The sequence below is a fragment of the Myxocyprinus asiaticus genome, chromosome 26 (assembly GCF_019703515.2).
Source record: "Myxocyprinus asiaticus isolate MX2 ecotype Aquarium Trade chromosome 26, UBuf_Myxa_2, whole genome shotgun sequence".
Lineage (NCBI taxonomy): Eukaryota > Metazoa > Chordata > Actinopteri > Cypriniformes > Catostomidae > Myxocyprinus > Myxocyprinus asiaticus.
In genome coordinates, this window is record NC_059369.1 from 9,225,899 (window position 1) to 9,430,183 (window position 204,285).

The 204,285-nt window shown below is 38.4% G+C and overlaps 5 protein-coding genes and 3 non-coding genes across 15 annotated transcripts; 3 read left to right on the plus strand and 5 right to left on the minus strand.

The window, feature by feature from the left end:
- Positions 1 to 10,500: 10,500 nt before the first annotated feature.
- On the minus strand, positions 10,501 to 11,726 carry LOC127416768 (forkhead box protein G1-like). Its single transcript, XM_051656321.1, has one exon. It carries the CDS (start codon positions 11,650 to 11,652, stop codon positions 10,501 to 10,503), a length of 1,152 nt encoding a protein of 383 aa, XP_051512281.1. The 5' UTR covers positions 11,653 to 11,726.
- A 2,664-nt stretch (positions 11,727 to 14,390) lies between these two features.
- Positions 14,391 to 17,193, minus strand: pglyrp5 (peptidoglycan recognition protein 5). Its single transcript, XM_051656330.1, has 4 exons — positions 17,056 to 17,193; positions 16,779 to 16,974; positions 14,975 to 15,093; positions 14,391 to 14,718 (listed from the first exon to the last, which is right to left on the minus strand). The coding sequence occupies exons 1-4, from the start codon at positions 17,123 to 17,125 to the stop codon at positions 14,534 to 14,536; spliced, it is 570 nt and encodes a 189-aa protein (XP_051512290.1). The 5' UTR covers positions 17,126 to 17,193; the 3' UTR covers positions 14,391 to 14,533.
- A 2,131-nt stretch (positions 17,194 to 19,324) lies between these two features.
- LOC127416780 (DNA-directed RNA polymerase II subunit RPB9) lies at positions 19,325 to 22,989 on the minus strand. Its single transcript, XM_051656333.1, has 6 exons — positions 22,839 to 22,989; positions 22,686 to 22,740; positions 22,364 to 22,437; positions 21,979 to 22,053; positions 20,401 to 20,452; positions 19,325 to 19,737 (listed from the first exon to the last, which is right to left on the minus strand). Exons 1-6 carry the CDS (start codon positions 22,898 to 22,900, stop codon positions 19,675 to 19,677), a joined length of 381 nt encoding a protein of 126 aa, XP_051512293.1. The 5' UTR covers positions 22,901 to 22,989; the 3' UTR covers positions 19,325 to 19,674.
- A 3,749-nt stretch (positions 22,990 to 26,738) lies between these two features.
- LOC127416703 (uncharacterized) lies at positions 26,739 to 86,447 on the minus strand. Its single transcript, XM_051656211.1, has 10 exons — positions 86,280 to 86,447; positions 64,718 to 64,870; positions 48,404 to 48,552; positions 43,667 to 43,807; positions 40,536 to 40,654; positions 40,150 to 40,218; positions 38,492 to 38,648; positions 34,553 to 34,659; positions 28,341 to 28,456; positions 26,739 to 28,058 (listed from the first exon to the last, which is right to left on the minus strand). Exons 1-10 carry the CDS (start codon positions 86,445 to 86,447, stop codon positions 28,044 to 28,046), a joined length of 1,194 nt encoding a protein of 397 aa, XP_051512171.1. The 3' UTR covers positions 26,739 to 28,043.
- A 14,803-nt stretch (positions 86,448 to 101,250) lies between these two features.
- On the plus strand, positions 101,251 to 101,323 carry trnar-ucg (transfer RNA arginine (anticodon UCG)). Its single transcript has one exon. It is a non-coding gene; the product is annotated as a tRNA-Arg (tRNA).
- Positions 101,324 to 102,850: 1,527 nt separating this feature from the next.
- LOC127416747 (ras GTPase-activating protein 2-like) lies at positions 102,851 to 201,813 on the minus strand. 8 transcript variants are annotated; one of them, XM_051656278.1, is made up of 25 exons: positions 201,460 to 201,597; positions 187,563 to 187,686; positions 180,695 to 180,798; positions 180,504 to 180,598; positions 177,337 to 177,413; positions 174,261 to 174,344; positions 173,902 to 173,974; positions 169,405 to 169,487; positions 167,856 to 167,957; positions 158,756 to 158,909; positions 158,456 to 158,610; positions 158,234 to 158,348; positions 157,986 to 158,060; positions 155,968 to 156,091; positions 154,960 to 155,066; positions 148,621 to 148,707; positions 148,410 to 148,487; positions 148,223 to 148,296; positions 147,968 to 148,074; positions 147,187 to 147,252; positions 140,329 to 140,411; positions 137,587 to 137,795; positions 136,987 to 137,090; positions 134,371 to 134,551; positions 102,851 to 103,024 (listed from the first exon to the last, which is right to left on the minus strand). In XM_051656278.1, exons 1-25 carry the CDS (start codon positions 201,527 to 201,529, stop codon positions 103,000 to 103,002), a joined length of 2,556 nt encoding a protein of 851 aa, XP_051512238.1. In that variant the 5' UTR covers positions 201,530 to 201,597; the 3' UTR covers positions 102,851 to 102,999. The 8 variants fall into 8 exon arrangements, with proteins under 8 accessions (XP_051512238.1, XP_051512239.1, XP_051512240.1 ...); XM_051656279.1 differs by lacking the exon at positions 102,851 to 103,024 and adding an exon at positions 107,736 to 107,836; XM_051656280.1 differs by lacking the exon at positions 102,851 to 103,024 and adding an exon at positions 124,385 to 127,953 and having other exon boundaries at positions 201,577 to 201,813.
- trnar-ucg (transfer RNA arginine (anticodon UCG)) lies at positions 102,908 to 102,980 on the plus strand. Its single transcript has one exon. It is a non-coding gene; the product is annotated as a tRNA-Arg (tRNA).
- On the plus strand, positions 104,384 to 104,456 carry trnar-ucg (transfer RNA arginine (anticodon UCG)). Its single transcript has one exon. It is a non-coding gene; the product is annotated as a tRNA-Arg (tRNA).
- Positions 201,814 to 204,285: the final 2,472 nt, after the last annotated feature.

Here is a 204,285-nt window from a genome sequence, read left to right on the forward strand (position 1 = left end):
AGTAGGGTTAGGGGATAGAATATAAAGTTTTTACAGTATAAAAACCATTATGTCTATGGAGAGTCCTCATAAAACATGAAAACCCAACGTGTGTGTGTGTGTGTGGTCTCACCAGCAGGTTTCAGTGGACAGCTATACTGTTCCGGCCTCAGGACATCATGTGGATGTGTGTGTGTTTGTGTGTGTGTGTGTGTGTGTGTGTGTGTGTGTGTGTGTCCAGGTATTCCCTATGTTGTGGGGACCAAATGTCACCACAAGGATAGTAAAACCTGAAATTTTTGACGTTGTGGGGACAATCAGTCAGTCCCATGAGGAAAACAGCTTATAAATCATACTAAATGATGTTTTTTGAAAATGCAAAAATGAAGAAAGTTTTCTGTGAGGGTTAGGTTTAGGGGTAGGGTTAGGGTTAGGGGATAGAATATAAAGTTTGTACAGTATAAAAATCATTATGTCTATGGAGAGTCCTCATAAAACATGAAAACCCAACGTGTGTGTGTGTGTGTGTGTGTGTGTGTGGTCTCACCAGCAGGTCTCAGTGGACAGTTATACTGTTCCGGCCTCAGGACATCATGTGGAGTAGCACATGCTCGACAGGTTTTGATTTATATCTCACCTGTTTGTTTTGCAGGCTGTATATACTGTGACTGAGAGGTGTAGAGATCATTAGCCTGTCAAAAGGATGACGTTATTTATTACTCAAATTAATGGAGAATAGTATCAACTTACAGTCGCCTCAGGACATCTCTTCACCTGTCTATCTGTTTCTCTCCTCATTTCCGCCTCTCGTATCCCTGCAGAATAATTATGTGATTACTCAGCAGTTATATAAATATTATGCTTATCTTTTGCATCAGAGAATGTAGTTTGCCAACATTTTTCCTGTAAGGTTACAGTGAAGCGTGCTTAAAGCCATCAGTGTTGACTGCAGCTGCCCGTGTGTGTGAGATTGGACCTGATATGGTGAAACAGCATCATGTCCTCATAAAGCACTCTTTGTTTGATGAGGGAAAGGCTCCAAGCCTGTCCTGAGTGGTGTCTGTACACATCCGTGTGCTCTCTTAATTTATATCAGGTGTTATTGGGAGGTGAGGGAAAGTTCACCAGGGTATATATGACATAACATAATGTGTAACTGCAACTAAGCATTCAGATGAGTGTGATTACTCTTTGTCAGATGTTGATTTTATATCACTGAAATATTTGGTAGAAAGATATGTTCAGAATGGAATGCAAGTTTACTTCATAGTCTTCACAGCAATGTTGTGTTTTTTAAAATAGTGTGTACATTATGCAACAATAAACATTTCGAACAGGAGTTTGTCAGGGTTTTCTATACTATCTGGAGAAAGCTTTCTGTTAGCATCAACATTCATCCCAATCGCAGTTGCTAGACTGGCGCAGGAGTCTCACTGCAGCACACTATGAGAGCTTTCCTTGCATTTACCATCCTCCTCCTCCCCAACGACACCTGTTTAAATTTTTTGTTTCAGCCACAGCAGCATGTTCATGTTCATTGTATCATGTCTGTGTATGCTCTTAGCAGTAGCAAAGCAGCGTAAGAATTTCTAGTCTGCCAAGGTCTAACCTACAAACTGTCATTTCTACCAGAAAGACTCAGAACAGTAGTGCGTTTCAGTAGTTTATTTTGATTGATAAATAACAGTGAATGAATAATAAAGTTCTTTGTCATAAGAAATTAGAGATTCTTAAGCGAACCATCAAAACCTGCTGGGGAAGACGGCGGGGGCGAGAAGCCTACCCCCCCGTAGAAGAACAGGGACTCAACTGGTGGTGGAGGGGTGGAGGCGATTTGCCACATCAGCACACTGAAGGCAGCATTACGGTGGGCTGTTCATAGACCTGTAAAACGATAGGAGTGATATGATTGATTAAACAAAATTATGAATGGGGAATGATGTAACAGACACTACGAGTCTTCCCTTTAGAACTACCGCTATGCTTCCAAATCCATTAATAAACATCTTTAAAAAAAAATTGAGATATCAAGACTAAAATAATAGTGTTACACTCTTAAGGTGCGTCCCAAGTCGCATACATCTGCACTATTCTATGCCATTTTGAAGTGTAAGTAGTATGAGTAGTATGTTCACACTGAAAATGTGACGAACAGAAGAGTACTGAGTGTAGCGGTATGATGTACTTCTTCAACTGAAATAGCAGAATGTGTAATGTTGGAAGATTCATGCTCTCAGGGGTCACAGTGTGACCTATGTAGTGGAAGAGGTGGAGTTGCGGGGCTACAATGCTGGCCTGACAAAACAATAGTAATTAATGGTGAACTACCAAGACTTCTGTGAAAACAGAACCTTACAAACGTGAGCTGAATGCATTACCATCACCCCACACTGTGTGAATATGTACATTATTTGAAGTGTTTAACTGAGTTTGAACATGCTTGTCAAATCAAATCAAAATCAAATCAAATCAAATCACTTTTATTGTCACACAACCATATACACAAGTGCAATAGTGTGTGAAATTCTTGGGTGCAGTTCCGAGCAACATAGTAGTCGTGACAGTGATGAGACATATACCAATTTACAATAAACATCAGATTTACAACGCAATTTAAAATCTAATATACACATAATTACACACAACACAATATACAAATAACAACATACAATGTACAGTATACAATACACACAATATAGATACACATTATACAATAAAAAAGTATTTATAGTATATATAAAATGTAGAGTAGATTGTATTGTACTGTATTGACATTCAGGCTGTCAGCTGATAGTAAGTTGCCAGTGTGTTTTTAAGAGAGAATATAATATAATAATAATATAATTTATGACAGTCCGGTGTGAGATATAAGAGTAAGAGTAATAAAGTGCAGTGCTGATGTGTTTTGATCATGGGAGATCAAAAGTTCAAAAGTCTGATTGCTTGGGGGAAGAAGCTATCATGAAGTCGGCTGGTGCAGGTCCTGATGCTGCGATACCGCCTGCCTGATGGTAGCAGTCTCTGATGATCCTCTGCTGGATTCTCTGATGATCCTCCGAGCTTTTTTCACACACCGCCTGGTATATATGTCCTGGAGGGAGGGAAGCTCACCTCAGATGATGTGTCTGGCAGTTCGCACCACACTTTGCAGTGCTTTGCGGTTGTGGGTGGTGCAATTGCCGTACCAGGCGGAGATGCAGCCAGTCAGGATGCTCTCTACAGTGCAGGAGTAGAACCGTGTGAGGATGTGGCGGTTCATTCCAAACTTCCTCAGCTGTCTCAGGAAGAAGAGGCGCTGATGAGCCTTCTTCACAATGGCTTCAGTGTGGATGGACCATGTGAGTTCCTCAGTGATGTGGACACCCAGGAACTTAAAGCTGCTGACTCTCTCCACTGGTGCTCCATTGATGGTGATGGGACTGTGTTCTCTATCTCTTCTCCTGAAGTCCACCACAAGCTCCTTTGGCTTACTGACGTTGAGGGAGAGGTTGTGCTCCTGACACCAGTGTGTCAGAGTGTGCACCTCCTCTCTGTAGGCTGTTTCATCATTGCCAGTGATCAGACCTACCACCGTCGTATCATCAGCAAACTTAATGATGGCATTGGAGCTGTGTGTTGCCACACAGTCATGTGTGTACAGGGAATACAGGAGTGGGCTGAGAACACAGCCCTGCGGGGCTCCAGTGTTGAGGTTCAGTGATGAGGAGATGTTGCTGCCCATTCTAACCACCTGGCGTCTGCTTGACAGGAAGTCCAGGATCCAGCTGCACAGTGAGCTGTTTAAGCCCAGAGCCCGGAGTTTCTCATCAAGCTTGGAGGGCACTATGGTGTTGAATGCTGAGCTGTAGTCTACAAACAAAATTCTCACATAAGTGTTCCTTTTTTCCAGGTGGGAGAGAGCAGTGTGTATTGTAGATGCAATGGCATCATCAGTGGAGCGGTTGTTGCGGTAAGCAAACTGCAATGGGTCAAGTAATGGAGGCAGCACAGAGCAGATGTAATCTCTGATTAGTCTCTCAAAGCATTTGCTGATGATGGGGGTCAGAGCAACAGGACGCCAGTCACTTAAGCAAGTGATTTTTGATTGCTTTGGAACAGGCACAATGGTGGACGTTTTTAAGCATGTGGGGACTACAGACAAAGAGAGGGAAAGGTTGAAAATGTCCGTAAAAACACCAGCCAGTTGGTTCGCGCACGCTCTGATGACGCGGCCCGGAATACCGTCTGGACCTGCAGCTTTGCGGATATTCACCCGTCGGAAGGATCGGGTTACATTCGCTACAGAGACGGTGAGTGAACTAACCTCTGTAGCTTCGGCCACAAGAGCGCTCTCCGCGAGGGCGGTGTTATTTCCCTCGAAACGAGCATAAAAAGTATTTAGCTCATCCGGGAGAGAGGCAGCGGTGTTCACAGCGGAGTTTTTATTCCCTTTAAACTCCATGATGATATTAATTCCCTGCCACATGCTTCTAGAGTTGGTGATGTTGAACTGTCCTTCAATCTTGTTCCTGTACTGAAGTTTTGCTCTTCTGAGCAATCACTGGCTTGTTTATGCTCCTCCACGTTCCTGGAATTAAAAGCGGAGGTCCGCACATCAAGTGCCGCGCGAACATCGCTATTAATCCAAGGTTTTTGGTTTGGGTAGATCTGTATTGTTCTGGTCAGAACAACGTCCTCTATGCACTTTCTGATGAAACACGTTACACTATCAGCGTAAAGCTCGATGTCGTCATCAGAGGCAGACCGGAACATCTCCCAGTCCGCGTGATCAAAACAGTCTTGTAGCATAGAGTCTGACTGGTCCGACCAGCACTGGATTGTTCTGAGGGTGGGTGCTTCCTGTTTCAGTTTCTGCCTGTAAGCGGGCAGAAGCAGAATGGAAGAGTGGTCCGATTTGCAAAATGGTGGGCGGGGGAGGGATTTGTAGCCGTCCCGGAAGGGAGAGTAGCAATGGTCCAAAACCCGGTCCCCTCGTGTGTTAAAACGAATGTGTTGGTGGTATTTTGGAAACTGGCTTTATTAAAGTCCCTGGTCACAATGAACGTGGCCTCAGGATGCGTGGCTTCCTGCTTGCTTATAATCCCATACAGTTCCTTGAGTGCCCGGTCTGTGTCGGCTTGTGGCAGGATGTACACAGCTGTGATAATGACCACTGTGAATTCCCTTGTAGCCAGAATGGTCGACACAGAAGCATGAGAAATTCCAGATCAGGAGAGCAGAAAGACTTGATAGAATATACGTTCCTCTGATCACACCAGGATTTGTTGATCATAAAACATACACCACCACCTCTACTTTTACCGGAGAGGTCTTTCGCTCTGTCCGCTCAGTGCACGGAGAACCCCGTGGGTTCAATGGCTGAATCTGGAATCTCAGCAGACATCCAAGTTTCCGTAAGGCAGGTAATGCAGCAGTCCCTCGTCTCTCGTTGGAAAGAAATCCGCACTATCAGCTCGCAGAGCTTGTTGTCCAGAGACTGAACATTTGCTAGTAGAATACTGGGTAGCGGGGGTCGATTTGCACGACGTCTTACTCTGATGAGAATGCCGGCTCTGTTTCCCCTTTTCCTTTTGCATTTTTGCGGCCGGGCTGCCCAGACAAAGGGCTCCGCTGGTGTGTTTGTGAACAGCGGGTCGGCATTGAGGAATTTGAAGTCCGGTTTACTGTGTGTAATTGCAGAACCAATGTCCAAAAGTGTTAGTCTGTCATAGACAATAAGGCAGACAACATCCAAGACAAAAAAACATAAGAACTGTAAACAAAACAAACAAAACACTACCATGTTGTGTTGGAGCTCGCAACGCAGCAGCCATACTCTGCACCATCTTGAGTCCAAAAAAACAGGACTGGATGTTGTTGGAATGAGGAAGCGGGGTTCAGTTAAGTTAAACTCTTTATTCAGTACAATAAACACTCAATGGACTGGTACCAACACTCTATCATGGGCACTGCTGTGTAGCTCTCTCCCTCCCCTGTGTTCTGGCATGGGCTCCTCTTATTGCTCGTCCTGAATTACAGCAACAAGAAACAGCTGTTAGACCTAATTATCACCCAGGGATGAATCCTTACCGCTTCCCCTCTCCCTGGACGGATGCTCAACCACACCCTCGCCACAGTGCTAAAGCTAGCAGCAACACATCACGTGCCTTTGAAACGTTACTTCGTAAAAGGACAGATGCTTCCATGTAGTAAAAACTGTTGTGTCCCAAATTATGCACTATATGCTCTTACAATATACACTATGCACTTTGCCATGTAGTGTATGAATTTTCAAAGTTTAGTATTGTCCCAAATTTAACACTTAACATATTTTTAATATGTGGAAGCATTCTCGGTTTAACGGTTGACAGAAATGATGTTTCAGCCGCATGCAATGCTAGCTTTAGCGCGTTAACCACCTCAGTTCAACACTTGTATTTAAAACAACATACATATTCAAACAGTGTGGGGTGATGGTAAAGCATTCAACTCACATTTGTAAGGTGCTGTATCATCTGAAGTTTTGCAAGCTGCTACATTCCTCATTACATATACCACTACCTTACATATTTAAAATTGACCCTTCGCTAAGCTCCGCCCCCTTAGTTACAGTTGCTAACTCTGACAAGCTCTGCAGAACTTCCCATTGGAATGAAAGGGAGATTGCCATGGACGGTGCATTTTTTTTTTTTTGGCTAAATATTCTCATAAATGGAATGGATAATATTTTTCTGTGTGCTGGTATGAAGAGTGACATTGTAATGCAAGTTTTTGTAAAATAATTTGATGTGTGTTTAATTACACAGTAATTTGATTAAAAACTGTGGAGACTGTGAATCAGAATCAAGGCAAAAATGTATTACAGTCACTTGAAAAGAGAAAAACTTCACTTAATAGCGATTACACATCTAATAACATTAGCACAAGTGAACAGGGCTGTTTATAACATCTCATAACACACTCATTTTGATGTTGTGAACTGTTTATTTACTATCACTTTTACTATGACTTGAATAGGTACATAAATGAATTAACGTTCAATTATTAGCTTTAATTTACCAAATGTAGATATCGTTGCAGATGTTAAATGTTAATTTCGGTATGAGGGCTGACACAGTTTAATCCGTAATATGCTTTTCTCTGGATTAATTTAAAGATTATAAAAAATTTAATAAAAAAACACTGTGGGTATCCTCTATGGGTAACCCGGCAACAACGTGTTTTAAATTTTAAATTTTTAAATACACATTATAGGCTGTCATTGGAAAATAGCAAACGCATGTCAGAGTAATGGCGGCAGGACAACAGTTGCTAAAACAGGATTGGTCAGAAGCGCTTTTAAGGTGGGGCTTAGCGAAGGGTCAATTGTTTTGTTAGACTGCAATGCAGCAAGGTAACTCTGCCCCTTTCGCTACGTACAGCAAGCCGCAAGCGCTGAGTGCATGAAGTGTCCAACATTCCATGCTAAAACTTGAAGTATAGCATCCAAGTACTCGTATTGCATTTTCAGTGCTTTCATACTATTTGCACTACTTACACTACAAAATGATGTAGAATAATGCATAAGTGTGTAGTTTGGGATGCACCATTATTTTTCCATTTGAGACCATTCTATACTTTCTTTGAGAATCCACTAGATAACTTGTGTGTATATATATATACACTAGTGTGAGTGTGCAGTGCATAGTGCGTCATTTGGGACACAGCTTTAGATTATTTTTGTGATTTTGTATTTTTGTAGTATTACGTTTTTTTTGTTGATTTTTTTGGAACATATAAAAATGTATTCTCAGTGATGGCATAAAATGACATTAAATCAGCCAAAACCTGTAAATATCAACATTTTAAAGCACTTACCTGCAGTATATGGCATGTAATCCTTGATCACTTAAACGAGGGCACATAAGGCTGACTCTTCGGTCATTCTGTGAAGTGAAATCAGTACTCAGTCATTGGTTTCCTTGGTTCAAGGGCAACACTTTTAATCTAGCTCACTCAATTACAGCATCTTGTTCAAATGTGAAAAACCACTTGTGTCTATTTGAAGTGGTGTAATCTGATGAAAGTGAATTTTATTTCTAGCGTGCTGTGGTTGAATTCTCTCTCTTTCTCTCTGACTTCCCTCTATCATCTCTTTTAATCTCTCCTCACCCATTTGAAAAAGGAGATCCACTTCATAACTGAGCTGAGGTTGTGATCATACTCTAGGGAGCCTCACACAGTTTCTGTGTGTGTGTGTGTGTGTGTGTGTCAGAGAGTAAGCACTGTATTTTCAAACATCATCAGTTCAGCTGTTTTTTATTAGGTTATATCTATACTTTAATACACATAAATCATGTTGTAAAATGTTGGTTTTACTCTATACATTACAGTCCTTTAGGCAACTCCTTGTATTGCAGAATCAATTGATGATGACCCAGAGGAGAAATTGTATTGTTCAGATGCTGCTCTTTCATAGCTCAGGGGTTCTCAAATTAGTTTCATTCAAGTATTAACCTTGTCAGACGTTTTTCCTAAAATACCTATGGAAAAATAAAAGACAATTATTGACATATAGAGTATAGAGCTATATAATTAATGTGGATAGCAAGCATAGCTCGGATTATTTGATCTTGGAAGAATTTGATGGGAAATGTTTGTGTTCATATAGAAATGTTTTATGTTGGCTAAATCAAAGCGCAGTTTGAAACATTATTTATATTTAATCAACAAGTTCTAGAGGAGATTTCACAGGGGAAAAGCTTTCATTTGCTCATTGCTGTCTTTGAGAAATAACTGAGATATTAAAGAGGTCATTTGTGATTTTTCTTTCCTATAAGAATCTATTTTATCACACAAGTAACCCCCAATTCTTGCTATGTATCGCATAGGGACATTTGTCTGTTTTAAACTTTTTAAACAGAGCTTACTAAAATGCCTTACAAAAGAAAGACTATTAAAAATTAACGATCTCAAATGTTCATAAACAATACACAAATGGTGTTGTTTTCTCTTATTTTTTAAGTGAAATCTAAACAAACAAGTAATGAGTTATTAGGAGAATTTACATTTGAACATTTTTTAGGAATTTTTAGAAAGCTCATTTTAAATTTCACATTTTCAATAGTTACTTTCCCTGTGCCTGCAAAAAATAACTGCAATGATCTCTAAAGAACAATTCATGAAACAAAAGTCTGTTCCTCCAAAACATTTATTTCATTTTAGTGGGTACATGTTTGGGCCAAGACAAAACTGGAGGCCAAGTTCTGAAGGGTGTGAAAGGCTACAGTATGAATTGTTTATAAATAGTTTCTAAAAGAAATATCTATGACGATTATGTGGATGACTAAATACTGAACAACACGAAGACATCTGACATGGAAAAGCACCCGGGGCTGAAGAGAATCATGCAGTTCATATTTTTTGTACACCTTATCCAACTACTCAGCTCAGTCTGAAATAATGGTCTGAACTAGCCAGCATCAAAACGTATAGGTGGTAAGGACAAAACAAGATTGTTTTATTTTTATAGAAGTGCATTGCTTTTCTACTCGGCAGACCGTTTTGTTAAACCATATGTACCTTAAAATAGGTAAATAGTTTTGTCCCATTAGAATTGCTTTTTGGCCCGGGATAAATGAAACTGTGAAAACTAGCAATTACAAAACAATTAATAAAATTAATAGTGAACAATCAATTAGAATTTTCCAACATTTATTGTAATAAAAATTTGTTTTGGCCACAAAACAATGTGGCTTCACATAAGATTGATTGTTGGATAAAAAGCATAACTGATTGTCTCAAGTTATATTCATGGGGAAAAAAAGCCTCATAGGTTAAGTTTTATTTATCACCCACAAATAATTTTGCTGTGAGTGGATCTATCCAGTGTCTGCACCAGTCCTATTTCAGTTTCTACAGTGTGAGTTTTGCCTGATATTGGCCTAATGCTTTTCTCATATTAGACGACCACAGCTTACATAGTCTTTCAAGTGAAAATATTTTGTGATAATTTCCACATAGTCTACCAGCTTTTCTACAGGCATAATAATATAGAAATAATAATTATGGTAACACTTTACAAAACAGTTCCATTTGTTAACATTAGTTAACAAAATTAGTTAACATGAACTAACAATGAACGACACTTTTACAGCATTTATTAATTTTAATTAATGCTAATTTCAACATATACTAATACATTTTTAAAATCAAAAGTTGTATTTGTCAGCATTAGTTAATGCACTATGAACTAACATAAACTAACAATGAACAATTGTATTTTTATTAGTTAACATTAGCAAAGATTAATAAATGCTGTAAAAGTATATTGTTAATTGTTTGTTCATGATACCTAATGCACTGTAAAGTGTTATCATAATAATAATAATACTAATATTTATTATTATTATTATTATTATTATTATTATTTTATTTTTAAATCATAAAAAACCTTATTATAATCGGGCATTTGCTTTTCCAGTTGTCTATCTGAGATGAAATGACATCATGATTTTTGACAGCTGAATTTATACCAAACAAAACACATGTAAACAAAGCTATTCAGTGCATGGAGCTGGCTGTGTTAAAATGCGGGAAGTAACTGGGAATGTCTGTGCACAGTCCTCCAATGTAATCAGAAGGAGAGGGTTTTCCAGAAAAAAACTGCCCAGAAGGTGTTTTGGAGAGGCAAGAGTCCTCCTGCGACCAGGGGGAAAGTCCAGCTGTGTGAGGCACCTGATGAGAGTAAAAGTAGCTCGACTGATTGGAGAGTAAATTGAAAGAGCAGGGAGAGGGCAGAGTCAGAGGAGAGGAGGAGGAGGTCATCTGCTGATGGTGCCTGCGCTGCTCACAGCCCATCCCGTAATAACTCGCCTCTTGACCGGACGGGAGGAGTCTCTCGGCGCCGGGACCGAAGTGATGCGAGCTCTGAGACAGAACCGACGCTCCGATGTAAGGCGCCGCTGACGCGGGGCTCGGGTGTGGATGCTGGAGCGTCACGAACGGCGGAACCGGCCAATAAAACGAGCTCGCGAACAGTCCGGTGGCCGTGGCGGAGGACAGCCGCGCACCTCTCTTCATGGCTAGCTTGGCCCGGGACGCGGCGGTGGGGCGGCGCCGGAGTTTCCCGGTGGTGCCGCCTATGAACACATCATCACTGGACGGGTCCAGCATCCAGTAGTTGCCCTTTCCCGGGTCGTCGTAGTGGCGCGGAACCTTGACGAAACACTTGTTGAGGCTCAGGTTGTGTCGGATGGAGTTTTGCCAGCCCTGCCGGTTTTCGCGGTAGTACGGGAAATTGCCCATGATGAACTCGTAAATGCCGTTGAGGGTGAGCCGTCGCTCCGGGCTCTGGCGGATGGCCATCATGATGAGCGCGTTATAACTGAACGGCGGCTTCTCGGGTTTATTCTTCTTCTCTTTCGCATCTGTTGACTGTCCAACCTCTCCGGGCTCTTTTTTATCCTGTCGGGCCGCTTCGCTCCGCTCTCGAATCGTACGCTTCGGCTTTTCGGATCTCTCGTCGAAATCGACATATTTTCCATGATCTCCCGCAGACGGATGGGAGCGCGGCGGCGGTTTTGCAGCACGGGAGTGCGGAGCGTCCGGCGCGGCGCCGCAGTCACTCATCACCCGCTCGTGTCGGAGCAGCAGGCTGCTGATGCTGAAAGAGGACTTGTGGAAAAAACTTAAGGGGGCTTTCCTCTCCTCCATGTCTGACAACACAAAACACGCATCTAAAGGCGTCCAAATATACTTAGAAATTCAAGTACAACCAAAGCGGCACCTGCGCGTCACCAAACACCCTAAAAAGTGCGCATGCATTCTTTAGAGAAGGCTTGAGGAAAACACAAAGATCTGATAAGTTTCCCGCACAGCCAATCTCTGTGACTGATCAGTGAACTCAAAGACTCAATTATAACACTTCGGAAGCCCGTGAAACTCAAGCCTCTCACCTGAGACCGCCTCTCAGCTCCTGCCCTTCCCTTCTGTTTACACATTCATCTGGCTGGATGCCGGGAAAAAACGAGGGAGGCAAAAGACTGTATGCTAAGGAGGGCAGATACGACAACACTTTTAGGATGGACAAGAAGGCTAATCTCTTGAGAATGCCCGCTGCGCTGAAAAAATTACTAGTAGGCTACTTACGTTTTATTGCGCACGTTTTTGCACACAGTTTTTCACTGGTGCAGAATTAAGTAAAATTTTAACTTCATGACATAGTATTGATTAGAGGGAGGGAGGGAGTACATATAACTTAAACATTTCAGCAAATACAGTAGCCAAACATTTACTTATACAAATATTATATACAGTACTGTGCAAAAGTTTTAGGCACTTATGAAAAATGTTGCATAGTGAGGATGTCTTCAAAAATAATGCCATAAATAGTTTTCATGTATCACTTAATGTCATACAAAGTCAGTGTGACACCTTTGCCTTTAAAACAGCACCAATTCTCCTAGGTACACCTGGACACAGTTTTTCTTGGTTGTTGGCAGATAGGATGTTCTAAGCTTCTTGGAGAATTCACCACAGTTCTTCTATCTGTTTAGGCTGTCTCAGTTACTTCTGTCTCTTTATGTAATCTCAGACTGACACGATGTTCAGTGGGGGGCTTTGTGGGGGCCATGACATCTGTTGCTGGGCTCCCTGTTCTTCTATTCTAATATTTTCTATTTGCAAAAGTAATGTTTGGGAGTCTAACATTTATATTTCCTATTGACACACTAAAGCTGAAGATATAAATAACCATCTTAAGACAAATGCTTTTGTGAAACATCTTAAATACCTAAGACTTGCACAGTACTGTACTTGGTATTAAAATAAACTTTTCTTACAAACACGTTTAATCATGACATGCAGCACATGACATATAAAAGTGAGAAAGTTTAATGCATGTTCTATTATCAATGAGACTACATCACTTTGAAACAATGTCAGGTGCTGCATGCAAAGCTCAGCACTTGGTGCACAAAACACCATGATGGTGACAATCAACAGATAACTTTTTGATCATGAACAAGTCATTTTGAGTAGAAAATGAACTTCAGACTGCACAAAAGAAGAAGTTGCCAAACGTAACAACAAAATTAACAATTAAGTGGTGTAAATAAACTTGCAAATAGTGAAACCATACAAGCTTATTCATTATTCAAGCCCAGTGCATGCTGGGAAAATCAGCTTTGAAAAGTTAAGTTTACTTATTTAATTTGCCAATGAAATTTACTCAAATAATCAAATAAATATGACAAGGATTTCTACTTTAGGACTGATACATGATGACACATTGTAAAGATAACTATCAATTATAAATAATATTTACTTATGAGCAGCTGCATTCATTCTGACATATTTGAATGTAGAATTTACTTAGCCTAATATTTTCAAGTCCTTGCTTAAATGTTCATTTCTGCTAGATTTACTTAACCACAAAATATTTTTTGTTATAGCAGCAAAAAGTTCATAAAAGTGATGTTATCAGGTGATAATACCATGGCACTTTGGTGTATTGGCTTGTCTAGATTAAACAAGTACTATCATGTGGCATTGCCAATGAATTTCAAATCATGGAATTACCGAGGTGCATGTCCAAAAACCATAGATTCAGGGTATGTTTGATACTTTTATGTTGGAGTTGTAGACAATTACATTCTCAGTTTCATTTGCTTTATTTGTATGACAAACAATTGATTTCTATTTGGCCTACTAAAGCATATAAAAGTAGTGCAAAGGAGCTTACAGCTAATAAAGTAAAATAATAGTTCAAATAGAGTAGTCAAAAATTTTAATAAATAACAAATTAAGAAAGATAAAGTAGGCCTGCAGATAAGACGTATTAGCCTGAGTAGGATAATAGTGAACATAAATTCATTGACACTGAGCTCACACGCAGAAATCTTAGAATCGAAGATGTTTTAAAGAGAAATTTTATTTGCGTATAGTGTTTACAGGTAGCAATATTCAGGAGTTCTAAGTGACGTGTGTACCATTGAGTTTTGGTGAGTAATTAATAGATTCACAGAAAAATATTCAAATAATCTTGTACAGTATAAAGAAATTAAATGTAATAAAATGTAATGTCAAATAGAAGCGGCGTTCTAAATGAAACATTCTCACTTACGATATATGGTAAGTAAAATAATTGTATTTCAGATGGGATAATAAAGTGGTTGGAGTAGCTCTGCATCATTGATTATTATGGGAGCTATTTCCTTTTGACGAGTCGTGCCGCTTGCGTCCGATGTAGACAGAGGAGGATTCTTATTCAAGCTTTTAACGCTTGGTTTTAAATTATGGTAGAAATTCCATCAATCCATAAGCATTCCCTTTTTTGACCAGGCAGTTTAACAAGGGTCACAAGGCTTAAAAATGTTAATTGATTTAAATGTTAAAGCATAAATGCTATTAGAGAACTAAACACACAAAAATCAGAGGCAAAAACATCTTGATGCAAAAAAACGTTGTCAATTCATTTAATGTGCAACCCAACACGGTAAGATCCAAAGCATTCACTTTCACTTACAGTGCTACATATATACAGCAGGAGTCCAGTGCAACAGAAATAAATGAAAAACAAATGAAAGAAAAAAAGTCAGTGACTTCTGAGTTGGTCTTTTAGTTTTGGTAGTGCAGAGTATAAATGTTCCCCTGGACATTCAGTGTTTGCCAAGTCTCTGTGTCCCAAAATCACATAATTGAGCTGCAAATGACCTTGAAGCACTCCAACATGCAGCAGTCTCTGCAGAGCAGACAGTGATGCACAACTGGGCCGTTCATCTGCAGAGAAATAGAATAAAAAATAGGTTCTCTGTGATCAAAAGACAAAAATAATTTCACTTGCTTGGCATCTTTACCCCTAATAGTTTAATTTAAACAGACAGTTATAGTAGAATGCTTTATTGCCGAAGCACCATGAAATTATTATACATATTGATATAGAAAATAACAGCAAATACAATAAATTCAGTGTAAACACCACACTGTAAAATAAATATAAGATGAAAATTAATGTGATTGGTAGGACTGTTCTCACCACTGAAGTTGCCCATAAAGGCGATGCCAACTGAATCTAAGTTGTGTTCTTTTGCATGAGCTCCTACAACTCCCCATCCTCGCCCTTCATACACTGTCCCATCTCCAGAGATCAGAAAGCTTGAGAAGGTACAGACAGTGCAGAGTATAAGTGGGTGTTTAATGCATGGGTCAGTCCTTTGTGTATTCTAGAATATCCATTTTTATTTGTGCATTTTGTCTTGGTTTTATTCGATTTTTTAAGAACAAAAAAAGACACACACTGAGGAAAGCTGTGAAGCTGAAACATTTGTGTACTGTGTCCCCTGACGAGTGAAAAAAAACAATACAATGAAAAATATTTTTTTTTTTAACACTTTACAACACTGTGTCAGTGTTACGCATCCCTTTTAAAAGTACTCTGGCAGGATAGTGATGGTGTCAGATGTGGTCTTCTTTTGATACCATATGAAATGATCATCACCATATTCATATACCACAGTACTTACATGGTACTCCAATGATGACAAAGATTACAAAGGGTACATGCCAAAAAAACATACGATGGTACTTTTTTGTTACTGATATTACGATATGCGTAAACATAGTAACAATGCTAATAACGTGTATTTATCAGCACCACAAAATAATAACATATTATCAGGTACGTATGTGGGTCAATGTCTTGACTGTTATTTTTTAAAGACCTGTTAAATTATTCAAAATACATAAAAAATGCAATTCACACAAAACAAATCATTTTGATATTTGTTAAAAAATGTTAAAAAATAAATAAATAAAAATAATATTAATAATAATAGTGATATTAATAATAATAATAAAAATAATAATAAATATAATAAAAATATTGTTTAAATAAATTCTTGAAAACAATGTTGGAAGTTTGGAATACTGTTTAAGTATTATTTCTTAAAAAATAAGCAGTGACAATATTTTGTTTTTAAATAGGCTGTTATTAATATCTGAAAAACTTTTGTCCTCCAATTTCAAAGTCAGGAAGTGTAACCAACATGTAGATTGCCACTCTGTTGTCATGTGACAAAAACAACAACCTTTAGATCATCATGACTGCGTGTGAATAAAAAAAATAAATAAAATAAAATACAATTTTATATATATATAACAATTTTGTGAAAAGTTACATTTTGTTCAGGTCAAAAGGAGCAACCATAAGAATACTTCTTGATATTAATGACTGAAAAAAACAAAACAAATGTATTTGTAAAAATATGTTTGAAAACTTTTTTTGGAAACTAATGATTAAGTTGTGTACACTCATTTTCAATGTGCATGTAAGATATTTTAATGCATTTTACATTGACATTTTTAAAGTTATAAAATTATTGTTTTTCAAACATTTATGAAATCAACATCCCATAAAGAAATCTGATATACGGCAATTTATGCAAAACTAATAAGTGATATATATGTTCATGTATGGATTTCGGTGATATTAAAAGGTCACATACAGTATGTCAAAATACTCCAAAAATGGCCTTTCCATATTAGTTGTGTAACAGCCTTTATTTTTCTAAATAGGCCTAGTGGAATATGCTGTATAAATATTGCCCAAAATGATTAACTATAATTGCATATATATGGGCGTATATCAGATTTTTCTATGTGATGTAAATAAAGATTTCAGACATCAGTTTTAAACAACATTACCCCTCTTATGAGAAGATTTCTCATTTTTATCAGCTCGGACAACCTTATTTGTCAATGGCCCCGTGTCACAACACTGTAACATGAACACGGTTGCAAAGTGTTGGCAAATGTTAAAAGTGTAATTGTTTCAATCTCACTTGTAACCGATATCATCGAAGTCCCGCTCTCGCATGTGCATGTGCTGGATGTGAGCGAGCTGAGAGAGACTCTCCCGCGGCTGACTGCAGCACCAGAGCGCCGTGTGGTGCACGATGACTCTCCGTGCTGGATCCGTCATTTCTGTCCTCTTCCGAGGAGCCGCAGCATTCCAAACACTCCGAGACACGATATCCACTGCGAAACAACAGTCTGATCAGATCGACGTGTTATAAGCAACAGAAAAATACTTCTGGACAATCACATCTGTGGTCTCACCTGCGCTCATGCCCGCGTTTTCTCCAGGTGTGCGTCCGCCCAAACCAGCGACTAATCGGCTAGAATACATGTCTTGTTTGTTGCATGCAAAGAAACATATGACTCAGCTGCCATTGACAGAAAGGTTGCGGAACAAACATGTGCTCAAGCTTCCGCGTACTTTCCAAGTGCAGGAAACCGGGTCGCGAGTCCTACAGGAAAGTATGGTGAAAATATGCCATTTATTGATCATAGTGGAAATGCCACCATGAAGAGAAAACTGTTTTGCCATTGCAAAAATTACAAAAACTGACGGCTGATGAGCTTGGCAGAACATCTTGAACTTTTGCATAACACAGAAAGACTGGCAACTATCACTATCATTATCACTTCAAATATTTAAATATTGTACATATTTACTGAAGTATGAAAAAAAGATAATACTTTGTGATCTTTTTTTTTTGTTGTTAACCATAATGTTTTTTTTTTTGTACAGTGAAACCAAAAACATCCAAACAAGTGTTTTCTCATTACATTAAAAAATAAAATAAAATTCTCTCATCATTTATTCACCCTCATGCCGTCCCAGATGTGTATGACTTTCTTTCTTCTGCAGAACACAAACAAAGATTTTTAGAAGAATATTTCAGCTCTGTAGGTCCATACAATGCAAGTGAATGGTGACCAGAACTTTGAATGTCCAAAAAGCACATAAAGGCAGCATAAAAGTAATCCATAAGACTCCAGTGGTAAAATCAATGTCTTCAGAAGTGATATGATAGGTGTGGATGAGAAACAGATCAATATTTAAGTGCTTTTTACGATAAATTCTCCTCTCTCTCCAGTAAATGGCGACATGCTTGAAGAATGCAAATCGCCAAAAACAGAAGTATGTGGAAGTGAAAGTGGAGATTTATAGTAAAAAGGACTTAAATATTGATCTATTTCTCACCCACTCCTATCATATCACTTCTGAAGACATGGATTAAACCACGAGTCATATGGATTCATTTTATGCTTTTTTTAGAGCTTCTGGCCACCGTTTACTTGCATTGTGAGAACCAAAATAGCTGAGATATTCTTCTAAAAATCTTCATTTGTGTTCTGCAGAAGAAAGAAAGTCATACACATCTGGGATGGCATGAGGGTCAGTAAATGAGAGAATTTTAATTTTTGGGTGAACTATTCCTTTAAGATTGGACATGTTTCAATAACATTTGACAAGACAAATACTTTTTGTCTTCATTTTGTCTGTTGTTTGATCATTGACAAACGTACTTCTGTGAAAAATCTACATTTGAAGTCAGAAGTTTACATACACCTTAGCCAAATACATTTAAACTCAGTTTTTCACAATTCCTGACATTTAATCATAGAAAACATTCCCTGTCTTAGGTCAGTTAGGATCACTACTTCATTTTAAGAATGTGAAATGTCAGCATAATAGTAGATAGAATAATTTATTTCAGCTTTTATTTCGTTCCCAGTGGGTTCGAAGTTTACATACACTTCATTAGTATTTGGTAGCATTGCCTTTAAATTGTTTAACTTGGGTCAAATGTTTTGGGTAGCCTTCCACAAGCTTCTCACAATAAGTTGCTGGAATTTTGGCCCATTCCTCCAGACAGAACTGGTGTAACTGAGTCAGGTTTGTAGGCCTCCTTGCTCGCACATGCTTTTTCAGTTCTGCCCACAAATTTTCTATCGGACTGAGGTCAGGGCTTTGTGATGGCCACTCCAATTCCTTGACTTTGCGTCCTTCAGCCATTTTGCCACAAATTTGGAGGTATGCTTGGGGTCATTGTGCATTTGGAAGACCCATTTGTGACCGAGCTTTAACTTCCTGGCTGACGTCTTGAGATGTTGCTTCAATATATCCACATAATTTATGTGAAGTGCACCAGTCCCTCCTGCAGCAAAGCACCTCCACAACATGATGCTGCCACCCCCATGCTTCACGGTTGGGATGGTGTTCTTTGGCTTGCAAACCTCACCCTTTTTCCTCCAAACATAACGATGGTCATTATGGCCAAATAGTTCAATTTGTGTTTCAACAGACCAGAGGACATTTCTCCAAAAAATAAGGAAATTGCTCCTAAGGCATTTGGAAATTGCTCCTAAAGATGAACCAGACTTGTCAGGGGTGTAGTTTCCAGGGGTTATGAGGGTGAGGTAACCCCCCCCACCCCCCATAAAAAAATAATAATAATCAAGTACAACACAACCCCCCCCCCCCCCCCCACACTTAATCCAACGCTAAACGTAGCACAATTGAAAATTAAATCACAACTCACTTTTTGTCATTTTTATTACTAACTTTCAAAAAATACACCATGTTTACAAATAAAATGACCAACTATAAACACACGAGGACGAGTCTCTCTTTGTAAACTGGTTTTAGTTGTTCACACATCTGTCTAACTTTCAGAGAGATCCATTAAAAAAATAAACCCCAGCTTACAGTATACAAATTCATTAGAGACCTACAAATGAGGCATTGACAAAATTGTTCAGACTTTAAATATGTGATCTTGATGTCTAAACTGAAAAATATTCTCTAGGAATGTTCTGGAACAATAGCGGCACAGGACCCCTGAACGCCTCATCCTCCTTCATTCACACGCTTCTGCTTCATCTTCCTCATTCTGTCCATCGGTGGCCACAGTGTGGAGCAGTACATACATAGTAAAGCCTCATGGCATCCTATAAAGCAGTATTATGACACAAGAAATGTCAACACAAAGCCTATAAATATTATTATTATTACATTTTAAATGTGATAATGCTGTACTGAAAATCACAATAAGAAACCAAATTTTGTCTTGGCATATATTTGTAAAGAAGAGGGTTACTAGATTAAACCAAAACACTGACTTCATTTTACAATTACATACTAATCCTTATTTTACTATACTATTTGTGACAACCAAAATGATATTTTAACAACCCAATACAGGCATTTTAACCCTTAAAAATGCTGATGGCTTCTTACAAAACATGAATTTCAAATGAAATAGATGTTTTTATTCTGAAAATATAGCAGAAAAAATGAAAAAATAAAAAATAAAGGCTGTCCATCTTCCCATACAGCAATTATTTGTGAGGATTTATACACTGGGAACAATTCTTTGTTTGTTTAACTGGAAAAAAAGTCACAAAACCTGCCAAGCGGATACAACACATTACGTGCATGCAAGTTTATTGTTGTTAAACACCATTCATAATTAACAAAGCACCTCCACTAGAACCCCAGATGAACAATAGTGCTGTGTTTACCACTGTTCACCAAATAATCATCACATGGGAGTGTTGTTGTGGTACTAATGTTAAACAGCAGCAGTAAACAGTGATTATGCTTGTCATTACCTCAGCCTTCATGCTGTGAGACTGGAAGAACACCGCCTCCTTGTGACCACACCTAAAACAACAGACTCTGTTACACTATGGCCTGACACAGCTTCATATGTGCTTTCTGGGGGTTATTTTGAAATGAAATAATTATTGTAGTTTTGTTTTATATATATATATATATATATATATATATATATAATTGATTTATTTTTTTGTGGTATATTTACAACAAATAACAATACGTATAATAATAAATGTAATATTATAATCAATATAACTGTATTATTATACATAATTATAATAATTTCAAAACACTGCAAGCATGAAAGAGAAATAAAAAAAATTCCCAAATCAGTTGCAATATTATTTATATATACCTATGTATACTGTATAATAAAAATCTTTATAATAATATAGAACAATAATACAAATTGTTGTAATTATTATTATTAATTATAATATTTTCAAAACACTAAGCATGAAAGAGAAACAAATAATTTTTCCAACAAAGTTGCAATTTTATGTATAAATACCAATATGAACAATAATAATAATAATAATGTTATACTAATATATTACAATATAATTTTATTATTGTTACTATTATAATAATTCAAAACACTGCCATCACAAAATAAAAAATGATAATTTTTATACAAATTTGTAGTATTACATATGAATACCAATTCAGAACATAATAATTGTGTAATAATATATAATATTACAATGAATATAATTGTATTATTGTGTTTTAAAATCATTATAACTTCAAAAACACGGCCAGCAAAAAAGAGAAATATATGATTTTTCCAAAAAAGTTGCCATATTATGTATAAATAAACAATATGGATAATAATTGTTTATAATAATATATTACATTTCATATAACTGTATTACTGTTATTATTATGAATACTTATAATTATTTAAAAATACTGCAAGCATGAAATATAAATATTTTTCCGAAACAGTTACTATTTTATTTATAAATACCAGTATAAATAATAATAATGTTACAGTAATATATTACAAAATAATAAAAAATTATTGAATTAATGTTATTATTATAAATAATTATAATAATTTAAAAACACTTCCAGCATAAAAGAGATTTTTTTTCCCCCAAAATGTTTGGATATCATGCATGAATAACAATACAAATAAAAAAATTTTTTATAACTATATAATATTACAATTAATATAATGGTATTATTATTATAAATAATTATAATAATTTCAAAACACAGCCAGCATGAAATAAAAAAAATAGATTTTTTTAAAATTATTTGCAATATTATGTATAAATATCCATATGAATAATAAAAATAATTGTATAATAATATTACAATTTATATAATCTTATTAATTTTTTTATTATAACGAATTATAATAATTTCAAAACACAGGCAGCATGAAAGATAAATATTTTTTTCAGAAACAGCTGCAATATTATTTATAAATAATAATAACAGGTAAGAAAACACACTTGAGTAATATGACAGCTTTGCAATAATGTGAATTAATCATTGGCAAATCAAGAAATGCAAACATGTTTTTATGAGTCTACACGGAGATAGGTATGTATAACTCTCACTTTGGGCATGGATGGTCCTCTGTCCGAGGTAATGTTGGATCCTGGGCCACGTCTGCAATTATCTGGGTGAGTTCACTGGGAGAGAAGAGGGCAGAGGTCAGAGGTGTCTAAAAACACTAATGAAAATTATTTGGTGTAAGAATTCTCTTGTACCAAAATGTATTTTGTTATCAATCCAGGAAGGTAGAATATTTAGGAAGAAGAGTCTCTGTGTCTCCCCAGCATGAACCTAGCAATGCATTTTTTCTTAACAACTGAAAGACGAGCACAAGCACACAATTGTCCTTCAATGTCCATTAAGACATGTGATGTCCAGTTGTAGAGTAGCTGACAACTAAACCAAGTGGATAATCTATGAGAAAATATTAAACTGTAAGACACTTACTCAACCTCATGGGTGATTTTGTTCACGTAGATGCAGCTGTTGTCAGCTTCCTGTTGATAGTCACAGTTTCTGCACTGAAGATATCCAAAAAACATACATATATCAAAATCAGACAACTTCGTCACTACATCACATACACAACAGTGGGTAAAAATCTGTGATCCACCACCACTGCAGTCCTGTAGTGATAGTAAACCACAAATATACTAACAATATACACATCATATACAACAGACACATTAAACGTGTACAAGTACTTTGAGCAGCTTCAGATGGACTGGCATGATACACGTGTAAAAGAGTTTGACAAAAAGCTACTTACAGCATAGAGCAGAATGCGGTTTTCTTTATCCTCTTTAGGATACAACATGTTATTACTGTAAAAACAGAGACAGTCATATAAGATCTGCTACTGTCATCACCCACATGTGACACACACTTAATCAAACTTATCTAATAAAGAGCATAAACTCACCACTCCTGACAGAACCTGATGCCCACAAACCCGGGCTCATAAGTGCCACCGTCCAAATCCATGTTCAACTTTATGTTTTAACTGTGATGAAGTGTTTACAGCTGATAATGGGCACACAACCTCATCCACTCCGTTGAAATGACTGAAAACAATAGTTAACGCGCATGCGTGAGTTCCGGTTGGAGTTACGCATATAAATCACAGCGCCTCCTCGTGGCGGAGGACAATGGAACATCCGTCGTGTTAATAATGTCAGAAGCCAATACGTTGTTCATTTTGAAGAATCGGATGTTATGTTTAAGGTTCACTCGGTAATTTTTCCCACATTTAAAAAGTTCCACCTCTAAAGAAATTACTTGTAATTTAAAAAATTCTGCATGTACTGTATAAAATCATGAGCAAATGACATAAAGACTTAAGCCATATCAGTAACCTTTTAAAAGCTGTTTCATTCTACATGGAGAGGGCCCCCTCATCGGGGCTGCCATGTTATAATCACATGAATAGCCGAATTCTAATCACTTAATATCAGTAACTGTTAAAGGGTTAGTTCACCCAAAAATGAAAATTCTTACCTTTAAGCCATCCAAGATGTGTATGACTTTCCTTCTTCAGCAGAACCGAAGTGAAGATTTTATAAGCAGATTCAGCTCAGATTGTCCATACAATGCATGTAAATGGGTGCCATCAGGCTGCTGGCTGTTATACGGTCCAAAAGGCATATTTAGGCAGCATAAAAGTAATCCACACGACTCCAGTCGATTAATTAACATCTTTTGAACTGAATTGATACGTCTGTGTAAAAAATAAATCGATAATTAAAACTTTATTTACTTTTAAAAATTGTTTTCTGCCAGCAGTTGACACATCATTTTACCGGCGTGTTCACGCGAGAAGTCGGAAATGCTCTGTTGTCCCGCTGCTAAACACCTTACTGCCATTGGTCACTTTGAGGCTGACAGCTAATTCCCATTCAGTCAGTTAATATCAGTCAACATGAACATGTCGGCATGCAGAGTTATTAGTGAGCTGGTGCAAACTACCTACATCTGTACGAACATTCGCGTAGAGACATTTTCCAAGAACATGTCATGCCATTTTTAGTAGTAGGCTATTAAAGGAATAAAATTTACTACAATACTCATATGAGCCCGCTGTCTGCAGCCGAAAGCCATTCACACATCTGCCCAAATATATTCCTATCACATTCTTTGTCTGTATTCTATCCATTAACACTCCTTTATACACCAAATATTTGCAATGGTATCAGGGTCACCATAAATTACAATAACAGAGTGTAATAGGTGGATATTATGGCCACATAGCATGCTAACACATTAGCACCATGAATGCAAAATGTAAACATAACAATTAAGCATTATCTACTGCATATATATTACATTAAATCATCATTGAGTTGTTAATAATGCTTGTTTTACTGATCTCGTGTGAATTCTCTTCATAGAATGAGGGATTAAGTCATAGATAACACATTTTAATGTCATATTAGTTGATGTTTCACATGTAATCTTGTGCGTCCTCATATTTAAATGCTCCTCTAAATGGAAATAAATTAATCATGGCTAACTGCGAATAGTGAATTTCTATAGGTAACTAAAAACTATTTCATTTGAATGATGCTGCATCCTCGGCACCAGGGGCCAGTGTAAGTCCAAGACAACATGTTTCTAGAGTGTACTTTAAAAATGTATTTCAATTGAGAATGATAAAAATGTAGTAGCATTTATATGTGATTTCATTATTATAATGGGTCGTTATTATATGCATATAGTAATTAGACAGAAAAATGCCTGTATTTGAACAATTTAAAATTGAAATTAGTACACACTTGGAAACAATATCCATAAGTAAAAATATAAAAGCAAAATGAACACTGCAACTATTTACTCTGTAAGATATTTTTCTGTAATGCTATTAGTGTTGACTCACTTTCAAATCTGTACTGTATTTATTTCATACTTTTTTTTTCGTATACCACTAGCATGTTTATTTTTAAACTGTGTTTAGTAAAATGTTAAATGTGCTCATGTACAATCAATCAATCAATCAATCAATCAGTAAAACTATGACAATGTCTTACAGTTTTAGGGCTAAAAAAAAAAAATGTTTATTTATGCATTTACATTTATGTTTCCAAGAATATAAGCCGTGTGGGACTTAATGTAATGCGGTGCGATGATATGTGCTATTTAAAGGGATAGTGAAAATTCACCCAAAAATGAAAATTCTCTCATCATTTTCTCACCCTCATGCCATCCCAGATGTGAATGACTTTATTTCTTCTGCAGAACACAAACAAATATTTTTAGAAGAATGTTTCAGCTCTGTTGATCCATACAATGCAAGTGAATGGGTCCCAAAATTTTGACACTCCAAAAAGTTCAAAAAGCAGCATGAAAGTAATCCATATGACTCCAGTGTTTCAATCCATGTCTTCAGAAGTGACATGATAGGTGTGGATGAGAAACAGATCAATATTTAAGTATCAATTTTGTTTTTTACTATAAATTCTGCTCCCTGCTCAGTCAATCTCCACTTTAACTTTAACCTTCTTCTTCTTTGTGATTCACATTCTTCATGCATATCGCCTCCTACTGGGCAGGGAGAAGAATTATTAGGGGAAAAAAGGACTTAAATATTGATCTGTTTCTCACCCACACCTAACATATCACTTCTGAAGACATGGATTAAAACACTGGAATCGTATTACTTTTATGCTGCTTCATGAACTTTTAGGAAGTGTCAAAATTTTGGCACCCATTCACTTGCATTGTATGGACCAACAGAGCTGAGATATTCTTCTAAAAATCTTCATCTGTGTTCTACTGAAGAAAAAAATCATAAACATCTAGGATGGCATGAGGGTGAATAAATGATGAGAAAATTTTCATTTTTGGGTGAACTATCCCTTTAAGCCCGTTATAGCCATTACAGACCATCAACTCTGTAACATTGCCCATGAAACATTTCAAAACAATTTTACCTTAAGGGAGACACATTTTTTCTAACCATATAAAAACACTGTATGTCATATTGTCACATAAAATACTTTTAATTAGTTAATTAAAATACATTTTCAGCCTGAGTAATTAGGTTGTTACCTATAAAATAAGCCACAACTATTTCATATAAAATTAAATTTAAAATATTCCAGAAATTTCCAGGAACAAATGGCATGGTTTCCAGTGAATTTCAAATCCAATCATACTATGTTTTGTTTTTCTTTGTGTTTTGTATTTTCTTGTACACATTATTACATCTATTCCAAACAGGCATTATTTATGAGATTATTATTTTTTTAAAATCAGCAATTCACAGTGGTTTGTTGCAGGTTATGTAAATTAAATGTATTGATTTTGCTGTGATTTAATTTAGATTTCAGCAAGAGAAATGCTTGTTTAGAGAGCATGAAGTAAGCACAAATCTGAGGAGCAGAACCTGCTATCACTGTGTGAATAAAAGGAAAATTCATTGAAATTGTACAAGCAAATTTGGGTACTATATGTCCTTTGAACTAATTAAAAAAATAATTTGAACCCAACATTGCAATAAAAATAATAAGAGTTTGCTTATTATTATTAAATTTATTTTAGTTTCTGCAGAATTTTGTAATAAGATAAAGTTTTTAGACTGATACTTTGCACAACGTGTTGCCATAAAATCAGGCATTCTTTAAAAAGTTGAGTGATTCAGCGAGACAAGAGAAATTCTACACAATAATCATGTCTGGATTTGCATTATTTTGTGAGCTATTAGTCCAGAGCCAGAAATAAAGAGGCAGATTGTCAGGATTAGAAATTTAATTCGGCACAAAATAAAGTATCATTCATGGCCACAGAGTGGAGACAATACCAAATTTATCCGAAAACATGTCCAAGGAATGACATCAGAGAACTTGACACCAGTCTGTTCTCTAACACAAACAAGAATTCACTTTTCAAAGGAAGAAGAAAACTATCTCACTATTTACTGAGTACTGCCCAGTAAAACCATACTGCCTACTGTTTTTCACGTAAAAAGAAAATTAAAAAAAGAACTTTGTCTAACTCTTTGTTCAACTCTGTTACGCAATATTCAATACTGTTAAGTGGCATTCAGCCCTGTTATTTAATTGTTTTATCACAAAATGAAAAATAAATCACTCCTGTTTTTTAATTACATTTGGTCCATATTTTCTTTTTACTACTTTAATTTGTAATATATCATTTAATAACTGAAATTCTATAAAAATTTGGATAGAATTGGGCTTGTGGGCTCCATTAAAAGGAAAAAGTAACTTTGTTATTGAAGTGAAATACAAAGTACAGGAATATTGTCATTATTTTTGAACAAGTTTAAATTATTTTTACATCTAATCATTCATTTCATCAAAAGTAAAAGTCTATTCAGGGAAAAATATGTACTTTATTTTATATACATTTAAAAATTATATTCAAACAATTGAACAAATTTTAGTAACAAGATTGAGAAAAATGCAGCCATTGTCCACAAAAAATTACTTGTAAAAAATATAATGGCTTGTGACAGGCATAAACACTTTCTGAATGGCTAAAGCATGTTTTCTTTGATGACATGTTGATAATTAACAAAAAGTTATGTTCAATTTTCAAGAGGTGAAAGGCCTAAATGGCACAGCAGTCATGGAATCACCTAACTGATTTGACTTCTGGTCCATTCATAACACAGGAAATAGAAGGTCAAGTCAAGCACATTGCATTTGAATGACAGTACTCTATGCATAAAGAAAATCTGCATACTATACACAGTTTACATACTATATACTACAGGAATCGTAAAAGTAGTATGGTAGTATGCTATTCTGAACATAGCCATAGACATCTGTTGGCAAATATGCACCAGAATGCACAAGAAGAAAAGGCACTTAAGATTTAGTCTGAACAAACTTCTGCATGCAAACTCAAGCTCTGTATGGAGTGACTTGAAATAAGATCAAACCAGAACCACCTGCTGATGGACCACTGACAAACAGGTGGCTCATCTGAGATTTGGTCCTCTCTGGAGCACTGTCAAACACAACTCAGACCACATAAAACTATTCTGGAGTTCCTTAAATCGATTAGTAAAACATGGTGAAATAGTCAGAGAAAACATTAAGTAAACCAGTAACATCCTTTCAGTGTCCATCACATCAGAAGTCCATGTAAAGACCTCCAGACAGATGACCTACTTCGTTTTTCCCTTTAGAAAGAATAGAATAAGACAATAGTTAGTATGAGTGTGAAAAAGTGGACACAAAAAATATTTTGACACTTACAAATCTATGAATGTCATTGTATTATATAACTAAATATGAAAGTGATGTTCGTTCTGAGAAAGCTCTAGTAGCATTTGTTTGCAAATTCCACATTGACCTAGTGACATTTTTAAGTGTGGCCTTTATCCAAAAACGTTTTAGGGCCACTGTATGCAAAATTATGCAGTAACTTGTTCAAGCATCACAAATGTAACTGTATAATGTACCTTCTTCTGTCTTCTGTTTTTCCCAGATTTCAGCTCCTTTGCACTTTTCAAAATGGAGCTGAATGTTTCTGTGGACATTCGTGTTGAAACTTGGATTTTAATTGGAGATAGCTTAGCTGTTCAAGAGATGGAAAACAAGGTTAACAATCATGTAACAAACTGTCATACCCTAACACACAGGCAGCTTTTTCTTAGCACATTTCTGTCTTTTTTTTTTTTTTTTCAAGAACTGTACTAAACATAGGCTACTAATAGTCAAGATTATCATTACATTAGCAGGGACCTTGTGTTAGTAGAGATCCATTAGTTCTGACATAAAAGTTTGTGTTTTTACAAAATAAATCATGCAAACAAAATATTGCACAGCTTGAATTGAAAGCAGAAATATTCCTCTGACCAAATGAAATATTATCAGATATTATTGAAGCTTTAAGCCTCTGTTGTATCACAAAGTATGCATACACTTTTCACAAAAGTGATAGTAAATGAAAAAAAGTGGATAGTAACAATAGCTGCTATCGGGCTTTCCACTATCGGGCCGAACAGTTCTCGTCCCAAAACTGTACCATTCCATGCTGATCCGGGCCAGTTGGCATGGTTACAGTTTCTTTTTCCGCTGTGGTGCCGTGAAATCAGGAGAATGTAACAGATCCGTCTTTTGGCGACGGCATGAGAGGTAAACATTGGAGCGAGTGCGCTATTGAAGAAGATCGCATGTGTCAGTTTTTAGGACTGCTTTTTTCGCTGGTTTTACTCTGCTAATACACAGGAAAGACAGACCATGTCGCAAAAAGGAAAGCCAAGAGAAAAAGGTGAGAGGTTTACCATCATGTGCTGAGTGCTTGTGTATGCCACCGGACACAAACACACAGAAAGGTAAAAGTTCCCAAACTAGCGAAAAAGGATTTTTATTGACAAAATATTATATAAGTATTTTATGAACATAGTTGATGAGAATATATTGTTACATTTAGAGTTTTGATTAGCTAGTAATCTACTATCCTGATGATAAAGGCATATAGAAATATAAATGTAGGCTACAGTAACGGATCCTGGCATAGGCCTAAGGCGGCAACCCTCTCTGGGGCGGCATGGCGGGGTACCTGCTCGGTCGCCCCCGCACAGAGCTCACAAGATCGCGATGAGAGAAAGGTGCCCCGAATTGTGTTGCCCCACCCCTGATTCGATCGCGATGAGAGCAAGGTGCCCCAAGTTGTTCCTGACAGGCTACTCAGCCTTAAAGGCTCTAAATGTTTAGGATTATGGATGTTCATAATGCATCCTTACATTCTGAACAAACATAATATAACCATGATCAACAGTATAGGTATTGTACACCATGATACATGATCGCCTCAATGTCTTGAGAAAATTAGTATCAACCATATGATTGTTGGGCAGATATGACAAAGTCATACTAGGAGGGGAGGGTTAAATTTTAAATTAGGCATTAAGTGTAATAGCACAAAAAGCAATCTGTAAGTATTCTGCCATTTTCTTTATTTATTGACTCTATAATTTAATTGTGCAATTTAAATTATGTATATATAATGTAAACGTTAATTACATTAAATATTTTAATGTAAATTTTCCATTACATATATATATATATATATATATATATATATATATATATATATATATATATACACACACACACACACACACTGGCAGCCAAAAGTTTGGAATAATGTGCAGTTTTGTTCTTGTGGAAAGAAATTGGTACTTTTATTCACCAAAGTGGCATTCAACTGATCACAAAGTATAGTCAGGACATTACTGATGTAAAAAACAGCACCATCACAATTTGAAAAAAGTCATTTTTGATCAAATCTAGACAGGCCCCATTTCCAGCAGCCATCACTCCAACACCTTATCCTTGAGTAATCATGCTAAATTGATCATTTGGTACTAGAAAATCACTTGCCATTATATCAAACACTGCTGAAAGCTATTTGGTTTGTTAAATGAAGCTTAACATTGTCTTTGTGTTTGTTTTTGAGTTGCCACAGTATGCAACAGACTGGCATGTCTTAAGGTCAATATTAGGTCAAAAATGGCAAAAAAAGAAACAGCTTTCTCTAGAAATTCGTCAGTCAATCATTGTTTTGAGGAATGAAGGCTATACAATGCTTGAAATTGCCAAACAACTGAAGATTTCATACAAAGGAGTACTTTACAGCAACTGGCTTTAACAAGGACAGAAAGAGATGTGGAAGGCCCAGATGTACAACTAAACAAGAGGATAAGTACATCAGAGTCTCTAGTTTGAGAAATAGACGCCTCACATGTCCTCAGCTGACAGCTTCATTGAATTCTACCCGCTCAACACCAGTTTCATGTACAGCAGTAAAGAGAAGACTCAGGGGTGCAGGCCTTATGGGAAGAATTGCAAAGAAAAAAACACTTTTGAAACAGATAAACAAAAAGAAAAGGTTAGAGTGGGCAAAGAAACACAGACATTGGACAACAGATAATTGGAAAAGAGTGTTATGGATCTTAACCCCATTGAGCTTTTGTGGGATCAGCTAGACTGTAAGGTGTGTGAGAAGTGCCCGACAAGACAGCCACATCTATGGCAAGTGCTACAGGAAGTGTGGGGTGAAATGTCACCTGAGTATCTGGACAAACTGACAGCTAGAATGCCAAGGATCTGCAAAGCTGTCATTGCTGCACATGGAGGATTTTTTGGAACTCTTTGAAGTAGTTTAAGAAGTTCTGAACATTTTTCATGTTATTAATTTCCTGAATATACATTGTGATCAGTTGAATGCCACTTTGGGGAATAAAAGTACCAATTTCTTTCCATTAGAGCAAAATCTGTACATTATTCCAAACTACTATAAATTACTGACAACATTTCTCCCAAATTCCAAATAAAAATATTATCATTTAGAGCATTTATTTGCAGATCATCACCGACCCTCCACCAAATTTCACAGTGGGTGCAAGACACTGTGGCTTGAAGACCTCTCCAGGTCTCCGTCTAACCATTAGATGACCAGGTGGAGGATCGGTGATGTGGGTGCTTCAGCAAGGCTAGAATCGGGCAGATTCGTCTTTGTGAAGGGCGCATGAATCAAGCCAAGTACAAGGTTATCCTGGAAGAAAACTTGCTTCCTTCTGCTCTGATAATGTTCCCCAACTCTGAGAATTGTTTTTTCCAGCAGGACAATGATCCATGCCACACAGACAGGTCAATCAAGTTGTGGATGGAGGACCACCGGATCAAGACCCTGTCATGGCCAGCTCAATCTCCAGACCTGAACCCCATTGAAAACCTCTGGAATGTGATCAAGAGGAAGATGGATGGCCACAAGCCATCAAAAAAAGCAGAGCTGCATGAATTCTTGTGCCAGGAGTGGCATAAAGTCACCCAACAGCAATGTGAAAGACTGGTAGAGAGCATGCCAAGGCACGTGAAATCTGTGATTGAAAATCAGGGTTATTCCACCAAATATTAATTTCTGAACTCTTCCTAAGTTAAAACATTAGTATTGTGTTGTTTAAAAATGAATATGAACTTCTTTTGTTTGCATTATTGGAGGTCTGAAAACATTTAATCTTTTTGTTATTTTGACCAGTAAGAATATCTCAGCTCTGTAGGTCCATAAAATGCAAGTGAATGCTGTCCAGAACTTTGAACCACCAAAAGCACATAAAGGCAGTATAAAAGTAATCCTTTGGAATTGAAAGACTTCAGATGTTAAATTAATGTCTTCAGAAGCGACATGATAGGTGTGGGTGAGAAACAGATCAATATTTATGTCCCTTTTTACTCTAAATCTCCACTTTTACTTTCAGATTTGAAAGTGAAACTAAACAGTCATCACATGTGAAACTAAACAGTCATCACATGTGACTTACAGATATGAAAGTGGAGATTTAGAGTAAAAAAAGGACTTATATATTGAATAAACTGCAGTCTTATGGATTACTTTTATGCTGCCTTTATAGAAACAACTAAAAGCATTATAAGTTACCTTGGCATTGGCAAACTGACCATAGTGAGTCGGCACGTTGAGCACGGTTCGGTACAGCATGATTAGAAACCGTTTCCAACCCTGAATTCTCTGGACGGTTAGCACAGAGAACTGAGCTGGTGGATCGACTACAGTTGGCGAATCAAAATTGGGCACTTGATTAGTGAAGTCAAGTCAGTTTTATTTATATAGAGCTTTTCACAACAGACACCGTTTCAAAGCAGATTTATAGAAAATGCAGTAACAGAAAATGAATCTGTGATGCCTTAAAGTCCTCATTGTGCATTTAAATGAATAATGCGGTTGAAAATTATGCTTTAAAAATTATTGTCTTTAGGTCCCCAGAGAGCAAGCCAAAGGTGAATGTGGCAAGGAACACAAAAATCCATAAGATGCTCTAGTAGTTAATGGAAAAAAATAACCTTGGGTGGAACCAGTTCCCATCTGGCTATATACTGTATCACGAATATAATGTCAATATTAGTTATCTATGTGTAGTGCAAGTCTTGTTTTATGTAAGTAAACTGGATAGATGTTGGTTGGCATTGTTTAAAATGAAAGGATTGTGTATGAACTGTAAGATTAATGATTAAAGGCCCTATTTTAAGAGCACTAGCACTACGTTAAGTGCAGCGCTATGCTTTAAGTCATAAGCAAGTCAGTGGGCATGGCCATGAAGTTTTGGTATTTTTGTGCAAGCATGTGCTAAGTCTAGGTGCAAGTGGGTTTGGCAAAAATCCGCGCACAAAGTGCTAAGGGCTGAGTCGAGTGTCATTTCATTCTGAGATTTTCCTACAGTTATTGCAGTGTTTGTGTCCTTTTACATAGTCAATTCCCTCAAGCACCAGTGATACAAACAAACACAGTACATTCGTAAGAAGTTGGCAGTGTAAGTGGACTTTATGCAATGAATTAGAAGAATAGAAGTATTTCTATAACAGTGACACGCTCCTTATATAAGCATTGAAAATGCGATTCTCATCAGGATTTAGATGTACAGTTTGGATCATTGAAAAATATACCCAAGTTAAAGAACCTAAAGAAACACAAATCTCATAAACGTTTGTTTCATAAAATGGTGAATATCAGGGACATAATTTAATATTCCACTATAGAGTTTGTACATGAACTTTATTACCATCTAATGGTGGAATCTCCAAACTACAAATGTAGGAACTGAATTTAGACTCCGCTCTAAAAAAATGGACCTGCTTTTGAAACGTCTTCTTCACCACTTTGCCACTTCATTAACATGCAATACACCCACAGTTTGTGCGCATACACCAGCAGATAGCGCAAACACTCCCACCCACGTCCACTTGCGCTTTGCACTGGCACAATAATTGAGCTTAGAGTAAGCGCTCTCACGAAAATTGGATAAGATGTAGTGCACATAGTTGTTGCGCATAGTGCTGCACTTAGAGCACTCATGAAAATAGAAAGTGTCTTTGAAGTCCATCCCAATTGACTGGCTCAGTCAGTCCATTCTAATCCTGATTTTGCAGCAACCCATTCGAAAAAGAAACTGTTACTGTGCCAGCAAGCCTAGATCGGTACTGCAACGATAACTGTTCAGCCTGATGCTGGAAAAGCGGTGATTGTTTTTGATCGGGGTCAGTTTCTTCTACAGCATGTACATCAATCAGAAAATGCATATCTTGGGTCTCTAAGACCCCAAACAGAAGCAATATTTTTCATAGAGGACCTTTACAGCATGTTATCAAATTGACATTTGTTTGTAATAATTTATCAAAAGAATAAGAGAAGTTGTAAAGTATCAACCTGTTAAGTCAATGTTGTTTTTCTAGACCCCAAACTTTGGGATGAATAAATTTGTATCTTGGCATATATGTTTGTTTGTGTTTTTTTGTAGTTTTTTTTTTTTTTATCAGCACATTTAAGCAGGTGCCTCACTACCTTTTGACTTTTACAGCTCATTTACATAGTCACTAAAGAATAAGAGGTGAATGTGACAGACCTTCAACAAAATAGGGCTAGGTTTCAGCAAAAACTGTCTGTAGGTGTGACATACAACCAAAATCGAGTGTTTTCTAGTCAGCTAATGAGACACTGCTTTAAGTGTAGCACCCTGGAAGGTCAAATAATTAGTTGAGAAACAATGAGTTGGATCTCAGTAACTATAGTTCATGGCCTGTACTTCAAAATTTGAGATCTTCGCATTAGTTCCACCACCATCCCATTAGAGACATATTTCCATCACATTCAAACCTGCTTTTCGCTCTTGCAGGGCCTCTAAAAGCACTTTCCCACCATCTTCTCCAATGTGGTTCTCACCCAGGTCCAGTTCTGTCAAGTGACTGGAAAACGTGACCAGACTGGCAGACATTTAAAACACACACATACTGTATAATGAGATTGTGCACATGGTTTATGTTACATGCTTTCAAAGTGCATCACATGATCAGTTAGGATCAGCAGTGCATACAGTACAAATGGCTGAATACTTTTTTTTAAAGGGGTAATTTCATAATTATTTTTGGTTCAATCCCCCCCACCCCCCAAAGTTCACTTACAATGCTGTACTGTCAAGTTTTTTTTTTTTTTTTTTTCAGGAAAACCAGTCGTAATTTAGTTTTTCATAAGGATTTCCCACCCTCTGTTTGAGCCGTAGAATTAAAATGGCTAATTTTTGCTGCTGTGGAAGACTTTTATGTAAACACCCTTATTGCGTGTGCAATGAGAGTAAAGGCTGATTTATACTTCTGCGTCGAACCTATGCCGCTGGCTCCGCGTCATGGCCAGTGTGGTTGTTTGCATTTTTGGTGTGTCTCTGCGTTCTGTGAGTACACAGCCAAGTGATAGTAGGCTATATGAAGGAAATGCATTCATTTCTGAAATAATTATACATTTCATAAATAAACAAAAGCAATGTCATTTGTGGATTCAGAAGTGTTTATTAAATTATTGTAGCATTAAAAACGAGTTCAATGTATGCTGTATTTAGGTACATATTATTATTATACTTGTTGGCTGTCATGCATATCAAAAATAAATAAGTCATAAACAGTATACTTACTATTCAGTCGCTTAAATAATAATAAATACATATTTTTGCATTCTTTGAAGCTCCGTGCTGAAAAACCCCCCATCAAATTAATTACTAACTTGCTTGAACAACACAAAATTGGTGTCATTTAAAAGCTTAGAAGTTGGACTTTACAATGCATATAGGCAATATTACAAACTCTGAACGGGTACTTTTCTAATTTGGTGCTGACAAATTAGAAGTGTTCCATTTTCATATTTACTATACAGTCAAACATATGGTCAAAACATCAAACAGACTGGAAAGGTCTCAAGTAGAATAAAACAAATATTGTGTCACTCAAATACCTAATATATATAGAGTAAAAGCCCTGGAGAAAAAGGCACAGAGTTTATAAGCTGTAAACATATGTGTTTTTTTGTCGCATTTTCGCTTGTAACTTCATGAAACACAAACAGAATATAAAAACAGCAGACGTTCCCGAAAAACAAAACAAGTCCAACTGCAATGTGACACGATCACTGCTCAGTGGATAGGATGCATAGATCTTAAAATAATATTCGGGAAAATGTACTGCTACCACGGATTTCTTTGTCATTCCTGGGGACAGTCTCTGGTTACAAAGCGGACCAATCACAATTGTTGTGGTCTGCATTAAAGCGACGTGCGGTTACATTTTTGGAGAGGTTCATGTCAGGCTATAGCGTAGGCTACATCGTAACTGCCATAACTACACATTAGAAGTATAAATAAGCCTTAACAGTGCTTTTCTCCACTTACAGGCAGCGGGTTTGCTGTCAGATCTAATATAGCTTGGTCTCTCTGCAAAACATGAATTGCATTGTGACAGATTCACAAAACAATCTGTACTGAAATATGCTATTGAAACTGTAAAGATCTAACTTAAATGATCAAGGATAGTGTAAAAAAACAACAACAGTTGCTTGTTTCTAATGTTGGGATCCGTCAGGAGAATATGCAGAGTGGCAGTTTCTACATACAGCCAAGAACAGCACAAGGTTTGACCCTGGCAGACTTTCCCATAGTTTAGCCTTATTGTAGTTTTTAAGAATTAAAACTTGTTTTCAGAGAATGTATTTTGAGCTAAAGTATACTTCACCCCAAAATCATCATTCTTTCAACATTACTCACTGCCATGCCGTCTCAAATTTGTATGACTTTCTTTTTTTTTTTTTGCAGAACTCAAATCTACAGAATATGCATATTAATGAAATGACCTGCTATCAGTGATCTGATAGAAGTTAGATAATAACTAGGTTAGTCTTCATTAAACCTGACCTATATGCATAAAAGACGAGATATAAGAATGCAGGCAGAGGAGAAAGACAGCACGAACTTAAAAGGAAGCAATGCACATGATTTATTCCTAAACTCTGTATTTGAACAGGTGCTGTGCTGGGGATGTGCAGCAGATACTGTAAACACAGCACATCAGAGCATGCAATTATGTAAGAAGAAAAGAAAAAGGAGGCAAAGAGAAAATTACAAACTAGGTTTAGCCTAGCCTAATCAACAGAGTACATCATATTCCTGGACTGTTAAAGGGAGAAGATGAGTAGAGAAGGTCCAGAGAAATCCAGGTCATGACATTAATGTCTTGCCAAACATCAGACAGAGAATACTGTAGCTACAAATGTCTATCTCACATGACCAGTCAATTCTGAATGAGAGTAACTGATGATAAATAGATTTAAATGACTTGGAGAGATTTAATCTGAGCGCCTTTTAGTCTTCAACTGTTGCTGTCTCTCTTTGTCATGACACTCTTTTTGTAACTAATCAAATCTCATGCTTGTTCTGCTTTGATATGGACAACAAGTCAAACCTGTTTACCCTTTTCCTTGTCACTTATTTAGACTGGGAATATATAAACTTGTGAACATACAGTGCATCTAAAATTGTTAATCTGAGATTTTGCACTAAAGTGATGTCACTAAAAAATCACATAGAGCACATATACTTAGAGCACATTAAAAAAATAACGTTAACACTTTACATTAATGCTTCATTTATTAAGGGTTTATAAAGGGGTGAATTGATGACTAATAAGTCATTTACAAATGCTTTATAAATAATTAATATGCAGTTATAGAATGGGCATTATACATGGTATTATACACTGTATATTTTATATGGGTATTATAAGCAACATGAATAAAAAGGGCAATTTTTATGCAACTAGCCATATAGTGAGAATTTAACTTACAAGTTATAAATGCTTAAAGACATTTATTCATACGCACATTAATCAAAAACATAAAATGCCCTAATTCACTATTTTTGTCACAATGTAGCAAAAATATATACTAAAGTGAGAATAAAAGGAGGGACTATATCATTTTGCTACAGTCCGCTGTGTTATCATATTCATTAATGTAATGTTTTGCGTGTAATGTCTTGTAAAGTGGTGTCACAATTTACCTAGTCCTAGTTACCTAGTAACACTTTTCAGGTTTTCATGCTCATTCACAGCATATATCATATAATAAAACCTAATGAGCATTAAATCATACTGAACATTATGTACATAGGTTTCTAATGTTGGCAACTTCTTTATAAATCTTTCATATTATTTTACATTACAGTAACACTTTACAATACAGTTCCATTTGTTAACATTAGTTAACAACATTAGTTAACATGAATTAACATTGACATTTTTGTTTTTTGCAGCATTTATTAATCTTGGTTAATGTTAATTTCAACATATACTAATACATTTTTAAAATCAAAAGTTGTATATGTTACCATAAGTTAATGCACTATACACTAACAATGAATATATATATATATATATATATATATATATATATATATAGTAAACTTACATAAAAAAATAAAAATAAAAATGCTGAAAAAATACAATACCTACAATACTTTACCTGAATTTACATTAAGGATTAAGGTAAATAAGGTAAAATGGCTCACTATTTGGCAAGTATTGCATGAAAGTCACCTTTTTATGTTATTATAACTGCATATTAATTATGTATAGTGCATTTGGAAATTAATTTTTAGTCATTAATGAACCTTATATAAACCCTTTACAAAATAACAGAGTGCATTTAAGGCCAAACAGACACAACAACACAACATCGCCACCAGTTTACACACTGATAATCTAATGAGGGAAAACTCACATGCAAATGAGCTCCATGAATCGAGTTAGTTGATTGGGCCCCTCCTTTCCGGTGTCATCGATGGAGTTATCAAACATATGCAGCCTCGATAGCCAGGGCCCCGCTGCCGCGTCAGGACTGCTCTTTGTTTTTCCTTGTTTCTTCTTCGACTTCTTCCCTAACCACAACAACATGACATTCGCAGCTGAGACAAATCTGGCATCCATCACAATGACAGGACTTACAGCACACTGGTCTCCTCCAATTCATCAGGAGATGAAAATTATGTTTACAGCACAGAAAGGAAATGAGGAAACAAAATTAAGCTGTGAAACCAAACGAAATCACTCTGAGGCCCTTAGATTTAAGCACACACAGATACACAATGAACACACACAGTGGTAGAGAGACGTCTGTCCTTGAGCTCTCTGATTGGCCCATAGGTCAGTGGGACGGTCTTTGGGAGACCACTGTCACTCATCAACACAAACCACAAGTTCACCACAAGATGATTGATGTGTGTGTGTACTTGTGTCCCTGCACACATGTGAAGCTAGCCTACGACTGTATACAAGGCCTATTCTCAGAAGATGGTGTCTGAAAATGTATCCTTGAAAATATTCATTTCATTTCAAGGTTACTAGTGAACTTCCAAGAAATCATATTTTCCCATTTTAGGCTGAAAGCACCAGGGCCGTAACCACTATAGACACTGGGGGACCATCATAGGGGGTTGTATTCACATTAGTGGTCAGCAAATATGGGTTTTTCAATGACTGTTTTTCTTAACCTATAACCCTCAAACCTAAATATGTGGTTACAGTATGCAAAGTACCAATAGTTATTTATCATTCATTACTAACCCTGAACCTCAAGCTTTACATGATTTCAACCCCATCACAGACATTTTGGACTTCATATGCTTATATTTTCAAAAGACAAATTATTTTGCATGGCTGGAGTTTCGGTGTGCCTTGTAATAAACCACACATTGCAATTTAATAATGATAATAAACCATGACATTTAAAAAAATTTTAAGCAACATTACATTTTAAATGTTTCAGGGTTGAATGAAACAGGGTTGAAGGTCAGTATAAAAAAAAGAAAAAAGGTAATAACCGTATTAACTAGCAAATATCAATCTTCATTATTCACAGTCAATATCATTATCCTTTGTGTCAAATAAACAAATAAATAACAGATCACCCGTAACAGAGTTGAACTATTTAGCTTGACGAAAATACTGATTAAAAACTGTACGATTAAAAGACTTTTAGATTAAAAAGGTGATTTTACTCCCTCTAACAGAAGTTAATATATATATATTAAAGGAGGGAAATGTCAGCATAATGGGGTTGAACAGAAAGTGAGGGTCTAAGACAAATTGCAAAATGCATTTAAGAAAAAACAACATAAACAGTGAAAGCACGCTGATACTTCCTGTTTTTCCTCCACATTGTCTCTGTGTCTCTTAGAAATGGCTGTGTTGTCAAGGTAACAATGTCCTGAGTGAGTGTGTTTGCTCAGGTGGTTCACACAGACGTTCTGTGATGTTCTCCACGAGGGAAAACTGAGAGTTGACAGGAGCTCTGAGTGTATGCATGTTTGGGATGTTTCATCTCTTCACTTGAAATTAATCTGTTTGAGTGTCTCATGGGGATCAGAAAATCAGCAGTACCTTTGCTCTTTGCTTTCTTTTGCATGGAGGACTTCATACTGCTCCTTTGGGAGATCAACTCAGCTGCGTCTGAAACATGTGAATGACATCAGATTACATTACAGAATAAAAAGTTCTTGTCCTGTTAACGTCAGTATAAAGAATAATGGGCCAAACTTTTTCTTGAAAGACAGTCTCTAGACACATTCCATTAAATACTGCTTGTATGCCAGCTACTAAATCTGAGGTTGTATTGTGTTTAAAACAGTTGGAGCCTTATGGGACAAGGACTTTTTGGAGGGTAAAGACAGGTCCTTGTCCTCTGATACAATGAGGGGACATGATTAATTCAGTGATGATCCACTATTGATAGAATGGATTAGGTAAGTACACAAACACGCACACACCTGTGATGGATTTCGGCTCGTTTTGGTTCCCTGCCATTTTTTGGCTGTTTTCCGCCACAGGTCTCACCAGCTTAGCGGCGCCCTCACACTGCAGTTCATTGCCATTAATGTAGAGCTCCCTAGATAAATGTGATTATTTACACATTTCAGCACTGCCAATGTAATTGCGCTAACTTAAGGTTTAATTAAACATGCTAAATTAATTTTACACAGTTACCACATTTACCCAGTTGGACATTTAAACAATTAAGGGTGAATTCAGCCAGTTAAAGAGCCAGTTATTTGCATGTGCTGACTGCGCTGGTTTAGTGCTGAATTCACTAAAGTAATTTCCAGATCAGCAATGATGCTTAAATAATCTGTACTGAATGCAAGTTGCATGCACAATTCAGATCTTGCAGGTCAGTTCTGAGCGCTATATAGCAGAGGATGCAGCAGACCACCGTGAACTGACACACTTTGGCGGGACTGTAGAGCATCATTGTGATCCAGACACCTGAATCATCTATTTAACATGCATAAAGTACCCTTGGCTGCATTGCGCATCTGGATAGATGCCAGATTATAACACTTTACTAATGTACACAAACATCTCTTTTAAAATTAAACTTAAAATAAACAGTTCAGTTCAGTCATGAAACTCTACATGGTGCAAGCTGACAGGTCCTTTGCAGTGTTGGGTTAGTTACCCCAAAAAAGATATCTACCACAAATTATTAATGACTTCTCTGAAATTGTAATCATATTACACTACTCTAGGGCTGCAAAATTAATCGAAATAAAATTGAAACCGTGATATGACCATACACGATTATTTAAAAGCAAAGAGCTGTGATTTATTTAAATAAAATAGTCTTTCTAAGAGCAAGCGTGAAGCTCATGATACTATGTTTAATGTTTACAGAGAAGTTTTGTTCAGTTCAGTTGTACAATTCGCTTCAGATTGCTTACATGTGCTGAGCGTGTTTTATTTACAGCACTCCAGAGTCACTTAAATTAAACTTTTGCATAATTCCAATATACGTTTGGCCGGTGCAAGAATATACAAATACAAATACTACACCAAATGGACAGAGGAGGAGATGCTAATATGGGAAGAACAGTACACAGCTGTTGTGAATGTGAACTCACACAGAAACGCTTCTTCCAGTTGTCCACCAAATTAAAAGCTTGACAGTTTTTAGAACTCCTTGGTGTAACTGGACTGCATAGCAATGCCACGTGCAAGTTAAGATTTTATTACAGAAATGTATTACTATTGTATAATAGTAATAACAATAATAATTATTAGTATTATATAATATTACAATAATATAATATTCAAGTTGACTGGGTTTAAAAAAATTATGAAAAATGGGCAGAGACCCTATCACAAAGAGGACATAAACAGGTACACAGTTGACGTGCAACGTGAATACATTTTTTCTTGTGTTTCACTGTTTTACAGATATGTATTTATTTATTTGTCTGTTTTTGGCTGAAGGGGAAAAAAGGACTGAGTTTGGTTCTTTTTAAGAGGACTCAAATGTTAAACCTTAAAAACTGTCGCACTATACACTCAACAAGTCACAGTTAAAATGACTTGTTAGTGTCTCTTCAGCTGTCACAGATACACAAACGGAAATTCATATGAACATACTGTAATTTATGTTTTAAATGTATACTACATAAAGAATTTATTTATTTTAGAAATATGTGGAACCCAAGTAATGTACTTCAAAGTAATTAACTTAATTAAAAAGTCAGTAACTATAATCTGATTATTTGAATTTAAAGTTGTTACACTACTTTTTACCTTCAGTAATTAGATTACAGTAACTAATATATTTGTAATCAGATTACACCCAATGCTGGCCATTTGAAATGTAAGATGTTAATCAATTGTCTCACATACTCCATGGTGCAAGAAAGGTCTTTTGACATGTAATATATTAAGCCAATCAGCTTGTATACTTTCTCTTTGTCTAGCAAATTAATAGTCTTGCCACAGTCGTATGCTGGCCTCACTGCAGCATGAGAGTTTTCTCAATTAAACCCTCCTCCTCCCCAGCACCACTTGTCTAGATTCGCTTCAAGGGGGTATTATGTTTGTCTAATTGTGTAGCACCAGCAACAGCAGCATATCTTACATGCTCAATGCAGCATGTCTGTGTACAGTATAGGTGCGTCCCAAACCGTACACTTCTGCACTATTCTATGCCATTTAGTAGTGTAAGTAGTGCGAGTAGTATGTTTACACTTGAAATGGAGAAAATAGAAGTGTACTTTAAGTACACGGATGACGCACTTTTTCAACTGTCAAAACGGAGTGTGGAATGTTGGACACTTCATGCACTCAGTGGACGCGGCTTGCTGTAGATAGCGGAAGGGGCGGAGTTACCTGGCTGCGCTGCTGGTCTGACAAAACAGTTGTAAATAATGAAGAATGTATGTTGGCAATGCTTCAGTTGATACAGCACCTTACAAATGTGAGTTGAATGCTTTACCATCACCCCAAACTGTGTAAGTGTTGAACTGATGTTGGCTAACCTGCTAAAGCTAGCGGCAACACATCAAGTGTGTTTGAAACATCACTTCCATCAGCTGTTGAAAGGCGAATGCTTCCGTGTAGTAAAAAAAAAAACGTTAAGTGTTCCATTTGGGATGATACTACACTTTGAAAATTCATACACTGCATGGCTGAGTGCATGAACATTTTAAAAGTACATAGTGTATAGTGTGTCGTTAGGGACACAGCTTATGTGTTTAGCAGTAGCAAGTTTTGGTATTTGCTCTGCGGCAGCAGAAGCAAAGCGTAAGCAGGTCTAGTCTACTAAGACCAAGCAGATCCAAAATGACTTACAGTTTATTCAAGGTATACATTTATTAAGATATAATGTTTTAGCTATACAGTATCAGCCACCTCTAATTTATAAATATAATATGATTAATCCAAAGTTTGCTTGAGCCCTTGTAACCCAAAATATCCAATGAATTGTAATTCAGAGATATGAGTCACCGGCTGAAGCTCACAGACATTAATTAATATGTGATGAAACATGTCCTGTTTTTTCAGAAACTGATGGATGCCGGAGTTATGGCAGAGGTTCATGGATTAATAAACAAGCTCTGGTGGTGATAGAAGTCCATACCTCACAGAACTGTTGGTGAGGAATGAAGCCAGCAGAGTTCCGCTCCATGAACCCAAACCACAATAACACAAACTCAGGGAACGTATTCGACTGGCGCCCAAACCTCCACTAAGCAAACCTTTCAACCCTTCAACACTCATGCTGAGAGAGAGACAGACAGAGAGAAGGGAGAGAACATTTTTATTAAAACTAAGAAAACAATTTAAATATAAAAAATCATAAACTGAAACTAGTGAAAGAATGGACCAAAATGGTTTGCAAAGTGATGGAGGGGGAAGATCTACAGGCAAGAAATTGAGAAATGAATTTGAATGTACAAGCTGCACAATCTGAAATAACATTCATAATTTGCAGCACAAATGGTGCAGGAGTTATGAGCATAAGTTTAAGGTGTAATTCTAGCAATAGTCATAGTAGAGCTTGCACCACAAAAACATTAAAATACAATTATATATATATATATATATATATATATATATATATATATATATATACAGGTGCATCTCAATAAATTAAATGTCGTGGAAAAGTTCATTTATTTCAGTAATTCAACTCAAATTGTGAAACTCGTGTATTAAATAAATTCAATGCACACAGACTGAAGTAGTTTAAGTCTTTGGTTCTTTTAATTGTGATGATTTTGGCTCACATTTAACAAAAACCCACCAATTCACTATCTCAAAAAATTAGAATACATCATAAGACCAATAAAAAAAACATTTTTATTGAATTGTTGGCCTTCTGGAAAGTATGTTCATTTACTGTATATGTACTCAATACTTGGTAGGGGCTCCTTTTGCTTTAATTACTGCCTCAATTCGGCGTGGCATGGAGGTGATCAGTTTGTGGCACTGCTGAGGTGGTATGGAAGCCCAGGTTTCTTTGACAGTGGCCTTCAGCTCATCTGCATTTTTTGGTCTCTTGTTTCTCATTTTCCTCTTGACAATACCCCATAGATTCTCTATGGGGTTCAGGTCTGGTGAGTTTGCTGGCCAGTCAAGCACACCAACACCATGGTCATTTAACCAACTTTTGGTGCTTTTGGCAGTGTGGGCAGGTGTCAAATCCTGCTGGAAAATGAAATCAGCATATTTAAAAAGATGGTCAGCAGAAGGAACCATGAAGTGCTCCAAAATTTCTTGGTAAACGGGTGCAGTGACTTTGGTTTTCAAAAAACACAATGGACCAACACCAGCAGATGACATTGCACCCCAAATCATCACAGACTGTGGAAACGTAACACTGGACTTCAAGCAACTTGGGCTATGAGCTTCTCCACCCTTCCTCCAGACTCTAGGACCTTGGTTTCCAAATGAAATACAAAACTTGCTCTCATCTGAAAAGAGGACTTTGGACCACTGGGCAACAGTCCAGTTCTTCTTCTCCTTAGCCCAGGTAAGACGCCTCTGACGTTGTCTGTGGTTCAGAGTGGCTTAACAAGAGGAATACGACAACTGTAGCCAAATTCCTTGACATGTCTGTGTGTGGTGGCTCTTGATGCCTTGACCCCAGCCTCAGTCCATTCCTTGTGAAGTTCACCCAAATTCTTGAATCGATTTTGCTTGACAATCATAAGGCTGCGGTTCTCTCGGTTGGTTGTGCATCTTTTTCTTCCACACTTTTTCCTTCCACTCAACTTTCTGTTAACATGCTTGGATACAGCACTCTGTGAACAGCCAGCTTCTTTGGCAATGAATGTTTGTGGCTTACCCTCCTTGTGAAGGGTGTCAATGATTGTCTTCTGGACAACTGTCAGATCAGCAGTCTTCCCCATGATTGTGTAGCCTAGTGAACCAAACTGAAAGACCATTTTGAAGGCTCAGGAAACCTTTGCAGGTGTTTTGAGTTGATTAGCTGATTGGCATGTCACCATATTCTAATTTTTTGAGATAGTGAATTGGTGGGTTTTTGTTAAATGTGAGCCAAAATCATCACAATTAAAAGAACCAAAGACTTAAACTACTTCAGTCTGTGTGCATTGAATTTATTTAATTCTAATTTATTGAGATGCACCTGTATATATATCGCAATCATGTTATATGGCCCTGCATCAGCACTGCTGTGATTCGGCTGCAGGCCGAGTGCCGCAGAGATAATCACAGCAGTGCTGATTTAGGCCATATAGCATGATTGCGAGTGTGATATTGCTTACATACAACAGTTCATTGAACAAGTACATTTTAAAAAAATTAGGAAAAATTAAGTACGGTCATAAAAACGCATTTGTGCATGGAACTACTTTCTTACGCAACGGATCAGAATCTTGCTGGTTCAAACCAAATGATGCGTCCAAGCCTTTGTTAGTAATTAAAAAATGTCACTTCAGAAATAGTATCACGGCTTGTGCTGTTTCTAACAAGTTATTGGATAAACAAGGATGGATGTGTGTGTGTGTGTGTGTGTGAGAGAGAGAGAGAGAGATGGAGCGTGTGCTATCACCTTTTGCCACTCCCAAGCAGAGATGCTGTCAGCTTTCTGAAGATCAGCTTTCTCAGTGGAAAAATAGCCGTCCAAGTGAGGATATTTCTCCCTATTTCGCGGTAGCCAGTGCGCAAGAGTCTTTCACTATAGAAACCGCAATGTCCGCCATTTTGTCCTCTCCAATGTGGAAAGTCTGGTAAGAGGTATGCGCCTTGAGTTTGTGTAATTTATCAGTCTGTTGTGTCTCTCAGCTGTGATAAGCCGTAATGTTTAAGTTGTTAATTTAAAACCGTTTAAAGCTATTTCCTAGCTTTTGTAGTTTAGTAGTAATACGAGCGATCATGTAAAGCTGTTGTATGTAAACACTGACTGACGCGGATTCACTTCACTTCATCAATTGGCTCATATGACACACAAAAAGTCTCTTTTGCCTCCACCTGCTGGCTAATATATGTAATGTCACAAAATTAAATGTAAAGAGACAGATGTCTCTTAAAACATCTGCACTGCTCATACACTTTAGTTTAGAACGGCATGAACACAAGCAGAGTGATACACACAGTAAAGCGTCCAGGTGATTTTGGTGTGAGACCATCAGTACTCATGGAACGTCTCTCGTCCAATCAAATTCGAGGACCAGAACTAACTGTTGTATATATGTGTAATATAGTAATACTAACTGTTGTGTATTGTGTCTCTCATCACAGCTGAGAGACACAAAAGACTGATTAATTACACAAACTCAAGGCGCTTACCTCTTACCGGACTTTCCACATTGGAGAGGACGCACTTTTTAAAATGGTGGAGAAGATTGCGGTTTCTATAGTGAATGACTCTTGCGCACCGCAAAATAGGGAGAAATACACCCGCTTGGACGGCTACTTTTCCACAGAGAAAGCTGATCTTCAGAAAGCTGACAGCATCTCTGCTTGGGAGTGGCAACAGGTGATCCCACATGCTCCATCTCGCTCTTTCTCTCTCTCTCTCTCTCACACACACATGTTGGTGCAGCTATCATAAGGAGGACTCTCCATAGACATAATGATTTTTATACTGTACAAACTATAGATTCTATCCCCTAACCCTACACCTAAACCTAACCCTCACAGAAACCTTTTTGCATTTTTACATTTTCAATAATACATCTTTTAGTATGTTTAAGCGATTTGAATTATGGGGACACTAGAAATGTCCTCATAAACCACATTTATAGCATAATACCCTTGTAATTACCAGTTTGTAACCTAAAAAAAAGTCCTCGTAAACCACTTAAACCTGCCCACACACACACACACTCACACACACACACACACACACACACACCCATCCTTGTTTATCCAATAACTTGGTAGAAACAGCACAAGCCATGAAACTATTTCTGAAATGACATTTTTGAATTACTAGCGGAGGCTTGGACGCATCATTTGGTTTGAACCAGCAAGATTCTGATCCGTCACGTAAGAAAGTAGTTCCATGCACAAATGCGTTTTTTATGACCGTACTCAGTTTTTCCTAATTTTTTTATAATGTTTTTGTAACTGCTGTATATAAACAACATCACACTCGCAATCGTACTATATGGCCCTAAATCAGCACTGCTGATGTAGGGCCATATCGCACTCTTGCTCGTGTGATATTGCTTAAATATATATATATATATATATATATATATATATATATATATATATATATATATATATATACATGAAACTACTCATCTAGAAAAGGAGGAGAGAGAGAAACACAGTCCTGAAAGGGGAGGAATTACATTTTAACAAGTCTCAGATCTGCAAATCAGAGCTTAATGGAGAAGTTCTTAGAAAGCCTTTCTTAGAAAGCAGTAAAAGAGAGAGGGAGGAGAGGTGGAAATCCATAATGTAAGACAAGCTGCCTGAACTTCTGACATGCAATTACTCTTTTTTACCAATTTTCCAATGTTCTATGTGCAGTCTTATCAGCAACACATCAGTATACACTCAAAAAATATTTTAACCTAAATATATTTTAAGATTTACGCTTTTAAATTTCATAACAAAATTCCATCAAATTGAACTGAGTATTCTTTAACAATAAAACTTCAAGTGTTATTAATTTAGTGTAATGCAGTAATAAAATAATTTTCTACCATCTGAGCAATTCAAATTTGAATTGGCTACCACCTTAATGTTTAACTTGTTTGAATGTCTACTCATTTTATTTTTTAATTTTTTTGTCTACCAAAACAATGTAATATCTTAATATCCTAATATATTGAAAAATCACACCTAATTACCATCACACAAAAATTCATATCCTCATTATCAGATGCCCACTCACCATGTGTAGTCCAGGCAGAGTGTGGTGAGGCAGCTGATGCTAGCAGCTTTGCTCAGTCTTTCCATCGACCAGTCATCGAGTTTGCAATCGAGCAGCTCCAGTGATACGAGGGGATACACTGTCCTCCTCGTCCTCTCCAAAAGAACACACTGTCAGAGAAAAAACACACACATAGGCCTAATCATACTTAACACGACCCACATTTAGACAGCTGGTGAGCTAGGTGAAATGCATAATTTTCATGAGGCGACTGAGTTTACAATATATATATATATATATATATATATATATATATATATATATATATATATATATATAAACTCAGCAAAAAAAAGAAATGTCCCTTTTCAGGACACTGTATTTTAAAGATAATTTTGTAAAAATCTTTAATAACTTTACAGATTTTTACTGTAAAGGGTTTAAACAATGTTTTCCATGCTTGTTCAATGAACCATAAACAATTAATGAACATGCACCTGTGGAATGGTCGTTAAGACACTAACAGCTTACAGACGGTAGGCAATTAAGGTCACAGTTATAAAAACTTAGGACACTAAAGAGACCTTTCTACTGACTCTGAAAAACACCAAAAGAAAGATGCCCAGAGTCCCTGCTCATCTGCGTGAACGTGCCTTTGGCATGCTGCATGGAGGCATGAGGGCTGCAGATGTGGCCAGGGCCATAAATTGCAATGTCCGTACTGTGAGACGCCTAAGACAGCGCTACAGGGAGACAGGAAGGACAGCTGATCGTCCTCGCAGTGGCAGACCACGTGTAACAACACCTGCACAGGATTGGTACATCTGAATATCACACCTACGCGACAGGTACAGTATGGCGGCAACAACAACTGCCCGAGTTACACCAGGAATGCACAATCCCTCCATCAGTGCTCAGACTGTCGCAATAGGCTGAGAGAGGCTGGACTGAGGGCTTGTAGGCCTGTTTTAAGGCAGGTCCTTACCAGACATTACTGGCAACAACGTCGCCTGTGGGCACAAACCCACCATCGCTGGACCAGACAGGACTGGCAAAAGTTCTCTTCACTGACGAGTCGCGGTTTTGTCTCACCAGGGGTGATGGTCGGACTCGTGTTTATCATCGAAGGAATGAGCGTTACACCGAGTATACATATATATATATATATATACTGTATATATATAATTAATAAATTATGGGGGCGGCTCAGTGGTTAGCACTGTCGCCTCACAGCAACAATGTCCCTGGTTCCTTTCTGTGTGGAGTTTGCATGTTCTCCCTGTTTTTGCATGGGTTTCCTCCAGGTGCTCCGGTTTCCCCCAAAAACATGCAGGTTAAGTGAATTGGAGACTCTAAATTGCCCTGTATGTGTGAGTGAGCATCCCCCAGCCACTGAGGGTTGTGTCTGGAAGGGCATCTGGCGTAAAACCTGTGCCAAGTCAAATATGTGGATCATGGGTTGTGACCCCTAACGAGAGCAGCGGAAAGAAGACTATTATGTGTGTGTGTATATATATATATATTGGCTCCTTTTTAAATCATAATGGTAACAGAAATCACCCAAATGGCCCTGATCAAAAGTTTATATGCCCTTGAATGTTCGGCCTTGTTACAGACACAAAAGGTGACACACACACAGGTTTAAATGACAATTAAAGGTTAATTTCCCACACCTGCGGCTTTTTAAATTGTAATTAGTGTCTGTGTATAAATAGTCAATGAGTTTGTTAGCTCTCACGTGGATGCACTGAGCAGGCTAGATACTGAGCCATGGGGAGCAGAAAAGAACTGTCAAAAGAGCTGCGTAACAAGGTAATGGAACTATATAAAGATGGAAAAGGATATAAAAAGATATCCAAAGCCTTCAAAATGCCAGTCAGTACAGTTCAACCTCTTATTAAGAAGTGGAAAATTCAGGGATCTCTTGATACCAAGCCAAGGTCAGATAGACCAAGAAAGATCTCAGCCACAACTGCCAGAAGAATTGTTCGGGATACAAAGAAAAACCCACAGGTAACCTCAAGAGAAATACAGGCTGCTCTGGAAAAAGATGGTGTGGTTGTTTCAAGGAAACAGATCCCGGCCGGGAAACAGAGTATCTGACAGTAACATTCTCCGCTGTCAGAATGCATTCCCCAATGCACAAACCTAAGACTAACCCTTCCCTACCCTACCTACCCTAACCCCATTCCCTATTGGGGCTAGGGGGAAACTGACAGGGAACACAATTCGATTTCGGAACACCGGCACCGACTGCAGCGTGGAGAAGGGTGGTGTGTTCGTAGGCTTGTGTGCATAGTGGTCATGTAGAGTAGATCCTTGAGGAATCCAGAGAGAGTAGTGTTCGTAGGCTTGTGTGTGTAGTAGTCATGTGCAGAGCAGTTCCGGTGCAGTGAGGTATCGCTGAGGAGAAACTCTGGAGAAGCGTCAAAGGAGGCGAGGCAACAAGCAGGATGGTAACCACAATCCTGGCACACACAGGGCATATTGGTAACCAGTGTTGCCAGATTCCAGCCCAATGATTCCTCAAAACCCGTCCCAGTGCATAAAAAACCGGCCATTGTGACAACACAATTAAGCGCCACAAAGAAAAAGTTTCCAAAAACCTTTCCATTTACCCATTTTTATTTATTCACACATATAAACAAACACACACGCACAGAAAAAGAACAAATATGCTGCCCTGGGATTTCAAGAAGCCAAATAATGAAAGTATGCCATTGTGCTATGAATTCAGTTATGTGTTTGCCATTCAATAGGCCTATTGTTTTTTTATTTTTATTATTGTCATATGAAAGGTTATATATAATCTGTCCTACCTTTTTTACACTGTAATGGCTCATTCTAAATTCCAAGAAAACTGTAAATCTTTGTAGTCATTTAAGTAAGGTGAATTCGCTAATACACTGAACTGTTAAATTTCCTAGACAGCTGTCATCGTGACATAACAGCTGATTTTCAATCATTCTGTGTTCCTGTACGCACATCCATGAGCAAATTCAAAAGTCGCTTTTAAGTCGTGTTACTTTATGATACTATTATGATCACCATGAGTGCCAACTTCACGATATATCCCGCAATGTTCTCAACAGCATTACACTTCTAGCCAAAAGGAATCAGTGGCCTGGTCATGGGAGAAACTCAAAGGTGCAATTGTTCCAAGAAAGACTCCACAGATAAATCCTGGCCTTAACCACCACTTGATATCAGGGTCATTTCACCATTTTCGATATGTTCTCTTACATTTTTACCGCTTTGTCATTGTTAAGATTGTCTCAATTCTATCACAAAAATCAACGAGCAACACCTGCAGATCGCACACTTTCAGTACTCACTGGTGGTGTGGCAACTCGTAGCTCCTCTGAACAGGATTCAACACCTTTTCTTTCAAACAGTGTTCTGGCTATTTGACTAAATGATTGTGAGTGGAGACATTTTCTTTATTTTAGTTGCATGGGCAATGGAAATACTTAATTTTATCATTTTAAAAACCCGCCAAAATCATTCAAAAGCAACCCAAATTTTGACCACCTGCCTAAGCACATTTTTCTCCCACAAATCTATTGAAAGCCACCCAATCTGGCAACACTACTGGTTACCAATACACAAAACATGATACACTAGGAGAGAGTGATAAGCAACAGGACTAAGACAAACAATCGGCGACAAACACGAAACAGAGGTACATATAGTCAGGGAACTAATGGCGATCAGGTGCCGCTGGCTCACAGCAAGCTGGAATGATCAGTGTTACCATGGAAACAATTAAGGCTTCCATGGCAATGCTGAATTTGCGAGCCAGGGACACCTGAACCAAACAGAGAGAACATGTAATGACAAACTAGAACAAACCAGCGGACTCACTGAGACCATGACAGCCATAACATCTTTCAAGTGCAGAACTTCAATGCATGCTTATCCACTATATTGTTTTCCTTACATTCATTGTCTTCAGGCCTGGAAAAATATGGCAGTGATTTTCACAGCATCAAAGCTCTTTTGGAAGTAAATCTCTCTCTTTAATTGGACAGATTGCTCTGATTTATATGAGCATTCTCATTGCTGGAAGGTAATGAGAACAGTGTGGATCACAGGATCATGAATGTGTGGCGGTAGTCAAAACACATAACTTGCAGTGGGGTGTGTTGTCTGAAGAGGCCTTCTCAGTGGTTACAGAGAATTGTTTGGGAAATGTAACATTCTGACATTTCAACATAATATTGCAAAATCACACACAATTTTAGATACTGAATTGACACCATTTCTAGTTAGTGCCTTCCTCAATTTTCTAAGATGTGCCATAGGTTTGGTTTTAAAGGAATTTTACCCAAAAACGTGTGTCATCGTTTCTGTTATTATTCACTCACCAAGTCTTTCAAAACCAGTATGACTTTCTTTTGTGGAACGTAAAAGGAGTTATTAATAGGAGAATATCCAAACTCTTTTCTAAATAATAAAAAGTGAATTGTGATCATGAATAAAATTTGTTTCATACACAGAACTTTCATATGGCTTCAGAAGACTTGGAACAGCACACAAATGGTATCATGGACTATTATATGATGTTTCTGTGGTGCATTTTTGTCCTTTTTACAGATAGACAGCCCCTGGTCAGCATCCACTTCCACTGTATGGAGGAGAGCATTTAGACATTCTTCTAAACTTCTTTTGTGTTCCAAAGACAAAAGTCATATGGGTTTTGGAATGACGTGAGGATGAGTGAGTGATTTTAATCATCTAACATTAGTAAATGCACACTGTATGCACCATACTTTCACCAACACAGTTAACTGTTGGAGCTGATCAGTTGTTCTTGTTTAGAAAAGATACATTTCACTGACGGTTTATGATTTAATTAACAAATCCATCTTCTCAAACAGCAGTGAAAAAATAAATGCATTTTTAATGTCTTCAAATGCAATTTGATGTCATACAATTATTTTAAATGTGAACGTCATCAACGAGGGACTCTAAAATGTCAAATTAAATGCTTGAGCACAATTTATTGGTAATTTGTGGTCTAGACAGCAGCCCTAGAAACAATATTTTTCTCCTTTATAAACACAGGTAACACTACAATAAGATTCCATTCATTGACATTAGGTAATGCATTATCTATCATGAACAAAATATTAAAAATATATTATTTACAGCATTTATTCATCTTTGTTAATGTTAGTTAATAAAAATATATTTTTTGATAGTTCATGTTAGTTCATTAATGTTAACAAACAACTTTTAAAAAGTGTATACAGTACATTGAAAATAACATTAAGATTAATAAATACTGTAAAAGTATTGTTCATTATTAGTTCATGTTAACTAATGTTTTTATTGTAAATGCTACCTTAGCACTTTCATCTTACAAATAAAATCTGATGCAGAAATGATTGTTAAAAAGTGCATCAGGAGTGAGGACCCAAAGGCAGGAATAAGGCAAAAATAAAGATTTATTAAAAGTAATACAAACAGGGAAAACAAAACACTCTCAAGGAAGAAAACAACTAAGGAGGGGAAAAAAACAACAAAGAACTTTAAAGTGAAAAACAACTTACAACCTAAACCGGAGGCAGAACAACAAAACGATCCAACAAACACAAAAGAAAAGAGCACAATATATACAGGCAGGGCACATGAGGAACAAGTGAATATAATTAACATAACAAGGACTAAAGGAGGGAGAGTGATGAGGGTATAACAAGGAGGCGGGGCCAGGGAAGCACATGGCAGACAAACACAAAGCTATGTGCACATGGTGATGAAGGACCAAACACAGCCATGTGCACTCACACAACACACCAGACTGACAGAGGAGCACATGGCAAGAGGACTGAACCCGAAGCCGCTCACAAAAGATGAGACATAGAGCATGAGTATCCGGATCCCGACCCAGAACAGAAACCTAACTAGGTTGAGTCAGGACCCAGCCACCACGCTCCGAACATGAAAAAAAAAAACACAGAACATGAGTGTCAGTATCCTGTCACCACTAAAAACATGGCTGACATGGTGACAGGATCCTGACAACGATACGATACTTGTATAATATTTACGTCTGTCAATTGATTAAAATTTTTCATCAAATTAATTACACAACATGCCGATTAATTAATTGAATTAATCGCAAATATCAATATTTAATGAGAAAGGCCCCCAAATAAAGATAATTCAATAAAACAATACATAATTATTCAAATAATTATAAATATTATAAACATCAGTTGGCTACAGTCGAGAGGAAACACTTTTGCAATTGAGTTTATCAATCTGTCCTGTTCTCAAAGGACAAGTTCATATGTTCCGTCAGTGCTATTTTTAATTATATTTTCAAAAGGACACTTTTAGAACATCTCACTTCTTTACAAAATCATAAACACTGCATTTTTAGGATTCTGTGTAAAGCCAAAAGTAGCTGAACTGATAATGGCGAGATTATCTTGAAATCCCTGCATTCTGTTGTGCTTCTACTTCCTGTCATGAATGCTTCCTGTGTGACCAGCTCTTATTCTGTGTCTGCACTGCTTGTGAGGTTTCTTGAGGCGTGCTGACTGACCCTGCTAACTCCGCTTGTAAAAACATGAAGTTACATGTACTTCAAGCTTGAATTGCTCCAACGGTAGGAAAATAAATACTTTATTACAAAATTTACATACAGGTCAGGAGGCATGATTAATTGTGTTAATATATTAATTAGAGCTGTCGAAATTAACGCGTTGACGTATGCAAATAATTTTAAACATTAAACATGTTAATTTTTCTTAATCGTGATTAACACATTTACTTATTTGGCATTTCATTCAGCTCTGTGTGAGTTCTAAACACTGGTTGGAATAGGGCAGAACCTTTGCAATGTATTCACCCAGGGTCATTATACTGACCAACACACCACAAACACAGACAACAGTGATGGAGAAAGGACCTCTTAACTGTAATGTTTTGTACTAAACAAACCCAGATTGGACCTGTGAAAGTCTGCATTCACATGACTCGCTGGAGTCACACATCAGCGTTTCCCTGGTGCCACGTTGTGCTTCTGTTTTACCAGACAGTTTCGATAAAGTATCATAGTACATGTGTAGTGCCAACGCTCATTGCAAAACAAGACTCTCTTTAGCTCTTTTCATGTGGAGTTCAACAGAGCGAATCATGTGAATGCGACTTCACGATTGCGGTAGCAATGTGGATTGCCATGATTAATATTGCCCATTGCAATGAATACTTAGAGAACAGTTTTTTAAAATCATTCAACCTCCCATTTAGACTTTGGAAAACATTTAATGTTACTTGAATGGGTGCTATTTTAGTGCATTTCTGTCTTTATATTGTGGAATACTTTCTTTGGAAAATGTTAATAAAACGTCATGGTTACTGGTGTAACCTCCGTTCCCTGATGGAGGGAACGAGACGTTGGTGTCGATGTAGTGACACTAGGGGTCACTCTTGGGAGCCCGAGACACCTCTGGTCTTTGATAAAAGGCCAATGAAAATTGGCGAGTGGTATTTGCATGCCACTCCCCCGAACATACGGGTATAAAAGGAGCTGGTATGCAACCACTCATTCAGGTTTTACGCTGAGGAGCCGATATAAGGTCCGGCCATTTCAGCGGGTAGTTCAGCGTTGTGGCAGGAGGGACCAATGTCTCGTTCCCTCCATCAGGGAACGGAGGTTACACCAGTAAACATGACGTTCCCTATCTGTCACTCACTCGACGTTGGTGTCGATGTAGTGACACTAGGGGTCCCTATACAAAACGCCACAAGGCTGAACTGTGTTACGTGAACTGGCGGAGTGTGGTGGGCAGACTTGCTGTGTGCCTCATAGCCAGCACACCAGGTCGACACGTAACCTCCCCCAACACAGTTATGAGTGTCGAACGGCCCTTTTTGGGGACAAGTCGACTACCCAGAGATAGAGACAGGCTTAACCCAGTCGTGGCCTCTTTCCCCTTCTCTTTTTCCACTCCCTAAAAAAGAAGGGGGATTATCTGACTGGGCCGCCAGGTCTAGTCTGGGGGTGTCCCTCCCAAGGGGAGGACACCGTGGAGACCACACCTCGCCCCAAGAGAGGGGGGGATATTTAAGTGGAAGAATACATCACATGGTCTTTCCAACCATGTGGAGAGCCTTCAAGGTAGATCCTGCCCAATGGGGGAGGAGTTACTACAACATGGAGACTGGGGCAGAGGGGCTCTGCCCAAGGAAGACGCAGTTTGCCAGTAGGGAAACGAACTAGCGGAAGATATAGATCGCATGGGGTTAGCCTTACAGGGAACCGCCACATGCGGAGCACCTACCCCAGAACCGGGCTCTTAGTTAGCACGTGTACTGGGCCGGCAGCGAGTCTCTCCGAAAACTCGACTGCCACAGGGCTCGGAGGAAGTCAACCAGGGAACAACTTTTGTGAACACTACTGGGAATTAACAGTGCACGTCTTCAGCTCAAAAGGAGGTGGAAGGTGCTATGTGCAAGTGATACACCCGGCCGGCTATCCCGGGCTTATCCGCTTGTGTTGCATGCCACTACCTGGGACGAAACCGGTTCCACCCGGAGGTTGTAGAACCTTGCAAAGGTGTTGGGTGTTGCCCAGCCCGCTGCTCTGCAAATGTCTGTTAGAGAGGCACCTCTGGCCAGGGCCCAAGAAGCCGCTACACCACGGGTAGAATGGGCTCGTAGCCCTACCGGGGGTGGCATGTTTTGGGCGAGATATGCCATAGTTATGGCGTCTATGAGCCAGTGGGCGATCCTCTGCTTGGAGACAGCGCTTCCTTTCCGCTGTGCACCAAAGCAGACAAAGAGCTGCTCAGAGATTCTAAAGCTCTGCGTGCGATCCAAGTAGATGCGTAAAGCGCACACCGGACACAGCAACGACAGGGCTGGGTCTGCCTCCTCCTGGGGCAGCGCTTGCAGGTTCATCACCTGGTCCCTAAAAGGAGTGGTGGGAACCTTGGGCACATAGCCCGGTCGGGGGTCTCAGGATCACGTGAGAATAGCCCGGACCAAACTCCAGGCACGTTTCGCTGACAGAGAACGCTTGCAGGTCACCTATCCTCTTGATGGAAGTGAGTGCAGTCAGGAGGGCAGTCTTCAAGGAGAGTGCCTTAAGCTCGGCTGACTGCAAAGCTCAAAGGGGGCTCTCTGTAGACCCTGAAAAACTACAGAGGTCCGATGAGGGAACGAGGCGCGACCTGGAGGGATTCAGCCTCCTGGCGCCTCTAAGGAATCTGATGATCAGATCATGCTTCCCTAAGGACTTACCGCCGACTGCGTCGTGGTGTGCTGCTATGGCAGCAACGTACACCTTCAAGGTGGAAGGGGACAGCCTCCCTTCCAACCTCTCTTGCAGGAAGGAAAGCACTGATCTGACTGCGCACCTCTGGGGGACTTCCCGACGGGAAGAACACCACTTAGCGAACAGACGCCACTTAAAGGCATACAGGCACCTCGTAGAGGGAGCCCTAGCCTGAGTGAACGTGTCTACCACCGCAGGTGGGAGACAGCTTAGGTCTTCCGCGTCCCATCCAGGGGCCAGACATGGTGATTCCAGAGGTCTGGGCGCGGGTGCTGGATGGTGCCCCTTGCCTGAGAAAGAAGGTCCTTCCTCAGGGGAATTTGCCTGGGGGGAGCTGTCGCGAGGAGTGTGAGGTCCAAGCACCACGTCTGGGCGGGCCAGTAGGGTGCTTACCAGGACGACCTTCTCCTCGTCCTCCCTGACCTTGCACAGGGTCTGTGCGAGCAGGCTCACTGGGGGAAAACGCATATTTGCGAATGCCAGGGGACCAGCTGTGTGCCAGTGTCTATGCCGAGGAAGGCCTCGGTCAGGGCGTACCAGAGCAGGCAGTGGGGAGGATTCTTGGGAGGCGAACAGGTGCACCTGTGCCTGACCGAATCGACTCCAAATCAGCTGGACCACCTGAAGGTGGAGTCTCCACTCTCCCTTGAGGGAAACCTGTTGTGACAGTGCGTCCGCCGAAGTGTTGAGGTTGCCCGGGATGTGAGTGGCTTGCAGTGACTTGGTGCTGCTAACTCTGTTGGAGGAGACGGCGGGTGAGTTGTGACATACAGCGGGAGCGCAGACCGCCTTGGCGGTTGACATATGCTACCGCTGCCGTGCTGTCTGTCCGAACTAGCACGTGCTTGCCCTGGATCAACGGCCGGAACCTCTGCAGGGCGAGCAGAATTGCCAGTAACTCGAGGCAGTTGATGTGCCAACGCAGCCGCGGACCCGTCCAGAGGCCGGCGGCTGCGTGCCCATTGCCAACAGCGCCCCAGCCCGTTTTGGAGGTGTCTGTCGTGACCACGACGCGCCTGGAGACCAGTTCTAGGGGAACACCTGCTCGTAGAAACGAGAGGTCGGTCCAAGGGCTGAAAAGACGGTGACAGACCGATGTAATGGCCACGCAGTGTGTCCCGTGGTGCCATGCCCATTTCGGGACTCGAGTCTGGAGCCAGTGCTGAAGCGGCCTCATATGCCTCAACCCGAGCGGGGTGGCCACCGCCGAGGATGCCATATGCCCCAGGAGCCTCTGAAAACGTTTCAGTGGAACCGCTGTTTTCTGTTTGAACGCCTTCAAACAGGCCAGCACCCACTGGGCACGCTCGTTCGTAAGGTGCACCGTCAAGGAGACTGAGTCCAACTCCAAACCGAGAAAAGAGATGCTCTGAACCGGGAGGAGCTTGCTCTTTTCCCAGCTGACCCGAAGCCCTAGTCGGATGAGGTGTGAGAGCACCAGGTCCCTGTGTGCGCATAACATGTCTCGAGAGTGAGCTAAGATTAGCCAGTCGTCGAGATAGTTGAGAATGCGAATGCCCACCTCCCTTAACGGGGCAAGGGCAGCCTCTGCGATCTTCGTAAAGACACGAGGAGACAGGGACAGGCCGAAAGGGAGGACTTTGTACTGATACGCCTGACCTCGAACGCGAACCGCAGGAAGGGTCTGTGTCGAGGAAGGATCGAGACGTGAAAGTACGCATCCTTCGGGTCTACCGCCGCGAACCAATCTTGATGCCGGATGCTCGCTAGAATGCGTCTTTGCGTCAGCATCTTGAACGGGAGTCTGTGTAAAGCCTGGTTCAGTACTCGCAGGTCCAAGATTGGCCGAAACCCACCGCTTTTTTTTTTTCGGTACAATGAAGTAGGGGCTGTAAAACCCTTTCTTCATCTCGGCTGGAGGGACAGGTTCTATCGCATCCTTCCGTAGGAGGGTAGCGATCTCCGCGCAAGGTAGCAGCATTTTCGTCTTTCACCAAGGTGAAGCGGACACCACTGGACCTGGGCAGATGCCTGGCGAAGTGAATCGGGTTGGTCGGATGGTCCGGACCAACCCTCGTGACGGAGGGACCAAAGGGACAATGTCATCGGATGTACCGGCAGGTGGGGCCTCGCGGCGGGGCGGCGCTCGAGGTGCCACACCACGTCGTGGCCGTGCTGAGTCCGAGGACATCGAAGCACTTACCTGGCTGCTTGTGACCACCCCCGGAACAGCCTGGGACGGGGGAGGAAGAGGCCTGTCCTCGTGACCCGTGGAGACTGTCATATCGGGGGTGGATTTGTGCCACAGCTGGGCGCTCAGGGCGGGAGACCGCTGCTGGAGCGCCAACCTGCCAAATGGAGTGGTGGACGGTGGTCGTGATGCCAGCCATACACACCGGATATGTGACCCAGGGAACAAGGAAACCACTCTTGCTGAGCTCTTGAGTACTGCAGCCACTTGGGCATGCAGTGCAATTAAATGCAAAAGGTGACAAAAAGATGAAGATCTGCTTACCAGCTCCAGAGCAGCGGGTTTTGTTGTCCCTGGGTCGCCCGTCTCAAGGGCGCTTTGAAGCCTTTCACGGGTTCTGGGCTGCCGCGAGACGGGTGGCGTCTGCTTCCTGCAGTGGGCTCCACGCCGGGGCCAGGTTGAAGGGGCGGGCTGCGGCGGAGCCGGTGCAATCACCGCAGGGGGACGCCCTTGGCGATGAGTAGATGGGGTGCGGGATCTTGAGCCGCGCCTGGGCAGGATAAGCCGGCTAGCATCCATCTACTGCTCTACCATCGAGAACTGCTGGGCAAAGTCCTCGACGGTGTCGCCGAATAGGCCCGCCTGGGAAATGGGGGCAGCAAGGAATCGTGTCCTGTCGGCCTCACCCATCTCGACCAGGTTGAGCCAAAGGTGGCGCTCCTGGACCACTAGTGTGGCCATCGTCCACCCGAGAGACCGCACCCTGACCTCCGTCGCTCGGAGAGCGAGGTTGGTCACCGAGCGCAGTTCCTGCATCAATCCCGGGGCGGAACTACCCTCGTGCAGTTCCTTTAGCGCCTTGGTGGACTTGCAGGAGAGCCATGGCGTGCAGGGCGGAGGCGGCTTGTCCAGTGGCACCGTAGGCCTTGGCCATCAGAGACAACGTAAACCTACAGGCCTTGGACGGGGGCTTTGGGCACCCGTGCCAGGTGGTGGCGCTCTGCGGGCAGAGGTGCACCACGAGCGCCTTTATCCACCGGGGGATTGCCGAATAACCCTTGGCCACCCCACCATCGAGGGTAGTGAGAGCGGGGAAGCTGGAAAGATCGGGACCGGGCAGTAAAAAGTGCCTCCCGCGACCTTGTCAGCTCTTCATGCACTTCCGGGAAGAAAGGAACGGGGCGGGGCATGGCTTTGAGCGGCGCCGCGAGCCCAGGAACCAATCACCAAGCCGCGAGGGTTCAGGGAAGAGCGGTGAAATCCACTCTAACCGACGCTCGCGACTGTCCGAGAAAGCATGTCGTCATCTCCGCGTCAGCCTGTGACTGGGCAATCGACCCCGAAGGGAGGAGCCCAGCTGAGGCTTCCGACTGGACGAGCCCACTCTCCGATGCTGTGCTCGAGAGCTCATCACTTTCGCGGGCTCTGAATAAGAGGTCGAACTCGCCGTGAGACGAGCCGGCGGACTTATCCGGAAGCCCGATCGGGGCAGACGAGCGTGCTGGGGAATGGGAGGTCCGCGGGGGCATACCCAGCGGAGGCGGTCCCATTGGGGTCCCCAAATCGCCCCCAGTGCTAGCCGCGCTGGCCTCAAACCCGTGGGTAAAAGGACCGAGGCGGAAGCCTCTGGGGTGGCTCGCTTTCTTACGAAGGCAAGCCGCGACCGCAACGTTGCCATGGACATATTCTCGCAATGAGAAAGTGACCATCCACGAACGCTGTCTCCACGTGAGCAGTACCCAGACACGAAAGACAGTGATCGTGACCGTTAGAAGGCGAGAGATAACGAGCACAACCAGGAATAACACACAATCGGAAAAGCATCTTTAAAAAGACGCGTCTTTAAAAAGACGTTCCGTGTGTGCGCTCTTTTAGAGAAATATATACTCTTTTAGAGGGGAAAAATGCTCTTTCAGAAAATATACTCTCTAGTTTTTCTGCCGAAGCGCCCAGGGGCATTCTCTGCAGTGCACCAGTGCAGAGGAGGGAGAAGCCGCTGAAATGCGCCGTCAGATCCAGCAGAGGTGAATGAACAGTAGTATTCAGCTCAGTGAGCATGATCGTTCGGCTCCGAAGAGAAAATCTGAATGAGTGGTTGCATACCAGCTCCTTTTATACCCGTATGTTCGGGGGAGTGGCATGCAAATACCACTCGCCAATTTTCATTGGCCTTTTATCAAAGACCAGAGGTGTCTCGGGCTCCCAAGAGTGACCCCTAGTGTCACTACATCGACACCAACATCGAGTGAGTGACAGATAGGGAACATTATTGTTACATACTGTTGTTTTTTTTCTAAGAAGGAACTGAATTTTAATTTCCGAAATCTGCGAATAATAGTGATTAACAATGAAAAATCATGTGATTAATCGAAATTAAATATTTTAATCAACTGACAGCACTAGTTTGAATGCATTATTTTTATAGAATTAATTGCACTAAATTAATGTGTTCAACTGACAGCCCTTATAATATTCAATACATACATTAAGATCAGCCGCAACTGTGATTGCTGGAAAGATTGGTAGGGATTATTCAGTTGACATGTCCTTACCACCCACTTCCAAATCTATGGAGACGGTCAAACATTCAAGGCAAAAAAAATAAAAAAATAAAAAATAAAATATATATATATATATATATATATATATATATATATATATATATATCCAAAAATTTGGAATAATGTACAGATTTTGCTCTTATGGAAAGAAATGGGTACTTTTATTCACCAAAGTGGCATTCAACTGATCACAATGTAAAGTCAGGACATTAATAATGTGAAAAATTACTATTACAATTTGAAAAAAATGTTCAGAACTTCTTAAACTACTTCAAAGGGTTCTCATCAAAAAATCCTCCACGTGCAGCAATGACAGCTTTGCAGATCCTTGGCATTCTAGTTGTCAGTTTGTCCAGATACTCAAGTGACATTTCACACCACGCTTCCTGTAGCACTTGCCATAGATGTGGCTGTCTTGTCGGGCACTTCTCATGCACCTTACAGTCTAGCTGATCCCACAAAAGCTCAATGGGGTTAAGATCCATAACACTCTTTTCCAATTATCTGTTGTACAATGTCTGTGTTTCTTTGCCCACTCTAACCTTTTCTTTCTGATTTTCTGTTTCAAAAGTGGCTTTTTCTTTGCAATTCTTCCCATAAGGCCTGCACCCCTGAGTCTTCTCTTTAATGTTGTACATGAAACTGGTGTTGAGCAGGTGGAATTCAATGAAGCTGACAGCTGAGGACATGTGAGGCTTCTATTTCTCAAACTAGAGTCTCTGATGTACTTATCTTCTTGTTTAGTTGTACATCTGGCCTTCCACATCTCTTTCTGTCCTTGTTAGAGCCAGTTGTCCTTTGTCTTTGAAGACTGTAGTGTACACTTGTTGTATGAAATCTTCAGTTTGTTGGCCATTTCAAGCATTGTAAAGCCTTCATTCCTCAAAACAATGATTGCCTGACGAGTTTCTAGAGATTAAGACATGCCAGTCTATTGCATACTGTGGCAACTCAAAAACAAACACAAAGACAATGTTAAGCTTCATTTAACGAACCAAATAGCTTTCAACTGTGTTTGATATAATGGGAAATTATTTTCTAGTACCAAATTAGCAATTTAGCATGATTACTCAAGGATAAGGTGTTGGAGTGATGGCTGCTGGAAATGGGGCCTGTCTAGATTTTTTATCAAAAATGACTTTTTGATAAAAAATTATTTGACTATTCATCAAATAGTGATGGTGCTGTTTTTTATATCAGTAATGTTCGGACTATACTTTGTGATCAGATGAATGAATATATATTTGAATATATATATATATATATATATATATATATATATATATATATAAACCAAAAGATCACAACCTTGAAAAAAGTGGTATCTGCATGTTGATATCAGACACTGAAGAAAATTCATAAAGATCTCGTGCATGTAGATGTAAGCACTTTTTCAAAAATTTAAGATCGAATCTGTGGCAGAGACAGACACAGTGGGTGTGGCGTCTGGCCTCGGAGAAGCATTTATTAAAAATAATAACAAACATAAAACGTTCAAAAATGGGGAAAATAGTGTACAAGGGGGAAAGTGTCCAAAATAAAGGGGAATCTGGCATCCTTGTGGTGGAAGGGGGCATCGTGTAGGATGGGGAGTGTCCAGAGGAGGATCCAGGACATGGGCGGTCTGTCTTAACCGGAGCCACGGCGAGTGTGAGAGGAAGGAGGCCTGGCATCCATGCCCGTCAGCCCCTACGTGTGCTCCAATATCCCGGCATCGCATCTAATTGGCGCTGGGGGTCCTGGGGTGCGGGTCTGGCGCGCATCTAACTAGGCAAGACCCTCCCGTTCTCCTCCTGGATCTGCGAGGACGCCAGTGTGTGAACACAAGGAGATAGAAGCTCCCCGATAAGAGGCATGCTCTGCATTTATTTGGCAGCGGTGATGAGGCTAAACACAAATTAGGTGTGCCTCATTCCCCTGCTGCCCAAACGAGGCTTATTAATTATACGCATCTTCTCTTCTCCTGCCCAACTCCCATCGTGAGCCTGGCAGAAAAATAAAAACGTTGCGAATTCTGGAACCTGTATTAGATGTGTACTTCAAAGGTCTTTTGAAAGCTAAAATGATCCACAGTTGAGATAAAATATCAACAGATATGGATCATTATGATTCACTGCTAAAATCAAGGTTACTGTACATATTGCAAAGTAAAAAGCAAATGAAAACATTTTGTGTTTGTACACGACAGGAAGCTATGGTTTGAATTAGACTTGGCAACCCTAGAATATTCTTTTGCTGTCTTACTAAGTGCTGGAAATGCCCATAATTGTGCTAAATGATTCCCATAACTGTCCCTCTAAAAAGATTAGCATATGAAGTGAAGTGGTGCTCACCAGCTCAACGACATCTTTTTGTTTGAGAGACACATTCCAGATGTGGAATTCTTGTGCATGCGTGTAACGCTCATCTCGTATTGCCATTAACAGAGGTTGAAGGCTTGGCAAAAGAGTGTCCGAGGGACTGTAATCTGGAAATGATAGTGTTATCTACAGGGGAAGAGACCAAAGGAGAGGCAAAGAGACAGATAAAAACCGGCATTCAGGCAAAAGACAGGCGAACAAACATAAACTACAAAAACTGACTAGAAAAATCAATCTCACAAAACCTTTTAACAACATGTCCGGGTCAAATTTCATCCTAAAATCAAAAGAAGAATTTATAATGTTCATAGTGCCCTTACAGGTCAATGGTGCTGTAAGTGCAATTTTTTAATGAAACGAATGTCCCTATAACCTGTCAGATATCACTGAAATAGATGCCATGAAATATCACACCTGTCCCAGCACAGACAGTCGTAGTAAAAGTAATCCATACGACTCCAGTGGTTAAATGAATGCCTTCTAAAGTCATTCGATCACTTTGGGTGAGAAACAGATCAATATTTAAGTCCTTTTTCACTATAAATGCTCACTTCCGGCCGCTCTCCAATGCGCATTCACGATAGGACTGAGTTCAGGTAGCCTCTCGCATGAGACAATGAAGTGCAGCTCGGTTTGCTTAAAACAGAACGCTGTACACCGCGATGGGAGAAAGGTGCCTCGGATTGTTCCTGGCAGGGTACTCATACTTACAGGCTCCATATGGTTAAGAATAGGGTGGGGATGGGGTTAGGGCATCTGCTGCCTGCCAGGAACAAAGCTTAATTGGTTTTGCTTTCATTTGAACATACCAACTCACTTATGTCATGCGAGAGGCTGCGTGACCTCGATCCTCTCATGAATGCGCATATGAACATTTATAGTGAAAAAGGACTTAAATATGTATCTGTTTCTCACACAAAGCGATCATATCACTTTAGAAGACATTAATTTAACCACATGAATGATTGATGACATATGGATTACTTTTATGCTGACTGTCTCTCTGTCTTTTTGGAGCTTTAAAGTGCTCACCATCCACTTGCACTGTATGGACCTACAGAGCTGAGATATTCTTCTAAAATCTTCATTTGTGTTCTGCATAAAAAAGAAAGTCATACACATCTGGGGTGGCATGAGGGTGAGTAAATGATGAAAGAATTTTATATATATATTCAGTTGAATTCAGAAGTTTACACACACTTAGATTGAAGTCATTTAAACACATTTTTTGCAAACTATAGTTTTGGCAAGTCATATAGGACATCTACTTTGTGCATTACACAAGTAATTTTTCCATCAATTGTTTACAGACAGATTGTTTCACTTTTAATTGACTAAATCACAATTCCAGTGGGTCAGAAGTTTACATGCACTAGGTTAACTGTGCCTTTAAGCAGCTTGGAAAATTCCATAAAATTATGTCAAGCCTTTAGACAATTAGCCAATTAGCTTCTTATAGGAGGTTACTGAATTGGAGGTGTGCCTGTGGATGCATTTTAAGGCCTACCTTCAAACTCAGTGCCTCTTTGCTTGACATCATGGGAAAATCGAAAGAAGACTGTGGACCTCCACAAGTCTGGTTCATCCTTGGGAGTAATTTCCAAATGCCTGAAGGTACCACGTTCATCTGTACAAACAATAGTATGCAAGTATAAACACCATGGGACCACAGAGCCATCATACCACTCAGGAAGGAGACGATTCTGTCTCCTAGAGATGAACGTAGTTTGGTGCGAAAAGTACAAATCAATCCCAGAACAACAGCAAAGAACCTTGTGAAGATACTGGAGGAAACAGGTAGACAAGTATCTATATCCACAGTAAAACAAGTCCTATATCGACATAATCTGAAAGGCTGCTCAGCAAGGAAAAAGCCACTTTTCCAAAACCTCATAAAAAAGCCAGACTACAGTTTGCAAGTGCACATGGGGACAAAGATCTTACTTTTTGGAGAAATGTCCTTTGGTCTATTGAAATAAAAATTGAACTGTTTGGCCATAATGACCATTGTTATGTTTGGAGAAAAAGGGTGAGGCTTGCAAGCCGAAGAACACCATCCCAACCGTGAAGCATGGGGGTGGCAGCATCAAGTTGTGGGGGTGCTTTGCTGCAGAAGGAACTGGTGCACTTCACAAAATAGATGGCATCATGAGGAAGGAAAATTATGTGGATATATTGAAGCAACATCTCAAGACATCAGCCAGGAAGTAAAAGCTTGGTCGCAAATGGGTCTTCCAAATGGACAATGACCCCAAGCATACCTCCAAAGTTGTGGCAAAATGGCTTAAGGACAACAAAGTTAAGATATTGGAGTGGCCATCACAAAGCCCTGACCTCAGTCCGATAGAAAATTTGTGGGCAGAACCGAAAAAGCATGTGTGAGCAAGGAGGCCTACAAACCTGACTCAGTTACACGAGTTCTGTCTGGATGAATTGGCCAAAATTCCAGCAACTTATTGTGAGAAGCTTGTGGAAGGCTACCCAAAACGTTTGACCCAAGTTAAAAAATGTAAAGGCAATGATACCAAATACTAACAAAGTGTATGTAAACTTCTGACCCACTGGGAATGTGATGAAAGAAATAAAAGCTGAAACAAATCATTCTTTCTGCTATTATTCTGACATTTCACATTCTTAAAATAAAGTAGTGATCAATCAGATTCTACTCTACAGGACTGTTTTGATCACATGGACTGGGAGATGTTCTGGTCCGCCTCTGATGACGACATCAAGGTCTACGCTGATACCGTAACATGTTTCATCAGGAAGTGCATAGATGATGTATTGCCGACCAAAACAATACGGATCTACCCTAACCAGAAACCGTGGATTAATAGTGATGTTCATGCAGCACTTAATACACGGAGCTCTGCTTTTAATTCTGGGAATGCGGAGGAGCATAAACAAGCCAGTTATGCCCTCCGCAAAACTATCAGAGCAGCCAAACGGCAGTACAGGGACAAGATTGAAGGACAGTTCAACACCATTGACTCTAGAAGCATGTGGCAGGGAATTAATATCATCATGGACTTCAAAGGGAATAAAAACTCCACCGTGAACACCGCTGCCTCTCTCCCGGATGAGCTTAATGCTTTTTATGCTCGTTTCGAGGAAAAACAACACCTCCCCCACGAAGAGAGCTCCCGTGGCCAAAGCTACAGAGGTTAGTTCATTCTCCGTCTCTGTAGAGGACATAACCCGATACTTCTGACGGGTGAATATCCATAAAGCCGTGGGTCCAGACGGAATTCCAGGCCGTGTCATCACAGCGTGCGCAAACCAACTGGCTGGTGTTTTTACGGACATTTTCAACCTTTCCCTCTCCTTGTCTCTGGTCCCCACATCCTTTAAAACGTCCACCATTGTGCCAGTACCAAAGCAATCCAAAATCACTTGCTTAAATGACTAGCGTCCTGTTGCTCTGACCCCCATCATCAGCAAATACTTTGAGAGGCTAATCAAAGATTACATCTGTTCTGTGCTGCCTGCCTCACTGGACTCACTGCAGTTTGCTTACTGCAACAACCGCTCCACTGATGATGCAATTGCATCTACAATACACACTGCTCTCTCTCACCTGGAAAAAAGGAACACATATGTGAGAATGCTGTTTGAAGACTACGGCTCAGCATTCAACACCATAGTGCCCACCAAGCATGATGTGAAACTCCGGGCTCTGGGCTTAAACAGCTCATTGTGCAGCTGGATCCTGGATTTCCTGTTAAGCAGACGCCAGGTGGTTTGAATAGGCAGCAACGACTCCTCATCACTGACCCTCAACACTGGAGCCCTGCAGGGCTGTGTTCTCAGCCCACTCCTGTATTCCCTGTACACACATGACTGTGTGGTAACACACAGCTCCAAAGCCATCATTAAGTTTGCTGATGATACGACGGTGGTAGGCCTGATCACTGACAATTGTTGGGCCTATTCAGATAGAAGACAAAGGCAGGCCTAACACTGTCGTAAAAACATAACTCAAGCTGCCACCTTCCAAGTCGTAAATTATACTGATAAAAATCACGCCAAAATCAAACAAAGGGAGTCCAAAACAGACTACAGATCCATGAAGCCTTGCTCACTAAAGGATCAAGCTCTCAACTCCTACTGGATGAGGCACACAACAGAACGTCCCTCAAACATGACATCATCAGGAGTTGAAATAATTCTGAAATGCGTCCAGAATTTGCTTCCAGCGACTTCGTTCACCGAATAAAGACGTAGCTTTTGCTGCTCTCCGGTGCAACCTCGTGGCACAAGGAAGTAATGTCCGACTTGAAACTGTAGCCATACAATCTCCATCTCGCTGGACGAGTTGAGATTACTCTGTGTTCAACCGAACACTCTAACGGATCCAAAGGAGACCGCCGAGCAATTCGCATCTTCATCCGTTTGCCTACAGAAGTGAAGAGATTAAAGATTTCTCTTCCATCTTCAATCAAGTCGACATTTCTGAGTTCTCCGCCAGCCCGCCGAGAATCAACAGCCGTACCGCCTGCCAACAATCAACAGCCGTACCGCCCGCCAGGAAACGGCCTCCCGTCATCACACGAGCCTCAAGGAACCGGGTCAAAGTTAAAGGACGTAGGAAAACACATTCTACCTGTGTCCTCATGCGATACAAGTAAGAGGTTTACGTCTGGGCAGAGATAGAATATTATAGTGTGTTATTCTTGTGTTTCAAGGCTTTTGCTTGTACAGTTTACGGACCGCCATGTCCGCTCATTATTAATACTCAGGGTATTAATTATCACAAATTTGTTTTGCTGTATTGTGGTCCAACCAAATTGGACTGTGCAATTTCGCCATCGCGGGTGAAACAGAAACTGAGCTCATCCATTAAAGAGTCAAATAACGCAGGACTTTTACGAGCCCCGCTCGTAAAACCGCGTCTCTGAGTGATGAGCACAGCTGCTTTCTCTCCCGCTATCGCGAAATCAGCTTTCGGGCTGTCACTTAATCATCTCTCTCTCTCTCACTAACCACACTGACACACACACACACACACTGTCACACACACACCTTATGTGTTATAGGATTATTTTTATTTCCATATCTAATCATATCACTGTTTATTGACTGCATTGTATTAATTATTAATTGATATTACTGCATAAATAAACTTTTGTTTATATTACAAAGAGAAGTGTTTTGGTTTGTTTTGCATACACCTGTGTCATGCTGACGGGATGTCAGTGCTCGGACTCAAACCTTCATTCATTGTTTTTTTCCTGAAAATCTATATTCTTCGGATGCCGATTTTCCTAAGAAAACAATCTAATATTGAGACTGTTTTAATATTTGGTTACTAGTCCCTGATTCCAGGGTGGTGCCCCGTCAATGTTAATCCTAATTAATATTCTATTGATTTTTGATAATTTATAATTATCTTTGATGATTGTTGAATTTGAATGATCAATAAGCTAGTGTTAATTTTAATTAATGTTTCATCGATGTTAACAATTATCGATTATCTTTGATAATTGTTGATTTTAAAGGATTAAAAAAGCTAACATTGATTCTCATCAATGTTCTATTGATTTGAATAATTAGTAATTATCTTTGATAATTATTAATTATTGCTAATAACCAAACTTGCTCCTAAACGTAGCACACTATATTTACTGGAGTCCCATATGAGGTTTTAATGAGTTGGATCCAATTAATTAATTTAAATATTAATTAATAACTACAGAAATAATTATTAATTATTTCTGATAGTTACACTGATCTAAACAACCAGTAAAGCCCTACACAATGATGAAACAGCCTACAGAGAGGAGGTGCACACTCTGACACGCTGGTGTCAGGAGCACAACCTCTCCCTCAATGTCAGTAAGACCAAAGGGCTTGTGGTGGACTTCAGGAGAAAAGACAGAGAACACAGCCCCATCACCATCAATGGAGCACTGGTGGAGAGAGTCAGCAACTTCAAGTTCCTCGGTGTCCACATCACTGAGGAACTCACATAGTCCGTCCACACTGAGGCCATTGTGAAGAAGGTTCCCTAGCACCTCTTCTTACTGAGACAGCTGAGGAAGTTTGGAATGAACCAACAAATCCTCCACACAGTTCTACACCAGCACTGTAGAGAGCATCCTGACTGGCTGCATTACTGCCTGGTATGGCAACAGCACCCCCTCAAATGCAAAGCCCAGCAAAGAGTGGTGCGAACTGCCAGACGCATCATCGGAGGTGAGCTTCCCTCACTCCAGGACAAATATACTAGGCGGTGTGTGAAAAAAGCTCAGAGGATCATCAGAGACTCCAGCCACCTGAGCCATGGGCTGCTCTCACTGCTACCATCAGGCAGGTGGTATCAGAGCATCAGGACCCGCACCAGCCGACTTCATGACAGCTTCTTCCCCCAAACAATCAGACTTCTGAACTCTTGATCGCTCACGATACATATATCAGCACCACACTTTATTAGCCTCAGACTGGACTCACATTTTATACTTCTCTTAATAACACACTGGCAACTGACTATCAACCGACAGCTGAATGTCAACACAACAATCTTCTCATTTTGTGTATACTGTATATCGTATATTATTAGGTGTATATTGTATATTGTGTTGTGTAACAAGATGTGTAAACTGTGTTATGTGTAAATCAGATGTTTATTGTAATTGTCATACTGCTATGTTGCTTTGAACTGCACCCAAGACTTTCACCCACTGTTGCACTTGTGTATATGGTTGAGTGACAATAAAGGGATTTGATTTGATCCTAACTGACCTAAGACAGGGAATGTTTCCTGTGATTAAATGTCAGGAATTGTGAAAAACTGAGTTTAAATGTGTTTGGCTAAGGTGTATGTAAACTTCTGACTTCAACTGTGTGTGTGTATATATAAAATGTCAATGTGAATGTCATCATTGAAATTTTAATGCAGAAATTCAGACGACGGTGTAATTTATATCAAAAGCAGTCTCAAATTCTTAAACAGACTAAAACCACATAAGTAATTATTTTAACTGAATTTAATTTAATCAAAATAATTAACTGTATTGACAATTAACAAGAGGCATTAGGATAAGCTGTCAAATATTTTGCTGCAGGGCTAACATTAGCTAACAAATAACAAATTCGATCATCAGCCATATTTTTCTTGGCCTCGCACGCTCTCGCGTGGCCATGCCGGTATAAAGATTTCATCTTATTTTTTACCTTCTATAAAACACCCAGTAAAACAATCCCACATTAAGGTTAATATGTTGTTAATCTGAACTGTCTGTGAGCCCTTCTCTGAAGATGTTGGTTATGTAAGAAGATACCAGAAAAAAGATCCGCTTCACAACTTAAGATAACACTGGCTTTTGCGTATGGACGGATGCATTTGTTTCCTCAAGCATTTAATGCAATTATGTGTTTATTTATCCATGTTAAAGAGAAACAAACTAGCATGTTTTCTTTTGATTAGGTAAATTAGTACACATGCATGCAGCCACAGACTATTTAGCAGAGACGGGCCACTTCTATTTAAATGAATGGGAGAAATTGGAATGCTCAGCCAAGAAGCTCGAAGCCAGGGGTACTCAATTAAAGTTCCAAGAGGTCCAGTCTCTACATTTCCTTCCCAGCAAAGGTCTGGATAATAATATGTAGCTTCCATGGTGTCAGTAGTTATATGGATAGGAAAATATGTATCTTTTTTTAAATAGTTTTTATAACTTGCCACGTTGGCAGCAATAGTACTTTGTAAAAAAAAATAAATAAATCAACAGTTCGTTTTGAAGCTGAATGACAGCAGTCCAGTTTTTGTGTTGAAATATTTTTACATTCAGAATATACAGCTCTGGAAAAAATTAAGAGACCACTGCAGAATTATCAGTTTTATAAGGATTTACTATTTATAGGTATGTGTTTGAGTAAAATTAACGTTTTTGTTTTATTCTATAAAGTACTGGCAACATTTCTCCCAAATTCCAAATAGAAATATTGTCATTTAGAGCATTTATTTGCAGAAAATGACAACTGGTCAAAATAAAAAATAAAATAAAAAATGCAGTGTTTTAAGACATCAAATAATGCAAAGAACAGAAGTTCATTTTAATTCACGAGGATCGGTGATGATCTCGGGTGATTCAGCAAGGCTGGAATCAGGCAGATTCGTCTTTTTGTGAAGGACGCATGAATCAAGCCACGTACAAGGTTATCCTTGAAAAAAACTTGCTTCCTTCTGCTCTGAAAATGTTCCCCAACTCTGAGGATTGTTTTTTCCAGCAGGACAATGTAGGGCTTTACTGGTTGTTTAGATCAGTGTTACTATCAGAAATAATTAATAATTATTTCTTTAGTTATTAATTAATATTTAAATTAATTAATTGAATCTAACTCATTAAAACCTCATATGGGACTCCAGTAAATGTAGTGCGCTACATTTAGGAGCGGGTTTGGTTATTAGCAATAATTAATAATTATCAAAGATAATTAGTAATTATGAAAATCAGTAGAACATTGATGAGAATCAATGTTATCTTTTTTAATCCTTTAAATCAACAATTATCAAAGATAATCGTTAATGGTTAACATCGATGAAACATTAATTAAAATTAACACTAGCTTATTGATCATTCAAATTCAACAATCATCAAAGATAATTATCAATTATCAAAAATCAACAGAATATTAATAAGGATTAACATTGACGGGACACCACCCTGGAATCAGGGACTAATAACCAGATAGTATAATATATAGTAACAATATTAGATTGTTTTCTTAGGAAAATCAACATCCGAAGAATATCGATTTTCGGGAAAAAAACAATGAATGAAGGCTTGAATCCGAGAACTGACATCCCGTCAGCATGACACAGGCGTATGCAAAACAAACCAAAACACTTCTCTTTGTAATATAAACAAAGTTTATTTATGCAGTAATATCAATTAATAATTAATACAATGCAGTCAATAAACTTCCGACTTACAAATACAAACTAAACAGTGATATGATTAGATATGGAAATCAAAATAATCCTATAACACATGAGGGTGTGTGTGTGTGTGTGAGAGAGCGTGTGTGTGTGTGTGTAAGGAGGGACACGCACAAAATGGCGGACGTGACTCTCGTGGAGAGTATGTCACGCGAGACTTCCGGCCAGGGAATATGGCCGCGAATGTGGGCAGAGAGAAAACAGTCAATGGCGTCTATCAGTTACCGCGTGTATCCGCTTGTACGATAGCTTAGGGACAAAGCTGAGCTTTAGCACGAAGCTATCTACGAGCCAAAAATGTGTGCCAGAATGTTTGTGAGGGGTCGCCTCTGTGTGTGTGTGTGTGTGTGTGTGTGTGTGTGTGTGTGTGGTTAGTACGAGAGAGAGAGAGAGAGAATTAAGTGACGGCCCCAAAGCCGATTTCGCGATCGTGGGAGAGAAAGCAGCTGTTAGGTTATCACTCAGAGACACGGTGGACGGCTCGTAAACAGTCCCGCGTTCTTTGACTCTTTAATGGATAAACTCAGTTTGCCGGTCTCACCCGCGATGGCGAAAATGCACAACAGTCCAATGTGGTTGGACTACAATACAGCAAATCAAATTCATGATAATTAATACCCTGAGTATTAATAATGAGCGGACATGGCGGTCCGTAAACTGTACAAGCAAAACCTTAAAACACAAGAATAACACACTATAATATTCTATCTCTGCCCAGACGTAAACCTCTTACTTGAAACGCATGAGGATGCAGAATGTGTGTTCATCCGTCCTTTAACTCAGACTCGGTTCCTCGAGGCTCGGGTGATGACGGGAGGCCGTTTCCTTGCTCTGTCGGCGGGTGGTACAGCTGCTGATTCTCGGCGGGCTGGCGGAGAAATCAGAAATGTCGACTTGATTGAAGATGGAAGAGAAATCTTTAATCTTAAACTTCTGCAGGCAAACGGATGAAAATGCGGATTGCTCGGCGGTCTCCTTCGGATCCGTTAGAGTGTTCGGTTGAACACAGAGTAATCTCAACTCGTCCAGCGAGATGGAGATTGTATGGCCACAGTTTCAAGTCGGACGTTACTTCCTTGTGCCACGAGGTTGCACCTGAGAGCAGTGATGAGCTGCATCTAGACACTTAGAACAAAGTTGCTGGAAGCAAATCCCGGAAGCATTTCAGAGGTATTTCTACTCCTGATGATGTCATGGTTTGAGGGACGTTCTGTTGTGTGCCTCATCCAATAGGAGTTGAGAGTTTGATCCTTTAGTGTGCAAGGCTTCATGGGATTTGTAGTCTGTTTTGGACTCCCTTTGTTTGATTTTGGCGTGATTTTTATCAGTAAGATTTACGACTTGGTATGTGGGAGCTTGAGTTAGGTTTTTACTACTGTGTTAGGCCTGCCTTTGTCTTCTATCTGAATACATGAGGCCCAACAACAATGATCCATGCCACACAGCCAGGTCAATTAAGGTGTGGATGGAAGACCCTGTCATGGTCAGCCCAATCTCCAGACCTGAACCCCATTGAAAACCTCTGGAATGTGATCAAGAGGAAGATGGATGGTCATAAGCCATCAAACAAAGCCGAGCTGCATTAATTTTTGTGCCAGGAGTGGCATGAAGTCACCCAACAGCAATGTGAAAGACTGGTAGAGAGCATGCCAAGACGCATGAAATCTGTGATTGAAAATCAGGGTTATTCCATCAAATATTGATTTCTGAACTCTTCCAAAGTCAAAACATTAGTATTGTGTTGTTTAAAAATGAATATGAACTTGTTTTCTTTACATTATTCGAGGTCTGAAAACAATTATTATTTTTTTTTTTTTTTTTTTCAGCAGTTGTTATTTTCTGCAAATAAATGCTCTAAATTACAATATTTTTATTTGGAATTTGGGATAAATGTTGTCAGTACTTTATAGAGTAAAACAAAAAATTACATTTTACTCAAACACATGCCTATAAATAGTAAATTTATAAACTGATTCTAGTCATTGGACTCAAGATGGTGCCGAGTATGGCTGCTGCGTTGCGAGCTCCGACACAACATGGTAGTGTTTTGTTTGTTTTGTTTACAGTTCTTATGTTTTTTGTCTTGGATGTTGTCTGCCTTATTGTCTACGACAGACAAACACTTTTGGACATTGGTTCAGCAATTTCACACCGTAAACCGGACTTCAAATTCCTCAATGCCGACCTGCTGTTTACAAACACGCAAGCGGAGCCCTTTGTCTGGGCAGCCCAGATGCGGAAACGCAGGAGGAAAAGGGGAAACAGAGCCGGCGTTCTCATCAGAGTAAGACACCGTGCAAATCGACCCCCGCTACCCAGTATTCTACTGGCAAATGTTCAGTCTCTGGATAACAAGCTCTGTGAGCTGAAAGCGCAGATCTCTTTCCAACGAGAGACGAGGGACTGCTGCATTATCTGCCTTACGGAAACTTGGATGTCTGCGGAGATTCCAGACTCAGCCATTGAACCCGCGGGGTTCTCCGTGCACTGAGCGGACAGAGCGAAAGACCTCTCAGGTAAAAGCAGAGGTGATTGTGTATGTTTTATGATCAACAAATTCTGGTGTGATCAGAGGAACGTACATTCTATCAAGTCTTTCTGCTCTGCTGATCTGGAATTTCTCATGCTTCTGTGTCGACCATTCTGGCTACCGAGGGAATTCACAGCGGTCATTATCACTGCTGTGTACATCCCGCCACAAGCCGACACAGACTGGGCACTCAAGGAACTGTATGGGAGTATAAGTGAGCAGGAAATCGCGCACCCTGAGGCCGCGTTCATTGTGACCGGGGACTTTAATAAAGCCAGTTTCAAATCAGTCGCACCAAAATACCACCAGCACATTAGTTTCACACGAGGGGACCGGGTTTTGGACCATTGCTACTCTCCCTTCCGGGACGGCTACAAATCCCTCCCCCGCCCACCATTTGGCAAATCGGACCACTCTTCCATTCTGCTTCTGCCCGCTTACAGTCAGAAACTGAAACAGGAAGCACCCACCCTCAGAACGATCCAGTGCTGGTCGGACCAATCAGACTCTACGCTACAAGACTGTTTTGATTACACGGACTGGGAGATGTTCCGGTCCGCCTCTGATGACGACATCGAGCTTTACGCTGATAGCGTAATGTGTTTCATCAGAAAGTGCGTAGAGGACGTCGTTCCGACCAGAACAACACAGATCTATCCGAACCAGAAGCCATTGATAAATAGCGATTTTCGCGCAGCACTTAATGTGCGGACCTCCGCTTTTAATTCTGGGAACGCGGAGGAGCATAAACAAGCCAGTTATGCCCTCCGAAAAATCAGAACAGCAAAACGTCAGTACAGGAACAAGATTGAAGGACAGTTTAACACCACCAACCCTAGAAGCATGTGGCAGGGAATTAACATCATCACGGACTTTAAAGGGAATAAAAACTCCGTCATGAACACCGCTGCCTCACTCTCGGATGAGCTAAATACTTTTTATGCTCGTTTTGAGGGAAATAACACCGCCCTCGCGGAGAGAGCTCTCGCGGCCGAAGCTACAGAGGTTAGTTAATTCTCCATCTCTGTAGCGGATGTAACCCGATCCTTCCAATGGGTGAACATCCGCAAAGCCACGGGCCCAGACGGCATTCCGGGCCGCATCATCAGACCGTGCACGAACCAGCTGGCTGGTGTTTTTACGGACATTTTCAACCTTTCCCTCTCTTTGTCTGAAGTCCCTACGTGCTTTAAAACATCCACCATTGTGCCTGTTCCAAAGCAATCAAAAATCACTTGCTTAAATGACTGGCGTCCTGTTGCTCAGACCCCCATCATCAGCAAATGCTTTGAGAGACTAATCAGAGATTACATCTGCTCTGTGCTGCGTCTCTCTCTAGACCCATTGCAGTTTGCTTACCGCAACAACCGCTCCACTGATGATGCCATTGCATCTACAATACACACTGCTCTCTCCCACCTTGAAAAAAAGAACACTTATGTGAGAATGTTGTTTGTAGACTACAGCTCAGCATTCAACACCATAGTGCCCTCCAAGCTAGATGAGAAACTCCGGGCTCTGGGCTTAAACAGCTCGCTGTGCAGCTGGATCCTGGACTTCCTGTCAAGCAGACGCCAGGTAGTTAGAATAGGCAGCAACATCTCCTCATCACTGACCCTCAACACTGGAGCCCCACAGGGCTGTGTTCTCAGCCCACTCTTGTATTCCTTGTACACACATGACTGTGTGGCAACACATAGCTCCGATGCCATCATTAAGTTTGCTGATGACATGACGGTGGTAAGTCTGATCACTGACAATGATGAAACAGCCTACAGAGAGGAGGTGCACACTCTGACACACTGGTGTCAGGAGCACAACCTCTCCCTCAACGTCAGTAAGACAAAGGAACTTGTGGTTGACTTCAGAAGAAAAGACAGAGAACACAGTCCCATCACCATCAATGGAGCACCAGTGGAGAGAGTCAGCAGCTTCAAGTTCCTGGGTGTCCACATCACTGAGGAACTCACATGGTCCATCCACACTGAAGTCGTTGTGAAGAAGGCTCATCAGTGCCTCTTCTTCCTGAGACGGCTGAGGAAGTTTGGAATGAACCGACACATCCTCACACGGTTCTACACCTGCACTGTAGAGAGCATCCTGACTGGCTGCATCTCCGCCTGGTACGGCAATAGCACCGCCCACAACCGCAAAGCACTGCAAAGGGTGGTGTGAACTGCCAAACACATCATCGGAGGTGAGCTTCCCTCCCTCCAGGACATATATGCCAGGCGGTGTGTGAAAAAAGCTCGGAGGATCATCAGAGACTCCAGCCACCCGAGCCATGGGCTGTTCTCACTGCTACCATCAGGCAGGCGGTATCGCAGCATCAGGACCCGCACCAGCTGACTCCATGATAGCTTCTTCCCCCAAGCAATCAGACTTTTGAACTCTTGATCTCCCACGATCAAAATACATCAGCACTGCACTTTATTACTCTTACTCATATCTCACACCGGACTGTCATAAATTATATTATTATTATATTATATTCTCTCTTAACAACTTACTATCAACCGACAGCCTGAATGTCAATACAGTACAATACAACCTACTGTACATTCTATATATACTATATATACTTTTTTTATTGAATAATGTGTATCTATATTGTGTGTATTGTATACTGTACAGTGTATGTTATTATTTGTATATTGTGTTGTGTGTAATTATGTGTATATTAGACTTTAAACTGTGTTGTGTTAATTTGATGTTACTGTAAATTGCTATATGTCTCATCACTGTCACGACTGCTATGTTGTTGACTTTTGTATATGGCTGTGTGACAATAAAAGTGATTTGATTTTTGATTTTTTTGATAATTTTGCAGTGGTCTTTTAATTTTTTCCAGAGCTGTATATGTATGGGACATAGGAGGCATTTTGACAGATAAAAATACTGTATGGGGGTTCAGGGGTGTTCCCTAAGAGAACATTTATAAAAATGTAAAAGTCTGAATGGACCATTTTTATATTTTCCTTAAAGTGAGAATCTACTAACAACAAAAAAACAATTTACATAACAACAGTGAAGCATTGAATAGCTGTTTGATTAATTTAAGTACAAATAGGCTTTCCTTGCCATGATGACATCTCTGTTTAATTTTCACAAAATTAGAACAAAAATCTGTTTGTTTATTATGAAAGGCTCCTGACATACTGATTAATAAAGCTAAATCCACACTGAAAAAATGTATAGTCTAAAAGGGCCACATTAACTTGTCCTGACACAAGCCTGGCTTAGCTGAACTGTCTGAATCACATATCAGACAGATGAAGATAGTTTCACTTTGTTTCATTTTTGTTTTCTGCAGCGTGTTTAAGCGAAAGATGCCAGTATCTGTACCAGTGTCTCCACTACTGTTGTTAAAATAACCACACCTGCAACTCGTACGTACAGTATATTAGGCTTTATGCGGCACCTCATGTCTATAGCGGGGAGAGAGGCAACACGTGTGGAGTGGGAATAAAGCACGTTCAGCACCAGGGAATAAAGTGTGTAGCGCTGGATGCACTTTATTCCTGCTCTAGAGAGAAATATTATTGTATGAGTGTTGCCAACAATATATTTAAATATTTAAAAAAATATGACATCCAGTTGATTGTTATGCTTTGGAGCATTCTGTCCCAAAACTGGCAGTCAGCCAATGTCATCCGGGATAACAAGCAATCTGGGGCAATTTTGTGGGGCGTTTAATTTTGACACATTATCAGACAGGATGTTACACAATCAGGAAGACCCTGAAGACCCCCCAACAATGGTGCAAGATTAGTAAGTCTCTCTTAAAATATGTTTAATTTAACCTTTTTGCTCACTGGTACACTATGTAGTAAATTCCTGTGTCATTTGGGATAACGCTAAAAAACATGTATAATGTTAATTTTATGCAAATGTGTTTATTTAATATGTATTTACATACTTGGATGTTGAAGGTCAAGGTTGCAGATTTCTATAGGTAGCCAAAACAACTGCCTGATTAAGGTTCAAACTGAGTTTTGTCATACTGGATAACAATTTTGTCATAGGATAACAGTTTTTTTTTCGTTTGTAACTAAGTCAGTGCTTAATCTGACTGCACCACCTGTTCTTATGGCAAGACTTAACTAGCTCTCCGTAAAGTGATGCGTAGTCACATAATATGACGTTTACCTGTATTGACCCAATAAACAGCCTTCACATTTGTACACAGAAGTATTAAAAAGCCATAAATTTCAGTTTTATCTCGTTACAGTTCTGCCCTACAAAGGCAAAAGACCTTAACTCACTAGAGTGTGGAACTGAGAAAAATGACTTTAAAGTTTTTAGTTGTCCAGCCAAATGTATTATAGGTAGGACACTGGAAATCTGGCAATTAGATGTTTTAGTAATGACATTTATCTACATAAAACAATTTTGAGCTCAAACTTTACTGTTGACCCCTATTTTGAAGTTACTGTACTCTACCTTTGTATTGTCTGCAAAAAGTGAGAATTCACACCAAGGCAAAAGGCAGTAACTTCCACATTATCAATATTTTGTTGATGTCACCATTTACAAAATCATTATAGTAACACCTGTATAAAATCTAGTGATCATGGCATTTATTTTGGATGATTTACAATTACTTATAGCCATGTACTTATTGCTATCCTGTGCTTTGGTTGTATTCTGATGGCATTTTTAATACATTAGACATGACACATACCTCTATAGCGGTAAAGAATATCTTCAATTGGTGTGCAGCAAAACTAACAGGTTGACTGCAGATAGGTGACACTTAATTATATGAATAAATACAAGATAAGCATATTTCTAATGAGTAAACATAATAATTTAATTAATAATGGAATGCAAAGATATAACAAATCATGTACAAATTTAAAATGCATGGGATTGGAATAAGAGATAATAAATACAGCCACAGGCCTACAAGGTAGTGCCACAGCTGGTTAATCAAGGGTTAAGTTTGGCTACCATGCTCCAATGCACAGCTCTCTGACTGGTGGACTGGATTGGCCAATCTCAAAGGCTATAATATAGAGTAATGTGACTATATTAATTGTTTTTCTGAATCTGACTGTAACTGACATCCAGACAAAAAGTTATACTTGTGGTTGGATACCGTTTTGAAAGCAATTTATTTATTGCAGTGTTCACTAACATAAAAGGATACAAGACATAAGTTAGCCTAAGTGCTTTTACATCGAACTGAATGAAAGTAGTCTAGCCTAATAGATCGACTTGTGGATTGATGTGAACGCCAGGAAGTAGGAATAATGCTCAGAAATCAGAATGCTTGTGGATTGTTGTGGATTAAACTTCTGCGATGACATTCATTGCCATGGATTTTATTGGGTTACTAGAAAAGGTAGGATAGATTTAATTGCGAACTGTTACTACTGATTTTATGTGTGATCATGCTACATGCTACGCTGTCATGGCATTCGAGTCCACACTCATGCAACTAGTGGGCAGCCCCAGACTCACTAACACTGATGTTGACAGCTGTCACTGATAGGCTGGCACTGACTGAATAATCTGCATTATGGGAAAAAAAAAACTTTGAGAATATTTACGATTACTTATTGCTGGCAACTTATCTAGTCTTTGCTTGGTTACAGTGCTTTGTTATATGGAGCAGTTTGGTAGCCTATTCACTGAATAGCCGAGTAGCCTATTTATGCTATAGGCTGCTAGCTAGCTAAATGAAGTAGATTGCGATCTATCTATCTAATTAATTTTTCTAATGCATCTTTTGTGTTACACACTTTCTTACCTTGACCTTGATGTTGGCGTTTCAAAGCCATCTCAACCATCATTTTCCCTCGAGAGGCCATCCTTAAACGCTATAGAAAACACTCAACAATATTTGTTTACTACACTTTTATTCAGGTATCGTGTGTGTCAGATTGCTTCAATGACAGATGTATGACAGTACACAGGCTACACCGTAATTTAAACGCGGTAAACTTTAATGTAAAAACAAAGGCAGAGTACAGTAACTCCATGCCGGCACAGTAACTTCATTTTGACGCACGGCTAAACAAAAGCGGAGTACCCCTAACTCAATTTGAGTGTTCCAAAACAAAGTCAAAGAGCGGTAATTTGGAGTTACGGAGTTCTGCCTTGGTTTCTCCTGGGCTTTTGGAAGTTACTGTTAAGACAACCCATTATTTTCTCGAAAAAACAACGAAATTGACTCAAGATACTTATCCACATGATAAAGGAGGTCTTGAATGTCTCAAAAATATCAATAACTAATTTTCGACCAAAAACGAAGTTACGGCCTTTTGCCTTTGCATGGCAGAGTTGATGTTCAAACCTTGTTTACTCACGTAACTGTCAGCTGTAATAAATTATATCCCCATTAAAATACGATACGTAATAAAATGAGATTTAATTAATGGTATATTTAGCCTATGTAAATAACAATATTTAATAACTGTATCTAAAATGACAAGGGGCAATAAATAAGTACTAATACAACAGATATTTATTCATTTTAATATCTATTTCGTATATGTTGAAACTTGACACCGGGCGGTATACACAGGAAAGTGCACCGTTAGATTGGTTTCATGCTGAAGAAGTAAGTTTTTTACATAATGTTTTCTCCTGTAAATATAAACGAGTGTAAATGCCAACATCATCATACTGGATATGTCGAAAGGACTGAAGCTTGTCAACCAAAACATGAGCTCATTGATGTCATTAAATGAGTCTGCTTTTTTATTCCATCCGTTACTCCTGGTCGGAGGCTTCCGGAAATATTACGTTTATACGTAGGGTTATGTCCTACCTAAGTTTAATGGTGCAACGCTCAAATATTTAGTAGTGTGTAAATTGTGACTTAGTGCCCATTTACGCCACAGCTAAGCTAAGTTGAAACTTACGTATAGCTGGTGCAACTGGCCCCAAGGGTGAGTGAGTAGTACTTTCCTACTGACAAATTTTCCATAGGTTTGCTTACTTGCTTGCTCTGCCCAAGATTAACATGTTAAACCTTTCGGCATAAAATATGCCATAAGTGATTAGAATAAAATGTTTACAAAATATGTAAGTTTAACTATACCAAATTCTCTTCAACAACCATACTAGCTAGTTAGCTAGTCCCAGTTTGTTGTAAGCTAATATGCTAACTGAAGCTCAAAATGTGGACATATTGCCCCGCCCCCCCCAACACACACACATACACACACTAGGTCAAATTAGCCTATATTATTGCTGATTCATTGTTGGGTCACATTGTATATTAAGTGTATCGTCATTACACATTAATAAAGCTTTAATAAACATGAAATAACTTTTCTTCTCTGTTAATAAAACATGTTATTAAGTATACTTCATTGTACACAGTGCGTTATTAGTTATTTCATGTTTAAACGTGTCAAAAGAGAATGCACCATATTCATAATGTTTTTCATTTGCCTAGATGCTTAATATTTATATAATTATTCATCATTAACAGTTAATATGTATATGTACAGTTTTCACATTTTGATGATTTTTCTAGATGCCACTGTCAAACAAAGTGAGAGCAGCAAGGTTTCTTTACAGCGTAGCCTAATTAATTTCCTTGAAAAAACTATTTTTAGTGTGACTCCCTTTACATAACATAAAAATGTATTATTTATGAACATCAATTATGTGTACATTGTGTAAAAATGACAATTCATGTGTACACTCATAAGGTGTCATACCGAGTAACAATTTCAGTCAGGCGGGATAACGCAGATTTTTTCCCTTAAAACGCATAATTTCATTTTATAGAGTTGAGAAAATAATAACAGTATGATGCCAAGTACTGTAAAATATTTTCAGACATTTTGCAGCTTAAATCACATTGCAGCTTTAAAATGTGGGTAAAGAACTTTAACAAGTAGGGTCACATTTAAAGCAAACACATTATAATGAGAAAAAATAATTGTGCAAGTTTTATTTTCCGAGCTCTATATTTTGGTTACTGCCTCACTTTATATATTCATTAAGTATTATTGATTAAAAAAGTTTTAATATGATAATATTTTGAAAATTCACTTTATCCTGTATGACATTTTGACTGGTGTTGTCACATGATTCTCAATTAAAACCTTTTAAAATAAATTTGTTGGAAATTACGATTTTAGTAATAAAAGCAAAAACTACTTTGATGTGCAGTTTTAACCTATTTACATTTTTGGTCAATTGGAAACCTTATAAATATATATATATATATATATATATATATATATATATATATATATATATATATATATATATATATATATATATATATACAGGTGCATCTCAATAAATTAAATGTCATGGAAAAGTTCATTTATTTCAGTAATTCAACTCAAATTGTGAAACTCGTGTATTAAATAAATTCAATGCACACAGACTGAAGTAGTTTAAGTCTTTGGTTCTTTTAATTGTGATGATTTTGGCTCACATTTAACAAAAACCCACCAATTCACTATCTCAAAAAATTAGAATATGGTGACATGCCAATCAGCTAATCAACTCAAAACACCTGCAAAGGTTTCCTGAGCCTTCAAAATGGTCTCTCAGTTTGGTTCACTAGGCTACACAATCATGGGGAAGACTGCTGATCTGACAGTTGTCCAGAAGACAATCATTGACAGCCTTCACAAGGAGGGTAAGCCACAAACATTAATTGCCAAAGAAGCTGGCTGTTCACAGAGTGCTGTATCCAAGCATGTTAACAGAAAGTTGAGTGGAAGGAAAAAGTGTGGAAGAAAAAGATGCACAACCAACCGAGAGAACCGCAGCCTTATGATTGTCAAGCAAAATCAATTCAAGAATTTGGGTGAACTTCACAAGGAATGGACTGAGGCTGGGGTCAAGGCATCAAGAGCCACCACACACAGACGTGTCAAGGAATTTGGCTACAGTTGTTGTATTCCTCTTGTTAAGCCACTCCTGAACCACAGACAACGTCAGAGGCGTCTTACCTGGGCTAAGGAGAAGAACTGGACTGTTGCCCAGTGGTCCAAAGTCCTCTTTTCAGATGAGAGCAAGTTTTGTATTTCATTTGGAAACCAAGGTCCTAGAGTCTGGAGGAAGGGTGGAGAAGCTCATAGCCCAAGTTGCTTGAAGTCCAGTGTTAAGTTTCCACAATCTGTGATGATTTGGGGTGCAGTGTCATCTGCTGGTGTTGGTCCATTGTGTTTTTTGAAAACCAAAGTCACTGCACCCGTTTACCAAGAAATTTTGGAGCACTTCAGGCTTCCTTCTGCTGACCAGCTTTTTAAAGATGCTGATTTCATTTTCCAGCAGGATTTGGCACCTGCCCACACTGCCAAAAGCACCAAAAGTTGGTTAAATGACCATGGTGTTGGTGTGCTTGACTGGCCAGCAAACTCACCAGACCTGAACCCCATAGAGAATCTATGGGGTATTGTCAAGAGGAAAATGAGAAACAAGAGACCAAAAAATACAGATGAGCTGAAGGCCACTGTCAAAGAAACCTGGGCTTCCATACCACCTCAGCAGTGCCACAAACTGATCACCTCCATGCCACGCCGAATTGAGGCAGTAATTAAAGCAAAAGGAGCCCCTACCAAGTATTGAGTACATATACAGTAAATGAACATACTTTCCAGAAGGCCAACAATTCACTAAAAGTGTTTTTTTTTTTATTGGTCTTATGATGTATTCTAATTTTTTGAGATAGTGAATTGGTGGGTTTTTGTTAAATGTGAGCCAAAATCATCACAATTAGAAGAACCAAAGACTTAAACTACTTCAGTCTGTGTGCATTTAATTTATTTAATACACGAGTTTCACAATTTGAGTTGAATTACTGAAATAAATGAACTTTTCCACGACATTCTAATTTATTGAGATGCACCTGTGTATATATATATTATGGATGAAATGTGAACTGAACATGTTTTCTTTAGGTTCATCCTTACAAACCTATGGATCATTTAATCGGCCTACTTTTTTTATTGAAGTAGGCTGATTTCAGCTACTTCACACTGAAGACAGTAGTAGCTTACTAAATTACAGTTCATACCGATCATCCCTTTAGGGACCAACCAGCCCAGTTCTTTCACCACCGTTTCACTCTGTAAAAATACCTTTCTGAGAGGTTCTTGCTTGTCGATGTTCAGAAGAATGTCGTGTTTGAGTACTGCACTCGGACAGCTGTCAGTCTGCCTGCAGTGATGCTCATATCTTCTCCAGAGCGCGCGGAGCTGCACCACCACATCACTGTCGGCTCGCGACGCTTCCTTAGACTGCGCCATCTGCATTATATTACATCAAATTGAGACTGAATTTTAATTAATGTAAGATTAATGAGACAAGCCCTGTCGTGTTACACGTATTTAACCATGTTTATCGGCTGTTTCTGGAGCGCGTCAGTATCTTCAAGAGCGCTTTGTCTGTTGCTGTAGCAACAACAACGCAACACAATACAAGATCCTCCCTCGCGTCAAACACTGTTTACAGTCACGCTGCACTTACATTTTTATTTATTTATTATTATTATTATTATTATTATTATCATTGAAACAGCAAACATCGTAAACATGTTCAAATACAATACATTACAGACATTACAAACAAACAAAAAGAAACGGCTTTTAAATGACAAAAAAAAAAAAAAATGTTTAACAAATCTTTGTGCTTAAATATTTTTACATAACTACCATCTTATGTTACTTAAACTTGTACTGGGTGTATTGGGTTCCTCATTCCCCCTTAAATAGCCTAATTTATTAATAATATTCTTCAATAATAATATTGTATATTTCATCAACAAATCTCTTAAGCCCCTTCACATTCAAAACTAAACTGTGGTTACAGCCATGACCGCTTGGGATAAATCGGTACCTCAATCAAGGCAAGTATATCAGCACCTATTACAGACCAAAATAAATTTGGACAGGCATCAAATGGTTGTTATAGTGTGAAGCTACTAAGCAATATATAATCTCTACTGTTTGAACTGTTTTAACTAACTTGGACAATGCAGCACTTTTCCCTTTATAAACAAAAGTCTTCCCCACGATGAAAAAACTAGGTTTTAGGCAGACCCAATTTTTAAAACATGTCTTTGAAATACAGAAACCTGATTTTGGCAAATGATTTGCATAAGGCAACATGGGATGTGTGTGTCCCTCTGACTCCCTCATAAAATGTTTTATTCATCCACATTTTCTGAAGCGATATAGGAGACCATGCAGTGAGTGTTACACATTTTGTTTTAACGTCTGTAAATCAGTGGTGTATTCTGTGTGTAAAGTGCCTCTTTTTATATAATATTCTCATGTTTATCTGCTACAAGTAGGCCTAGTTTAGTAATCAACTTCTCTCCAAATTAGTGTCAGGTCAAGTATTATTATTTTTCATGTACTGTAGATAAAAAGCTTGTGTGGATGTTATATTTATCATATTAAACATTAGAACCTGCTGATTCAGATCATACCAGTTCTGTCATTTAACATCCACTGACTTCATTGCAAATCAAATTATAAACCAGATGTGAAATTTTACTTTCTCACCACAAAATTAGGATTTGTCCAGTTAATCCTCTCTAATTGCTAAAACAACTCACAGTCACCATAATGTTAAATCACTCTCTGATCTCCCTACATAATACAAAAGAGATCAAGCAAAAACATAGCAGAGAATCACAGCTGAGAAAGTTCACTTTCTGTGCTGTCTACCTGTAGCCAGTCCACAGAAAATAACTCTCATGTTCACACCTAACTCCATTTCTATCCAGTCAAGGCAAAAGTCTTTTTATCAAGGTTTATTATCGAGGATGAAGAAGCTATCTCTTACTTCTCCCCAGTTGTTAATCAGGTTGGTATGCATTTGTGCAGCCCAGTGCAGAACCTCTACATAATATTCTGGTTATTGCTTGGAAACCATGGGGCCATCCAAGCTCTTGCGCTGTACTGCTGGAGAGGTTGTAATCAGAGCTGGTTATACTCCGGGGTGAACTCTGGAGTCAGACTTGTTTACCCCGCAGCACTCGTCCACCACTGATGGTACTCAGAAAAACATGCATATCTCAATCTTTGGAATTTCTACAAAATAGGCCTTGGCCAGTACAGTATGTGTCAGCGACTTGAACTGCAAAGGACTGTAGAACATGCCAAAAACTGAATGTGTTAAACGCTCATGACAAGGTTAATTCATATTTGAATGGTTTCTACAGTAAAGAAAAATCTAGAAATGTCAGGGGATTTTAAATTTGTGATTTCCAGCCATGGAAAAATCATGGCAATTAATAACATTGGCAACAGTTTACATGAATGTTCCCTTTGTTTAGGGTTTATAAATGGGTTCATTAATGATTAATAATTGATTTACAAATGCATTATAAATCATTGACATGTGGTTATACCAACATGTATAAAAACTGTGACTTTTATTCAATACCTGCCAAATAGTGAGCCACTTAACCTCTCATGTTATAAATGCTCAATGAGACTTATTCAACATTAGTAACCTATGAAAATGTATCTTAATGTAGTGGACACATATGAAAAATTTATTAAGGAGTTGCCAACATAAGAATCATAAAGAACATAAAGTTCAGTATGGTTTCATAGACATCAGGCTTTATTATATGATATATGCTGTGGATGAGCATGAAAAGGAAGGTAACAACAGCGTGATAAAATGACAACCCAAGTAAGTCAAGAGACTCAAGACATTACAGTAATAAATATAAACACAAAGCTCACTGTAGCAAAATAACATAATCACTCCTTTTAATCTCACTATAATAGTGTGTTTTTACTTTGTAAAATCATGAATTAGGACATTTAATGTTTTTGATTTATTTAAGTATTAATAAGTGTATTTATTGAGTATTTATAACATTTTAAATAAAAACAAGGTAAAATGCTCACTATTTGGCAAATATTTGATGAAAGATTTTATGTATGTTGCTCTAACTGCATATAAATGATTTATAATGCACTTGTAAATGACTTATTAGCCATTAATTAATCCCTTTATAAATTCTTAACAAATGGAACACTACTGTAAAGCATTACCATAATTTATTAAAAAGCCATGGGAATGTCAATATAGTGAATATAAATATAAAGAAATTATATAAAATAAAAAGTCTTTATACTGTTTGCACATACCTGTACACATGCAAACTGTTACCATAATATCTAGAAAAGTAATGGACATTTCAAAGATAGCCCGCAAGATACACCAGTATATGTCCCTCAGCCAGCGGAGCCAGTAGTGGGATTTGATGTAACTCCACCCAAGTTGAGTGAGTTCAGGCTTGTGGTAGAAAAAGCCAGGGCAACTTCAGCCCCGGGCCCGAACAGGACCCCATATAGGCTGTATAAGCAGTGCCCAACAGTTTTTAAACTGTTATGGAGACTACTGAGTGTTGCCTGGACGCAGTGCATACCCCTGTAATGGTGAAGGGCAGTGGCCATCTTTATACCCAAAGAACAGGAATCCACCAGCATAAGTCAGTTTAGGAGTATTGCTCTACTGAATGTGGAGGGAAAGATTTTATTTTTGGTGGTAGCAAGGAGGCTGTCTGATTACTGCCTGAAGAATGGATACATAGACACAAGCAGCCAGAAGGCAGGCATACCAGATTTTTATTGATGTGTGGAGCATGCGTCAGTAATATGGGAGCAGATCCAGTCTGCCAAGAGAGACAAGTAAGACCTCCATGTACTCTGGCTGGACCTGGCAAATGCCTATGGATCGGTTCCACACCAGCTTGTCAGCTATGCACTGGAGTTTTTCTATGTACCAGAGTGCATTAAGAGCTTGTTAGATAGTTACTATGGGGACACACACATATGTCATACTACACAGAAGTACATAACTAGATAGCAGCAACTGGAAAATGGGATTGCGATGACAGTCTCTTCCATCCTGTTCACAGCTGCATTCGAGATCATCCTAATTGGTGCCAGACAGATGGCCCAAGGAATCCGTGCACAATCTGTGGTGAGATTGCCAGCACTGCACAGCTATATGGATGATGTCACAAGCATTCTCCAGACTGCTGCATGTACAAACAAATTCTTAAAAAGGCTGGAAGAGCTTTTGGCATGGGCCATGATGAAGATCAAGCCAGCAAAATCACGTAGCCTTTCTATTCATAAGGGGATTAGAAGCGACCAGATATCATTTGAGGTGGATGGTCTTAGAATCCCAGTGCTGGCAGAGCGGCCCATTTGAAGTTTAGGGAGAGAATACACAGCAGATCTGTCAGATAAACACATGGCAGGATTGGTTCTGAAGCAGCTGAAAGAGGGCTTGGATAAGATAGACAATTGTCATCTCTCAGGCAAATACAAGGTCTGGTGTTACCAATTTACACTGTATCATCGCCTGATGTGGCTGCTAAAGATGTGTGCGATCACTGCAGTTACAAGCAGTTTCAACCTGGGTTACAAGCAGGAGAAGACCAGGCTGTTCTTAGAACTAAGGGAATCGACAGACCAGTCAGTGAGGGCTTGTCAAGCCCAGGTCCGAACCGGCCACTCCTGGAAGGCAGAGGAGGTTGTGAACAGAGCGGTTTCAAGACTGAAGCAACAAGAGATTGTTGGAAGAACCCAATCAAGAAGAGCAGGCCTTGAATGGGGGAATGGCTCCCAAACTGTGGTCAGCAGGCTCTACAAAACAGGAGAAAGCGATGGTAATGACAGAAGTAACTAAGATGGAAGAGGAAGGGTATATGATTTGAGCACTCAGCCAGCAGCAGCAAGGGCACTGGACAGTATGGGAAGGTGCATCTAATAGAGTTTTAGGATGGGCTGACCTGTGGAAGATATCCCAGGCCAGGCTAAGTTTTCTAATAAGGTCCACCTATGACACTCTTCCAAGCCCTGGAAATTTGTCTGCGATGCCTCAAGAGCAAATCTGCAGCACATGTTGGCTGGGTGCAAGACCGCCTTGGCACAAGGACGGTACAGGTGGCGGTATGATCAGGTTCTGCGACAGCTGGCAGAGATCATTGAGGTGTGTAGAATAAAGGCCAACAAAGGCCATCATGCTCCTCAGAAGAAGTACATTGAGTTTGTTAAAAAAGGAGGTGCTGCACAAGGCATGGCACGGAGGGAAGAAAGGTAAATCCTGGTACATTGAAGTGATTGGTCAATGATGGTTGATCTTGGCCAGCAGCTAAAATTTCCTTCTGAGATTGCCATCACCTGCTTGAGGCCATACATAGTGTTATGGTTGGCATCAGCTAGGAAAGTCATAATGATTGAACATACTGTCCCATGGGAAGAGGGACTGGAGGCAGCCTATGTGAGGAAGAAGCTAAAATATGCTGATCTGGCTGCCGAGTGCAGAGAAAATGGATGGAGGGCTGCCACTTACCCTGTGGAGGTCGAGTGTCGAGTGTTTATTGGAACATCAATGCAGCACCTGTTGAAAACATTGGTATCTTTGGATCAGGGTTGAAGAAGTCTCTGGAGGAAATGGCAGAGGAAGCATAAAAAGAGAGCTTCTGGTTATGGTTAAGAAGGAAGGATGAAAAGTGGGGTGTGCAGAAGTGAGAAAGTAGGAATAGGGAACAACTGCTATATGTGGTGATGTAGCAGGTAGAATAGGTAAAGGGTAGGGAGGAAGTATTTACGCTGACACACTCAGTCCTTATCTGGGGGTTTCTGGTGAGGGATTGAGTGGGGGAGCGAAACCAGGCCAAGCTAGGCTTTGGATGGGAGGCTGACACAGTCTCGCGGCTCACCTCTTACGTTGCTCTCCTACTTAATCTGTTGGAGGATTGGTTTAAGGACAGGCACTGGATGGGTGGAAGGCAGAGTTTGATAGCTTATGTTTTTTCTAACAGAGAAAAGGCCTTGTACGTAGGGTAGGTCTGCTCATGGGTGGGGTTGTGTATTGAACCCTGGTTGTATGGTATGTCTTGTCGGGAAAGGAAGAATGTCTTGATGGGAGAGTAAGAACGAGAGGCAATCGAGAGGATCTGGTCCAGCTGCGGGGGGTGGCAGGAAGACGTCCCTGACCGTTGCCCCACCACCAGGAGATGTTCGTGGATTAATGGGGTGAAATATCCGTGATAGTTGGCTTCCAGCTGATGACCCCATAGCTGGACAAATGAAGGCACCGGTGGAGGTGCGGCAGGCAGTAATGCCCAGCAGGTTTTTTTTTTTGGTTTTTTTTTGCACATACCTGTTTTCACATATCTACATGTACAACACTTGTAAATAGGCCTACATGTTATTGTCAAGTAATTAAAGCTTCTGTGTAAACCTGTAAACCAACCCAATTTTGATCCTTCAAAGTAACTGTATATGTTTGAAACCTTCATATTTGGTTTCATTTATTCCATTTTGTTCAAACCTTTCTAAAATGTTTTTTGTCTTTGCTGTTGAAAACATATAAGTTCAGATGTTAAATCTGGCTGGCTGCAGTTTGAGACAAAGCTGAAGGATTTTCCAGAGTGAACTTTCTGCCATTATTTTCTTCTTGATTTCAATAAATGTGTCTGGATAAATTAAAAAGCATGGATTTTTGATAGTAAGCTATGGGAAAACTGTAAGTCTGACTGGATAGAAAAATAAAAAATGATAAATCAGAACTGTCTAAAGTACTTTACAGAGTTTGCCCGTCTGCTCTAATGGACCGATGAGGTCCATGCCAATTCATTCAAAGGAGACCTCGATCAAGGGAAGGGGGCGCAATGGCGCTCTTGGGGTGGCCGGCAGATTCACCAGCAGACATTTACGGCAGGCCACACACCATCTGTGACCATACCTGTGAATGCCCGGCCAATAGAAATGGGCCAATAGAAGGTTCAGTGTTTTTTCTGCCCTAAGTGACCTACCATCAGATTAAAATGAGCTGTCTGGAGTAACATTTCCCGATGGCTCTTCAGTATTAACAACTGGGTTGTATTTTCCTTTGTCTGAGCATCCTGTGTCCCTCGATACAACCGATCCTTGATAATACAGATATGCGAGTGCAATGTCTGGCTGGAGACGTTGACCATCAATCACTTTCACTTGATTGAAGGCATGCCTAAGGGTCTCGCGTCTGCATCAGAGGGAAATCCCCTGCAGGGAATCCTCTAATGGCTGGGGAAGCCGGCACTTCCCTCTCCCTTACATCATCCTGATGCAAAGCTGACGCAGACGGCCCCGGCTCCACCTCCCCAGCCAGTGCATCGCAAACCACACACTGAGACACTCTGTTGCAGGACCCATTCACACAGATTTCCCTCAATAAATCAGTAAATGCCAGCCAATTCATATGCAAGATTAGTGGATGGGTGAGGCGGGGACTAACCACAGCCTCTACACTATGCTTTTGACCCCGAAACTGAATGATGACCATCACTAATGGATTATCCTGAATATCCCCATTCACACACCTTACCTGCACCCATCGACTTGTATCCAAAGCCTCGGATTGAATCAAGCTTTGGTAAATGGAGGTTTGATGACAACCTGAATCCACCAAGGCTTGATATGTACTTCCCTTTATACTCACAGGTATCTGGTATGCTTCTGCTTGATCGGGGCATATCAGGGACCCGGACCAATGTCTCCACCTTCATCGTGGGGCATCGATCCTGGAAACGCCCAGGACCCCTGCAGCTCCAGCAGACTGGCCAGACTTCACACCCACACCCTTGGCAGCGGATTCACCAGCCTGTGGGGGAGAGCGGAGAGGGTTAGGGGAAGCCAGCAGGATGAACGGTCCATGGGACAGGGGGACCAGTTTTGGGGAAAGAATTCCCAGTTTCCAGAGAACAGGAACAGGATACAGAGAAGGGGAGGGAAGGGAGAAAGAGGGGGAGAGAGAGAGAGAGAGAAAATGGAGGTTGGACACCGGAAGTTGGTGTGCCGTGAGTTGGGCTTCCCCAGACAGTAGCAGTAGCAGATGGACTGCCCACTGTTACCGCGGCCACTTCAGGGCTCTGGTTGTATGCTCGAAGAGCTCCATGAAGTCCTGCGGTGTCATCTTTGCTTGTGTCACATGGGGTCCTGCTGCTGCTGGTGATTTGGCTGAAGCCCTCTCCTGGGGCAGCAAGCTCTGCAACACCCGCCAGTCCTCCGCTTGGGCCTGGAGGAGCACCTCGAAGCACTTCTTATGCTCCATCCGCAGCTCCATGAGGTCCTGGTGTTGTGCTTGGTGGATGCTGGTGAGGGACTTGAAGACTTCTTCCAGCGGCGAGGACGTCATGGCAGCATATCCTTCCTCCTTCCTGGGTTTTTGGCACCACCATGACAAGGTCCTTTCATTCTCTCTCAAGGAGGAAGCAGGAGATGGTGAATCAAACTCAAAAGGTATCTTTATTTTCGTTCACTCTAATGTGTTTTTGTAGATGCAAATGATGCCCACACACACACACACACAAGTGCAGGCTCAGCTCTCTCCAGCGGTCTGGATTGCCCTTTAAATCACTCTCCGTTTTCACTGCAAACACAAAACAGCTGTTAGAGGTGATTTCCCACAGGTGCCAACCTTTACCGCAAGACCCGCGGGACCCGATTAGATTTCTTGTGGCACGGTATTACATTTCTGAGTTGAAGGCGGGAGCGGACGGTACTAACATGAGATGTGGACAGGTGTGGGCGGTCAGAGAATAGCCTGAAACATCTTATGTGGATCTCTTTTAATTTGATTAATTAATGAGTGCAAAAAAAAGTCATTTTTTTTAGAACATAAAATAAATGTGCACACAGCTTGTGTATTAAATTATTCAATATTCAGAGTAGGCAGCCAGGTAGTCAACAGGGCTTTAATAGAATGGTAAAGTGCACACTGTGTCATTAAAGCATGTGAAACTCGAACTAGAAAATTGTCAATTTAGTGTTAAGAAACCAACTTCAGGCAAGTCAAATTAGCGTCATTTTCACACGTCATCTGATAAAAGCAATAACAGAAACATGAAATGTTCTTTGTATACACTTGTTGTCTATTTGTATGGCTTTTGCTATATGTGGAAAACAAATGTGGGGTTGCGGGAACCGGAGCGGTCGGGAAGAAAATCACTGCAGGCAGAGAGACGGTGAACATGAAGTTAAATTCAGCGGGAGCATTCGGGTGTAGAATAGAAACTTGCGGGAGTGGGTGGGAGCGGGATGGAAAAAACAGTCCCATGCAGACTTCTAGCTTGTGGGTTTGAGTCCCATCTGGGTCGTTTATAAGAGTGTGGCTGTTCAATGACAGGCAGTGGAAATCTTGTTTTGAAAAAGAATCAATACACTTGAAAAGCTTGAGCCCATTCATAGCGTCAGAGTACTTGCTGATGTTAAGAACTACACTAAAACAACTACATCCGACTCAGTGGCCTAATGGATAACACATCAGCTGAGGATTGAGGATTTGAGTCCCATCTGGGTTGTTTACAAGAGTCTGGCTGTTCAATTATAGTCATCAGCCATCGGAGCTCACGATTGTGGGTTTGAGTCCCAATTGAGTCATTTAAAAGAGTGTGTCTATACAATAGCAATCAGACAATTTTGCTTTGAAAAAAGTCACAACGCACTTTAAAAGGGAAATTGAAATGGCTCAGCACATTTATAGCGTCACAGAACTTAAAGTGATGTCATGAACTACACTAATACACCTTCATCAGACTTGATGGATAAGGCATCAGCCATAGGAGCTGATGATTGTGGGTTCGAGTCCCAGCTGGGTCATTTACAATATTGTTCAATTACAGTGAGTGGAAACTTTGCTTTGAAAAAGGAAACAACACACTGGAAACTGTTGATTCCTTTCATAGCATCAGAGTACTTATGGTGAGTCATGTGGCACCATGCGGGGGTCGGACGTGTAAACGGCGACCTCTGTACACTTTATTAGTTTTTCATTATTTTTATGTCATAAACCGGTGAGATTCGATACACCCTACTACATAACTGTTCTATGAAGTCAACAAAACAAAGAATTCAAAATCCTCGGGCTCTGGAGATATTAAAAGACACTTACGTGCTCAAGCTGATACCTCTGACAGGCCCACAGACCAGGGACTCAGTTTGGACGGTGTGGCGGGAGAAATTCCGCGGCAACTGTCGAGCATGTCTGTAATGCTGATGAAGGTTGTAGCAGACCTGGAGGATCTTGCTGTAATATGGTGATCGATTACGGCAATGGAGGCTAAATTATCTGAGTTGGTTACAAGATTGTTGGACGTCGAGAGGCGGATTGATTATCTGGAGTCATCGGAGAGGGAATAAGCTGCTAATCCGCTAGCAATCAAGACAGACTTGGAACACGTCTGGGAACAGTTGGAAGATTTAGGGAATCATAGTTGGCGAAACAACGTCCGAATTGTTGGAATTCCTGAGCATGAAGAATGTCGAGATATGATGAAATTCCTGTGAAAGTCTTAAGTTAAGTACTTTAAGTACTTAAAGTCTGCTCGACATAACAGGCCATAAGCTGGAAATCGAGTGAGCTCACAGAGTCCCGGTTCAGAGATCCACGGAAGGAGACAGACCCCGATCAATTCTGGCCAAATTTCTGAGATCATCCGATAAAGATCTTGTGTTACGCGAGGCGAGGAGTAAAGGAAGGCTTTCTTGGAAGAACCACAGCATTTTCTTGTTCAAAGAATTTGCGAATTCGACAAGAGAAAAACGTGATCGATTCAAGGAATGCAAGAAACTCTTACATTAACTGAAGATTGCTTTTGCACTGATGTTTCCGACCAAGCTGAGAATAGATACTAAGGATGGCCGCAAAGTATTTACATGTCCCCAGCAAGCATTATCTTTCATAGACACAATGGGTGAGTAAGCCAATTGGTGATTTTCATGTGGCCTCCAAGTGAGCTTGTCTCACTGTACATATACTTTACTGTCTGAGGAAGCTGGGCACCTTTTTTGTTTCTTTTTGTGTTGGTTATGCCTAGCGGCTGGAATTTGTTTTGTGGAATAACACTCCTTCAAGAAACTTTTGCATTCACGGAGGATCTCTTTTGCACTGATATTCCTGGCCAAATTGAGAATGGATACTAAGGATGGCCGCAGGGTATTTTCATGCCCACAGCAAACAATATCTTTCATAACATTGAGGGACTGAGGAAGTCATGGTGTGTATCTCATGTTGCCTCCAAGTGAGCTTGTTTAGCTGAACATAGACTTGACCATCCGAGGAAGCTGGGCTCCTGTTTTATTTCCTTTTCTGCTGGTTCTGCCTAGCTGCTGGATTTTGTTTTGTGGAATAACACTCCTTCGGGACAGTTGTGGATGAATCTACTCATTCTTTGTGTTTATGCCTCCTATTGGCTGGAGTTTGTTTTGTGGAGTATTTTGTGCAGCTCGTTGGAAGGATTAGGTCATCTGCTGCACTTATGAACAGCCGGCTCACTGATCATTCGTTTTACTGTCCGAGGAAACTGAATGGCCCTTTTCTTGTGTGTGTGTGTGTGTGTGTGTGTGTGTGTGTGTGTGTGCTGGTTCCGCTAGAGGCTGGAGTTTGTTTTATGAAGGAACACACCTTCAAGACAGTTCTGTGAATGAATCTACATGTTCTTTGTGTTTATTCTGCCTATTGGCTGGAGTTTGTTTTACAGAGTATTTTCTGTTATGTAATTATGCCTCACAAAATTTGTATAGAAACACCGGATTAGAGCAATCCAATGGCAAAGTTGTCGCGGGGACTCTTGTAGGCATACATGGACTGTTTGAGTGTAGAGGGATGGATGCCGGTTTGCGCTGTCGTTCACGGGGTTAATGCACACGTTTTTCATTTTTCTGTTTGTTTGGTTTGGGGGGAATTCTGGGGTTTGATTGTTGCACTAATGGGGAATGTAGTCTTTATAATTTTATTTTTGACCCACAATCTAATTTTTCTAATATGTCAAAATGTCAAATGTTAATATGAGTGGATTGTCTTTATGGGGGCACCCCATAAAAAGAGGGAAGGTTATTTCTTTTCTTAAGTATAAGAAATATGATATAATGTTTCTTCAAGAAATGCATCTTTCCTGCAGGAAGCTGAAAATTTTGGGAAGATATCAGGTGGACATGTTTTCTTTAGTGCTGGCTCAAGTAAGAGCAGGGGAGTCATTACATTGATAAGTAAACATCTACAATTCAAATGTCTCAAACAGATTTAAGATAAATTAGGAAGAGTCATTATTCTTTTAGCAGAAATTCAGGGGCAAAGGTTGATTTTGGCTAATATTTACCCACCTAACGCTGATGATCAGGGCTTTTTTATAGATCTTGAAGGGAAGTTGCCTCCCTCATGATATAATATTTGGGAGGAGACTTTAATCTTTTGATGGACTCAGTCCTTGATCGTAGTGAAGCAAAAGTGTGTAAGCTCCCTAGAGCAACATTGAAGCTTCACAGGATGTGTAAAAATCTTGGTCTTACAGATATTTGGAGACTTTTAAACCCATCTGGGAGGGACTATACATTTTTTTCATCAGTCCATAAGATTTATTCTAGAATAGATTTTTTCTTGATATCTAAGTCCCTCAATTCATCTGTTGTTGATTGCTCAATTGGAAACATCTTAGTCTCAGATCACGCCCTGGTGTTGCCACATACGGAACAAAGAAAAAAATCAGATAGTTGGCGCTTTAATGTATCCCTTTTGCAAAATCCTGATTTCCAACAAATATTAAAGGCTGAAATCAATGTTTATATGGAGACCAACTGGTCCTCAGAATCCTCTGTGGGCATGGCTTGGGAGGCACTAAAGGCAGTTCTTAGGGGTCAGATCATACAGTATGCCTCATTCATCAAAAAATCCAAAGAATGAGAACTCGTGGAGTTGAAAGGGAATATAAAAAATGCAGAGGCAGAGCTGAAGCGCCAAATGTCGTCTGATGGCCTCAGAACTGACCCGACTGAAATACAGATATAATACTATTTTGTCGCAGAAGGTGGAGTTCTGGCTATTCAGCGCAAGACAGTCATACTTTGAGTCGGGGGACAAAGCAGGGAAACTTTTGGCTAGATATATAAAGCAGAGAGAATCTTTTTGTACCATTCCTTCAGTGAAATCTGCTGGTGGTGAAATATTTACCTCAGCCATTGATATTAATAATGCTTTTAAAGAATTCTATCTTGATCTTTATAGTTCCACATCTTCGTCCACCCATGAAGATATTAGAAACTTTGAGGAACAATTAGAACTCCCTAAACTGATGACTGAGCCTTTGGAGCTGAGGATTGTGAGTTTGACTCCCATCTGGGGTTTTTTACAAGAGTGTGGTTGTTCAATTACAGTCAATAGAAATCTTCCTTTGAAAAAAGACACAACACACTTGAAAAGTTTGAGCCCATTCATAGAAAAAAGACACAACACACTTTAAAAGGGGAATAGAAAAGCTCAGCCCTTACATAGCATCATAGAACAGAAAGGAATGTTAATGGAAATCTTGCTTTGAAAAAAAAGTCACACACTTGAAAAGGGGAATAGAAAAGCTCAGCCCATACATAGCATCATAGAGCTAAAAGGGGTGTAAAGAACTACACTAATACACCTTCATCAGATGTAGTGGTGTAATGGATAAGCCTTCGGAGCTGTGGGTTGTGGGTTCGAGTCCCATCTGGTTTGTTTACAAGACTGTGGCTGTTCAATTATAGTCAATGGAAATCTTGCTTTGATAAAAGACACCACACACTTGAAATGCTTGAGCCCTTTCATAGCATAACACTACTCAAGGTGATGTTAAGTACAACATTAAAAGACTTCTCTCAAATCCAGTGGCCTAATGGATAAGGCATCAGCCTTTAGAGCTGAGGATTGTGGGTTTAAGTCCCATCTGTGTTGTTTGCAAAAGTTTGGCTGTTGAAATGTAGTCAATGGAAATCTTGTTTTGAAAAAAGACATAACACGCTTGTTGAGTTTGATCCTTTTTATAGCATCACAGTACTTAAGGTGATGTTAAGTACAACTTTAAAATCTGACCTAGTGTCCTAATGGGTAAGACATCAACCTTCAGAGCAGAGGATTGTGGGTTCAAGTTCCATCTAGGATGTTTACAAGAATGGAAATCTAGATTTGAAAAAAGACACAACACACTTGAAAAGTTTGAGCCAATTCACAGCATCACAGTACTTAAGGTGATGTTAAGCACAACATAAAAATTATTATGTCTGGTCAAATTGATAAGACATCAGCCTACGGAGCTGAGGATTGTGGTTTAGAGTCCTATATGGGTTGTTTACAAGAGTGTGGCTGTTCAATTATAGTCAAGAGAAATCTTGCTTTGAAAAAAGACACAACACATCTTGAAAAGTTTGAGCCTTTTCATAAAATCACAGTATTTAAGGTGATGTTAAGTACAGCATTAGTATTACTTCATCTGACCCAGTGGCCTAATGGATAAGGCATTAGCCTTCAGAGCTGAGGATTGTGGGTTCGAGTCCCATCTGGGTTGGTTACAAGTATGTGGCTGTTTAATTATAGTCAATGGAAATATTGCTTTGAAAAAGACATAACACCCTTGAGGAGTTTCAGCTGTATCACAGTACTTAAGGTTATGTTAAGTACAACATTAAAATAAGCTTCCTTAAATCCAGTGGCCTAATGGATAAGACATCAACCTTTAGAGCAGAGGATTGTGGGTTTGAGTCGCATCTGGGTTGTTTAAAAGAGTGTGGCTGTACAATTATATTCAATGGGAATCTTCCTTTGAAAAAATACACAAAACACTTGAAAAGTTATATTAATTTCATAGCATTACAGTACTTAAGGTCACGCATCAGCCTACAGAGCTGAGGATTGTGTTCTAGAGTCCTATATAGGTTGTTTACAAGAGTGTGGCTGTGCGTTTACAGTGAGTGGAAATCTAGCTTTGAAAAAAGACACAACACACTTGATGAGTTTTATCCTTTTTATAGCATCACAGTACTTAAGGTGATACTAAGTACAACACTAAAATCTGACCCAGTGTCCTAATGGGTAAAGCATCAGCCTTTGGAGCAAAGGATTGTGGGTTCAAGTTCCATCTGGCTTGTTTACAAGAATGTGGTTGTTTAATTATAGTCAATGGAAATCTAGCTTTGAAAAAAGACACAACACACTTGAAAAGATTGAGCCATTTCACAGCATCACAGTACTTAATGTGATGTTAAGTACAACATCAGCATTACTTTATCTGACCCAGTGGCCTAATGGATAAGGCATCAGCCTTCGGAGCTGAGGATTGTGGGTTCAAGTCCCATCTGGGTTGGTTATGAGAGTGTGGCTGTTCAATTCCAGACAATGGAAATCTTCCTTTGAAAAAAATACATGACACACTTGAAAAGTTATATTAATTTCATAGCATCACAGTACTTAAGGTGATGTTAAGTACAACATTAAAATTGCTATATCTGACCCAATGTCTTATTGGATAAGGCATCAGCCTTCAGAGCAGAGGGCTATGAGTTCAAGTTCCAGCTGGGTTGTTTACAAGAATGTGGTTGTGTAATTATAGTCAATGGAAATCTACCTTTGAAAAAGACACAACACACTTGAAAAGATTGATCCTTTTTATAGCATCACAGTACATAAGGTCATGTTAAATACAACATTAAAATTGCTACATCTGACCCAGTGTCCTATTGAATAAGGCATCAGCCTTCAGAGCAGAGGGCTGTGAGTTCAAGTTCCATCTGGGTTGTCTACAAGAGTGTGGTTGTTTAATTATAGTCAATGGAAATCTTGCTTTGAAAAAAGACATAACACCTGAAAATTTTCAGCCTTATCACAGTACTTAAGGTTATGTTAAGCACAACATCAAAATTGTTATATCTGGCCTAATGGATAAGGCATTAGCCTACAGAGATGAGGATTGTGTTCTAGAGTCTTATATAGGTTGTTTACAAGAATGTGGCTGTTTAATTATAGTCAATGGAAATCTTGCTTTGAAAAAAGACATAACACTTGAAAACTTTCAGCCTTATCACAGTACTTAAGGTTATGTTAAGCACAACATTAAAATGACTAAGTCTGACCTAATGGATAAGGCATCAGCCTACGGAGCTGAGGATTGTGGTTTAGAGTCCTATATAGGTTGTTTACAAGAGTGTGGCTGTTCATTTATAGTCAATGGAACTCTAGCTTTGAAAAAAGACACAACACACTTGACAAGTTTCATCCCTATTATAGCATCACAGTACTTAAGGTTATGTTAAGCACAACATCAAAATTGTTATATCTGGCCTAATGGATAAGGCATTAGCCTACAGAGATGAGGATTGTGTTCTAGAGTCTTATATAGGTTGTTTACAAGAATGTGGCTGTTTAATTATAGTCAATGGAAATCTTGCTTTGAAAAAAGACATAACACTTGAAAACTTTCAGCCTTATCACAGTACTTAAGGTTATGTTAAGCACAACATTAAAATGACTAAGTCTGACCTAATGGATAAGGCATCAGCCTACGGAGCTGAGGTTGTGGTTTAGAGTCCTATATAGGTTGTTTACAAGAATGTGGCTGTTTAATTATAGTCAATGGAAATCTAGCTTTGAAAAAAGACACAACACATTTGAAACGTTTGATCCTTTTTATAGCATCACAGTACTTAAGGTGATTTTAAATACAACATTAAAATCTGACCCAGTGTCCTAATGGATTAGGCATCAACGTTCAGAGCAGAAGACTGTGGGTTCAAGTTCCATCTGGGTTGTTTACAAGACTGTGGTTGTTTAATTATAGTCAATGGAAATCTAGCTTTGAAAAAAGACACAACACACTTGAAAAGATTGAGCCATTTCACAGCATCACAGTACTTAAGGTCATGTTAAGTACAATATCAGCATTACTTTATCTGACCCAGTGGCCTAATGGATAAGGCATCAGCCTTCGGAGCTGAGGATTGTGGGTTCGAGCCCCATCTGGGTTGGTTTTGAGAGTGTGGCTGTTCAATTCCAGGCAATGGAAGTCTTCCTTTGAAAAAATACACAACACACTTGAAAAGTTATATTAATTTCATAGCATCACAGTACTTAAGGTGATGTTAAGTACAACATTAAAATTGCTATATCTGACCCAATGTCCTATTGGATAAGGCATCAGCCTTCAGAGCAGAGGGCTATGAGTTCAAGTTCCATCCAGGTTGTTTACAAGAATGTGCTTGTGTAATTATAGTCAATGGAAATCTACCTTTGAAAAAGACACAACACACTTGAAAAGTTTGATCCTTTTTATAGCATCACAGTACATAAGGTCATGTTAAATACAACATTAAAATTGCTACATCTGACCCAGTGTCCTATTGGATAAGGCATCAGCCTTCAGAGCAGATGGCTGTGAGTTCAAGTTCCATCTGGGTTGTTTACAAGAGTGTGGTTGTTTAATTATAGTCGATGGAAATCTAGCTTTGAAAAAGACACAACACACTTGAAAAGATTGATCCTTTTTATAGCATCACAGTACATAAGGTCATGTTAAATACAACATTAAAATTGCTACATCTGATCCAGTGTCCTATTGGATAAGGCATCAGCCTTCAGAGCAGAGGGCTGTGAGTTCAAGTTCCATCTGGGTTGTCTACAAGAGTGTGGTTGTTTAATTATAGTCAATGGAAATCTTGCTTTGAAAAAAGACATAACACACTTGACAAATTTTCAGCCCTATTATAGCATCACAGTACTTAAGGTTATGTTAAGCACAACATCAAAATTGTTATATCTGGCCTAATGGATAAGGCATTAGCCTACAGAGATGAGGATTGTGTTCTAGAGTCTTATATAGGTTGTTTACAAGAATGTGGCTGTTTAATTATAGTCAATGGAAATCTTGCTTTGAAAAAAGACATAACACTTGAAAACTTTCAGCCTTATCACAGTACTTAAGGTTATGTTAAGCAGAACATTAAAATGACTAAGTCTGACCTAATGGATAAGGCATCAGCCTACGGAGCTGAGGTTGTGGTTTAGAGTCCTATATAGGTTGTTTACAAGAATGTGGCTATTTAATTATAGTCAATGGAAATCTAGCTTTGAAAAAAGACACAACACACTTGAAAAGTTTGATCCTTTTTATAGCATCACAGTACTTAAGGTGATTTTAAATACAACATTAAAATCTGACCCAGTGTCCTAATGGATTAGGCATCAACGTTCAGAGCAGAAGATTGTGGGTTCAAGTTCCATCTGGGTTGTTTACAAGACTGTGGTTGTTTAATTATAGTCAATGGAAATCTAGCTTTGAAAAAAGACACAACACACTTGAAAAGATTGAGCCATTTCACAGCATCACAGTACTTAAGGTCATGTTAAGTACAACATCAGCATTACTTTATCTGACCCAGTGGCCTAATGGATAAGGCATCAGCCTTCGGAGCTGAGGATTGTGGGTTCGAGTCCCATCTGGGTTGGTTTCGAGAGTGTGGCTGTTCAATTCCAGGCAATGGATAGTCTTCCTTTGAAAAAATACACAACACACTTGAAAAGTTATATTAATTTTATAGCATCACAGTACTTAAGGTGATGTTAAGTACAACATTAAAATTGCTATATCTGACCCAGTGTCCTATTGGATAAGGCATCATCCTTCAGAGCAGAGGGCTGTGAGTTCAAGTTCCATCTGGCTTCTTTACAAGAATGTGGTTGTTTAATTATAGTCAATGGAAATCTAGCTTTGAAAAAATACACAACACACTTGAGAAGTTTGATCCTTTTTATAGCATCACAGTACTTAAGGTGATGTTAAGCACAAGATAAAAGTTATTATGTCTGGCCTAATGGATAAGGCATTAGCCTTTGAAGTAGAGGATTGTGGGTTCAAGTTCCATCTGGGTTGTTTACAAGAGTGTGGCTGTTCATATGTAGTCAATGGAAATCTTGCTTTGAAAAAAGACATAACACTTGAAAATTTTCAGCCTTATCACAGTGTTCGGCCTCATGTATTCAGATAGAAGACAAAGGCAGGCCTAACAGTCATAAAAAACATTCCTCAAGCCCCCTCCTTTTAAGTCAGATGTTGTACTGATAAAAATCGCACCAAAATCAAACAAAGGGAGTCCAAAACAGACTACAGATCCATGAAGCCTTGCCCTCTAAAGGATCGAGCTCTCAACTCCTATTGGATGAGGCACACAACAGAAGTCCCTCAAACATGACATCATCAGGACTTCAAATAATTCTGAAATGCTTCCAAAGTGGCTTCCAGCGACTTAGTTCACCGAATACGGACGTAGCTTTTTGCTGCTCTCCGGTGCAGCCTCGTGGCATAAGGAAGTAATGTCCGACTTGAAACTGTAGCCATACAATCTCCATCTCGCTGGACGAGCTGAGATTACTCTGTGTTCAACCGAACACTCTAACGGATCCGAAGGAGACCGCCGAGCAATTCGCATCTTCATCCGTTGGCCTACAGAAGTGAAGAGATTAAAGATTTCTCTTCCATCTTCAATCAAGTCAACATTTCTGAGTTCTCCGCCAGCCCACCGAGAATCAACAGCCGTGCCGCCCTCTGAGAATAAACAGCCGTACCGCCTGCCGACAGCGCGTGGAAATGGCCTCTCGTCATCACACGAGCCTCAAGGAACCGGGTCAAAGTTAAAGGACAGAGGAAAACACATTCTACCTGTGTCCTCATGCGATTCAAGTAAGAGGTTTACGGCAGAGATAGAATATTATAGTGTGCTATTCTTGTGTTTCAAGGTTTTTGCTTGTACAGTTTACGGACCGCCATGTCCGCTCATTATTAATACTCAGGGTATTAATTATCACGAATTTGTTTTGCTGTATTGTGGTCCAACCAAATTGGACTGTTGTGCATTTTCGCCATCGCGGGTGAGACAGCAACTGAGTTCATCCATTAAAGAGTCAAATAACAAGGGACTTTTACGAGCCCCGCTCGTAAAACCGCGTCTCTGAGTGATGAACACGGCTGCTTTCTCTCCCGCTATCGCGAAATCAGCTTTCGGGCTGTCACTTAATCTCTCTCTCTCTCTCTCTCTCTCTCTCTCTCTCTCTCACTAACCACACTGACACACACACACCTTATGTGTTATAGGATTATTTTATTTCCATATCTAATCATGTCACTGTTTAGTTTGTAGTTGTAAGTCAGTAAGTTTATTGACTGCATTGTATTAATTATTAATTGATATTACTGCATAAATAAACTTTGTTTATATTACAAAGAGAAGTGTTTTGGTTTGTTTTGCATACGCCTGTGTCATGCTGACGGGATGTCAGTGCTCGGATTCAAACCTTCATTCATTGTTTTTTTTCCCGAAAATCGATATTCTTCGGATGTCGATTTTCCTAAGAAAACAATCTAATATTGAGACTGTTTTAATATTCGGTTATTAGTCCCTGATTTCAGGGTGGTGCCCCGTCAATGTTAATCCTTATTAATATTCTATTGATTTTTGATAACTGATAATTATCTTTGATTGAATTTGAATGATCAATAAGCTAGTGTTAATTTTAATGTTTCATCGACGTTAACAATTAACGATTATCTTTGATAACTGTTGATTTAAAGGATTAAAAAAAGCTAACATTGATTCTCATCAATGTTCTATTGATTTTAATAATTAATAATTATCTTTGATAATTATTAATTATTGCTAATAACCAAACTTGCTCCTAAACGTAGCACACTACATTTACTGGAGTCCCATATGAGGTTTTAATGAGTTAGATCCAATTAATTAATTTAAATATTGATTAATAACTACAGAAATAATTATTAATTATTTCTGATAGTAACCCTGATCTAAACAACCAGTAAAGCCCTACAACAGTACTTAAGGTTATGTTAAGCACAACATCAAAATTGTTATATCTGGCCTAATGGATAAGGCATCAGCCTACAGAGATGAGGATTGTGTTCTAGAGTCCTATATAGGTTGTTTACAAGAATGTGGCTGTTTAATTATAGTCAATGGAAATCTAGCTTTGAAAAAAGACACAACACACGAAAAGTTTGATCCTTTTTATAGCATCACAGTACTTAATGTGATTTTAAATACAACATTAAAATCTGACCCAGTGTCCTAATGGAATAGGCATCAACGTTCAGAGCAGAAGATTGTGGGTTCAAGTTCCATCTGGGTTGTTTACAATAGTGTGGTTGTTTAATTATAGTCAATGGAAATCTAGCTTTGAAAAAAGACACAACACACTTGAAAAGATTGAGCCATTTCACAGCATCACAGTACTTAAGGTGATGTTAAGTACAACATCAGCATTACTTTATCTGGCCTAATGGATAAGGCATCAGCCTTCGGAGCTGAGGATTGTGGGTTCAAGTCCCATCTGGGTTGGTTATGAGAGTGTGGCTGTTCAATTCCAGCCAATGGAAATCTTCCTTTGAAAAAATACATGACACACTTGAAAAGTTATATTAATTTCATAGCATCACAGTACTTAAGGTGATGTTAAGTACAACATTAAAATTGCTATATCTGACCCAGTGTCCAATTGGATAAGGCATCAGCCTTCAGAGCAGAGGGCTGTGAGTTCAAGTTCCATCTGGGTTCTTTACAAGAGTGTGGTTGTTTAATTATAATCAATGGAAATCTAGCTTTGAAAAAAGACACAACACACTTGAAAAGTTTGATCCTTTTTATAGCATCACAGTACTTAAGGTCATGTTAAATACAACATTAAAATTGCTACATCTGACCCATTGTCCTATTGGATAAGGCATCAGCCTTTGGAGCTGAGGATTGTGGGTTCAAGTCCCATCTGGGTTGGTTACAAGAGTGTGGCTGTTCAATTCCAGGCAATGGAAATCTTCCTTTGAAAAAATACACAACACACTTGAATAGTTATATTAATTTCATAGCATCACAGTACTTAAGGTGATGTTAAGTACAACATTAAAATTGCTATATCTGACCCAGTGTCCTAATGTCTATGATGTCAAGCCTTGGAGCTGAGGATTGTGGGTTTGATTCCCATCTGAGTTCTTTACAAGAGTTTGGCTGTTAAAATGTAGTCAATGGAATTCTTGCTTTGAAAGAAGACATAACACACTTGAAAAGTTTCATCCTTTTTATAGCATCACGGTACTTAAGGTCATGTTAAGTACAACATTAAAATTATTATGTCTGGCCTAATGGATAAGGCATCAGCCTTTGGAGCAGAGGATTGTGGGTTTGAGTTCCATCTGGGTTGTTTTCAAGAGTGTGGCTGTTCATTTACAGTCAATGGAAATCTAGCTTTGAAAAATGACACAATTTTTCACTGCGTCTCTGAGTGATAAACTAACAGCTGCTTCCTCTCCCACGATCGCGAAACCGGCTTTGGGGCCGTCACTTTATTCTCTCTCTCTCTCTCATACTAACCACACACACACACTCGCTCTCTCACCACACAGCCTTCATGCATTGTTTTTTTTTCCCGAAAATCGATATTCTTCAGATGTCGATTTTCCTAAGAAAACAATCTAATATTGAGACTGTTATACTATCTGGTTATTAGTCCCTGATTCCAGGGTGGTGCCCCCTCAATGATAATCCTTATTAATATTCTGTTGATTTTTGATAATTGATAATTCTCTTTGATGATTGTTGAATTTGAATGATCAATAAGCTAGTGTTAATTTTAATTAATGTTTCATCAATGTTAACAATTAACAATTATCTTTGATAATTGTTTATTTAAAGGATTAAAAAAAGCTAACATTGATTCTCATCAATTTTCTATTGATTTTAATAATTAAGTATTAATTAGTTAAATATTAATTAATAACTAAAGAAATAATTATTAATTATTTCTGATAGTAACACTGATCTAAACAACCAGTAAAGCCCTACATTAAGTACAACATTAAAATTACTAAGTCTGACCTAATGGATAAGGCATCACCCTTCAGAGCTGAGGATTGTGGGTTAGAGTCCCATCTGGGTTGTTTACAAGAGTTTGTCTGTTCAATTATAGTCAATGGAAATCTTGCTTTGAAAAAAGACACAACACACTTGAGAAGTTTGAGCCCTTTCATAGGATCACAGTACTTAATGTGATGTAAAGAGTAACATAAAAATTACTACATGTGGCCTAATGGATATGGCATCAGTTTTTGGAGCTGAGGATTGTGGGTTCAAGTCTCAACTCTGAAATTTTTTTCAGAGGGCATAAATGGCTTGTTTATGCTCCTCCGCATTCCCGGAATTAAAAGCAGAGATTCGCGCATTAAGTGCCGCACGAACATCGCTATTCATCCATGGTTTCTGGTTAGGGTAGATCCATATTGTTTTGGTCGGCACTACATCATCTATGCACTTCCCAATGAAACACGTTACGGTATCAACGTAGACCTCGATGTCGTCATCAGAGGTGGACCGAAACATCTCCCCGTTTTGACCGGTAGTGTATATATATGTACAATATACAAATACAAATCTGTTATATACAGAAGCAAGGGAATGTAATGGCAGAAGAGGTATGGTATGTTGGATAAATATAAATAGACTAAGTTGTGTATTGCACATTAATTATTGCTCAATGGGGCAGTTTTAACTGTTCATGAGATGGATAGCCTGAGAGAAAAAACTGTTCCTGTGCCTGACTGTTCTGGTGCTCAGTTCTCTGTAGCGCTGACTAGAAGGCAACAGTTCAAAAAGGTAGTGGGCTGGGTGAGTGGGGTCCAGAGTGATTTTTCCAGACTTTTTCCTCACTCTGGAAGTGTACAGTTCTTGAAAGGAGGGCAGGGGGCAACCAATAATCATCTCAGCAGTCCGAACTGTCCTTTGTAGTCTTCTTCCGATTTCGTAGCTGCACCAGACCAGACAGTTACTGAAGTGCAGAGGACAGACTCAGTGACTGCTGAGTAGAACTGCATCAGCAGCACCTGTGGCAGGCTGAACTTCATCAACTGGCGAAGGAAGTACAACCTCTGTTGGGCCTTTTTCACAATTGAGTCAATGTGGGTCTCCCACTTCAGGTCCTTTGAACTGAATGACTCCACTGCTGCCACAGTGCTGTTTAGAATGGTGAGGGTGGTCAATGTTGGGGTGTTCCTCCTAAAGTCCACAATCGTCTCCACCGTTTTGAGCGTGTTCAGCTCCAGGTTGTTTTGACTACACCAGTGAGCCAGCCGTTAAACCTCTCTTCTGTTTACAGACTCATCATCATCATGACAGTAGTGTCGTCTGCAAACTACAGAAGCTTGACAGAGGGGTCCTTGGCAGTGCAGTCATTTGTATACAGGGAGAAGAGTAGTGGGGAGAGCACACATCCTGGGGGGCACCATTGCTGATTGTACATGTGCTGGAAGTGAATTTCCCCTTCTCACTAGCTGCTGCCTGTCCATCAGAAAACTGGTATTCCACTGACAGATAGACGTGGGAACAGAGAGTTGATGTAATTTAGTCTGGAGAATAGCTGGGATGATGGTGTTGAAAGCCGAACTGAAGTCCACAAAAAATATCCTTGCATATGTCCCTGGTCTGTTCAGATGTTGCAGGATATGATGCAATCCCATGTTGACTGCATCATCCACATACCTGTTTGCTCGATAAGCAAATTGAAGGGGATATCAGCCTTCGGAGCTGACGATCGTGGGTTTGAGTCCCATCTGGGTCATTGAAAAGAGTGTCTAGTCAATAGCAGTCGATTACAAGAGTGTGGCTGTTCAATTATATTCAGTTGAAATCTTGCTTTGAAAAAATAAAACACAACACAGTTGAAAAGGTTGACCCCCTTCATAGCATCAGAGTCCTTAAGGTGATGATAAGAACTAATTAAAACAAATACATCCAAGTGGCCTAATGGATAAGGCATGAGCTGAGGACTGTGGGTTCGAGTCCCATCTGGGTCAATGACAAGAGTGTGTACAGGTGCATCTCAATAAATTAGAATGTCATGGAAAAGTTCATTTATTTCAGTAATTCAACTCAAATTGTGAAACTCGTGTATTAAATAAATTCAATGCACACAGACTGAAGTAGTTTAAGTCTTTGGTTCTTTTAATTGTGATGATTTTGGCTCACATTTAACAAAAACCCACCAATTCACTATCTCAAAAAATTAGAATATGGTGACATGCCAATCAGCTAATCAACTCAAAACACCTGCAAAGGTTTCCTGAGCCTTCAAAATGGTCTGTCAGTTTGGTTCACTAGGCTACACAATCATGGGGAAGACTGCTGATCTGACAGTTGTCCAGAAGACAATCATTGACACCCTTCACAAGGAGGGTAAGCCACAAACATTCATTGCCAAAGAAGCTGGCTGTTCACAGAGTGCTGTATCCAAGCATGTTAACAGAAAGTTGAGTGGAAGGAAAAAGTGTGGAAGAAAAAGATGCACAACCAACCGAGCGAACCGCAGCCTTATGATTGTCAAGCAAAATCGATCCAAGAATTTGGGTGAACTTCACAAGGAATGGACTGAGGCTGGGGTCAAGGCATCAAGAGCCACCACACACAGACATGTCAAGGAATTTGGCTATAGTTGTCGTATTCCTCTTGTTAAGCCACTCCTGAACCACAGACAACGTCAGAGGCATCTTACCTGGGCTAAGGAGAAGACTGAACTGGACTGTTGCCCAGAGTCCTCTTTTCAGATGAGAGCAAGTTTTGTATTTCATTTGGAAACCAAGGTCCTAGAGTCTGGAGGAAGGGTGGAGAAGCTCATAGCCCAAGTTGCTTGAAGTCCAGTGTACTTAACACTGGACTTCCACAGTCTGTGATGATTTGGGGTGCAATGTCATCTGCTGGTGTTGGTCCATTGTGTTTTTTGAAAACCAAAGTCACTGCACCCGTTTACCAAGAAATTTTGGAGCACTTCAGGCTTCCTTCTGCTGACCAGCTTTTTAAAGATGCTGATTTCATTTTCCAGCAGGATTTGGCACCTGCCCACACTGCCAAAAGCACCAAAAGTTGGTTAAATGACCATGGTGTTGGTGTGCTTGACTGGCCAGCAAACTCACCAGACCTGAACCCCATAGAGAATCTATGGGGTATTGTCAAGAGGAAAATGAGAAACAAGAGACCAAAAAATGCAGATGAGCTGAAGGCCACTGTCAAAGAAACCTGGGCTTCCATACCACCTCAGCAGTGCCACAAACTGATCACCTCCATGCCACGCCGAATTGAGGCAGTAATTAAAGCAAAAGGAGCCCCTACCAAGTATTGAGTACATATACAGTAAATGAACATACTTTCCAGAAGGCCAACAATTCACTAAAAATGTTTTTTTATTGGTCTTATGATGTATTCTAATTTTTTGAGATAGTGAATTTGTGGGTTTTTGTTAAATGTGAGCCAAAATCATCACAATTAAAAGAACCAAAGACTTAAAATACTTCAGTCTGTGTGCATTGAATTTATTTAATACACGAGTTTCACAATTTGAGTTGAATTACTGAAATAAATGAACTTTTCCACGACATTCTAATTTATTGAGATGCACCTGTACAACCCAGAAAACCACTATCCTCAGCTCCAAATGAATCCTTATCCATTAGGCCACTGGGTCTTTAGCATGAGTATTATTGCAGTCCTTAAGTTCATTTTCAGTACTGTTATGCAATGAAAAGGCTCAACCTTTTCCAATACCCTTTTTAAATGTTTTGTGGCTCTTTTGTAGACACACTCTTGTCAAAGATGTAACACCCAGATGTAACCAGAAACCACAATCCTCAACTCCAAAGGCTGATGCCTTATAGACTAGGACTCTGTTTCTGACATAAGTGATTTAGTGTAGTTCTTAATATCACCTTCAGTACTGTGGTGCTATGAAAATTAACAAACTTTTCAGGATTGTTGTGTCTTTTTTTCAAAGCAAGATTTCCACTGACTATAATTGAACAGTCACACTCAAGTAAACAACCCATATGGGATTCAAACACACAATCCTAAGCTGCAAAGTCTGATGCTTCATCCATTAGGCCACTGAATGTGACATAGGTGTTGTAGTGTAGATCTTAACATCAATTTAAGTTCCGTGATGTTATGAAAACAATCAACCTTTTCAAGTGTGTTATGTATTTTTTCAAAGCAAGATTTCCACCGATTTTAATTGAATAGCCAGACACTGTTAAACAACCCAGATGGGTCTAGAACCCACAAGCCTCAGCACAAAGGCTAACACCTGGTCCATTAGGCAACTGAGTCTTATGCACGTGTGTTACTGTAGTTCTTAACATCACCTTAATGAATTGATGTTATGAAAGGGCTAAGCCTTTTCTATTCCTCTTTTAAAGTGTGTTATGACTTTTTTTAAAGCAAAATTTTGCAATGATTGCTGTTGACTAAACACACTCTTGTCAATGACTCAGATGGTACACGAACCCACACTTCTCAACTCCGAAGGCCATGAAGGGTTTTAGTGTAATTCTGAACATCACTTTATGTACTAAGATGTTAAGAACTACACTAAAACACCTACAACAGACTCAGTGGCCTAATGCGTAAGCAACAGCTTTTGGAGCTGAGGATTGTGGGTTCAAGTTCCATCTCTGTTGTTTACAAGGGTGTGGCTCTATGCTGATAGTCACTGGACAATTTTGCTTTGAAAAAAGTCACAACACATTTTAAAAACGGAATGAAAAAGGTTAATCCGTTTCACTGTAAAACAGTACCTAATGGCACTTTTCCACTGCACGTTATGGTTCGACTCGACTCGACTCTGCTCGCTTTTCTGAGCGTGCTTTTCCACTGCAGTTTAGTGCCGCTTCAACGTGGGTGGGATTATAGGCTGATCGTCATAGTTGCGCCGCCTCTACTGCCATGACATCATCTTAAACGCGACACAAACATTACTGACCATAAACAATAATAGCTACTAGCTCATTGTGCTGCATAAAGCAGTTGTTGCATGGTGATTTTACACAAGTGTAACAGTTAAATTGGCCTGGTTGTTTTAGAAGCAAGCTTTCCAGTAGCTGGTCTACTAAATAAAGTGAAGCTTTCAAGCAGAATATAGAGTTAACATACCATCAACAGGGTACTCTCCCTCCCATTGCTCGCTGGTCTATTGCCATGGATAGTGTCCATTTGGTCGAACCACTTCTACTTTCTTCTGTTTGAACCACTCTGGCTGTTGTGGTCCTTGATGGTTCTGTAGTCACTTTTACATTTTGTTTTACTTTTCCCTACACTGTTGGTAGGTCCAGTGGTAGCTGTGTGCGGCAAACAGCTGAGACACTTCCTGAAAGACTTTTTCATTTTGCGTCGTTTCGTTCATCGCTAACGAGAGGAACGTCTGCACCTCGTTTATTGACCACAGCGTGGTTTTGCGCACAGTCATTTCTTTTTAGAATTCGAAGTCGCGTGAACAAATGATACTGCTATCGCTGTTGCTAACTTTAAAACTAGCAGGTTGATGTCAAGTGTCAAAAATCCAGTGACACTGGTAGTGACGATTCTCTCTGATCAATCAGTGATCTGCAGGGTTTTGACGTCACATTTATTATTGGCTCGGCTCGCATGAAACCTCAACCGAGGTGGTACTAAAAAAGGACCAGGTACCAGGTACTATCCACAGTGGAAAACCCCCAAAAAGTCAAGCTGTAACATGCAGTGGAAAAGTCCCATAAGTGAGGTCTAGTCACACTTGATAAGCAGGCCCAGTGTCCTAATGGATAAGGTATCTGCCTTCGGAGCTGAGGATTGTGGTTTAGAGTCCCATCTGTGTCATTTACAAGGGTGTGACTCTCCACTGATGGTCTTTAGTCAGTATTTCTTAAAAAAAAAACACTTTAAAAGGGAAATGGAAAAGGTTAAGCCCTTTCAATGTATTAAAGTACTTAAGGTAAGACTACAATAGTACTCCTGCTCAAGACCCAGTGGCCTAGTCTTGACACATCTTGCGCAAGGCCTAGTGCCTTAACAAACAAGGCATTGGCCTTTGGAGCTGGAGATTGTGGGTTCAAGTCTCCTCTGTTTACAAGAATGTCTATTCACTGATAGTCATTGGACAATCTTGCTTTGAAAAGAGCCCCGACCCACTTTAAAAGAGGAAAAGAACAAGTTGAGCCCTTTCATAGGAGCACTGTGTTTTTGTTGATGGTCAGGACTACACTGTTCTGTATAACCTAATGGATAAGCCTTCAGGGCTGAGGACTGTGGTTTCCAAGAGTGTGGTAATCTTGCTATGTAAAAAGCCACAGCATACTTTAAAATGATAATGGAAAATGTTCAGCACTTTCATTGCATCGCAGTACTGAAGGTGAAATTTAGGAGTACAATAATAATCTTGTTAAAGACCCAGTGGCCTAATGCATAAGGCATCAGCCTTGAGAGTTGAGAATTGTGGGTTTGAGTTCCATCTGGGTTGTTTAAAAGAATCTAGCTATCATTTTACAGTCTTGCTTTAAAAAAAAGTCACAATTCATTCTCAAAGGGGAATGGACAAGGTTTTGCCCTACATTACATTGGAATACCTAAGGTGAATTTTAGGACTACACTAATACTCCTGCTAAAGACTTAGTGGCCTAATGGAAAAGGCATCAGCCTTCGGATTTGAGCAACACACTTTCACTGTGAAATCACAAGGATTCTTACGATTTGGCTAATTCGTATGTTATCATACGACTTCTCTGGTATGAATTAATACGATTTCACTATAGCCAATCATGTCGCTCGATGTTGTTGTATGATTTCTTTCATATGAATTCATACCCAATCGTACAAATTCATATGAACGAAATCGTATAGCATCATACGATTTAGCCAACTCACAAAATATGTTCGTTGGATTTGAGGATTGTGGGTTCGTGTCACCATCTGGGTCGTTTACAAGAGTGTGGCTATTCACTGATTGTCATTGGACAATCTTGCTTTGATAAAAGCCACAACACACTTTAAAAGGGTAATGGAAAAGGTTGAGCACTTTTATTGCATCACAGTACTGAAGGTGAAGGTTAGGACTACATTAACATTCCTGCATAAGACTTAGTGGCCTAATGGACAAAGCATCAGCCTTTGGAGTTGAGCATTGTGGACTTGAGTCCCACTGAAGTAGTGTGGCTAATCACAATTTTTTTTAATAAATAATAATGTAACCTAACCTACTGTAATAATATTTTGCAACATTTCTAATGTTTTTGGCAGTATTTTTTTTATTAATTGAATGTATCCTTTGGTGAAGAGAAGCAAAGATTTCTTTCAAAACCAAAAACTGCCTTTGTGTTTTAAACTTTATGAATGGTAGTGTATATACTAAATAGGCATTCAGTATGCTATAATTTTTGTGTAAGTAATTTGTAAAGGAATAACTTGAATAATTTTTAAGTGAATTATTTCTTCAGTAGCAATACTTTTAAGTTAAAAATTACAGTACACTTTCCACCACTGAATTTAACTAGCATTTAATGTAGTGTGGGTCATTTTTATTTATTTATTCAATTTTTTTTACTTTGCACAGTTTAGCTCATGATGTTTAGAGGGGATGTTGTCATCTGCCTAGTTTGACCAAGTGACAGATTAATTTATACCAAAATACTAATGCTGGCAATTGATTAAAACTTTTAATTGAATGAATTAAATTATATGCCACTTAACTAATCAAATTTAATCACATATATCAATATTTGCTGAAAAATATAGATAATTTTATATTTAATCATCAAAAAAGACACCTTTGGTCCATCTCACTGGGGTTTTGTCACCTTTCACTGGTTTTCAGTATCTCTAGCCATAAAAGGCGATTTTTTAGGACAGAATTTTAAAAAAAAAATGTTTTTAAAGTTTAAAGAAATGCATCTCAAGACCCCTGCATTGTGCTCCATCCAGCTGTCTCTGATCAGCTGTCAGTTTGTTTTCTGTATAGCTGCACATTTCCTGTGCAGCTGGAGCTGTGCTTACTGCCTCCTGCTGAGTCTCACAAAACATGGAGGTGGCACTTTAATCTTGAATCGCTTCATTGGTAGGAAAATTATGTATTATGGTGGTATGATTAATTGAGCAATTTTTGTATAAGATTAATTGCATTGAATCACCATGTAAAATCGACAGCCGTAAAAAATACCTTAGAGTTTGAGTTGATGCCCATGCTTTGACATCAATAACAAAAGATAAGTGAAGAACTTTCTCCTCCCTTTTTAAAGTTGATAAGTCTATTTATTTTGCTGTCCTAACTATGCTGATTATATGGTTATATGTTATCAGAAATTACCTGTGAACCAATTTTGGGTCCCAATTCGCAACCCACCAGATGAGAACCACTGTTTTGGACGATATGTGTATGTGAGCATGGATATATGGGAAGTCTTTTACCTCTGATTGGGTTGATTATCTCTCCAAGCACTGTTCTTTTGAGCTGCAGGACCAGCACAAGCATAACAGATATTCTAAATCTCATCAAGACCATCATCATCTTTATCTTCCTTTCATTGTCAGCAGAGTGTTTCTCAGCATTCACTGACCTGTGTCTCAGCACTGTGTTTGTACTGGGATCCCGAGCAGCAGAAAGATATAATGGAGCAGCTGATTGGGCCTCTAAGAGAGAAGACCTTGAGAAATCCAGAATCAGACACAACAAGTCTAGAGCAAAGTTGCAGAGGAGAAGACTGAAAAATTAGGGAGGGAATGATAGAGAAACTGAGAGAGAGTGTGAAGACCATGCCAGAGCAAGCATGACCCACACAGCTGGACATTTGGTTTGGGAATAAGAATGTATTCTTATTGGTTTGACTGACTGCTCATTTCGTAATGTGAGAATATTTCAACAAACATCTGGCTGCTGCATGAAAAGATTTAGACAAACAAATCTTGAATAAATATAAATGTCTTTCAATCCTAGATATAGTAATTAAAAATTAGAAACCCATGAAGAAAATATGAAGAGTGCTTGCCCATGCAATGGTTGATTGCATAATGTTAGGGTGTTGTGTGTGGTTGCCAGGGTGCTTTCTAGGGCCAGGGGCGCTGTTATGGAGGGTGCAGGGTATGCCAGGCATATGGGCTTCAGATACTAGGGTCAGGGGCGATGCTAGGGGTGGGCTTACTGGGCTTAATCCCCAGATGTTTCAGGAAAAGCCCCGAATGTTTTTATAACCTTGTACTAATAACAGAGTTTTCATGCACGCAGTAAAATCAAATCCGTATGTGGTTCATGAAGCCTGTATCAGGCTTTCACTTGGTCAAATCAACTATAATAAATAGTATAATTGGTTTTATAATATTTAAAATAATTTTGGACCCTGTGTAAATGTCAGTTTGAAAGTTAGACTTGCAGAAACTACCTAAAAACTGACAGACTGAACAGCCTTGCACTCCTCTCATCTAAGAGATCTTATAGTGATTTTGCCAGTAAGAAAACTTGGAAATTCTTAAATGTACAATATTTGTTAGTACAGTGTTTTTTATTAATTTATTGTTTGATTCAAAGTATATATGTGTTTGAAAATAAAAAGTTGTGAATTATGTACAAATTATATTTCACTGTTTTGTTTCCATCTAAAAAGCACAATATCAAGTAACCTATTGTTGTAAACGTATTAATACCAGTGAATTTAATTTCGCTACAAATAGAAATTCTTTAAATTTGTCTATAAAAACTCCTAAGTCAAAAGACAAAATCAGTTATCTAACATAATTATGTCTTGCATACCCCACTTAGAACTGTTCATGGCGCCCCTGGTTCAAAACCCACAACATAATATACTGGAGCCAAATCGCCCTACTCTGTCGAACAGCAAAACCCTCAAGGAGGATCATGGTTGGATGGTTGCTTGGGGCCTCGGAAACATAACCTGTGGGGGAAACCAGAGCACCCAGAGGAAACCCATGTGAACACGAGGAGAAAATGCAAACTCCACACAGAAAGGCACAGGTTAAAACCCAGACTCAAACTGGTAACCTTCTTGCTGTGAGTTGACAGTGCTACCCATTGAGCAAACATGCTGCCCTTTTTTTTTCCATAACCAAATAACCGCAATCCCGATCTGAGAGGAAGTCAATGAAGATGATAGTATGCTGTCTTAAAGTTAGGGTTAGGGTTAAACTGGAGGTTAAACTAGAAGTTAAACTGGTTTCAATTCTTGTTAAATTGTTTTGTTTATTGTCTGTTATTTCCAGCATGTTAAATGCACTGTAGTCTTGAAGGAACTGCAGTTGTATTTTCTCCATTGCTCTGCAATGTGTAAAAATTACAATAAATCTGACTTTAACGGTGAAGCAGCATTGTTGTTGGCATTGCTCAGCTTGCAAGGGTGTAAAATGGGGATTGAAAGGTCAAAGGATTTAAAAACATTCACCAATCTAATGAGCTGTATGACATTGGCTAGATAAACACACTTTAGAGGTGACAAGCTATCATTTATGATTCACTTTACTGATCCATTTAACTGTACTGTTTTGGAGTGTCAGTTTAATTGTAGCACGCAAATGTAAATCGTAACATCCCTCATATTACCAAACAATCCAGCGTTACCACACTCAACAGTATGCTTCTTCAACTATGGCTGGCGCAACATTAGCAGACTCTAAAAAAACAAACAAACAACTAGCTTTTAGCTGAGTGTGTTACACATGCAGACTGTTTTGCTGAGATCTCATTCTCTTCTGTCAGAAGTACCAAAAGAATGCAACTCACTCTCTCTGATTCCCTGTCATGTGCAGCTCTCCTAAAAAACAACAGGAGTACCGCGTGAGCATAAACAATTGTAATAGAGTGATTTAGGGTGTTTTCAGACCTGTTGCTTGCTTGATTTGTTCTGAAACAGGATCTAAAATAATCACAATGTTGCATTTTCTTCATGGTTCGGTTTGCTTTCACAAGGTTATATTTTAAAATGGACCAAAACTGTAAAATTTCAGTTGTGGTGATTTTTATCCGTCATTAGTTGCTTTTGTACTATTTCTACATTGAAAAGTACCTGTTCTCATGGTCACAGAGTTCTCTCTCCCTCTCACGACCACACACTTGGACACACAGACTTGCTCACACACACACACACAAAGAGTGAAGCCACGTTTTTATCTTTCAAAAAGTTGCTGACGCCATCCTACCTGTGTGTTCTACCGCAATCCAAAAGACAGAAGCGATCATGAAGATAGACCTATTGTATATAATTAGCCGCCAAAAGGCTATATCTGCGTTTTGATGACGAATTATAGTGACAAGCTGACCTGCAGATTTCTTCTCCATCCAGGTGGTCTCGGACCAGTTGTTTTGGTGCGGATCTGAGTGCAATTGCCATTATTTGTGCAAATGTGCTGTTAAGACAATTGCCACAGTTAATATTTTACAGGTGTCTCTGCATTTCTGTGAGAAACTTTGCAATTTAATAGAAGTGTGCCAGTTTCACACATGTTCTTTCTTTTAAACAGAAATCATCTGATTTTACACATGTAAAAGCTATTCTTTCTGTGATTAGCCAGTCATATTTGTGGTAGTGATTGCAATGAATTGGTGTAAATGTTTTCTTCTGTATGTTTCGTCCATCTAACGTTGTACACAGATTTCCAGTCACTATGTGTTTTTCCCCCATGCATTTTGGTGAAATTTTAGAGATATTTAAGGGGAGACACTTAGATGGTTGGACAGATAATGAAGTCCAAGATAATAAAAAGGAGAAATCTAGTTTAAGACACATATGCCAAAGTTCTTAGGAATTTGATTTTTTTTTCATGTTGGATATACATAAAATAAGGCCAATGACTTATTTAATTTATTTATTCAGTGACAAGTGGTTTGACCATAAGATAAAATGTAGGGGAGAGCAGGGATCATTGTAACGCTTAATACATGTGACATCAGTAATAATGTAGCACACAATGCTCTCACTATGGCCATATTTGGTCTTCACGCGAGCAATTCAGTCCTCTACCTCCTTCCCCTAATAATGCACTCTCACTCATTTCAGTTTCAGGTATTTTTGAAAAATCTATTTTGAGTAAAATAAGTAAGATTATTTTCATTATTATTGGGATCATAATTTTATATACAATAAATTAAAACATGCATAAAAAGCAATGTCTTCTTTAAAAGTCCATCCATCCTGTCAGGGCCTGTGTATCTCAGCGAGTATTGACGCTGACTACCACCCCTGGAGTCGCGAGTTTGAATCCAGGGCATGCTGAGTAACTCCAGCCAGGTCTCCTAAGCAACCAAATTGGCCCGGTTGCTAAGGAGGGTAGAGTCACATGGGGTAACCTCCTTGTGGTCATGATTAGTGGTTCTCCATCTCAATGGGGCATGTGGTAAATTGTGCGTGGATCATGGAGAATAGCATGAGCCTCCACATGCTGGGAGTCTCTGTGATAATATGTGTGGATCGGTAGTCTCAGACTTGTCCTCTGCCACCTGGATTGAGGTGAGTAACCGTGCCTCCATGAGGACCTACTAAGTAGTGGGAATTGGGCATTCCAAATTGGGAGAAAAAGGGATAAAAATGAAAGAATTTGTATTTATATTTTCCTGACCTGGCAGTATAATCAGAACTGTAATGTTCCTAAAATGATTGTGCAAATGAGTTGCTACATTCATATTTGTTTTCTTTTCTTTTTGCTGTTCTGTATTGCAGATCATCAAGTTTTGGTAGAAGAGAGGGTTTCAGATGAGCTATTGAGACAGAAGACTGTGAAAGGTGTTGCAAAGGCATATGACATCTGATCAATGGCATTTGCTCTAACTGTTGATATTAAAATAAGAATGAGGGGTTCATACTAATTTTAAGATTTAAAACTTCTGTTAAACTCCTGTTGTAGTTCACCGCAGTTGTCTTGCATTTATCTAGTTGGGGTTTAAATTTGTTAAAATATGTACATTATTTTCCATCTCAACTTGTTTGTCTTGCTGTTTGTCATGTATAGAGCTTGTGCTTCATGATCTGCAGATGTTTGAGTCGGTGTTTTGTTTGTTTAACATTAGTATGTACAAAAAATATATTTATCAATGCTATTTTGAATACAGTTCCAGTTATCACTAGTTTAATTGTATCTGATTTTATTCAAGCTGGAGTGTAACTTTTTCAGTTCTTTTTCCTATTCTAGCTTAACATACAGAGACTAAAGTAACAATCGAGTGATTTGAGTGGATGAGGTCAGTTCCCTTCAAGTTTACACAGGTCGCCTAGCAGAGTAACCACAGGTATAGTTCATCACATTAACTATGAACATGTTTCTCTAGCATCGACAATCACAAGGTGTCCAAATGCTTTTTGTCTTCATTTTGAAGAGTATATCTAGTATTTGTCATTTAAACCTAAGAACCAAGCTGCTCGTGCTTGCTCTCTTTAAAATAAATGCCACTTGGTTTTATATATATATATATATTATCTGATGCAATGACAGTCATATATTTTTAAGTGTGGCTCAAGTATCCAAATATATATGTAGGGCTTTACTGGTTGTTTAGATCAGTGTTACTATCAGAAATAATTAATAATTATTTCTGTAGTTATTAATTAATATTTAAATTAATTAATTGGATCTAACTCATGAAAACCTCATATGGGGCTCCAGTAAATGTAGTGTGCTACGTTTAGGAGTAAGTTTGGTTATTAGCAATAATTAATAATTATCAAAGATAATTATTAATTATTAAAATCAATAGAACATTGATGAGAATCAATGTTAGCTTTTTTAAATCCTTTAAAATCAACAATTATCAAAGATAATCGTTAATTGTTAACGTCGATGAAACATTAATTAAAATTAACACTAGCTTATTGATCATTCAAATTCAACAATCATCAAAGATAATTATCAATTATCAAAAATCAACAGAATATTAATAAGGATTAACATTGACGGGGCACCACCCTGGAATCAGGGACTAATAACCAGATAGTAAAACAGTCTCAATATTAGATTGTTTTCTTAGGAAAATCAACATCCGAAGAATATCGATTTTTGGGAAAAAAAACAATGAATGAAGGTTTGAATCCGAGCACTGACATCCCGTCAGCATGACACAGGCGTATGCAAAACAAACCAAAACACTTCTCTTTGTAATATAAACAAAGTTTATTTATGCAGTAATATCAATTAATAATTAATACAATGCAGTCAATAAACTTACGACTTACAACTACAAACTAAACAGTGATATGATTAGATATGGAAATAAAATAATCCTATAACACATAAGGTGTGTGACAGTGTGTGTGTGTGTGTCAGTGTGGTTAGTTAGAGAGAGAGAGATTATTCAGTGACAGCCCGAAAGCTGATTTTGCGATAGCTGGAGATAAAGCAGCCGTGTTCATCACTCAGAGACGCGGTTTTACGAGCGGGGCTCGTAAAAGTCCTGTGTTATTTGACTCTAATGGATGAACTCAGTTTCTGTTTCACCCGCGATGGCGAAATTGCACAACAATCCAATCTGGTTGGACCACAATACAGCAAAACAAATTTGTGATAATTAATACCCTGAGTATTAATAATGAGCGGACATGGCGGTCCGTAAACTATACAAGCAAAATCCTTGAAACACAAGAATAACACACTATAATATTCTATCTCTGCCCAGACGTAAACCTCTTACTTGAATCGCATGAGGACACAGGTAGAATGTGTGTTCCATCCGTCCTTTAACTCCGACCCAGTTCCTTTAGGCTCGTGTGATGACGAGAGGCCGTTACAGCTGTACGGCTGTTGATTCTCGGCGGGCTGGCGGAGAACTCAGAAATGTCGACTTGATTGAAGATGGAAAAGAAATCTTTAATCTCTTCACTTCTGTAGGCCAACGGATGAAGATGCGAATTACTCGGCGGTCTCCTTCGGATCCGTTAGAGTGTTCGGTTGAACACAGAGTAATCTCAACTCGTCCAGCGAGATGGAGATCGTATGGCTACAGTTTCAAGTCGGACATTACTTCCTTAAGCCACGAGGTTGCACCTGAGAGCAGCAAAAAGCTACGTCCGTATTCGGTGAACAAAGTCGCTGGAAGCAACTTTGGAAGCATTTCAGAATTATTTGAAGTCCTGATGATGTCATGTTTGAGGGACTTCTATTGTGTGCCTCATCCAATAGGAGTTGAGTGCTCGATCCTTTAGTGAGCAAGGCTTCATGGATCTGTAGTCTGTTTTGGACTCCCTTTGTTTGATTTTGGTGCGATTTTTATCAGTAAAATTTACGACTTAGAAGGAGGGGGCTTGAGGAATGTTTTTATGACTGTTAGGCCTGCCTTTGTCTTCTATCTGAATACATGAGGACCAACATATATTTGGGGCCACTGTATTTTTATAATTGTTAAATGGAACAGAATGTTGTCGAAATCACATACTAAACCATTCACTATGTTGTAAAAATCAATTGTATTTTAATTTGAACTTTTATTACTGTTATTACTGCAGCCAATTCACTTTATCTGTGCTAAGTCATTGTACAGGTCAGTTTAACACAACTGTTCATAAGTGAATAGACTACTGACACGACACTCACAAAACAGAAAACACAAACAATATATTTATTGCAAATTAATTCCACAGAACTAATAACAGAGGAATTATGTGAGCTTGTATTGTGAAAATAATGGTATAAAAACATTTAAATAACAAATTGAAGCAAAAATGTCCATTACAGTTAGTAACACCTTAGAACAGGAATGGGAGTTGGTCAAATTTGTGCAAATATTTATAGGAGTTTACAGACCTACATTATTGATCTAAAAATATAATAATTTAAGAAATGGATTATTCAAACTACAAGGTTCTCAAAAGGACTGATCACAGATACTTTACCCAATTACACCATTTGAGCTCAATGGGCTGAGATTTGTGCACAAACATAACAGGAGCACATAGCAGTTTGAAACCTTCTTATAATATGGTGATTGTAGATTCGTACCATTATACATTAAATAAGGACTTCAAGAAATAGAAAAATGACATTGTCTTCATTATTTCTGTCAACTCAAAGCCAAGTGCTAAATTGGGAAAGTTAAAAAAAATATTCTCAGTCTGGGATGGGGATGTTAAGGAAGCTGGTTGGGGGTTGTAATGATTTCTGTAGTTTTAAATGAGAAGCAATTATGTCCAGTTCAAAGATAAGGGGAATAAATGTAGCCACAGAAACCATTACATTGGATCAGACAAGTGTAATGAAGGACTGTACCACAGTTCTGAATCGAGGAAGATCACTACCACATTTCTGCCGAAGCTCGGTGGACCCTCAGAGTACAAGATTAACATCCATGTACCATTCGATCAATGTATTAACCTAGCATGACATAATTCAGTTCACAGTGTGCTAGGAAAATCTACACATCACATTCTGTATTTGTGAAAAGATAAATATACATAGACATTAGACATTTTTGACACCAAATATTAAAACTGGAAGGAGAATGTTGCATAATTATTTGTGCCCAAATGGCAAACTGTGTTCCAAGTCTCTTTATCAGTGCTAAACAAATCTTTCAGCTTTCAAATTCTTAATTCTGAATTTTTTGAGAGGCACATCAATTAAAATTCACAGTCCTGTGTGTACTCCTGTTCAAAAGAGTTTGTTCAGAATAAAATATCCTAAAACCTATTATTATTATTATATAAAAAAATAAAATAAAAAAAAAGTGAATATTATGAAGAATGCAAGAAACCAATTGCTTTCTCTGAGATGTCAAAGTAAGCCACAATTTGTTTGTCCTTGTGTTCCTACATTAACATATTTTTGGACATAATATTCTCTGACACTGATGTTTCATAAAAGGTAAGAAATTATCATGCTAAGTACACTTCAATTTTATACTATATACTCCCATACTAACAGGTATATGCTAGTCAGTTGTTTAGTTTATCTCAGCTATTAAGATTTGGTTTTTGCAGCACACAAGTATATCAAATGGTGGATCTGAAGTTTACAGAACACAAGTAGGCCAAATGGTAAATAACCTGTGTATGTGACCACATACAGTGGGGTCCAAAAGTCTGGGACCACTAATCAGCATGTATCTCTTTTTTTTTTTTTTTTTTTGCATTGTTTTGTAATTTAATACAATAGTTTTAATATCAAATTATTAGGGCTGCCAATTTAATACGTTAATTTAGTGCAATTAATTATATAAAACAATTACCATTGGAGCAATTCATGCTTGAATACCACCTTCATGTTTTACGATCCCCAGTCAGCAAGGGGCAGTAAGCGCAACACCAGCTGTACAGGCAATGCATTTCAGTACAGGCAACAAACCACATTTACTGACAGCAGACAGCACATGATGAAGACACGTTCTTGCGTTGAAACACAGCTGGACGGAACGCATCTTTGAAGGTAGGCATTTCATTACATGTTTTTCTAAGTTTCAAACTACATATTATGATGTGACGCAACCAAAGTGAGACGCACCAAATGCCCACGTCTGACATACGTATGTGTGCACAGACGTGTCCTTACAATGAGGCAACCTCGAACAGATTGATGAATTAAATTGCAAAAGGGATTGCTGTGGCCTGTAGGCAAATGATAGGCCTATGTTCAATGATATGGAAATAAACAGTTAAAAAAAATTATTGCCTTCTAAAGCTTTTTGTATTGACCGATCAATGCTTTAATTGTCTGCCACAATAATGCAATGTATTTTAATTATCTGAATTATTATCTTTATTTTATATTCCTTTTTAATTATATAATAAGTTGTATTTAATCATTATACATAGAATTATTTTTATTTAGGGGCTTTTCTTGGCAAATATTGATACTCGATTCATTTGATTAATCAATCAGCATATCATGTAATTAATTAACTGACAGACCTGAGAAAGGAGTTAGCATGGTCAATGTCACAAATTTGCTTACATTATTGACCTAGAAATGGTGCAGAATCTTAAATATTTATTTTAACTCATATCTTTTTCACATTTCTTTTGTAATTTCTAGGTTTAAATAAAAAAATAAAATAAAATAAAAATAAAAAAAATCCCAGATTTTCAATGTTGTCTCTAATTTCTGGACCCCAGTGTATTTGTTCTTGTAAGGTTGGGAATGGTGTAATTTCAGACACACTTTAAGAAATCAATCAATATGCAGACCTGTATGAATCAGAAGGTGGGATCTGACATTCACGACAAATCCACCACAATAATATAACACAACTGCGACAAAGCAAACATGAAACTGGTGATTGTGTCTTGTAGAGCAGAATTCTGACCAAACAATCTATAATTATGACAGCACACAATAAAATATCCCAACTTTTGCAATGGGGGAAATTACAAAGATGGACTGATTGAAAAATTCTTCATGATTTATCAAAACTGATGATGCCCCCAAAACGTATGCCAATGAAAAATAGATATCCACTTGCCTTTTTTAAAAATTTCTGTAATTAGAAAACTACATGTATACCTTTTTTCAAGTCATGAAAGCCTACAAAACAACTTCTTTGGTGTAAGAAAAATAGCTAGTAAAAATCTACAGGATATGTTTGTTATCTACATAACATTAGCTGATCATGTAACTGATCAATATTGGGGGAAAAAAAGGTTGATACCACGTATCTAAAACAATAACATCTGGAATATTCCAAATATCTAAAGTGCTTCTGCATTAGTCCCTAATTCATACACACAGGTGGGATTGTAAGTACCTCCACTGACTTTAGCAGCTAAAATTTCTCACAGACTTGGTGTCTGGACTTTCACAGCCTGGTTAGGAATGGAGAAGAATTGATGAGAATCTTTTCTTACTGTGCCAGCTGACACATGAGGTTACTGGACAATCTTAAAAAACTGTTGTAAGACTGAGACTGGACAGGCACACAGAGAAAAGAGCATGATTTTTCCAATGATTGACTGGCTAAATTCTTCCATGTGCACAATACATCAGGCCATGCTGGAGAGGTTAGGCCCAGTCACGTGTGGAACGGCAGTGGCTCTCTGAACGTTCTCTGAGCTTTGTCATTCTGTAGGGCTGTACTCCTCTATGTCGACAAACACAGTGCCATCTGCTTGTGTGGCTATGTCATTACCACTTGATCCCTCAGCCACAATGTTACGCTGTCTTTCCCACTATAGGATTCTCACTGCAAAAAAAGAACGTACAGCATTTAGACTTGAAAAGCAGAATTTTAAGTAGATCTTGTCGAACACAGTGTTTTGTTTACAAGATAATGCCTTTAAAGTTAAACGAATGGGAAACTGTTATGAGGGGAATTCGGTTGGTTTTATGACTTCACTGTACATGATACCTCAAAAAATAGGATTGAGATATCTCAAATAAGGTCATTTTTTTAAGCTGTATTGGTTTGAGGAGCTTTAAACAAAGGATGTTGGGAATGGAATACTAGCATTCTGCTTACTGCACGGTATATGGTTGCTTCTTCAACTTCGGGGTATTTCATTTCCCAGGGGTTGATTTTCACCAAAACAAAGAGATTTCAACGTATTTGTTCTTTTTGTTATGTCAGGGTCTCATTAAAATTTAATTGGAATCTTTTTACCAGGCCTTCATCATTTATTTTTGGTACTTAACAAATGCCTTTTATGTACAGATTTACTGTTTTAGCCATGTCCCAGAGAAAGACTTTAAATACTAAACTAAGAAAATCTGCTTAAAATGTTTTACTTATTACAGGTTTATAACTATGCTCATCTTAACAAAGAGTGAAATAAACCATTTCAATATTTATTGTGTAAAAATGATTTCCATCAATTTCTACAAAATAACGACTGTCCCACAGTTGTGGCGTCATTTACACAACACCAGCTTAGATCCTTTTAAAGTTTTTCCAAAAGTTAGTGTACTTTTTAACAAAGACTAAAACAAGTTTCAGTGAAGAGCATGCTTTAGATGAAATATGAGACGAGACGTGTGAGGGAAAATTAAGAGGGTTCCCACTCTTTTCAAAGCACAATTTTCCAGGACATTTTATGTGCCCAACAGGTGTAATATTTAAGCAAAAACACACAAGTGGTCAAGATGTACACTGGAAGCCAAAAGTTTGGAATAATGTACAGATTTTGCTGTTTCAGAAGGAAAATTGTACTTTTATTCACCAAAGTGGCATTCAACTGATCACAAAGAATAGTCAGGACATTACTGATGTAAAAAACAGCACCATCATTATTTGAAAAAAGTCATTTTTGATCAAATTTAGACAGGCCCCATTTCCAGCAGCCATCACTCCAACACCTTATCCTTGAGTAATCATGCTAAATTGATCATTTGGTACTAGAAAATCACTTGCCAGTTGAAAGCTATTTGGTTCATTAAATGAAGCTTAACATTGTCTTTGTGTTTGTTTTTGAGTTGCCACAGTATGCAATAGACTGGCATGTCTTAAGGTCAATATTAGGTCAAAAATGGCAAAAAAAGAAACAGCTTTCTCTAGAAACTTGATTGATGAGATAATGACAGTTGAATGATTGATCAGTCAATCATTGTTTTGAGGAATGAAGGCTATATAATGCTTGAAATTGCCAAAAAACTGAAGATTTCATACAAAGGTGTACACTACAGTCTTCAAAGACAAAGGACAACTGGCTCTAACAAGGACAGAAAGAGATGTGGAAGGCCCAGATACAACTAAACAAGAAGATAAGTACATCAGAGTCTCTAGTTTGAGAAATAGACACCTCACATGTCCTCAGCTGTCAGCTTCATTGAATTCTACCCCCTCAACACCAGTTTCATGTACAGCAGTAAAGAGAAGACTCAGGGGTGCAGGCCTTATGGGAAGAATTGCAAAGAAAAAGCCACTTTTGAAACAGAAAAACAAAAAGAAAAGGTTAGAGTGGGCAAAGAAACACAGACATTGGACAACAGATAATTGGAAAAGAGTGTTATGGATCTTAACCCCATTGAGCTTTTGTGGGATCAGCTAGACTGTAAGGTGCATGAGAAGTGACCGACAAGACAGCCACATCTATGGCAAGTGCTACAGGAAGCTACAGGAAGTGTGGGGTGAAATGTCACCTGAGTATCTGGACAAACTGACAGCTAGAATGCCAAGGATCTGCAAAGCTGCACGTGGAGGATATTTTGATGAGAACTCTTTGAAGTAGTTTAAGAAGTTCTGAACATTTGTTTTAAATTGTAATAGTAATTTTTCACGTTATTAATGTCCTGACTATACATTGTGATCAGTTGAATGCCACTATGGTGAATTAAAGTACCCATTTCTTTCCATAACAGCAAAATCTGTACATTATTCCAAACTTTTGGCCACCAGTGTATATTGTAGTTATTTTTACTGAATTCTGTATTTGAGAGTTTAATACAATTTTATCAAAATGGTGTCTAATGAAATTAATGAATGAAAACTTTAATCAAATGAAAACAGAATTATTTTAATGAATTGAATTTTTCAACATAACATTACGTTATTTTTATCAAATCAAGTGGTTTTTTGGGGGGGGGGGGGGGTTTGTGTTTTTTACGAAATCCTCACAACACAATCTGAAACACAAGACAATAATTACAGTAAATATTACATTGCTATACAGTAGTAATATATTGTTGTCTTCCTCATTTCACGTGTCCATTTAAATCGAGCTTTTGTTTTAGCTTTGCTGTGTGTTTTTGACAGTAGTATCTCACCTCTGAATAAGCAGTTCACTTTGGCCAAGTTTGATTATTAAACCCACACACAGATGTGATGATCATGATGAGGTTTCTTTAGTGTGTGAGTGGCCGGCTTCACACATTCACTTTGAAGCGTCCAGAACATGAATATCTATTTACTGAATTAAATCGAAGACTTTTGTGGTTTAATAATATATTGTCAGTTGACAGTTATCACCCTCTCTCATTAAATTTTTTTTACTGCTTAGCCAATTCCATCGGATCTGTGATTCAAAGGAGAAGTTTGAAGAACAGTCCCCCATAGTGTTTCATCAGTTTAAATCAAGGGGATACCCACACGATTGGTTTCAATCGGCGTACAGTAAGGTAAAACGGTTGGACAGGCAACAATTACTAAATCAGAATTATAAAGAGTAAATCATTTTCTGTTAATTATGTACTACCTTATAATAAATCTTCTCAGGAAATTAAAAATATTATTCAGAAATACTGATACATTCTTTCTACAGTTACAGGACGTTTTTAAACATGCTGCCTTATTCATTCACAAAAGATCCTGTAATTTAGCAAATAAACTGGTCAAATCTGATGCAGTTACAGAAAAGAAACATGCATTCATAAAGAGTTGTTATCCATGCAGGAACTGTGTGGCTTGCTCCTCTATAATAAGCAGTGGCAATTTCTCAGGACCAGCAAAGCCTTCTCTGCGGGCCTAACATGCCAAATAAATAAATATTTTTCATCCTTTCATTTTCAAACACCTTTTTGCCTATGTATTTTTAATTGCTTTCCACTCTTAATTAATCTACAAACAAATCGAGAAAAATGAAAATGTTTTATCTAGTCAGAATTTAGTCCTTGATGCTTACAAGCAAAGTGTGACAACTGTTTCACAAATCGCATGCCTGAAGCAGCACGTGAGTTTGAGCTCCACCCCATCAAGCCTTCAGAAGTTCCACAGAATCCCTCAACAGTGCAAATGAATGGGCAACTAAAGTCAGATTGTCAGATTCATCAGCCAATCAGATTGATTTATTTGTTCGTGGTGGGTGTGGTCTTTAGGATTTGTCCCGGTCGAAGCCTTCTAGCTGGCCTCGAGTGACGCAATCACGCTTTAAGTGATGTCCGTACTTTAAGTGATGTACGTGCGAAAAGCGCGAGATCGTCATCACTGCCGCTATCGCCATTGAGAAAGAGATCCTTATGGATTTAAAAACACGAGATGTTCTGCATGCTCGTGTGATTGTTTAATTTATAAACAGGTCGGATTCAGTGTCAGATCAAGTTTTGAAAAGTAGTGCTGCATTCCATTCAACTCGGAAAGTCAGATTTGACAACTTCCTACTAGGAAAAGTGCAGTGGAATGCATCTTTAAGACAGAATTACAACTTGTAGCCTCATGCAGAAATTCTCAACTCTGATTTCACCGAGATGCAGGGGCATGATGTCACACAAACATGTCGACACTCAGGGAGATATACAAAGTGATAAACATTCACTTTATTAAGTAATATCGATAAATTAATTTGTTTCCACATTAAATGATATTAAAGCTTGTTTAACAAATGCCTGCAGAAACAGGTGTATAAAACATTGTAAATTATAATCTCTGTTGGTAATCGTACACCTGAAGCACAAATGCTCACGCTGCAGCATTGTTTATCAGTTGGGTTGCTAGGAGACATGTCTAATGAGAGTCAAACCCCTGCTAAGCTAACGGGAGCATTGCAGTTCCGAATATCGGGGAATGGAATGCATTTATGATCAGAGATATCAAGTAGGAATATCCCACATCCAACTTGAATGGAACGCAGCATAACCGTGTACCCTGACGAAACAAAATTTATTGCAAGCAACATTTCAATCGCAAATATTATTAGACAGATTTTTCCAGGTATTATAGACCTCCTTGGTAGATTCATATGAAAAATTATGATTTTTGAATGTCTGTTCGGGAGACGTTCATTTCACAAATCAGTCATGCTGCAGTTAAAATTAGGCTTGCTTGAGCATTAAGTGTAATTTCAAGTTTTGGCTTTTATGCGTGGACGTGTTTTTAAAATGTCAATTGTTATTACTAGTTAGCTGCGACATAATGTATGATGCCCAAAGGCATACACCGTCTTATTCATTGTGAAACTGTGTTTTCTTAATGGCATGAATCACACTGAAGGCCTAGATTTAAAATGCACGGCCCGCCACTGATAATAAGAACCAATCAATTCACAGATTTACATACGGGGGAAAATCTTTTATATGAACTCAATGATCACATGTGATCTATATGTTAAAATGCCCCTGTCAATTAATCTATGTTGGGAAGACCTCAAGATCTTTAAAAAAAGGTATAAGTAAACATAAATCAGCTATTAGAAGACACAACGTTACCGCACCAATCTCTAGACATTTTCATGATTGTAATCATGAAATAAAACTGTTAGCCTGTATAGGAATTGAAAAGGTAGAAAGTTCCAGAAGAGGTGGGAATGTGTAGAATAAACTTCTACAATGGGAAGCTTATTGGATGTATTGTTTGAAGTCCATGTCTCCATTGGGCCTTAATAAGGATTTTGATCTCTCCTGTTACCTCTAAGCACCCCCAAATAGTCTCTCACCCATACTCTGTAGAATATAAATCATTGTTGTACTGTTATTTTGTATTTTACTTTGCTATTGATACATTTTTTCACTTGACTATAGGTGGTGATATTGATTTATGAACAGCATTTGTTGCTTGATGTGTCCGATTGCCATTTATTTTTGTTAAATATGTGTTGATGATGTGTTCATTATTATATTGTGGCTCATATACGGTGATAAAATGGATTGCATGTTTACATCTTATGATTGTATTAATGTGTACTTAGTCCTATCTGGTGAAATCTTTATGTGATTCTTGGTGGTGATATAGACCTATGAAAGGCAGTAGTAGCTTGACATATTGACAAATGTAAATGTAAATGTAGATAAATATCTTTAACATGAACTAAACCGTTTACCACCAGTGACATATTGGATCACTTCACACATGCACTAAGATGTCTTGTCTAATTAACAAGCTTGTTAAGCATTAATTAGAGAATCATGTTTGTTGAGTGTTCCAATTACCGGTGATTAGAAATTTATGCCCACACCAGGGAAACCATCAGATTTATTTAAAAAAATTCTGTGCAGATGTATAACAAAATTACACACTGAAGAAGGCCATGAGGCCAAAACGTCTGTGTTCTCCTTTACTGTGAGATATGAATAAAATATAAGAAATTGAGAAAAAGGAGTGCAGATCATCTTGTTTTTGATACATATGGATTTCAACATGCTTTTTCAATAAAATAATATACCAAATTTTAACCAAGCACAAGTTGCTTATATTTGGCAACTACTCATTTTAAAATATCAGTAACAATATAATCATTACTGTCATTTTACTTTATTAAAATAAGCTGTCATTTATCCTAACATAAGTCACTTTTCACACAAGTCTGCCGTTATTTAAATAAATAGATCGATAAAAAAACACTGAAACCACTTTTTTCACAAATAACCACTAGATGGTGCCATAAAAATGTGAAACTTACATACCATATGTTTTTTTTTACTTTTCAGCTTGAACAGAGGGTGAAACAGGAGGCGTCAAACATTGTGTATCATATTTGATACACATGGCGTTATAGGGTTAATTACAAAAACGTTAAAAATGCCATTTCCATCAGCATCATTTTCACCCAAAAATGATGTGAAAATGTTGTGCTGGAAATGACAATGTGCTGGGAATGTTCATGACTTTCAGAAAAAAGAAAAAAAAATTCCCAAAAGCTCCCTTGTCTTTTGAATTAATATACCCCTTGTCTTTTTAATTAAGATGTCTTACATTGTTTCTAGTTTTCAAAATTGCAACAAGTTGTGGAAGACTTACATAGTGCCTGGTTCATCGGTTAGCGCCCCCTTTGAGTCGTGGTGAGCCTGCAGTTCTTCCAGCACAGCTCTGAGCTCATTAATGGTGCGGAAGGTCTCTTTCGGGTCTTGTATAGTGAAGGCTGAATACTCCTCCTGCTCTTTCTGCTGCCCGAGATACACTGACATACAGGCACAGGCATCTGGAGACACACACACAAGTCAGCAGTCATGTATTGAATGCACACAACCTCTGGGCTTGTAACCATTTAACATGGTATAATGACAAAAGAGAGTTTAAAGACATTTGCAACAATTCCGAATGATGAAAAATTTCAGTAAAAGTTTGGGCTTACTTGACTAAAAATATATGCTTCTAATGATCTTAAAAACCTTTCGATCTAACGAGTTTGTCTAAAAACCTGAAATTAATTTTGCAGACAAATATACAGTATATTGTGTTCAGTGTTGGGGAGTCGTTAACTAAATTAGCAGCGCTACTAACTTAACTCCATTTTTAAGTAATGTGAGTGTGACAGTAGTTCAGCTATTTTCACAATAGTGCAGCTTTTCCAGTAACAAGCTTCATTTGTCCGATTATATTGTGAACGAAGCAACAGAGCAGAGGGAGTAATTAAACACGCTCACCTAAACCGTCCTCTCTCGCTCATGTATTGCTGGGAAAACTAAATCATTTAAGTGAATCTCTTCTTTTGGACGGTTTATGTAAATGATACAGTTAAAATACACAAATCCCTTATATTTAGTGTTGGGCTCTCAGATTCATTTTAGTGAGTCTGGAACTTTCGGGCAGTTCATGTACAGTAAATGAACTAGTTCAAATAAATGATTCACTGATTCACTTGTGCCCTAGGCAGCCTTAATGGAACTTTGTGTTCTTTTTTTGTTAATTGTTGCTGATCACTATATTTCAGCTCAGTTATATAAAGCAGGGTGTTTTCTAGTTTTTTTAAGTGCATTTATAAGCATAAATTTATGCTCAATTTAATGTTGTCACCCTTTATGTTTAACCCTTATGGAAAAACAACCCTGGTTTTCTTACAGAAATATTGAAGTAACAACAGCTGTAGTAATCATGGTTAATTTTGCAGCTACTATGGTTTAACTACAGTAATACTGTAGTATTCATATAGTAACCATGGTTACTATAATAGTATTGTAAGTATTAAGTAACCATGACCATAAAAACTGTGATGAATTTTGTGGTTACTATGGTTTTACTACAAATACCATGTTTAAACTATTGTTACTGTAGTAAAACCATGATTAAACCCTAATTAAATATTTTACTATCAGTTGATATGATTGCAATCAGAACTGATTGCAGAATTAAATATCATCTGATAATTATATACATTATATATGATTTTTGGAGCTTCAAAAGTCAGATCACCATCCACTTGCTTTTTAAAGGACCTACTGAGATGAGATATATTTCTATTTTTCTTCAAATGTGTTCTGCCAAAGAAAGAACGTCATACACACATAGGATACATGAGGGTGGTTAAATGATGACATATTTTTTGAGTGAACTAACTCTTTAAATACTGTTTATAAAGCATGCACCTCATGACGTTACTTAAAGGAATAGTTCACCCAAAAATGAAAATTCTCTCATTTACTCACCCTCATGCCATTCCAGATGTGTATGACTTACTTTCTTCTGCAAATCACAAATTAAGATTTTTAGAAGAATATTTCAGCTCTTTTGGTCCATACAATGCAAGTGAATGGGTGTTAAAATGTTGATGCTCCAAAAAGCACATAAAGGCATCATAAAAGTAATCCATAAGACTCCAGTGTTTTAATCCATATTCTCACCCACACCTATCATATCACTTCTGAAGACATGGAGTTGTAGGGATTACTTTTTTGCTGCCTTATGTGATTTTTGGAGCTTCAAAATGTTGGCACCCATTCACTTGCATTGTATGGACCAAAAGAGTAGAGACATTCTTCTAAAAAAAATCATTTGAGTTCAGCAAAATGAAATGTCATACACATCTGGGATGGCATGAGGGTGAATAAAAGATGAGTGCATTTTCATTTTTGGGTTGAACTATCCCTTTAAGAGAATGATCAGAGTGTGCAGAGCTGGAATCTAGACAAAGGCTGGTGACTTTGAAGAAGCTCAATCATAAGATCGATAGTTTCAGTTGAAAACATCTCCATACTTCCATAATACCATTTTAGACTGTTATTTTCAAATGTGAACTTTACTAATAAAGCATGACTAGTGTGTCCAAAGCTTTCAACTGGCACTGTACATCTGGGTGAAACAGAATATTCAGAGGTAAACACTGTAGTGCGGGACTTCATTTTATCCATTGGGGTTTAACAGGATCGATTTGATTGATTGGACATGTAAGTACATTCATATACAACATTATTAGTTAATATTATTTTCCCCCACCTGCGTAGCCTTGGTATTGTCAGCAGAAAAAAAAGGTTGATGCAGAGGTGGAGAAGTTTATTATTTTCATGAAAGATTATGAAAACATATGATTATGCAAAATAAGACAAGGAACACATATTAAGTAATAGGGTCACTTTTGATTGAATGCTGACTTTAAGATTCAGAATTAAGGGTGCGTAAGTAAGTTTAAATTATACAGACCCTCCATCTTCTGCAGTCTGGAGAGGTTGCAGGAGAAGAAAGAGAAGATTCGTTCTGTCTCTCTATCACAATCGATGTCCAGTTGAATATTAGCCAGCACTGTCCTATAGTGCAGAGTCAGGCATAAAAGACAGTAAGCATATGTGCTGCACAATACAATTCACAGTTTCAACACAAATAACATAGTGTATGTGTGTGTATTGTTGCATAAAGCAGTGGTTTTCAACTGGTTTTGCTTGAGGACCCAGATTTTACATTGGACATCAAGTGGCGACCCAACACAATACCAACCCGCTATTTAATGTAGACAGCATCGTGAATGAGGATAGAATTATGTTTCTACTCCAAACCATTGCTGAGATATAGGCTACAGTAATTCAATGTCGGTTGAGACTTTCCTTTTAACTAGTGTTTCTGGGTCACAGTGACTCAAAATGATGGAGCAGGTCATATATGTTTTGTTGCATTTAGCATTGTTTTTCAATGCTATATGTGACCCTATCAGAACAGACCCATTTTTGGGTGGTGACCTACCAGTTGGGATCCACATAAATAAAGCAATAAAATCCAAATCTATGTGCAATCAACACAATATCTTACATAGTGCAGGGTTTGCATCCCTGGGCGTTTTCGTTGGGTTCCTTGCAGCATAACCAGGATCCACTGACGTAAGCGGAGGGGTGAAATGCGCTGAGTCGCCCAGAGTTACAGCGGCTGACCTGACTCAACACTTCGATCCAGCTGTTGGCCTCCACGCAGTTCCCTGCCTGAACATACAGAGGCCTCTCTGAATGAATTACCTGAAACATCTGGGGAAAAAAACACACGAGACAGTAGGATGTTATATATATTGCATGTTACACTTAGGTCACATACACACTGCAGATACATTAACGAATAAAAACGTGCCTCTATCGACAGAGATTTACTAAAAATATGATGTCTCTGATCCCTAATATTGCTTGCTAACATTACAAACGTTGAACTGTTGGCATCTATGTTTCTTGTTCACAGTCATGAGACACCAAAATGTTACTGTAGTAATGTGAACTAGGGCTGGGTAAAAATACAGACTTTCCGATTACTTACAATCTCCATTTGAATGATCCAAATATCGATTCTTAAAATTCCAATATTGAAATTTTACTCAATGCTTAACCCTATACAATGCAAGTAAAGCTGCGTTCACACTGCCAGCGACACGCAACGACAAACTGACCTCATCTCATTCATTTTCAATGAGAGCTGGCGACTTCCGGTGACACGAGCGATGGCGACCGTTGGTGACCGTGTCCAGTGACAAAGTTGAGAAATGTTTAAATTTATGCGAACGAAGAGTGACTTTCGGGAGCGACAGCCAATACGAGAGAAGACGGTAGAGCTCACGTGATTCTCCTCTCTCTCAGCTCCTGCAGTGACGGAAAGATGGAGGAAAGGACTCTCCATACACACCACTAGCGACCTAACCACCAGCCACTGGCGACATGCATCGCTGGCAGTGCGAACGCAGCTTAACCATTCGCATATGTGAGCAAATTTCGCACTAGGCAAATAAAAAATGTCTCTGATTAGAGATAGACCGAAATATCGGCTTTACCGATTAATCGGTGCCGATAGATACTTTTCTATGCAACTAGTTGGTGTTAATCTATGCAAATAGTTAGTGAAAGTATTATTATTATTTCTCCTTGTTCCTCAGTGGCCGCCGCTGGAGGATTTTACAGTAAAAATGCATTGGTTCTACAGTATAACAGCGGCCTCTAGAGGTGAAATAAAAACAATCATTTTGTTTTTACAATCGATTTGCTGTATCTAAATCTTTCATCATTAGCCCTATTCAGACGGCAATTGTTTCTCAGGGTGACGTCTGTAAAAGTACATTTTCATGGCTCGTCTGTGATAAAACTCATGCGTTCGGATGACTATGACTATTAAATCACGGGGGATGAGCGAGACTTTTTGTCGATCACATGATTACAGTTGCACTTGTTGTATGGAAAATTCATCAATCCACAAACTGTGTCCTCTGTATTTGCGTTTAAATATGTTTGGAATTACGCTAATGTAAAAAAAAATAATTTTAAGCACGAGGGAACCGTGTTGTAAAGCGCTGCGGACATTTACAGTGTACATTTTCACATATGGCACAAGCCAAAATTCTCGCGAAGAGCAATTAAACAAATCAAGAAACTGTAGGGACAAGACTGTGTATCAACGCAAGCCAAATAAATCTGTCAATGGGGGTACACATGTATCGTCAACCGCATCACTTCAGTTGTGCGCTCTCTCCTAAGCGCACGCAAGGAGATATAGAAGCCGCACATATCAAGGACAGTAAAGACAGTTCAAATGAAATTTGAGGAGCTATGGTAAAAATGGTTCTTATGTTTTATCTATCAAAATGACGGACAACATTTGGAATTATTTGTCAGTGTTTAAAAAGTGAAGGTGGAAATCAAACATTTTAAATAAGATAGACATTAACCTGGCAACTTTTCTGGGACTAGTTGACCCGTATGAATGAGTAGTCATGCGAGCCCTATGTATAAATGTATATAGTACATGTTTCTATATTAAAATGTTATATTTAAAAATTGTATTACATTGCTGCCATAATAATGGACCATTTCAAAAGTTTACGTGATCTGGCTCTTGTTTTTCTTTCCCTTCAACTTAAGGATTCCCACTCACTGTGGTGGAGTGGCGACGTAATTTTATTATTGTGAATTTTTTCAAAAATTTCTGTTACACAATCCTCCAAATTTCACAACTGTCCACTTCCATAACGGCTTTTGGATTATAAACTCAGAGATGTGGATTCAGATGGTAATTAAATTACCACATGGCCTTGGTGTTTGTCAAAAAACAGTAGGTAATTTGGCTGGGAATTTTCTCGTGGGAGGTGGGAGAAAAACACAGACATTTCGGATTCGGACGGCAATAATGATAAACTTATAATAAAATAAAATGTGTAAAATATACACTTTCGTAATGTACCAAGTAGATGGTCCCCTGAATAATTAACAGCATTAACTGAGAGAGATTTTTTTTTCATATGCAAGCAAAATGGACATAAAAATGGAATAATGCCCAAATTAATCGAAACTGAATCAAATCTAATCGAAATTGGAATTGAAATCGAGAGTTTGTGAATTGGAATAGTTTCAAATCAGGAGATTTGTATCAATACCCAGCCCTAATGTCAACCAATCACAAGTTCAGGACACACACGGAATCATAATTTAGAGGATTCAATACCGCATTTAAATCTCCCAAAACTCTGTGGAGTGTATGTGGCCATAGATATGCAACAACACATAAATGCAACTGAGAACTACTCACGTTTTTGCGATTAAAGGCACTTTCTTCCAGTTTCTCAACACCGAGGATGTTTTTCACAGGAATAACACACAGTGCTTCTTTCCCTAGACACACAGAAATATACATTCATCCATGCAGTTTTTAATGGCACTTAAAAACTTTTAATCACTTGTAAGAGAAACAAAAATCACGCATTTTGTCATTTTATAACATTTTGCTTTAGGGACAGTGACGATTAAAGTTCCGGTCCTTCAATCTAATTGGCCAAGCAGCTTTCCAAGAAAGCCTTGTGCCTGCAGCCAAATCAGAGCCGTGCTGATATCCAGAACAACAACATGATTGCATATAAAATATGGCTTAAAAATGCATTGTTACTATTAAAGGAATTTAAAATAAAACACAATTACAGAGCACAGACCTCAGTGGGTGGGAATGTTTGGGTCTTTTTCTTGCATAAACACATTCAAACGTCTAGGGACCTCGTCTCGGACACAGACATTAAATCTCACTTGGTATCCTGTACTGACCCGTGACATGGTCCAGCCGGGCCAAGCTCGTGGAGCTGACAGCAGACCAACACGCTCCCGCCAACACAAACATGCAGCCGTTTCTCATGCATATTCTACAAATTTTATTAATTTCTATTTTTATCTCCTCTGCTGACTCCTATGCCACAGAACAGTCAAAATACACAGATGCTTGAGGACCAGAGCCGTACACACAAACACACACAAACTTTAAGTAGGTTTAAAGGAATATTCCAGGTTCAATACAAGTTAAGCTCAATCAACAGCATTTGTGACAATGTTAATTAACACAGAAATTAATTTCGACTCGTCCCCGCTTTTCTTTAAAAAAAGCAAAAATGGAGGTTACAGTGAGACACTTACAACAAAGGTGAATGGGGCCAATTTTTGAAGGGTTTAAAGGCAGAAATGTGAAGCATAAAATTTTATAAAAGCACTTGCATTAATTCTTCTGTTACAACTCATGAATTATGTATTAAGTTGTTTTTTGGCTTTTAGGGTTTGTTGACATTAAATCGTCATGGCAACGAAGTTGTAAAATTGGCTATAATTCATGTAAATGCACTCATTGACTGATTGGGCAATGAAGCGGTAAGGCAGCTGCTTTAGTTTTTAGATGCAGCCCATGTTTGTGTGATGGTGACATACTAAATGTTGATGCTTTGCTGTCTCCCCAGAGTGACATTTGTAACAGTTAAAGGGGGTCATCTGCTCCAGGCACTGAAGTGAAAGACCATAATGGTCAAGATGACCAAATGAAAGAAAATTAAATCATGAGTTATTAGCTTCTCTCTCTCTAATCTGCTTTGTGTTAACTTTTAAGGGTTTGGTCAAATGGCACTGTCTAACAAAAATAGTCCTAACAGAAACTCCCTGATCCAAAGGTAAGTTTCAAGTTGGAGGAAAGTTCAGAATCCTGTGCTTTGCAGCGAGGAAGTGAATCATACCATAGCCCCAAAAAGTATTTAGACATACTTTTTGTCATAAGTCATACTTTAAAATGTATAAATGTCATTGCATTTGATAACAACAGTCAGTTCCTCTTCCTAGAAAAGTAACCACAGAAGTAGTTCATCACATTCACTGTGGACATGTTCCACTAATGTTTGACAACCAGATACTTTTCGTCTTCATTTTGAATAGTATCTTTTTTTTGTTTCATCATTTAAAACCAATCAAACTTCTTTCTGCAAAATGTTTGCATGAAACTTTTGCCATATACTGTATCTTTAAAATAAATGCTATTTAGTTTTATATTTTGTTATAATGCAATGACATTCATACATTTTTAAGCATGTCCTAATACTTTTGGGGCCACTGTAAAGGTGTAGCCTATACCCAGTCGAAAATAATATACTGGTGATACAAAAGAAGAAGAAGAAAAAAGAATTACAATGAAAGTTAATGGGTCCAATTTTTGGAGGGTTAAAAGGCAGAAATGTGAAGCTTATAATTTAATAAAAGCACTTACATTAATTCTTCTTATAAAACTTGTGTATTATTTGAGCTGTAAAGTCGTTTAAATCATAATTTTTATATTAGCGTTACATTGTCATGGTAACAAAGTTGTAAAATTGGATAAAATTACACAGAAAAGGTAAGTAAGGGATTTTATCACACTAAAATCATGTTTACACGCATACTGTTTACATCTTGTGGTTATACTTTTAAAATAGTGAATTTACTGATTGGCCCAATTCACTAGTTGAACTTATTTTATTTATTTATTTATTGCGGTAATCAACAATATGCCACAAATGCTGTCGATTGAGCTTAACTTGTATTGAACCTGGAATGTTCCTTTAAATATCTTTTATCATAAAATCACATCGGCACATCAGTAAAATTAAGAAAATGGCTCATTGTTGCCTAAAATAACCTAAGAAGTCATAAATGCTAATAACAAACAAATGAACAAACAATCATCACAATGCCTGACATGCATGTGAGCACAAAATTGCTTATTTGTTCCTGATTACTCCCAGTGTAAACACTGAAATTACAAGATGAATGACATATCACTCAATCAAGGTAGAGAAGACAATCAAAATGCATGGGAAAATAAAACCTGTATACGAGAATTTAACCAAAATGATTGTTCTGTGTTGAGCGCGTTTACATGCACGTTCTTACACCAATTATGGTTAATAAGCCGACATCTCATATGTTCATGTAAACGCATTAAACGACGTTCCTTTATCGGAGTAAGGTCATTAACGATGTAAGAGTAAACTGATCGATTTTTGCCCATTACGTCGATTTCACGTTCCATGTGAACATCTTTGCCGCCGTTCTTAGCGGCTTGTCCAATGTACGCAAGTGTCATGTTAGTGTCATACACAAATCTCATGTAAATGCGGATTTCTTGCTATGTCAGAATTTTTAAGTAAGCAGATTTTTGGGAGTAATCAGAATATTGGTGGGATTGAGTGCATTTCGGGGTTTGGAACGCGGAAGTAAACTATTGTAGGGTAAACTTCTAAAGCGGTGAATGGGAGACATCAACACGTATTACTGTATTTCTGCATTCCCATTTGCTCCAACAGCAGAGGAAAAAAAATCCACTATTTGGTTTCCACGGCTTTCCAAAAGAAGAAAAATAAATAAAGAGGGAGGGATTTTGACAGTCAGAAGAGAGAAGATGCCAAATTTACTGTCACTTGCTCAGCTACTATTTTCAAAAGCCCATCGCAGCTGTGCTAACTAGTTTTAAAATGAATGTCAGGGTAATACTGTATAACACAAAGATTAATGTTATAAATTTACATTAAATAATTGTTAGTCTCGAGTAGCTAGACCTTTTGGAACAAAAATCCTGGTCTGTATTGCAGCTTTTTCTAGCCAAGAACCACCCACTTTGACAGGAAGTGGAGAGACATCCAACATGTCATGTGATCAGTCACAGTTTGTATTGTTTCTACATTGTTTTAAGGCTGCGAGTCTCAGAGATACATTACACCACAGAAATACACTGGTGTGGAAAAACGTATTTGAATAATGGTGTATTATTATGTGAAACAGAAAACACATGGAAAAATGGCATAATATGTCTAAGTACAGTACAATACAGAAAAAAAGTGCTGAATATTTCACAGACATAACAGTTCTGCTCTTGGATATCTAGTACACTTGCTACTAAAAAACGGAACCTTTTTGATGTCCCTAAACTGTGATCCCTAAATCCAGTGTGATTATTTCATCCTCAACCATGCTCATTGTAACAAACTGGTACCTAATAAACAACTTTCCACATGACTATTTACAGTCAGCCAATCAGAGTAGAGCTCACTAGATCTAGAAAGTGTTAAACAGCTTTGTTCTGCCTTCCAGTTAATTTATAGGAGTAGGAGTAAACTAGCAACAGTCCAGCAAGAAGCACAAGAAGGTCAAACCAGCATGCTGGCTCGTGCTGAGATTATAACACCAAAAGATATTTATTATGACAACAACGGTAAACACGTAATATGTGGGGACACCAAGATTCGCAGTCGGTGACCTTGGAATTCACGTCACATGTTGGGAATTGGCCTGTCTCTTGTTTCACAGGACAAAAAACTACAACTACTGGAATTTACAGCAGAATGGCGTGTAGTTAAAATGTAAATATACACAAATTGATGCTCTACAGTATGCTTTAATACTAAAAATGTCCATAGCCTTCAAAGACTATGTACACTTGTGACAGACCAAAATATTGTTATAGGCCTGTTATCCCTTAATAGCATACCTCGGGTCTTTAGTGACCCGGGACCTCATTCCAGCCCCGTACCCAATCCATTTTATGGAGTTATGCCCACACTTCTTTAGTATTCCTCAACTTTTCTCTTCTGAATACTGGAACACACACACACACTTCTTACTCAAGGTGGTGTTGACTTTTCACCGACTGGCTTGATTTGCATTTGACATTGCTATTTGACGAAGCAGCAATGTGGAAGGTAACTAGTAGTAGACTAGTAAGCAAGCATTTTGTAGATTCATTTGTGATAGATCCAGTTGAAGTCAGAGGTTTACATTCACTTAGGTTGAAGTCATTAAAACTCTTTTTTAACCACTCCACAGATTTAATATTAGCAAACTATAGTTTTGGCAAGTCATTTAGGACATCTACTTTGTGCATGACACCAGTCTACAATTGTTTACAGACAGATTGTTTCACTTTTAATTGACTATATCACAATTCCAGTGGGTCAGAAGTTTACATACACTAAGTTAACTGTGCCTTTAAGCAGCTTGTAAAATTCCAGAAAATGATGTCAAGCCTTTAGACAGTTAGCCAATTAGCTTCTGATTGGATGTGTACTGAATTGGAGGTGTACCTGTGGATGTATTTTAAGGCCTACCTTCAAACTCAGTGCCTCTTTGCTTCACATCATGGGAAAATCAAAAGAAATCAGCCAAGACCTCAGAAAAAAAATTGTGGACCTCCACAAGTCTGGTTTATCCTTGGGAGCAATTTCCAAATGCCTGAAGGTACCACGTTCATCTGTACAAACAATGTACACAAGTATAAACACCATGGCACCATGCAGCCATCATACTGCTCAGGAAGGAGACGCATTTTGTCTCCTAGAGATGAATGTAGTTTGGTGCGAAAAGTGCAAATCAATCCCAGAACAACAGCAAAGGACCTTGTGAAGATGCTGGAGGAAACAGGTAGACAAGTATCTATATCCACAGTAAAACGAGTCCTATATCGAAAGAACCTGAAAGGCTGCTCAGCAAGGAAGAAGCCACTGCTCCAAAACTGCCATAAAAAAGCCAGACTACAGTTTGCAAGTGCACATGGGGACAAAGATCTTACATTTGGAGAAATTTCCTCTGGTCTGATGAAACAAATTGAACATTTTGGCCAAAATGACCATTCTTATGTTTGGAGGAAAAAGGGTGAGGCTTGCAAGCCGAAGAACACCATCCCAACTGTGAAGCATGGGTGTGGCAGCATCATGTTGTGGGGGTGCTTTGCTGCAGGAGGGACTGGTGCACTTCACAAGGAAATTTATGTGGATATATAGGACAACAAAGTCAAGTTATTGGAGTGGCCATCACAAAGCCCTGACCTCAATCTGATAGAAAATTTGTGGGCAGAACTGAAAAAGCATGTGCGAGCAAAGAGGCCTACAAACCTGACTCAGTTACACCAGTTCTGTCTGGAGGAATGTACCAAAATTCCAGCAACTTATTGTGAGAAGCTTGTGGAAGGCTTCCCAAAATGTTTGACCCAAGTTAAACAATTTAAAGGCAATGCTACCAAATACTAACAAAGTGTATGCAAACTTCTGACCCACTGGGAATGTGATGAAAGAAATAAAAGTTGAAATAAATCATTCTCTATCACTATTATTCTGATACTTCTCATTCTTTTTTCTTTTTTCTTGTTTTCTCTCCAATTTGGAAAGTCCTCGTGGTGGCGTAGTGACTCGCCTCAATCCGGGTGGCGGAGGACGAATCTCAGTTGCCTCCATGTCTGAGACCGTCAATCCGTGCATTTTATCACGTGGCTTGTTGAGCACGTTACCGTGGAGACATAGCACATGTGGAGGCTTCACACTATTCTCCGCGGCAACCACGCACAACTCACCACACGCCCCACCGACAGCAAACCACATTATGGTGACCACGAGGAGCTTAACCCATGTGACTCTACCCTCCCTAGCAACCGGGCCGATTTGGTTGCTTAGGAGACCTGGCTGGAGTCACTCAGCACGCCCTGGATTTGAACTTGTGACTCCAGGGGTGGTAGTCAGTGTCTTTACTCGCTGAGCTACCCAGGCCCCTTGATATTTCACATTCTTAAATAAAGTATTGATCCTAACTGACCTAAGACAGGGAATGTTTTCTGTGATTAAATGTCAGGAATTGTGAAAAACTGAGTTTAAATGTATTTGGCCAAGGTGTATGTAAACTTCTGACTTCAACTGTATACGTGTCAGGTCGCCAAAGTCCTGAGGTATGTAATAATGTCTGGCAAAATCCCCATTCATTTAAGGGTTAATAATTAGTTGATATTTGTCTATTTTGAGATTATCAGTATCAGCTATAACCGATAATCTGTGCCCGCTTGGCTGATTCAGGAATATTCCAGGGTTAACAAGTTCAATAATACAAGCTCAATCAACAGCAGTTGTGGCATAATGTTGATTACCACACAAATTCATTTTGACTTGTCCCTCCTTTTCTTTAAAAAAAGAAAAAAAAGGCACAAATATGGGATTCAGTGGGGCAGTTACAATGGCAGTGAATGGGGCCAAACGGTAATCATTAAAATACTGACCGTTTCAAAAGAATAGCCACAAAATGCAAACAGTATACATGTTTGCATGATTTTAGAGTGATAAAACTGCTTACTAACCTTCTCTGTGTAAAGTTATATCCAATTTTACAACTTTGTTGCCTTGACGACGTAATGCTGTAAACCCTAAAACGACGTAAAAACCACAATTTAAACAACTTCACATCTCAAACAATACACAAGTTTTAACAGAAGAATTAAATGCAAGTGCTAAATTATAAGCTTCACATTTCTGCCTTTAAACCCTTCAAAAATTGATTAAATATTGCGTGAATTAATTGTTACTTGAAAATATCACACAGGGAGAATTCACCTAACTTCGAGTAACAAATTCAGGTAACGACTGTCAAAAAGTGTCAACCTAAATTACCCTTTACGTATCTGCATTATATTGACCACCACGCACCTTGATTTTGAGATACCGACATCGGCCATTGAAAAACACATCAGTTGTCCACTAATTTACAATATATTTACAATGCTACCAAGTGCTGCAAGTGGACAAACACATTTTTTATCACTACCCAACACATTTCTAAATACACAAGATCCATAAATACACACCCATGACATAAAGGCGATTGCTTAACTCAAATAGCGGAAATAGAATGTTTCACATCCAGAAGAGCCAACCACAACACATGAAAAGGAGCGACACAAACATGAATGTGAATCTGAGGACCGGAGCAATGAACACAATCCAGGCTGGCATACAAAAAATGGCCAGCACAAACGAGCGTCTGCAGTTTGATGCACATAATTACGATCTAAAAAAGAGAACATTCTTCAGGCCAAAGAAAGGTTGTCTTTAGAAAAACACATTATAGCTGGAAACACTCACCTTTTTGTTTGTGATAAGACAGCTCTTGATTGGTCACTCGTAACCAGCGTTTCTTGAAGTTCCTCTTTCCTATTCGCTTCCTGCCCTGGGCTCGTTTATGTACCTCACTGTTAAGATTAAACGAACATATCTAAAAGTTAGGTTTCCTGTAAACTCATAATCTGGTAAACTGAAATACATGCATTTTGGACCACTCAGAAACGTAACAAATAGGATTGATCAGTTTATCAGAAGACTGTGACATCTTCTACATACCCTTCCTTCAGCACAAATGAGTCCTCCACTCCACTGGACTCATTAGACACATTAGACGAGATCTCATCTAAGAACTGAAAGGAGAACAGACATGACATATTGAGTTGAAATTATTCTTTTATGTCAGAGGAGTGTTTTAATTTATATTCCTAGTGTCAGATTAGGTGGTCTTTCTAGACATACTTACCTTTTTAACTTTTTCTATACATTCGTCTTCTTGGAATAACTTGAAGAAATCGTACATATAGGATTCTTTAAAGCTAGACTGAAAAAAAAAAAAAGGGTCAGAGCAAAAAATATGAACAGGAATTTTACAAATCTGGGTAAAAAAACAAAGAACTTTTCAAAACTTCCCTTCCCAGCACATGTGCGGATTGTATGACTAATAGTTGACGTACCAGTTTGTTCTTGGAAAGGCTGCCCCAGCTTCCCAGAGACTGGATGGTTTTAGAGATGAGAGTAAGAGTACGTGTAATTTCAGGGTCCTGAAAGAGAGAAAGTGAGGTGATTTTACACATTTTTTTAGTACAATGTGCTTTTAGTACATTCTTTATTTATAATTGTTTTATGCTCTTTTATTTGTTTGAATATTTGTATTGTGTCAAGGCCAACGTTTCCTCTAATTAAGTTCCTGCTTGACAAATCCTATTTCTACTGGTCAGAACACCATGAAGTGTTCACTATGTAATTCTCTACAAATAAATTCTATAAAAATGAATGATCTAAAATAGTTAATTTATTTATTAGTCTGTTTATCACATTTTGGTAGACCTCCTCTTTAAAAGGTGTTTCATTTTATAAAGTAACTAACAACAGAAGGAAATTAATAAAAATACAACCAGGGTTCCCAGGACATTTTTGTGCCACACGATTGTAATATTTAAGCAAAAACACACAAGAGGTCGTTAAAATTGTGGTTATTTTTTCAAAATTCATATTCAACAGTTTACTTAACTATCATCATCATCAAAATGGTGTCTAATCAAATGAATTTGTTAAAACTTTGTCAAATGAAAATAGAATTATTTTAATTAATTTAAATTTTCAACATAATATTGCATTATTTTTATCAAATGAAGTGCTTTTCTACAAAATCCTCACAGCACAATCTAAAACAACACTGGAGATATTTTTGTCAAATGAAGTGCTGCACCACAGAACATCACAGATGTGAGTTATTGCTTTAATACATTATTATTATTTAATTATAATTATTATTATTCAGTTGCAATAAACATGATTTTTTTTCCCATTTCATGTGTCCATTTGAATCAACTTTTATTTTGCCATTTATGTATGTTTTTGACAGTAGTTTCTCACCTCTGGATTAGCAGTTTGCTACATGTCCCAGTGTGATTATTAAACCCCAAAAAGTGATTTCATTAAAATAAATATATAGTCTGAATGTGCTGCATGCTTCAGAGCGCTCTGCTCAATGTCATCTACAACACACATACAGTTGTGCTCAAAAGTTTGCATACCCTTGGAGAATTGGTAATATATGTACCATTTTTAAAGAAAACATGAGTGAGCTGGCAAAACACATTTCTTTTATTTCTTATGGGATTCATATTCAACTGTAGGTTATAACAGAATGGCACAATCATAAAACAAAACATGACAACAAAGAAAAAAATGAAATGACCCCTGTTCAAAAGTCTGCATACCCTTAGTTCTTAATACTGTGTATTGCCCCCTTTAGCATCAATGACAGCGTGCAGTCTTTTGTAATAGTGGTCTATGAGGCCCCAAATTCTTGCAGGTGGTATAGCTGCCCATTTGTCTTGGCAAAATGCCTCCAGGTCATGCAAAGTCTTTGGTCATCTTGCATGAACCGCAAGTTTGAGATCTCCCCAGAGTGGCTCGATGATATTAAGGTCAGGAGACTGTGATGGCCACTCCAGAACCTTCACCTTTTTCTGCTGTAACTACTGGAGGGTCAACTTGACCTTGTGCTTAGGGTCATTGTCGTGCTGGAAAGTCCAAGAGCGTCCCATGCGCAGCTTTCGTGCAGAAGAATGCAAATTGTCTGCCAGTATTTTCTGATAACATGCTGCATTCATCTTGCCATCAATTTTCACAAGATTCCACGTGCTTTTAGAGCTCACACACCCCCAAAACATCAGTGAGAGACCACCATGCTTCACAGTGGGGATGGTATTCTTTTCACTATAGGCCTTGTTGACCCCTCTCCAAACATAGCGCTTATGGTTGTGACCATAAAGCTCTATTGTGGTCTCGTCACTCCAAATTACAGTGTGCCAGAAGCTGTGAGGCGTGTCAAAGTGTTGTCGGGCATATTGTAACCGGGCTTTTTGTGGCATTGCCGCAGTAAAGGCTTCTTTCTGGCAACTCGACCATGCAGCTCATTTTTGTTCAAGTATCGTCATATTGTGCTCCTTGAAACAACCACACCATCTTTTTCCAGAGCAGCCTGTATTTCTCCTGAGGTTACCTGTGGGTTTTTCTTTGTATCCCGAACAATTCTTCTGGCAGTTGTGCCTGAAATCTTTCTTTGTCTACCTGACCTTGGCTTGGTATCAAGAGATCTCCGAATTTTCCACTTCTTAATAAGTGATTGAACAGTACTGACTGGCATTTTCAAGGCTTTGGATATCTCTTTATATCCTTTTCCATCTTTATAAGGGTCATTCCATTACCTTGTTACGCAGGTCTTTTGACAGTTCTTTTCTGCTCCCCATGGCTCAGTATCTAGCCTGCTCAGTGCATCCACGTGAGAGCTAACAAACTCATTGACTATTTATACACGGACAGTAATTGCAATTTAAAAAGCCACAGGTGTGGGAAATTAACCTTTAATTGCCATTTAAACCTGTGTGTGTCACCTTGTGTGTCTGTAACAAGGCCAAACATTCAAGGGTATGTAAACTTATGATCAGGGCCATTTGGGTGATTCTGTTATCATTATGATTTAAAAAGGAGCCAAACAACTATGTGATAATAAATGGCTTCATATGATCACTCTCCTTAAATAAAAGACAGTTTGTTTGTTTTTTTGCATGATCAGTCATATTTTTAAAATCAATGCCAAAATTTCACAATTTCTGCCAGGGTATGCAAACTTTTGAGCACAACTGTACACACCCAGAGCAAGTGTGATACTCATGATGAGGTGTTTGAGTATGAGTGGCCGGCTTCACACATTCATATTGAAGCATGCAGCACATGCAGATTATATATTTATTTTATTAAATCACATAATTTTGTGGTTTAAATAATCACACTTGGACATAGAAATTTTTATGACTGGATTCAGTTATTCCATTCATGTTTTCCGCATTGTGGTAATCATAGGGCCCTACATGTGGTGACGACAGTATAAGCAGACTCTGATCATTGAATTATTGAAAATTAATTTACATACTGAGGTGTAAAGGCCGCATCACCATGCTACCACCTCGGGGTGCGAATTAAAAGAAAGACCAGAATAAATAAAATCTGCAGTCTGGCCGACGTTGTTGTCTAACAATTACAAATCAAATGTTTTTGTAGTTAACACTGCAACAGTGTCGGAACTAAAAAAAAAATGGCACTATATCAATACTTGTACATGTTACAAAAACCTTGTCAACTACGCAAACTAATATATTTTCAGAATAAATAATTATAATGAGTATTTTCTTCATTTTCCATTACTTTTCCATGACTTGAAAACTGTATTGCAAAATTCCAGGTTTTCCAGGATTTCCAGGACGCATGAGAACCCAACAGAGTCCAAAAATCCAAATAGTGAAAATGCTTATATTTAGCATTTTTCTAATTTCATACAAACACTGTAAAAAATTTCTGTAATTTTAACGGTAAAAGACTGTAAAAATGCTACAGAAAAAAAGAAGAAAAAAAACGGAAATTGATTAACAAGTATTAACTATACAACATACAGAAATGTTTTTAAATATATTTTAAAAGACAATATAATAGTTTTTACAATAAAATGTTGTAAAATTGTCCTGTATAATTAATGGTAAAAATGTACATTGTTTAACAAGAGAGTACATGTACTTTTTACAGTAAATTATTTTTAAAATTACAGTAAAAAACAATAATCGGGCATTCCCAGAATTCCCTGTGTGACCCATCATATTTCATTATATTTTATGGGAATAGTTATGTTTCTTCTTATTTTTAATATCAGTTACGTACATTGGGGTGTTTTATATGTAATGTATTTAGTTAATGTTTACTGCATGAACTTCATGTCATCATGTGTCCTTCTGTAATTACTACAGTGATTAACAACACATTATTAAGTGAAAAGCAGATATTTACAGTTTCAGAAGTTTAATATCAAGATTATGATTTTTTTTTTACTGTAAATTTAACAGGTTTTTTTTTTTTTTTACAGTGCCAGCGTGGTCATGTAAACTTTACATGTTCTGTAAAGTTGTTTACATTTTTACTGTATTTCTGGCAACCACAGCTGGCAGTTTTATTTATTTATTTATTTATTTTTTTAAACAGGATTTGTTTTACAGTGAACATTTTTATTACAAAATATATGATCAGCACAATAATTTCAGTAAAAGTTAACATTATTTCAGAATTATTCAGTATTTGGTATGTCCCCTTTTTGTACTCGAGCTGGCATGGACTCCACACATTGGTGTAAAACCTGATGATCCATGTTATCCCAAAATGATTCGAGAATGTCCCAAAGATCTTGTGACGTCAACATGGTCAATGTCACAAGTTTGCTAACATTTGATTTGTAAACATAGTGAAGAACCCTAAACATTTCTGATTCATTTTAAACATTATTTTGGTAACACTTTTCAAAAAGGTTGTATTGTTAACATTAGTTAATGCATTAGGTATCATGAACTAACAATAAACAATACTTTTTAACTGCATTTATTAAATTGGTTTAATGTTCATTTACCAATAAAAATGTGTTTATTGTTTGTTCATGTAGGTTTGCATTAACGTATAAAACATGAATGCATTACATTAACTTCATTATGTCAATGTATACAACCAGGGACTAAAAGCGCAATGTTTTTCATTTTGGTTCGTTTGGAGCAAAAACTGTATTTTTTTGCTCCGGTTCAGAAATTCCACAGCCTCCTTTCCAATTGGTTACCGGTTAGAACAAAATAAAAGAACGGTTAATAACGTTCTTTTTAAAATGACAGATTCTGCGCTCAGGGGTGGGTGAAATACCAGTTGTTGTGTTGCCAGATCTCGCAAGAGAAACAAGTGCAAAATAAGCCACTAGCCTAAAATAAGCAAAATTAAGCATAGAAATCATAATAAGCATACAGTTAAGTATAATTTTAATTAATTTTAATTGATTTGTTTCTCAGTCTAAACCCGGCAGCATCAAATCTGTATTAATGCATCATATCTCACCATAATTCAGAACTTGGAACAAAACAAGACTTTTTACCTCTAGGAAGAAAAAAAAAAAAAAAAAAAAAACTGTACTTTTTACCTCTAGTAATGTTTTTCTATTGTCTGGATTAGCCGTGCATGTATATGAAGTAATTATACATAGTTGTTAAAAAGTTCTTCATTCACAGAATGTGACATCCACAACAGGCAATTAGGCAAAAAAAATGTGTGATGCAGCAGTTTCCTTCAGGTTCAAAGCACTTGTTTCACATGTTTCAGTGGTGTAGCTCCAAATATGTACTGTGATAAACCCTTTAGCCTTTAGTTTCATAAAAACATTATCGGAATGAAATTAACAGGTTATAATCTGTTATCAGCATTTAAAATAATGTTTGAAACTGACCAGTTTTCGGTTTCAATCTGAAACAAATTCAGTTTGTTTTCGTTTTTCGTTCCTTGAACCGTTTTTAGTCCCTGTATACAACTTTATAGGTTGTTTATTAAGTATCTATTGAAATGAATATTAATCAAGACTACTATGTGTTGTAAAAGTATAGGTTTATTGTAAGTTCATTTTAATAGAGTGTAGTTAACTAATGCTAATGAATAAAACCTTACTGTAAAGAGATACCAATATTTTTGTTAGAATCCTAAAACTTTCTCATTATTTAACTTTCTGTTTGTTTCCAGGTTTAAATAGAATTTTAAAGCCCAGATTATCAATGTAGATCTACACTTCTGAACCCCCAATGCATATCTTGCAAATATTTTGGCTAACTGTGTCAGGATTTTATTATTCATTATTGGCAAGTTTCTAGAGTCCATGCATTTACTGTCTTGTTTTCTTGAGATAACCCTTAAAACTTTTCAGCTCTACTAAAAAAATAAAAAATAAAAAAAAATAAAAATAGTCACAATCCCAAGAAATGATAACAGGAAAAGAATATTGCATGGCATCTGTGGGCTGTTGTATTTTTGAATCAGTTATTAGTTTAATGCTGCTGTGAACTTAAAATCTCTGTACTGTTATAGGATGCAAATGAACCTTCTTCGCAAGTTTTCAGACAATTTCCGTTTGCAAATTGTAAACTGACATGCGGATGGACTCCAGTTGAAACGCTGCTCATTCATTTAGCTCATATTCAAGAAATGTTTAGCATTTTTTGAGTCTGCCTTCTGTAGAGAATTTCTCTAGACATGGGAGCAACGTCAGCAGCTCAAGAGGAAACATGGCTCAGAGCTTTCTCAGTATAGGAGTGTCTCAATTGGTCTTTCCTGGCATAAATATATAAGTCACATATTAAATAAAGGAACTGTACATTTGTTACAGTTTGATAACTTGTTTGGGGTGTGCTGTGATGTGGCTGTTTATGTTGTACACTCACAGGATGATGCGATCGCAGCTGGAAGGTGTGTGGAGAGAGCACAGCCACCGCAAAGAACCGCAGAAATATGAAACTACTGACAGCAGAGTACTGCACATGAGGATCCACTGCCATGAAAGAGAGAGAAAGAGAGAGAGATTGTTTTAGTCATGTCTGAGTCTCTGGCTCCTCCTGGTGTTGAATCAATGCAATCGATCAGAAATGCTAGTGTGAAGACAATATGCGTCCACAAGTATTTGTGCGTAAATCCTGTATTCAAGTAATTTGACAGTAATTTATTCTAAGATAAACTTTATGCAAAAATCACAGACTACGGGTGACCTCAGAAATATGTTTAGCTGTGCGTAGCTGAAATGTTTATATCTTTATAATAAGTAAGCTGAATAAAACTAAGTGACCCAATCATAAGCCTTTCATATTTTAAAGTAACAAAAATGATGTGCGTTATAGCATGATCTAGCTTAGGTTCAGGTTCAAGTGGGCATTTATTGTGTTTCTGATTTTCACAATGGTACACTTACTGAAAGATCTTGCTGTGCATGCTCTCAGACGAGGACACATCTTTAAAGAGCGCAAGAATTCGTTTGCAAAGAGTTACGGATGACTGTACAGGTGAGGTTGAGCAGAAAGCTCTTATAAGGAGCAACTTGTATGCAATTATTAGTGAACGAGACCCAACAATGCTATGTGGTTGCTAAGGTGGCCTGGGTGATTTTTTTGGTAGCTTTTAGTACTTTGCAATGTGGGTAAACAGCACACCTTTCCTCAACAAGCCACATGTTCTGAGGAACGATTCATGTTCAAAGAACAAATAGTACGGAATGCTAAAGTAAAATACTAAGGGAGAGGTTTGTTGAAATCCCTAACTTAACGTATGAACAACAGTAATACATTTACATTTTTATCCAGAGGGAATTGAAATCATGACCTTGGCATTGTAAGCACCATGTGCTACCAGTTGAGTTACAAGAACATAAACATATAGGAAAGTGAACGAGAGTGCCTCACCTGGAAAGCGTTTAGAAGCGAGCTGTCGGAGTGATCTGAAGACGTCACACATTAGGGGAGGACAGCTTGAGCAGGACTGCGTTATGGACGTAAACAACTTCTGAACGTATCCCTGTAGATTTTCCTGAGAACACACACACACACACCAACATCTTCAGTGTTAATCTCGTCAACGGAATTACTGACAAAGATGTTCGTTGACCAGGGTTTTTTCGATTTCATCAATGACAACGAAGAAGAAATATCAAGAAACAACTAAATTATTCAAATTGAAAATTTTCTGGGTGAACAAAGTGTTAAATGAAGCGCTTTACAAACGATTTAATTACCTTCCTCAAACACATACTATTTATACAGCAGATTAATAACTATATCTACAATATATACTGCAAGTAATTGTACAACTTACATTTGCACAGTGAACGGGTGAACTTGAACTAAGTTCCACGCTTTTTCACATTAGCATCAACTAAAATATGTTATTTTAGTTCAAAGATTTCTAAAACTGACTAAACTTAATGAATATGACATGACAAGTATATTTTTATAAACATGACTAAAACAACAAAACTGTCAAATCGGGCTGTCGATAAGTTTTTCATCTAATTAATTACAGGACATGCTGATTAATAAATCAAATTAATTGCATAAAAACATATTTGCTGAAAAACCCCTCAAATTACAATAATTCAATATATAATGATTCAATAATAATATAAAGAGTTATATTTAAATAATTATAATTATTATATATATTACAAAATGATTAAACAATTATTAAAAATAAAAAAAGCATTACATTATTGTGGAAGATGATTAAAGCATTAATTAGGCAAAAGAAAAAGTGGCTTTAGAAGGCAATATATTGTTTATTCCCATATTATTGAGCATAAAATGTATTTGTATATGGAAAAAATTAATGGGATTTTTACTTCCGGAACCAGACTGTTGCGCTCTATTGCACTCTGTCCTGCTGTGTTTCAATGCAAGAACGCATTCTCATCTTGTGCTGTTGCTGGTGTCAAGCAAGCCTGAATGTGTTTTATCGTCTGTACAGCGGTGCTTTGCCTACACAGCTGGAGTTTTGCTTACTGCCCCCTGCTGAAAACAGGTGGTCCTTCAAGCTTGAACTGCTCAAAATCGACAGCCCTAGTGTAAAAATGAACACTGAACATCATCTCAAAGATATTCGTACTGTATGTAGTGACACGTATGTGTGGTTCTATCATATGTACAATGTCAGTGTACTGACAGCATCTAAACCCTTTCACATTTGAAAAGTTTAGAGACGTACAAATGTTTCAGAATCTGTTCGGGTTCAAAGAATCTGAAGTTTCTGAACAATTGTGAAGGCATACACATAGCACAAGTGCAAAGGACAACACTTTTATTAGTCCCATCCGAATGTCATGTATGCAAAAAAATGCCATTAAAAAGGTCTTTCTAGGATCAAGTTTCTCCATCATTTATTGATACATAAAAGTCCTGCTATGGGATGGGTGCATGAGTTTTGAACTCCTTCACCTACAATGGTTTTCTCGTCAAAGTTCTGGGAATTTCCATTCCAACCAGTCGCCAGAGGATTCGTAAAGATTTATACATCTCTTAAGCTACAAAATTAAACTATCTGACACCATACTGGACAAAATCAATGAAGCCCCGTTCACACCGCCAGTGACAAGCGAGAGGATCTCATTCATTTTTAATGAGAGCAGAGCGACTTCCTGTGACACGAGCGATAGACACCGTTGGCGACAAAAAGTGGCCGTGGCGAATGACATGACAAAGATGAGAAAAGTTTGACTTTAAGGGCAACATTTGGGAGCAACTACCAATGGGAGAGAAGGCAGTGCAGTTCACGTCATCTGTCTTCTTTCACATACTGGTGTCGAGTGCAAGCAAGACAGAGAAGTTATAGTTAAAAAGTCGCTGGCGGTGTGAATGAGGCTTAACAGAGCGAGTTGTGATGGGCCAGTAAAGGTCCTGATTCAACACGAAAAAATAAAACGACCCCTCACCTTGTTGACCTCCACATTGTCACCCTCTTTCAGCTTGATGGGGTCGATCTCACAGGTTTTATTTGATTCAAAGATCTGTGAAAACAGAATTACAAAAACAACCCAATTTAAACAGCATCAGTAGCCCAGTCTACAGTATATTTGTGACTTACAACTGAAATAAATCTGAGCCACAGATCTGCATGTGTCTTTACACATGTCCAGTCAGCATCAAGAAAAACAAAAATGTAAAAGAAATCTTGTATGACCTCATTAAGAACAGGTTTGAGGGTGACAGTCAAGTAACTTCGGCCCACAATCTTCATCATATCATCAATGCAGCGAGTGGCCAGAGAATTCCCTCTGAATATGGTGTTGGCCTCTCTGCACAGACAAACACAGGATATTTTAACGTTCTAAATCCCTAACTATGAGCAATGCCATTAATAGCTTTATTTAAAAACAAGATAAATGTGTGTGTGAAACTGAACTGTGTGTTCTCTAGCTCCAGTGCGGCTACAGCGGTGAGGAAGGGCAGCAGTCTGTTGTGATGGAGCAGCAATCTGACCACAGGAAGCAAAGCTTCATACCCCACACTCTCCCTGCAAACATCTCCCAGAACATGAGCTGCAGACGCTGAGATCGGCTAGACACAGTCAACAAGGAACCAAAAGAACAAAGACAGAAATTAACAATAAAGAACGACACATTGAGCATGACTCCCGTCCATAAGGCTTATAGCGAGATGTCAGCGTGTGTATTCTCCAGGCATGAGGGGGGCGCTGTGGTACCTTGACATCTGGGGATTTGAGCATTAGGTTGCGGAGGGCAGTGTAGCATGCCGAGGGAAGAACGTTGTCCTCTGTGTACGTTACATTCAGTCGTAGAGAACCAAGATCATCAGGCTTAGGCTTCGTACCGTTTCCTTTAGGCTGCAATAAGTACCTATGAAACAGAAAGCATAGAAAGATTTCTCTTTAAATTATTATATATTTTTTACAGTCCCATGTAGCTTAATCATTCGATATACTGCATTGTTAAATATTCTAGTTGACTGAATATAGGGTTATATATATCGAATATTCACAATATGTTCGCAATAACTTTGCTGCTGATATAAAATTAAGCAATATAAGGAATATTGCCATGATTTTAATGAGCTTTTTATTTGGCCATTAAGTTTCCTAAAGTCTGCGTCCTTAGACAAGTTTCACAATCCTCTGCTGTCTCAGGCTTTTCTGAGCATTAAGACAGAAGTTTTAATGGCATCCAATTTACACTTCTGTAGCACAAATGCCGTAAGGGTTGGTAAGTTTCCGTGAATCCGTTGAAATTGTCCATTTTAATGAATTAATTCCCAACTCTGTTTCAAAGACTTCATTCAGAAATGTTCAAGGATGTGCAAGTGTGGCATTTTTTTATATAGAAAATGTTTAAGTAAAATTATATGTAGGTAAGTATTGCTATATTTACCTGCATATATAAATGTATTGTAGTATCATAAACAATGAGGTAGTAATATAATTCATGTAGATAAATATAAAAATATTTAATTACATATACATTTGTGCTCAAAAGTTTGCATACCCTGGCAGAAATTGTGAAATTTTGGCATTGCTTTTGAAAATATGACTGATCTTTTATTTAAGGATAGTGATCATATGAAGTCATTTATTATCACATAGTTGTTTGGCTCCTTTTTAAATCATAATGATAACAGAAATCACCCAAATGTCCCTGATCAAAAGTTTACATACCCTTGAATGTTTGGCCTTGTTACAGACACACATGGTGACACACACAGGTTTAAATGGCAATTAAAGGTTAATTTCCCACACCTGTGGCTTTTAAAATTGCAATTAGTGTCTGTGTATAAATAGTCAATGAGTTTGTTAGCCCTCACGTGGATGCACTGAGCAGGCTAGATACTGAGCAAGAAAAGAACTGTCAAAAGACCTGCGTAACAAGGTAAAGGAACTTTATAAGGATGGAAAAGGATATAAAAAGATATCCAAAGCCTTGAAAATGCCAGTCAGTACTGTTCAATCACTTATAAAGAAGTGGAAAATTCAGGGATCTCTTGATACCATGCCAAGGTCAGGTAGACCAAGAAAGATTTCAGCCACAACTGCCAGAAGAATTGTTTGGGATACAAAGTATAACCCATTGCTAACCTCAGGAGAAATACAGGCTGCTCTGGAAAAAGATGGTGTGGTTGTTTCAAGGACCACAATACGAAGATACTTGAACAAAAATGAGCTGCATGGTCGAGTTGCCAGAAAGAAGCCTTTACTGTGCCAATGCCATAAAAAAGCCCGGTTACAATATGTCCGACAACACCTTGACATGCCTCACAGCTTCTGGCACACTGTAATTTGGAGTGACGAGACCAAAATAGCACTTTATGGTCACAACCATAAGTGCTATGTTTTGAGAGGGGTCAACAAGGCCTATAGTGAAAAGAATACCATCCCCACTGTGAAGCATGGTGGTGGCTCACTGATGTTTTGGGGGTGTGTGAGCTCTAAAGGCATGGGGAATCTTGTGAAAATTGATGGCAAGATGAATGCAGCATGTTATCAGAAAATACTGGCAGACAATTTGCATTCATCTGCACGAAAGCTGCGCATGGGACGCTCTTGGACTTTCCAGCACGACAATGACCCTAAGCACAAGGCCAAGTTGACCCTCCTGTGGTTACAGCAGAAAAAGGTGAAGGTTCTGGAGTGGCCATCACAGTCTCCTGACCTTAATATCATCGAGCCACTCTGGGGAGATCTCAAACTTGCGGTTCATGCAAGAAGACCAAAGACTTTGCATGACCTGGAGGCATTTTGCCAAGACAAATGGGCAGCTATACCACCTGTAAGAATTTGGGGCCTCATAGACCACTATTACAAAAGACTGCATGCTGTCATTGATGCTAAAGGGGGCAATACACATTATTAAGAACTAAGGGTATGCAGACTTTTTTTCTTTGTTGCCATGTTTTGTTTTATGATTGTGCCATTCTGTTATAACCTACAGTTGAATATGAATCCCATAAGAAATAAAAGAAATGTGTTTTGCCAGCTCACTCATGTTTTCTTTAAAAATGGTACATATATTACCAATTCTCCAAGGGTATGCAAACTTTTGAGCACAACTGTACACTGGCGGCCAAAAGTTTGGAATAATGTACAGATTTTGCTCTTATAGAAAGAAATTGGTACTTTTATTCACCAAAGGGGTTAAGATCCATAACACTCTTTTCCAATTATCTGTTGTCCAATGTCTGTGTTTCTTTGCCCACTCTAACCTTTTCTTTTTGTTTTTCTGTTTCAAAAGTGGCTTTTTCTTTGCAATTCTTCCCATAAGGCCTGCACCCCTGAGTCTTCTCTTTACTGCTGTACATGAAACTGGTGTTGAGTGGGTAGAATTCAATGAAGCTGTCAGCTGAGGACATGTGAGGTGGCTATTTCTCAAACTAGTGTCTCTGATGTACTTATCCTCTTGTTTAGTTGTACATCTGGCCTTCCACATCTCTTTCTGTCCTTGTTAAAGCCAGTTGTCCTTTGTCTTTGAAGGCTGTAGTGTACACCTTTGTATGAAATCTTCAGTGTTTTTTTTGGCAATTTCAAGCATTGTATAGCCTTCATTCCTCAAAATAATGATTGACTGACGAGTTTCTAGAGAAAGCTGTTTCTTTTTTTGCCATATTTGACCTAATATTGACATTAAGACATGCATACTGTGGCAACTCAAAAACAAACACAAAGACAATGTTAAGCTTCAATAATGAACCAAATATCTTTCAAATGTGTTTGATATAATTGCAAGTAATTTTCTAGTACCAAATTAGCAATTTAGCATGATTACTCAAGGATAAGGTGTTGGAGTGATGGCTGCTGGAAATGGGGCCTGTCTAAATTTGATCAAAAATGACTTTTTTCAAATAGTGATTGTGCTGTTTTTACATCAATAATGTCCTGACTATACTTTGTGATCAATTGAATGACACTTTGGTGAATTAATGTACCAATTTCCTTCCAAAACAGCAAAATCTGTACATTATTCCAAATTTTGGCCACCAGTGTATTTTTATCTTCACATATTTGAAAAAAATACCATGCTGAGACACTGATTAAACTTCAGTAGCAAAAATGGCATTAGAGTTGGTAAGTTTCTGTGAATTATTTGAAATTGTCAATTTTAATTAATTAATTCCTAACGGTTTCAAAGACTTGTAGCGTCAGTTGAAGTCAGAAGTTTACATACACTTAGGTGTCATTAAAACTCTGTTTTTAACCACTCCACAGATTTAATTTTAGCAAACTATAATTTTGGCAAGTCGTTTAGGACATCGACTTTGTGCATGACATGAGTAATTTTTCCAACAACTGTTTACAAACAGATTGTTTCACTTTTAACTGACTATATCACAGTTCCAGTGGGTCAGAAGTTTACATACACTAAGTTAAGGTGTACCTGTGGATGTATTTTAAGGCCAACCTTCAAACTCTGTGCCTCTTTGCTTGATATCATGGGAAAATCAAAAGAAAATTTTAAGCAACATCTCAAGACATCAGCCAGGAAGTTAAAGCTCGGTCACAAATGGGTCTTCCTTTCTTTCTTTCTTTCCTTTTTAATGCCATGCCAGCTTCTATGGCTATATTCATGGTGAGAGCCAGTTTAGTTATTCAAGAGTAAAACTAAAAAAGGTGTTTAAGAAAAACCTTAAAACTAAATTTGGATTTACTTGGTTAAAAACCTTTTCAAAAGTGTCAACAGAATAATACAGGTTTCACAAGTGTGTAGAAGTTTTACGGTCAAGTAAGACATGTTTAATGGATAGTGGGTTCTGACAGGATGGGCACTTTGGTGAATTTTCTCCAGATAGTAAAAATTGGTGTGTGAGCCTTGCATGTCCTATCTGGCATCAAGTGTAAGTGACTTTATCCCAACGATTATTAAAAGGGAATATGTGTCTTGTCCCAACGACAGGATTTATTTCCCGTAATTTGTTGTTTAAACACTGATCCCATTCCGACTGCCATTTGTTTTTAGTGTATACGTTTAATGTTGGTTTTAGGTCTGTGAACGGAATAGAGCATTTTACTGGTTCAGTAGATAGTGCTTCTTTGGAAGCTATATCTGCTTGTTCATTACCAGAGATTCCTGAGTGGCCAGGTACCCAGCAGAAAATAATACTAAAATTCTTTGATTCCAGAGAAGACAATTTGTTTAAAATCTTCACGATTGTTGGGTGATCGGTTTTGGAATCAGTTATCATTAAAAAGGATTTCTGTGGAACAGTCTCAATGAACTTCAGTGCTAGTAATAAAGAATTTGCCTCTGCAGTAAAAACTGAACTTTGGTCAGGGATGCGTATGCATTGACACAGTTGACTTGTTGCAAAGGCTGCTGCCACTTGATTTCCAGATTTGGATCCATCTGTGTATATTGGGATATGTTGTGGGAACACTGCTCTTATATCCAGGAATTGTTGGTAATACTCAATCGGATAAGTTTTTAATTTTTGGTTTCTCGTTAAATCCAGATGGATTTTGGGCTTTTTGAGATCCCATGGGGGGATTTCGCAAAAATGTGTCTGCTCCAGAATGTTTAAATCCACTTTCAGATTCTCCAGATGGGTTTTTATATGTAGGCCAAATGGACGAATGTGACTTGGTTTTCTTTCATATAGTATTGAATGTTGAGTTGAGAAAACTGCTGGATAGGCTGGATTTTCTTTGTTTTCAGTTTGGTTGCATATTGTAGGGACAGCTTTAGGCGTCTAATTTCCAAGGAAGGTTCATTGGCTTCCACATTAAAAACTCTGAAATGGTGATATTCTGTATGCTCCTAAGGCCAGTCGAATACCTTGGTGATGAACAGTATCTACAGGTGCATCTCAATAAATTAGAATGTCGTGGAAAAGTTCATTTATTTCAGTAATTCAACTCAAATTGTGAAACTCGTGTATTAAATAAATTCTATGGACACAGACTGGAGTAGTTTAAGTCTTTGGTTCTTTTAATTGTGATGATTTTGGCTCACATTTAACAAAAACCCACCAATTCACTATCTCAAAAAATTAGAATATGGTGACATGCCAATCAGCTAATCAACTCAAAACACCTGCAAAGGTTTCCTGAGCCTTCAAAATGGTCTTTCAGTTTGGTTCACTAGGCTACACAATCATGGGGAAGACTGCTGATCTGACAGTTGTCCAGAAGACAATCATTGACACCCTTCACAAGGAGGGTAAGCCACAAACATTCATTGCCAAAGAAGCTGGCTGTTCACAGAGTGCTGTATCCAAGCATGTAAACAGAAAGCTGAGTGGAAGGAAAAAGTGTGGAAGAAAAAGATGCACAACCAACTGAGAGAACCGCAGCCTTATGATTGTCAAGCAAAATCGATTCAAGAATTTGGGTGAACTTCACAAGGAATGGACTGAGGCTGGGGTCAAGGCATCAAGAGCCACCACACACAGACATGTCAAGGAATTTGGCTACAGTTGACGTATTCCTCTTGTTAAGCCACTCCTGAACCACAGACAACGTCAGAGGCGTCTTACCTGGGCTAAGGAGAAGAAGAACTGGACTGTTGCCCAGTGTTCCAAAGTCCTCTTTCCAGATGAGAGCAAGTTTTGTATTTAATTTGGAAACCAAGGTCCTAGAGTCTGGAGGAAGGGTGGAGAAGCTCATAGCCCAAGTTGCTTGAAGTCCAGTGTTAAGTTTCCACAGTCTGTGATGATTTGGGGTGCAATGTCATCTGCTGGTGTTGGTCCATTGTGTTTTTTGAAAACCAAAGTCACTGCACCCGTTTACCAAGAAATTTTGGAGCACTTCATTTTTGTGCTTCCTTCTGCTGACCAGCTTTTTAAAGATGCTGATTTCATTTTCCAGCAGGATTTGGCACCTGCCCACACTGCCAAAAAGCACCAAAAGTTGGTTAAATGACCATGGTGTTGGTGTGCTTGACTGGCCAGCAAACTCACCAGACCTGAACCCCATAGAGAATCTATGGGGTATTGTCAAGAGGAAAATGAGAAACAAGAGACCAAAAAATGCAGATGAGCTGAAGGCCACTGTCAAAGAAATCTGGGCTTCCATACCACCTCAGCAATGCCACAAACTGATCACCTCCATACCACGCCGAATTGAGGCAGTAATTAAAGCAAAAGGAGCCCCTACCAAGTACTGAGTACATATATAGTAAATGAACATACTTTCCAGAAGGCCAACAATTCACTAAAAATATTTTTTTTTATTGGTCTTATGATGTATTCTAATTTTTTGAGATAGTGAATTGGTGGGTTTTTGTTAAATGTGAGCCAGAATCATCACAATTAAAAGAACCAAAGACTTAAACTACTTCAGTCTGTGTGCATTGAATTTATTTAATACACGAGTTTCACAATTTGAATTGAATTACTGAAATAAATGAACTTTTCCACGACATTCTAATTTATTGAGATGCACCTGTAGAAGTTGTATATATGATCTCCTGGCTGATCCATAAATTATGCTTCCATAGTCCAGCTTTGAGCGAATCAAGGTTCTGTACAGATTCATAAGAGTTGAACTGCCTGCTCCCCCAAATGGTTCTTCCAAATGGACAATGACCCCAAGCATACCTCCAAAGTTGTTGCAAAATGGCTTAAGGATAACAAAGTCAAGGTATTGGAGTGGCCATCACAAAGCTCTGACCTCAATCCGATAGAAAATTTGTAGGCAGAACTGAAAAAGCATGTGCGAGCAAAGAGGCCTACAAACCTGACTCAGTTACACCAGTTCTGTCTGGAGGAATGGGCCAAAATTCCAGCAACTTATTGTGAGAAGCTTGTGGAAGGCTACCCAAAACATTTGACCCAAGTTAAACAATTTAAAGGCAATGCTACCAAATACTAACAAAGTGTATGTAAACTTCTGACCCACTGGGAATGTGATGAAAGAAATAAAAGCTGAAATAAATCATTCTCTCTACTATTATTCTGACATTTCACATTCTTAAAATGAAGTAGTGATCCTAACTGACCTAAGACAGGGAATGTTTTCTACGATTAAATGTCTGGAATTGTGAAAAACTGAGTTTAAATGTATTTGGCTGAGGTGTATATAAACTTAAGACTTCAACTGTATATAATATTAATATAATATTGCTATATTACCTACATATATTATATTACTATTTTATTTTTATATATTTATTGTTATATAAAATGTATAAAACTATTTTGTTATTAAATTGGTACATATTAATGAAAATTATTAAATATTGTTCTACCTTGTGTTGATTTAGTGAAAAACACTGTGGAAAATAATAACTTAATTTCTACTGTGTTTTGTTATTGAACATTCTGAATCTACTTGACAAAAATGGCTGTTCAGCTGAAATTACTGTTCCTCAGATTGAAAAGAAAAATAATTATTTTAAATATACATATTGAATATCACCAAAAGTTTTTTTTTTTTTTTTACCCATCTTATCCAGTCCCAATTTAAAACCTATATTATTTCCTGTTGGTGTGTTTTGTTCATTTGTATATACCTTTCTGACACATTCACCATTTTAGCCTGTGTGTATTTTGCATTACTCGCACTACAAAGTACAGCAATTAGTGTGGCAAGACTGTCTGCAAGTGTCAGCAACTGTGTGTGTGCTGGTTTTATGCTAGGTTCATGCAAAAGCTCACCCACGCAGTAAACTCACTGCCCTTATTCAAAACATGCAGATCAGTATCTACAAGTTCCCTCTCAATCTCTCTCTTATACACACACACACACACACACACACAAATGCACACACATTCAATGTTTACACAACACTACTGGCAGAACGCTGTGATCCACAGTCTGAGGACACAAGGGAAGCGGGCAACGGAAGCGATCCACCCAAAACACACACACCTACACACACCAAGGTTATTGTTGATAACTAAAACTATTACGAAGACAAAAACTAGAAATACAAAATAAAAACTGCTATTTGTAAAAGAACAGAAAATTAACTGAAACATAGTGCACTACGATACGAAATCTAAACGGAATTACAGAGAAAATGACTTTATCATTAGAGCTGTCAATTGATTAAAACTTTTCATCAAAATAATTACGATACTACAAATAATTAATCAAATGAATCAGATGTATAGGCTTATAATCAATTAACATAAGCCCATCACTAGCTTACATTCCACATCAATCCATTCTGCAAAACGAGTTTGCCAATCAGTCCGAGGTACAGTTTGAGGGCAGTTTACAAAGGACACATTCTGGTATGTCTTCTGTGATGTTTTAATATTGGTGTATGTAAAAGTAGTTCAACTTTTAAAACATGTCTTAAGACCCCTGGGTTCTATTCCATTCTGCTGCACTGTCTTTGAATGCAATAATGCATCCTGTGTGATCAGCTCTACCTGCTCTAAATAAGTGTGGTTTGGCACAATTAATTGTGCTATTGACTGTCATAGTTAATTGTGTATATTGACTGTCGCTTTAGTGTGATTAATTATATATTTAACCAGTGAGACGCTTCTAAAGCATCTATCTTATCTATTTACATCGACCGACAATTCAAAATGGCACAGATAAGAACACGTCCTGTGAAAACAAAAAATATTGATAAACTTGACTGCAAAATGCATTGATGGTGAGTGTAGACCAGTGATAGGCTTATGAATTATTAAGAATAAAACTTCTAAAGGCATTTTTGTTTAATCAATGGGCAGATAAGGGCAAAGGAGAGCTGGGATTGGCTGTTATCTTCCTTCCTCATCTGTTCATCATTGTACCTCACTCAGACAGATCAGCATATAACAGCACTGCATGAAGTGTGCATGTACAACTCTTTTGCTTGTGCTGCAGGATACGCCCCTGTGTGTGTCTGTGTATGTGTTCTTACCATGCTCTGTGCGAATGGTCGTTTCTCAGGACTTTCACAGATACTCTGGTCTCTCCGAGGAACACGTCCTGTGCCAAGTTACCATTATTCCACAGCTCTACCCTGCAGGAGAGTGTACAAGAGAGTAAGCATTATCTCTTATTAATTGATTGTACTTTTACACACACACACGTTTACTTAGCTTTCTAAATATACAGTATGTATATACAGTATGTAAATGTATATAAGTACTTATATATGTATTGTTTTTATATATAAAGCTAATTACAATTACTATAGACTAAACCCTACCCCTAAAGAAAATACAGTATATATCATAACAGTATTTAAAAAAACTGTAAAACAGAATACCACCAGCACACACACTCTTTGTTTGGTTTCAACATATTCAAACCCCCATATGAATCATACACTTCAACTTCTTCCATTTTCAGTAAAAATGAATCTGAAATTCAGCACGCAGAGCACAAATGCTGTTGCGTCGAAGTGGGTTAGACATTTTTTTCTTCATTATTCGACAAAGCTCCCGGTGAAGCAGCTTTTTGTCACATCAAACATGCACACAATTAAAATCTTTGCATCGTCTTTGAATAGATCAAGTAAAACCAGCAACACACCAAACCCATGCACACACACATTAGTGTTATTATCTATCTGTGCCGTCTGGTGGTCTCACCTACTCTTTCCTGCCAGCTTCTGCAGAGGGCTATATGGGGCAATTCAGAGTGACATATTACGTGTCAAATCATATCAGAGCCACATTCATAAAAACATTCATGACGGAACATACAGTCATCCAATCAAATAAACACTCATCCCTGATTACTATAATTCACAATTAGTAAATATGTGCAGTGATTTGCAATTTTAAAAAGATGTCAGCGTTCAAAAAACTAAAAAAGAACAAAAAAATTCATAACACTAAAAAAAACGGGGGCCTGGGTAGCTCAGCAATTAAAGACGCTGGCTACCACACCTGGAGTTGAAAGTTCGAATCCAGCGCGTGCTGAGTGACTCTAGTCAGGCTTCCTAAGCAACCAATTGGCCCGGTTGCTAGGGTGGGTAGAGACACGTTGGGTTAACCTCCTCGTGGTCACTATAATGTGGTTCTCGCTCTCGATGGGGCACATGGTGAGTTGTGCGTGGATGCCGCGGAGAATAGCGCGAAGCCTCCACACGCGCTAGGTCTCCGCGGTAACACGCTCAACAAGCCACGTGGTATGATGCGTGGATTGATGGTCTCAGACATGGAGGCAACTGAGATTCGTCCTCCGCCACCCAGATTGAGGCGAGTCACTACGCCACCACGAGGACTTAGAGCGCATTGGGAAATGGGCATTCCAAATTGGGGAGAAAAGGGGAGAAAATCCCCCCCAAAAAACAAAGGTCTGCATCCTGCCAGCAGCAAAGATTAAACAATGACAATATAAAACACAAAATAAAACATTTATGAACCCAGACAGGAGAAGCAAAGATTAAACAATGACAATATAATAAACAAAACAAAAAAATTAAACATAACAAGAAAAGACAGAAGATGAGAACTCACTTAATCTCTAGTTTCTCTATGTCCTCCTCTTCTACCTGAAACTGGGACTTCCCCTTGAAACTGCTTGACCTTGTGACCTGAAACTTTGAAATGTATGGATAATGGTATGGATGCATAACTTAACTCTGACATGAGAAAATATTAATGATAAAATGATCCTTACTAAGTCAGATGTTTCAGTTGTTTAAAATTGTTTCAACACAATTTAAGCTAACAAAATCAATATTCATTGAAAGGAGTCATATCATGAGGAATCAAATGGTCCTCAATCGTTTGACACAAAAAGAGTTCATTAAACTATGAAAACATACTATAACTTTCAGAACTTATAGCATCTTCCTCAGTCTAAACAGACTGAAACTAAGCTGCAAAAACAGCAGGTTCTGAAATCCTTGGCTGTCTAATGTCAGAAATCCAAAACTCTAACACATGACCCCTACACTTACATATCATCGACACATTTTTGGTGCTCAGAAACTTAGCCTGCCCAGTCACAGTGCGGTAATAAGGTAACTGGAAGTAGGATAGATCCTATTAAAGGCCCCAGCACACTTACGGCGAAATTCTTCTTTGTTCTTTACTCAGAGACAAAAAGAAGTTTGAAACATCCAAGCAACGACATACTGTTTGCGAACATTCAGACACCCACCACACCGCTGGGGAAAGCATTTAGAGGAACATTTAAATGAGTGTAGTAAGAATCACCCTGGCACCAATAGAAATGAATTGGGCATCACACAAAACACCAAAGTATGTGGTGATTTTTGATCATACTTCACTTAAGGTGTAAGTGTGTGTGACTATTAAAATCAGATGGCCCCTTCCTCCATCCACAGGGCACCAGCTAAGGAGTTTCACCTTAACAATAAAATAATGATCCAAATGGACCATTCAATAATTAAAGATATGTAAATTTGTGGGGCCTGGGTAGCTCAGCGAGTAAAGACACTGACTACCACCCCTGGAGTCGCAAGTTTGAATCCAGGGTGTGCTGAGTGACTCCAGCCAGGTCTCCTAAGCAACCAAATTGGCCCGGTAGCTAGGGAGGGTAGAGTCACATGGGGTAACCTCCTCGTGGTCGCTATAATGTGGTTCGCTCTCGGTGGGGCGCGTGGATGCCGCGGAGAATAGCTATGTCTCCGTGGTAACACACTCAACAAGCCACGTGATAAGATGTGCGGATTGACAGTCTCAGACGCGGAGGCAACTGAGATTCATCCTCTGCCACCCGGATTGAGGCGAGTCACTACGCCACCATGAGGACTTAGAGCTCATTGAGAATTGGGCATTCCAAATTGGGGAGAAAAGGGGAGAAAATCACAAAAACGAAAAAAAAAAAACAATTATGAAAAATTGGAGGGAGTTGGTCATCTGAATAATCTGAAGGATTCGAGAGCAGACTAACCCTTTAGAGCTCTTCTGTATCATCAACACACAGGAACACTCAGTTGTAATAAAATACATTTTATTTCAAAAAGATAAACAAGAATACAATATGGTACTAATATGCTAAAAGATAAAATAAATGAATAGTTAAATAAAAGTACATAGGATGGAAAGATGCAAGTGGTTGAATTGGATGTAGTAATGGCAAAGTATGACTATTATCTTATGGAAGATAAATAGTTGTTTCTCTGTTAATTAATAAGGTGAAAACCTTATTTCTATTTAAACAAATAACTCAAAGTTTATTTGCTAGACATCTGATACACAGGTCATGCAATCTAATGAACATTAGATAATCATAAACTGATGGTATACACTAATGCCAAGGTCTCTGGAAAGAGGTTTAGTAGTGATATTTTGATTGTTCTTGATCGGTCGATGAGTTTAGTGACGGAAAAGTCTTCCACAGGGGCTCAGGGCCACGTTACAATGGGGAAGGAGCTGGATTCCGTTTTAACAGCCTTGGACATGAAGGAGCTGAGGAATTCTGAACTCCTGGAAGCACAGAGAGGGTTCTTGCAATCTGGAACAGGCAGATATAAAGCCCTTATGTCGGTGCAAGATTCATCATCTGGAACACGCAGATGCACAAAACTTGAAGAGAAGGTTTGCTCACCAGAGCTAAACCTGGTCGCTGTCGTTATTTCCCTGGTATAGGGATTCCGAACATGCCACTGCAATAGTTTCTTGTAGTGAGACTTGGTACTTGGTCGATCTTCTTCTGTCTTTTGGATGGAGACCAAGAACGTTGGATGATCTGTTATCCTCTCTCTCATGGAGTGAGATTTAGCATGTTGGATGGTTTGTATTCTGTTAACGACCCTCTGGACGGGTACTCAGAACGTTGATCATTATTCTGTTACTGCCTCTCTCTTGTCGAGTGAGAACCGAACAAAGGTGTGGCTGTTGTAAGGATGCTTTATACCTTCCTGATGAGGAGGAGATTTCAGTTTGGCACTTCTTGTTTCAATGATATGATTGGCTGCTGAGATCGGAGGGGGCCCACACATTGTAACTAAGCCTCCCTTCTCTGTGTGGAACATTTGCATATTTTAAAGTACATAGTTCAAACAATGTTTTTACATTTTCATCTATGCATTGTTCTTTTTCCAAACCTCTTCAAAAATACTCTTGGCATTTTTCTGAAGATATAAAGACCAACCATGATATTGAAAAATTAAATATTACGCATGCATTCATTTATACCACCATAGTTCAGTTTGTGTGAACTATTGTGTTAACTGAACAACTGTCATTTACATAAACAGTTCTGTGAACAAAGAGTGGATGTGTTGCATTTGGTGTCCATGTTAGGAATAAAAGTTTGTGTAAAGATTTGTCTTTGTGGCTTTGTTTCAGCTTTTGCCACATGGTAAGTTAATGCTGCTTCAAGAGGTCTTGAAGAAAATGTATGGTCCTTCTCACCTCTTAGGGAAAACCTTAGGATGGGGGGTTTGAGAGGTTGCTAAGAAACCACTAATGGACCAATGAGAAGTATTTTTCACTGTGTTGGAAGGTCCGGGCCTTAGTTTCTGAAGTATCTGGTAGTTGTCCAAGCAGCTTATCTGATGGCTGTTCTTGGCATTTGTTTGTGTTGGTCCTGCCATGATCCAATCAAAATGGAGCCACTCTTGTTTGCCTTGACAGTTATAGAGGGGCTCTGCCATAAACTGGCTCCTGGAATATCATGACTGTTCACCACATGAGGACGCTCAAGACTACATGTAAAACCTTAATGAATTTGACATTACAATGTGTTATCAATGACTCCATCCCTCATTCTATGAGTAGAACTCCCACAAGATCAATAAAACAAGCTTTTTTAAACACACGATGATGATTTAAAGTAATATATGCAGTAGATAATGTTTCATTTGTAATGTTTACCTTTTACAATCATGGCGCTAACGCGCTAACATGCTATATGCGGCCATAATATGCACCGATTACACTCTGTTATTGAAATTTATGGTGACACTGATACCACTGCAAAAATTGGCGCTTAAAGGTTAGTGTTAATGGGTAGAATACAGACAAAAGAATGATGATAAGAGAGGCATATCTTACTTTGGGCAGATGCGTGAATGGCTTTGGCTGCAGGCGACACATGAGTGAAGCAGCATATCAAACAACAGAGTGAATAGGCACTTAAGAGTATTTGAGTAGATTTGATTCATTTTGTAGACCAATTAACAAACAAAAAAAACTGCATGACATGTTGCTGGAAAATGTCTTTATGCGAACAATCGAACAGATGCAACAGTTTGCTAATAACTCTGCACGTCGGTGTATTCACGTTGACTGGTCTGAACTGACTGAACGGGGAAAAGCTGTCGGCCTCAAGGTAGGTGGAGCTCCACGTAACACCTACCATTGATGCAGACCAATGGCAGTAAGAAGGTGTTTATTAGCCAGTAAGACATTTTCCTGAGAGTTCGCGCTGGAGAGCTATTACGAACCACCAAAACAAACTCAAAAACACCTTCTTTTTGGTCACCCCCATTCGTTCTTCGATTTCATATGAAGTGTGCAGGGGCCTTTAATTCTAAACACCAGAAGAACTAACAATAAGAGTAAAATGTGGGCAAGTCTGTAAAACCTTCTGCTGTTCCTGAAGCACCTGCCACTCTGCATATTCTTCTGATAAATCTCAACATTAGTAGCTGAGGTTTATTTTAAAAAAGGTCTCTGATCATTTCAGTCAGATCATAAAAGTCTAAGCAGCACATTTAGCATTTTCTGTGAACCTGCAATGCAGACTTCGCATGATTGAAGGTTGGGATAGCGCAAACTATATTGGACCTGACAAAATTTTTTTTTAATTTTACATGTGAAGAGGCCATTTACATTTAAGTCTTAAAGGCACAGCAGCAAAAAACGGCCTGTTTAAAAAGGTTCAGAGACATTAAATGTTCATGAAAATTCAATTCTGTTTTTGGTGCCAAAAAAATAAAAACACCTTTACTGACAGTATAAAGTTTTTGTTTATTTATTCAATCCTTTATGATATGATTCCTTTAATTGTTCACGAATGAATGGATAAGGTTGTACCTCAAAGTGGAAGGTCTCTTCAAACTGAGGGTCGCTGGTTTTCTTCTTTACCTTAGTTTTTTTCTGATCACACCTGAGAGAGAGAGAGAGAGAGAGAGAGAAATGAAAGACATCAGGATGTTATTATTGAATCAGAGCGGATGCTGAAGTCATTTCAGTATACATCAGAGACTGAGGCCGAAACTCATAACAGAGTCTCCTAACAGACTGATTTATAAACTATCACAACAATGCTTTCTGACTGTTTTCAATACTTAATTAGAAACCATCAGAATTCTGTGTAAACCTCTGTTTCCACAATAGTAACCCTTGTGATTTAAGGGCACTTTGAATATGACTTGAAATGTGTGTAAACTCACCTGGCTGGCCCTATAAGTGTTACTGTGGCGTACGGGTCACAGTTCTGCCCACTTATCAATGGCAAACCCTGACATGCAATTATCCTGCAACAAACACACACACAGCTTGTTAATGAGCCTGTTAGTGATAATAAAAAACAGCAGAATGCAGAAACAGCAGAATGCTCTATCCATACTGTCTTGGATATATGCAACACTTGAAGTCAAAATAAAACCGTATTTGCAACTCATTTTACTACTGTAATGTGCCACATTTCTGAGTGAACAGTATATTCAATGAGAAAAACATGTATACATACTGCTATATTTCGTGTTCCACGGAGGAAAGAAAATCATATGGGTTTTGAACCACATAAGGGTGAGTAAATGATGACAGAATTTAAATTTTTGGGTGTACTTTCCCTTTAAGAAGTTCCTCCATGTCATGTGTTAAAACATGAATGAATGAGAAAATGAGAGGATGAAAGAAGAAAGAGCATAAATGAAAGTGTCAGATAATAGGGGAGAAAGTAGAAGCATTGCCATCCAAGGCAGGAAGTAATTCACACTCGTAGTAGTCATGGCGACAGTTAAACTTGTTGATGAAGCGGTAAGAAAAAGGTGAGAATAAAACGGCAGAGAAGGAGAGAGAGTGAAAAAAAGCAGTGTGACGGCAAAACAAAACCACAGGAACAGTGCAGCATGGACTTCCTGCCGCCACGGCATCACTTCCTCTTTCGTCAACCTGCTCTGTGGGAGAGTGTGAATGAACAGTGATGGGCTGCATTAAACACACATACACGGACTGAGACAAGCAAGTTTTTCACACCATCAAAGAATACATACACACCCTGTCGAGGTGTGAAAGTGAGTTTCACAGGTACTCTTCCCCTCCCAGACAGCATACACACCTCTGAGGCAGCAATCGTAAACACAACTTTCACACGTCACAGGAAACATACTGTATTAATTATTCCATATGTTACATGTCCATGTTCGACTCTTAAAGGCATAGTTCATCCATAAATGAAAATTCTGTCAACATTTACTCGCCCTCATGTTGTTCCAAACCTTACTACAGTATATTCATTGGAACACAAAAGGAGAAATGCGGAGGAACATCATGACCTCTATTTTCCAAACATTGAAAGTGAAAGGCGATTAAAGCAGCCAAACTCAAAGATGACAAAAATGCACCATAAAAGTGTCATAAAAGTGGGCCAAATGTATTATATTCAAAGTCTTCTGAAGCCATACGATAGCTTTGTGAGAAACAGACCAAAATTTAAGTTGTTATTGATGACAGAATTGTAATTTCTGGATGAAGTATTCATTTAAAGTAAACAGTGAATCAAACGTATCTTATTTACTTTAAAGATGCACTGTGAAAAAAAAAAAAAATATGTTCACTGACACTTAGAGGACAGGGAGGGAATTTATTTTATGAAATAGTTGCGCGTTCCTTCGCAATAGTTTGCGTTCCCTCACAATACGTTTTGCGTTCCCTTGTAACAGCTTTACCCATCCCATATGAAAATTCACCATGGTTTTACTGTAGTAACCATAGTTAAACTATGGTATTTGTAGTAAAACCATAGTAACAACAAAATTTACCATGGCTTTGCAATCAATATATGCATTGTTAAACAATCAAAATAATACAGAAAAATAATTACTGTAGTTAAACCATGGTAAATTTTGTGGTTACTACATTTTGAAGTTTAACAAAAAATACCATAGTTAATTGTGAGGGAATGCAAAACAATTGTGAGGGAATGCAAACTATTGTGAAGCAACACAAAACTTATTATGAGAGAACGCAAACTATTGCGAGGGAACGTAAATCTTATTGTGAGGGAACGCAAACTCTTGTGAGGGAACGTAAAACTATTGCAAAAGAACGCAAAACATATTGCGAGGGAACACAACCTGTTGCAAGTTCACAAAAACTATTGTGAGGGAATGCAAAACTTATTGTGAGGGAACGCAAAACTACTGTGAGGAAATGCAAAACTATTCCGAGGGAACGTAAAACTTATTGTGAGGAAACGCCAAAATATTGTGAGGGAACGCAAACTGTTTCAAGGGAACGCAAAACTCATTGTGAGGGAACACAGAACTACTGCAAAGCAACACAAAACTTATAATGAGAGAATGCAAACTATTGCGAGCGAACGTAAATCTTATTGTGAGGGAACGCAAACTCTTGTGAGGGGATGTAAACTATTGCAAAAGAACACAAAACATATTGTGAGGGAACACAACCTGTTGCAAGTTCACAAAAACTATTGCGAGGGAATGCAAAACTTATTGTGAGGGAACGTAAAACTTATTGTGAGGAAACGCAAAAATATTGTGAGGGAACGCAAACTGTTTCAAGGGAATGCAAAAATATTGTGAGGGAACGCAAAACTCATTGTGAGGGAACACAGAACTATTGCGAAGCAACACAAAACTTATTATGAGAGAACGCAAACTATTGCGAGCGAACGTAAATCTTATTGTGAGGGAACGCAAACGCTTGTGAGGGAACACAGAACTATCGCGAAGCAACACAAAACTTATTATGAGAGAACGCAAACTATTGCGAGCGAACGTAAAACTTATTGTGAGGAAACGCAAAAATATTGTGAGGGAACACAATATTACTGCAGAAAATAAATTCCCTCCCTTTCCTCTTAGAGGCTCCGCACTTAGCAGCGTAGACTCAATTACCGATGTCATTGCAAAAGTGTGCTATTCGCAGTCAGCCATGATTAATTTATTCCATGAGTGAAAACATCCAATGTTTTGTCTTTGTAATCTTTTGCAATCTTCGCAATAACTTGATCTGCATCTAGCCTTATTTTTCAACCCATTCCCTGGTCTGGCTTCATTCTGTTATGAAACGGCCACTTCTTCACAATTCAGTCAATTCCCAAAGGATCAAATCAAGTCCTGCCCGACCATTTCTCATTAAAAATCCTGTTACACACAGAAATACGCAACATTAAAGAAATAAACTGGGTTGCAAATGCAAATTCATGTTGACTTAAATTACTTCTCTTTAATGATGCCACAAACAGAAACCCACATCTGACTGACAGACATTACTTACTGAACAACGAGCTGTTGGCTGACGGATCCTGTCTCTGTGATCAACTCATTCAGCTTCATCTCTAAATGAACCTTCCCCTGTCAAAGAAAAGACAACAGATCCCATTACAGTTCATTCAGCGCAGTTATCTACTGGATAACACAAGCAAACAGTCCTCTGAACTCAGAACGGTTCATTTAGTCCTCTCTTTGGATGAGACTCTGCTTCTTTGTCTATGTGCACTGAACCTTTCATTAGCATCCACGGATCGTAAAAATGTATTACAAAGATAATTGTTCAACACTCATTATAATCCTTTATAATGATTAGATACATTTTTAGCAGGTGTATGAAGTCAATTCCCTTTAAGTTCACACAGGTGTCCTAGCACAGTAACTACAGATGGAGTTCATCACATTAACTATGGACATGTTCCATTAACGCTTGACAACCAGAAAGAGTCCAAATACCTTTTGTCTTCATTTTGAACAGTGTATCTATAGTTTCATATCTCAAATAAACCCGAACTATTTTTTTTTGTAAAATGTTTTGCTTGAGAAGTATGCTTGTGTGCAACCTTTCTTTAAAATAAATATGTTTTGAGGACTGGAGTAGTACGCAGTAGGTCTGGACCGATAGCGTAACGGACATATTCATGATATAATAGGATATATGTTGAAATAGCCTATCAAGCTGGTCAAATTTGGTGAAGCTGATAATGTCGGAATGAGAGCAAGTGCAAACAAAGTAGAGGTGATAGGAGGAGACACACACGTACTCCTACGCAATATTTTGTGCAAGTTCCTTTGAGAAATGACACTGAGAGCACACAAATAATTAAATGTTAACACAGAAGTCCAGAGCATTTCTAAAATATACACTAAAGTCAAAAGTTTGGACACACTGGACTGTATTTATACTTCTGATCTAAAAGTTCATGTTTAAAAGCTTTAAATTAGTTTTATAGACAAATATAAATTAGAATATATTATTAAAATACTATCCTTATTATTTACTTCTATAAAATAGATGAGTTGGACTGGATACTGTACTATCATTCTAAAACATGGAAAATAGTCATAATAAAGTATGTGTAGATGTGTCTGAACTTTTGAATGATCTGGACAGACACACAGTACATTTCCTAAAGCTATTTCTTTTTTTTTTTTTTTTCAAAATATATTTGTAAGCTTGCAGAATGCCTGCAATACACAATCTAAAAGTGCTGATCCTTAAAGACAAATAAAATCATATCACTGATTCTAATCGTCTGTTTTAACCCCCAAGCAGTTGGGACTGTCAGGTTGATATCTTTACGCAACATCGACCTACAATATATTAATCATAAAGCAATTCATTTCATAAGTACAGTATATGAAAACTAAAAACTTGTTTTGCATGAATCAGTTGTTTATTTTGTGTTTCTGGTGTTTGTAAGCGGTTCTAAACGCAGAAGTGGAGGAACGTCTGCTGATTGCAGCCAGTTCTGGGCGGCTCTGAATTTTCTTATCTGATGGAACTGCCGCCCACCTTTTTCTCGTCCTCATGGTTAAAGTCACAAACACACATATACCAGGGCATTTAACCGAGTGCCACTGTCATCAAATCACACTGCAGACTCAATCACTTTAAAACTAGAGCTGGGCGATGTAACTAAAAATACATAGCTCATTTTTCAGCCTTTTGACACATTTGATATATATCTTGATATTTACATATTTACTTTCAAAAGACTCTTGAAAATGAAACTTTGTTTTTAGTCAGATTTCAACAGCCAGTGTGGTCAAGTACATTCAAAATGATTAAATGCAAGCACTGAAAAGTACAAATCTAAATCTAAATTTTTCACAAAATAAACACAAATGAATTATATTAATCTCTTTCATTTACATACATGCATTAATATTACATAGTAATAAAAAGCAATATTTACCTAGATATATTTTTATAAAACATTTTAAAATTTGCTTTGCATAGATTTTATGAACATTTTTAAGTGATGCAAACAAATCATTGAATCAGCGTTTTGAATTGATCAACTGAAACAGACGGTTTGAACCGATTCAAAGAATTCTGTGATATTGCCAACTATCTGAAGTTTCAATCAGATGCAATTAAAGGAATATTCCGGGTTCAGCACAAGCTCAGCTCAATCGACAGCATTTGTGGCATATTGTTGATTACCACCAAAATTAATTTTGACTCGTCCCTCCTTAAAACAAAAAGGGTAACAGTGAGGCACTTACAATGGAAGTGAATGGGCCAATCTGTAAACATTAAAATACTTACCGTTTCAAAAGTATAGCCATACGACATAAACAATATGCATGTTAACATGAGTTTAGTGTGATAAAATCACTTGCTAACTTTTTCTGTGTAAAGTATAGGCAATTTTACAAATTTGTTGTCACGCCGGTATACCCTTTAATCTGGTAAATGCCGTAACGCTGGTAAATCCCTGATTTTATTACACTAAAAACATGTCATACAACATCACGTCAACAACATCATATGGCTATACTTAATACTTAACTAAACATTGAGCGTTTAACGTTTACGGATTGGCCCCATTGACTTAATTTAATTTTGTGAATAATTTACTATTATTAAAATAAAGGCCTAAACAAAATTGGAAACACTAATGTGGAAGTCAGGATTTTTTGATTTTTTAAAAAGAAGTTTTTACGAGCAAACTCTTCAACAAAAACACTAATTTTGTTTCTGATTCAGTAATCCCACTCCTTCCAACCCCCACTGTACCCGGTTCTGCTGTATACTGCATCATAGTTGTGTACAAAACAGATTGTTGCACACACCATACACAAAAACAGGATGTGGACACAGGCTTGCATCTGCTTTAAAGCCAATGGACCACATATGACAGCTGACTAATAATCCATTGATCTCATTGGGCATGGCGAGGCAATGAGTAATCACAAACTCATCCGATTGGCTCAAACTATAGATGGAGACTAACCACAAGGGAAGTATGGCTGTGTATTTATATATTTCTCTGCTGGGTGTGTGTTTGCGTGTTCAATCATAACTCGCATCCAATCTCACAGTTAGATATATAAGATCAGTGCTTCTAAACTGGTGGGTCAAGGGTCGGTGTTGATTCTGTATTGGGTTGACACTAAAATCTGGATCCAAAAGCCATTTGTCAACCAGTAAGTTCGATCACTCACCTGAACTTCTGAGTGTGGGTCCACAGGCTGCAAGAGAAACCAGTTCTCTTTCCCACTGTACTTATATAGATCTTCTTTCCTGATAGCTACTTTCCCTGCCAACACACACACCGTGCTTTAGTTGACATGTACACCAAGCATTAGTCTCAATGCATATGTAAATGACAGAAAATAAGGGCAGAGATACTGACCTACAGGTAAATCCCTTAGAAACATGCCCTTGGCATACACATAAAAGGACAGGCATTGGAACGGGCGGGGAATCTCAAAGTAGAAGTCCTCTCCAAAGAATGGACTGAAGAAAAAGAAGGGAAAAAAAGATGTTAATTACAAGCACAGAGACTCCCAAGCACAACAGAAAACAAACAGCAAACTGGTTTTAACGTATTGTTTATGTTTGGGAGATCCAACCAAAATGTTGGCTATGCAAAAGAGGGGTTGAAATGAGCCTGGCAATTGGCTGGCTGTGGGCAGCAGATGAGCTGGGAGAATTCACCAGCTGCATTCCTAGGGGCCTCCTGTGCAGGTGGCATTTGGTAAAAGCATTTCAGAAGAAAGGCTAAAATTCAGTGGCCCCAAAAAGTATGTGGACACTTCAGCCATACTTAAAAATGCATGATTTCATGGCATTAGAGAAGAAAATATCAAATCAAGTGACCATTTAAAGCACACATTTCACTAAAAGAAGTTTGTTAGGTTTTAAATGATACAGTAGATATACTGTGCCAAAAACTATGGAACATGTCGATAGTTAATGTGATGAACTCTACCTGTGGTTACTCTGTTAGGTGTGAACTTGAGGGGAATTGAATTCATACTTGCACTGAAAATCACCTTAACACCCTTAAATTACTCTCACAATTTCCTTTCAATTACCTGGTAATGTTTCACAAGTAATCCCGCTAATTTGCACAATAAAAAAAAATTACGATGAAATAACGCGGATTGATGGCTTCAACAGAAGCATATACTATCAATTAACAACTTGCGATAGGTCTGTCTTTAAAGGTTTACCTAAAAATCTATTCACCAAGGGAGAAAATAATTGGGATTTTTCACTTGAACAAAATGTAAAAGAATGTAAAAATGCTACAGTATGAGAATGAGCTGGATAATGAGCAGTCAGATGGTTATTAATAACAAAATAAACACCAACAAAACTCGGAGACCGGAGGTGGGTTTCAGCTATTCAACGATTTATTTATTTTTACACAAATCAATGTTTAATGTCCATTTATTTGGTAAGTAGTCTTGTAATAGGCTGGATAATGAGGAGTCAGGCGGTCATTTTTACATATTAAACATCAACAGAACTCCGACGCAAACCGGAGGTTGATTCCAGCAGTTCAGCGATTTCTTTCTTTTAACATAATTACATAATTTCAATGCAAATCAATATTTTATGTCCATGAATTTATATATTTGGTTAGTAGCAGTATAATAAGCAGGACAATTAACAGTCAGCTGGTGGTTTTTCGCTAAATAAACCCCTTTGGGGTGATACAAGGCCCCTCTGTTTCGTTTCGGGTTGCTGATCATCCTGTCAGAGTTTATTTTGCAATATCAACCGGCTGACTGTACATTATCCCTTACATATATGGTAAAAAATAGTATTATATTTAACAAGACAATATGCTACATGTCCTTTTATTCTTCTGTTTTTAGATATGTATGATTTTATCATATAATTGCTAACAGTTAATATGTATATTGTTTACCAAGGCAACACATGTTAAAAAAATAAAAATAAAAATAATAATAATAATATTCAGACATTCCCAGAAGTAATTTCTGGCAACCACAGCTGCTGAGACTTTACTGTAAATGTGTGTACTTTTGGCAGCCTGATCTCACAGTGAAATCGAAAAGAGTAGACCGACTTTTCTTTCGTCAAAATCGGTATACATTGACTGAAATTTCGAAACACTGCCCCCAGTGGCCAAAGTGGTAAGTGTTGTAAGGCATATGGGCGGTGTGAGCACCATTCAGGTCCAGAAGAGGTTGGCAAAAGCTAGTAGTGAAGCAAGTTGTTTTCAGCTTTACAGGATGTTATACAATGAAGAGAAAAGCATATATTTATAGATTCTATCCCCCAACCCAAACCTTACCTTTACCCATTAGTTGAGTAAAAAAGTAATGTTAGAGGGAAAAGTGAAACCTCCGAATCATGCTCGTCATTGATTATTCAAATGTGGTTACTGTCTGGCTTTGAACCCCAGTCTCTCATGCAGCTGATGCAACGCACTGCCAATCGTGCCAGGTGAAAAAATTAAATATATTGAAACTACTGCAAACATGTCCGATAAGAATGCTGCATGTCAGCACGTCGGCATACATTTGCCGATCCTAGGGTACTGAAACTATCGGAAACATCATGCCGACTTCACATGTGATCATGTTGACTTTTGGAACCTGACTGTTGCAAGTAGCAAATAATATTTCATGGCTGTGATGTAAACTAAACCCTATTGGCTAATATGGACGAGCCCTTCAATATGTCTCGCCCCAACTTACTGTTTCAACAGGAAGTACATCAAAACAAGAAAGAAAACTGAACTCAAAGCAACTTCATGGGGTCTTTAAATGTCCAAATACTTCTTGGGGTCACTGTTTATGTGGAAGTCAGCAGTTAAAACATTTTTATTCCTAAATTAAAATGTATATCATATTAATAACGAGTAATAGCAGTGTAAAAAAAGCGGAATGTGATGGAAGGACGTCTAGCTGTAACTGCAACAGTCAAATATCTCAGCTGACACTTGAGAGGAGAATGCTCATCCACCCACACACACTCCAGCTCACACACACAAATTCCACACTTAAAGCCCCCGCAATCCAGAGTGCATGCGCTACCACATTCATTTACACACAAACACAGATTCTGAACTCCCAACGCAGCTACAGGTACATCAACTCAAATACTCAAAACAGAGCGATACCACACATAAATGTCCTCCATTTACTAAAGGGCGATAAAGTGCTTAATAATAAGCTAGATGGGAGAAAGAGAGATTACAAAAGGGTTAAGAAAGACTTGAGGAGAACCTTCATGCTCTGAGAGAGGCTGATTGCGAACGAGTGTGTGTATGAAAGAAAAGAAGCGATAGATAGCAAGTGTGAGAGAGAAAAGTTAAGGAACGCGTAGGTGGACATACTTCCTTAGACACAGCCAACAGCTCTTTGAACAGAGGGGAAAAACAGTTGTGAAACACCAAGAGAGGGAAAGCCTTCAGAAAGAGAGAGAGAGAGAGAGAGAGAGAGAGAGAGAGAGAGTAAAGAAAGTGTTGTTCTTTCTGTGACTAGACATTTTTTTGCAACCAAAAATGTACACAGTGTAGTTTCATCAAACACAATGTTAAACGTCTGTTATCAAGCTGAACTGCCATCAAGTCAAACCCGGAAAGTCCATTCAGCGGAAGGAAGGCCTTGTTTGAGCAAATTTGAGTATTACAAAATGTAAATGTTAATGAAACAATTTTCTTTTGAACATCAACTATTTAAATCGTGCAGTTGTGGAGCAGGAAATGGGTGGAGTCGTCTTGCAGCGGAAATACTTTATTTTCTTCAGTGTCGTTTTTCAGTGTATGATATTGACCAATTGGATTGGTAGATGAAGCACAGGGGTCAGGAAACAGAGCCAGAGCCATCAGTTTTTTTTTGTTTTTGTTTATATCATTTCATTTAAGATGGTAAGTGCTGAACTCATATTTTCCCACCTCAGGCCCACCAGGGCAATACCTGCCAAATTAGTGGTCACAAATGTGGGTTTTTAAGTGGTTGATTCTTAAACTATTACCTCCAATCCTAAATATGTGTTTAAATCAGTGTCAGAAACCCTGGATTTGATTATCAAGGCCATTTTTTATCTATATGAGGGCATTTTTTTTTTTCAAACCATTCCAAACAGTTGTCTCATCTGTTTATGTCAAACACTTCAATTTAATCGATTCATTAATACAATTGCTCAAGAATGTTTACCTCTTACTGTAAGAACTAAATCAATATTAATTCATATTTTCTGCCATAAAACGTATAACTATGACTATAATAGAAAATTAAAAACTATATCAGGTGTTACATTATGAGGGCATTTTTTGTCCACACATTTTGGATTTCAGGTGGCATTTTTGCCCTTATCCCCCTTTATTTGGTAACACTTTCTATGAAGTCCATATTTATAATACATTGTAAAGGCATTTTACATGCATTATACTGCAATCATAATGTCTCATAATCCTTATAGTAAGTTATAACTTCTCATAAATAATTATATCTACAGTTCTAACACATAATAAGGCTTCCCCTATTCATAGTTAGACCTTAGATTATAATGTATTACAACACAAGCAACATCCAAATTTAAACAGCAGAAGCTAATAAAGTTAAAGGTATAAGTGCTGTCATGCAAATGCAGCATAGTGTAAACAGTCAAAAGGCTTTATGACACGATCGTATTATAAGTGATCTTTGCCTGCTTTAAGTAAAGTTACAAAAGCAATATGTTCTTATAAACAGCCATAAACCTGTAACATACAATATAGTCAAACTTATTCAATGGAAGTTATTTATAAAATAAGATTTTTATTGAATAGTGTCAGTATAGAATCAGTTCGATTTTTTTTTCTTGTGTGTGTTTACACGCAAGAAGATTTGCTACTTGTGTGATCAACATACATATTTTATTTTTTCTGATATATTTTAACCTTACAAGTGTTTTTCGTAATATCTCAATTTATATTGAATGGATGTTAATTTGTATTTTGTGCATGTGTAATGTTCAGTATATCATTTCCAGCATGAGTAATGTCTTATAAACACTTAAACATATATTTTGGATGTTTATAAGAAGACATTGCTTTTGTCACTTTACTTAAAGCATACCTATTATATATATTACAAATACATATATTATAACTTCTGCAGATAAAATTGGATGTTGTTGGTATTATAATGCATTATACTATATGGTGTAATGATGAATATGTACTGTAAGTATAAAGTACAGTATTATAATTTTGGTTCCAATTATTTATGAGAAGTTATAACATATTATAATGTGTATTATGAGACATTACTAATGCATTATAGTGACTTTACAATGCATTATAAATATGGGCTTCACAGAAAGTGTTACCCATTATTTTTTATAATATGAAATTTCTTAGCATAACAGGATGGAACAGAAACTCAGAAAAACAAAAACAAAATAATCAGTGAAAACATGACAATTTAATTTCAATAAAAGCAAAATGAAGGTTGGTAATAGGGACATGCAAACCGACTGATATTCTGATTAAAAGAGCAAACAATTTAAAATAAAAGTTAAATTTGCTCTGTTTTTTTTTTTTTCTTTTTTTGTGTGGGACAAACATAAAATGTCCTGACAGATATCGTCACTGAAATATCACGCCTGTTTCTGTGACTAGCGGTCGACCGACATGGCTTTTCAATGGCTGCTGCAATATCGATATTTAGAGAGCAGGGTGGCTGATGGTGTATATAAAGCTAATAGTGCATAAAATAATTTAATGATGCCAGATGAGATGTACACAAAATTGCTGGAAATAAATGAATACTTATTTTACACAATATTTACTAAACATTCACTAAAACATTTAAAAATTGTGCACTATCAACTGAAAACCCTTACAAAAAAATTGAGAGTTCTGGCAAACTTGCCGCAAATTCGCAACTCATTTATTTCAAATGTAAATGAGGGGCAAATTTGCCGGGAAGTCTGCCAGAACTCTCGATTTTTTGATGAAGGAATTCTGTCGGTAGGTTTTGGAATTGTTACATGAGCTACTTTTTAAGCACCAATGAATGAACTAGATGGGTTTTAGGCACTAGATGAAATATCAAAGAAAGAATGAGTTTGATGTCATTTCCAGCAAAAATCTGTCCAAAAAGAAGGTGTTTTTAAGTTTGTTGCGGTGGTTCAAAAAAGCTGGCCAGCGTGAACTTTCAGGAAAATTTTGTACCATGTGTTAAACACTTTCTTACAGCCATTGGTCCACGCCATCGGTGGGTGTGACCCGGTAAACATGAACATACTGGAGTGCAGAGTTGGTGCAAACTTTACATCTGTACGATCGTTTCCGCAGAGACATTTTCCAAGAGTGTGTCATGTGATTTTTTTTTAATGATTAAGTCTACAAACATATAAAAAATACAATAACAAATAGTAATCGGTGCATATTATGGCCACTCGTAGTGTGTTAGCGTTAGCGCCATGAATGCAGAATGTAAACATGACAAATTACACATTATCTATGGCATATAAATCACTTTTAATCATCACTAAGTGGTTAAAACAGCTTGTTTTACTAATCTTGTGTGAATTCTACTCATAGAATGAGGCATGAAGTCAATGCTAACACATTTTGATGTCACATTGGTTAATGTTTTACATGTTGGACAGCGTGCATCTCGTATTTAAACGCTCCTCTAAACGCCTCCCTCAGCGGCGTGGCCAGTGTCCGAATGTTCGCAAGCAGTAGCCTATACCGTTGCTCAGCTGTTTTAACCTTCTTCCTAGCTCTGAGCAAAGAACGAAGAAGAACTTCTCCATAAGTGTATCTGAGCTACATATCGGCCAAGTGGGCAAAGCTGTTGGCTTATGCTGATAATCTCAAAATGGCCAAATATCAGCCTGGCTGGTCCATCATTGCGATAGCTGTGACTTTGCAGACATTACACACTTCACCTTTTTATTTTAAATGTTCTTTTGCATTACACACTTAAAATCTGTCATTTAACAATATCCTGTTAACTACAGTATGCGAGTAGTGAGTCATGAGGACACATATACTGTAGCACACATATGGCACCGTTTCCTGAGAATGACCCAAAAATTGCTGACTTTCTTGTTAGAATGTATTACTTGTACATGTTTTCCCGTCTCTCATTTGTATGTTTTTGTAAAGCAGCAACAAAACCACATATACGAGAAGTGCTGTCCTTGTAAGATAAATATCATCATCATCAGCACATGGTTTTGCATGTCACCGGTGATGTTTGTGTGCTTTTGTGTATCAGAGTGTGTGTTTACAGTCTCACCTGACACTCTTCTCAAAGACTTTTGTGCGGTATACTTCTTCCTGGTCTAGACTGATGGTACAGAAGGTGCAGAGGTCACGGAGGCGGTTGGGCCCTGAGCATGGACCCAGATTCTTTGCTTCGCCTGCGGAGAAATGACAACAACTTTTAATTTATACCGAGATAATTATATTTTAACATCTTCAGTAAAGGAATATTCCGGGTTCAATACAGGTTAAGCTCTATCGTCAGCATTTGTGGCAAAAGTTTGATTTGCACAAAAAATTATTTTGACTCGGCCCTCCTTTTCTTTAAAAAAAGCAAAAATGGAGGTTACAGTAAGGCACTTACAATGGAAGTGAATGGGGCCAGTTTTTGGTGGGTTTTAAAAGGCAGAAATGTGAAGCTTATAATTTTATAAAAGCACTTACATTAATTCTACTGTCAACTCACGCATTATTTGAGCTGTAAAGTTGTTCAAAGTGTAGTTTTTGTGTTTGCGTTACATTGCCATGGCGATGAAGTTTTAAAATTGGATATTTACACAGATAAAGTTAGTAAGCCATTGTATCACACTAAAATCATGTTAACATGCATGTTGTTTACATCTTGTGGCTGTACTTTTTAAACAGTGAGTTTTAATGTTTACCGTCTGGCCCCCATTCACTTCCACTGTAAGTGCCTCACTGTTATGCAGATTTTTGTTTTTGTTTTGTTTTTATAAAAAAAAAAAAAAAAGAAAAGAAAATGGTGGTAATTTAGGCCACAAATGCTGTCGATTAAGCTTAACTTGTATTGAACGTGGAATATTTTTATAGTATTTTTTTTTTTTATATGTTTATTAAGCCATATTCCTTGTGAGGACCCTTAGCAGTTAGGCAAAACCCACACAAGCACACACCCCTTGGCCCAGACTCCATCATTCAATTACAGAGGATATTAATAATCTGAACATTACATGCAATTGGATTAGAGGTTCGTCAGTTGTGGGGTTGGCAGTGCACACTAACTAACACACACTCGTACAGACACACACGCTTGCAGGAGCGCTGTGGTGGTGCATGGACTTGAGGCGGATGTGGCTGACGTATGTGGAGCTCATCTAAGATGTGGTTACAGACGAGAAACGTTCACTTCCTCCCAGCATGCACTTGGGCTTCCATGAGAGCGTTGATTCAAAAGATCAAATTCAAACACACATACACAACCGCACAAATTATTGTGTCAGTGGGCAGATGTATGCATGGCTGATTTTGACCACATCAAACTATTCAGAATGACACAGCTAGAGATGTTTCCTCAACTTGAGAATAATAATCAAACAAGAACAAGCACCTTTTCAAGTTACAGATTTACATGAACGGATCATAGTTATTCCTTATTCTGGTTCAGGCCCTTTAGCCCACTCTCTGGAATAGTTGCTTCTGAATGGTCAGATTTGGCATTCTGAGGTCAGATATGTTTGTGACTACTAAACTACTTAGCTGTGCAAGTTTCATGTTTCTCAAACCACTCTACTGTCTCTTTTTTCTCACATAATTACATAGTTTGTGTCTATTTAATAACTTTGTGTGTCCATTTATTTATTTGTTAAGTAAGTAGGCCATGATTGTTTCTGTGGCCAAATATCCCAAACATTCATCCTACAAGAGATCCATCTATTCCAGTTATTCCTGACTCTGCTTGCTGAATGCACAAGAAATCTGCAACACACACACCTTTAGCACTTATACATTCTCCCTCTGTTTCCGGCAAGCACGCGCGCACACACACACACACACACAACTCTTCCCCTGCACCATTGAGAAAACAACAGCTAATAATGATGCTTACAGTCGACACAGATAAAGACTCGGAGGAAACTAAACTCCCAACAGAACACTGCCACAGGGAGCTTGTGATAGCAGCCAATGCCCTACAGTTAACCCTCTCTGCACACACACACACACACACACACACACACACACACACACACACACACAGGTGTGATCAAGAGAGAAGTGTGTAGCACTGTATGCTTGGCAACGGAAGTTAACGCAAACCACAACCGTTAGGCGTGAACAAACAAGCTACTGAAACGCTCACACATAGATACACATGCACCAGTAACAAAAATGAACTTTTCCATTAAGGAGCAATATTTGCCCTATGGAATTGATTTTTTTTAGGGTCATTGTGTGTGAGGGCTTGCTTTTTTCTAACCATATAAAAAAATTCAGTGTGTCATTCTTTTTCGTCAAATACTGTTAGTCCAATCATTAAAATAAATCCTCTATCTCAGTTATTACATACACTGTAAAAAATTAATTCCTACAGCAATCTACTGATTCATAAATATAGTAGTTTGCTGTTAAAAATGTTGCATTCTGGGAGATCAAGAGCAGGCTCACTGTGAAGTGACTAGTTTTACAGTAAATAGCTGTTCTATGCAAGGCAATAATGGAAAATGAACATTTAAAATCGTGATATCATCTTTGTGAAAGCTATAGTGACATTTTGAAACGTATATTTTAATTATTATTATATTATGTTCTTCCAGCCAGTCAGTTTGTGTTTAAGTAAAACACAAGTTGTTGCACTGTGTTTCTTGGAAAACAAAACCTAAGGTCAGACTGAATGTCTGATCCTATTTTATAAATGGCACTATATGTGGCAATAGTGATGCATTACACATAAAAGCAAAAACACTAAAGGATATTAGAGCAAAATTATATCAGCATATTTACATTTATGCATTTGGCAGACGCTTTTATCCAAAGCGACTTACAGTGCTCTTATTACAGGGACAATCCCCCTGGAGCAACCTGGAGTTAAGTGCCTTGCTCAAGGACACAATGGTGGTGACTGTGGGGATTGAACCAGCAACCTTCTGATTAACAGTTCAGTGCTTTAGTCCACTACGCCACCACATACTTAGTGTTTGGGGGGGGGGGGGTGGGGGGGTGATGTTGGATGGGTCAAGGAGGCTGATTGCACCACCTTTAGTGAGCTGCTGGCGCCCCCCTTTACATGGCACCCCTATGCATTGCATAACTTGCATTTATGGTTTTTGCGCTTCTGCAAGTCACACACAGAAATCAACTCTCGGCATAAAAAACGCAACAATGGTGACAATTAACAAACACTTTTACGTAAAAAAGTAAAAGCTGAACATTAAAATACAAGTAACTTAGACTACAACAAAAACAATGTCAAAATAAACCAGTAAAAGTAAATTCTTCATGCCGCAGTGCATGCTGGGAACATAGCTGTTAATTTCAACAACAGTAGACCGTACATAATTTAACAGCAATACGCTGCTAAATTGCAGTTGTATACTGTAGCTGTCAAAAACAGTATCTTGCTGTTAATTTCAAGAACGGTAACACACCGTATTTTTACAGTATAATGCTGGCAACCACAGCTGCCAGTAGTGTACTGTTTTTTTGCAGGATTATTTTTTACAGTGTAGGCTGTAAGTGGCATATAATTTTAAAATCAACATCAACACATATTTTATGCAATACTACGTCTAATTAGACCTAGAATAGAATATTAAGAAATGTAAAAATGCTAACCCTTAACCTACCCCTAACTTATAAAGTCACATGCATACAAAGACATAAACAACAAAAAAGACATAAACAACAAAAAAGGCATAAAGAAAATGAATACTTATGGTATGCATCCTTGTGTAAAGCAAAATGTTCTCTTTACATGATTTTTTACTCCAATGAGGTTACTTTTTTCAGGCCTGCAGAACTTCGCAGAAATCTGGGCAGATTTCCGTAGAATTAGAACATCGTAATTCACAGTTTACACCTCTCATTGAAGTTTTAAACATCTCCCACCCCTTGCAAGTTTAAGAAATATTTTGGATCATTTCAATATACTTTTAGCTACCAATAAGTGTGTAGTGCTCCCAGCTCCATTTGACACATTTGATCATATTTCACTACATTCCACAGAAGTCTGTAGGTTTTTCACCCAAAGCAGCACTTAAAATGTGAAGTTTGCAGATTCCATTTGGGCCTGCACATTATCTACTTCAGAATTATCAGTTTTAGCTATTGTGATGCTCGTAATTGAGATTTAGTTTTTGAATAAAACAAAATCAAACAAAACATGACACTGACATGATTACTGCAAAGCTAAACCACAGATTTAACCAACAAAGAAAAAATAATCTAACTGCAATTCGACGTTAAGCACAAATTCACATACTGAAATGCATTTTGGTTAATTTTATGCAGAAATACTCTAATGGCCACTCAAAGTGACACTTGAGTGAGCAAGGGCATTCCCTCATTTCCTACGAGGGTGGAGCTAGGACGCAAGGAAAGCAAGCAAGGAAAGGAAACGATGATGTGCTAGTGTTGTCACGGTACCTAAATTTCAGTAGTCGGTACCGATACCAGTGAAATTTCACGGTTCTCGATATCAATTTCGATACCACAGCAAAAATATGCAACTATTATAATGTGCTATTGAACACACCAGTTTAGTTATTTTTAATAATTATTTAATTATTATTATAATAATTATTATTATTTTCCAGAATTTTTTTTAAAGTTTAATTTAATCATCAAAATGACGTCTAATCAATAAATTCTTAAAACTTTTAACAAGTGAAACTAGCTCAGTGGTAAAAAACGCTGGCTACCACCCCTGGAGTTTACTAGTTCGCCAGGGCATGCTGAGTGACTCCAGCCAGGTCTCCTAAGCAACCAAATTGGCCCGGTTGCTAGGGAGGGTAGAGTCACATGGGGTAACCTCCTCATGGTCACTATAATGTGGTTCGTTCTCGGTGGGGCGCGTGGTGAGTTGAGCGTGGATGCCGCGGTGGATGGCGTGAAGCCTCCACACGCGCTATGTCTCCGTGGCAACACGCTCAACAAGCCACGTGATAAGATGCACGGGTTGATGGTCTCAGACGCGGAGGCAGCTGGGATTCATCCTCTGCCACCCGGATTGAGGCAAATCACTACATGACCAAGAAGACTTAAAAGTGCACTGGGAATTGGGCATTCCAAATTGGGTCAAAAAGGGGAAAAAATTCTAAAAATAAGTGAAAACAGTAACTTTTCAACATGTCATTGCATTTTTTGGCCAAACTTTTATTCAACAGCAGTCTTGCTTGTGATATTTTGATTAATTATTATTATTATTATTATTACAGTGAATATTACATTTTACTATATAGTTGTAATATATTTTTATTCTATTTCTTCAATATTATGATGTGTTTTTTGCCAGAAGCTTCACTTTTCCAAATAAAAAGTTTGCAACATGGTCCAGTGTGATCATTGAAGACTTTTAAGTCATATCTGAAATCTCATCTGTTTACACCGTCCTTTGAGTCTGACACAGATTCGGACTGGCCATTGGGAGAACCGGGACTTTTCCCGGTGGGCCGGCCGTGAAATGGGGCCGCATGGGCCACTGCGTTATGCAGAACGCGCCACAAAATGGCGCCGCAATATGCAGAAAAGGACAGCAACCCCCCCAGTAATATTATAGATTACTGGTGTTTGTGTATGTGGTAATTTTGAAATGTTATGTTTTAAATTGTATTACTGTTAAGCACTTTGGTCAACTCTATTGTTTTAAATGCTATATAAATAAAGTTGAGTTGAGATTAAAGCGCAAATGCTGTGATTTAATTATATAAATATGTAGTTTACATGTGCTGTGATCTTCACAGTGGATTAGTGCTCTGCTCTGTCATCTCATACAATGAGAATGATTCTCAGTGTCTGTAGAGTTTCCAATGGATGAGCAGTCGGATTTCTTTCAAATACGCAGCTCGTCCACAGCAAGATTGCAGCCATTAGTGGTTTAATAAATCACACTAGGACATGTCAGGATTTTAATTTTTATTAATTGTCCATTTCAGTGTACAAGGAATAACAGAGCACGGGTTCAAATGAAGCCAGTGAGCATTTTAAAGCTTTCGTGTGTCAGTCATACTGCATGCTAGTACTGGATAGAGTCGGTACCCAGTACTACAGGCACTGCAGAAACACTGGTATTGTTACATCTTTTTTATTTTGGTATCGACTTAGTACCGAAGTACCGGTAATTTTTGGCAACACTATGATGTGCAATTTAAGTAATGAGAAGCACCCAGTAATTCTGTTGTGCATCCTGACCAGCTTGACACAACACCATTGGCACAACTAATGCCGCAAGTCTGGGACGGGACTGTTCGCTTGACCAATGGAAAACAGGGGGAGTGTTCATGAAAACTGTTTCAAAATCTGGGATTGTCTATCCCACAGGGATAGAACATTTTCTTTGACGAAAAGGCTCAGTAAAACAATACATACATTACATTAAAACCATATAAATTACATACAAATACAAAAAAATACAAAAAATAATACAATATAAATAATAAAGAATGAGTAAAGTATGAGTATAAAAGCAGTGGGACTTAATCTCATCTTGGATGCTTATTTAAAATACTATGAGCAGTTGGGATAAAAGTCTTTCTGTGCAAGTTCTTTAAAGAAAGTTTGAAAACAGTCATTCATTTTGCAGTTACTGTTTAGTGACGCTAGTGGCACAGAACTGACACACTTAACCTTTAATATCACATCACACTTGAAGAGTGCTGCATCACTCATTAGGCTGGGATTGTTGAAATGGTAAAGTAGTGGCAGTTGAATATAGCAGCAGGTTTAGTGTTGGCTGTGTAAGCACAGCATACTGTTAAGGGTGTGTGAGGTGACAGCTCCAATCTGCTTCAGCTCTTTAAAGAACTATTAATGTCTAATCCTATTGCACAGACTGTGAAAACTAAAGCGACTCTTGAGCTCTGAGCTAAGCCCTGCTGCCCTGAATTGCTCAGTACCAACCCCAGAGATCAGCAAAGACCCGATCCCTGACTACTTTCAGAAGATTTTAACGTAGATCTACTGGCGTGACTGGAAGGAAAAGCAGTCCTAAATTATATTAGTTGTCTTTAACTGCTATACTTACTTACGTCACAAAATTTTGCATTTGATGCAATATACTTATTGTGTGCATGTGTTGTTCTGCAAAACTCTCGCAAGATTTGCATTTGCTTTTACAGAGGTTGGGTTACGGGTGGGATTAGGGGTAAGGTCAACAATTTTATTACAGCTGAACAGGTACTTTACATATATGACACTTTAAATGTAAGCACAATGTAACAACATATGTATCACAATAATTGTGTAATTATATCACAATAATTAATGAATCCTAAATAAATGGAACAGCCAACTTGCTACCTACTCCATGGATTTATTCAGAACTAAACAGGTTATAATCGAAATGGACTATGATTATGTGCTGCATTCTATGCAGTGTACACTGTATACTGTCTATTATTGTTAGAAAAAAATGCATGTGACACAAAATGCAACACTAAACAGTATTTCAAACAGTAGTATCCAATATTGTTGCAACTTGTGACATTCTAAAGTCACTGAATGGAGTCCAGTTATCTCTTAAATAAATGCAGTTATCAATCAATCAAAAAAAAAATTTGTTATCAAAAAATATTGGTAAAATGCATTAATCATGTTAAAAAAAAATAAATAAAAAAAAACGTGTTAAACGTTTTAAATGAATTGCATGTATGTGTTACCATGTTGGTTTCGTCAGCTATAATATACACACAAATATAATACAGTGACAGAACATGAGATATGAAACACAAATTAAATGAAATGTATTTTTGACACAACATTAAAAATTAAATTAAAACATATTATAAATTGCTCTCGGTAGATTGTCCATTAAAGGGGAAGTAACACTTCTATTAATCAGCCAAACAGACAAACAGCAACACCAGTATTCTCAAATTAGTCAAACTGACCAGTATATCGGTCTATCACTACTGTGTACTACAAACAGAAAAGGTAGTATGCTATTTAACAAATAGTTCTCTTCCTTAAAACTAGTGACAGACTTGAAAGTATGTGAGACATGAGACACATATAAAGTAGAACTTCTGCTTTGCTGATATGCTTTTTGGATCATTTCATATTACTCAAAACTACTTGTAGACAATAATTACTGTAAAAGATGTATAAAGGGACAAGAGCAGTTTGAGCTGAGAGAGTGAATTAAATAAATGATGTCAAAAGGTCACGAGTCAATGGGTGAGAATCATAAGTTTCTAACAACTGACTTCAGATTTCAACATTTACTAGGAGTGTAGGGTAAGAGGGAAGGAATAAGACATACCCACAACAGGAAAACAGAAAGTCGTATGACGGTTTAAATATAACAGACTACCAATCCGTTCACAGAGTATTGAAATATTCTAATAAGGGCGCAGAAATTGGTTGACACAGGAAAAATGTGGCCAGTATTGGGTCGTAAGACTATGTTGTAAGACTGTCATCACTGAGCTAGCCTATCGGGTTCAGTTCCTCTTCACCGCCTGTTCTTGAATACTACTGAATGCCTCACAGTTCTCAAACACATGACAACATCAAAACAGTTCCTTCTGCTTTTTGTGTATGTGCACGCACACCCGCGAGTTGCCGGTGATGGTGACCGCATGTAAATGTGGCCGTTAACAGATTAAATCAGACATAGTGAGCGAAGAACAAAGCCTTTTAGTCCATGAGGGTACTGGTTGGTCCACTCTTTCCGGTGAAAAGGTACGTGGCTCAACATTGCAGGAAATGCAGTTTTCGCAATGACCCGACAAAGAGCCGAGCACACTTTAAGGCAGTTGGATTATTTAAACTTGTAAATAAAACAAGATTTTTTCCCACACTGCTTGCCTGTGTAAAACTAGCCCCCATGATGTTAGTGCTGTGGGTGGTTGCAAGGGTTTTGCTATGCAGTTTCTAGGTGTTTACTGGGTGGTTTCTTATTGGTCCAGGTAAAAAGAGAGAGAGAGTTTAAGGCCAGTTGACGGTATTGCCACTTGCCTCATCGGGTCAATGCTGCACTTTTTACATTCTTGTAAATGTGTTTTTATGCCATGCAAACTTGACTATTTGGATTTCTGTGATGCATCATTGAACATTGTTGTTGGGTATTCTGCTAATTAGACTTATCACAAAAACATCATTATCTTAGAAATAAGTTTGTTTAAACTGTGAGAATGGCATCTGAAAGAATGGGTTGAATTGAAAAAATAAAATAAAAATCAGTAATGGTTTGCATCGTATGCCATCACTTTCCAGAAAAGCATTTTGTTTTGTTTTTATGGGGCCTATGGAAATGTTGGCAGGGCAAGTAAATGTCTAAAAATCCTTACCATTGACCCCTGACATTCATTTTTTAACTCACAACTAGAATTCAATTAAATAACACTATACTTAAAAACTGGAAGGGTGGTTAACCAATGTGAGTCACTAAAACAGTACGACTGCTTCAGTGAAGCACATCAAATCATTACATGGTAATTTCATCTCAGAACTAAATCTTGGTTTTGCTTTATTTGTCATAATCATATTTTTAATCACGCTTCTAGGCAAAATATTGCCCAAATCTACCTGAATTAATACCAGATTTCACAGAAGAATATTAGTGCTTGGAATTAAATCAAGAACTTTTTAAATGTTGCATGCACAGAATGTAATATTTGTGTTTGTTGAGGCTGTAACCCAATTTATGGTTATGCTATGTGTTGACATGCGTCATGTAAAGACACTTGCGTGGGCAAAGTCATCACTGCAGTATGACGCACTACTCACAGTGGTGTACGTGCTTAACTGTGTACTGCATGGTCAAAAAAGTCATTCTGAAACTGTAGTGTACTTTTGTGAATGAACAAGCCATTGAGCTGCATGTATTCACCTCACAGGCCAATGGGCAGTAGCCATTATCAAACATAACAGTCAAGCAACTACATACCACTACACAAAAGAATGCCCGTCCCATATCCTTTCATTTCAAAAACTTTTAAAGCCAAAGAGTGCAATTTCTAATCACCACAATAATCACCAAAAGGAATAGCACAAATAATACCTGTGCTCAAACAGATAGTCCTGTCCCAAACTCACGCTATTGGTTGAGCCAATATTGCTTTATTGTTTTAATAGTGCAAAAGAGCCACACTATACACTATTAGGTGAAATCAACCCCATCAACAAAGCCATCTATGCAGCCCACAGTGATAAAACGTGACCCATGAACTAACTACACGACTAAAAAAAAATATAGCTATTGATCAATCGTTCTGTCACGCATGTTACTCCATCGACCATCCCCTCTGACACAGACCAATCTGATTTGATTTGATGTGTTTACAGTTTGACATTCAGTCTGTATCTCCCTCATTTATCCAGGACCAAATCGTTGCAGTCAGGTCGGCGAAGGGCTAGCTAAGAAGTTGTTCGGCAGAAAATTTCAGTGTGGGTGAACTAAAAAAAAATAAATAAATAAAAATAAAAAAAGAGTTCTTTCAGAATGCTCAAAGATCATTTTAACTATTTTTTATTTTATTTTTACCCTCATACACTCAAATCTTTATTGAATGGTAGTGTATATGTAAAAATCACATAAAAGGCCATTTTTTTATGTCATTTATTTATTTTTGGAGTGTGTATATTTCACTGTAAAAGGGTTTTGAGATGAAACCTAAAAAATAAATTTAATGTGGTTACATCTACATTTACCCCTTTTTCTCCATCATTTCAAAAGTAATATTTAATCTGACTAAAGTTGCCTGAAAGTTAAATTTACATGGAAATAATTTTATGGGTTAGATCAAGTAGAAATAGATCCTTGATGCAACAACTGCAGGTTACCACTTTTTCAGTGCAAAAGGGTGATTCTCACGAAACCTGTCAAAAAAATGTCCTGGTCATATTTATCCCCAAATCAATAAAAAAAAAAATAATAATATATATATATATGAAATTTGATTTAGCACAAAAGAAAATGAAGCCTACATTTAGGACCATTAAGATTTTTTCCTTTGTGACATTATATTCGGGACACTTAAGCACATTTTACACCACAACGTGTCCGGACATTTGACTTTTCCCACTGTTTTTAATTATGATTTTCATTTCTTCAGCACAGGCACTTTTTAACTGTTAAATAGATGGAGTTGTACAATTATTATTTTATTATTATTATTATTATTATTATTCAAATCAGCCAAAATGGAAGACAGTACCAAGGGAAGGGAGTACTACTATGTTATATAAATACGTAATTTAAATTATAATTCATTTTTTTCACAATGCGGTAATGAGAACATTATAATGAATATCTTTTTTGAATTGCGGTAATGAGAATTTAGGGGGAACATTTCTGTAACCGTTATGACAATAATGTCGCAAAGTAAAATATCTTAATGACCCTGAAAATAGACTTCATTTTCTTTATGCAAAATATAATTTCTTATTTGTTAGTTGTATTTTTTTTTTTTTTTTTTTGCTTTTGGAGTAAAATAGGACCAGGACATTTTCTAGACAGATTTTGAGAGAATCATACAGAAGTGTTTTAAAACATAAAGTCAAAGATAAGTACAAATAAACAAACTAACTAGCTATTTGCTCAAGTATATCTGAACAAGAGAGATGATTCAGAAGTTCTCTGTAATTTCTTGAGGAATTTCCCAATTCTTCCTATCAGGCGTGTAATTTTTGAAAATATACACTACATATGACATATCTTAATTTTCTCTAAATCCTGTCACATCACATAAAACATTACTTTATGTGATTTCGCAAATACTCTACCAGTCAAAAGATATGCAGTGACCAGAAAAAAAGTTAAACGAATAAAAAAGATTTGAGTGTCACCAAAGTAGCTTTGTCCAGATTCCAGCTCTGCATACTCTGATCATGAGGTGCATTTTGAAAAAACAGTTATGAAGTTCATATGTATGCTGGGCACTTCTTGACTGCTTTCCCTTCACTATCCGGTCTAACTCATCCAAATCAAACACATTATTTAAATTAAGATTTTCAAGCCATCCAAGCACCCTAAAAGTCCCAACTACCTTACCCACTGACTTCCGAAAAATCTCCACCCTGCCTCTGAATAAAATGCCCCCACATCACCAGTGTCTACAGCTGTTTCGGTAAAGTGGCAAACCCAGGTTGCTGAGCCGGTACTCAAAAATCCCTACCCTCATCCAGGTGGCGAGATAAAAGGAATGTTTTTCACACAATCATGCACAATCTGTTTCATACAGACATTTGAAAAAAAAATTTAATAAAGGGCTATACATAAGAATAATGCCGACAGACATCTATGAAGATGGATTTTGAATGTATGTAAATGTGTACAATTTTGGAACGGAGGTTTGCTGAAAATCAAGACTAACTGATGTCCAGTTTTCAACTGCTTATATTGCGGGACATTGTTTTCTGTTTGTACAAGATGTAAAAAATTAGGGGTCATACTACTTCACTTGAATTATGCAATATCATATGGATATGAGGCTTCCAGTGAACTTAACACAGCATTTTTGATTTACCACAAAGTCACTTGCAACACCGAAGGTTTCAGTTCAGTTTTTTTGGGGGGGTGGGTGACGACAAAAAAAACATAAGTGGTGATGTGAAGAACATATATTTTTAAATAAACTGAGCTTAAGTTTACCAAACAAAATCAACTCAAACTATTCTGAATGCTCCTTAGACGTGAAAACAGTCAATCCTCTCTTTATTTTATTTCAGACGCACGATAACCTCCCATTTGCCTGATAGTTTCAATATCACTTGTCATATCCTTTATTTTAAAAAGAAAAATGGAAAATAAAAGTTAAAACTAGCCTACTGTGGCCGTACCACATTTTTATCAACAAACTGTAGTAACTATTATATTTTAATCATGTTTTTGCCATACTTTAATAATATGGTAAGTAAATCATAATGTCAACTACGCTTTATAACATTAGTTAACAACAATAGTTAACATGAACTAACAATGAACGACACTTTTACAGCATTTATTAATTTAGTTTAGTTCAATTCAACATATACTAATACATTTTTAAATCAAAAGTTGTATATGTTAACATTAGTAAATGCAGTATGAACTAACATGAACTATGAACATTTTTATTTTTATTAACTAACTTATTAAACTAAGATTAATAATTGCTGTAAAAATATATTGTTAATTGTTAGTTAATGATAATGGATTAATGTTAGCAAATAGAACCTTATTGTAAAGTTTTAGTTTGCATTACATGTAATACTAATATACATATATATATATATATACATACATATGTAAATAATAATTATATATATATATATATATATATATATATATATATATATATATGTAAATAATAATTATATATATAATTATTTACACACACACACACACACACACACACACACATATATATATATATATATATATATATATATATATATATATATATAATTATTATTATTTACATATATATGTGAATAATAATTATATGTAAATAATAATAATTATATATATGTAAATAATAATTATATATATATATATTATAATATAATATTAATATGTAAAAGCGATCCAACAACTTCCGTCCAGCGCAGAATTTGTCACATTTCGGCGAGGATCCCCACAGTCTCTCACAACCTCAGTCCGGGTAAGAATGAATTAACCAAACGCCAACTCCAGTGACATGAACATAGTTTGAATGGGAGCATAAAGAACAAGATTTCACAGATACACTCATATAAGAGTTAATAAATAAGGCGGTTGTAAAGGGGAATCATGTTATAGAGCACGTTAGCAGCACGGCTAACCTACATCTCCTGTGCAAATGCTGGATATTTAACTCTAACTGCTGATTTAAAAATACGATTTAACCGTAAAATAACATCTAAACCGCGCCGGGAATGTGCGCAAAAGGTGGCAAACAGCACTAGTTTTTCAGCGCCCCGTCCAGTAGGTAGGTGTAGGTGTAGGGGTAGAGAAGTGTAGGTGTGTGTGTGTGTGTGTGTGTGTCTCTGTGTGTGTGTGTGTGTGTTGCTCCTACCGCGCCTCTCTTCTCCCCCGTGCCCGATCCGTTTCACTCTGGCTCTTTCTCTGCTAAAGCCTCTAAACATACACACTCACATCAAACCTCGCCGTCCAGGCAGCGTGTCGCACTTACAGATTTTTCCTCGGAGGCTCTGCAAAATCCGTATTTTCGTGTCGTCTTCTTCCGCCATGGTCCGCAAGTTTCGTCTCTGTACAGTACAATCAACACTTATCACATCCGTTTATGAATGCAGGCGCACTGACGGACGGCCCTCCGCAGCGTCACCGGCTCAGCAGCTCGATTGGTCGCGACGCCAGGCCGGGGATTTGTGTGAATCAACTTCACACAGGCGGCAGCAGCAGCATCGTTTAGTCAAAACAAACGGAAGTCCCTGTGGAGGACGAGCGATAGAGCAGTGTTTCAAAGGGTAGTGAGCTGCCTACAGAGACAACGTTTAAACGCGCACGTACGCCTACAGAATGCCTCAGAATGATGTCTTGGTAGGCAGCTCACTAGGTTTTGAGACCCTTCCTGAGGTCTGGTAGACTTTTTGACAACGACTTTAATCCTTGCAAAATAAATACGTAAAAAACGAATGAGTTAATGATATTTAAAAACTCCTTGTGAGTTGCCTAACTAAAAAGCATTTTTGGCACCTGTAATGCAAACGATGTCTAGGTAGTCAGCTCATTAGGTTATGAGACTGTGTGGGTAGATTGCAAAATCTAGAGTGCAGATCTACTGGTATAGTGGTATTGTTTTACATAGTTTGTTATTTGATATAAACCTTTCATAGTTTTAAAAAGTACTTGCATATTAAACAATTAAATGGATAGTAGTTAAAACCCACCAAACTAGGCTTTGATTAGCTTACCTAGATGGGTAGCATTTCTGCACATTGTATTTGCCTTTAATGCCCAACCATACTGACTAGGTGGTCAGCTCATTAGATGTGGGTAGATTGGAAAGCAGTGCAAGTCTGCTATGGTATATTAACATGGCCAGGTATAAGTAGATTGACCATAGTTTTTTACTATAGTAAAACTGCAGTAACCATTTTTTTGTGTGTGGGCCAAGCACCACTAAAGATTCTCCAACCATCTATTGGGCACGTCCAGAGGTCCCCAACCCGGAAGACAAACACGACCTACCATACCTGAAGTCTTCATTGTAGCATTTATTTCCAGTTGGCAGGTCATTTTTTGATCACCACAAATCTTACGCCGATTAGCTGGCGGCTGAGCGTGCGGCGTGGTAAATGCTCATAAGGCATTCGGAGTACTGTACATGACCAAACCATCTAAGTCTGTGCATCTAGACGGCTTGTGAGAGTAAAACCATGGTTAATTGATGTAAGGATTAACAGAGGTTTTACTACAGTAAATACAGTTGAACTATGGTACGTGTAGTAAAACAGGCACGGAATCAGGAACAGTTGGTTGATTTTTTTTTAAAATCGGTCTGTGCTACCAGAAATGTGAAACACTGCCCACAGTGGCCAAAGCGGTAAGTGTTGTTGGGCGTATGTGCACCAGAGTTTCCGCTAAGAAGTGTTGTTGCCGGGCCAACGTGTCCGGGAATGATAAAGTTTGCCAGACAGTTGGGAAAAAAATACAGTCATCATTGAAATGACACTGAAATGTGTTTATTTTGCGCTGTAACGCAATGGTCAGTGTATAATAATGCAATATAAAAATGACACAATCAAGTCAAATGAACTATAAACGCTTGATCATTATAGCTGTTTTTCCATTCAAAAATATATATTTTTTTACGGCCGTCATGGAATTACAAAGAAATATTAAAATAACAAAACATTAGGTTATGTCGAATAATATCTTACCTTGGCTAATTTCCTTGGCTCTTTATTTTAATGACTATTTTTCATAGCACAAAAGCGTTTTGCTGCCGAAGTGAAGTTCAATTTGTCCAGTGTTTTATGTGACATTCACATAAACCTGGTGTCCTTCTCCAAAAGACAGGAACGCAAGGCTGTTTTTAATGCAATTCTGAAGTGAGAAGCTTCTCACTGCAGGCATGCGAGACGGGAACAACATTGGCTGCTTTTGTCAGTGTGTGGGATACAATGCGCTGTGATCGCGGACTAGGATTTTGCAAGCTCCGGGAAAGTTTAAACCACCGTGGCAGCGAAGCGCTGTTATCATTGCTCTTGTGGCATCATCTAAAGGGGTTGTTGACCATTTGTGTTAATATTTCACCGGACATTGTGTCCGACAATGTTTGAATTTGTCAGACATTAGGATATTTTAACGGCCAAAAACCAGTAATTACCGGGTAACGGAAACCCTGATGTGCACTTGTGAGCTCCATTTTCTGAGTGAAATGTCCACAGAGGGGCACCAAAAGCGAGTTGTGAAGTGAGTTGTTTTCAGCTGTACAGGCTGTAATACAGTAAAGAGGAATGCAAAAATGTCTGATAGGCAGTGGTGTCGCAGTGTCTGAATAAAAAAAAAATTTTGGGGGGGGGATTTTTCCCCTTTTTCTCCCAATTTGGAATGCCCGATTCCCAATGCGCTCTAAGTCCTCATGGTCGCTTAGTGATTTGCCTCAGTCCGGGTGGCGGAGGACGAATCCCAGTTGCCTCCGCGTCTGAGACAGTCAACCCGTGCATCTTATCACGTGGCTTGTTGAGCGCGTTGCCACGGAGACATAGCGCGTGTGGAGGCTTCACGCCATCCACCGCGGCAACCACGCTCAATTCACCATGCGCCCCACCGAGAACAAACCACATTATAGCGACCACGAGGAGGTTACCCCATGTGACTCTGCCCTCCCTAGCAACCGGGCCAATTTGGTTGCTTAGGAGACCTGGCTGGAGTC

Excerpts from the sequence above, each read along its gene's own strand:
- LOC127416768 (XM_051656321.1), bottom strand. The coding sequence starts at position 11,652 with ATGGAGGAGAGGAAAGCCCCCTTAAGTTTTTTCCACAAGTCCTCTTTC.
- LOC127416747 (XM_051656275.1), bottom strand. The coding sequence starts at position 201,529 with ATGTTTAGAGGCTTTAGCAGAGAAAGAGCCAGAGTGAAACGGATCGGG. Across the intron at positions 180,599-180,694 it reads TCTAAGGGATTTACCTGTAG|GGAAAGTAGCTATCAGGAAA; the intron begins GTCAGTATCTCT and ends GTGTGTTGGCAG. Across the intron at positions 156,092-157,985 it reads ACAATGTGGAGGTCAACAAG|GAAAATCTACAGGGATACGT; the intron begins GTGAGGGGTCGT and ends GTGTGTTCTCAG.
- pglyrp5 (XM_051656330.1), bottom strand. The coding sequence starts at position 17,125 with ATGTATTCTAGCCGATTAGTCGCTGGTTTGGGCGGACGCACACCTGGA. Across the intron at positions 16,975-17,055 it reads AAACGCGGGCATGAGCGCAG|TGGATATCGTGTCTCGGAGT; the intron begins GTGAGACCACAG and ends GTTGTTTCGCAG. Across the intron at positions 14,719-14,974 it reads CTTTATGGGCAACTTCAGTG|ATGAACGGCCCAGTTGTGCA; the intron begins GTGAGAACAGTC and ends ATTTCTCTGCAG.
- LOC127416780 (XM_051656333.1), bottom strand. The coding sequence starts at position 22,900 with ATGGATTTGGACGGTGGCACTTATGAGCCCGGGTTTGTGGGCATCAGG. Across the intron at positions 22,741-22,838 it reads ATCAGGTTCTGTCAGGAGTG|TAATAACATGTTGTATCCTA; the intron begins GTGAGTTTATGC and ends CTGTTTTTACAG. Across the intron at positions 22,438-22,685 it reads ACCGCATTCTGCTCTATGCT|TGCAGAAACTGTGACTATCA; the intron begins GTAAGTAGCTTT and ends GGATATCTTCAG.
- LOC127416703 (XM_051656211.1), bottom strand. The coding sequence starts at position 86,447 with ATGGCGCAGTCTAAGGAAGCGTCGCGAGCCGACAGTGATGTGGTGGTG. Across the intron at positions 43,808-48,403 it reads CTCTGCCTGGACTACACATG|CATGAGTGTTGAAGGGTTGA; the intron begins GTGAGTGGGCAT and ends TCTCTCTCTCAG. Across the intron at positions 38,649-40,149 it reads AAAGAAAGCAAAGAGCAAAG|GGAAGAAGTCGAAGAAGAAA; the intron begins GTACTGCTGATT and ends TGTTGTGGTTAG.